The 257,705-nt window shown below is 45.6% G+C and overlaps 3 protein-coding genes across 6 annotated transcripts; 1 reads left to right on the top strand and 2 right to left on the bottom strand.

Annotated features, from left to right (window-relative positions):
• Positions 1-31,922: 31,922 nt before the first annotated feature.
• LOC121433980 (tubulin beta-2B chain) lies at positions 31,923-34,938 on the bottom strand. 2 transcript variants are annotated; one of them, XM_041632655.1, is made up of 4 exons: positions 34,737-34,938; positions 33,866-33,974; positions 33,512-33,622; positions 31,923-33,243 (listed from the first exon to the last, which is right to left on the bottom strand). In XM_041632655.1, the coding sequence occupies exons 1-4, from the start codon at positions 34,791-34,793 to the stop codon at positions 32,183-32,185; spliced, it is 1,338 nt and encodes a 445-aa protein (XP_041488589.1). In that variant the 5' UTR covers positions 34,794-34,938; the 3' UTR covers positions 31,923-32,182. The 2 variants fall into 2 exon arrangements, with proteins under 2 accessions (XP_041488589.1, XP_041488590.1); XM_041632656.1 differs by lacking the exon at positions 34,737-34,938 and adding an exon at positions 34,117-34,260 and having other exon boundaries at positions 31,924-33,243.
• Positions 34,939-63,273: 28,335 nt separating this feature from the next.
• Positions 63,274-69,699, top strand: Psmg4 (proteasome assembly chaperone 4). Of its 2 annotated transcripts, XM_041632921.1 has the most exons (3): positions 63,274-63,545; positions 65,182-65,257; positions 69,509-69,699. In XM_041632921.1, exons 1-3 carry the CDS (start codon positions 63,372-63,374, stop codon positions 69,628-69,630), a joined length of 372 nt encoding a protein of 123 aa, XP_041488855.1. In that variant the 5' UTR covers positions 63,274-63,371; the 3' UTR covers positions 69,631-69,699. The 2 variants fall into 2 exon arrangements, with proteins under 2 accessions (XP_041488855.1, XP_041488856.1); XM_041632922.1 differs by lacking the exon at positions 65,182-65,257.
• Positions 69,700-74,253: 4,554 nt separating this feature from the next.
• On the bottom strand, positions 74,254-227,880 carry Slc22a23 (solute carrier family 22 member 23). Of its 2 annotated transcripts, XM_041632924.1 has the most exons (11): positions 226,749-227,880; positions 190,494-190,597; positions 183,898-184,052; positions 111,492-111,660; positions 94,287-94,414; positions 87,412-87,514; positions 86,458-86,690; positions 84,613-84,645; positions 84,473-84,496; positions 83,398-83,521; positions 74,254-74,883 (listed from the first exon to the last, which is right to left on the bottom strand). In XM_041632924.1, the coding sequence occupies exons 1-11, from the start codon at positions 227,385-227,387 to the stop codon at positions 74,526-74,528; spliced, it is 2,070 nt and encodes a 689-aa protein (XP_041488858.1). In that variant the 5' UTR covers positions 227,388-227,880; the 3' UTR covers positions 74,254-74,525. The 2 variants fall into 2 exon arrangements, with proteins under 2 accessions (XP_041488858.1, XP_041488859.1); XM_041632925.1 differs by lacking the exon at positions 84,473-84,496 and having other exon boundaries at positions 226,749-227,877.
• Between the last annotated feature and the right edge of the window lie 29,825 nt (positions 227,881-257,705).

Here is a 257,705-nt window from a genome sequence, read left to right as displayed (position 1 = left end):
CCAGGAGCTTCCTCAAGAAGACATACAGGATTTGACTGTAACACAGCAGGTTCAGAGATTTCAGTCAGTTCTTAGTGCATCTTTTATAAATATGAATGCTCATGGGTTAGTAAAATAGCCATGAAGCATAGGTACTTTTATCACCAGACCTGACAGTATGCTGTGAATATGTTTTATTACCATTGGTTAATAGACAAGTTGCTTCGGCCTATGTCAGGGCAGAAAATCCGAACAGAGGTATATATATAGACAAAAGGCAGAGTCAAAGAGATGCCATGTAGCTGCTGAAGAAGAGAGATGCTGGAATCTTACCGGTAGGCCACAATCTCATGGTGAGACATAGATGAATAGAAATAGGTTAACTTAAGATGTAATAGCTAGCTAGAAATATGTCTAAGCCATCAGCCAAACAGTGTTGCAATTAATATAGTTTTTGTGTGATTATTTGGGTCTGGGTGGCTGGGAAATGAACGAGCAGTCTCTGTTTACAATCTGAGTTCAATCCCTGGGACCCCACAGGGTAGCAGAAGAGAACCAATATTAATTGCAACACTGTTTGGCTGATGGCTTGGACATATTTCTAGCTGGCTATTACATCTTAAGTTAAGTTCTCTGACCGCAACATGTGTGCCATGGCACATGCAATTTTCTCCATAAATAAATATAATTTTTAAAAGCTTTTTTAAGAGTCAGAGAAATGATTCAACAGTTAAGAACACTTATTACTCTTGCAGAGGACCAGCAGTCAATTCCTGGTGTTTACTACAACTCTTGTTCCAAAGGATCTAAGAGCTGATTCTGGCCTCTGTGGGCACTAGGCACTCACATGGTATACATACATACATGCAGACAAATACACACATATAAAAATAAAAATAAATAAAATTTAAAAGATATTTTTGAGTATGGATAGAGCTGGAGAGATGAGTCCTAGGTTAAAAGCACTTATTGTTCTTATATTGGAGTTCAGTTAAGAACCCATGTCATGCAGCTCATGCAGTCTATAACTCTAAATTCAGGGGATTTGAAACCTCTGTCCTCCTTGGACACCTTCAATCGTGGGCACATACTGACACAGGGACACACAGAGATACATCATCAAAACCAAACAAACAGAAAAAGATCTTAAAACATGAAGAGGCAATTGAATATTAACGTACTAGGAGAGTCAAGCAAACAAAGAGAAAGGAGGATATGTATATATTATGTAGGGAGAAGGAAAAAATGTAAAATCTCAAGAGTAGCTTTAGATAAGACAAAAGAGTGAGCCCACGAAATACGAATAGCAAAACTGGCTAGGTGTGGGGGCTCATGCTTGTAATCTCAGCTCCCAAGGATTACCATGAGTTCAAAGTCAGAATGGGCTACACAATGAATTCCAAGCCAGCGTAGGCTACAGAGGCAGACCATGTCTCAAAATAAAATAGTAAAACACTATTTCGTGGACTCACTGTTTTGTCTTTTTTATTTTAAAGAACAAAAAAAAAGGTTCTTGGGAACCACAAATGTAATAATATCAAGAAAATCCAGTGGAGACACTGGAAGAAAAGTCGGACAAGTCCTGAAGAAAGTAGAGTTTAAAAAAAAAAAGTGTGGGAAGCGTGAGAGAAACATAAGAACAGTCTGGGAGGTCCAAGACCAGATAGAGAGGGGCACTGCAGAGAAGAACTGGGGAAAACCGAGGGAAACATGGAACATGATCATATAAACACATGAGGATACAAGTCTCCACGGACGACCTAACACTTCTTACAACCTAAGGGCATGATGTAGCCACTTTGAAATGAATTTTCTCAAACCAGTTCCTTGGGAGAAAGACAGAGATTTACCCATGAAACGTGGTGCAAACTAGAGAGAATAGGATGGGAGAAGCCACAAGCTGAGTTGGTATCAGTCATTCCAGAGAACTCTTCAGAGATCCCCCAGTTGAGGCAAGGGAGTACCTCCCTATGCCCCCTTTCCCCTGACCAGTCCTGACCATCAGGGCTATGATTCAGGGAGGCTATTCTCTCAACCCGAAGAGAACGCTGACAAAGCCATACCCTGATAGCCTCGGCTACCCACAGCTACGGAAATGAAAGCTTCCTAGAAGTCTGGCAGTCTCTACAACATCTGCTTCGTTAGTTAAATGACAGACTTGTAGTTTTTAAAGTCTAAAAACGTGTGTGTTGACTAAGAGCTCCTCCTAAGGAGACATGACCTCGCTGGTGTCTGCAGAAGGCGTATACTGCTACCCACAGTGCGGATGAGCACAACCTTGGCTGGAAGCTAAGTCTGGGTGTGGTGGAGGCAGTCCAGCACTACCTGTCTGTGGAGTGTGGATTCTCTCTGGCTAGAGCAGGGCTATTAAAACACGCATTGCTTTTCCCCAGGCAGGTGCTCCTGCTGTTGGCTGACTCCACGTCTCTCTCAGTTGGGTCTGAACACAAGTAGAGGAAAAGCGAGTAGTTTAACGAAAAACTTCAGCACCCACCCCTCACTCTGCACCTTTGCTTATAATAATTTCATAGTTCTCAGAAGTGGTGAATTACAAATATTTGTGTCTTTAATGATTTTTCGATTTCCAAAAGACTAGTAATCTAATAAAAATAAAGTAATACGAAACTTACTTAGGCTTTTACTATCATGCAAGTTACAAAAATGGAACTAAGTTCTCATTTACCAAATCTATGTCTTCGTCTCATCTATATTCTGCTAATTCAATTGGAGCCTATTAAGTGGAGAAAGAGAGAAAATCAATTATCTCTTTATGTGTGAAGAAATTGGCTCAGAAGGGTTAAAGAAGGCTCCTCCCTTCCCCCAACATCATATAATACCAGAAAGAAAGGAAGAAAAAAAAGACAAAACAAAAAAAACAGTAATTGCATCTCCTGATGCAGACAGCGCTTTTTCTGGAGTTTCACATTCAAGCTGTTTCCTAGGCAACCAGCTCCCAGCCTCCAGGACTGTCTGCCTGAACTCAGAGGAAGGGGGAATGCAGCCAATGTCTACTCACCCCCTCATTTCCTGTCTTAGTGATGATGCTGCAGCCCTTTGTTGGGGTGTTAATGTGGCGAAAACAGAAAGCCCAGAAGCCTGTCCGTGAGATTCTATTTCAAATGAGCTATTTCCACTCACTGAAGGTCCAGATCCATTGAGAACCTTGCTTGTGAGAGCACTGAGCTCATTTCTATTTTTATTCAAACCCTGGGTTTTTTCGGGGGGGGGGTTGCGGCGGGGGTGTCCCTTGAGCAAGAATGAGTCTCCTTTATTCACATGAGGTGGGACCCTTTGAGACCCATGAGAAAAGAAAGCCCTCCCTTCCCCCTAGCCCTGCCCATGGGAAAAGGCTTGCCAGTGTGCTCTCCAGTTCCCAGACCAGGACGGGGACAGGACTAGCATGTCTCTGTGTCACACATCCTGTTTGGCCTGGTGCCAGGTGTTTGCTTATTGTCTACTTTCCCAGCAGACCTGGAAGATGATCACCAGGACTTAAGGAATTTGCTTCCCAGGTGAATAGGAAGAAGAAATAACTGCCTTCCACGCCATCACCACCTTCACCTTTCCACCCTTCTCCATGCAAAGCATTTCCTTTACCCATTAATGAGAAGCAGAGACACCCTGGCCCTGCTGACACCTATGTGGATGTAATCCCCTCTGGCGTATGGATAAAATCTATCTGCTCTGGTAATATATGGAAGGACACATCTGTGGGCCAACCTGTTACATCTTCACTTACGGCTTCAGATATCAACCACCAGTTGCAGAGGAGTCTCAGATCGTGGTCAAGAGACAGCAGCCTCACTATGGTCCTGGCCCACAGGGCTGGGGAACAGAGGGCTTGTTCTGCAGTGTATGAAGTCATTCTCTGCTGGGATCTGGAGCTGATGGGTGAGAGTGCCCGGCAAAGACCTGGACTTGACAGGGTACGGATTCAGGCTTTGTGCTCCAGAAAGGGCAGTGCAAGAGGGAGCATAGGGGTCAGAGAACTCTCTGGCAGGCAGACAGACAGGGAAAGAGGCCATTCATAAACAATAAGATGGCATTCTTCTGGCTCCTTCCTCACTCAGGACAAAGAGTTGACAGTTTCTTTCTCCCATGATGGACTCCCTCTGGTTGGTCTGCCCTGACATACCCTAGGCAGTCCCCGACTCTGGACACTACAATCCGGCTAGCCCACTCTTCTTTGTCTAATTTGACCAGTCCAAAATGAGGGAAGGGGGACCCGCCCTCTACCACTAAAGACACCTAAAATACCCAATCCCTCCTGGGGAGGTGGAGATTTCAGTTTCTGGATCTCTTTCCTATTCGAGGTGAGTTTGTCTTTGGGGGTGGGGCTATGAGAATTCACTTTCACTTTTAATAAAACATGTTAGCTTGCTGTGACTGTGGCTTATTCCCTGCATTTTAATTCTTTAGTCAATGAACTCAACCCAAGACCCCTAGACAGTAACATTTTGGGTGGGATTCATCTATAATTTGAAGACTGCTGACTCATTAAGTTCAGCTTGAACAAACCCACACTAAGAAAGGATGAAAGGTGTTGTAGGGGGAGGGCTGCTTGTTGGTCCTGGCCGCCCAGTTAGCTTAGTCCCGAAATAACCACACAGAAATTGTATTAATCAAATGGGCTAGAACCCATTTGCTCTAGCCTCTTATCGGCTAACTCTCACATCTTGATTTAACCCATTTCTATTAATCTGTATATCACCACATGGCGGTGGCTTACAGGGAAAGATTCAGCATGTCTGACTCTGGCGGCGGGTCCATGGCCGCTCCCTGACTCTGCTTTCTTCCTCCCAGCTTTCAGTTCTGTTTTCTCTGCCTACCTAAGTTCTGCTCTCTCAAAAGGCCAAGGCAGTTTCTTTATTCATTAACCAATGAAAGCAACACATAAACAGAAGGACCTCCTACACCAGAAGGGTGTGGTGGTTTGAATGAGAAGGCCTCCCTTAGGCTCATATGTTTGAATGCTCGGTCCTCAATTACTGGAACTATTTGGGAAGGATTAGGAGGTGTGGCCTTGTTGGAAGAGATGTGTTACTAGGAGTGGGCTCTGAGATTTCAAAAGCCCATGCCAGACCCAGTCTCATTCTTTCTCTCTGATGAAGGTGGGTCATTTGCCTATCTGTTGCTTTCATTGGTTAATTAATAAAGAAACTGCTTGGCCTTTGATAGGACAGAAAATTAGGTAGACGGAGTAAACAGAACAGAATGCTGGAAAGAACACAGTGAGGCAGACACCATGCCTCTCCTCTCTGAGACGGAAGCAGGTTAAGAATCTCCCTGGTAAGCCACCAGCTCGTGGTGCTACACAGATTATTAGAAATGGGTTAATCAAGATGTGAGAATTAGCCAATAAGAGGCTAGAACTAATGGGTCAAGCAGTATTCAAAAGAATAAAGTTTCCGTGTAATTATTTCGGGTGTAAAGCTAGCCGGTGCAGGAGCTGGGCGGCGGGAATGCAGCCCACCGCTCCCATTACAACATCTCTCTCTTCCAACAACTTGTAGATCAGAAGTGGGTTCCCAGATACTGCCAGTGCCGGGCCTACCTAACACTGTTCTTCCTGCCATGGTGTTCATGAGCTCACCCTCTGAAACTGTGACCAAGTCACTAAATAAGTGCTTTCTTTATAAGTTGCCTTGGTCATGGCATCTCTTCACAGCAATAGAACACTGACTAAGACAGAGGGTGTGATAGTTAAGTTCTCCTGAACCCTTCCCAGCCTTGAATGGGGGACCCCCAAGTTTAGTAAATGGAATTACTAGACTGGCAATTTTGTTTCTCCTTTTTCTCTGATAGGGAGATTCCTATTTAGAATTTATCCTAATGCTGATCAGAAAGCAAGAGTTTTTTTTTTTTTTTTGGCTGTTTTGACCAAAATTTCACAATGACAAGCACACCTGGAGCTGAAATGAAAGATCTCTTAGAGTTAATTATTGATAGCTGGCTTCTGGGAAAGTCAGTGAGATTAAATCTTTCACCTTCACCCCATTAATGTATCTTCTCAAACTTGGGGATTCTGTCTTATCTTTCCTCTTGTTTCCTATCTCACCTAAATCAAAGAAAAGGGCCTTTAACAAGAAGTTAAGAATGTGTGAAAGTTCTTTAGAGAGGAAGAGGATTGCTTTCTGAGAAAAATGAGAGGAGAGACTTCAGTCTTGAAGGCTGCTCTTGCAGAGGAGCCCAGTTCAATTCCCAGCAGCCACAAGGCAGTTCACAATCACTTGTAACTCCAGTTGAAGGGGAGCAAGTGCCTTCTCATTTCCACAGGCTCCTGTATATATACACCCCCACACACACACACACATAAAAAAAATTAAACATTTTTTTTTAATGGTGGGAGAGAAATCCTGAGCTACTTTCTTTAGGGAGATATGTGAAGTTGCTCTCAGCCTATGACAGATAAACCTTTATATATATATATATATATATATATATATATATATATATATATCTTTCCATCCTTCTTCTGTCCCTCTACAAATTAAAAAGACAGAAATCCCACTATTGTTTTCACCTGAAATTTGAGTGATGGTTATTTTCTCTTTCTCCCTCACTAGAAGTCATTGGAAGGGACCTCACACTATGATTCTAGCCACTCCATAACCCAATATGGGCTCCCTTGTTGTGGACTATCAGCTGAAGATGTGTTACACTCATTTATGCTGTAGAACATTTGTTTAGTGATGCAAAGATGTGTTGCATTCTTTTATGTTGCATTTCTTTAATTTAACTCTGTGAACCTGTGTTTAAAACACCTGATTGGTCTAATAAAGAGCTGAATGGCCAATAGCGAGGCAGGAAAGAGAAATGGGTGGGGCTGCCAGGCAGAGAAAATACCTAAGAAGAAAAGGAGAAGTAGAGGAGGATGTCAGGGGCCAGTATAGCCAGCCATGGAGTAAGAAGGAAAGAAAGGACTATAGAACAGAGACAGGTAAAAACCTAGAGGCAAAAGGTAGACAGGATAATTTAAGTTAATAAAAGCTGGCTAGAAACAAGACAAGCTAAGGCCAGGAATTTACAAGTAAGAATAGGTCTCTGTGTATTTATTTGGGAGCTGGGTGGCAGGCGCCCAAAGTGTAAGAAAAAAAAAAAAAACCCAACTACATTTTGACTCTCCATGTTGGGTACCAAACGTTTTGCATTCAATACTATGGTTTCACCTTAAGCAATTACTGTCCCAATCAGCAATTGCAACTCTGCAGTTACCAGTAGTGGTCCGGCTGCAAGGGCAGTAGCCTGGAGGGAATTCTGTTCCCTCAGGCATGGGTTCTAACATAGCTACTAAAGGGAACTTTGTCTAAATCTCTATCCTTTTATAGAACTCAGGATTCAAAGGTTGAGATGAAATCCTGATAGCTCAGAATGGATGAATAGCAAAATAGCTAACCTTCTCTCCTTGTTCACATCTCTCGAAATAGGGCTGACCTTCTGCCCAGCCCCCACTAAATAACCCTTGCTACTCTTAGTTCCTCCCTACCACTTCCTGTCAGCTAATTGCTGACTCAGCCTCCTGATCCCAGGTCAATTTTATTTAATCAAACAAATGTAACATGTCTTTGCATCCCTAACAAAAGCAGCAGAAACAAATGTAGCACACCTGTACAACAGGTAAAATAATATTCCACAACATTCCCCTTCTTTGGGTTGAGATCATTGAATTGTGTTCTCTGTTTCTTTTCTTTGTTATTTGGGGCATATGTGAAAGTAATTTTTCCTGCTATATATCCATGCAAATTTAACTTGGATGGATGATTTTTTAAAAAAAATTTTAGTAATGTATTTTTGTTTTAAATATTATTAATCAAAAAGTTGCACCAAAATTAACCATACCCAATGGAAGTTTATTTTAAAAATAAAGGGGGTGACTGTCCACATGAGATTCCCACAGAGGTTCCAGCCCTGATTGGGGATGGACTCACTTTATCACGGAACTGAGCACACCACTGGCAGGAAGTAACGAACTGGCTTTTTTGGCCATCTTGGCCAATATCCTCATCAAAAAGGAGGTAACTGTGTGACTTGACCACCGTCTTGGTGAGCAACATAAAAATAGTGGCATCCACAGAAGTTACCATTGAGTCCTCGGGGACTCTCTGCCGTAGACATCCCAATCCCCTTCTTAAGGATTCCTAGTGGGATTGTGGAATTGGAGACCTGGAGTAAACTCCAAAACCAGGTCTATTGCCACACAATAAGGTTAATGCATTTCCTGTATCAGAGTAAGGAACTAATATCAGACTTCCCCGGTGGGCTTTTTAGATTATGACACATTGTTTCACATGATATTATTTCCTGCTTTCTGAGAGGGATGTTACTGAACGCTTTAAAAGGGGGGGGGGGGAGTGAGAGATGGCCTGCTCTTCCAAATGTCATGAGTTCAATCCCCAGCAACCACATGATGGCTCACAACCATCTGTAATGAGGTCTGGTGCTCTCTTCTGGCCTGCAGACATACATACAGATAGACTATTGTATACATAATAAATAAATAAATAAATAAATATTACAAAAAAAAGGGAGGGAGGAGGTTACCCATCAGAGGGATTTACACTTTTCCAAGCCATTCACATCTAAAACTGTCCAGCTAACATAGAGAACTGATACTTTAAGACAGTTACACCAAGAAAGCAATGGCCAGACATTGGAGAAACACGGATCCCAGCAAGGACCTGAAGAATAAATTGCCAGTGCTAGATAAACTACTTCCGCAAGTAGAGGTGACAGCTAGAAGCAGATTCAGCCTGCTTGAGCAGGAGGCTGGAGATGCAGGCACCACTGGGTCTTAATGCCTGCCATTTCTCTTTGTATCTGCAGGCCTGCTTTTCTCTAACTGAGATGAAAAGTCCTTTTACTTCTCCCTCATAAGACTCTCTTGCTCCACACTTGATGGTTTTTGTTTCTGCCCCAGTGCACCCTGGGTACCTCTGCTTTTGTTTTCACCATTCAATTATAGTGACATAAAGAAGCTAAGGGAACAACAACACAAAACCAAAACCAAAAACAGTGATGCCAACACTTTCTAATTCTTTTTAGATATTTGCATTTTTGGTGTATGCATGCATGTGTGTGCGTGTACGTGTGTGGGTGCGTGTCCAGATTACAGGACTTACATCTAATTTACACAAGTATATTACAGAGAGGCTCTCCCAGTCTAGAAAGCCCTCTTTAATAGAGTAGAAAACAAACCTGAACCAAGACCCATAAACAATTATAGGAAGAGACCAGGGCTCCATGACTAGGTTGCAAGGCAGCACCAATATTCATAGGTCACCAGAGGTGGCCTCTTACTACAAGGTGGTCCTGTTGGATACCAATGTACATTTCTTGGATATGGTAATGGAACTCTAGGTGTGTAAGATGATGTCTTTATCCTTAGGAAAAGTTGGCAGGAATATTTGGAGTCAATTGCTGAGATATCTGTAATATGCTTTCAGATAACTCAGCAACACACCCATACACAGAGATACCAGCAATCAAAGAAAGACGTAACATCTGATATTACAAGAACATGCGCAATGGCTAATTATGTTGTTCTTTTGATTTATGTGTCTTAGGGTTTCTAGTGCTGTGCAGAGACACCATGACCCCGGCTACTCTTATAAAGGAAAACATTTATTTGGGGTGACTTGCTTGCAGTTCAGAAGTTCAGTCCATTATCAACATGGCAGGGAGCATGGCAGACATACAGTGCTGGCTACATCTTGATCAGAAGGCAACAGGAAGTAGACTGTGAAACTGAGAGAAGCTTAAGCCAAAAAACCAAAACCAAAAATCCTCAAAAAACCTCAAAGCCTACCCTCACAGTGACACACTTCCTTCAACAAGGCCACAACTATTTCAATAAGGCCTCACCTCCTAATAATGCCACTCCTTATAAGTTTATGGGGGCCAGTTACTTTTAAACTACCACAGAGAGTGCCATAGCCACATGTTGGGGTGATAGCTGTCAGGGCCCAGCCTCAGTGGGGTTCGCATATTTCAGGGTAGGGGCATGTGGATTAGAAAAATTAGGTTGGAGAAACAGATATATGAAAGAAATACAGAGACATAGCATAGTACTGGGAGGGCTATCCAATGAATACTGAATACACCCACATCTATTTTCCCTAAGCTTATATAGCCCAGTCCAGAAAGGGGGGAAGAAGGCAAAAGACCGCTTTAATATGATACAAAGAACAAACAGAACAGTTACTTGCTTCAGTACTTGAGACATCAAGCCACAATTTCCTGAGTTAAGCATGATGATGTTTTAGGCAGGACTTGTAATGATCACACCTTAAACCAAGTATCCTATAGGCAATCACTTTCTGGGTCAAACCTCCTGTCTTATCCTTGAAGGAGCAGGGATAAGTCTGCATTCTCTGACCTTTGGTCAAGTTGGAGCAGACCCAGCTCAGTGGGCCATCTTAATATCCAAAACACCAAGTTATGACACCGTAGGTCAGGATATCTTGTTTGTAGCTACTCCTTAAGTCAGACTTCTTACCAATAACTTTGAAAGACCAAGAGTTGGCTTAAGCTCCCTAACCTTCAGTCAAGGTGGAGCAGACAAGAGAGGATTTCCTTTTCTTCTTCTCCTTCTCCTTCTCCTTCTTCTTCTTCTTCTTCTTCTTCTTCTTCTTCTTCTTCTTCTTCTTCTTCTTCTTCTTTCCAAGAAGGGTTAGTGATTAGTTTTAGGCCTGAAGTATAAGTCAGATTTCCTCATAACTGACCAAGAGTTTTAGCTAGAATGCACGGTATGGTTAGTGGCTATCGTGCCGGCTTCCTCAGAAATATACAATGCAGAAAGGGTGAAATATGGTAAAAAACACTGCCTCCAAATCTACACTTTAGCCAGGTAGTGGTAGCACACACCTTTAATCACAGCATTCAGGAGGCAGAAGCAGGCGGATCTCTATGAGTGTTTAAGGCCAGGCTGGTCTACAAAGTGAGTTCCAGGACAGAAATTCTATCTTAAAAAGAAGTAAAAAACCCAAACAAAACAAACAAATTCACTCATTAAAAATATTTTCTATAAAGCAGTCTGGTAAGGCCTATTTTTATCTTGTATTTTCTTTTTCTCCACTTTTCAATGCTTAATTGTTTTTCTCATTAGAAGGAACATTTTTATCTGATGAACCCTCCTGTGGCAGGAAGTAGAAGCATGTGCTGGGTTGAGATTACACCACCACATGGACACAAGTCTTCTAGATCGTGGCATAATTCTGCTTTAAATTTTTTTTCACATGTATTTATTTTGTATGTATGAATCTATGTGCCATGGTGGAGGGAAGACGACAACTCTTAGAATTTAGCTGTCTCCTCGCCCCGTGTGGATCTCAGATGGAACCCCGGCAGTCAAAGGTGGTGGTTAGTGCCTTTACCCACGAGTCACCTCGCCCATCCATGGTTCTGCTTTTAATGCCTTAAGAAAGTAACTCACTCAACCAAAGCGTACATCTCTGGCCACTTCTGGGCAACTGGCATTAAAAACAAAGTTTATACTAGGATGGCTGAAGGCATGGAAAGCCCATGACACTCTCAATCACTGGGACTTTTAGAATCCAAGGGCAAGCACAAAGCCTTGTTTATATTTGCACCTGTGGTGCCCGACATCATAAATGGTTGCTGCCTAAGAAGACAAGGCTGTGCGCCAAGTCATTGTTTTCATGACTTAGGGGGGTTTGAATATAGCGGACTGATAGCTGATGCTGTGAGAACTGAGTCGTGATTCAGGATTATGGGTAAGTCAAAACACAGAAAACTTCTCAAAGCTTGTCCACAAAGTTCTGGCAAACAGCAAGCCTCTGGTTGCTGGTTAATTTGGGGTGTTATGCAGACTGGAAGAGATCTGTAGCTCCTGAGTGTGTTCAAGAGCTGTTTCCCAGAGAAGGTTAGCATATAAGGGAGCAAATGAGGGGTGAAGACCTGTTGGGAGCAGTGAGCCCCCAGATCCTGAATTTCTTGTAAACAACTTGTTTTCCCCTGATCTGAGTGCCTACAGCTGCTCAGAGCACGAGACCTTCAGGAGTTCCTGATGGCAGGAGAGTGGTTTCTGGTGGATTTGGCTGGGGCGTGGCTATCTCTATATAACCTGCCCCTGAACACAACAAAGGGGGCATTCTTGGGGCTTTGGGATCAGTGTTTAAAGATTTGCATGTCGGTCTGTCTCTGCATCTGTATTCTCAACCTCCAGCCCCTTGCCCGAAGCTTGTGAACTGGGTTCAAGCACACAGAAGGCAGACACAGGGGGCAGGGAGGGGGGGAGTACGCAGGAAAGACCTAGAATGTGGGCAGCACTATCCTGTGAGCAAGACAACAGACAGGACAGAAAAGCATGAGAGGAAGGAAAGCTCTTCTACCTCTTGTAGACCAGGCTGGCCTTGAACTCACAGAGGTCCACCTGCCTCTGCCTCCTGAGATTAAAGGTATGTGCCACCACCACCCAGCAAGCTCTTCTACCTCTGAGCACAGTGGTCTTTCCCTACTGCTGCTCTTAAATATCGGACCCCAGGATCTTTGACCTTTGGATTCAGAGACCACCAGCTCCTTGAGGGTCCTCTGGCCTTTGACCACTGATTTGATGCTCAACCCGTGGTCATTCTGGTTTGGAGGCTTCTGGTTTCTTGGACCTAGTCATTACTAATACTTCCTCTTGTACCCTGTAACCGCCGTCACTCTGTTGTACAGTAGAACCTGGCAACTTCGTCCCCTGGTCACCACACTGACTGGTCACTCTCTCAATGCTCCCCTCTGTTCTTGCTACTTTCAGATTTTATCAGATCACCTATTTTTAGATCCCACATTTGAGTGAAATCATGTGTTTTGTCTCTTTGTGCTTGGCTCATTTCACTCAGTTTCCTCCAGGTCTATTCGTGTTGTAAATGACAGGATTTCAACTGTTTTTCAGAACCATGTACTGTTTATATTTGACCATACAATGGAGACGGAGGGGGGATAACATGCTTCATTAGGAAGAGTGTATAAGAAGCAATAAGTGACAAAGCACCATTCTGTCTTAAACAATGAAGAATTGGATAATTCGATATAGCATTCTAAAAAATTTCTTTTCAGTCCTGAAAAAAATAAACACCTAATAATTACAGCCTCTGGAGGGAGAGACATAGCAAGATGGGCTCAAAATCACTCCGGCTTCCTTCCTGGGACCTTTCCTTATTGTGGCACAGGGGACCGGCATCCAATGAGAGCATGGCAGGTTTGTGGAACTGCGAAGAGAAACCATGCCTGAGGGGAAGCTGTGAAGGTTCAAGAATGAGCAAATGACTCCATGAATATGCACAGTATTTTGAAAATATTGGCTGAATGCTAGGCTGAATATTAGTCTGTTATGTTATCCCCCCAGGATCTCAGCGGCTACTGAAAACTGGTGTTGTGGAGGCTGCCCTCTGCCCAGACCCAAAATAATCACACAGAAATTATATTAATTGCAATACTGTTTGACCAATAGCTTAAGTGTATTTCTGGCTAACTCTTATATCCTTAACTAACCCATCTCCATTAATCTGTGTATTGTCATGTGGCTGTGGTTTACTGAGCAAAGTTCCATCCCCCATGTCTGTGTCCAGCTGGGCTACACGACTTATGACTCCACCTACTCTCTCCTCCTCTATCTGCTTGGAACGCCCACCTTGCCCTATTCTGCTAAGCCACTGGCCAAAATAGCTTTATTCATTAACCAACAAAAGCAAAACATAGACAGAAGGACTTCCCACACCAAACTGGGACCCTGGACACTTCAGCTAACTTCTGGACTACAGTCTTCACTTCAATGCCTAACAACTTTGACCCTGACTTTGTCATCTTTTTTGATCAGAATGGGGAGTTACAAGCTCTGTCCTGTCTTGACCCATAATTTAGGCACTGTCCTAGAGGCTTGGCCTCACAAGGAGAAAGGGCAGAAGGACCAAGTCAGTCTTCACACGCTGTCAGCGTGAAGGTCTCAGGATTGTGACATTGAGCCTGGATACCTTCCTTGGGTCACCTTCCTTCCACGTGTTCCCATGTTGCATAACACCACCTGCACCACGGGCTGTGCGTTGCTGGGTCTCACCTTTCCTTTACTTGGCCACCCTGGAAGTCAGCAATGACATTATGTAAATGAAGCCCTAACTGGAATGTGCTGGCTTTGTGCTGCCTCCCAAGATGATTCAGTATGACCTAGAAAGTGGATTAAGCCGGGTTTTGTCCCTGGTTCCAGTTTCTGGCTTCTGTTGTCTGTTCTTTCCACCTCACTAGGAAATCCTAAGCAAGACATTTATTCCTGTGTTATAGACTGTTGCATCCCTAAGAAATCCATTTGTTCAAATCCTAATCCTTAAAGTGATGCCTTTAGGAGATGAGGCCTTGGGTGGTCATGTCATGAACCTGGAATCCCCAGTGATGGGGTTCATGCCATTATAAAAGGCACTCTTTATCCAAATGTGTGGGACCAGATATGTTTTACACTTCAGACAACCTAATTTGAGAATATTTGCCTGTATGTTAATTTCCTATCTTAAACAGGGGACTTGTGTCTGTTTATGAAATTCATTTATGTTACATATACAGCTTATACACAGGGGCTTTTAAGAAGGTAACTTTTAAGAATGTTTTAAAATAATCTTAGACATGAAACAAACTTTTCTGGTGTAGAAATTCCCTCTTAGGAACACTCAAAAAGATTCAGATTTTGGAATTGGGATGATGAGCTTATGATGCTTGAATTTTACCGGGTTATTATCCTGTTCAAAATTAGATCTGTCATCCAGCGTGTCCATTCAGACATGGACAGTCCAAGTGGTCCAGAGCTGAGAATCAAAGGGAATAAAGAGTCAAGGACCCAAATGGCTGGTGGGTTGTATACATGGAAAGACTGAAGAATTAAAAAGTAACTATTTCAGGCATCAGTAGTATAAAATCAACAGAATGCAAAAATGCTCAAAGTTGAGGGCTCACTCATTAAAAGTATGTATTGCTCTTGAAGAAGATCCAAGTTTCTAACCACCTATACTTCCAGCTCTAGGGAATCTGACTTTCTCTTCTGGTCTCCATGGGCACTGTATTTATACACACACACACACGACAAATAAGGAGAATAATGAAAATAAATCTTTTTTAAAATACTCAAAGTCCATGTAATCGTCTAACTTTCCCCCAATACTACTCACCGGATTCCACAACATACTTACCGCTTCTTAATCCTAACTAGAAGAGGCAAGTTTATGGGAATTTGCAATTTTTCTCTGCAATATTGATTATTTCAAATCTTCTTTATATTACATTTTTGCTGATTCAATTATTTTTTTGTTATTGATGGTGTAAGTATGGTTTGGGTGTACAATATGTATGTGATGTACAATGTGTATATACAATATGTGTGTGAAGTGTATGTAATGTATAATGTGTATGTATGATGTGTGTATGATATGTATGAAACATATAATATGTATATGATGTATGTGGAGGTCAGAGGTCAACACTGAATGTACTCCTCAATCGAGTTCTACCTTATTTTTGGAGACAAGGTCTTTCACTGGACCTGGAGTTCAACATTTTGGTTAGCTTGGCTGCCAGTGAACCCCAGGGATCCTCTCTTTTCCATGTCCCCAGTGCTGAGGTTACAGGCCGCTTCACCATGCCTGGCCTTTGACCTGGGTGGTACGGTTCCAAACTCAGGTCTTGTGCTTGTGTGTGAGGAATATTTTAAGAGAACAAGAAAACCCAATTTATTTCAAAAGCCTTTTTTTCACAAAAGGGAAGAGTAGGGCTGGTGGGGGACGTAGTGGGTAAAGTGTCTGCCACAGGAAGACTGGAGTCCAGACCCTCAGTAGCAACACAAATGCTGGGTGTGGCGACAATGTGGCTGTAAAACTATCCCTGGGAGCAGACGGCAGACAAGAGGGTCCTGGGGCTCCCAGTCTAGACAAAACAATGCGCTCCATGTTCAGGGATGGACCCTGATTCAAACATAAGGTGGAGAAGGATAGAGGATGATACTTGGTCAGATTCGCTCCCTCCCTCCCTTCCTCCCTCTCCCCCTCCCTCTCTCCCCACCCACACACGCAGAGGAGGAGAATGGGTTTTGACATAGAAGTGAAATGGCTACAGCAGTCACCAGATTTGCAATCTTGGCTACTGCAAACCTTACTGAAGCAAGCTAGAACTTGTTTGAGAAGCAGCAAGAAGCTTGGCTTTCCATTCAAGTTCATTATGCCCCAAAGAGAGATTTTCATTGTGGAGGGAAATCTAAAATTCTTGACAACTTGCTTTCTGAGAGGAGCCTCGCTCTTGATAGACACTGTTGGCATGCCCCCTGATCCTGAAGTTCTCCTCACCCCTCCCTTTCCCAGTTCTTGTCCACGCTGTCCGACAGCTGAGCTGTCATGTTACATTCCACAGATGATGTCCGTTCACCCCAAACATTTCTCATTCCTCAGCAGTCTGTGACCCAGCCCTTCGCCAGCTGCTGAGGAGCCAGGGCTAATGATTTGGAAGCAGATCAAATCCACAGTCATCTCAGATGAGAAAACCTGCAGGCAGGCGTTCCAACCAGGTGACATAGTGGTCGGAGCAAAATGCAGCGTAGCAAAAAATGTGCTGGTTGGGAAATGATGGAGAGAAGTTTCTGCCCTTGGGAAAGCTGGGGTTACATGGAGGAAGAAGCAGGTAGAACCTCCATGTAAAACTGTCAGAACACAGGGTGGCCTGGGAAATCCGCCAGAGTCCCCAAAAGCCTCTGAAAAGGCTGTGGGAACGTCAACGTTGTGATAAGCGGCAAAGGAAGGCATAAGTCAGAGGCAAGGTGAGGGCTGCAGCTTGGAGACAGGTCAGCTGGGATTTACGGAAGGAGCACTGGGAAGCCTGGGCTGAGTTATCCATGGAGTACGTCCACTTTCAGAAAACATTAACATCACGCTAAGGTCTAAGGGTGAGACCTAGTAGTAGAACAGTACTTCACATGTTCAAGGACCTGGCCTGGGTTTAAAGGCCAGCACCAGTTATACCGAAGCAAAACAAGCCAACAAAGCCACCACACTGGGAACTTGTACTTTGCCCCTTGGAATCTTCACAAACTGACAACAGTACAAACCATAGACTGAGTTTTCCTTACATGCAGTATATGTCACATGGCAGAGGTCAATAAATATGGCTGAATGCATGCTCAGTGAGGAAGGACAAGAAGAAAAGAATTCTTCGTGGACTTAAAGGGCAGACAATAAAAAGTGTAGCATCTGAAACTATCGAAACAGGAAGAGCAGGGAGCTTGACTTTCTTCATTTTGTCTTGGCATGCTAATGTTGCAAGAAGAATTCACTGGGCTCGCTGGAGCTGCAATGAGTCAGCTGCCATGACATCCTAGAGTCCCTTCTCAGGGTGCAGTGACAGCTCCTGCCTCGAAAAGCTTGCCACAAGTATAGGATTTCCGGCCACTCCCCAGAACAACTGGGTCAGAACCTGAATTTTGGGGAGACCCCAGATGATAAGCAGGGTGTTGCCAAGTTTTGAGGAACCAGATGTGGACTCTGAAACTCTGCCCTGGGTCATGAATCATCCTGAGAGCAAAGAACAAGAGAAAAGAGTTAGAGGTGCAGGGGGCTGGGAAACCTGTACTCTCCATTTCCTTTGCTCAAGACTGACCATGTGGTCCCCCTGATAGGAATCTATGGTTTTCGGCACAAATTCTGCAATTCCATACAATCCAACCCACTGCTCTGGAGAGTGCCCAATATGTGACTCACGCCTCCTGCTCACCCAGTTACAGCATGGCATTGATTTGTTCCTGTTCTCTGACCTGTGTGTTGGCCATGACGCCAGAGGAGAGATAGGCCGAGGTGTGCCTTCTGCTTCGGGGTGGGACTCCTTCTGCAATGCCGTTCACGTCATCACCAATGACAAGCCATGACAATATCATACACTGATGGGTTGTGTTCAACTTTAGGATGATTTGTACTATGATCGTCTGCCTTTTATAGATGAAGAAATGAAACCCCAGAGAGGTTGAATAAATTCTTCAAAGTCACACAGTTTGAAAGTGAGAAGGTATAGCTACTTGATGCTCTATTTCGCAAAACACTAGCAAAAGAGCCCCTTCTCCCTCCTTTATGATTAGTGTTTGAGGGAGACTGATATGGGGTAGAGAGAGGCAAGAAATGCTAGGTTGGGCTATGGAGACTTCCAGGACAGCATGCTACAGTTTGGATCTGGGCTGTCCCAGCTGGATGAGGGACCTTAACGGAGGAAGTTAGGTCTTTGGGGCTGTGATGACTCTTGTTTGTCAACTTTCCTGGATCTGAAAAGCTTAGGAGACAAGGCCTCCAGAAATGTCTGTTGAGGGTATTTTCAGAGTTGTGATTAGGGGGGGCATGCTCCCCTTCAGTGTGGGTGACACCTTGTTGTAGGCAGCCCAGATACAAGATCTGAGGGGAAAGCAAGTTCCTCCTGCCTTTGCTTCTTGCTGAGGACTCCAGGAGTGCTGCTGCTTCTGCCACCACCATCACCACCTTTCACTGACATTAGTCTCCGACTTCTTTGGCCCTCCATAGTGGAATGAATACCAGTGACTCACCAGGAAACTAAACCTCTGGCTCCAGAATAGAATTGTTGTGGGATCCAGCTTCATGCTCTGAGCAGTTACAGGTTTCACAGCCTCTCCTACATGCAGGCAGCCTTTGTCAGGTCACCCAAGCCTTATTATGTAAGGTGTGTGTGTGTGTGTGTGTGTGTGTGTGTGTGTGTGCGTGTGTGCGCACGTGTGTGTGTTCACACTCTGTCTAATCCATTCCTCTAAAGAACCTTTGCCTAATACGGGACACATCCTTGAAGTGGACACTGGGCCTCTGGCTTCCCCCACCACTTCCTGCTTCCCAGCCACCATGAGGTGAATTTATTTCTTTCACCACACGGTCAGGCCAGGATGTGCTTGCTGTGTTGCCCCAGTTACCAAAGTAACAGGACCATGCACTGAAACCATGAGCCCAAATCATGTTTCCTCCTTTTAGTCAATCGCCTCCGGTATTTTGTCTCAGTGACGGAGAGCCGGCCAGTGCAGAGGCAGTGGAAGATCTGTTAGGAGGACGGAGGGTGTGTAGATTTCTCAAAGGCTAAAGTGTTGGTTGTGTGTGGTAGTTTTGTCAGCTCGACGCAAATGTAGAGTTGTCTGCGGAAGGGAGGCTTGGTAAAGAATTGTCTGGATTTTAGCCATTCTGACAGGTGTAAGATGGTATCTTAAAGTTGTCTTGATTTGCATTTCCCTGATTGCTAAGGAAGTTGAGCATGACCTTAAGTGTCTTTTGGCCATTTGAAATTCTTCTGTTGAGAATTCTCTGTTCAGCTCAGTGCCCCATTTTATAATTGGGTTGATTAGCCTTTTACGATCTAGTTTCTTGAGTTCTTTATATATTTTGGAGATCAGACCTTTGTCAGTTGCGGGGTTGGTGAAAATCTTCTCCCAGTAAGTGGGTTGCCTTTTTGTCTTAGTGACAGTGTCCTTTGCTTTACAGAAGCTTCTCAGCCTCAGGAGGTCCCATTTATTCAATGATGCCCTTAGTGTCTGTGCTGCTGGGGTTATACGTAGGAAGTGGTCTCCTGTGCCCATGTGCTGTAGAGTACTTCCCACTTTCTCTTCTATCAGGTTCAGTATGTTCGGACTGATATTGAGGTCTTTAATCCATTTGGACTTGAGTTTTGTGCATGGTGATAGATATGGATCTATTTTCATTCTTCTACAGATTGACATCCAGTTTTGCCAGCAACATTTGTTGAAGATGCTCTCTTTTTTCCATTGTATACTTTTAGCTCCTTTATCGAAAATCAGGTGTTCATAGGTTTGTGGGTTAAAGTCAGGGTCTTCTAAAAAAAAAACACCAATGATAGCCTTTGCTGGAGAGGTTGTGGAGAAAGGGGTACACTCACCCATTGCTGGTGGGAATGCAAACTTGTGCAACCACTCTGGAAAGCAGTGTTTCGGTTTCTCAGGAAATTCGGGATCAACCTACCCCTGGATCCAGCAATACCACTCTTGGGAATATACCCAAGAGAGGCCCTATCATACAACAAAAGTATATGCTCAACTATGTTCATGGCAGCATTGTTTGTAATAGCCAGAACCTGGAAACAACCTAGATGCCCTTCAATGGAAGAATGGTTGAAGAAAGTATGGAATATATACATATTAGAGTATTACTCAGCAGTAAAAAACAAGGACTTCTTGAATTTTGCATACAAATGGATGGAAATAGAAAACATTATCCTGAGTGAGGTAAGCCAGACCCAAAAAGAGGAACATGGGATGTACTCACTCATATTTGGTTTCTAGCCATAAATAAAGGACATTGAGCTTATAATTCATGTTCCTAGAGAAGCTAAATAAGAAGGTGAATCCAAAAGCAAAACACATAGGCATCCTCATGAATATTAACCTTCATCAGGCGATGAAAGGAGACAGAGACAGAGACCCACATGGGAGCACCGGACAGAAATCTCAAGGTCCAAATCAGGAGCAGAAGGAGACGGAGCACGAGCAAGGAACACAGGACCACGAGGGGTGCACCCACACACTGAGACAATGGGGATGTTCTATCGGGAACTCACCAAGGCCAGCTGGCCTAGGTCTGAAAAAGCATGGGATAAATCCAGACTAGCTGAACATAGCGGACAATGAGGAATACTGAGAACTCAAGAACAATGGCAATGGGTTTTTGATCCTACTGCACGTACTGGCTTTGTGGGAGCCTAGGCAGTTTGGATGCTCACCTTAGGAGACCTGGATAGAGGTGGGCGGTCCTTGGGCTTCCCACAGGTCAGGGAACCCTGATTGCTCTTCAAGCAGATGAGGGAGGGGGACTTGATCGGGGGAGGGGGAGGGAAATGGGACGCGGTTGCGGGGAGGAGGCAGAAATCCTTAATAAATAAATAAATTAAAAAAAAAAGAATTGTCTGGATTAAGTTGGGGACCTAGTTAGCAGGAACTGTGTGTACTTGACACAGCTTTGACCTTTTGAAGAGTCTCCGCTAGTAATTATCACAGCCTGTGGGTGTGTCTGTGTGCAGTTGACTTTATTGTTAATTGATACAGAGGCCTTTCTGACTGTGGATGGCTCCATTCTCTGGGCAGGTGGTCTTGGGATGTAAAAGAAAGAGCTGGCTAAGCATTATTTGGGGATGAGCAGTACACAGTACTCCTCCACAGCTTCTGCTTCGAGTTCCTGCCACTGTCACCTGGAAGCCACAATAAGACCTTTCCTTCTTTAAGGTGCTTTTGATCATGGCATTTGTCGCAGCAGTAGAAGGAAACAAGAAAGTTGGCACGTGGACTTATCTATGAGTGAGGGTAGGGATTGGTAGCAGTGATTAATTTGGGACAACCTAATCTAAGTATCTGGCACCATTTCCTGGTTTGAGCTCTTGACTGTAAAAGTGAAGCAAGCTAATCAAACATACATTAATTTATTCCTGTTTCTTGACTGTGGATGAGCCAAGATGCTCCCATCGCCTCGAGCTCTTACTACTGTGACTTCACCACAGTGGTGCACTATCACTTAGAAATGTGAGCTAAGATGAACCCTTTCTCCCTTTAGTTATTTTGGTCAGGGCATCTATCACAGCAACAGGGCTAAAACTAGGACGGAGTGAAAACAGGAAGACTTGAGTTCAGATCCCCAGAACCCACACAAAAGTCAGGCAGGTCTTTAAGTCCAGTGCTGGAGGGTAGAGACAGATGGCTCTTTAGAGACTGCTAACCAACTGGTCTAGCTGAGACCGTGAGGTACGGGTTCACTGAGAGACCCTGTCTCCAAAAAATAAGGTGGGGAAAAGATTGAGGAAGACATCTTATAGCAATCTCACCGCCACATGAGCTTGCATAAGCAAGTGCACCTGTACATACATGCACACAGACCAACCACACACACACACACACACACACACACACACACACACACACGGGGGTGGGGGGGGGGGAATCTAACTTTCCAAAGTCAGAGTTGAACACCCACATCTGACATCAAAGCCAGCTTGAAAAGAACAGGTAAAAAACAAAGGCCTCTGGAGAGCCCAAGGCCAGGAGTCCATCCTAGAACTGTGCCTAGGGGTAAAAGAAAGGAAGGTGCTAGAGGCCATTCCAGTTTCACTGTGGTCTGATATGCTAATTTCAACTTTCTCCCACATCACTTCAGAAATCATTTAAAGGGTGGCAGGAGGAAATGGTGGAACTATGGGAACTGGGAATGTTGTGCTGATCTGTAGGAGAATTGGGTTAGCAGGAGAAACTTGAGGCTGGTACGTCATTGAGATTAGCTTTTTCATGTCCAGCTTCTCTGAGAAAGTTTCTAATCTTATCTTCTGGAACTGACTTGCGGAGTGACTCACCCGCCCTGGGTGAGGAGCTGGGTTCAGCATCAGTGTGGTCTCACAGCAATTACCAAGGTCTGGGCATAAGTTTTTGAGCTGGGCCAGGAAGGACTGTAGGAAGTCCAGAAGGGTGGACACGGGCCCTGGAAACCTAGCAACCCTCCCCTCCCTCCATCCACCTTTTTCCCTGTGAGTCAATACTTCCAGGCTGTGTTTACCATCAGCATGACTCCCTCTGAGGCCGATTCAGGAGAAGGTCTTTAACTCCTGCCTTTCTCTCTTTCACCTGCTGATTTCCAGGTTGCTTCTGAGCCTTGGCCTCAGTAAGAAGGTGCAGTGATGTGGATTGAGAAAAGGCTGCAAGTCCTAAAGATAATCTGTCTTCTGTCTTTTTGAACTTACAACTGAACCTTTGAATGGCTGAATATAGTATTTGACACACAAAATAAAATAGCTTCATGATATACATACACTATACCCATATGTTGGTGCTCTGTAGTTAAAGTTCTGCCCACAAAACCTGCTTCGAGAAAGTTGGGCCTGCCTCTCTCCAAGCAGCGCACACATCAGCACCCTGGGTCTTTATCCAGACAAGGATGCATGACTATGTAAGTGTCATGCAAAGAGTGGGATGGCCAATGTCACAGGTCAAAAATGCAAAATTTCTGCAGGATCTCTCTTTCAACAGAATAATCCAAAGCTGTAATCTGCACCAGGCAACATTCACTATCTCCTCCCAGAGGCCTGCCAAAGTTTCTAAGGGGAAGCAAAACCAACAAAAGATAAAGGAGACACAGCTCAGGTTGGAACAGATGCATGAACTCCTGTGTGTACCCATAACACCAGGGGGAAAAAAAGACATTAGAAAAAATGGGGTCAGTAGGGTATGGTCTTGGTAGAGACAGCTCCTGTCACCTGGTTAGATTGGCTGTGACAGTACATCCTGATGTTTCAGGAGCCATTGTTTAATTCATCTTCCTTTAAGAGATTGCTACTGACTAATATGCAAGCCCCTCAGACCTTCCCACCTGGGGGACAATGGGTGCAGTTTCCTCTACGAAAGCCTCACATACAAAGAACCCGCGGGAGGCAGTCCATGTTTTCTTTGGGTTTCCCTCATGCTTTCTTTGTGGTGCTCGGAAGTGTTTGTTTTTGCTTCACTGGCTTAGCTTGGACACTTTGTGAAGGTCAGAGTGTATTTATCCACATCCATTTCATCACTATGTCAAAGTAAAATTGAAAGTAAATGGCTAATAAGACAGAAGCATAGGGCTGGAACTACAAGAGACAAGAGACTTTAGAAGTGGGCTGATCTGGAAGATGCAGAGAGAATGGCTGGGGGTCACAAGTTTCAATTCTCCTTTAACCTGTCTCCTCCACCTTCCCCACCTACCAAACAGGCCAAAAAGCAAATTCTATTTTTGTAATTTTTATATTTAATTATTTTTTGATACAGGGTCTCACAGTGTAGCCCAGGCTGGTCTGAAACTCACAGAGATCTAATCTGCCTCTAAAACTCTGGGTTTAAAAACATGAGCCACCATGCCCAGTAAGAAACAAGCTCTAAATTCTCAAGACAAGCAATCAAAATGCCTCTTTACTATGGGGATGATGAGGAGAAGGAAAATGGCAGCAGAGGTTTCCATGACCACCGAGAACTAGCAACAGTGAAGAAAACTCCTGTAGGAGTGTTGGAGGGAGCACGGGTGCACAGCTCCCAAGCAGGCAATTAAAAATAAACAAAAGGCCGGCAAGATGACTCAGTGGGCAGAGGCACTTGCTGCCAAACCTAACTATCTGAGCTCCATGGCAGGAACTCACATGGGAAAGGAAAGAACAGAATCTTGACAGCTGTCCTATAGCCTCCAGGTGTACCACCCCCACCCAGCACGCACTAAATAAACAAACAATTATAAAGAATGGTCTTAAATTGTTTTATGGAAACAACAGAAGGGGGAGCTATAGCGCCATGTTGTTTTTGAACTGGGGTGGGGGAGCTTGCTTTTTCTTCCTAAATAGTAGGAAAACTTATTTCATTTAAAAAATGAGCTACAGAGCGGGCGATATGGCTCAGTGGTAGAGCATTTGCCCAGCTTGTGGGAGGTCCAGGGTTTATCACCAGTTTCAACAAACAAAATAAGGATCATGATCAAATTCTATGCAACTATATTTTGTTTTGTTTTTGAGATTGTGGCATGGAGCCCAGGATGACTGAATTTCTAATCTTCCAGCTTCTACCTCTGAGTGTTATGATTATGAGTATGTGCTACCTACCATAAAAGTGCTAAAAGACGTGAGAGAAATTAAGAGCAGAATAATGTCTACATAGATTCATCTCCTGCGCAAGCATATTTTTAAAAAGATGATAGATATGAAAGAAAACACTAAAATTAGGAAAATCTGAAATGAGATTCTGCCAGAAAAGAAAGATCCGCAAAAAGAGATTAAAAAAATAAGGAAAATAGGGGCTATGGAGATGGCTCCGTGGTTAAGAGCATTTGTTGCTCTTCCAGAGGACTTGGGTTCATATCCCAGCACCCACATGGTGGTTCACAACCATTTGTAACTCCAGTTCCAGAGGTTCGGGTATCTTCTTCTGACCTCCACAGGCACTACACATACACCTGGTGTACCTACATGTAGGCAAAACACCCATATACATAAAATAAAATGAAATTTTAAAAAATCTTAGAAAAAAGATTCAGAAGAAACATAGTATTAACTTTAAAAAATAAAGAAAATAATCACAAGCAAAGTTTAAACTAAAAAGCACATAAGAACACATACACTAGACAAATACTGCAATGAAATAATTAGTATATGGGAAGACAGACAGACTGACAGGTGAGGGATGGAGTTCAATGAGAGCGAAAGACAGTGACAAGACATCACGTGGAATGTGCTCCAGGCCCTGTGCTGGATCCCCAAGATATGCATGCATGCATGTATGCATACATACATACACACACACACACACACACACATATATATATACATATATACACTCACATACGTACATACACACACTCACATATACATACATACATACATACATAAACAGATTTTTAAAAACTGGGCAAAGTAGACATTGGGTTTGAGGCAATGGTTACAGCCATCTCTAAGAAAAGGAAACAAATGAAGATGCTGTGTGATTTCCCCAACAGGCTAACTGTAAGTAGTTTTCATGTTGTGGAGTCGCAAGAGGTGGGAGTGCTCACATAGAATAGGAACCAGAGATCAGCTTTGAGAGCCCACCTCACTAGATCACAGAGACAGCACTGGCTAGAAAGAACTTCATCAAGGGAGCTGTGCGGGCTGGGCAAGGTGGAACACACCTATAATCACAGCACAGGAGGCAGACATGGTGCAGGGATCTCTGTGAGTTTGAAGCCAGCCCCACTACCTACACAGAGAGTTCCAGGACAGCCAGGGTTACACAGTGAGACTCTTGTCTCAAAAAAGAAGGAGGAGGAGGAAGAAGAGGAGGAGGAGAAGAAGGAGGAGGAAGAAAAGGAGGAGGAGAAGAAAGAATGCTTGGGCGGTCAACATAACATAGGGGTCCTCTTAAGCTAAGGAAATGCCAGGATTCAGAAAAAAAAAAAAGAAAGAGCTACTATCTAGTTTAGGACTAAAACAGAGATTGGGGAAAGATAGCAAGGTAAGGAATGTGTCAGGTGGTCTCAAGCCCCCTGAATATAGATTTAAGCCTGTTGACACACTGGAACCTTGGAGGTTTGCATATCTCTGGACCAGGTCCCCTGCTGAGCATCTGCTCTGGGGGTTGTGAAACAGGCTGTGGCCCCTTTGGGTCTTAAATGCAAACCTCAAGCATATCAGAGTCAGAAAGCCAAGGCGTCTGTGCCCTTTACTGACAACTTAATGATTCTGGAGCAAGTTGCTTAAGTTAATTCCCCGACTGCCAAGATTATCCGCTCCTCTGGCCCCTCTTCATCCTCCTAAGAAGAGAACAAACTGATCGATTGTTGTCCTTTTTTTCCCTGTCCCCAAGGACTAGTCGGGGATGGGCATCTGATGCAGGTCCATAACCAACCTGACTCCTTCTCTGTAGCAATGGGGTGATGGGATCCTCCAATTGTCACCACTGGGGAGATCCTTGCGAAGAGCAGCAGGGAGACAAGGAAATGCAGAGCCAGATGCGAGCAGGAGAGAACAGGTTGCAGGGACACAATGCAAATCCAGTCCAGGCACATCCAACTTTTGACGTCGTCACATGAATTGTCATCTACAAAGTTCACGCCTAGGAATTGCACAATCAGGTTACCAAGATGGTTATCATCAGGTTATCACGATGTCTTAGGAAAGTTTATGGTTTTGCATTGGTCTGCATTTATAGCTATCATGGGATATATACGTCTAGACTCTAAATCTTGCTGTTGAAAGGTCTGTTTCTGGGCTTTTCAACAATGTGAGCCAATCATCTCCCTTACTTCCTTTAGAACCAAGTTTAAAATTAATTTGGAACACAATAGTACCTGAACTGAATGTTATTGGAAACACTAAGTGACATTAAAATGGAGCAGGGAACACATGTTTACAAATACTAGCCATGCCTACTTTCTTATTTCTATGTACATTAACATCGTTTGGACCTCTGTACAGATTTTATGAATTGTTTTATACGGGGATTCACAAGGCTGAAGTGATACGTTAAAGGTCTCCCAAATTCTTCAATGACAACTGAGCTCTCTCTCCACTCTATAGTACAGACTAAATGGTAATAAGCCTGGCACATAGTAGGTGCTAAGTGTGAATTCTCTTTTCACAGTGTGAAAGTGTGAGATGCTAAAAGCGCGTGGTGCTGTTCTGCTTTGTGTTGTTATAATAAAATCTCCAAATCTTATTCTTTATAAAGGACAGAGGCTCATTTTACTCACACTTTTTCTATGTTTGTAACATTAGCACTTTCTGGGCTCTGGTGAGGGTCATGACTATGACATAACATAGTAGGCACAAAAGAGCCACCGAGGGGGAGAAAGGAGCAGGTGATATCTCATATCATCCACTGTCCAGGAGAGAACCTGTCCACAGAGAGCCACATTAACCCTTTCTCAGGATGGTGTCCATCCTTGGAAGTCACACTGCTTCACCATCATTACATTGCAGAATGAAGTCCCCATGCGATTACTGTTGGAAACAAACCACATTCAAACGGTGCCACACACCTGCTCAGTCAGAGAACTGAAAGAAGCTCTGGAGTTCAAAAGTAGCTTGCTAGATTCTATCTTTTTTAGGGGGAGTCTGTTCCTCAGAGCTGAATCTATGAATAACGTTGCTGCTGAATGTTGGCTGTCTTTCTGTCTTGACTTCCACAGGCTCACGTGTCTCAACTGGCCTGCCAGATATTAACCACCGACTCTGCCCAGGGATATCCCATGTATTCTTTCCTACTCCCTCTCCGACCCTTTGTCTTATGTTAGTTCCTGTACCCAACCAATTTCCTGGGAACACCTTTCATGTGGCCACAGAGACTCGTGTGTGTGTGTGTGTGTGTGTGTGTGTGTGTACTATGTGCCATCCCTTATCAGCAAATCCATTAGAGTAGATTCCTTCTCCTTGGTGACAAGATACATAAGTGACAGCAAACACATTTGTGTTGGAAGGGGAAAAAAAACCCCATCATTTTAGCTGTTAAATGTTTGAGACCAGCATGACCTGATATGAGCATTTCATTGCAGATCATTGAAACATGTAATGTTATGGATATGTTCTATCTACTAGCTTAAAATTAGGAAGGCCTCAAGATAAGAGGAAGAAATGTTTGGATCCGGAAATGGACAATGTCTACAGCTATACCTCCCTAAATACTGTATAACCAAATACTCCCGGTCACACCAGAAATGTGGGTTGAGAAGTTTTGAATTTTGTCTTCAGTTGCTTTAGAAAATGAGGCTTATTTTCAACAGAAAATACTTCATAAGCTTCTCTCCTTTCCTAGTGCTTGCTCCCTATTTATATTATTCTGTGGAAAGATGGTTTTCCCTCTACTCTTAATACAGAAAATTATACCTCCAAACTTGAGATTTCTCCCCACCAAAGCAAGCCATTTCTATAGCAGATACTATGTGGGTATCTACTAGTTCAACCCAGATATGACACTAACTTCCTGGAGACAGCATCATATCACACAATTGTAGTATCCACAAGTCTGCCCTGCACTGCAAATGCCAGCAGCAACCAATTATACTTCTGACCAACAGCTGTAAATTATGGCTCCCATTGTCCTCTCCTCAGATTTGACAGATTTCCTAGAGCTCAGGGAAGCACTTATATCTACTGGTTTATTATAAAAAGAAAGGATAAACGATGGATATCAGATAAAGGGATGCATAGCTCAGGACATGTGGGAAACGGTATAAGGTGTCCATGTTCTTGCTGGGCATACAACCTCTAGGAACCTGCATGCTAAGTCTCGTTGGTGAACCAGTGACTGCAGGAATACACCCAGCCAGGAGGATGTAGGACAGAGTGGCTAGGATCTAGGTGAAGGTGTAAGGATCCCGCTCCTTTTATGAGAACCTCAACAGGCTCCACCCTGTTCATCACAGTTGCTGACTACGATGGCAGTAGCCGTTATACTCAGAAAAGTAGGTCAGCGGCTACAACACCTGTGCATTTTTCAGTGCTCATTTCTTTATGGTTTAAAATTTAAAAACGAAGAAGTGATGTGAACTAGACTGAACCACCCCAACGTAATTTTTGTGGGTGTGAGACAATCAGAACATCTCAAAAGAAACAAACAGAGAGGGCAGTTAGGAAGCAGAGGCAAGAGGGAATCGTTTCCACGGGAATACAGGACTTTGCAGAGCCTGTAGAATACGAGGAAACTGCTGACACGCTCAGAGGAAATCGCCCTCCTAGGAGCCTTCTAGCAGCTTTCCCTAGCAGAAAGGTGGGACGCTAACTAAGACACCAGGCCGGGTGGAAGGGCACCCTGAGGGGAGTCTTACTTGAGACGGTTGTTTCAGGGTCACTCGTGCTCCCCAGCTTTCCCTAACTCCCGCTAATTTTCACTGTTGGATTCTGAGAAAACATTTCTCTCACACTGGCCGTGCAAGAGAATCCTTTAATCCCAACACTTGGGAGGCAGAGGCAGATGGATTTCTGTGAGTTCAAGGCTAGTCTGGTCTACAAAGCAAGCTCCCCAGCACTGTTACACAGAGAAAATCTGTCTTGAAAACCAAATATATATATATAATAATTAAAAATTCTCTTGCAAATATAATTGCATTAGCACACATGCACACTAGGGACATTTGAGCAGAATCAAGGCAAACTCATCTTCAGTTTTTTTTTTTTTTTTTTTTTTGAAGTGAACTCCACAGATAAAGCAAGGATTTTAGCTCAAACTGCTGTTAGTCTAACAAAACCTTAGCACTCTTTAGGCTGATGTAGCTGGGTAGGCCAATATGGAGCCCTCTGAGGGTTTGGTATCTTGCCTCAACATAACTGAAATCCCCCATTCTTAATCCCAACCTCTAGACCTTGCAGCAGAGGGTGAATACCCTCTGCAAGGCACACTAGGGAGGCACGGAACACTATCAGAATTGAAACAAGTACTGCAACCACTGCCCATCTCACCAGCAATACCCCCCACCAACACGCATACACAGCAGATCCCATTACACAATGGCCACCTACCAAAGGAAACTAGTGGTTGAAAAATAGTATCTCTTCATCCAAGGATCTGAACATTTTTCACATCTTTGAGTTGACAGAGCATCTGCTTGAACGGTCAGGTTGGCATCTAACCTACCCATCGTGCCAACATGAACTGTGTGCAGTCAAAGGGATAGCTGGCTGGCTCCTGCCTGTCCTTTTCTTACAAGGGAGGAGAGACGCACGCTTCCAGAATGCCACAAGGTGCTCAGCAGTCATTCCTCCCCTTTTCCAAAGTTACTGTCATAAGTCTGACAGGTTGTTGGAAATGCCTGGCCAAGGACAGGCCCAGGGGACTTTGGCAGCTGCCCCAAGTGTTCGGGGCGTTTAAAACCAATGCCACGCTTCAAGGAGGTTGTTAGAAGCTTTACACCAGCTCAGCCAGGACTGACACCTGCCGGTTTGCCATTAAATATAGAAAGTTGGAGCTAAAGGTCCTGACCCATTTAACCCTGCTCACTGTCAGGTGTCTGTGATCTATACTTATACAATGAACGGCTGCTCTTTTCCATTTATGGAGCCTAGTAGTGGGGTGGACTTTTAAAAAAAAAAAAAACACTATTCAAAATGACACTGCTCACACTTCCCCTTGGAACTGCTTCCAAATATATTTCAACTTTTTATTAAAATAAAAATTCTGTATGCCCTCCTTTTAAAACAATAGACCTATACAGAAGGAAAAAAAAATAAAAAGGCCAGATATAAAGTATTTTTTCTAGGTTTGAATTCATCTAAGAGTAGAAAAACCCTAAATATGGTATTCTTGACTTATTTTCTTTTCTAGAGGAGCAGATAAATACATTCTGCACACTTGGTTCTTACTTATTGTCTGCTTCTCATCCTCAAGTGAGAAACTGACGGGCCCAGATAAGCATGGAATATCAGAGCCATTTTAAGAAGTTACAGTAACTTCTGTGGAAGAATCGTAACTGAGACCGTGGATGGCTGAACTCCCATAACTCCTTTCGCTCCAGCCTAGATCAGGCTTGAGTGCACAGTTCGGGTCCCGGGCCTTCGTGATAAGAGTGTTATAAACTTTGCTTTGAAAATTCTTATGGTTTGCCTTTTTAAAGGAAAACTCCCCAACTACTCCAAATTCGTATTTCCAAATAAACTGAAATGAAGGCTAGTCCAAAATTTGTAAAACTGTGGACATTATGGCTGGGAAAACCTGAGAATGAACCTGTTAAATATCTAACGTATGTTCCTGAGGGCCCATAACTTCATTACCTTAAAAAGCCAGGAAATCCCACTTATAGAAATAATTTTCTTGTGTGTACAATGATACAGGCACGAAATTTTTCATTGTAGCATTATGTGAAAAAAGTCTAAATGACTTGAATGTCCACTGGTAAGAGCAGGCCAGATAAAACACAGCATAACTACATGGGGAATACCCATTTCCTGAACACGGCTGTTGGGCTCAGTGGCGTAATGCTTGCCGAGTGTGTGTAAGAAGGCACCAGGTTTGATTCCCAGCACCATGAAAATAATATAACTTGGGGATTATTACCAATTAGCAACATTATTAATAATGACACCCTCCAGAGAGGAAGGCTTGATCAAAAACCACGGGAGGAGAGGAAACTAACTTTCTATTCTCCTTTAGATGCCGCACTCTGTGCCTCTAAGTAACTGCTCAAATAAAACTTCATAAAGGAAATAAAGGCCTGGTGAGGTATCTACATGAAAACACACTTTGTGTGCACTCCTGTAGCAAACAAGTCATGTACCAAAGGGCATTTTAAAATTCAGGTTGCTCTCTCTTGTTGGATTGAGTAAAGTCATTCTTGGTTCAAGATATATTAACTCATGCCATACCCAAAGAGGCGATGTCTCTGGGCTTTCATTATTTTCTAACAGAAGAAAGTACTATGTGTTGAGAAAGGAGGATTTAAGTTGATAATAAAGAACTTACTAAAGAGAAAGAAAAAAAGACACCATTAGGACACAAAGGTTTATGTGGTTTTAGCCATTACAACAGGAGTTCAGAAAGATCTCGAGTGTTACATTGATGTTATCAATATTACAAAAAGAGAAAAAAAGTGACAGGCAACAGTGAAGAGCACCAGAGACCCAGCACAAACCTAAGACCATCTTTCTTCCTTCAACTGCCAAGGTATTTTCACAGATAAGCCCCCCTCCCCCTGCTTTCATCTCAGCTTTCCCTAACCTTCTTGGCCTGGGGAACTCAAGCCTCATCCTCGCCCTCCTCCTCCTCGAACTCGCCCTGCTCATCTGCAGTGGCATCCTGGTACTGCTGGTACTCAGACACCAGGTCGTTCATGTTGCTCTCTGCCTCGGTGAACTCCATCTCGTCCATGCCTTCGCCCGTGTACCAGTGCAGGAAAGCCTTGCGCCGGAACATGGCAGTGAACTGCTCCGAGATGCGCTTGAACAGCTCCTGGATGGCGGTGCTGTTGCCAATGAAGGTGGCAGACATCTTGAGGCCCCGGGGAGGGATGTCACACACGGCCGTCTTGACGTTGTTGGGGATCCACTCCACGAAGTAGCTGCTGTTCTTGTTCTGCACATTGAGCATCTGCTCGTCCACCTCCTTCATGGACATGCGGCCCCGGAAGATGGCAGCCACGGTCAGGTAGCGCCCATGGCGCGGGTCACAGGCGGCCATCATATTCTTGGAGTCGAACATCTGCTGAGTGAGCTCAGGCACTGTCAGGGCCCGGTACTGCTGGCTGCCCCTGCTGGTCAGGGGTGCGAAGCCTGGCATGAAGAAGTGCAGGCGTGGGAAGGGCACCATGTTCACAGCCAGCTTGCGCAGATCTGCATTCAGCTGGCCTGGGAAGCGCAGGCAGGTGGTCACCCCGCTCATGGTGGCTGATACCAGGTGGTTGAGGTCGCCATATGTGGGTGTGGTCAGCTTGAGGGTGCGGAAACAGATGTCATACAGGGCCTCGTTGTCGATGCAGTAGGTTTCATCTGTGTTCTCCACCAGCTGGTGCACGGAGAGGGTGGCATTGTAGGGCTCCACCACAGTGTCAGAGACCTTGGGTGAGGGCATGACGCTGAAGGTGTTCATGATGCGGTCTGGGTACTCCTCTCGGATCTTGCTGATGAGCAGGGTCCCCATGCCTGAGCCTGTGCCTCCCCCCAGTGAGTGGGTCAGCTGGAAGCCCTGGAGACAGTCACAGCTTTCAGACTCCTTCCTCACTACATCCAGGACGGAGTCCACCAGCTCAGCACCCTCTGTGTAGTGGCCCTTTGCCCAGTTATTTCCTGCACCACTCTGGCCTGTCAGAGCAAAAGAGGTTTAAGTCAGTCAACCATGATTGGGTAAATTCTTCTTTTTTAAATCACCCGTCAGATATAGTTATTTCAAGTTATCACCAAATGACCAACAAATATTAAACAATGAACTATTTGTCTCTAAGCCTAAACTGAGGCTTAGCCAGCACACACCTGGATGCTATTTATGCTCTCAATCTGTCAATCACAGTTCTCCACCCCTTATGCCAGTTATAATTGGCACCTTGTGCTCTTCTGTCTTCTACATACTCACCGAACACGAAGTTGTCTGGCCTGAAAATCTGCCCAAATGGTCCAGACCTGACTGAGTCCATTGTGCCCGGCTCTAGGTCCACCAGGATGGCCCTAGGTACATATTTATTACCTGCAGGGAAACAAGAGCTGGTTTAGTCCTTCAGGCAGTAATCTCTGCGGAGAAGGGCTTGGTACCACCTCTTTCCTGATTGGTGCTACCCCCAAACAAAGAAAGGCTTTCAAAGGATTTGGTTGGCACAGAAGAGGCTACCCCACCCAAGAGTGGCCATCCTAAAGTAGACATCTTCTAGGGCCACATAAGAGCAGGGCAGAGGGGTGCCAAAATTGAACGTGGGGTGTTAAAAATAATTACCAGTGGCTTCATTGTAGTAGACATTGATTCTTTCCAGTTGCAAATCACTGTCTCCATGGTAACTGCCAGTGGGGTCGATACCATGCTCATCACTGATGACCTCCCAAAACTGAGACATAAAAAGTCTGCATTTAGCTATGCACGACCCCACCCCGAATCGCAATGAGAAGCCCCCCCACCCCAGTTTTAATAACCCGACATTGCAGAAGCTTTAATGAGTGGCGTGACCCGGGCACAGCCTTAGGGCTTACATTGTACAAGATCAGAAAGTTGAAACTGGGCGGTTTCTCAGGCGAACAGCTGCTCTCGGCAGGAGGTTGGGATGGGGGTGGGGGTGAAAAAACCAGCCCCAGCCTGGGATTGCGGGTCACAGCCGCCACTGGCGGCCGGAGACAAACGCGCTGGGACTCCAGGAGCGGAAAGGGGGCAGGCGGGGAGAGTGAGGCCAGGGAACTGTAGGAGGATATTTTAAATTCAAAGCACGTCTAACCAGACAATCGCTCTCCTCCCCTCCCCCGCAGCTCACTTGGTGTTCAAGCGAGTAAAATCAATTCTCCTTGCGTCCCGGCCCCTCCCAAAGACTGGCGCGCCCACCGACACACCCGCTCCTTCTTCAGGCACGCGTGGTGATCAGGGAGAGAAAAGGAAGAAGGAGCAGCCCAAATTCCGAACAATTCCGGGAAAATCGAATGAGATCCCCAAGCTTTAAGGTCGCCTCTGAGCCTACGCCCCATTCGATTGCACAAAGCAAGTCAAGTACGCCCTTGGCGAGACCTGGGTTCACCTAGGACCACCTCGCTCTCTGGTGCCCGAGTATCCCGAGGAGAGCTGTGCTACCGTTCCTCCCCCACCCCCTAAACAGCGAGCCCACCTTAGCACCGATCTGGTTGCCGCACTGGCCCGCCTGGATGTGCACGATCTCTCGCATGGTGCCTCTTAAGCTTCTTGCTGACTTGGATGTGTGTCAGTGGGTCTGATGGTCCTCCCCTTCCACACCCACTGCAGGGCCACCTGAAACTTACTCCGGAACGACGGGCTGAGGGCGAAGGCTGGGTGGGTTCGGTCTTTTATGCAGGGAGGGTGGGGCGGACCAAACAGACCGCGCCCCCCAGCCAAAGCCCCCCAGTCCCGTTCTCGCTGGCGCTCTCCAGGCCGAGTTGACGTAATGCTCTGAGCCCCAGGGACGGTCCAGGGGGCTGGACTATGGGCTTGTGGCCAATCAGCGCGGGTGTGAAGACCTTGCGAGGGGTAGGGGTTCCTGGGAGAAGCTGGGGCGTGATCATTGTCTTGGACTTGAGAAGGGGGGAAACTGAGTTGGGAGAACTGAGAACTGGGAATGTGAATCCGGCCCGAGAGTGGCGAAGCGGGGTAATTAGTACCATAGACTAGGGATTGAGAGAGGGTTGGTAATGGGTAGGGAAGAGATGGCAATTCCAGCAGGTGCAGTCCGGTGTTGAGAGTGCGCACAGGATTTAAGCTAACTACTTGGCATTACCCGAGCAATACCTCTTCTAACACTGGGCAGGCTTTGCCTAGCTAATGCACCTGTCGAAAGTACTGCCTCTTTCCTCATTCCTGGAGGTCAACGACTATCCAAACGCATACGCCAATTACATAGAATTTTAGGAAAAGACAGGTGATCCCAGGAAGTCCAGTGTAATTGGTAAAACAAAGGTCCAAAGATTCTGACTTGGGACACTATAGGGCATCAGAGCGCGTTCTTCTCCGCCCATAACATCAGCTGTCCTTGCCTTTGTCTTTGTCGACTCTGTTCCTTCGCTGCAGTAGCAGCGTTCAGGGGTAAAGAAGGACCTCTGAGCCCAGCCTTGCTTGACCCACTCCAAGAATATACAGCGCTCAGCCTCACACCAACGACTCCTTCCACCCTGTGATTGGCTTTTGTTCCTCCCAAGTGATGGAGTGGGTGTGGCAGGCCGCGCTGACTGAACTGTGCTGCCGGCAGACCGAGGGTGGAGTTCTGGGGGCGGGCCTGTCGGGGAAACAAAGAGTTCACAAAAGCGTGGGATGTGTTCCACAACTGAGTATTTAAAAACCAGCCAGGCGCTGTCCTTCCCAGCGTTAGGTTCCTCTGTTGTAAGGAAAGGGGGTTGGATCCGAGAACCGTCATTGCCTAGAGCATTTTTATCTTCCTTTGCAGCGACCACGAGGTCCCAGCCTTGATGCTGCGGATGAAGAGTGGGGACACGCCTAAAAACTGCAGCATCGTGAGCTAGCCAGGGACCACCGCAGACCCTGGCGCACTGACATCGGCGCGTGCGCAGACGCGGTGCACCCACAATCCCTTAAACCCGCATTTTCTAGGTATTAGAGGAAGAAAATGATTCCTTTGTTACTATCTGGGAGAGTGTGTGAGATAAACCTGAGTTCTTCTGAGGGAGGAACGAAGAGAGTATGGAGCCTGTTCCCTGCTACCCCAGGTTGGAGGTGGTTTAGGAGGTGATGTGACCCTTTTCATTCTCTGGGGAGAGAGGCCCAAGTGACTCAGGGTCTCTCTATAGGGTAGAGCTCGCAGCTGTTGAGCGAGGGAGGGCCTGCTAGAACCATCCGCAAGCTGTCATCGCCTCTCCTTTCCGCAGGGGGAGGGGGGTGTAGGAAGGGCTTTAAACTCAATTCTAATGTACAGCGAGAAGCAACCAGAACAAAGGCCATTCTGCCTGCATTGCCAGTGTGCCCAGACTGGAGCCAGGTCAGGGGTGCGGTTGAGAAGAGAGGCAAAACAACAGAAGGTGTGCCCACATGGCCACTAGCATGGTTCCAAGGACCCAGACCCTGACCCCAGATTTTCCCACCAAATCATCCTATAGACGTTGAATACTTCCCAAGGTCACACAACGAGTTAATGACAGGGCTCCCGACAGTCTCCCGGGCGCCCGGGTTTTCAGGGAAGGTGACTACACGCACAGCCAATAGGGCTACTGCAGATGTAGACCTAGAGGTGGTGGCTGCGGTGGTGTTGAGCTACCCTGAATAAAACACAGAGAGGGTGTCACCCACAATGCCATAGTAGATGCCGCTGTGCAGCGGTCCCGCCTAGCTGCGCCAGTCAAGGAGCAATCCCGAGCTCAGGGGCCTCTGGGGGCTCAACTCTAAACTGGGGTAATCTGAGCCTGCCTCTCTCACCTAATGGATTCCTCGCTCAGCTTCTGTTTCACAGCCAGATCTTTGCAAAGTAGCTGGTTAAAAACTCGTGTTTACGATTATACAGACGAAAGGGCAGTTTCTTTAGGATTTCTCCTAGCGGAAGCGGTTTGAAGCAGCGTGACTAGAAATCCTCAAAGCTGGAGGACCCTGAGTGAGGAGCCAGCTTTTTGGTTCAAAATCAGCTTTTCTTTCGTGTGGTTTGCCTCATTGTTCCCATCCAACTTGTCATTGGGATTATGGTGTTGCACATTGTAAATTTTTGCAACGAACTGTATTTTTTTTTGTGTGTGAAATATTGACAGCAGCCTCTTCTTTTCACAATGGCTTTCTATTCATCTGCGAACTTAGAAAAAGAAAAAAGAAAAGAAAAACAGAAAGAAAGAAAGAAAGAAAGAAAGAAAGCCTTGTTTTGCTTAACCCAAAGGAAGAGCTATTCGCAAGCAAAATTAGGCAGGTCCCCAGTATTTGTTTTTTTGCCTATTTATTAGATTCCTCTCTCTTTGTCACATATCAAGCATAAAGACTTTAGGGCAATGTATTTCATTCGATATCTCTTACACACCGATTAGTTTTAATGACGCAAAATAACGCTTAAGAGACAGGTGCAGAAGCATCTCCGTGCAAAATCAAATCCAGCATTTGTTTTACAGAGGGAGGACCCCAAACTGTTACAATGATAGGCGCTTTTAGTCAAATTATTTTTTACGGGCAAATCCTCAACTGTGCATTTATTGTACACAAAGGGTCATTGTTTTAAGTAACTCAAGAAGTCAGATAGAAAGGAGACGTTACATAAATAATACATAGTAAAATTTGAAAGTGTTTTCTTAATGCACAGTGTATTTTGATCCATCTATTGAAATCATGAGACATTTAGCTCAGGATTTTTTGCTCATAGCTAGCCTGCATTCACCACCCCCACAGCCTAATCTATGTAGCCTAGATGCAGGCGGTTTCCTAGGCAACACACATTTTGCCAGTGAATGAAAAGGAATTGAAAGAAAGACTGTAAAGGCTGCAGATTCCTGGTTATTTCCCTCCCCCCACCCCACCCCCTCCACCCTTCTCATTGCTCTCTGGTTAGAAATATTGGGAGGTTATCAATCCTAACATTTATGTAAAATACCCAGGGAACTGGACCTAAAAAGGGGCCGATGCTGTGAAAACACTCCTGGGCTCTACCATCTTGGTTCAGCATTCACTTCCCGATTCTTTCCTTCCTTCCCTTCCGACTTGGAGATGAGAAACTATTGTGCTGGCACAGCAGCACTGGCCAGTGCTCTAGAATTTAGGCGCCACCTGGGTGGGGGCTTCAGAGCCCCCGTCCTCCTGCTGCCGTAGGGTTCTGTAGGGATCAGCCACTCAGGCAGCAGAAGACTGGGATCCGCAGAGATCCGCAGAGAACAAGTCTGCATCTTGAATGCAGCAAATGCAGCCCAGCACAGGCACCTTAGCTCTTTGTTCCTCATGGAGGCTGGGTGTTTTCCCATGGATTTAAAAGGCCAGCATCCAGTCAGCAAGCCTTTCACAAGGAAGGTTGCCTCCCTTGTCACACAAATCAGCAGGAGGAGGGGAACCCCTGATTTTCCAGGGCATCAGCTCTTTTTCATGTGCTGTCTCCCTTCCCTCCATCCTTAGCAAAAATTTTAAGATCCTCAGACCTTCACAGGGAAGCCCAGAAAAGTTCACAGTGCAGTCGGGTTAGCTGTGTTGCATAGGACAGAGCCATCCTGGCACGAAAACGAAAGCAGAAGTGCTCAGATGAAGCATGCTGGAAGAACTCGGACAGCCTGCCCTTGTAAGGTGCTGTCTGGGAAAGCCATCGCTGTGAAAATGGATCCCTTTTTAAAACAGAGTGCATCGCAGAAGATAGTAATGGGAGAGCCATTTTAAGTTAAGGAGGCAGATTGCTGTAGTAACGATGTGACAGTGGGCTGCCTCCCACATTGTTCCACTAGCAACTGCTGCTTGGCAGTGTCTCCAGAGCTCGTCTTCTCTCCAAAATCCACTACAGACCTTTGCTTGTTGTTTAAATAAAATGAGAACACACATACGCACTCACCCCTCTGCCTTTTGCCCTAATGAGCATGTGCGAGGAGGACCTCTTAGCAAGTCAGTCTTTACTTCATCTCCCAGTCGGTGGCCACTAATAGATAGTCACAGCATTTTTGTTTTTTAATTTCCGCTGAGAGGATGTCTGAAAGAATTTGCTGCTCCTTTCAAAGTAACCTATCAAAAAGGAAACTTACCAGAAGGTTTAGTCTGGTATGCAGATTCTAAAGAATTAGCTGGGTGTGGTGTGATGCTTTTAGTCAAAAGTGTGCCAAAAAGCAAAAAGAGAATTGAAGACAGGATCCCTAGGAATTGTCTGTCCACCCACGTTCATGGTAGGTAGTTCATAAGAACCAAAAGAGGTGAGCATTGCAAGTGACCATGGATGGGTAACTAGATAAACAATGTGGTCTGTAGGTATATTTGATGAAATATATACACCTAGTCTTTTTATAAAATATATTTATACTTTATAAAAACATAGTCACCTAGACTTTTAAAAGAAGAAATTCTGATACAAGGGCTAATGATGAGGCCATTTGAAATTAGCCCATGACAATAAGACAAAGCCATACAGTTTCATGCATAGGTACAGAAGAGTCAAAGACAAGGAAACAGAATTGGGGTCACCGGGAGCTGCAGAAGGGGGAGTTGGGAGGTTACTTGTCGAGCAAAGAGTTTCAGTTTTGCAAGAAAGTCACAACACCATGAATGTAAAACCACTCCCTCGAAACCCATTCCAAGAGGCCACCTTATGGGACACTGAAACAGGACAGAAAAGTGTCATGGATCAAAGTTTGCCGTGTGAATAATTTCCAGCGAGAGATCATGGGGTGTGGCTTGGGCTAAAATTCTACTGGAAAAACTAAAGGAAAAACTATGAAACAAAGCGTTGTGACACTCAGTGACCTCTGTGGAGAGAAAGGCCATGATTTTATAAAAGAAGCAAATCCATAAGCCAGCAGAATAGGAGAAGACATGTTCGAAACAGTCAGCCGCGGAGGAAGTGTGGACTTAGAAGCAGAGGCATGAGGAAATGGGATAAGTTATGGCCAACAGAGAGTCACCGCAAGCCCAGATTGTGCCTCATGGCACGAAAGCTCGTGACAGCTGCTCTACTGTTCTCACTGCAGCAGACGTGGAACATGCCAGCCTGGGGGTGAGGATGCGGGGAGTGGAGGAAGCTTTGAGAGCATGCATGGATGTGTGTAGACATGAGATGGCCATGCCAAAGATCCCAATGCCTCGGTCCCATGGGAATGGCAAAGCCTTACCTGGGTGAGGCTCAGGAAAATGCCAGCACTTTCCCTCTTAGTCCATGTGTGGATGTTGGCAGTGTGTGCTGAAAATGTCTACTGCACTTTGCCCACCTCCCCCTCCCAGTGTTTAAGGCCTGATGACTGCTCCCCTAGAGAGACTACCTACAGAAATCGGAAGATCCCATCTTCGTGATTCAGCTGTGTACCGTAAGCCTGCCTCCATATTCAGCTATATGCACTAACCCCACCTCTGTGTTCAACTGTGCATAATAAGCTCGCTGAGTTTCTGGGCTGCTGCAATTATTCCATCAAAGAGTCCAGTCCGCTAGACCCCAGCTCTTCTGTCTATGTGTGTCTGTCATTTCTTCACTGTCTTTTCTCAATTCCCTCAATGCCCCAGGCAGATCAAATCCTAGGAGCTATGCAGTGATGGAGCAAGGACTGAAATGAATACAATTTTACCAGAGACTCCCAGAGAGAGCCTTTCTACCTTCTCTTCCCACTGATGGGAAGGACACACAAACTCTGTCCATCACCCACCGGCGCGATGTGCTCTAAGTTATTCTTTTGTGACGGAAGAGTGGTAGCACAAATGGATGGGCCCTATGTGGTCCTGGGGTGTCTAGAACAAACTATGCCTAGAACATGGGCCCAGGAAACTTCAGCAATAACTCAAGGAAGCTCTTCCTTTGTCCAGTGATGGATGCCAAAACAGACCCTTTCTTTCCCAACTTGCTTTTGGTCATGGTGTTGCAGCAACAGAAACTCTAACTAAGATGTGGGCTCCCAGGCCTCCCTAGCCTTTGTCTATCCCCATTACTGTTGGACTCCTCTTTACCTAGATGGTTACTGCATGAGTGACGTGGGTTTCCATGGAAATCAATACTCTTGGCTTCTGTTCCTGAGGAAGTAGAATGCTAAAGTCAGATGTTGTGTTTCTGACCAGAGAGTTCCATTCTGCCCTCTTCCCACCCACCACTCAAAGACTATTTGGATCATCTTTTAAAAGATTCATATTGAAAGCTGGGCGGTGGTGGCGCACGCCTTTAATTTCAGCACTTGGGAGGCAGAGGCAGGCGGATCTCTGTGAGTTCGAGACCAGCCTGGTCTACAAGAGCTAGTTCCAGGACAGGCTCCAAAACCACAGAGAAACCCTGTCTCGAAAAACCAAGAAAAAAAAAAGATTCATATTGAACGTCCTCAGGCGCTAGAGATGACCCTGTCCTCATAACTGTTCACAGAAGTGTTTACAGCTCACTGCCCCTTCAGGCCTTCAGTGTGGTAGGAGTGGCCTAATGGAGCATCTCCATTTGCTGTGGTTTTGATACAGTTAGAATGTGTGCCCCCAAAGGTTCATGTGTTGGAGGCCTGGTCCTCAGTGTGGTGACAGTTAGGCAAGGGAAGCTAAGATGAGGCCTAGTGTAGAGTGAGTACTCACTGGGAACCTTGCACTCAGAAGAGATTAATGTATTTCTCCAGGGACCCCAGTGTTCCTCTGAGAGCAGGTTGTTATAAATACATGAGCCTAGCCCTTGAAGCTCTTTGGTTTCCTGTCTTACCATGTGATCATATTCCCATCATGGTGCCATTTATTCTATTTACTCAGAAAATCCTCATTAGAGCTATGCGGTTGAGGATACCATATTCTCAGACCTCCAGAACTGCGTGCCAAATAAACCTTTACTTCTGAACAAAATGCTCAGTTGTTTTGCTATAAAAACAGAAGATAGACCAACACACCTATTCATCAAATAAATTTCCATCTTGTTGAGCTTTTTATTTATTTTATCTTACCTAAAATTGTTTATCTTTAGTCAGAAATGAAAATTCTTAAGATTACCATCTCCAAAAGTTAAAAAACTAGTTTAGATATTATGAGTACATCATGAAAATAATGTACCTTTAAGCTATACTTCTAAAATTCAAAATTATGAAATTACTTCAAAATTGAAAGAACCCTGTGTTGTAATTTGAAGTACAGATGGGAGTTCCTTTGATTAATATTAATTTCCTCACTCAGGAATGAAATGATCTGGATCCCATCATCAGGGATTTGTTTGTGTGTATCATGCATGCTTGTGTCCTGGAAACCTATTTGAATCATGCTGTTCCTCAGAGGGGCAACTCAGTGCCTCTACTGCCTTTGAAGTGGACTGTTCAGACCCAGTTTTCATCATGAGCAGAGATCCCAGGGAGAGAAGGCTATCTTGACATGGAAGATGAAGACTTGTTTATAGTGCCCACAAAGCTGCTGTGATTCCAGGCTCAGACCGAGCACAATTCTGCCGGTGCAATGTCCTTCCAAGACACCTGGGAAGACTTGATTCCAAATTCATCTGTTGATAATTATTGGGAGATGGCTTCTCTGAGGAGAACTTGGAGTTTAGTAATGAGAGTAGGGTTCCCATGTTGGCATCACTGACTTTTTAAGAAGAGGAAGAGATCTGAGGTGGCACTCTTGCTCTGTCTTGGCATGTGAGATATAGCACAAAGCCTTTGTCTATTGCTCAACAGATAGATGCCTGTACCATGCTCTAGGATGTTCAGCTTCAGAACTATGAACCAAGTAACACTCTTTTCCTGAAGATTTATCCAGTGTTTGGTGTTCCCTTACAGCAATAGAAAACAGGCTCACATGTGAACTATACATACGGTCCTGGTGCCTTCCTGAACAGACAGAAGGAAAAGGGCTCATTGACTATCTAAGAAGGAAGCCTTCAAAGTGCCATCTTCTAGCCAGCCATGGATGAATTTCATTCTGGCATTCATACATAGAATTCACCTGATGAATATTCACCATGCGTTGGACTCTGTCCTACATCCCAGGAAGATAGAAGTGACCAAACCAAACACCTTTGTTCTCCTGAGCTCACACTGCAAGTAAAGTTGTGGAATTAGAAAAGCAGAATTTCTCAGAGCTGTGGTTCATATCGGTCCTGTCTATTTATTTTCTCATTTTTTAGGGTTTTTTTTAATTATAGTTTTATTCTTTTTTATGCCTTTCTCATTTCTCTGCTAGATAGTGTAGTGAGCCTATGTAATTAAAGGGCACAGATGACTTTGATGATAATAAAAGTGTCTATGATGGTTTGTCAGGGAAAATGCCAAGGCTATCTGAGCAACACTGACACTTTGAGCATTGACACTATTCCACCCCCAACCCCCATTTGACTTCCCTGTCTCACCTCAGTTTTCTGTTCTCTTTATTCTTTCTCTCTCTAAGTGATCTGAGATGACCTGATACAGGGAAAAGATTCTGGCAGAAGATAAAACTTAGTTCCTTTAATCTTTCTCTGTTGACCTCTGCATTAGAAGGCATGTAGGGAAAAGTAAATAGCCAAGTGTGTGGTACATGCCCATAATCCAAGCACTCAAAAGGCAGAGATCAGAGAATCATAAGTTTTATGCCAGCCTGGACCTAGACCCTATATAAAAAATTACTCCTCCATGCTATAAATTCTGCTCCCTGGATGTCTTCATGTTTCTTCATTGCATAGAAATGCCACACAGAAAGTCAAAGGTGCCTCCACTTCCCCAAAATACAAATCCATTGTCGAGTTCACTGCCGAAGTTTGGGAAGGGGGGCCTTTAGGTGTCTACCATTTCTACCATGACAGATTGATTTTAGAGCCTGGTAAGAAGCTGTATCATTCACTGATGTGGGAATATCATCTATCTGTTGCTTTCATTGGTTAATTAATAAAGAAACTGCTTGGCCTTTGATAGGCCAGCCCTTAGGTGGGTGGAGTAGACAGAACAGAATTCTGGGAGAAAGAAAGCCTAGTCAGGCAGTCGCCGTGATTCTCCCACCCAAGACAGACGCAGGTTAAGACTTTTCCTGGTAAGCCACCTTGTGGTGCTACACAGATTATTAGAAATGGGTTAAAGCAAGATGTGTGAATTAGCCAATAAGAGGCTAGAACTAATGGGCCAGGCAGTGTTTTAAAGAATACAGTTTCCGTGTAAATATTTCTGGGCATAAGCTAGCCAGGCAGCTGGGAGCCGGGTGGAATGCAGCCCGCAGCATCACATTAAAATTCACTCAGAGGAGCGGCCCACCTTTATGGCTTTCTCAGCCTCTCGCAGACTTTGGCCTTGGACAAGCCACCCTTTGGGTCTGTCTTATGGTCCTCTTCTATAAATGGAATAGCAATTGCTGTCTTCTTTCTCACCACACAGAGGCATTACGGGAGGAGTTGCGATAATGCCACTGAACTCTTCCAAGGCTGGCCCTGCATGAGCCCAGGCTGTCACCACAGGAGGGAAACAGCCCAGCAAAGGTGGACCAGTGTAGTGTGTGCGGCAGAACACTCACTTTAACCTTTTGCAGGTCCTGTATTCTTTCACGCCCCTCATCTGCCTGTGTGGTATATGCTATGCATCAAAAAGTTGCTCCTTGAGTGTTGTTGACTCTGCTTTTCCCCTCTCCTAATTATTTACCTTTTGCTTCTCAGTAACTGACTGCAGGAAGGAGGTAAACATGTCTGTCTCATTGCACTTTGTGTTCTATTGCCGATACTTCATTCTCCAGCCGGAGGAGATGTCATGATATTTCTTCATTCTTTGGAGATGTTGTTCTGTTTTGTCTTGTTTGTTTATTTATTTATTTGAAATAGGCTCTTACTATGTAGCCCAGACTAGTCTGAAAGTCAATCTTCCTGACTTAGCCCCCAGCGCTGGGATTGCAGGTGTATACCACCTGTCTTTGTTTTTCTTTTTTACCACTGTAATATAATTACTGGCCAAAAGCAACTTGGGGAATGTCCTAGTTGGAGTTGCTAGTGCTGTGCTGAAACTCTGTGACCAAAAGCAAGTTACAGAAGAAAAGGTTTATTTGGCTTCCACTTCCACATCTTAGTCAATGAAGGAAACAAGGACAGGAACTCAAGCAGGGCAGGAACCTGAAGGCAAGAGCTGATGCAGAGGCCATGGAAAAGTGCGCCTTTCTGGCTTGCTCCTCATGCCTTCCTCAGCCTGCCTTCTTATAGGACCCAGGACCACTAGCCCAGGGACTGGACCCTTCCCCATCAACCACTAATTAAGAAAATACCTTGCAGTCAGATCTTATGAAGGCATTTCAGATAGCCCTAGTTTGTGATGAGTGGACATAGAACTAGCCAGGACAGGGAAGAAAAGGGTTTATTTAGCTTACACAGCCTGGGTCACAGTTAAATCAAGGAGGGGACTCAATGAAGCAGGATAGCGGAGGCAGGAACTGAAGTAGGAGCCTTGAAAGAGCACTGCTTATAGGCTTGCTGCTCAGGATTTGCTCTGTCCACCTCCACTCCTCTCATTTCTTTCTTTATTTTTGTATATGGAGATGCATGTATGTCTGCATGCCAAATGGGTTCTGAGAATTGAACCCAGGCACTTTAGATGAGCAGCCAGTGCTCTTAACTGCTGAGACATCTCTATAGCCCCTCTGCTTATTCACACAACCCAGGATCACCAGCCCAAGAGTGGCACCACCCACAGTGACCTGGGCCCTCCTACACCAATCATTAACCAAGAAAATGCCCCCACTGAGTTGCCCACAGGCCAGTCTGATGGAGGCAGTTCTGCAATTGAGATCCCCTCTTCCTGGATATGTCTAGGTTTGTGTTAAGTTGACAAAAACCAACCAGCACACCACCATACGTGGTGACAGATGTTAAATTGGCTTAAAGTGGAAATGAAGCCTGAAAGATGAGCCTTTTTCTTGTTTTTAATGCATTTGTAATTCAGAGCCTGGACTCACTGTTGATTAATATTGACGTGTACACCTGGAGCCTGGATTTCACGAAAAACATTGGTGTTGTCACTGTCTCCAGTATTCAGTGTCGGTGTCTGGACACTCTTTTGTGTCCATCTTTACCAGACAGCCATTCAGCCCCTTGTGAGTTTAAAGCTGCAGTAACCCATGCCTCACATGCCTGGGTCAGCTTGGACCAGGGATTACTGGTTACATGCACAGCAAAGCTCGCTTTCGTTTTGTTCTGCCCTCACCTTTTGCTATGGGGAAGGGGAAATGACCATATGAAGATGCCCATGCCTCTGCAGAACAAGGACACACGGGACCAAGTGCTCAGCAAAAGTACTGGCTTTTAAAGCTTGTGAGGCCACCCCTGTGGCTGTCTGTCATAACATACCTCCTCTCTCTCAGCCCCTTGTCTTGTTCTCATGGTCATTGCCATAACTGTGACATTACAGGTTTTATTTCTTTGAGGCAAGGTCTTACTATGTAGCCATGACTGACCTAGAATACAATATGCAGACCAGGATGGCCTCAAACTCATAGAGATCTGCCTGCCTCTGCCTCTTGCGTGCTGAGATTAAAGGTGTGTGCCACCATGCCTGACTTAATTCCAAAGTTTGCACGTCTGGTGTTTCCATCACCACCACTGCCCTGCATCTGTTTTTTAAATAGTTACTATTTTATCTTTATGTATCCCTTTGAGAGAATATTTAGTTCCAAGTTATTTCAAGTCTGATTTGTCAATAAATTGGTTCCAATAGGAAATAAACAAACGAGATTAATGTCATCTTATTTTTGTGTATGTTTAGCCTTGAGCTTCGAAGGGCCGTGGGAAAAGGCAAGCTCTCCAGATGCACAGTGCTCCCGGGCCCAACATGACTCTGCAGGAGAGAGCTTGCGTGTGCTAGGCTTGTTGGTGACAGGAGTGAGAAAAGCAGTGTGTCAGCTGTAGCCACCTGTCTGTGTTCTCACAGGAAGTGTTCCCTGTGGGCTTCTGTCTGGAATCTTAAGAACATCGTTATCTCTTCCAGTAAGTGGTGCACAAGATGGGCAGGTAAACTAAACCTCAGAGGGGCACACCTGGGTCCAAGGGATCCTTTGGTGGTGCTATGGAGTGAGTCTGGAGCAAGCCTTCTACTGCTGAGCCATGTTCCCACTCCTAGGACTTACTTTCAAATAGCATCATCTGATTGCATTTTATGCTACGGCAATGGAATACCATACTGGGTAATTATAATGAGCAGAAATTGTTTGCTCATGGTTCTGGAGGCTGAAAAGTCCAAGACTGAGTGTCTGTATTCAGTGAGGGCTTTTTTATTACATCATTCCCTGACAAGAAGTGGGTGACGGAAAGCAAGACAGGAAAGGCAAGATGTATGTGTGTGTGAGTGTGTGTGTGTGTGTGTGTGTGTGTGTGTGTGTGTGTTTGGCGGTGGGGGGTGGCAGTTCTGAATTTCTCTTTTTGTAAAGAATCCACACATGTGAGAACAGTTGAGACTCAGCCTAATCACCCCTTAGAGATCCCACCTCTCAACACTATTGAGGTTAGGTTTCCAATTCATGGGTCTGGGGAACTAGTTCAGTGGATAAAGGCACTTGCCCTAAATCTAGTGTATTGAGCCCCATCCTTGGGACTCACATAGTGGAAGGGAAAACAGACTTCCACAAAGCTGCCCTCTGACCTTTACAGGGTTACTCTCTAAATCAATTAAATAAATAAATAAATAAATACGATGTTGTTTCTAACACATGAAAACTGAAGGACACACACAAACCAAGGAGGTATAGGGGGCTCACAAAAACTTGGGAACCACCTTAAAGAGTCAGTGGACACCCTAAGTCTAGAGCCCTAGGATCTCAGACTTTCATCTAAGCTCTTGCTTGAAAGAAGACGGTAGGTAGCCCTTAAAAACCACTCACTGGGTCCCAAGGTCGTAGTGGCAAGGTGACCCTGTCCTTCAAAGCTGGAGCTCTGCGGCAGGGGAATGGTCACTCATTGTTCTCAGGGACTGGGCAACTCCCATTCTACTTTCTGTTTCTAGGAGTTTTATAATCTGTGTATCTCATATGATGTATGAGCCTTTTTTTTGTGCTTTTCATTTTCTTTATTAGGTTTTGTGGTTCTGAGAATCAAACTATAGCCCCATGTGTGCTGGGTGAGCACTCTACCACTGAGATACCTGCCCCGGCATATTCGTCCTTTTGTGAGAGGTTTACTTCATTTTGCATAATGAACTCCAGGCTCATCCATGTGGTAGTGGGGGTCAGAATTTCGCTGCTTCCTAAGAAAAGGTGAGCCTCAGACCCTCAGCTAACAGGTTTTCTTAGGCCGGTCAAGTGGGAGCATTTGGCTGAATTTAGTTCTGCTACTTTCCTTCACTACTGTCGCTTTCCTAGCTTCTAAAAAGGCTTCTAACTGGTTCCATTCCGTGCCCCTAACTTTTGTTCAGTTGTGTCTCCACCTTCTGATGCCCTTGCATTTCTGCGGACTGGCCTCTTGGATGCTCCTGCTTCCTATCTCCTTCCTTTGACTGGCCCAATACCCTTTTCTCATTGGCCCTGAAATTGCTGCTTTCAGGAAGCCCTCAAACTCCATCTGCGCTCACTCCATGGGCCTCCTAAGCTATCCTGCTTATGTCTAGCACTTGCTGAGCTGCACTGTACTTACTTGCTCCTCTGTTTCTTTCTAAAGATAGTTTTTTCTGTCTCGTTTTGCAGTGTGCCCAGGGTCTGGCACACAGTGGGAAAACTGCTTGGCTACTCACCTATCAAAGGATGGGTTTCTGCATAAAAACTAAGTACAATTGTCATTAGAAATCAGTGAGCTTGATTGACACATGTTATGGACTGAGATTACAAATAAGACCTTTGGAGCGGCTGTCTAAGCGTCGCCGTGGAATTCATTCGTGTTTTGCGCATGATTCAAACATCCCACGCATCCCTAGTTCTTTAAGGTGCTGTGGTTAAAATGCATGCCCATTCCAGTGCAGGGGAGGCGGTGGTCACTGTTCTCAAGGGCATCTTTGTTTCCCCAGCATTCAGTCCAGTGCCGGGTGCACAGATGCCTTTAGTAAATGTTTGCCGAGTGCACCCAGTGAATGGACATTTTGTCACTGGGCCTGTTCATTTTTTCTCTGGCTTGTTCCCCGGCTCTTCTTGAAATCCAGCTGCTTTCATTGGCTTCGCCTTTATTTACTGGGTGGGTGTGCTTGTCTTCCTCACCAGGAAGAGAAAGCAAGCCCAGAAATAGCCTTACCGCAGCGTCCATAGTCTCTGCAAGGGAGCCTCTTTTGTGCCAGGAAGGGACCCGCCCACAACCTGGTGGAGGTGTAGGGTCCACCGCCTTCAAAGGGCCTTCTGTGGGGAACCAAAGGGACAGCTGAATGGCTTACAGAGAGGCTGTGAGTGAGAAGAGTGCTTTAATCATCTCAGGAAAAAACCTGAACTATGCTGAGCAACCAGCCATCTACCCCTCCTCCCCAGGCGGGGATTCTTGGTGGATCTGCCTCAGCATAACAAGCTGCGGAGAGGGGAGGGGAGGTAAGGGAGGGACGAGAGCTTTTGTTCTGCCTTCTCCCGTGACTGGGTCTCTCTGTGTCTAGCTCAATGCTCTGAAGTCAGGCTGAGGTTCCTGAGAAAATACCAGATTTACCCAGGAGACAGGGTGACCTTTTGCTCAGCACGGCCTTGTGCCTGTGAATTCCACCTGCCCCGCTCCTTTCCCCATCCTCGCTAAATTGTATCACATCTCATTTGTCACAAGATCGGTTCCTCCAAGTCACCTCCCTGAACAATTACGTGTGGCTTTTCCTGGGAAGAAATGAGCAACTATCTATTTGCCCCAGACAAGGCACTGACACCAGACCAAAGGAGCCATTCAACCCAAGTCTAGCTTGAACCAACAGTTTAACTGGGACAGGAGCATGGGAGACCTGTTAGCAAGTATACCTCTAAAGAAAGTCTCCCTCCTGCCAGCAGATATCAACTGCATATACAGCCTGGGGGATGGAAGGGACCCTTGCACCCGGTGTGCCCTCCCTTACTTACCACGGAAGACTCTTAGCAGGCTCAGTCTTGCAAGGGTTTTGTACTGGTGATTATAGCTCTGCTGGTTTCAAGATGGCTGGCTATGGCCATGCCATACTCAAAGCGAGGATGGGCAAAGGAGCAGGGCAGGTGAAATTCACAGCCCTAGGTCCAAGGCGGTGCTGAGCCCAACGTCCTGTTCTTCAATATGCACTATAAACACTCACAGACATTCCATCATGTGAGAAAGGATTATTCCCCTACATGCATGCTCTTATCTTAAAAGCAGGCACAATTCCAGAAGTAAAGTTACACTGGGACCCATATTTACTTCAACTATTAAACCTTGGGGCTGTATATGGAATTCCAAGGCATCAGGAAATCTAAAGCAAGAGAGTGGAGTACCACTCCTCCTGGCTCTAGCAGTGTGCCCCCTCGTTCTTTCCGGGTGTCCTCTATATACATACATTTCCCATTCCCAGCCTGCTGATTTTGGGGGGGGGGGGAGGTAGGGGAGCAGTTGAGAGCTCTTCCTGGGGCCTTTAGACTTGTTGGTTGACTGCTGGAAACTTGTGAGCCACAAAATCCGGGGCAGATGGATTGGCGCCCCCTTCAGTTCCTCACACCTGCTCATCCTCCCTGCCCATCCCTGAGCTCTCTGATGCTGGCTGGCGCAGGTCCTCAAATCACTCTGTCTCTGGGGAGAGTCGGTCAGACTGAGCAGGCCTGCCCAGGGGCCAGGTGCTTTCAACCAACTCGGGTTACTCCAAAGTTTCTCTGCCCATCTCTAGGGACTTCACTGGCCCCACCTACCTGAACCTGACCTAGTCCCTCCTTCTCCATCCCCTCTGCTCCTGAACCCAGCAACATCCGTGGTTTCTGCTGCTATCGGTGTCCACATCTCTCGGTGGTTAATAATAGTTTTTTTTCCCCCTCCACAGCTGCCAAACCGTATGCTTGTTTGAAACGGAGCCCTACTTTGCTGTGTGAATCCGCGCATGAGTCTTGTGGCCGCCTTTTTTCTGCTTGGACTAGTGCCACGTGGCAGGAATCTTTTATTTATCACTCGTTCATCGGTGCAGAGTTGGAGGTATCCTTTAGATGAGGAAGGATTGAAGCAGAATCTGTGTTCTTGCTGTCTGCTTCGGCATAGAGCTCAGAGTGGCCTGATGGAGGAGCCCAGAGTCTAAGGCTAATCAGATGAGCCAATATCTTCTAGGCAGGGCAAAGGCAAATCCATATTGAGGTTGCATTGTATAAGTAACTCTATGGATTTTTAAAAAAGAGGTAAATACACTTGCTGGCTTAAGATGCTTTACCGTGTGTGTGTGTGTGTGTGTGTGTGTGTGTGTGTGTGTTTGTGTTGAGACAGGTCTTGTTGCTATGTGGCTGACCTGATCCTCACTGTATAACCCAGGCTGGCCTTGAACTTGTAGCATCCTCCTCTCTCTGTCTCTTGGGGGCTCTAGCACCACAGGAGTGCACCACCACACCTGGCTGAATTTGAATTTTAGATCTTTTCCTTGGTTATTGATGGGTGGTTGGAGCCTCTTTGGCCACGTGGGGTAGCCACTTAGAGCTGTAGTTCCCAGGCTGCCCTCCAGCCACTATGGTAAACGATGGATACTCTCCCTTGTGCTGGGTGACTGAGCTAGGGCACTGAATCCACAGGATGTGCTAGATGAATGCATGGACTGTGTCCCTGGGGACTCTGTCTTGCCCTGGTGCCTTCCTCTCTTCCCTTTGGTTGCTTTCTTCTACCATGAAGGGAGTAGCCTCGACCATATTCTCTGTTGTCTTGATAGTCAGCCCAGAATCAACAGAGACAGGGCAGAATCCTGGAACTGCCAGCCAAAACACACTAGTCCTTCCTTAAGATGTTCATACTGGGCATTTTTGCCCGAATGATGCAGAGTCTGGCTAATAAAATGGGGAAGGCGGGCTCTGTGGGTGAACCCCACTTTAAGAGACAGGTTTCAGGACTCCTCCAAAGCAGATGTCAGGGAGAGAACTGGCTACAGAAACCTGAAGTTTGGGTGTTGGAGATATATATATATATATATATATATATATATATATATATATATGACAGTCAGCAGTGTGTAAAAGACAATAAGGAACTTTCTGGGTACAGCACTGATCAAGAAAAGTTCCAGAAGAGGCAGGACTATGATAAAAAGCCAGACAGCAAACCTCAGAGGAGGGCTGGGAGAGACAAGAGCAACAAGACAATGTCCATCATTGTCCCATTCAGAAGGAAGGGACTGAGACTTGTCACTTAGAAGCTTGTGGTGACTTCACCAGGGGAAGCTCAATGGCAAGGAGAAGGAAACAAGTGGGGTGAGCTCAAGAGAGAAGGGCTAGGTATGGTGGCACAGATCAGTAACCCCAGTACTGAGGAGGCTGAGGCAGGCCAATCCCACTTTCCAGGCCAGCTTGGGCTACATAGAGAGATCCTGTGTCAAAACAAAACAAGAACAATGAAGAGGCAGGGCATGGTGACACACACTTTTAATCCCGCTGCTGGGAGGAAGAGGCAGCCAGATGTCTGTGAGTCTGAGGTTAGACAGGTCTACATAGCAAGTTTCAGGACAGGTAGGACCACGACCACATAGAAGCGCTCTCTCTCTCTCTCTCTCTCTCTCTCTCTCTCTTTCTCTCTCTCTCTCTCTCACACACACATATGCATACATACATACATACATACATAAAACAAAGACCAATCAAGAAGGCAGGGAAGGAGGGAAATTCAGAAATCCCTCCTCCAGGAACTTACTGGGGCGGGGTAGGAGCCAGCTTGATCTAACTATTGCCATTTTGGTTGTAACTGCTATCTTGCCCGTCAGATGACCCTGGCACACATCCCAGACACCATGGCATAAACAAAGCAGTTAGAACTCACTGTTGATGGACTGCCTCTTAACCTGATGTTTGACATGTTAATGGTTTTTGAGAAAGACCAGGAACTGTGGCCAGTTAGGGCCACCTTCACCTAACATACTATCCCCATTCCTGCCTTAGAGTGTGATCATGCTCCTGTCTTGCTGTATCTAAGATATGCTGCTGGGTAGAAGGACAGGAAGCTTAGTTAGCTGACCACAAACTGTCGCCGCAAATGCACCCCAAGAATAAGGACAGACCAGGGCCCTACACTTTCCTTAGCTTTTGGGCCTCATTGCAGCTGGTTCTCATACTCCATGACTGAGTGTTATTCAAACAAGGGAAGAGCAGGGGTGTTCCTATAGCTCAGGGTTAAAGCAGGGTCAAGGGAAGATTTTTTTTTCTCAAGTTGCGAAAAATAAGTATGTGTCTGAGCTACTGGAATGGTTTGTTAAGAGGTAGGAGTAGCCAGTGCATGAGAGAGAGAGAGAGAGAGAGAGAGAGAGAGAGAGAGGAAGAGATTGCAATTGCTTATGTGATATTCTTGAGAAGGTGAGAGGAGGTGGTGGCTCTGCCTGAATGATGGGTTCCTTTCCGGCGGGAACATGGTCCTCTCATCTACAGTCAAGGCCAGAAGGACACGTTCTGAATTTGCTGCAGCTGGCTTTGTGGGCTTGGCGACAGGAAGAGGTTACCGTACACTTTTAAGACTAGAACAAGTTGTGAGACAATGGTGGCATATGCCTTTAATTTTAGTACTTAGCAGGCAGAAGAAGGCAGACCTCTGAGTTCGAGGCCAGCCTGGTTTACAGATTGAGTTCCAAGACAGCTAGGGTTACAGAGAGAAACCCTGTCTTGAAAACCAACCAACCAAACAATTAAATGAACAAACAAGATTTTTAGAACAAAACTTAAAATAGGTTGGTCACTTGGGAAGGTGAACACAGCTTTGGCCCCAGGCTCCCTGGGCTTCCTCACTGAAAGTCTGAAGATGCTTTGGCTGGTCGATGACTCTCAGTCAATCAGATTGTTCTTTCTTAGTGCTGGATTGAATTCAGGGCCCTGAGCATACTACATGTTAACACTGAACTGTACCCCCCCCCCCCCAGCCCCCTATCCCAATGCCGTCACTATGGCAGTCACAGTTCCGGTCTGCAAACATTTCATCTAGTCCCCTGTTTTTCAGGGCCCCTCCCACCCCAGTGAATGAACTAGTGGGGTGTGAGGAAGTGTGATGTGTCACTTTTAGGTCAGAACAAAAATCACTGAGAGCCACCACTTGGTGTTCATCTCTGCTGCTGTGACCTGTGGTGGCAGGGGGCCTATCAGCTAGAGTTCCAAAAGGAACTTGTCCTATTGCAAGTGAGTTATACAGCATAAACTAAAAATAGAATCTCTCATATCGAGTCACATGATACAGCAGGTCAAATGTTTACTATTGCACACACTAGTCTATTATTCACCCGAGTGGCCCATTGCCTACCATGGTGTTTAACCAAGTCTGGGTTTCAGTTTGAGTTTGGCTAAAAGCCCAAGGATCTTGTCCACAAACAGCTCCATGGTGCTGCCAATATTCCAGAAGTTCTGAATTTTTAAATGCACCAGGAACATTCCAGGAGACAGCGCCACCTCCAGGTAGCTTCTGTTTCCACACCTGGAAGGGCATTCCCAGGAATCATCACAATCTCTCTCTCTCTCTCTCTCTCTCTCTCCCTTCCCTCCTGTCCTCTCTCTTTCTCTCGCTCTCCTCTCTCCTCCAGCACTGGGGATCAAACCCATGGCCTTTGAACCTCAGTCAACTCTCCAGCCCCATAGAGCAGTTTTCTTATCCTCCATCTAAAATCCCTTGACTAGGGCAGCAGGTGTAGCTCAGAGGCACAGTGTGAGGCCCTGGGTTCTATTCCCAGCTCGGGAGATTAAACAAACAAACAGAACAGAACAAACAACAACAACAACAACAACAAAACCTCTTACAATTCTAAAGAAATCCTCTCTAGAGGCTCACAGTGGTAGCAGAAAGAGACCTTCAAAGCCCTGACCGTCATTTTTCTCTTTGTCTTCTAGCTGGCCTTCTTAACCTTCTGCGGCAGCTGTTGCGGTTGAAGGTTGTGATTTGCGCAGGTGACTACACTAATTGTTTCACTGGCCTGTTTTACAGCTGCAGAGCCTGGGGGAAGACTCCCAGACGGCACTTTCCAGTTAAGAACAACTCTCAAGGACACACTGCAGCTTTGAAAGCAAAAGCCTCTCTGCAAGTAGACCTCTTCCTTCCCATCTGCCACCTGGTGGTGTTTCTTAGAGCTGCACCCTTCTGTGTGAGGCTCTGGTTAACTTTTTACCTTCTTACCTGATCTTAGGCCTGGAAGGCACTTGAATAGACAGCACCTGAACCCATCATCTCACTCCACAGTTAAGACAGCCGACCTAGAATTGAGGCCGCAGGCTAATTAGCGGAAGAACCAGGACTAGAGCCCAAGACTCCGTCTGGAACTTACACTCACTTCAATCATCTACCCTTTGCCTGTTACCAGCAGTGTCTCAGGTTGAGCAGAGCACTGTGGACGACCCTGTTCTTGTCCTTAGGAGCTCTCTGAGAGCAAGGATGGCCAGGCAAATAGCCATTTACACTACACTACAGAGCACTGCTCTGTAGGATGTGATGATGGAGAACAGGGATCCACTTCAGACGGCCTGCCTGGAGTCTAGGAAGATGTTTCTCTATGTGGGGATGGCTAACTTCAGCACATAGAGTTTCTCAGGCAGGTGGGTCACACAATATATGCAGTCGCACACATTCCCAGCATAAAGTAAATAGTTTATGGGTGAGTGGGGCTTGCATGTCTGCAAAAACATTGAGGCTAAACATCACTGCAGAGTTTTTTTTAATCGATGGAATAAGCACAGATCTCTCTGGGAATAGAACAAACAACAAACTGGAAGTCAGTGAAAAAAAGCGTTAAGAAAAGGTGTCAGATTGTCATAGCAGCAGTCAAGGCTGGAGAAGGCTACGTTCACACCAGGCAGTGGCAATAGAAAAAGCTTGGCCAGGCCTAGAGTGGGGAGTGGAGGGATGCGAGCACCCTTGCCCTCGGCAGGAAAGAAGATTCCTAAATGCGTGGCTGGGAACAAAGTGAGTGGTACTGTGTTCACCGCTTCAGGGCAGATGGTGAGGTGAGTGGGCCAGGGCTGGACCGAGGGACAGTAGATGTGCTGAACAGACACCCTGAGGGGACAAGGGCTGTTCAGCAGTCAGGTCTGGGTGGTCAACAGGCAACTGCCTATGTGTGTGGCCTGAAGAACACAGGCTTTGGATTCATTCATCAGAGACTAGGTGGTGGCTAAACGGCCCAAGGGTGCCTGAAGCCAGATGAGAATGACAGGGCTCTCAAAGAATGAACTCTAGAGGATTTGCTTTTCTCCTGGAGACCTTCCTCTGAGAGTGAGCACGCTGCTAAAAGAGCAATTCCCTTCCATGTGACCTTTCTAAGAGCTTGTCTCTGGTCACCAAAACTCTGCAGTTCCTGGATTTTGTTTCATTGTTTCTAAAAAATTATAATCCTGCTTTAGGAAAGATGGAGAAAAACTAAGAAATTTTCTCTCCCCTTCTTCTGGCCAAGACTATCAATAAAAATTATTTCCTTTATCAGTTCTTATCTCTGGGATTTCTTTCAGTAAAGTTGCAATCAGACAAACCTTGGATTTCAGTAACAAGGGCCAGTCATGGAGGCAGATGGACCCAACTTGGGATCTGCAGAAGCTGAATTCAGAGAGAGTTTAGCCTGAATACATACTAAGAATTACTGTTGGAAGGGAGGGAGAGAGAAAGATTGGACAGAAGGAGAAAGGCTGTATTGTAAATTCCAACACCTTAGAGATAGCAGTGGGGTTCTGGGCTGTCAGAGATATTGACAGCGGTGGGCTTGTGTGGCTGGGTCTTTTTCACTGGGAAGACCTTTAGGCTAGCCAGAGTCGATGGCTGAGGTCATCCTGACAGGGTATGGCACTGGAAGACCTAATATGCACCAGCTGGACAAGGATTGTTGCCTGGAGGGAGATCTGCCCTTCTTTGACCAAGTTTCTGTTTTGTCCATTTACTGTCGTGACTGGGCAAAAGAGTCTTGGGTGTCAGGAGTGGATACATGACGTTTCCTTCCCTACCCCTACTGGGTACCAACAGCCCTGTCTCCTGGTTGTGGTCAGGGTGAATTTTGTGCTGCCCGATGGTGATTGTTCTGGACCTGCTAGGTTTTTTTGTTTTTGTTTTTTGACAAAACATTAATTTTCATGGTCAACTTGAATGGATTAGAATCACCTCACAGACACATCTCTAGGAGCATCTACTAAGGTGTTTCTAGAGACATTTAACTGAGAAGGGAAGGCCTACCCTGAATGTGGACAGCACCAGCTCATGGGGGGCAGTCTGTGGAATAAAAACGGGAAAGAGAGCCGGGCGGTGGTGGCGCACGCCTTTAATCCCAGCACTCGGGAGGCAGAGGCAGGCGGATCTCTGTGAGTTCGAGGCCAGCCTGGTCTACAAAGGGAGTTCCAGGACAGGCTCCAAAGCCACAGAGAAACCCTGTCTCGAAAAACAAAAAACAAAAACAAAACAAAAACGGGAAAGAGAGGCAGTGAACTGAGTGCCAGCATTCATCTCTCTGTTTCCTGACTGTGACCAGCTGCCTCACACCAAACCTTCCCCACCGTGATGGACTGTACCCTCAAACTATGAGCGGTTGTGGGGGGGGGGGTGTTAAAACCGTCCTTACGCGGCTTGTCAGCATCTTATACAGCAACGAGTGAAGTAACTAACCCAGAGCCCAGGTGCTCACACAGTCAGAGCTGCTTGCTTGGTCTTCTGCAGCATTCACTGATGGAAGCGGGATTCTGTTCCTGTATTGCACAGGTTTGGAGAGCACAGTTCTCTTAAAGGGCTGCTGTTGGGTGGTGGTGAGTGTTCCATTCCCGCTTTCCTTGGCCTCTGATTCATGAGACATTCCCATCGGTGACATAATGTCTCTACAGCACTGTGAGTCAGGGTCCTGAGGAAGGTTTCCTGACCTTGAAAACTGTCACCTTGGTAGGCAGCAGAGTGGTGAGTGGAGTAGATCCCACGGCAGCAGCTCCTCATCTACTCTGACTCAGGTCATGTGTTCTAGTTTCCTTTCTGTTGTTGTGCTAAAATACTCTGACCAAAGGCAACGTCGGGGAAGAGAGGGTCACTACCCTTACAGGTCACAGTCTATCACTGAGAGAAGTCAGCATAGGAACTTAGCAGCGACTCAAAGGCGGAAACCATGGAGGAACACTGCCTGTTTGCTCGCTCTCTGGCTCGTTCTTTGGCCCACTCATATAGTAATGTTGAGTCAGCTTTCTTATCCAGCTCGGGAACATCTGTCTAGGAATGGTGCCTCCTACAGTGAACTGGGCCCTACTACAGCAAAGAATGATCAAGACAATCCCTCACAGACCTGCCCACTGTCTCTGCTCCAGAGGTGGCAGGATCTACCATTATTGCATCTTTGGTCTTCTTAAGATGGTTCATGTCTACCCTCCTCCTCTGGATGTAATATTGTTCATCGTGGTTAAGTGATAACAATTTTAGAGTTCTCTATTTGGCTTTCTCCACTTGGTGTGGGGACTGTGCCAGCTTCCAAGTGTATGTATCTCAATTGTGAGGGAGTAGAGGAATGATCTAAAATAGACAGAGTGGAACCTTGGCAGAGTGGACCCTTGGTAGGATTCCATTGTTGTTTGGATCTTATAAGCTCCACTGAGCAGTCAGGGATCCTTTTGGGGAAGGACTGAAAAAACCATTACTGATTACATTTTAATGACATGAGGCCACTTTAGCTGACTTATTTATTTAATTTTATTTTAAGATTTATTTATTTTCTGTATATGAATGCTTTATCGACTTTTTTTTTTCCAGAAGAAGGCATCAGATCCCACTTTAGATGGCTGTGAGTCACCATGCTGGGAACTGAACTCAAGACCTCTGGAAGAGCAGTCAGTGCTCTTAACACTGAGCCATCGTGACCTGTGAATCATGATCTGCGAACTACTGATTCATAATGGTCTCTGGTGGGTAAGGTAAATGCCTCAGCTTGACCTCATGGTGCTCAGGAGCTACAATGGCCCATCAGAGTCACTCCAAATCAGGCCAGCGTGGCCTTTATGCTGTAATCTTTGTCACTTGTCATATCAGGCACATGAGCCACTTTATTTACTGAGGCAAGGTCTCTGGTTGAACCCAGAGCTCACCAAAACCTCTACTTCTAAGTAGCCAGTTTGCCTTGGAGAGAACTCCTGTCTCTGGAACACTGGGACAGCAGTGGGGTGCCATGCTTCCTTGGCTTTTCTGTGGGTTCGGGGATCTGAACTCAGGTCTCCATGCTCTCACGGCACGTACTTTATCTGCTGAGCCTCATCCCCACTGCTCCCTTCAAAGTTTTGAGTTTTTTTTTCTAGCGCATATTATTTATACGAAAGTGTTGGGTGCCCTGTGTTGGGTGAGTCAGTCAAAGAAAGAAGTCATCCTAAGATGAATTTTTGGCCTGTGAGGCAGCAGGAAAGTCCTGCCTCTGATGGACTGAACCTCGAATACCTGTTCAAAGGTGTGTTTAGTAATGGCCACACAAAATTGTTTTTTGGGTAAACAAGTTCCTCATACCAAAGTTCCTGATCTAATCTATATGTTTTTCTGAAGGAAAACACCATACTCGTGCCCCTTCAGTCTTTATTGTGAACTGTTTGCAGTACCCATTAATCTAAGAGCTTCATTCCAGAGGTGCCAGGGCTGTCTTGTGACTAAAGTCATGCAAAGGCTGTAACGCTGCTTCAGAAAAACAACTCTATAAATCACAGAAAGCAATCACTGATTTCCACCATGACTTCTTCAAGGTCAAAGTCCTTCTAGAAAACGGCTATTCTGTTCTAATGTTTAACCTTGATACAGCGACTCCGCTAGATTCCCACAGCACAGAGGAGTTTTGTTATGACATTTCCATAAAGCATCCAATGCATTTAATCATATTCATTTCTTCTGCTGCTCCTTTTTCTGTCTCTGCCCCATTCTTGGTGGATTCCTCACCTGCTGTTTCATTAGAGGAGATTCTATGTCGATTTTCAATGCTCCAAAAATGTGCTAGAATTCGTTGCCTGTGGGTGGCACTCTTCCTGCTTTCCGATTGGCTGCAGGATTGTTTAAGTTCATTTACTATCATATTGATAGGTTTAGAGTACACTACAGACAACCTCTAACTCGGTTGTTTATTTCTCAACTCTATGAATGTATGACACTGATATGTATTTAGTGGACACTGTATTTGGAATTTCATATTTGGAATTTTCCTGAAATAGCAGTAAGTAGTTTTTCCCTATCTGGTGAAGCCAGGCAGACCCCAGTCAGCCATGCAGGGGTCTTACTGACACTCCACAGTAGGCTATGGCCCAAAATGGGAATGCTGAAGTTAGGTGTGGCACAAGCATTTTCTACTTACTATGGATATATTAGTTACATTTCCATTACTGTAATAAGACACAAGGCAACTTAGAGAAGAAAGAGTTTGTTTGGGGATTATAGTTTCAGAGTTGTTATCCTTGATGGTGTGTAACGAGGCTTTCTCTGTACCACCAGCTCCCAAATAATGACATGGAGATTTCTTGTTAACTATGAAAGCTCAGCCATTAGCTTAGGCTTATTTCTAACTAGCTCTTATAACTTAAACTGACCCATTTATATTCATCTATGTTCTATCACATGACATTACTTCTCTTCCATCTTGTATCTCCTGTTGTATCCATGTCTCCTGGTGTCTCCCATGTGCCTGATTCCTCTTCCTCTTTCTTTCTCTCCTGGAAATTCCACCTATACTTCCTGTCTAGCTATTGGCCATTAAGCTTTTTATTATATCAAAGCAATACACCTTCACAAGGTGTCTAAACATCCCACAATAATGGTGGAGTGGAGGTAGCAGGTGGCTAGCTTATCAACAGAGAGCTCAAATCTTAGACTGCAGACAGAGGCTGACAGCATACCAGGAAGCCTCAGCACCTACCTCCATTTACACATCTCCAACAAAGCCACACCTAATCCTTCCCAAATGGTTCCACCAACTGAGGACCAAGTATTCAGACATATGAGCCTATGAGGGTCATTCTCATTCATAGTACCACAGTGGGCTCACTGGGATGTAACCCTATGGAAAATCAGAGCGCCATCCTCACAGAATTTACGGTGCTGTGGACTGAGCAGAGGCTTAGCATCTTGTATCTTCTTTGGTAAGCATTTAGTCAACTCTTTTACCTTTTCTTCTTCTTCCCTTCCTTCCCCTGCCTACTTCCCTTTTTGAGACAGAGTTGCACTATGTAACTATGTAGGCATGGCTGGCCTGGAAACTCATAGAGATCCACCGGCCTTTGCCTATGCTATGCTTAAAGGCATATGTCACCACACCTAGATTCAGCACCAGGTTTTGTCTTACCAGTAAAAGAACGGCTGCACTGCACATTTGCTGCCTGGTGAGCATGCGGTGGATCCAAGCTCTTGGGCACTGCTGAGGGGAATGGGGAAACAAGTGGGAAGTACTTAGGCAGGTTCTTAAAAGGTGCAAATACACAACTGTAGGAAGCAGCCATTCTCCTCCTAGACTGTTTCTATGAGAAATGAAAGCACACAGAAGCTTAGCTGTATGCATATATCTGCGTCAGTTTTACTGTAAAGCCAAGAACAACCGAGACAACCCATGTGACCAGCCTCTGGATGGATAAACAAATGGTGGTTTCCGGGCAACAGAACACAGCTCAGTAATAGAAACGAGTGTAGCACTAATCACTTGGAAGGGTCTTGAAATGATTCTACTGAATGAAGAAGATGCAAGAGAAAAGTCAAATATGTGGTTTATTTTAATCATATAAAACTCTAGAAAACTCCCAGTAACCTATAACAACAATGTAGACTAGGGGTGAGCAGGGGAATGGGTGATTATACTGGGATTTGGGAGGGTTACTAGATTTTAGGTGGTGGTTTAATGGATTATACAGATGCCAAAACTTCAATTTGTATGTTTTTTTTAAAAAGTTCATACATGTATTTAATGTATATTGGTCACATCCATCCCCCACTCCCTCCAAGCTTCCCCTCCCCTAATTTGTACATTTGAAATATGTGCAGTAAGTACTGGGATTAACAGCGTGAGTCATCACCGCCTGGCCGCCAGAGGTTTAACTTTGCGCTCTGATCTTCAGGCAAGCTTTACTTGTTAAAACACAGAGAAGATATCACTACACATTATGTTTATTATGCTGGGTTATGGTGAGGACTTCATGGTGAACTGCAGTCAGAGGAAGACAAGTCAGGGTCGAGGTCACAGCCTGAGTCAAGAGTAGGCAGAAAGAGATGGGTGCAGTTGGGCTTGTTGCTTTTATAATATTATTTCAGGACCTCTACTAGAGAAACACCTTCTTATCCTCAGTGACTTAGGTCTTCCAGACAGGTCCTATCTTCCCATCATTCCATGATCTCCCATTGGAACCAAAACAACTCCCAATGAATCCTAGGGGCCACAAGCCATATTCAAACCACATCACCCTCCTAAACTTCATTTTAGTCCACTTAGAATTCCTGGAGATTTAAGTAGATTTCCTACAGGTACAAGAGACTCCAAGTCAGCAGTAAAAAGCTTGGCAAACTGGACAGGAAGGTTTGTTTATATGCCTCTCTCAACCCACCGAGGGTCTCATTCCAAACACTTCAGCGTCCCAGTGATTGAAATTAAACGTCCCTGGGCAGACATAGCACCATGCTCCATAGGGCTTCCCACGCACGCTCGTTTCTCACTTCTTATCCTACAAGGGCCGTGTTTTACACGGTGGCAACTGTGTGTGTGTGTGTGTGTGTGTGTGTGTGTACACGCGTGCACCTGTCTCCGAAGAGCCCATTCTCCCGCCATAGTCTATGCAGTTCCTTTTTAAAGTTGTCTCTCGGGATCGCTGCTGTTAAGTAGGGCTGTCTACATCCAAGGCTTGCAGCCAGGAGATAGTGGGAGGTGGCGGCTGCTAAAGCGCTCAGAGTGAATGTCTGCGCAAACAGCCCACTAACACGGTCCACTGGGGAGAAGGGAAATGACAGGGGCGTTCAGAGGGTCCCCAGAGTCACCATCAGACACCTAGCTGAGGCAGGGTTTTTTCACAGCTGCACCTTTGTCCAGGTACTAGGTCTAGAGCAGGCCAAAGGCATCTCCTAGGCCCCGCCCCCTCACGTTCGCCCCGCCCCACCCCGGCGCGCGCAACTGAAAGTGAAAGCGCTTCGGGCCTCTCGGCGCTCGCTCTCTCTGGTCTGGCCGCCCGCGCCTGGCTGGGGTCCGTGCTGCGGCTCGAGTGGCGGGCGGGCGGGATGGCAGAGCCGCAGGGCGCCGCGAGCGGGGACGTGTCGCTTCACAACTTCAGCGCAAGGCTCTGGGAGCAGCTCGTCCACTTCCACGTCATGCGGCTGACAGACTCGCTTTTCCTGTGGGTGGGAGCAACGCCGCATCTACGCAACCTCGCAGTGGCCATGTGCAGCCGCTACGTGAGTGTGGGCGGGGCCTGGGCAGGAAGGGGGTGGGCCTTCCTTGGTGCGGATTTGGGGGCGGGGCCTAAACTGAAGGGCCTGGTGGACCTCAGTGTGGTGGGGTTCGGGGTGGAAGGTGACAAGTGGGGACCGCTGGGGAGGGGATCTGGAACAGGAGAGACTAGTGGGAGTGAGGCTGGTCACGTGTAGCCCCTAGGGACTTCAGCTCTCCTCTGAGCTTACTCTGGATACTTCGGGCTGGAGTCCCCTAGGCCTGCTTCTTGACTGGTGCTGAGCCTCAGTCTTCGCTTGCATCACCTTGGGCACTCAGCCTAGCCCCTGAGCTCTGAGCCCACCAGAACCTCTGTTCTTGCACCAGGACCCAGGTGTGTGTGTGTGTGTTAAAGTAGATTTACTTCAGGAGGCTTAAGTGTAAATAGTTACGTTTCAGCTAAATATTGAACTCAGAGTCTGTAAACAGCAGGTTTATCATTGTACTTTTGTATCTTTTTCAGTCAAAAAAAAAAAGAGCCAAAAATGGATTCATTGATTTTTTTTTTTTTTTTAAACAACAACCTTGCTTTCTATTTGGCTAATGAAGTGAGTTTAAGCCCTTAGGAAATGATGTTTCATCCATCCAGTTGTCTCCACCTGGATATCGTGGCAAGGGTACCAAACCCCAGAGCAAGTTAGTGGGTGGGCTTTTTCCTTTCAAACAAGATTTTTTGAGAAGGCTGCTGGATATTGAACCCAAGGTGTAGTTGGACTTTTTTTGTCGGGACTATCAGTTCCCCTATAGGGACACGGAGATTTTTAATTATGAAAACCTGGCCGATGGCTTAGGCTTGTTTCTAACTAACTCTTATAACCTAAATTAATCTATTTCTATTAATCTATATATTGCCACATGACTTGTGGCTTTACCTGGCCTCCAACATGTCTTGCGCCCTCTGCATCTCCTGGAGACTCCACCTTTCTTCTTCCCAGAGTCCTCTGTGCCTGAAAATCCTGCCTGGCTATCAGCCATTCAATTTTTTTATTAAGCCAATCAGAATGACACATCCTCACAGTGCATAAAAAGATTATTCCACACTACTGTGTTACATTTTATTGCTTCTTAGCCAAAACAAGATTGGTCACCAATTTTATAAGAGGCTTTAATTTTGCTGTTTGGATGTGGTAGCTGGTGTCTTTTCAAATTCCCAGGTCACTATATTCATCTTCAGAAGTCCTCACAAGCCTTGAGGGAGTGAGAGCCGTGCTCTTGTAGGCTTTCCTGAGGAGGGCAGGACCTTGCTTCTCAGCTGAGGAACTGGACCAGGCACCCAGACTTTGGTCACATTCTTGCTGTGGTCTTAGTGAGTTCATTTGCTTCTGGTTGGAATGCCGTTCAGCATTCTTTGGGGTTTGTAACACAAAAACCATCGCTTTATGTGAAATAGGCCCTAGAATCTATTAACAGCTCCATGGGTCCCATTACAGATGGCTTCTGTTTGCCCTAATTTTTCTCCCTCTATTGTATTAGGGTCATCTGGCTTTTGACTGGGGATATTTGTATGTCTTCTTGTTGCCCTGATGCCTTGTGTAGAAACCAAAGCTGCCTGGTTGAGGACAATTCATGGTATACTCTTTGTTCTTTTTCCCTCCTTTTTAGGACCCCATCCCTGTGTGCACCTCCCTTTTTGGAGACACGTCTGACACGACCTCCTCTGGCCTTGCCCAGCGCTTAGGTATGTACCCACAGCTAGTGTTTGTAACCAGTCAGACGTGACCCACTGTTTCATGTCCTAGGGCAAATGACCTCAGATAAAGCACCATCATATTAGGGACCACTGCCTCATTACTGTTGGAAGCAGACTTCTGTCCTTTGGGTCTTTTTAGGGGACACATGTGCATGTAGGTACCTGTGTCAGCTGCCTCAGTATCCTGATCCCAGGAACTTTTGGAAGCCCCCATATTCTTCTTTGCTCCCCACTTGCATCCACAAGCGGATATATTTTCTTTCAATGAGTATATCATCTCCTTGTGGGAGAGGATAAATTCTACCCAGGGCCAGCTGCTCAGAGTGGCTTCCTGGGCCTTGTGGCAATTTCTGTACTGCAGGGAGGACTGTTTCTCAGGCTTAGTATGAATGCGGAGTAGGGTGGGTGTTTACCAAAGAGTATGAGATTGAAGGCCCCACTCTTCCCACCTGTGCCTTTTTTTAAATTACAAATACTCAGGCGGTTCAGGTAATATCTTGTGTTTTATGATCTCCAGCCCCACTTGCCCCTGACTTGTATGCACGGGGTGTCTTCATCAATGACTCAGTCTTTGTGTTTTCCAGCATCCTAGTCATTTCTGAACCCAGTGATTCCAGGGTACTCCCGAATCTTAGCCAGGGGATGTGATGGGAAAGAGCCCAACACCAGTTTTGAGAAACTCACACATCAGTTGTGTTTGGAGTTGTACAAAGAAAATTGTATCATGTTAACAAGTAGGAATTTCTGTCATTTTCAGTGACTTATACACAAGCAGCTAACATAGAGCCCAGGAGGAATGCCACTAATTCAGGAGAGCTCCAAACTTGTCATATCCTATGGTTAGAGGAGAGGTAGATAGAGGTCACAGGAACTTTCGGGGACCTAACCTAGAAACAGACCTGACGCATGAGCTGTTTTGCAAACTTTTTATTAGGAAGTAATTTTGAGTTTATAGGAAAGAATTTCTGCCGAACCTATACCAAGACTTTTTGACCTTTTCTTTCTGTGTTTACATTTTTTTCCCCATGAATCACGTCAAAGTGGGGGACATGATGCGTCTTTGCTTCTCAGTGCTTCCTTGTGTGTTTTTTACATACAGAAGTGCTAACACATTATGTCAAGAGACTTGTGTGCTCATGTCCACGCAGACAGGATTGAGGGAAGGGTCCATATATATGGGGACAGTCACTGATAGAGAAGGGCTGCAAAAATTTATTTGGCATGCCATGAATTAAGTTTGTTTTTTATATTGAGATTATATTTTAATGTATATATGTGTATGTCTGGGTATGGGTTTGTCCATGTGAGTGTAAGTGCCCACGGAGGTCAGAGGAGAGTGTTGAATCCTCTGAAGTTGGAGTTCCAGGTAGTTGTGAGTCACCTGACACAGGTGTACTAGGAACTAAACTCCAGTTTAGTCCTCTGCAGAAACAGTATTTGCTTTTAGTGGCTGAGCCATCCATCTCTCCAGGCCCTGAGGTATAAACCAGGCTGGCCTCAAATTCATGATTCTTCTGCTTTGGCCTTTTCATCATATCCTAGTGTGTGCCACCAATGATTTCATACCAAAAAAAATGCAGCGTTGGCTCAAGAATATGAGATAGAGGCCTAACACCAGGTTTTGTGCAGTGACTTGGTGACTGTCGTGGCTGCTGGCATGTTGAAAGGTCTGGTGCTGCACAGTGCTCAGCAAAGTCCCAGGCTGACTGATCTCCTTGGGCCTGGACAGGGATCAGTAACCTATGATAAAGATAGAGGTGTCCTGCAGAATAACATCTATGGAAGACAAAAGCAGACAGATAAGAGCTGGGCTGCAGGGCTCTCAGTGACCCTGGAAGCATTGCACCACAGTTTGCATGTAGGAGGAGACCCTGAGCTCTGGTCGCCTTCCAGGGCAGAGATGGGCCTGGAAGGTTGAGTCACAGATACAGTGGTTCCTTAGCAATTAGACTGATGGGAACTACAGTACTGTGGGCTCCCATGGGGAGAGGGGAAGGCCACACCACTGCCGCTGAGAGGACAGACTAAGCATTGTGATTTTATGGCCCCTTTCTGGTTAGTCTTGGTGGATCTCACTATCTTGCCATACTTGACTGGTTCTCAGATCATTATCTAAATTATCAATTCCCAGGCTCCCTCCTGTACCTCAGGGAATGGGATTGGAGAGGTGGTTGGGGTGGGGGTGGGGGAGACATTTTGGATCTCCCTGCTCTACTCCTTGTGCTGAGCAGAGCACTGTTTGGGACCCCAGGGAACATTGCTTGCAGCAAACTGGTGGTTGGCCCAAAGAAAATGCTGTGAGCTACTGTAAGGCACTGTCTTCTGTGCTAACTGAACAACTGCTTCTGTCCAGATTCCCTCCTCCTCTTCCTTTTTTAAAAAATTTATTTATTTATTATTGTATACAGTGTCCTGCCTGCATGTACCCCTGCCCACCAGAAGATGGCGCCAGATCTTATTACAAATGGTTTTGAGCCACCATGTGGTTGCTGGGAATTGAACACAGGGCCTCTGGAAGAAATGCTCTTAACCTCTGAGCCATCTCTTCAGCCCCCTCCTCTTCCTTTTTAAAAGACAGTCTGTCTTTCTTGATTTGGCGGGCCTACAGCATAGGCTTAACTGCCTATGTCTCCCTCCTAAGTGCTGGGATTTGGGCTTACACATGTGTGCCATTATGCCTGGCTACATCCTTCCATTGGTTTTTACATTCCTTTTTTAAAAAAGAAAACAACACCCCGGGTATGGTGGCTCACACCTTTACTCACAGCACAGGAGCAGAAGCTTGTGGCTCTCTCTGAGTTGGAGGCCAGACTGGTCTACAGAGCAAGTTCTAGGACAGCTAGGGCTGTTATACAGAAAAACGATGTCTCAAAAGGAAAAAAAAAAAACTAAAAGAAAACAACAGAGCTGGACATGGTTGCACTTGCCTTTAATCCCAGCACCCTGTAGCAGAGGCCGACAGATCTGTGAGTTTGAGGCCATCCTGATTTACAGAGCTATTTCCAGGACAGCCAGGGCCACACAGGGAAACCCTGTCTTCAAAAACTAAAAACCTAAAACAAACCTCAGGCTGTTCTCAGGGCAGAGGCTGGGCTCTTCTCGGGATGCATCAGCTACCCAGTCAACAGAATATTCCCCAAGATCCCTTTATCTGAAAACAAACAAGCACAATCTTGAATAACTAATGAAGAAAATACTTAAAAAGGCCTTTGAGAGTCAGAGGCCCTACTGCCTTTGATTTACAAAGGAGGGTCTGGAGCCCAGAAGTTTCAGGTTGTGATGGGGCGGGAAAGACCCAGGCTTGAAGGCAGCTTTGCCTCTGCCCTCGCTGACACCCTCCTTCAACTGCAGGTGAGAATTGCAGAGGGAGACAGAGTCACCACCTGGATGAAGCTCAGTATATTCTACAGCAGGCTTTAATCAGAGTATTACGACTACTCAGCCTTACTGTCTGCTGTTCTGCCTGGAGAGGAGGGTGGGGTCCCTGGACTAGAGGGAAGGATGAGTGAAGGATTGGTGTTCTGAGAGAGGAAAAGTAGTTTGTGCCTATGCCCTGGGCATGGGTGAGGCCAAAGGAAGAGGTCAGGCCACTACCCAGACATTGCTGAATGAAACACTGGCTTAGGCTTGCTGCCTGCTTCTGCTCAGGGTACTGCCTTCCACATTCTAAGCATGTAGCTGAGCTTCATTTTTTCAGTTCCATCAGTGCCTCTCCTATTTATCGGTTCTAGAAAATGCACATGCATGCATGTGTGTACATGTATACACATATGTAATGCATAAAATAAGCATTCTCCTAGAAAGAGAGTGGAAAATGGTAGAGGTGGGCAGTGATGATGGAGAACGTCAGTATTTGACTGTTTTTGAAATAACAAAACCCTCACACCTTTGAAGCCACAAGCTCCATGTAGAATAGAGGTTCTCAGATACTAGTGTGTGGTTACCCTAGAGCTTTCTAGCAGTGACTGCTGGGCCCCACACTGTATCTTTCTCCTGCAGGAGTCAGGATGGGCCAGAGACTGCAGTTCTTGCTGAGTCTCTGCTGCTGCTGCGTAGGCCTGCATTAAATCCAGGGCTCCAGAGTCGAGGACGGCACTAGATGTCCATTTGCATGTCTAGCCCTTGAGAATTCTCCAAATCCCATCCTCCTTCCAAGCACTTCCCAGCTCTCAGCACGTTTGTGGAACATGGACTCAGTGTATTTCAGTCGTGACTGTCAACATACTTTTGTCTTTTTAGCCAGGAAGACCAGTAAACAGGTGTTTGTCAGCTACAACCTCTCCAACACAGACAGCAACTTCACGTTACTCGTAGAAAACAGGATCAAGGAAGAGATGGAGACGTTTCCCGAGAAGTTCTGAGTGGCAGAGGGAAGAGTGTGTATCTCGTGTATAAATTACATTTCAATAAACAGGTTGGGTTTTGTCTCAGGCTGCATTCATACCTTGCTTTAAAGAGTTTATTACTGGGCTGTCTCCTCTTAGTGTGGACGTCAGGAGGCTCAGGCTGGTGGGCATTGGCAGGAAGGAAAGTGGCAGACAGCACACACACACACTCCTGACTGCTTGGTTCTGGAGAAAGGGGCAAAAGTGTAATTGGAAACAGTTGAAATTAGTGCTGTTGTGCTCCACACTCCCGGTCAGAGTTAAGAGCCACAGTGGCTATGCTTTAGGCTCGTGTGGCAGGTCCTGAGGCTTCTGTCTTGTAAACTGATAGATCAGCCTTGGGGAGCTTTCCCAGTGTTCTCTCTAAGCCTTGCCTGGGCACTTTACTTGTGTTTTGTAAAGTTACATTTGAACCTTAGTGCAGCTTTCTAGATTTGTGGTCTCTGTGGAGTCTAGTTTCTTTTGTCTGTTCTTCCCATCTGAGAAATGGCAGTAATCCCTAGCCTGCTAAGTGTGTAGAAATGCTTTGCTTTGCAAACTGTAAAAGCTGTGACAGGTAGCAATCTTGGTTTTAACTTAATTTTTTTTTTTTTTTTTTTGGACACCAGTGCCTCAGGCCACTTTGCTCTTATGTCTGTCACCTTTGCTTTCCTTTCTCCCTAGTCCCTTGCCCTTTGGCCATTTTTAGTCCTTGGCATCTTCCTGACTACTGCTGGGGCTCTAATTGTGATTTTCCACCAGAGGTTCATGTGTTGAGAACCATGTTTTGACCAAAGGTGACCACCATTGCCAAAGAGCTTTCCCTTTGGGTTCCTCCCTGGACCCTTTTGTGTTGACAGTAGACAGTTCAGGGCCTATAATTATTTTGCACCGTGCTAAGGCTTTTGCACTGAGCCCCGCAAGGGCAGGAATAAGGACATTTAACTGTGTCTGGGGTTTGAGGAGCTGCCTCCTGCACACTTTGCTGTGCCAAGCTCTGAGGCCGCAGCCAGTGTTTCTGCAGTGCTGAAAGCCTGCAGACAGCTCTCTAGGACAGAACAGTGAGTAACACAAAATCAGCTACGGAGAGAAGAGTTTGGTATAAATGCTTTATTAAAGAAATATTGTTTTCTTGTTAAAAAATACTACATTAGAGAAGAGCGTTTTGGATTATCAGTCTTTCCTCACAGAATCACAGTGTAGATAGTCACTCCTTGACCTCTCTGGGAATCCTCAGGCCACAGGTTAGCAGAACACAAACGAGAAAAAAAATTCCTCTTAAATGCGCTGAATTCTCCGATGGTTTGAGAATCACATAAACATTTAAGGTTAATCCGGTCTCAGCCTCTGACTACCCTCTAAGACTAGGACTCTTCAAGCAGACTGAGACCCCCACCCTCCCCAGGGCAAGAAAAGGCCGCTGACAGAAGAAGCCTTCAAAGTAGTGAGCGGGGAGGTCTGGTCAACATGGAGGGTTTTATTACTTGTCCTCAGTGGTAGTGAAATGCCCTTTGTGGATACCATCAGGTGAGGTAGGGAAGACATTCCAGAGGAAATCTGTTAGTGGGGCAACGTTTTTATTTCTGTACATTTACATACAAATTTTCCCCAAAGGTACAACAGATGCGACACCATGCAGACACGCAGCTGTGAATGACAGTTCAGAGCTCAACATAAACTTGTGCTATGAACAGGTACCGGCCCCATCAACACGTACAGTCACGCGGCTCTTGGGATAAAAGCACGCATGGTGGGGTTGCAGAGGACAGAGGTAGGGAAGCGTTCCTCACTAGACACAACACATCATACTGCTCCAAAACACACACAATACATTATTAGAGTGAGGTGGTGTCCTTAAGAACACGGAGGAGGTGAAGTGTGGGCCTCCCTCGACCTGTGTGCCACCCAGGGGCTGGGTGTGTCATGGTCACGAGATTCTTTTGAATGGCACTTCCAGTTCAGGGACTTCTTGTTTGGCTCTGGGAAGTAGTCACGACTGTGACTGCCTGTGATATTTCCTTTACAAGATCTGGTTTTGCTTGCTTTCCATTTTGTAGCCAAACCCTGTCCTCCATTGTAGGTGACTATAGTCTTAAAACACAAAAACATCTAAACCTTTTTCTCCTATTCGTCTTGGGTGCTAATAATTAGATAGTTCATAGTATCTGACTTAGTAAAGAGCAAAATGAAGAACTGTTCCAGCCCTGTCTGAGGTGCGCACATTTGTGCATTAGTTATGAAAACAGGGGCAGGGATGAGAGGAGAGGACGACAGCCCTGGAGGTCCCCAGGGACGGAGGAGCCCAACACAAAGGACCAGTGCCTGAGAAGCATCTATCTACCCACGGGAGCACAGGACTGAGTTTAGGGATGGCAGCTTGGTACCAGGGAGCTGGGCTGTGACCATCTTCCTATGGAGCTAGGCCAGAGTATCTGAGGCATGGGTGTCCTGCTGTCTTTCTGACTCGATCAGACCACACAACAAGCTTAGCTACAGGCAAACTTTCCTGTTTTGGCTACCTTTCATGAGGTGTTCCAGCATCTTCAGGTATCCATGTTCCGAAGCAGAAACTGAACTACTCAGCGGGCCCTGAGGTTGCCACATGAAAGTCAAGGTCAAGACACAGCCAGCAATCGGCCTTCTGAACTTCCTCTGGTTTGTGGTCCCTTGGCCCCTGCCTCAATGGTAGTGTCCCTGCTAATCCCTGATAGGTTGGCTCTGATTGCTGTAGCTATTAACACTGTCTGCGCTGGCCCAGTGTTTTTACCATTGTCATTTGAGGTGGAGATTGGAGGCTTCGACAAGAAGTTTGGAAGTGCTGTCCCTTGACATCACCTCCCTGGTGGTTTTAGCAAAGCTCTTAAGAAGGACAGCACAACCAGTGGAAGACTGTTCTCGGCTATGCGGATGTCTCATTCTCTATTAACAAGTTTGCTGCCAGGTGACTTGGTAGCAGGTACCCTGGGAAGGGTGAAAAGTATCTTACAAGTTTGGCACGCAAAGGCTGCACAGATGTAGAGAGGCTTTGAAGAGAGGATGTGTAGTGACATCAAGGCATGGAAGGGAAGCTGGACTGGGGGCAGGTATCGGGGACTGGCCACACAACTTCCTTCCTAGACATTGGTCCTCAAGCGAAGTACTCAAGACCCCAGGCATGGAAGAGAACATCGGCCAGCTACTGGAAACATGGCTGCACATCCCAGCACTGCCCTCAGGAGGTTGTCATCAAGGCAGCTGGCTTCTGCTGATGTTATCTATCAAATGGGGCAGAGAAGCAGGGGAGACTGTAAGAAATAGACCAGACAAGGAGCTGGGAGGGGATAAACTCAAGCATTTTCTAGCTTTTGAATTTTGAGCAACTGCCACTTAGAAGTCACGTAGTTGCCCACACAGGCCCAAGACCGTGATTTTCCTGGAAGGACACATGGTGGAGACGCATGGCAAGAGGCAAGGCAGATGGTTGAGAAGAAGCCACGGTGCCCAGAGAGGCTGGCGCCTGAGCTGCTGAAAGAGGTCCAGAGGCTGGTTTCTCAGCAGCCCTGGGGCCCTGCTGTCTCGGGTCGGATGAGGGTCACAGGTAAGGGACATCCTTGGAGGCTGGCGCAGGATGGGGTTGAGCTTTGGTGAGTTATTGCTTTCTCTCTCTTCTTGCTGCTTTCAAGGACTAAAGGCCACGTGGCCTCACCTGTGAGCAACCTGCACTCCTGCCCAGGACCCTTTTGTGCTGAGTGAGTGACAGGCAGGAAGCCATTGAGGAAGACATGAGGTGGACCGCCTCCAGGTGCCATGGGCACTGTTGTGATGTCAGAGTGACAGCCATCCAAGCTGGAGCTCTCTATGGTGTGTGCTGGAGATGTGGGTGGCGGCCATGTGTGGGAGAGCAAGGCTCCCTCCTGGGATTTGCCTTAGTCATCTTTTTTTTTCGGTTATTTTTCTGTTGTTTGGAGTTCTGAAAGTAACCACATTTTCAAGTAGTGCTGGCAACAGAGCTGACTGGGGAAGAGGGACCTTTGCTGCTGGAACTCAATCTGGGAAGGTGTCTTAATAGAAACAGACATCTCAGACACAACAGCTACTGCGGACTTAACTAAGCAAACCCAGTGTCAGGAAATGGGTGCTTTCTCACCACGTAGGGTTTCTGGTGCAGCATGGAAGTTTCCCCACAAAAACTTCCAGATCAAGTACAAAAGGATGATCCTGAAGGAAAGAAAGATGGCGCTGGCTCTTATGACCCTCTGGGGGCTACTTCCCAACACACGGGGTGGAAACGACCTTACAAACAGAAAGAAAAAAAAACCCCAACTTTAAAATAGACAGACTATAGAAAAAAACCCAATTCATGTACATTTTCCTCTGTCTAAAATGCAGTCCCAAGAATGCGCCACTTGAGAGGCGCAGCTGTCCACGGCAGCGAGCCTGGAGGTAGGGGTCCTGGCCTACAGATGACCTCTGTCTCCTTGAGTGGAGAAGAAAATTGAGGCTGGCCTCCAGGGAGGGGACTGGCTACTGCATTGGCCACTTCCAGGGACTTCCTCAGAATGACCCTGCCTCACTCCTGAAGAAGGTTCCACTTCATGATCAGCGAGAGGGAAGGGGATAAAGTGCTTCTCGTAAAAATGACCAAAATAAATACAAACGTTTAATGGCAGAAAAGAAAGTCTTCAAAGGGTTATTTCCCAAACATCTGATTTCTCAGATCTGTTCCTCGGATGTCTGGAAAGACAGAATTCCCCACACCAGTTGGAAGTCTCACGATGGAGCCGAGTCAGCAGCAGAGACAGACTTCCTCCCCCAGCCACGCGTCCTCTCTCTGGTCTGTAAATCCGTGTGCAAACTTTCCCCAGCCCTTCAAGCCTCAGGGGGACTGGCGGAAGGTGGTGTGGCCCAGGAAGCTACATGGACTTCATGCCATTGGCGGTGGCCCCCTCCGGCAGCCCATCCCCCACTGCCGCCACGTCGTGCAAACCCGAGTAGTCCTTGAGCTCCGCGTTGGTGAGCAGCAGCGGCTGCTCTCCCTTCTTGTGTGGCAGCAACGGCTGCCGCGTGTAGTGTTCCCCATTGGCGATGTTCTCGGGCAGGTTCTGGTCCCTGCTCTCGGGCAGCAGGAGGATGCAAATGATGCAGATGAGCGTGCAGCAAGCGAAGATGATATGGTGCAGGAAGTAGCCTTTCTGGTTGTGCAGCTCAATGATGGGCGCCGTCAGCATACCAAAGCCTGCACTGGCCAGCACCAGCCCCAGCCCACCACACCTGCAGGGGGAGAGAGAGCACAGGCTTGAAAGAGGTATACAACGTTTGATACCAGTTGGGTGGAGTGGGACAGCGGCTTGATGGGCTTTTAGGGTAAGCGCCTATGCCCCACAAACTTCCAGTACCAGAAACTCAATCCTCTGCTCAGGAGAGATGGCTCAGAGGTTAAGAGCACTGACTGACTGCTCTTCGAGAGGATCTGGGTTCGATACCTAGCACCCACATGACAGCTCACAACTGTCTGTAACTCCTGTTCCCAGAGGATCTGATGCCCTAATACAGACATACCTACAGGCAAAACACCAATGTACATAAAATAAAAATAAATAAATTAAAAAACTTAACAGAAAAAGTAAGTGGTTAAAAAAAAAGAGTGAAAGAAACCTAATCCTTAAATTCAACTGTTGGTGGAATTCAGATATGGGGCCTTTGGGAATAACAAATATTAAATGTAGACAAGAGGTTGGGACACCCGTGATGATAATTTTTTTCTTTTTTAAAAATTTATTTTATTTTATGTGCATTGGTATTTTGCCTGAATGTATATCTGTGTGAGGGTGTCCGTTCTTGGAATTACAGACAGCTGTAAGCTGCCATGTGGGTGCTGGGAATTGAACCCTGGTCCTCTGGAAGAGCAGTCAATGTTCTTCACCACTGGGCCATCTCTCCAGCCTTCATGATGATAATTTTATAAGGCCTTTATAGGAGAGGAGAAGCCTGAGTTTGCATATTTGTTGTGTCACCATGTAATGCCCTGCACTACCTTGGGATTCTGCAGAGTCTTCATTATCTAGGACCCATGTACAACCCCCTACGTTAGACCCCTCAGCCTCCAGAACCATAGATGAATGAAATATACTCTTTCTAAATTGTCAGTTATTACAATAGAAAATGAATTAAAGTACCAAGGAAGTTCTGTCTTTGTGCAGGAGCCTGCTCTGGTTGGTACTACCTGGTATCCCCTATAGTTGTGACATCCCAATATGCTGACCAAGAAGGACCTAGAGAGGCAAGAGTTCTCTGCTAGCCTCCTTGTAACAAGATGAAAATAGGACATTTTCTTAAAAGGAAACACAATTTTATATAACCAGCAACTCCATGTACAAAACAAGTAAAAACATATGCTCAGGCAAAAATCTACAAATAAATGTTTATGCCTTTTAGCACTGGGGACAATCCAAATGTCTATCAGCTGGTGAGTGATAACTAAGATGTGGCATGTCCACATATAACGGAATATTACTTAGCCATTAAAAGCATGAAGAATTGACATTTTACACCATAAGAAACATCATGCTGATTGTACGATTCCATTTCTATGAAATGTCAGAAATGTTGATTCAGGGAGACAGAAAGCAGGACCGTGGTTGGGGCTAGGAGTGAAGGTAAAAACTGCAAAGGGGCATGAGGGCATGTTTTTCTTTAGAGGGTGATGGAAGTGGTCTATGATTGGAGGGTGACAAACTATTTATAAATCTTAATGAATGGATCCTATATAAAATATATGTCACTAAAGCTGCTAACTCCCAAACTTCTGCAGCTGTGAGCCAGGCTGGCTGGTACAGATCCCCATCATCTCATGATCTGAGTGAGGCCAGTCTTGCCTCTTCTCAAGAGCCCAGAGACTGTGATCCTTTTCCATGTACCCAGGGCTACTCGGGCTCCTTCCAGTGGCTGTCAGACCAATCCTGAGCTGATGTAGGAGATATGACTCAGAGCTCTCACCTCCTCCCAGGCACAGTGCTTATGGTTCCTGTTGGCTTCCTTGGGACTCCCCTGTGAACTCTGTGAAATCCAGGCTAAGCAAGCTGCAGAGCTGCTCCAAACCTCCCTGAGTCCTTCCTCTCAGAAGACCATATCCTCATGGTTCATGCCTCTGTGTTTCTGCACTTGGGAGGTGTTCAAGGACAAGATCGAATCTTGCTCATTCTGTAATCCCTAGTATTCTCTCAGTAACTGTGTAAGACCTAGCCAGTTGGCCCTTGGACATTACTAGGTATTGTGTCAGATTCCTAAGAAGACGATTCCCACTTCCCAGTACTTTTAATCTTTGCCTTTTTAGGGGCTGGAAGAAATAAGGAATTTATTGCCAATAAAGCATTGCAAAAACAACGAGATGTCCCTTCCACATACAGGGTACACATGGCTCCCAGTTAATGGTCTGCAATTCATGAAGAACTGGATTCTGTCAATGACTGCTGAGCCTCCTCTCACGGGGACTGTAGCTCATGGGACTTAGAACAAGGATCCAGCTAAGAATTGCTCAGACCACTAACACACAGATATATCCGTAAGCCCAAGCATTTGAGTCATTTGTTATGCAGAAATAGGTAAGTTCTGTAGCTGGAATGCCCAGCCTTAACTATGGAACCTTTCACCCAGGCTGTTCTATTCTCAGTACTTTGTATTCTTTGCCAAGAGAGCACTGCAAGACAGAGAAAGTCACACTGCTGGTCTGGCAAGTGGTGCACTGAGGAGGGACATCTTTTTCTTGGTGCTATCCAGACACCAGTCCTTTCCCAAGAGGGTCCTAGACCACCTTTAAAAGACACTGGCATCTTTCTGTCAACATTTGCTCCTCCATGAACCCATCAAGGGCAAGGGTTATTTCCAGGAACATCAGCTGTCTCACAGTTGGCATGTAAAAAATACCAGATGCCCACAGATCGTGCTTCCTAGAGAGCAATGAAATTGAGCCCATTCCTCAGGTGAATAATATGAATACCTAAATAGCCATTCAGAATTTCTGGTAAATTTGGCCCCTTTGGGAAACCAGAGGATGTGAGGGGTGTATTAGATGTCAGAGACTTGTTTTATTGGGACCTTTGACACCAATAAGGTTGTTTTTCTGTTTTTTTTTTTCTTAGCTGGCACCAAGGGTGCCCTTTCCCATGTAGAGTTGCCATGCAGGAAAGCAGAATACAGTCCTCCAATGTAGGGGGTGTTTGAAGCTGCCCAGCCCCAGGAAAGTCTCACATGACATCAAGCGAACGATATCAAAGTAATGTATTAATAAATCATGCTGAGTGCGATTACATTATATATGCGATTTACAGCTCATTTAAATGTAGATACATGTATATGATATTCAGTGTGTTTCTATACATGGGTAAAAGAGAATCCACTGTAATTCCTAACATTCCGGCCAGGGGGAAACTGCAGACAAGGTAGTGGTCTCGTAGGATTATAGGGAAAGGGACCAGTCATATCCCTGTGGATATCCTCGCTGCTGCTGCAACAGCTAGCACAGCACAGTCCACTCCCACATGACTGTAGCGTTGCTGGTGTAGGCAAGCCTAGTGCCTTGTCAGTCATTTTAAAGGACAGCACATAGAATGATATGCAATACCTAATGCTCTAGGAGGCTAAATGATTCTGTAGTGGGATGTGTTACATGCTATCATAAAGCATTTCTACTTAGAAAAAAGGTGTACCCCATGTTTTAGCATGCCCTGTAATCTCAGCACTCTGGAGGCTGAGGTGTGAGGACAGTGAGTTCAAGGCCAGCCTGGGCTACACAGCGAGAGCTTATGTACTATACCACCAGCACCTCCGGGTTCATAGTAAACAACACAGAGCATCTAGGTGTGCATAAGTTACTCGGCGATGTATGCATGGTGACAGCATCAGATAGTGACGTATTTCTCGCCACAGATCCTGTTGTTAAGCAATGTTTGAAACACTTGTATGTCTTCATTTTTTTCTATGAAAATACTTTTCTGTCTTGCCATCAGTGATTCCTTGAATTTAATAATATTATAGATAATTTAGTAAAACAGTATGCCATTTTTGTTTGTCCTTAAGTCTCTAGGGATCTTATTTCCCTTTAAAAGGCAGAGAGGTCATAGGCACATGCTGTTGCGATGAGTGCTCACTAGAGGGCAGCCTAAGCCCATGTTTACACACCAGTGAGGCGTCTACAGAGACAAAGAAGACCCTGTTTCTTAGACACATTAAGTTTTCACTGCCCACCGAATAGCATTACTTTGGGTAATGCCCTCTGAACAACCACGGCCCCCAGGCAGACTTACCAGAAGGAGCAAAGTGTGAATCAGAAATAAACATGAACCACCAAGAACACACCTCCCCCACGTTTTATTTCCTCTTTTACATTTTTTTTAGCTTTTCTTAACTGCATTTCTGTGAAGTTAAGGATGCACAAATATTGTGATTGTTTCCTCAGAAATGAAGAACTGCCAGGGCTATGCAGGTATGAGCAGTAGTATGAATTGCATTTGCTGAGTCACATACGCAGTTCTCAGTGGGTATCTGTGGGGGGTTGTTTCTAAGACCCCCATGTCTTTGGATGCCTGAGTCCCTTATAGAAAATGCTATAGTAGTATGTGTAACCTACATACTTTCTGCATTCTTTACATCATTTGCCATAATTCATAATACCGAACACAATGCAAATGCAATGTAAGTAGGTGTTTAGGGGGTGATGGCAAGGACTGTACATGCCCACTAAATCATAGTTTATTGGGTGTGGGTATTAGGGAGGGAATCCAGGGCTGTGTATTGCCACGCACCACGCCCCCGTGTCTGCGCTCTGTGCGCTGGCACCCAGTTCACGAGCTTCGGGCAAGGGGGCTGGAGGTTAAAATACATAAACACACACAGACAGAGAGACAGTGACACGGGTCATCCTTGAATTCCCCAAGAATGCCCCCTTTATTGTGTTCAGGGGCAGATTATATAGAGATAGCCACGCCCTAGCTAAACCCACCAGAAACCACTCTCCTGCCATCAGGAACTCCTGAAGGTCTCGTGCTCAGAGCAACTGTAAGCACTCAGATCAGGGGATTACAAGAAATTCAGGATCTGGGGTCTCACTGCTCCCAACAGTGTACATGCTTAGCATACACTGTACCACTGAGCTACAGGCAGGTGCATCATTTCTTTAAACAAATGCTGTCCATTTGTGGTTGGCCCTACCTTTGTCATGGGGATGGATGGCAAATCTTGCCTTGCCTTGAGGCAACATCAGGGCAGAAGACAGACATGGGGACCTTGCTCAAAGGGAAAGGTCTCAAGGCCAGTATGATGCGATGATCTGGACCAGAGTAAAGGGATAGGGCCACATGAGCAGCAGGCAAGCAGTAGTTAGCAGAGAGAGAAGCAGGGATAGTGCATCGGTCAAGGACAGAAAGTCCATGACTAGGACTCCATGGAAATTAAGCAGACTGTGAAGCCAGCTTCCAGCTTGGCAGGATCACCAGCATCCACCTGTTCTCTTCTCTTGTCCCATTGTTGTGGGGAAAGGAAGCCACTGTAGGTTACAGGAGCTCCTATCTTCAGCTTCCAGGTAACAGTGGGAAGAAAAGGTGACCCACCACAATAAAAGTCACTGGCTATTTCTATATCAGCCTAGCATTCCCGAGTCACTTCGGCCCAAGACAGGGAGAGAGACTGGGGAGGAAGGATGGAAACCTGTCTGTCTTAGCCCATCTTCAACTCACCTAATGCCCAAAGCCTAGGAAACCAATCTCAGGAGCCGCTGCCTGGCTAGTGGTAAACACGGTGGACTGAGGTTAAGTGGCTCCCTGTTCAGTCCAAACAAGATTCGGTAAGACAGGGTTTACTTTATTCTCTACCACCTACAGGGCAATAGAGTATCATGAATCTGTACCGAAAACACGCCCTTGGACATGTCCAGTGTCTTGATCCTGGCATCTTCATCTTTGTGTTTGTGCTGGCTAATTTTATGTCAATTTGATACAAGCTAGAGTCATCTGAGAAAAGAGAATTCCAATTGAGTAAGTACCCCCATAAGATCTGGCTGTAGGCAAGACTGTAGGACATTTTCCCTATTTGTGACTGATGGAGGAGGGCCCATTGTGGGTGGTACCCATCCCTGGACTGGATGTGGTTCTGGATTATATAACAAAGTAGGCCGAGCAAAGCTATGGGGAGCAAGCCAATAAGCAGCACTCCTTCATGCCTCCGTGTCAGTGACCACCTCCAGGTTCCTGCCTGTAATTGTAAGCAAGATAAATTCTTTCCTCCCCAACTTGCTTTGGGTCATAGTGCTTCATCACAGCAAGAGTAGCCCTATCTAAGACACTGCTGTTCTTACTTCAGAAGGTTTCTGTTCAACACAGCGTTACGGAAAGAGGCAAGACTGTCATAAGAAAAAGAGAGTCCATGGAGCCCACCCTCAATTGTTTTGTTTTTTTCTATGTGGAGGGGGTGGTCTGGAATTTGCATGTTTTTCCTGTGGCTCTCATGGGAATTTTTCATGGGTGTATTTGCATGAAAAAGCTGCACAAACCATGGCTGGGAAGAGTTCCCACAGAGACTCTTCCAGCCTGGCTAGGAACTGGCCTCGCTTTTCTTTCACGCTCTGCAGGTACCAAACATCACCCAGGGCCAAATGTTTTTCTGGCTTGTCATCTTGGCAAGCTGAACTTTAGAATGTATTTGTTCAATTTCTGTCCCCAAATCATTTTTCCAGATTTCCATCAAAGAGGAAAAGGGTACCACATTTCTTTCACTTTAGCTTGCTGAGCACACTGCCAATGAGGCCAGAGATAAGGGGTGTGCCCTCCCCAGAGAAACACAGAGAGTCATGCAGTGACTGCCAGTGGCTACCAGAAACCAGGACTAATGGATACTTGTACTCTGGCTGGGAGATTCTCTTTCTGGATTCTTTTAGAAAGGAGGGAATTTAACTAGGTGGGGAAAGAGTAAGATGCTATGTGTCTTCAGTGTTTCACAACTACAAGTGCAAAACAAGTTTCTGGTCCATCTGACATTGGCTCATGCAGAAGGTAGGGAACTATAAAGCTTACTAGACACCTAATTGCTTTTTCTTAAATATACAATGACTAGGTATTTTATTACAGGAACCAATGGCCAGCAGGTCTTGGCTTGGATTGTGAAAATTCAAGAGAATGAGTCAGAATGAGGTCATGAGAAAATTCTGCTGTCAGCAAGGAGGTAAGTCCACAGTCCTGTCTACCTGCTCCCTGAGCCCTCCCAGCACCAGAGGGCCTAAAATAATTAGTCTCCCCGAGTCCCATCTGAACTGGAATGCCTGCTTGTTCTTCTGAAGGGTGTCATCGTGCTGACTTCTGGGTTTCAGTTCACAGCTGACTAACTGCCCACTCACGAATTCAGAAAAGCATGTGCATGAGGAATACTAAAGCTGTTCCGGTAAGGAGCTCCGCACCATAGGAAGCGAGCCCTTCAGGAAGAACAAACGGCCAGTGGAGGTGGGGTCTCTTACTCAAAACGCTTTTGGATTTTGTACCTTTGACTCTGGAATATTTGCATTACACGTCATGAGGTATCGTGGAGAGGGGATCCCAGTCTAAACACAGAATTGTTTAGGTCTCATATATACCTTGTGGAGCTTGAGGATCTTTTTATACAATGTTTCAATTTTGTTCATGACACGGAATTTTTATGACAAATTTTGTTTGTCCCATTAACATTTTTTCCCCCTGACGCCATGTCAGCACAAATGAACCACGTTGGTTTTAGATGTCAGGTTTTGGGGTTCAGTAACGTTCAACCTGTGTTAGAAAGAGGGTGTCTGGTACAGGGAATGTGGCTAAGAGATGCTCTTTCAAAGTCCTAATTTCCACTGTACTACAATCCCAGTGCGATCAAATGTTGTATGTACTTCATGCACCACCACACAGGAATAGGAACTTCACTTTAGAGACAAACACTTCAGATTGCTTAGGAAAGTATGAGGGAAAGACATACTTCTCCCAGCCTGGGACTCTGCCACCTTGCTTACCTAGCCTGTTGCCTGCCAAGTACTTGGCTCTTAATTTTTTTTTTTTCTTAACTAAGTCAGTGATATAATTTTGGATTAGTGATCAGGTTCTCAGGCCAGGAAGAAAAATACAGAGTTCTATTTAACGCTTTCTAATTTGTTTGTACATATGGCCGAGGCTAACCTTGGACTTCTCTGATCCTTTGGCTCCCCTCACCCGCCCAATGCTGGGATTACAGGAAAGCACCACCACATCCGTCTATGGGGTGCTGGGGATTGAACTCAGGGCTTTGCACATGCTAGGCAAACAGCTCTACTACATGCTCAGCCCTTGTCTTTTCACTGAGATGGGGTCTTGCTGTGTAGACCATGCTGGCCTCTACCTTCCTGCTTCAGCCTCCTGGGAGTCTAGGATTACAGGTGGGATGCATGCCTATCTTCCTTTCGGGCTGAAACAGCTTGGTCCTGAGCCCCCAGTGGATCTCGGTAGAACTCAGCAAGAGTGACTTACTTATCCCTCTCCTTTCTGTTTCCTGTCCTGTGTCCTGTACCTTAAACAGTTCCTTGTCTCCATGCCCCTGGTAAATGAATGATGGGGATCTAGGGTTAAGTTCCCACTTGACCCTGAGAGCCATGGTGAAGCTGATCATGAGACGGTGAGTCAGGCAGCCAATGTGCCCTGCCTGCCACCACACCCTGGTCTGGAAGCCGCGGTGGGGCAGAACTGACGACAGTTCCTGACACACTGACAAGGACCAACTATGAGTCCTGAGAAGAAAGTCACTCACCTTATCACTGTGGGGGTGATCTCTGCACAGAAGAACACACTGAGGCTCCCCACTGCATGGGATGCGAACATGCCCACGATAGAAAATGCGATGGAGAATTTGTCCTTGACGCTGTCGCTCATCCCTGGATGAGAATCCAAAGAAGGGGACCATGAGGTAGAGAGAAGGGAAGAGAACAGAAGGCAGGCAAGGGATGAACTGGAGAGAGGAAGGGAAGCCTGGGATATATCCCAGGAGCTCCCTCTTCCCCAGTGCCCAGTTTGTACTACAGTTGGGCATGCAGTAGCCTCTGGGTGGGCAGTCCTCTAGGCTGAGGAACCTGGAGCCCTTTAAACATTCTCCTGCCTTCTGTAGGCGCCTTGGGCCCCAAGCATGCTGAACTCACAGTGGCCTGTAGAATTCCTCATCTAGAAGCTGTGCCAGGCAGAAGGCAGGCAGGGAGGCCCCTGCTGCCACAGTGACATACTCTTTGCCCCAGATTCCAGACTGCAGCCCTCAGGGTTGACCCACCCAATCCAGAGACGATGTTGACTTAAGGGTACAAAGCCACACATGACCCAAATGGACTAATTCATGGTCCTGGAGGGAGAGAAAGTATTCAACGATCTCGGTACCTGGAGGTGGCACTGGGTCCTGGCTGGCACGAGGCAGCACTACACACAGTGTTTTGGCATGCATCAGGGCTGTGCTTCTAAGCTCAGCTCTGTTTCCCTCAGTTTTGCATGGAAGGCAAGTGCTCACATGGGCACTGGTGGCATAGGCTTGGTTGGGCCAGGCAGGTGCAATAGCAGCATGGGGTATGGGGCAGCACCTCTGCTGTTCCCCAGTTGGAAAGCAGCGAGCATTCATGAGTCATGAGGAAATATCCACTCTCCCTACAGCACAGACAACCAAGCCCCAACCCTCCTGCCTTCTCATCCTGGCTAGCTTCTGGCCAAAGAAAACAGCACTGGTGCTGGATCAGGGGACTGCAAGGGCATGCATGCCAAGCTGCACAAAACCAGGGAAACACGAGTTGCTTTCTCTAGTGCAAGATGGGGATAGAGAATACAAATGTATGCTTATAGTGTCCAACCTACGGCCAACTTCAGCTGCAATTCTTGAAGGGCAGAGAGTAGGAAGAAAGAGAGGAAACGAAAGCCAGTTGGTGAGTGAGTGTGGCCACTGTTATTGGACATAATAAAAGACAAGGCGGCACAAGCGCTTAGGACTCACCTGAGTCTGGGTGCTGGCTGTATTTGCCGATCACTGGAACCATGGAATGGGTGCGCCCACATGCACAGGGTAAAGAGAGTGGGGAGAGATGGAGAAGGCTTGTTAGGTATGGGACAACTGCCGAGTCTTCCCACGTGACTTGTTTCTAAGGGAACTTTCTTTTAAGTCTGAGTTAGTGCTGGCTGCCTGGGCAGTGAAGTTCACACTGGACTAAACAAAGACCTTTTTGTGCAAAGAGAGGGCTGTGGCCAGTAGTCTGGGAGACAATGCAGTCTGAGGGAGCGAGGACCTGAGCAGATCTAAAAGAGCATCTCTGCAGAGAAGGTTATTCAAATGGTACTCTTGGTCTGTGCCAAGGGGCACTGGGTACTGGGAGTGGGCCTCTCAGGCTGCATCTCTGCTCCCCAAACCCTATTCCTCACAGCTACCTGTCCTTTTCCCAGAGTCTCTATGGCATTCTTGTTCACTGCCAAGGAGGGCACATGGGATACTCCACAGGCTATCCTGCCACATCTGCCCTAACTGGGTAAGTTGGATAGAAACTTTCTGGAAGGGCAGCTAGGTAGTGTCCATCCAGGGAGGCGGGGAGAATGGCTACCACTTGTTCATTTTGGTCACTGCCCAACAAGGTACAGAATGCATCAGAACATGCCTAAGTTAGGAAACCACTGGTATTTGAAACTGGCTCTTCTATAACCTGGACTCCAGGAAGGCTGTTGTGGTCAGTGGTAAAGGGAGAGTAGGTAAGTCTTACTCGGCAGCTTGGGTTAGCTTTCCTCCAAAGAAGGGTGTTCAATGGGACACATTTCCCAGCAGTGTCCTGAGCCTGTCCCAGGGGAAGAGTCTGGGATGAGAAGACGCCAGTGCTCTGGGTGGGTAGAGAGGAGACAGGGGGATTTTCTTGCACACAGGTGGGTGGCTGTTTATGAGGCCTATACAGAGGTTACCGGAGGATTAAACAGACTCCCTAGATTTGTGTTAAGGTGACTTGTCACATTTACAGAAGAGTACTTTGATAAATGATAACCTTGGGAACACTGGTAGAAAAGCTGTGTCCCACTCAAGAATGTCCGGAGTTTTTCTCCTCCTGTTCTCCTTCTTATATGAGAAGTTCACAAGCGATCTGCCCATGGTGAAGTCCTGTTTACTGGGACATGGAGGCTGGCATGCTGGGGTGTTATAGAGCAGTCAGAGGACTCTGATTTGGGGGTCATGGGCCTAGGGGTTGGAGGAGAAGGGGAGACCCAGCAGTCCTCAGACGAAGGGGCCAAGATGTTCTACTTAAACTTCATCCTTATTGAAGCAAATTCTTGTGGCTGTTGATTTCAGAATGATCGCTCAGGTCACGAAAAACTTTCCTCAAGTCCCATCCTACCCCTCCACTATAGTCTGGATCTTTAAAATTTCTCAAAGGCCATCTTTAAAGTCTCCCAAAAGCCATACGCTGAAAACTTAGTTTCCACCCAGGGCAGTACCGGGAGCAGACCTTTATGAACAAGAGCCTTATGGGAGAAACTCATGCACTTGGGGATATGCCCTTAAAGAGGACATTAGGACCACAGATCCCTTTCTTCTGTTTCTATGTCATGAAGTGAGTAGATTTCCTTCGCATATGCTCCTTTCATGAAGTGTTGTCTTACCACAGGCCCAAATGGTTCAACAAACCATGGACTACTTAAACACTCCAAATCTATAAGCCAAACAAACCTTTCCTCTCTCTAAGTTGACTATCTTAAGTGTTTTGTCACAGAAACAGAAAGCTGCCATGCCTTCCAAGCTCTCCTGCATATGCCAGCTCCCTGTCCCCAGCATCCTTCCCTTGTCTCCCCTTTCCAGCCTACTCACAGTTGAGGAGGCCAAGCTGCAGAAGTGAGGCCAGGGCGGTGAGGATCATAAAGAGCAGCAGGCCTCCCCTGCGCCCGAGGAACCTGACGACCACACACATGGCCAGGCAGGAGGCCAGCGCGATGCTGGCCATGGTGTAGTAGTCAGCGTAGAAGTTTTCCAGGAGGGGCACCTTCACCTCGTGGCCCATCATGCTTCTCGCAAAGCAGTGGTGGATCCCGTACCCTGTCAGTCTGCGGGAGACACACACACGGAGAGGGTGGGTAGTATGCACTGAGATGAGGGGATGCCCGGCCAGAGCACTTTACATGTGATGGGAAACCATGTCGTCACCACACGTGAACCCACGAGGGAGTTAAATTCGAAGAGACATCAAAGAAACATGGGTGAGGTCCTTTGCTTACCCAGGGCTAGGAGGAAATGCCTTCTGTGTGCTCACTAACTACTCTCGTGTTGGCAGACCAGCAGACAGGTAGAGGGCATTGTTGGCTGGTGCTCCAGGTCTGACCTCTGTGTGCCTGGCTGGACAGTGCTATAGGACCTGCCTGTGAATAGACTTTTGCTATCAGAGTGACTCTCATGAGATGTAGAGAAGGAGGGCATTGTTCTGAGGACACTGGTGCGTGCAGGAACTCGCCAGACCTCCTCCCGTCTTTACGTTCAAAGCCCTAGGAGCTCTGACTCTGCTTGGGGCACTGGTATGAAGCAGGTGGCTGGGCTGAGAGTGATGCTCAGTGCTGGTTCCTAAGGCTTCCTGGTGAAGTAGTGGGTATCTTTGAGTCCTGTCTTCCTTCAGACCTACAGATGGGCAGCCTGGGCCTATTTCTGGGGCCTCTTTCATAGACACAGGTTGAGACAGGTGGGCGTGGGGCAGGCTGGGATTCAGAGTTCATGTAGGAGTGGGAGGAGGGTCTCTCGGTATCCTCCTATATATACGTGTTTCCCAGGACTTACGAGTTCACACAGAGAACCACGATGTTTTTCCACAGGTTCCGCGTCCCCACCACCTTCACGATGCACACTTTCTTGGGCCTCCGTGAAAGTTCTTTCTCTAGCTCTGCAAGAGACAGACCCAGGAGCTTGAGCAGGACAGAAGGTTCCAGATAGAGCTACAACACAGCTTTGGTTTACCCATCCAGGACCATTTGAAAAGGAGATCTTTTGCTTTTAAGCCAGTGAAGAGGGTCTAGGCTTTCTGGCTAGAAATGAGTTCAGGAGATTCACAGACAAGTTTCCCACCACAACTAAAAGGGCATGCTGTCAGTGAACATTTCCACTGAAGCTCTGCTTATAGAACCAAGCCAGGCACACACAGATACACATGGTCCACTCATCTTGCCTGAACACATCACCCCATGATGGCAGTCTAGGCTACTGAGGCTTAAGTTACGTCCTGGTAATTTCTTTCTGCCGGAGGCTGTAACCACCTATGCCACCTACCGCTCAGAGGCCTGCAAAGCTACAAGCCCATATACACCTTACTCTTGGGGGGAGAGAATGTCTTAAGACTGAAGCCATACACAACCTCACCTCAGCCATTGAACTTGTTCTGGGCTGGCTGTGAATCTGTCCCAAGACCCAGTGAGGGAGGCATCCGCCCACCCGGGGCCTCTCCTGCCCAGTCTGCCCACGTGTGGAGCCCTGCTCTCTGGGAATTCACCTCCCCACTCAGGGAGGGCCCAGTTAGGGCTAGGGCTGTGGGAGGCCCCGGTCTCAGACTCTCCCAGAGGCCAGGGAGTGAGGAGCACTCAGCAAGTGGCCCTGCTGCAAGAGGTTAGGCTTAGAGATGTGACGGAGTTTGAAGCTATGGCACGGAGGTTCTGATGAGGCTTATCCTAGCTCTGACTAACAGTGTCCCCCCCAACCTAGCTGGAAATTTGCTCAAGTCCTGGGGCTTGTCTGTCAATCTAATGGGGGAAGAGCAGAAGATAGGAAATGCTTCAAGGGGTAAGAGCTGAGTGGTTATTACTTGAGAGCCTTCTGGGCCCTTCTGCTTTCTAGCAGGAATGTCCTTGGGAGTCATCCACTGCTTAGAAAACAGCAGGGATGTTTCCCAGGTCCACAAGGAGCCAGTGGCATTAAAACTGTCAAGGACATGAAAACAAGGAAAGATTGAGGAATCCAGAAGACCAGAGAAGACAGTGGCCAGGTGATGGCTCCCCAACACACAGCCTCTCTAGCTCCCACTGTACCACCCGTAAAATACAGAGAGTTGAAGCATCCTTCCTTGTGAGATCCAGAAAAGGATGAAATGTTCTCAGATCTCCTTGGGCCTCCCTGTCTCTGCCCCAGGTTTCCTTGCCAGCCTCACCATTACTGAAAGCAACTAACTGCACCTGGGACAGGACCCTGGGGCATGCAGGGCCAGTGATAGGGAAGCCAGCGTCGGGTAGAGGCTGGCACTTGACTACCAACCGTGTAGACTTATGTCCAGTTTCCTAGTTCTGACAAATGTGCTATGGAAACATCAGACCTAAGCAACAGAGGAAACTGAGTCTGGAGACGAGTTCTGCACTGTCTCAACTTACCAATATATGTGAAATAGTTCCAAAACAAAGCACTTCAATTTTAAAACTGTCTGTGGAAATAGGGACAGAGGAAGATTTCCAGGCCTGGAGGCATAGATTACCCTCTCTGTGTATCTGGGTTTACAATGATCATCAATATTTGTTCTAGAGAGCTGGCAGTGCAACCGTGCACAGAAGACCACCACAAGCATGAGGAAATGCACCTCACTCTACCACAGCTACAATGCTCATAAAATGGTCCACTCTGTGGAAGTTCTAGGGACTGTAGCTGTGTGGGGGCCTCCGGTGACAGACACTCTGTTGCATAGTGCAGGACTGTGTTTATTAAAGAGCTTGGAAACATGTCTGGTAGACATCCTCAGATCCAGCAATCTGGGTACTTTCACCGTCACACACTCGTCAGAAGTCAGCTGTCATAGGCACCCTTTCTCAGCAGTCTTCCAAGAGGAAAACTCAAACATCCGTTAGCATGTTTATGCGAGTTTAAAGTTGTTTCTTCCTCAAAAGTGGTCCATACGCAGCTGCTACTACATTATTGTGGATGAAATAGTATGTCAAAGAAGCTATAGCAATTGTATTATGACCCGAGGGCTTTGTTCTGTTTTGTTTAAATAGCATTAAAGCCTAGAGCCCAGTCTAAGAATTGACTGTAGTCTACAGTGGCAATTGCATTATTCTAGAGGGAATTAAATTAACTTCTCCAGCACTATTGATGTTTTGTCAGGGTCTCTGTTACTCATACCATTGGCCCATCATCAACAACATCAAACTTCTGCAGCTTCAAGTGTTTTCTTCTGGGTTGAAACCCATGTAATTCTTTTTTTTTAAATTGATTTTTATTGAGCTTTACACTTTTCATACCCTGTATTCTAAATTGTAGGAAGCATTAGCTACCTACTGAGACCCTGTTAGGTCACTGGAAACAAGGAGCTTCTTGTCTCTCTAGCCCAAGCTTCTTCCATTAGGAAACAAAAGCAAACAGGTGCGGAGCAGTTGATAAGGCAGCAGCCCTGGGTTGCTGCTCAGGGCAGGAGCTCAGAGCAGAGAGCCTCAACCTTCTTAGCTCAGCGCTGTCAGAGAATTTCAAACTGAGACACAGGCAGACAATGTTGGGATGCCAGTTGTGTCTATTCCTGCTCCACATTTTTTGACCCCTGTGGTCAGGGCATGGGGTCTGGGAGCAGTGAGGGTCCCCCAGCCTGGGAAGAAGCTCATCTCTGTGTTTCTTCTTAACCTCCTTGGAAGATCTGCCCACAGTCATGGAGGTCTCAGCTCCCTAAGGCTAACTCCAGTCTGAAAATATCAAACGGGGAATTCCAGAAATGAGAAACTCATAAATTAGATTGTAATAATTGTTCTAGTTTTGTTATTATTTGTTAATCTCTTCCTGTACCTAATTTATAAATTAAATGTTATCGTAGATATGCAGTTATAGGGAAAACCAAGCCTGTCTAAAGTTATCCATGGTTTTAGGCACCAATGGAGGGCAGTCCTGGCTCGTGCTATGCCCTGAGGTTATGACAGGGCTGATGTGCAAGCTCTGAGCTCTGGATGCAGAAGGCAGTGAAGAGGTTCTGGTCCCTCTGTATCTTCCCAAGAGCAGCAGATAAGGAAGACAGTGGAAGCATAGCCTGGGCAGCCTCCCCAGGAGTGAGAGTGGATACCTTTGGATTGCTTTCCCATGAGGCTGCCCGCAGAGGGCTCTGAACAAGAGGTCAAATGACTCTTGCTCCCTGTATGTCTCTCTCCCCATGGGGAAGAAAAAGCCATGCATATATATGCTCTCCCTCCACTGTGTGATCCTTCATGGAGCAACTTCCCAGGGAGTACATTGGGAATGGGATCTCACTGGCTCCCCAACATTCAGCCTCTCTAGTTCCCACTGTCTACCTGTAAAATACAGAGAGTTGAAGCATCCTTCCTTATGAGGCCCCGAAAAGGATGAAATGTTCTCAGATCTTCTTGGGCCTCCCTATCTCTGCCTAGGTTTCCTTGCCGGCCTCAGAATTACTGAAAGCAAGTAATAACTATGCAGGACTCTGATACACGGTTAGTCGGCCTTCTTCTTCTTCTTCTTCTTCTTCTTCTTCTTCTTCTTCTTCTTCTTCTTCTTCTTCTTCTTTTGTGGGATACAGGCAACATAGAAACAGCAAGAAACAGCAGGCTTTACTCTTGCTGTAATTGGTCAAAATCTTGAATCAGGCAGGGAAGGCGAGCTATCACACTTGGGCATATCATGATACTGTGAGACTGACTTTTGGGAGCACACACAAATGTCTAATTCAGCAGTACATGTTGCCAAGACCACCACTTATGCTCACATAAAAACTCAAGACAGCTTTAAAAGAATAGAAATGGGAAATCTGGGGAGATCAGGTTTTCTTTTAGCATAAGCCCAAGACTGGCATGCACTAACAGGGCATGAGGTTCCTCCCTCATTGTTACATTCCAGCTGAAGACTCTTCTCTGCACAGAGGCACCCTGAGGAACAGCCCTGCTTCTTCTTGGCTCCAGAGCCCTGGATTCCTGTATATCATGAATATTCAAGGAATGCAGCTATCCATGGATCTCCTTTGGTGTTGGGGTACAGCCTGGGCTCTGCAGCGGACGCTCTCTGGGGTAGGGGTAATGTTGACAAACTCCTGTTTACAGCTGAGACAGCGGTGGAGGTTGTGTACAGTATGATGGCTGATCTGGGCTTGAGGACCTAGCCTTGAGGATGGGAAGATGGGTCTGAGAGGGTGGGACTTTCCTGAGCTGGGGGCCTATGGGAAGAAGAACATGGGAGCTGGACACAGAACAGAGGCCTGGGGGAGGTAAAGATTAGGTAGGGTCTCTAAATCTACATGTAAGATATGGGGCTACACCCTGAGGATCCTGGGGGTAGTGATGATGTGATTGTATTGTTCCTGAGCTGCTGACGGAGGGAGAACAGAGTGGCAGCCAGAGCAGTGAGTATACATGAAAATCAGGTAGGGAAGAGCCCCAAGCTTGACGGGAACTATGTGAGGCGCTGGGAAGATGATTATAAGTGGAGAAGCTGTTCTGAGCTAAGAAAGTTAGTGTCCCAGAGAATACAGACTCTTCCCCCAAGTGCTGGACAGTTTTGCATTCTATTGTCTGACTGCATCTGATGGGGGTGGGGATAGAGAACCAGGGTGAATTCGCATCCCACAGTGACCACAATAACGATGACACGTCCTGGTGAAGAGCGAAAGCTTTCTCCTCTTTGTTAGTCACCAAAGGGGACAAATCACCTCTCACTTGGCCCCCTGCCTGAGACACAGAAGAGAGATAAGCCCCAACTAAACTTATAAGCAAAGGATAGGGGGAGAGGAGAGCTAATACCACTTTCCAAAAATAGGGACATGAGTCAGTGTAATTAGGATTGAGAAAACAAGTGTTTTCCAGATAACATTTTAACCTGAAAGAAGTGGGGTGTGATGATTTAATTAAAAGGCCAGAGACAGATGTGCAGTGAGACTTGAGGACAGGAATTTGCAGGAAGCCATGAGATTGTCTAAACCAAGCAGGCCTGGCCCAAGGGTTCCTTAATTGCACTTTTTCCTATATGTCTCCATGGTCACCCTCTTCTCAGCAGCACAGGAAAGCCACTTCGGCTGGACTTGTGGGGTTCAAATCCCACTCAACCATTTAATAGCCAACCGACCTTTGGCAAGATAACCCAGTCCTCTCAGTGCCATGGCTTCTCATTGGTAAACAGGGAACATCACAGTATCCCTTGTAAATGTGTTGCCGTGAAGAAACAGGTTCATGGGCATGCCACATGGAGGGTGGAACCTTAAGAATCAGCTGATCTCAATGTTAATCAGTCCCTTGGAAGGGGACTGGCACATAGGCCTCATGTCTTCTTTACTGTCACTGCTCCTGAGAAAGGGGGCCTCAGATGCCCCTCTAAAGAGCCAGCATTCAGTACTCGTCAAGCAGACCAGCCATGGCTTGCATCCTTCACTCCAGGGAATTCAGAGCTTTTGGTTTGCCTGACTGTTCCTGCCTGAGTTGAAGGGCTTTGGCAGACCACATCTCACCCACTAAGTGGTTGTGACCCAGCCTTTGTGTCCTAGGCAAGAGTCAAGATAGGCATGCCACCCTTGCTGAGCCTGCAGATCTTCTGAATGGGAGTCCAGTAAGGGTGCTAACAGCTCTTACAATCCAGGTTGCTCACACTCCCCTCCCCATTGGAAACGGGGACCTGCAGGGTACATTCTCTTGTCTGGCACGGGTTCCCGCTCACCTGTGTCTCAAAGCCAGGCTTAACCTTGGCACTTGGATGGCAGCCACTTGTCACCACCCTCTATTCTTCTGCTTTAGTGTTTGACCTCTCAACTGAGTGTACATCAAAGACCCCCCCCCCCATGTATGTATCCCATCTGTGTGAGCTAGTGAGGTGTGCCATCAGATGCTTAATAAATGTCTGCGTTCTGAACGAATGGTCGTCACATGATTCTAGTCATTGGGAAAGTCTAGTCATATTCTCCCCTCCCCCCCACTGCATAGTACTTTCCTAGGGGATTTTACAAAGCATACAGGTTTTCATGTTAGCCTGGTGGCTCAAAGCTTCCATTTTCCAAAGGGACCTTTTAGGTCCCTTGCATTAGAGTGTCTTCTAGAGCTCACTACAAGTGCGCATTCCTGGGGCTTCTTTCAGATCTTCTAAGTCAGTATCTTGATATGACAGGGAGGAGCCAGGAACCTGGCTGTGAAGAACTTCCTGGTAACATTTACAGACTCCCAGCTTGAAAGCCCCACTTAGCTTATGCTGATGCCCTGATTCACAAGAATTCTATGGATCTGAACCACACTACAAAAATAGTTCATGTTTCCATTTCTTCCCTTGACCAACAAATAGGTCATGGCCATGAATAGACAGTGGCAGCCCTTGGAAGAGCGTACTCAAGCAGAGAGGTCACTTAACACCATCCACGCCTGGAGCCAAGGCTTTAAACATGGTAGGTTGTCATGAAAGGAGGTGCTGGGTATCACAGAGCTGAATACGCCTGCCTGATAAAGATAGGGAACACATCCAACTCACACCCAGCTTCTGGTTTTGTATGGGCTTTAAGGGACGTGGTGAGTGTGTTCACCTGATTATGAAGGAAACTCGCTCCTAGAGTGGAGAGAATTCAGTTGATTTTCACTCTCAGACTTCAGCAGCCACTGCTGTTGTTCCAAACCTTTGCAAACCATGTGGGCACAGGAACACAGAGCCAACACTAGCCAGGACAGGTATTCTGGACAAGATCAGCCCTCAGGCACCCTGGTCAGCTGCAGCGTACTTACCCGGCATCACTCCCTTGATGTCACTCTCAGGGCTCACACAGTTCTTCTGTGTGATGTACAGGATCAACTTCTTTGCTGACTCAAACTGCTGGGTAGCCATTAGCCATCGGAGAGACTCGGGGAATATCCTGCGAAGACACAAGGGGAATACCTGAATGGCCTCCATTCTGTTTCATTTTAATTATGTGTCATCGGGAAAGTCAGGATGGATTCTGGTAAGAAGTTACCATGATGATCTGACGCCTGCCTTGCCAACTCACGAGAGTCTTTAAGTGGATCTATCATCTGGAAAAAGTGGCTATTGCTATGATCTGAATGTTGGGTCCTCCATCTCCAAATGGAAAGTTATAATAAAATATATTTCAAATTACAGGCATTTAAAACAATAATCAAAACTGTTTACTGGTCTGTATTTATTAAAAATGAATTTGGAAAACAAAACTTGAATAAGTAGAAACACCCTAAAATGCCATCAGCAAAATATGGAATTTTAAAATCAGATTTTTTTATAATGAAATAATAGAACAAATGCCAATGCCCTTGGCTTAAATTCAATCTTGCTAATAAATTTGGATTTAGTGTATGCAGTATCTTTTCTTAATTTATTAAGATTGTAGATCCCTAACATTCATTTTTTCCCCTCAATATATGGTCTTAAAAACCTTACAGTTTAATGTAAATATCAGTATAGCCACATCTGTGTTTGATTCTAGTACCCTGTGATTTGTGTTAGGACCTCCTCTAGCCTTTGCTAGTCTGACAGCACAGGTTACTTTGTAGATTGTCTGTCAAACCTTAAAATATACAATAATGGGGGAAAGGGTCAATGTAACATTATTTATACCCAGTGTTTATGGATACTAACCTTACGACTAATCATAAATCAATGGTGTTTGAGTAGTATCATTTTGCTCAAATCAAGGCCTGTGTTATATATACAGAGCAGCCATCTCTGTTCTCAGAATTTCCCAGGGAAACTGCTGGACCCAGGACAACCTGACCCACAGGAGAAGATTTTCCTCTTGTCCCAGGCTTCAGAGTCATAGGCAGAGACCAGACTGCACTCAGTAGGCGTGGTCCAGTGACGTCCAGATTGACAGATCTCTGGGACACTGTGTCATCCCTAGTAGCCACTTAGTCTTTAGCCCATATTCATCACCCCTACGGTTGGGTCCTCAGAAAACAGGGTCTGTATAACTCAAACAATTCTAACTAAAGGTCTTTTAGGATTGCAAGGCCTGTAGGATAGGCTTGGATTGCAGGCATGGTAATCCTTCATGTTTGAAGAAATGGGTGTAGGCCTCTCATGAGCTCAGACTCTTGCTGGGCACTAAATGATTTGTTGTTGTTGTTGTGATGTAAACTGGGCATTGTCACCGTAGGATCATCTGTGATGCAGCTACTGTTGATTTCAAGTATTATGGAGGAAGACCTCTGTAAATACAATAAAGTATATACACACACTGAGCTTAGAGTGACAAGGACCAGACCCTATATGTATGACATAGACTGGGACAGGGCAACTGAGGAAGGCAAAGGTTGAGGCTCAAAGGAGAGGCAAAGCCATGCTGGATCTGTTTTAGAGAAAAAGTGAGTGCTGGTTCAGCTAAGCATGCTGTGTGCTGTGTGTGGATACAGGATCGAGAGGGATGGCATGGGGGCGTGAAACTGTACTAGATTTGGGGAGGTGTAAGCTGGTAAAGCAGCAGGCTGGGTATGAGATGGGAAGAGCTGAGGTAAAAGGGGAAGAAAGGGGAGAGGAAGACACATGAGGAAGGAACCGGCACAGATACGGAGCTACTGATAGTGGGGAATGGAAGGACCAGCAGCCACAGGACCAGGGTGAAGGAAAATCAGGACTGTAGTCTCTCAGGAGATAACAGGTGGGTGCATGACAGCTACACAATTGCCTCCAACAGCAGGCAATCCTGCAAGCCACCTCCATCACCAGGCTGGTGAGTGCAGGTACTGTTCTACCAGGCTACTGATGAGGCGGTACTGTTTACCCACTGGGCAGCTGGGAAAGCTCAGGCTGAGAATATCCATGAACATTGCTCGGGACACTCGGCCATCAGACAGCAGACTGGATGAGTTGAGAGCTCACTTCCTTAACCTCAGACACAGCAAACCAGTATGCCAAGCCACAAAGACAGCTGATATTGGCAAGTACTGTCCTTCTGAGGATTTCTAGGGGTATACAGAAAGGCACAAGCCCAAGGTACAGGCACTGAATGCTTAGCTTTTCAGATGTATTCAAATGCATGGCAAAGTCATAAAGGACTGAGCTGTGGCTCCTGGGAAGGCCCAGGAGCCTGACAGTTTGAGTAACACAGTGGGAACTTGATGGAATTTCTCAGGACACAAGTATGATATAATAGCGCTCTAAAGTGTAAAAATCTTGACAGAGATAGGCATGGAAGCTCACACCTATAATCCCAGTACTCAGAAGATTGACATGGGTTCAATATTGTTTTGAGTTCAAGACCACTGGAGCTACCCAGTGAACCTCAGGCCAGTCTGCAATACAGAATGAGAACGCCACCTCAAAAATCCAAACCTGGCCTGGAAGGAACATATCTCTAATGCTCAGGGATAGGGAATATTTCAACCAAAAATATCAAAACCACATAAGCAGATGAAAGCCACATCTGCCCCGTGCACCTCATGCTTGAAAATCTATGAAGCAGAAATAAGTAAAAGGATCTCTGATTTGGATGGCATGGAGGTTGGCAAGATCAGTTTACTGGAAATAGCTCTTGATGGAACAGCACTCAGGACTGACTCAGGGGAGTGACTTCCAGAAGGGGAAGCTCCCGGTCAACACTGGGCCAGGCTGTGGGGAACAGAGAGGGCCTGCTGTCATACACTGGGAAAGGTAGCAGTCAGTGATAGGGGTACAGAGGCATTCCAACTCCTTACGGTGGGCACAGGAGCCTCACACACAACAGGCACCCTGATAAGTCCCACTGTCTTGGCACAAGACCCTGGTGGTGCCCAGGAGTGGCAAAGTGATAAAACCAATTTCAGTACCAGACCGGGATCTCTGATTGGCATGTGTCCATATGGCCAATGACCACAACCATCCTTTCTGCTCTAGTACTGACATCCCATTAGGTACCAATACTAGCACAAGTAAGTATGGGACTTGGCCTTTAGAATTCTTTCTATAGCATCCATGCTTTTGGTATTCTTAAAAAGCAGGATTAGGGCTGGTGAGATGGCTCATCATATAAAGAGAGAGAGAGAGAGAGAGAGAGAGAGAGAGAGAGAGAGAGAGAGGGAGAGAGAGAGGCTCTGTGTGTTTTTAAATGATTTATTTTGTATTTATGTGTTTGCATTTGCCAGTGTGAGTTTATATGCATTGTATGCAAGCAGGTGCATGTGAAGGCCAGGGGTATCAGATACCCTGCGGCTGGAGCTATAGGCTATTGTGAGCTACCTAATATGAAAGCTGGGACTGAATATGTATTTTCTGCAAGAGCAGTAAATGCTCCTAACTAGCGAGTCGTCTCTCCAACTCTGTAACATTTTTTTTTTTGAATTTTTTTCGAGACAGGGTTTCTCCATAGCTTTTTGGTTCCTGTCCTGGAATTAGCTCTTGTAGACCAGGCTAGCCTCGAACTCACAGAGATCCGCCTGCCTCTGCCTCCCAAGTGCTGGGATTAAAGGCGTGCGCCACCACCGCCCGGCATGTAACATTTTTTTTTAAAAGCAGGATAAATATGTTTCAGGAAGACCCTGCACCAAACAGTGACAGTGAAATGTGGTCGTAAAGCCTCATATGGAAACTTTATGTAGAGCTCTTTCTAAATGATGCTCCTGTATCAAGAGAGAAAATGTCCTGCCTGGTAGACTTGTTCTCTGTCTCTCTGTCCCTCTTCTTCCTTTTCCTCCTCTTCTTTTTCCTTTCTCCTCCTCCCTCTTCTTTTCAAGGAGGACCAACCAGAAAGCCCAGGCTTGACTAGAACTCAGGGAAATCCTTCTGCCCCAGCCTCCCTAGAGCTGGGATTACAGGCTGACATCACCATTCCATTCTGTTTCTTTAAGCTGAATAGGAACATTCAGTTTAGTATTCAGCTTAGGCAACCTCTTCCCATGTTTGCCTCAGCTCACATAAGGCAGAATGTAATGATGTGTGATTCAACAGTCGCAGCAGGGTTCTATCTCACATTCCCATTCTCCTCTCTTTCCTGGGATGCACCCGAGCTAAGCCTAGGTCTGCTTTTACACCAGTCAGTAGCTGTGGAACTGTCCAGTGAAATCTGAAGCTAAAAACTGGTACATGGAACAAGCTTCTTTCCCCTCCATTGGAATATCAGCACAGGCCCGGAAGAGGCATTGCAGAGAGATCCTACAGCAAAGCTGAAAACAATTTCCAGATTGAAAGTCAACTATGAAGCACTGGCCTTACTGGAGATCAGGACAAAGAAAGAAGGGTGCCGTTCAAACGCACCTGCATCTCCTGCTGTGTCATGGCTCGGATCCCTCTGAGGATAGTTAGATAGGAAATAAACAGGACAGAGTCCATTGAAACCTAAGCCGTACACTGCCCCTGACTGCGGATAACGGTGGCAGCAGGTGTGATAGCTGCTCTGAGATTAGACTGCAGAGCAATCAATTTGAATAACCTGTGATTGAGTTCTCTGTTCTATTTTGGTTCTTTTTTTTTCTGGTGCTGGGGGCTCTTCTTAATTTGCCACCAGTTATCTTCATGGTTGTGTGCAGACTGACCATTTGCAAGTGACTTCCTTATAGTTTTATGTCTTTATTTGATCCAAAGAAGCACCAAAGACTCTCAAGTCATCTGTGTGCTTTACAAGTCTCAAGTCTGAAATGAAATACAGTAACTGGAAAAAATGTAAAGAGAATCTGGGGGTAGTTTGGTGAGAAGGTAATAGAGTAGATCACAGGGTTTTTAGTTTTCAGAAATTCGCAATAAAGGGAATTTTGTCATCTAAATTTTTAGTAATAAATATATATAACTGGTTACAATTTTTAAAAATTGGTGCATGGTACTATAAGGCTGACCATTTACCCATAAAGTTTCAACATAATAGACTATTTTCTTGTCTAATGGGAGAATCTAACATCAACAAGCTTCCTATCTGGGTAGCCCTTTTGTGCATTAACATACATTTACTATACAAAAGAATCAATTTCACTGTAACGTTTTTATTAGTGTATATCATATATTTGATCTTTCCTCCTATCACCCACTCATACCATCTTCTACTCTTCTTTTCCCAGGTAGTTTCTGTTCTCATGCCTTACATACCTATTTCTAAATCTAGATTCTATATATGAAAGAAAATATGCACTGTTTATCTTTCTGATCTTGCCTTATTTCACTTAATATGATGACCTACAGTTTTATCCACTTTCTCGAAAGTATCATCTTTGTTCTTTCTATGGCTAAATAAAACTCCATTGCATATACACACCACCTATTCTTTATCTGTTCACCCCCTGATGGGCTCCTAGGCTGATTCCATGTCTTGGCTATTGTGAACCATGCTACTACTGTAATTGTGGATGTGCACACCTCTGTGTTCACTGACTTAGTCCTTCTGGTGTCCATATCCAGGAGCCAAAAGAGCTGTCTCTGGGTGGCTGTTTAAGGAACCCCACATGATTTCAGCAGTTGCATGGGCTGCTTCTTTGAGGGCTCATTAAACCCACATTTTGGAGAGAGACTAGTAAGGCAATCCTCTGAGTAAGAATCACGTGTGTCCTGCTTAGTCCACTGTACTGGGACATTTTACTCATACATAAAATACAGGAAGGGAATAAAACTAACTGGGAATGCATTATGAAATTAGTTGTACCCTTAAGCCATTTCCTTATTTGTCTTGTGGAGTATTTGGTTTTGGGGCGATACCCGTGTACACAAACACACCTCCCTGCCTGTGATTCAACAGGGGCGTCATTCACAGGACAAACATGCACGGGGCAGTTGGGGTCATTATGGAGAAGAACGACACTTTGGGCCCCAAGAAGTTATTTTGTTGGGGAGGAAAGCATGCTAAACACACGCTGCACCACTGAGCTGAAGTTCAGCCCAGTCTGAGACTTCCATTAAGGAGGCGGACAGGAAGGACACAAAGTCTAGCCCAGAGAGGGAGCAGGGTCAATAAAACTTTGTGGAGATGACCATTCCATGTGTGCACATGAAACTGAGTATGGGCAGGGCTTAGGCCATTTCTGACTGAAATAGAGGACTCTAGTTGTTGATTCTCTGGGTTTGATCAAGTACTGGACAGTTAAAAAATTCTAGAGAGGCCCAGAAGAAAACAAACAGTAACCAAGACAAAGACCCAAATGTAATTAAACACAATAGGAAGTTACTCAAAGGTGAGCAATGCTCTTCACAAACTGAGGCCTCTCCCAATGCAATGTAAAAAATGAGGTTGGAAATACATAAGCAGATTTTTGTGACTTTAAGTGAGTAGCTTTATTGCTCTGGGCCTCAGTTTCTCTGAATCTGTGGAATGAGTTCAGTAGAATGATACAGAAGCCTCAGCAGGCCAGATCCCCATGTTATCTGTTGAGATCTGGGGCTAAAAGTCACCCCAAAAGGTAAAAATATGTCACCCTGTACAAAGCAGTCTCACAGTGCTACAAGCTCAGACCACACAGTGCACAGCATCCTCAGGGTGCTACAGGCTTAGACCACACAGTGCACAGCATCCTCAGGGTGCTACAGGCTTAGACCACACAGTGCACAGCATCCTCGGAATGCTACAGGCTTAGACCACACAGTGCATAGCATCCTTCAGGGTACAGCACCCTCAGTACACAAGCATTCTCAGGGTGCTGCAGGCTCAGGTAGGGCACATGAAGTCAATGACATTAGCCTTTTTATAGTGGATCAATTCTGAATACATGGGCTTCACATAACCCTAAATGGTCCTCTGTTCATGTTTTTAGCAGATAAAGACCTGGGATTCAGCTCCCATACAGACACCGACAATCTGTAACCCTGCATGCAGCTGGTGCTCATCCGCCCACACACCCGAGCTAATACGCACCACTCTTTCCCTCTTCCTCCTTTTGAAAACTTCCCTGTGGAAGGGATTATCAGGCCACAGAAACCAAATGGCACACAGGACATTAAAGGTGGAATGCTGTACGGGAAGCTGACTGAAAGCTTTAGCAAGTGAAAAAGAAAATGCAGTGTTCCAACAGGCAAAGTGGTACAGGCTCGTAATCTCAGCACCTTCCAGGCTGAGACAGGGCAATTGCAAGCTCGAGGCCAGATTCGATTACAATAGCGAGTTCTCACCCAGCCTGGATAATTTAGCAAGACCTTGTCTAAAATGATAAAATATTTAGGAGTTGGGAATCTAGTTCAGCGGTAGAGTGCTCACTTAGCATGTACAGGGTTCTAGGCTTAATTACCAGGCAAGACAGAGGAGGAAAATAAAATAAGGAAAGTGGGGAGGGAAAGGGGCCAAAGGCGAGATGGATTTTTGCTGCTTCTGCATCTAATTGGAATTTTATCGGCACCTCTGTGTTTGCAGCTCGCAGCAGGTGGGCCAATCAACCTGCTCCAGGGGGTCACCTTCTGACCTCAGCCTGGGATCTAATCCTATGCCCATCAGGGTGGCAGACAGATACCATGACTACAATATCTGCTTGTCATGTAGGAGCCTCCTGCTGGCGTCTGGCAGATGCTTTGTCATCTCTGCGCACACTTCTCCCCGCTCCCACAGAAACCTATCCTGATTCAAATTAGCCAGTTCCAAAGCCAAACTGCCACGCTTTCGTACGGGTCTCAGGGTCCACTGAGACTCGCTCTATCCATCTCTGTGGACGCTGACCAGCTGCCAGGGCAGAAATCATTTAGCATTGGACACCTGTTGCCAGAGGCTACCTGACTTGAGCCAGGCACTGACAGCTCAGAATCTAACACACAGGCTTGCCCTGACTGCGCTGTCAGATTTCCAGGCTGCAGTGGCCCCAGCTGCTGGGCTAGGGCAGTGAGATGGGTGTGGAAGGCATGTCCTGGCCCTGGGGACAATGGTATACTGCCTGCATGGTGTCAGCTGGCCATGCTTCCTTATTTTCCCAGGCCTCTCTCCACCTCTGCTTGTAAGCACCTGTGTTAGTCCCCGGGATTCATCGTATTGTACCTGACTTCTGCGCTCAGCTCAGTGGCTTAAATGAGGTAGCTTTTTACTCGAGGGCTCTTTAACAGTCTGTGTCATCAGCAAATCCCAAACAGCAGCTGAGGCACTACGGGCTCACTTTCAATTGCTCATTCAACTTCCGTGACTGAAATATGTACTACCATTTGCGACTCTAGGGCTTTGTTTTTAATTATTTCTTTCAAATTACATAAGCATGCGTATATGTACTTTGATCATATTTCCTCCCCACTGCAGTTTCTTTCCTCTCTCTGTGTGTGTGAATGCACAAGCATGCTCCATTGCATTTAATCAGAGTATCAGAGTTGCTTCTGTGAGCATAGGCTTGGGCTCGGTTATAGACTTGAGTCAGAGCAACATAATAGAGGCTACACCACTGAGGAAAAGGAACCCCTCTCCAGCAGTATACATTTGCCTGTTGTTAGCATTTATATGATGCTTCATTACCCAGTCTAGAAAATGTAGAGATAGCAAGGATTTAAATCTCTCTCTCTCTCATTTTTTTTTTGTTTGTTTGTTTTTGAGGCAGGGTTTCCCTATGTAGTCCCAGCTGTCTTGGAACTCTCTATGTGGACCAGGCTGACTTTGAAGTCACAGAGATCCACCTGCTCCTGCCTCCCAAGCGCTGGGTGGGATTAAAGGCATGAGCCACTATACTGGAGAAGCCTTTTTCTTTGTGTTTCTATTTCAAGTCCCCAGATCAGCTGCAAAGTGGTCACTGCAGCCTGTGAAAGGACTGCTGCTGCTGACTCAGGTGCTCAGAGGCTAATTTCTGTGACTCATCTCTTCCCCTTTCCCCTGTGAGTCATTGTTGATGCAGCTGAGTTCCTTGTGTGCAGGGAACCCCACAACCTTGTTTTATCTGTGAGAGAATCTCTTGTATAATGTGGTATTGTGAAATGAAATTGAATTTGATGGAGGATCATGTTGTGCTCCTCCTGCATGGGAAAGAAAAACAGACTGATAATTGCTGAAACACACACACACACATGCACACACACACACATACACACACACACACACACACATCTTTTAAACTCATCTTAGTGACAAGCAGCACAATCAATTAATCCACTTAACACATTTTCATTGTGCCCTATTAGGACAGGTACTAGAAGAAATGTTTTTGTCATTGTTAGAGGGAACATGGAATCTTCCAGGATGTGAAGCAAGTTCTGTGCCAAGTACATGCTACCCTTGGTGACCCAGGTACTTCCTGGACCTAACAGCATCACAGCCTGTGGGACGAGCTGAACAGCTAGTGGTGTTCCTGAACCTAGCAGCCAAAGCACCTCTGGGAAGCCATGGAGTATCTGTGTGCCTCAGTTTTTCTTTCTGTATGGGAGTCTATCACAGTGCTGCTCTCCAGGGGTCCTTGGGCAGATCAAGGGCACTCAGGGATGTAACGTGCTTAGTCTGGCCCCCAAAGAGCAACCTTCTGCTGAGCAGGGAAGCACACCGCTGTCTCAGATATCTAGGAGGACAGTTTGAGCTCAGTTGAGGCCAGCTTGGGCAATACAGAAAGACTCCACTTCAAAAACAAACACAAACAAACAAGCAAACACTCCCCCAAAACCTTTTAAAACTAAACTCAAGAAATGATAAAAGTCAACGATTCTGCCTCAAATATTTTGTTTTGCTTTGTTTTATTTTTTTAAGACAGGGTTTCCCAGTAGCTATGGAGCCAGTCCTAGAACTTGCTCTGTAGACCAGGCTGGCCTCAAACTCACAGATCCAACTGCCTCTGCCTCCTGAGTGCTGGGATTAAAGGCATGCATGACCACTGCCCAGCATGCCTCAAATATTTTTAGAGATATTTCTAAATTAAGACCACTCACTATATACGATGGAATTGTTAGTATTTTTTAACTGCACGTAGTCAGCTTGAGGCCACTTATATGGTTTATAATGACGTCTCTTGGAAATTTTAAACATTAAAATCTCTTTGGCAGAGATACTTTTTCCTAAGGATCTCTCTCCACCACCTTGGTGCTAGTTTCTTCCCCAGCTGTTGAACATGTAGGTGCCTCACTCTCCTTCCCACGTCACAAGGCTCCTTTCTCACCTGGAGAACCGGTACGGCTACTCATGCTCTAATGTTACACCTTCCTCCATTTCCCAGTATTTCCCACCCGGCATCCTCCTCCTTCTCCCTGCCTTCCCCAGTGCTGATGCTTGGGAAGCTCTCATCAGGATGAACTTTCAGCGGAAAAGAGTGATGCTCATAACTCACCATCTTCACACATCTGGTGCATGTCTTCCCACAGAGCACTCATGTTGGGTGAACCCAAGCTGTGGCTCTTTCCCAACAGGTACCTGATGAAGAGCCTTGGCAGAGGGAAACCCTACTCTTCCCCTGCAGGGGTGTGGGGACAGGCCAGGAGCAGAAACTTCTTTGAGAACAAGACACCTGTGGTTGCTGATGGTGCTGTCAGGTAAGCAAGGCTGGTATCCTAGTCCAGGCAACCAGAAACGAGGTAGAACTCAGCCAACTTAGGGTTTCTTTAGCATATCCTTCACACCCTCCTCTAAAGGGCACTAGGTCCATATGTCATATGCAAGAGGCTTGATCTTTTACTTGGCACAGGGCTGCACCTTTGACCTCAGGACTCACCTGGAGCCCTGAACACCTCTTCATATATGTTTGTGGTGTATGTGTGGGCATATATATATGAGCAGGTGGACGTGCAAATGGGGGCTTGAGGTTGACTTCAGGGGTCTTTTGTGATTGCTTTCCATCTTAAATATTCTCTTGCTTGAAGCAAGAGCCTGCTGATTCATTTAGTCTTTGGAGTCAGCTTGCTTTGGGGATCCTCTCTGTTCCCGACACCTCCCCCACCATCCCATGCTGGGATTACAGGTGGGCCACTACCCCCATCCAACATTTACATGGGTGGTAGGGATCCAAACTCAGGTCCTTACACTTGAGTGGCAAAAGCTTTCTCCCCTGGTTCCTGGGGAAGCTTTTTGACTCTGTTTATTTCCTTGCAAAACTGGATCACTCTGTGAAACTCCTAGGGGAGGAAGCGTACAGCTGATCTTAGGGAAAGTGTGTCTTTGAAATGTTAAGCACACCAACATTTGCATACTCCACAGTGCTCTGGGATATAAATTTTAAGTGTGATTTTCCTTCCTTGCCTTGCTGGTTCACGAGGGCAGGGCTCTGCCTGCCTTGTTTATGATGACAGCCCCCTACACCTAGGAAACACAATCTGAAGAACAGTGAGCACACACACATCCTCCACAGGTGCTCACTGAGGCGCCACACAGATGTTCACCGGCACAGGAGGGTGCACAGCAGATGTGTGAGTGCCAGATGTGTGTGTGCCTGCATCACCAAACCTGCCCTGTCCTCTGGTCCTCTCATTTTCACTGTGAGATGATGGCAGGCTCCCAACCACAGGGATGGCACTCACCATCCCTGATTCCTGGGCCTCCTCCAGAAAAACTCCTCAGCAGTAAGTCCAGACCAGGAAAGCTCACATTTCCTGCCCCGCCTGCTACCTTCCTGGTCTCCTGAAGCATCCTCACGTAACAGACATTGATACAATGACCAGAAGACAGGGTAGGACTGTGTCTTGCACAGGGGGGGCTCTCACCAAAGAGTTGTTACCAAGCTACACTGCCAGTGGGCTGGGGCCAGTTAGAGGAGGTGCCTTTCCTACCCTTGTTCTGTTTGAAAGCAGCAGCCCTTCCTTTCTTCAGGTCTGTTTCATCCTTCTGTTACCTCCCACTTAGCTTCTTGCTACACCTGGCAGAATCCCTCTTACTCTTCGGTCCTCTGGTGTTCTAAATCTTGATTTTATTTCTCCTCATTTGTTTGTAAGCTATGAGGCTAGAAGCATTTATTTGGGAAAAAGATAGGTCAGTGCAACTCTTTAGGCTGGCACTAAGCTATACTGCCCTTTCCTAAGGGGCAATGAATGGCTAAGCAAACAACCAAACAAGGATTTCTATGTGGCACAAGTCAGGGTGCGTGGTGGCTGTGGACACCTGCATTCACCTTTGACAGTGTTCACTCACAGGTACAGTCTCTTCTGTACCTGCTGTATGACAAAGTGCTTAAGTGCCACCCCCTAGGGCACCCCAATCCAGGCAAGTGCACCTTTGTTCTCTCTGTACTCCCCTCCCGTGCCTTCTGCAGCATTTCCCTCACTTCTGGCCCATTGGAAACCGTCAGCTGGTTCTGCCTCATCTAAAGATGAAGTGAGCTGTCAGCATCCCCAAGCAGCTCACTGGGCTTTGGCTCTTAGACTCACTGAGTGGATGGGGGCAGCAATCATCCCTGTGTCACAGATCTTCCCCTCACTAAAGAGTGATGCACCTTCCCATGCACCTTCACTCGTGAAAGTCTTTGCCAGATCTCCACCTAGTCACACTGCTCATGCCATCTTGAAGGATTGGCTGTATGTTAGCTGTGCCTTTTAACTTTCCAATGTCTGGATGTGTGGGGCCTTTCTCATCCTGGAGCACCCTGACCAGCTCTGTCAAAGGTTAACTCATTCCCAGTCATAAGAGGCTTGGCTGCATGCTTTAATCACAAACCAACCAATCTAGAGGCCATACCTTAACCACATTTTAATTCTATTCCTAGATTAGACTCTTAACTAGCAACTATCCATTGGCTATGATCACCCCAGGACTGAGTAGCAGATAACAACTGGGGACAGCTCCAAGCCTCCACACTAGTTGACCCCGAATCTTCCTCCTATGCCTCAACTAGTCTCCCCTGAAGAAACTGCTATAAGGGATCCTGCATGCACTGTCCCCTTCCTCCCTGCTCTCTGGTCCTTTCTCATACGGCCCTATGGGCTGTTGTGTGATCCTTCCTCTGCAGAATTGTGAGCAATAAACTATTTTTCTTACTGACATCCGCAGCTGTCTTGGCTCCACTCTACCTGGATAAGTGTAAACTTTACCTTTGAGAACACAGGCTTCTTCCACTGCCTTCAGCACTGGGACCTCTGCAGCAGCTGATCTCATGCCATCACCTCCAAACTCCAATGACAAGAGGGGGCTCTGGGCTCCCTACTCCTGAGCCCCTCCAATTCAAAGACTCAGCCCCAGTCACAGCATCCTCTCTTATCCTCACGAGTCACATTGGGTCCACTGACAAATCTCCATGGGGTCACTTCCAAAACACCTCTCCAATCAGACGTGCGAGTCTACTGTCCCTGTGTGTAGGTACTGCCTCACTTCACACAACCCAATGCACAGTGCCTGCCTCTGTCTAACAGCGCAAAAGGACAGATCTTAGAGCATAGGTGTGCTGGGTAGTTTTACATCAACTAGACACAAACTAAAGGCATCTGAGAAGAGGGAACCTCATTTAAGAAAATGTCTCCAGTGGCTGGAGTGACAGCTCAGAAGTTAAGAGCACAGGCTGCTCTTCCAGGGGTCCTGAGTTTTTCTCAGCAACCACATGGCAGCTCACAACCATCTATAATGAGATTTGGTGTCCTCTTCTGGCATGCAGACATACATGCAGGCAGAACACTGCATCCATAATAAATAAATAAATCTTAAAAAATAAAAAGAAATGAAGATGTTTAAAAAAGAAAAAGAAAAGAAAAGGTCCCCATAAGATCGGGTGGTAGGCAAGCCTGCCAGTAAGTAGCATTCCTCTGTGGCCTCTGCATCAATTCTTGCCCCCAGGTTCCTGCCCTCTTTGAGTTCCTGTCCTCACTTCCTTGAATGATGAACAGTGATATAGAAATGTAAGCCCAATAAACCCTTTCCTCCCCAGGTTACTTTGGTCGTGGTGTTTCATCACAGCAATAGAAACCCTGACTAAGATGATATCGGTATCAGAATAGTGGATATTGCTGTGAAAGACCTGACCATGTGTTTTGGGGATAATTGTAGGATTTCAGAACTCTGGGCCAGAAAAGCCACTGTGACCGGTGAGAGCATGGAAGATAAAAATGTTGAAAGCAGTGCAGACAATGGAGGCCTGGCTTGTGACATTTCAGAGGAAAGCAAAGACTCTAGTAGAAAATTTGTGTGAAGAATCTGTGGCGTCTGGTCAGCTGGAGCAGAAGAATCGGCTGCGAATAACAAGAGACCGGAGCCACTAAAGGAAAACCTTTGCTTTGCTGGGACGATGCATGCTGGTCGGCTGGGGTTGAATTTTGTCTGTGAGCTCATCCTTGTCAAGAATTTCCTTCCATGGGGCCTTGTGTGCCTCCTTGGGGTGCTTTGTTGACTCTAGAAGGTCAGAGTATCTCAGCCTTGGCAAGTGTCTAAAATTTGTGTATGCATGCGCGGTTCAGACTTCAAAGCTTTGATTTTTTTTTTTTTTTTTTTTTTTTTTAGAGAAAATTTTTTTTCTGTTCCCAGTTCAGGGAGTCAGCCAGCTGTGGGTGGAGACCCTGTGGTGAGGAAAGTCTTTCTAGTCTTTGATTCTTGAATTTCTTTAAGGAGCTGAGTTCTAATTGTATACCAAGCCTGTATTTAGTCTTTTCTCTGTTACTCAAACAAAATATCTGTGCCAGGGCAACATAGAAAACCCACAGTTTTGAAGGCTGATAGTTAGACCTCTGGTGAAGAGCTAAGGTGGATGGAATCACAGTAACAGAATGTGTGTGACAGAGATGGCAAGAGGGACATCTGAGAGCTTTAAGGGTTAGGTTACTCACGGAATGTGTCAATCCCATGGGCATACACCTAATGACCAAACCATGAAACCCTAAACTTTCAATACCACCACATTGAAAACTAAGCCTCAGGCATAAGAATAGGTGTGGAACAACCCACATCCAAACCACATGTTGTTTGAATCTAGTGTCCCCACAGGCTCATGTTTTAAACACTTGATGCCACCTTGGCGGTACTATTTTGGGAGGCTCTGGAAAGTTGGGAGGAGGTAGGCTATTCAGGGTGAGTCCTTGGGGGTTTATCCATGCTCACTTCCTAGTCTACTTGACTGTGATGTGGACAATGTCTGCCATCACCCCCACCACCGTGAACTGAACTGGTTGGACATACCTTCCTTCTGTGATGGACTGAGACTCTCTGAACCAATGGGCCACAGTAAACCCTTCTTTCCTCAATATGTTTCTGTCAGGTACCAGGTTAGCACTGAGGAGCAACAAATACATCCAAGAGCTCAGTTCTAGCCGGTGGGCAGGTTCCTAGGCTGCCGTCAGATTTGGAAACCTCATGCTGCCCCCATGACGGCTCTGTCGGAATCCCCTCCTTCCAGTGCAGCTCAGCACAGTATTTTTGTGGTGATTTGTTTTATTCATCAGCCATATGCATATAGAAAGGCCTCTGTCTGTCTGTCTGTCTGTCTGTCTGTCTACCACCTTGACTAGCAGATCCCTTCCACACTTTTATCTTCATGGCTCGACCCCACCACTTGCTGATTGAGGATTCTGCCTTGGGCAACTGGTTTGCTGTCTTTCATAGCTCCTGGGCTTCTCAGCCTGCTCCTTAGAGAGTGAGCAACCACCTAGCATGCTGCCAGGCACCCTGAGTGCAGAGAGTAAATATCTTCTTGCTAAAGAAAAGTGTGTCACTTCCTGTACTTTGCCACCAACAGCTGTTGTGCTGGCTGATGCTACCAATCACCTCTCCCTCCAGCAACCACTGAAGCAAGTCTGTCAAAAACCCAGCCAACAGGAGGAGATGGCAGGAAAGTGGTCATGAGAGAGGTGAGGAGAAAGGACAGGCAGGCACACAGTGTGCAAAGCCACTGATTCCCAAAGAGCCTTCCAAGCCTAGTAGGAAAAGACTGGATACATTTCTCCCCAAAATTGTTGCGGTTCCTTCACACAGGTTTCTATGAAGGGCTGAAACAACAACTGTAGTAGCGGTAGTTAATACTTATAGGAATTAAGACCTGACACATCTGAGTTATCTCAAATACTACCAATATAAATATAAAACATAATAATCACGTTGATCATAAACATCAACATATGTGATACTAGGTGACAGGCATCAATCAAGGTGTCTCTACTAATTCTCCCAACCCAATTATTTACTATTACGACTTAGGGCACTGATGAACTTGACGGGCAGAGGTTAAACAACTTGCCCAAGGTTACAAGCCTATGCGGTGGTAGAACTCTAAGCTCTATCTCCAAGTCTCCCTCCAGACTGCCCCCTCATGTGCCTTTTTGTATCAGTCATTTTAGTCTTTAAAAGAACCCCAGGTAGAATGATTATGATCCACTTTTTATAGCTCTGAGGAAGCAGGGAATTAGAGAGGCATGGAACAAATTCCTGGGGCTGGACTAGCTAGAGCTAAGCATGGGGCGTGGTACCTTCCATCACACACAGGCGTACAGCACATGTTAAAAAGTCCCTAGGTGTCTCTCAGAAATAAAAACAATTTGTTTTTTTAATTCTGTACAGTTTAAAAAGTTTTTCTTCTTACAGCATATTCATACTCCTTAGACAGTGAGGTCATACCCCAAACAGTTTATTCAATAACCCCACCCACCCAAAGTTGATAACTCAAAAACTTGTTACATGATGGTTTTTAAAAGTCATATTAATTAATCTTAAGCACAATGAACAAATTTTTTTGTAAGGGATTATATAATAAGTATTTTCAGCTGTGTGGGCCACACCATTGCTGACACGGTAATTAGCGGCAATGCATTTGTGAACACATGAGAATGACTATCTTCCAATAAATCATTATTTGCAAAAGAAGATGACGATCAGATTTGGGCAATGGGCTGAAGTTTGTTCATCCCTCACCTAGATGAGGGATAGGAGATAGAGAGCTTTACTAAATCATTCCTTCAGCACCTCCCTCCACACGTCCCATTCTAATACAAGACCTTCCCACCATTTATAGGTTAAGTCCATTTATAGGCATTCATTTCAAGGTACTATGTGATAGACAGAAGCAGATCAGTGTGAAGCCATGGGTAGCTATTGGAGTTGGGGAATGGGACAAAGGGTCTCATTCCACCGTATGAACACTGTAAATAGTTAATAAGGGGTGGAAGTGTGTGTGTGTGTGTGTGTGTGTGTGTGTGTGTGTGTGTTTGTCAGAAAATTCATGTTAACACCATGGAAGGACATCATGAAGGATACTCACGACCAGTAGAGCAGCATGAGCAGGAAGGGACAGATGATTAGGGCCTGCAGCACCTGCCAGTCCCGGCACAGCGCGGCCAGCCCTGGCATGAGGAACTGGCCTGCCATGGCCACGAAGCTTGCCACCATGGTAATCATGAACCGTTTTCCTGGAGGGCACAGTTCTATTCCTAGAAAACAAACAATAAGAGAGACATGAGCGCTGTTTGCTGGATGACTGGGGAGCCCCGTGCTAGAAGGTCATTGGATACATGGGGGAACTGAGGCCTGATGGGGAAGGGAGTGAGGTCACTGCTCAAGGTCACAAAATAAGCTGGTGGGAAGGACATTGCATTTCTAAGTGCTTAGCTCAGGAACTAAGCTATGCTGTTTGTGGAGACAGAGTTTGCATCCTCGTCATCACCTTTCCTTTGCTCTTTTGGCACTGCAGAGCTTGCTGGGCAGCAAGTCCCCTTGCTGCCCACGCCATCACCTTCCCTTTCAACCTAGGATATGCACTGGGAGCCCTCTCAGCCTCTGCATCCGTACTCCTCGTCTTACACCAGTACTCAGTGAAGACTTAAGTTCGTCTCCACTGTGAAACCAGGACAGACTGGCCACACTGTACAGAACCAAAGCAAAGCCACCTGGGGCTCACGATGACCTAGCAGGAATGCTCCTGCACCATTCTGAATCCTACTGTCCATTAGCACGGGCATGTGGCATGTTCTTTCCCGACAGGGGCCATGTCTAATTCACCAACTGAGCTGCACAATAGAAAAAAAGAATCCATCTTCAACCAAGACCCACTAAATGGAATAGACCACGATCCCTCCTGTCCACAAGAACCCATTCTCTGAATTTGACCCTTGTTTAAAAAAAAAAGCGAAACAAAACAAAAAACCTCTCAAAACTTTAAACTTTCTGGAACACTCATGGGACAATCAATATGGACCTAACAATGGTCCTTAATATTAGAAAAAGTAGTTGGGTACTCTCCATACACACACACACACACACACACACACACGCACGCACGCACACACACACACACACACACGCACACACCACCTATAGACAATGCAGATTTATTTGCTGTTGTTTTTCCACATTGTGCAATAGTCACTAATTTTTTTCTTTCTTGCTTTCTGTTGGCAGGGGTGGGGGGAGCCGTTCAAATGATTAAAAGAGAAAAGGAAGAAAGGCCCCTTGGGAGAAAACACTCTTACTACCTTCATGTCCAGAGCCTGTTCCACAGCTTGGCCTTGAGGCTTAGTTACAGTAGCTTATCTGCAGGCTGTCCAGAGACCACAGCGGGGCAGCAGGTCAAAGGCAGTAGGCAGGGGACAGATGAAAAGGAAAGTGGATAAATCACACTTGGCTACAAGGATATCATCAGTCCTAACGAGCGCAGGGCACTGTGCCAGCCAGCATCTACACTGGCTCGCTGCAGAAGAAATATAATCCTGTTAGCAATTTCTGTTCCTTCCTGGCCACAAATAGTCATTATCATAACTGCTGGCGAACAGGAGAAACCTGCTCTCACTGCACAGAGCTTATAAGGGACGTTTCTGTCATTTAACTAGGAAAAGAGGACGGCAGGGCCCTCCTGGACCATTTGCTGTGATGCTGTCCCTGTCTGTGACACTTAAGTGATACTTCTTAGCATGGTAGGGTGTGCCATTTCTGCTCTCCAAAACAACAAAGGGACATCTTTTCTGAATGGAATAACAGCGTGGTTTCTAATTTTCACTCAGTAAGCACAAGGAGACTTGTTTTGGAAATCAGGAATCTATATCAGCCAGAGTAGGCTTGGTGTGGGAGGTCTGACAGACATCAAGAAAAAAATCGAGCACACCTTTAAAAAAGGCCAGAGGGATGAAGTTGGAGGAGCCTGATGGATTCGTGCCAATGGGTTTGCTAGTGCCGCAGACTGTGTACTGGTGCTTTTTTTCTTCACTACTTTAGTTTAGTGACACAATTGTGTGAAAACACCTACAACGGCGCTGGTGCTCCACTGTCTCAGGTTTTGTTTCCCATACTTGAGTTTCCCAGAGTCAACAACAATCTAAAAATATTAAATGGAAATTCCGTAAGTAAACAACTCACAAATTTTAAAAATAGGTATTTATAATGATTGAGCATACGTGTGCATGCACATGACGTGGTGTGGGTGCCACACTCTACATGTGGATGTCAGAGGATATCTTTGTAGAGTACGTCCTCTCCTCCCACCTTTACGTGGGTTTCTGGGCTCAAACTCAGGTTGCCAGGCTTGCATAGCAAGCAGTCTTACCTACTCTACAACCGTTTCACTTTAAGTCATACCTAATTCTGAGAAGCATGATGGGATCACTGGGGTGAATCAGCTTTCTGCCTAACATATCCATACTGGGCAAGTCGCCTGCTAGGAGTCATTCAGTAACGTCTCAGTTTTCAGACTGACTACCATGCTATTACATTTCACAGGTGTGTGCGTACGTGTATTATTTCTCTGCACGACATATCCATGGCATGTCAGTTACCTGCTTACTAGTCGCTCAGTGGCGTCTCAGTTTTCAGACTGACTGCCATGCCATTACAGTTCACAGATGTGTGTGTGTGTGTTTCTCTGTATGGCATACCCATGGTATATAAGTTACCTGCTTGCTGGTCACTAAGTGATGCCTTGGTTTTCAGGCTGACCGCAACGCCACAGCCCAGGGGTATGAATCACCCCTCTGTCCGACATACCTACGCTGTATCCTGACTGCTCAACACTGAGCAGTTTCAGTTTTCAGAGTACCTGATGTGCCATCCCACTCCACGAGAGTGAATCACCCCTCTTTCCTACATGCCCACTCCACAGAAGAACTTGCCGTTGGCCATTCAGTAACATTTCACTTGCCTGAAGGAGCCTGTGGTACTGCAGAGATTGTGCTCAGGTGACCCTTATTTTAAACCTCATAATGGCCATGAACTTAAGGAATAGTGATGCTGGGAATTCAGATATACAAGGAGTTGCAATAACGGGCTCATTTTAAGAGGACAGATGAGTATTTACAGATAAGAAAAAGACATGTGGAGGTTGCTAAGACTGATGGGAAGGAAGCAGCACAGTGTTCCCAGGGCGTGGTGCTTGCCCAACTTTCAGGCTTCCCCTATGGTCTTGGGATACATCGCCACACATGAGGAAGGGTGGGGACTAACTTCAATCCTTTCAGCACAGCTCTCTTGGTGATACCTAGTCCCACACACTAAACTCTAGTTCCGTGTAGTCAGGAAAGAACAGTGAGGAAACCTCTGAGATCATGACCAACATTTGAAGGGGAGTGAGGAAAATGGCACCTTGATGGGCAAAGCCACTCTGTAATCCCCCCCGGCTGCAAATGTGATAGCTACTGAATTATTGGTGTGACTATCAGCATGACAACTGTTAACACTTCTAACTTTCCTTGTGGAGGTCCCCCTCTGTAAGAGGCTGAATGCTCCACTTCTTGTGTCCCAAGCAGGAGCCACAGACCTGCAGCGTCCGCATCATACGCAGATGGGCCAGGCCTGTGGTGCCTACCTTTGAACAAGCTCCTCAGGCTTAGCTCTCTAATTGCCCCTCACAGAACATAGAGGGTGAAGCAGTTCACTGTCTTCTGACCTCTCCACCCTGCTTGTGGTTGGAATCCCAGCACAGACTTGATCTGACTGCATCAGACAGAGGTACCGTGGGCCAGCGAGAATCTGCTAGCCTTGCTTTTCTGCGGGGGAGTCAGTGACCTCGGCAGGGCACAGGTGTGATCATTTGCTGATGACTACCTTTTTTGTGCCTTATCTCACCAGAAATTCTTTCCCAACTGCTTGAATCTAACTATGCCATGACGTTAGCTATAAAAATGTGAAGGAAAGGAAAAGCAATTATCAGGTTCCACATGCATTTTAGGCTTGTCATTGATTGCGGCGTTCCTTTTGGATGGTGAGAGATCAGGCTTTTTTGAAAGGGCACAAAAAGCATCTCTGTGCACTTCGAGCACGAGTCCTATGCATCATTACTACAAATGATGGTCCAGCTATCCCTCAGCCTCCGGTCTCATCATCCACAGTGAGATGTATTTAGTCTTATTTATTGTTCACCTGATCCAGAGATTTTTTTTTCAGAGTAGGCATGAAATTTGTTCTATAAGACAAGAGGGAAAATGTTCCTTTATGCTCCTCTGTCTATTTTATTCCATGGAAGGTCAGAACTGTGGTGTTGGGGTGTAGCTCAATGGTTCAGCACTTTCCCAGTATAGGACTCTTTATTCCCAGCATTGCAAGAAGCCAGACAAAAACACCAAAAGAACAAGAAATAGAAATAGCTTAATCCAAGAAGACCACATCAAAAAATCCCATTATTCAAACACCTTTTCCTCTCAGACTGTAATGGAGAAGGGTTGCAGGCGACCCTTAGAAAGTGGCTATGATTGCTAATCCTCACAGTCAACCTGACTGAGCTTGAGCATCAAGGAGACACAGCCCTGGACATGTCTGCAAGGGCATTTCCAGAAAATTTTAACTGAGGAGAGAAGATGCACCTTGAGTGCAGATGACACTATTTATTTCATGAGCTGGGGTTCCAGAGGGATCAGAAAAAGGAGGAAGCCAGTTGGACAACAGCAGTCATGTGACCAGCCACCTCACCCTCAGGCCCCACAGCCAGGACCTCTTGACTGTGAGCCCACAGGAGCCCTTCCTTCAGTTGCTTTTGTGAGGTATTTGGTGTCAACATTGAGTAAGGAATATATTAGCTATGCTTTGTTGATGAGCAGAAAAACCGCTGAAAGTCCCGAGAATGAAGTGGCATGTAAGTAAGAGAGAATGGAAGTGTTTAAATGAGAAATGAGAAAGCCAATAAACAATAAATAAACAATAATGGGGGCTGCGGCCAGGACAGTTTGAGTCTGGGCTGTGGGGACGCCTGAGGTTCTGTAGGAATGGTGGCCTTGTTCAGAGGCTGCAACTCAAGAAAATCTGCTTTTCACAAACTGGGAGAGAGGAAAGGGGCTCTGTCCTGTGTACCTCCTCCATACAAAGATTTGACAGCCAGTCTGAAAAGAGAGAAAACCGTTCAGAGGCCTCTCCCACTTGGGAATCCCTGCCTCTTACTGTGGCAAGACTGTACACACAGGTGGATCATATTCTAGATACTGATGCTGTCAAGGCAGAGCTAGTGGGAGCCAACCATGGTGGCCACACAGAGGGCTTGAGGATGGAGAACTAAAGGGGGCTATTGGGAGGACAGCAGTAGGATCTGGCCCCACCATGACGAGGCAATCACATGGCTTCTGCAAACTGTGGGCTGGTAATAAGAGCTGCTGGCTAGCTGCAGTGCTACCAGGAGTAGCAAAAATTCTTACAGGAGATGTCTCTGTGCCATTCATGAACTAAGTGTAGACTATTAAGGTGTATTTTTCTTTTACTCACTCTTGGCCACTTACATTTGTAGCGATGAGTTGTTAAGATCAACTGCTTTGCTAATTTTATTGCCAAATTGTAGTTTTAGACAACTCTTCTGTAGATAATGTACCTTTCTAGTTTTTTTTTTTTCCAATGCTGGAAATAGAGCCCAGGACTTTATACATGGCAAACAAGCACTCTACAGCTGAGCAGCACTCTCAGCTCGTAGTTAAAAAATATAACCCATGCTTCATGTTCATGTAAGTCACCTCCCTGGTAGAGAGCAGTGCTCTCAGTGACAGCTGGAAGCACAGTCCTCTGATAACCTCTGAGTCACTGGCTCAGGACCTGTCTGTGTTAAACTGTTAACACTGGTATCTTGGGGAGCTCCAGCAGAAACCCAGAGTTCCTGCCAGTGTGTGCTGGCAAAAACATACACCTGGCTTCTGAACTTTGTCCAGGATATGAGTTAGCAAAGGTTTAACATTCTCCTCCCACATCCTCTGAAGCCCCCCAGACAATCTCACTCATTTCACTTTCCTGAGTCAGAAATCCCAAGAGGTTAGTTGCAAACAAGCAAACAAAAAGACACAACCCGTAACATTTGACACTGATTGGAGAAAAGCAAGTCCAACCTATGATGCGCACACACTGGGGTAGAACATAGCCCTTATTGTTTACTAATTTTTGGAGGCGCTGGGTGTGGAAGCCAGTCCTCACATGGCACACGCAGGGAAGTATGCTTCTGCTGAGCTGAGCCACACCCCCAGCCTAGACTTTGTTTTTAAAAATGTTGTGTACTTCGTTTTTAAAAATGTGTGTGCTGACAGAAGGTAGGGAGAAATGTACATTCTCTTGGGATAAAGTGTTCTGGACTTCTTAGCTCACAAGATTCTTCCGGGTCTGGGTTGGCTAGCAACAGAGGAATATATTAACTGGCTGACACTGCTTAAACCCGAGAACTACAAATTCTCCGAACCTGTGTCCTTGGAACAAAGTGTGCCTTGAAGGGGACAGGCTGAAGTAAAGACCATGGCTGGTGTATGTTGGGGGGAGGGGTGGGTGGTCATGGCTTTAAACCCCTTCCCTGCCTCTTCTGTGCTAGTAAAGTTACTCAACACCTTTGGGCTTCCAATTCCTTGAGTCAACCAGAAAGGATAATCACACCATATACGGCAGCCGTACCCCATGTGGGATAGACAGATCTGTGGAAGATCAGCAGGCAAACTCTTTGTTGTGGCAATGCATGCGTGAAGTGAACATCTAAAGGAGGGAGGGTCTGCTTGGCCTCACGGTTTCATTCCATCATGGCAGGAAGGATAGATGGGAACAGAGAGCTCACCTCCTACCAGCCAGGAAGTATACAGATAGTGTCAGGTAAAGACGAAAAGGCTACCGGGGAAGCTAGCCATCCGGGTCAGTCTCTGTCTGAGGGTTATGGTGGTGTGGTGGGGTGAGGTTCATGAGCTGCCTTTCCTTCCTGTCACACGGGTTCCTTTCTGGGGGCATGTCACCTTGGGCATGATTCTTTCTTCCACAGCTCCTTCACTCACACACAAGAATCCAGGAAGAGCAGTTGCGGTTCTGACTGGAGGTGTGGCAAGGCTCCCAGGAGGGAGATACACTCACTGTTTCCAACGAGCTGAGCAAGGACGCAGGAGAACTTTATGGATTGTTCTAAAGGCAGCACTTGCAGTCCACACAGCCTCCAACCCTGCCAGGCCCAAGACCACTTGGTCTCAGTCGCATGTTTCAACTCTGACAACACAGGTTAGGGCTTCTCAAAACCCACTGTCCTTATGAATGGGTTCGCCTGCTCTCGCGTGCTCCTCTGACCTCAGACAGATCAGCAGCCCATTTTGGCCAGGGGGAGAAAAACAGGAAGACCTTGTTTTTTCAGGCGCCACCTCCTGTTCAGCTTCTGTTCAGCCTTAGGACTACCGAGCCCATCTGGTGACCACTAGATACTTCCTAGACCAGTGGTTCTCAACCTTCCTAATGCTGTGACCTGTTACTACATTTCCTCAAGTTGTGGCGACCCCCAACCATAAAATTAGTTCATTGCTACTTCCCAACTGTAGTTTTGCTACTGTTATGAATGGTAATGTATCTGATATGAACCACTGTGGGGGTCGTGACCCACAGGTTGAGAAACACGATCCTAGGCGATTACTCCATCAGTTTACACTTCCCCTTCTTCAGCAAGGCAGGAAACTGCAGCTGCTGCGCCTGGCCTCACTGTGTCCCCCTGTCCTCCCATTGCTCTTTCCTTCCTGCCTGACTCTGTTGTGCCTGCGAGTACAGGGCAGCATTTAATGATGACTGCCATAGGCAAGGACACAGGCTCCACGATCTTGGAGACCAATACTTCAGCCATGTGATTGTGGGAACCTTATTATAGCCAGAGAGCCTGAAATTGCTGGGCGCAGAGACCCAAATAGCATCCCAAGGTAGAAAGCGGCTATTATCAGGACAGCTGTCAGCCTCTCCATCCAAAGGAAGACTTCATCTTTCCTCCTACTGAAGACCTGCCAACTGACCACCAGGATGAGCAAAGAGATTGGAGAAAAATGGTTTTCTTCCTTTAGAGAGGAAAAAGCAAGCCAGGGGAACTTGGAGGCATTTCCTACAAATCACATCCCACTGTCTGCTGTATAGCCAGATGGGGGACGGTGAAATGCCAAGTTGTAGAGGCAATGCATTCCTTCCTGTTGGCACTCAGCAAACCACAGTGCTCTGAGCATGCTAGGCCAGGCACGTCAGCAAGCATTTTTTTAAATACATTAAACTCATTTAATATACACAGGTCTATGATGTAAATATGATTTAGTGTTCATTTTACATCGAGGAACACCAAGACTTAGAATGTTTGAGAATCTTATTTTGCTTCTCACAATGAAGAAACAAGGTAAGTGTCCCCATGCTGTCCACACCTTTGCTGTAGGCAGGAGCTGCCTGCACATGGGCCAGAATCTAAGTTCTGAGGAGGCAAAGCTTCCCTCATTGCTCACTGATGCTTCTAGAGCCCAGGGCTGGAGCAGGAATAGTAAATGAACGATAGTTTATTCTTCTCTAATTTTTTAACCTGTATTTTTCTGAGGTTGCTACATTTTTGCTTTGTTATCTTTTTAAAAAAATTATTATTTATTTTTATGTGCATGAGTATTTTGCTAGCATATATGTATGGTCACTGTATGTGTGCCTGGTACCTGAGGAAGCCAGAAGAGGGCGCCAGATCCCCTGGAACTGAAGTTATGGACAGTTGTAAGTCTCCATGCTGGGAACTGAGCCCAAGTCCTCTATAAGAGCAGTCAGTGCTCTTCTTAACAGTTGAGCCATGTCTTTAACCTGGATTTTGTTTTCTTGATGGTTAATTTTGAGCCAGGGTTTTGCTTTATAGCCCAGGCTGGCCTCAACCTTGTGATTCTAAAGCAACTTAGGGAAGAGAGGATTTGCGCTTGCAGGATGCAGTCCATCATCAGGAAAGCAAAGGCAGGAACTTGAGGTAAGAACTAAAGCAGAGAACATGGGAAAACACTGTTTACTGACTTGTTTAGGTGAGCTTTTTTATATAACCTAGGCCCACCTGTCTAGAGATATCCCACCTGCCGTGGGCTGGGCCCTCTGACATCAACAGAATCAATCCAGGACGAGCTCTGTCACTGACTCCACAGAAGCCGTCCCGACACACACGGAAGTCATTAAAATCCACACCATGCACTATAGGCTGATAACAGCTTAAGGCGATATCAACCATGAAGGCACGGTGAGCCCTCAAGTTCCACTTCCTTCCTAGATGATATAAATGGTTTCCACAGGTCTTCTGTCTTTCCTTTAAAACTAACATTTCAATAGCTCAAATGGGGAGCAAGGATTCAGACGCTCGGTAGCTGATGTTTTGGCTTGACAGTATCTTGTTTAAAAACAACGGGTGATATTTGGCAGCATGTGCCTAAGAACTTGATGATACTTAGACTGCTAATAATTGACAAAAGCAGAGAAGGTAAAGGAGAGAGATTACTTTATATAACAGAAAAACCTCATATAAAGTGCCATTGTACTGTGAGATGATACTCACAGGCCCCCAGAGTTGGTGACTCCTGCCTCAAGAGTTCTTTGGCGTGGAGATTTGCATGACCACACAGCTGTTGCCGTACCCTCACCTGGGATCACATTGGACATGTAGGTGCCAGGCACCTGCTCAGACCTGGCTGGGCCCAGTAAGCTGGGGTGACAGATTTTGCAGTGACTCTGGTGTATGTCCCATTTAAGGACCACTGTGGTACACCCTACAGATAGGCTGCTTAGTCCTCATAACTAGGAGGACTAGGTGCCATTTTACCAGACCATTTTAGAGATGACAAATACACACAGTTTGGAGGTATAGAGCAAGGACCTGGGATCCACATGTCTGATAAGGTCTCGGGGACCTCTTCAGAAGCAGGACATTGAACCCTGGAGGACCTACAAATGGATAGGTGGACTTTCACATGTTCCAGCACCGAGGTCACTGGTTAATACTCCCTTTGCAGCACTGGCATATTAACACCAACAGCAACGCAGGGGGCTGAAGCGTTTGCCACACCAGGTGGCCTACCAGCCTTGGCACCATTAGAGGTTGGTTTGGCTGCCAACACCAGGTATGTGACTTTTCTCTGTGGGGGAAAACAAAACACCGTATCACAACTTTCAGTGCCCAAAGAACAAGGCAGGCAGAGGCACAAAAGCCCTGGAGGGGCAAAAAATTGAAAACTTCTATTTGAGATGAAAGAACTCTAGAGACTATGGAATGGGGCTAATGGAGTTGAGTAGAGAAGGCCTATGTGAAATTATGGGTGTGTGAGGGGGAGCCCACGATGAATCACCAAGCTTTTGCCTTGTTTAATGACCTTTAGAGTCAATTAGAAAATAAAACACAGTTGAGGTCACACAAAACATGACTAGGGTCAGGGTCTGACTCGTACTGCCAGGCTGCAGCCACTGATCCCATTCCAACCCACTCATTTTATTCAAGGGGAAAATAAGGCCAGGGAGGCAGTTGGTGGTAAAGGCAAGGCACGATTCCAAGCCTCTGGCTCTCTGACCTCACCACATAGCCTTTGTAGAATATACAACAAGGATTGCTTTGGGCTTAATTTTAAATTGAGATTATAATAAAAACAGAAATCAAACCTGATAGGACACATGGCAGTTAGCACTCCTTCCCGTTAATGGAAAAGCCGTTGTGCTGTGTTCAACTTAGTAACACCAGTCAGTTAAGGAGTCAGATCAGGTCAGCGGCCGGAAAACTGTGTTTGAGAAGCATGTCCATGGGGACTATGTCGGCCGAGAGTTGAAGTAGTGGTTTTCTGCCCAGCCCAACTGAAATACTTTCAGTAGGTGTAATACTTAGAATGACTAGGGCTGAGCGCCGCCATCTTGTTTTTGATAAAGCTTGGCCCACAGTGTCTGTGGTGCAATCTCCTGCATATGAGGATGGGGTGTGAGAAATTAGAATACCAGTACACCCCAGGCCTCAGCCAAGCCCTACCTCAGAAACGTAGCCATTCAGCCATCTCTGCAGTGAATTTCTCTTGCATTTCTACTTGGAAGAGAGCTGGTCAGGGAGTAATTACAGTAATGATGATCCTTATTTTTAAATGGCCCTCCTCCGGCTTCACACTAGCTTCGTGCTCAGTCAGGCTGGGTGTTTCAGAGGTGTCGTATTTAATCTCCCCTGCAATGACTAACTCAGTGACAGGTGTTATCTCTTTTCCTTCTTTTTCTTGTGGTGCCGGGTTGGGACTTAGGGCCTTGTTCAAGCTTTATACTTTCCACCAAGTACTAAGTACTTTCCACCAAGCTTTATCCACTAATGCTAGTGCCACACCCTTCCAAGGTCTCAAGGGCTGGCTTCAAAGTTACTATGGAGTCAAGGATGACCTTGACCTTCCTGGCTTCACCTGAAAGTGCTAGGATTATAGGGATATGCCATTATGCCTGGATTCTCTCTCCCTCCCAACTTCTTCCCTTCCTCTCAACAACCCTGGATTGTATCCAGCAACTGTTTTTTTTTTAAACGATTTATTTATTATGTATACAGTGTTCTGCCTGCATGTATACCTGCATATCAGAAGAGGGCACCAGATCTTATAGATGGTTGTGAGCCACCATGTGGTTGCTGGGCATTGAACTCAGAACTGGTAAAACAGCCAGTGTTCTTAAGCTCTGAGCCATCTCTCCAGCTCCCAGTGACAGTATTATTTGCAGCCCAGGAGACCTAACCCACTGCTTACATAAATACAGCAATACAGGGGTGAAGAAAGATACCCTGAGTTCCATCCTGAGGATCCACATGGTGGAAAGAGAGAACTGATTCCCAAAAGCTGTCCTCTGTACACATACTATGGCATGTATACACCCACAAACATACACAAATATAACTACACTTAAAACAAAAATTAAGAAGGTAGACGACCCTGCAGTTACATCTTTAAAATGATAAAATTAGCTGCACAGTAGCTTTTGCTATAAGAAGAGCAATACTATGTGAGAATCAGAAGTCTATGCAAGATGGAAAGTAGAAGCGTGAAGATGAGCAATATAGATTTTCAGGGCTCCTGCTCTAGTCTGAAAACACTGCCACTTTGAGCTCAGACTTTCTTTTCCATTGAGAGTGAAGAGTGACCGACCATACACAGAATAGAGAACGAGAGAGGGGCTGATAAAGGGGTCCGTGGATGAGGCCATGCTGAGGCTGAACCCTGAGGAAGGGGTGGGGATGCAGACAATCTATCTCAAAGGTAAAGGCAGGACAAAGAGAGGGAGTAGGCAACCACTCCCCAGGGATTTGTGGCTCTTTTATTATCAGCCTCTGACGGTTCAATGTTTCAGTCTGTGGAAAGTGTCTTCTAATTGTGAGAAAATACAAGCAGTGTCTCCCACACCCTGCACGGAGGTGGTGACAAATTGCCCTGCACACAGGCCTTTGGTGTGGGGAGAGCAGGCGATCGGTCTCAGACTCTGACCAGCGTTTGTCGGAGCCTTTGTTTCCTGTTCCTTTTCCAGGAGCAGCCCTGGCGCTTGGTGAGAGTCTTAGTGCTTTAACCTAGGATGCTGGAAGACTAGCTAAGCATCCTTTTGCAGACATGTAATTAAAACTGTACTCAGTGCTGGGGAGCGAACTTAGTAGAGAAGAGCACTTCTGTGAAAACAAGATCTGAGTTCAAATCCCCAGCACCCACATTGCAAAGCCAGGCATGGCTGTACATGCCTGTAACTCCAGCACTGGAGGATGAAGACAGGTGGATCCTGGAAGTTGGCTGGCTAGACCATTCAGCCAAAATAATGAGCTTCAGGTTTGGAGACAACCTGTCTCAAAAAAGGTAAGGTGGAGGATAACAAAGGAAGATTACACCTCCAAATCTGGCTCCTTCATGTGCACATACAGGCAAGCATGCCTAAACACACACATGCTCATCTAACTGCACACATGCACACATGCATGAACACACACAGATTTTAAAAAACAAATGAAAATGACTGAATCCTCCAGCCCCCATTTCTCCACCTTCTTCCCTCCCTGTGGGGAGATTTCATGGCCCAAAGCCTCTCCTACAAAACCCGCTATGACTCAGAAGGGTAACTTGAAGTGGTGTGGGTAGGAGACAGGGGCATTAGAGTTGAAGTTGGCTGGGATTTCCATTTTCTAAGTGCTAGCCATGTGACCTCGAGCAAGGTGTTTAAGCATACTCCATACTCTTACAGAATGACAGCAGAGAGGTACAGCCTGGGTAAATTGGTTCTAAGAGCCCGCATGGAACAGCACATGAAGGTAACAACTCAGGGACACAGTCAACTAGCTATGCTGGCCTTGGGACTCCCCCCTCCCCCATGTAAGTAGTGACTGCATCTAAGACAAAATGCCCCTTTAGTTCCAAGGAACCAGAACACAAAGGAACTTCTGTAAATGCTTATAACTTGCAAAAGTTGGGGGCTTTTTGCATGAGAATGGCAGCTTGCAAAGTGATGTCATTTTTAACCACAACCCTTTCCCTAAAGGTTCCTTTGTGGAAAGGCAAAAACTGATTTTCAAAGTCCTACATGAAAGAGCACCAGACAATCGCCATAGTAAACTTCTAAGGTGATACAACACAATCCTTGAGGAAAATAGCCAAGGCGGCCTGTGAAAGGCCGGCCTGTCATGAGCTGCGGCCTGAGATCACAGAATCTGTGGGCTGAGAGCAGCGGCAGGACAGGGGTGCTTCATGCATTTGGAAGGAAATGGAAGTAACAAAGGACGAAGCTGCTATGTAGAAAAGAGCCCCATTTCCACACCACATTCTTTAGGGCGCTGTTAAAGGGACTGGACTGAAATCTGCCTCAGAGGTGTCACATACACGGTGGCCTAACCATTACACACGCCTGTCTGTCAATTCCGGCCACTCGACACCACTGGAACGGCCTGCTGCAGATCTAAGGATCATTGGAATCCTGCATAGTCTTGGTTCTGAAGGAAATGCATTCAGAATATAAAGCATTTCTCAGAGAGGGGGTCTTCACCCTGAGTCCGTAGTGGCTGATGAGATTCACCTGAGAAACCTTCTCAAGCGGGAAGGATTTTAGAATGTATTCTAATGTGAAGTGACTCAGTGCGGGCAAACACAAGTGCTATCCCCAAACCAAGCTTGCACAGGCCCAAGGACTACTTCTAGGGGAAGTTGTAAAGACACATTTGAAGTTCAGCTTTGGTAAGATGCCTGTCAGACCTCTCTGGAAACCCTGGATTAGATCAGTTCTCCCCCTTCATGGGGTCCAAATCTTGAAAACACAGAAGGAAAAAAAAATCACAGTTTTCTACTGAGATGTAAGTCACAACTGCTGTTCCCAGGGTATCAGGTGACATTCAGATGTAAATGTCGCCACAGAAAAGCTACAGCAGACATCTGGGGGCCAATGTTCAGCCACCGCTTCCAGCCTCATTAGGCATCTCAGACCCAGTGAACCGACCAGAATGGAAGGACACCCACTGTGAGCCAAAATCCCCAGGGGAGCACTGGGGGTTGGGAGAAACGGCTTAGCAAAGCAGAAAACAAGTCCAGGCCAGGCCTATCTTCACACTCGGTTAAAATATAACTCAAGCAATGTGCTTTGGGGGGAAACAGATTATGTAAATTAGTTAAAATAAAGTTAACAGGTTTTTGTTTTGCTTTGCTTTTTATGATAAAGTTAAATCTCCATATATTATCCCCACTGCCAAATTAAACCTGAACTCCTAGGCAGTTATATATGTTTTGATTTGTGGACAGCAGAAGTAATCTGGTCGGCAGAGTTAAAAAGATAATCCAAAGTTAGTGATTCTGAAGCCAGGGGTTTCCTTGAGATCAATAAGGGACTTAAAGTTCAGGTATATCTGCGTAGAAACTTATTTTCAGTTACTGTTTTATCCCAAGATAGAGCTTTTAATTTAAAACAAAACCCAATGTGGCTTGGAGTCTGTAATGGATAGTTTTATGTCAACTTGAATTTTCTTAATTAGTGATTGATGGGTGAGGTCATAGCCCATTTTGGGTGGTGCCATTCCTTGACTGGCAGTCCTGGGTTCTTTATGAAAGCAGATTGAGCAAGCTATGAGGAGTGAGCCAGTAAGCAGTACTTCCCCATGGCCTCTGTGTCAGCTCCTGCTTCCAGGTTCCTGTCCTGTCTGAGTCCCTGCCCTGACTTCCTTCGATGATGAACAGTAGTGTGAGTGTAAGCCAAATAAACCCTTTCCTCCCCTAGTTGTTGATGGTTTGGAGCCCAGGTTGTCACCACTAAAGGTGGGAGAAAAGAAACAGGGTTGGTGAAGGCTCCTTAGGTCAACAGCAAGCAGCCTTCCAAAGAGACCGTGGGTCTGCCTTTCCTCATCCTTCTTTTGTTCCCTGGCCATTTCATTCTATCAAACATTTCCCCCTCAGTGTGCTCTTTGCCTTCAGCCCAAAGACAGAGACAAACAGATGATAGACCAACACTTCTAAAGCCGCAGGCTAAAGTAAATATAGTTGATCGTCTCAGAGATTTTGTTATAGTGATGGAAAGCTAAACAACACACCAAAGAGGCTCGCAAAGTGGCTTTAAGGTTACTATTTGGGGCTTTATATATTGTCTTAACATAGAGAGGTGCATAGGATCTCAATAACTAGAAATACAAATGGAAAATAATGAAAGGTCTCAGTAATGTTCGCTTGTACAGTTTCTCACTGAGGCATCAGCTCAGCTTTGAGGACCAGAGTTACACATTGTTCCTGATAGGAAACCTCTGTCTCTCCATGACAGCCAAACTCTTTTAGAAGGCTCTCCTCTTAGACAGACGACAGGAGCTCACATGGAGTGTCTTCCTGCATCTGTCAGTTTCCAGAAGTTATCAGCTCTCAACACTCTGCTTGCCTGTAGGCATGTTCTGGAGTCAGTGCTTACTATCACCCACATTTTTCATGTATTCTAACCACCCTTCAAAGCCAGCTGCCAAATGGGCTACAGGTCACAAGGTCTACAGCACCCAGGACTTACATGAATATTTTATTTCAAACACACGATTCAGCCCCTTATCACCCCCCTTTCTCTCTCTCCTTTGTCATCAAACATGTCTTTCACTTAAACACTGGTTTTTTTTTTTCTAATCAGACCAGCATAATTTATCAGCATGGCCATTAAAGAAACCAGCCCTTAATGAACTGAGCTTATCAGCGAGTGCTTGCTCTGATGTTTTCAGAGACATAATTAAACACCCAGCAAGCAGCCAAGTGGTGGAGGACAGAGGTTACTCCTGAATTACCCATCTGTCCCACACATAATGGCAATGATTGAGGACCCAGGAGGAGAACTGGGTGCAGGGCTACTTACTGTCAGACATCCCCACACTCTGGAGAGTAGCACTCATGCATGCCGGAGGAAAGAGAAACACCTCATTTGGGGAAGAACAAACCAGACGTGACGGCATGAGGGAAGAATGACCCCACAGCTATCAATGTGCAGAAAGGCACTGCCTTCAGTGATGTTAGGCTTGGTCATATCTGCTGCTGAGTTAGGAACTGTTTTTGTTGAGGGAAAAGGCATTAGAACGAACAGCCCAGTTCTCGACAGCACTGGGACACACTGGCCTTTGCAGCTTTTTCTCCTACAGCTACACTGTCCAAAACTGTGGGTACATGCAGCTATTTCAATAAATTAAAGTTAAATTAAATTAAACATTCAGGGTTTCATTTATACTAGTTATTTTCAAGTGTTCTGCTGCACAGCACTGACCTAGAATGTGATGCAAAATATTGAACAAAAGATGCCAAGCCAGCCTTCCCCAGAACATGTAAGTAGGAAAGAAAGAAAAGCCAAAGTTAAAATTTCAAATTATATAACGTTCTACATATACTGAAAAGGTATAAAACAAAATAAGGAATACTTAGAGCCTAGTGCAAAACTTGGCCAAATTTCTACACTTACAGTTTGGTCTGTACTTCTGTAGCTGTCACAAAACATTTGAGGCTGGATATATAATAAAAATTCAAAATTCTGGTGGTGGAGGGTCCAAAAAGCGTGGTACCTGCCCTCGAGAGGACAACACTAGTTTTATATTACCCTAGAGAGGTAGGAACGTGAACCAGTGTGGGCAGAAGAAACTGAGCCCATAATGTGGCCTCATCTTATAAAAATTCACTCTTCAGAGAACTAACCTGGTCCTTAAATAACTACACAACTCCCTTCTAAAGGTGGTGCCCTCATGACTTTCTGCTGGGCTCTATCTTTTAAAGAATCTACTAGAACCCAATGCACCGAGGACTATGCCTCTTACTCATGAACTTTTGGAGAACACACTCGAACCATTGCTATTTTCCACGTTGTCTCTCCTTCTCTACTTCCCTTTTTGAGTAAACAAAACACCATGGAGACAGACATTTCATAGGATCCTCTATGAGTGTGTGTATGTGTGCACATGCATACCCACATGTATATATGAATGTGTGTATGCATGTGAAGACCAGAATTTAATATAGGGTGTCTTTCTAAATTGCCCTCCACCTTAGTTTTTTGAGACAGGGTTTCTCACTAAACCCGGGGCTCACCAATACTGCTGGGCTGGTCAGCGAGTACCAAGATCCCCTGTCTCAGCATTTGGCCATCAGAAACAGCTTCAGTAGCACCGATTAGTTTTTATAATTTCAGAATAAGATCCTTGCAACCTAGTCATCTGTCGCCTTCTTAAAAGAGAATAAAGTTGTGTGTTCTAGTTTATAGTAAAAGTGGAAAAATATGGTCTTTTGGGAGCCTAGACCAAGGGGGAATTCATATTTTCAAAACATGGCATCCAGTACAGGACAAAGCTGATAAGAAACATGGGAACCATAGCCACATGGATGTGAAGTGGGGTCCTCACTTCAAACGCTGTGGACTATAGGAATAGATTTTTGTTATTTGCCTCAAGCAGTCCCATAGCAAAACCAGCATACCTGATGCTAGGCAGACCTTTTTCTTGGTTGTTTCTGGGTCTGTCTCCTATTTATACCTGTTGTGTGGGCAGCTAAGCCTCTGTTATTTCTCCCAGTGCCTCCCATTCTCTAAGGGTAGAGACTGCTCTGGGATTCTGTGCGACTGCAGAATATGGCAAGTGACAGGGAGGTGACAGGGTAAGCAGCCTTGCTGTCAGTTATTCTGCTTCTGACAGGCTTCTGCTTCAGCACTGAATGTGTCCCACACATGGGCACTTTGGAAACTTCCCCCACTCCAGCTTCTCAGCTAGGCCCCCCATCCGTGAGATGAGCCCGGCTGCCCGTCCAGCACTGCACATTGACATGCACTGACATGCTGCCATGCACTGACATGTTGCCAGGCAGTGACATGTTGCCAGGCAGTGACATGTTGCCATGCTGCATGTGACATGACATGCAGAGTTCGAGCTCGGTATCTCTGCATCTCTGATCACATGACTCTGCACTTCTAAACTCTGACACTGACTGATGGAAATGGAACTTATTCCTGCCCTGCCCATGGGGATGCCAGCCCTGGCCTCAGCTTGTATACCTGCCTGTTGCCTACAGATTCCCACAGGATATCAGATCCCACCCTTTTCTCCCCTGCATGATCGTAGGGCCCAACATGCTTCCTGTGTACAGATCTTTTTTTTTTTTTTAGTTTATTTTTTTAAAAGCAATCTTTTCTCACTTGACACACCAATCCCAGTTCCCTCTCCCTTCTCTCCTCCCGCTCCCCTCACCTTCTACTCACCCTATTCCCCATCCACTCCTCAGAGAGGGTAAGGCTTCCCATGGGGAGTCAACAAAATCTGGCATATCACTTTGAGGCAGGATCAAGGCCCTCCCTGTTATATCTAGGCTGAGCAAGGTGTCCCTCCTGTGTACAGATCTAGTCTGCTCTAGTCATTCTCCACACTGCCACAATTCCGCCACAGAGTGGTCAGGGTCCCCTCCACATCATTTGTCCCCCATTTGCCAGCTCAGTTCCAAACAACCAAGGGCCAAGCATCCTCTCTGGGCCTCCCATTGCTACAGGGTTAGCACTCCGTCTCTGGCGGGGATTCCGGTGCCCCCTGGCTCCTTCCCAGCTTCCCTCTCACTCTCTGGAGGACATGGAGCATCGCTCACCGACTTTCACTTCTCCAAATGCACCTTCGTCATCCCAATCCTTTTCCAAGAAACATTCACAACACCAGGGAAGTTCTAACAGTCTTGAGATCCAGGTGAGAGTCCTCACCCTGGGGCAGAAGCTGTCTTGGGCCAGACATACAACTATGTCTTCTGCTAGCATTAAAGGAACATATATTTTACTCCTTTAAATTCAGCACACATTGTGGGAACTTTATGACAATATAGAAATATAAAAATAGGTGCAAGATGATCATCAATAATCCACATTCAGCATGATCAAACTGTTGTTACCTCCTGATCTTTAAATTATTTACAAGGTTGGCTATCAGCTGGCATTTGTTTTTCAGAATTTCACGGTTAACATTTCTCAAAGTCATTGAAAACACTGCCCCCTTGAGGTGTTCCTGCAGGGTCTGGCTGGGGGACTATGTTATTTAAACACTCCCTGTCAGGTTGAACCTCTGGTGCCTTCCGATTCTACGGTCTCACTATTACACCTCCATCCTTGCAGGACACTAACCTCCTTTAGAGATGGACCCTTTTCCATCTTGCACGTCCATGGTGCTTATAAAGACAGACATTGGTTCATGGACCGACAAATGCTGTGCCTTGCATGCCTAGGTTTCCATGAAATGTTTACTTCTAACAGCAGAACTGTGGAGCGCTAACTATGACTCCATGGGCAGTGCCCAGTCATCCACTTTCCTCGGTGAGAGCCAGTAGGACTACAAAAGGGGGTCCCCAAATGCCACGGCTCTCTGTTTGGAGCTCCTAACTCTCTATTTGGGTCTTCTGGACCTTCAGCTTTGTTCAGATTTCCCGGCTCTCTGTTTAGATTGCTTAGACCTCTGTTAGGTCTCCTAGATCTGTCTGGATCTCCTGGGCTGCTCCTGTCTGTCCCCTCTCTTGGTCAGTAGCATCTCCTCCCACTCATCACACTCTCAGGATACTTTGTGACTCTTCTCAAGCCTACCTTTATTCTCCTGATCTTATCACTCCAGACCCTACTTATTCTTTCTCCACCTCCCTGTCTCCTGCGCTCTGCTCTGATCTAGGCTGTTGTCTCTCTTTGCCAGCTGCAACAGTTTCTCATGGTCTCCCATCTTCCAACTAACCAGCTACATTTCAGTCAAAATAATCTTTTTAGGAGCAACCCAGTGTGTCTCCTTGTCATTTTTCTACTCCAGAGGTTCTCCTCTTACCCATGGATTCCAAGGACATGGCAGGACAGAGTAGGCCCTGTCCGAGGCCACGTGCCTCATCGTAGCCAATGCTCACTTCTCCTGAGATCTGACCAGGAAATGATGGAAAATTTTGAGCTTCAAACCTTCGTTTACACTCAGAAAAAGTCATTTATTATCCCAGCAAGGGTCTTTACCTGACCATGAAGAGATAGATAGCTCTTCCCCAAGGAGCTACAGACCAAGAGTCCCCCCCGGGGGCGGGGGGTAGAAGCTGGACTAAAGTTTGCATCCTTGTTCCAGAGGGAAACAAACTGATCCTCTTCCCTTCCACCTGCTTCCTCAGACCTCATCCCTGGCTGGAAATAGAAGGCAATCTCTCATTACTCCTTCAGAAGGTAAACAACTGCTCCCCCTGGGTAAACAGGAAAGCCTCTGAGCAGGCCAATAAGGAAGGATGCTGTTTCCTGCTGTGGCCTGTAAGAACAACCGGGCTTTCTACCGGAGAATTTAGGAGATGGAGGCTCTACTGTTCTTCTGGGCTGCCTTTCCCACCTGTCATCACCCCACCCAGTTCTGTGCTGGAGGGGGTCCTGTCCCCCAGCCCTTGGATAGCACAGACCTGACTAGTGGGTATTTGATAGCTTTTCCTTCTCCTATGATGTGATCACCAATAGTGTATCCCTGTAGGTGCTAAATCATATCAGAAGACCCCTTCTTTCCTCTCCCTGCACCTTCTTGGAGTTTGGCTAGCAGTTAGGCTGCCAACATTGGTATACGCTGTTTTTTATCATATTAAAATGCATCGTCTCTCTTCTCATACACCGTTGTGCTTCTGTTTGGCGAAGAATATTGAATATTCAACCAACCAAGTAGTTTAAATATCACACCCTCTGGGGAGGTGAAGGAAGAGAGAGGAGAAGAGAAATACTTGGAACAACTTAGAAATGAGCCAAATGGGAGAGTAAGACGAATCCTAGCAGACTTGGGAAGGGTTATTTCCATCATCCTCCCACCTAGACCTTGGAAAAAGGTCTCCTCTCTGTATTCCATTGGTATTCGAAAGTCTGGAGGAAGAGGTAGCACCATAGATGTACAGTTTTCTAGATACTGGATGATAACAGTGACCTGGGACACAGGCACATGTGCATGCACATACATAAACTTCATGAAACTCTTAATCCATATTACACGTAATGCACCAAATCCTTTTGTTTTTAAACATTGAACAAAGCTCATCACATGGATTACATCACCTTAACCTACTGGACGGTGTTGTGAACGGATGTTTTACAACTTTGCTGTAAAGAAGGGAACCACAAGCTCTGAGCTAAGGACAATCTGACATTTTTAAATGGCTGTGAAGTTTATGGGAATTAAGATTTTAGCACCCATACACAATGCTCTGTTGGAAGGAACACAGCCACAGCTTGATTCCAGACTGTCCTGGCTCCTATTGGATCTGAACAGCAGTGTGTGAGAGAAGAATGATGCAGGAAGATTTGAATCTGAGGCCACTCTGAACTATAAAGGGAGATTTTTGTCACAACCAAAACAAAAAAGGAAGGGTGTCACCGAGCTGCCGCAGCAGGGCCTCGTACAGCTACAATGTTTATTTTCTAGCTCTTTATATTATATATATATATATATTATATAAATATAATATATATTATAGAAAAGCGTGACTATGCCAGGCGGTGGTGGTGCACATCTCTAGTCCCAGCACTTGGGAGGCAGAGGCAGCTAATTTCAGTGAATTCAAGGTCAGCCTGGCCTACAGAGCTAATTCCAGGACAGCCAGGGCTGTTACACAGAGAAATCTTGTCTATAAACCAAAAAAAAAAAAAACAAAAAAACAAACAAACAAACAAAAAAAGGGTTGCTTACATCTGACCCAAAGGAATAAACTATCTGACCAATTTGTCAAGCAGGGATGGGGTGTTCTGGCCGCGTGCTTCATATTTCTAGCAGAAAAGCCAATGACATTAGTTTTAAAAATGCAAATAGCGATTTTATTAGGAGAGCTGACTCTCAATAAAGGAAGGCCAGGTTACCCCACATCAGAGAGGGAGGGCTCACGTGAAACATGGGTCCAGCAAGGGAGAAGACACCGACCCCTCCCCCCACCCTTCTGTATCTTGAGGGCAACAACCCAGGACCATCAAAGACATTTTAATTTTTAGTAGTCTTCTCCTTCTGAGGCATTTAATTTGTGGTGGGAGAGAAAGATGTGTTCTCTCAAACCATCCCATTTAAATTTACTAACTAATCACCGTGAGCCTGAGCTTCCGCTACCAGAAGTCACGCCAGGGTTGGTGATTTGAACACTGTCCGTTTAAAATTCAAGAAACCAGCGTCAGATGAAAAGTACCCTCGGAATGCCTGCAGAAAAAGGCCTCATAAAAGGCTAATGCTATTTGTCTAGAATTACAGGAAAGAAAGTGAGGACTGGAGAGGCCCTTTAGCCCCAGCTTTTGTGAGGCCCCCTTGATGGAAAAGAAAGCTCCCCATTAGCATTCTAGTCGGGGCTCTTTGTCCAGTGTAATCTGAGGACTGTGGAAAGAAAGCGCCTGGTGATTTAACCTCCTTGGGTGGAAAGAGAAGGGCGAGGGGGAAGGGGAAAGGGAACCTCGTGTTATCCACTAGTGTTGGTAGACAGGCACATGTCATGAATTTATGGGGTTTGGGGTGATGAGTTGGGCACCCCAGGGCTGTGTCCAGAGAACGTTAGGCTGTGCACAGCACTGGGCCAATCGGCACCGAGTGCACAGCATGGGAGCTGAATGAAAGGGCTGCGCTGTCATCCCCCAGCTCTCCTTCCTCCCTGCTGCTCTGGAAACGTCCGTAGCCTTCGCTGTTCTTGGCTCTGCCTCAGACAGGCCATGGGCACTTAAGGAGCCACAGTGGCTCTCCTCCCTACCCCACTCCACGCCAAGAAAGCCACAGGGCCTTACAGATGCCACATTCCTACTACTTGGCACCAATGCTGTCACCAAGGAGACTTGTTGCTTCCTTGGGGACAACCAGGAGAGCAGGTTGTAACACATTTGTGACGGAGATGCACATCCCTAGACGAGCAGGACTGAAGGAAATGATGTCAAGACTTGTGCCACATGGTGCAGAGGGTGGAGGCATCGACTGGAGGCTGCCAGAGGCCCCCATGGGCAAGGAAAACGGGACAGGAGAGAAGAATGCCCCAGGGAGATGGTGGCCCAATGCCCCACTGACAAAACGGCTCCTCTTTGTAATCAAAGTCAAGGTCAAAGCACCTTGTTGTCTTCCCAGAGTCTAGGAAACCCAGGCACATTAGGACTGAGAGCAGGGAGAAAGAGGGGCATGTTCTAGAAGAAGACATGCAAAAGCCTCTTGTCCTGCTATGACTGGGAAATCTGCACATGTCGGCACACATAGACACCATAGACACGTAAGCACGCACATGTGATATAGAAACACACATGGTATACGAGCATGCACACACAGAGAAAGAGAGGGTGTGTACACTTGTGTGTATGTAGCCAAAGTCTCAGCTGCACGGGTGTGTGTGCCAAGGGCACCTGCTTTAAAGGCTTAAGTCCTCCAGGCTCTGATCTCCACTTTACTCTCACTTTCCTCTTTTGATGATCGGAAACTTGCTAGTTGGGACTCACCTGAATCATGCGAAACAGGCTCATATGAATCTGTAAGTCATTTTCTCACCTCCTATGAAAATGACCAAACTTTCTTCAGGGCCTGAGACTTTTAGTGCGACTTAACTGGTGTTCAAAAACTAAAAAAAAAAAAAAAAAGGAATTGCAACCTGACCTTAATGTGAGTGTGGGATTTTTGCCAAGAAGGAAGCACATACAATGGAACAGCCTGAGCAGCAGGTAGGAACACCTCCAGGATGACATCTGGATAAGTACAGAGCGCACATCTGGAGGAGGTCAGAAGGCTGCAACCCACTACACCTGGGAGTCTGTCTCACACACACACCCAGAACCTTCCTGCCACTCACAGACTCTCTGGCCATCAGCCCTGTTCCAACAGAACTCTGAGCTGATGAACGGGGTAAACGGTCTTAAGGACTAGAGTAGGAAGTAAATATGGTTACTGTGCAAATATTGATGAATACCACAGTCCATGAGATCTAAGACTTGCTAGTGCTCCGCTTAATCTAAAATACACACGACACTAGGCTACCTCACTGCTTGAAAAAGAATCCTTCATTCCTGGAGATTTTGAAGAGCAGTCGGGAGAGGACTGCAAAAGACGGGTCTGGGGGCTTTGACTACTGCCCAAACCCAAACTCCTCCCCCACTTCTAGTATTTGAATAAAAAAGAGAAACTGTGGTCTGTCTTCTAAGCATTAGGAGGCCCTCCATGTCTCCAGCTGTCAAGCACAACCTGCTCGATGGCATTTGAGTTTAAATGACTTACTGAGTCCCTCCCCCCCCAACCCCCGACATCTCAGATCACTAGACCTAACCCCCACCAGAGAATCTGAAACACTTGTGTTAGGTTTTGCAGCAGCAAGCTGCTCTGACTCCAGGGCTTATTAGAGTCTCTGCACCTTTTCCTGTTCCCCAACAATTCCTCTGTTCCTTGCCCTGCTGCTGCAATGTGCTCATGGCATTTTTGGCCCGGGGGGGGGGGGGGGCACTGTTATCAAAAGGGAGACAACTCTTTCTCATTAGAGGTGGATCCTCCCTCCCACAGGTTTTGCAGAGGCATCTGAGTAAGATAGTACTGAAGAAGCCACAAACAAAGGTGCCTTCTAATTTCCAGGCACCGATTGTTCCCAATCTCTCCCAAGCATGTGACTTTGCTTTTCTCTAAAAAGACACTGGGGAAAGGCCTTTCTGTGGTCAGGTGGCCAAACCCCTGTTGTGAGCCTGCAGGTAAGAGGTGCTAAGTCACCATACTCCTCAGGCAAACCTCCTTGGTAGACTTGTGAGAACCTTGGTGACAATCACAGATGGTTTTCTTAAAGGCAACATGACTGTGATCAGAAGCCACAGGAAGGGCTCAGAGGAAGTTCAAGGTCACGGGCATATGTGGGCTCCCACACAAACCACATAATATGATCTGTTTATCCTAGAGCAGTTGGGACACCAGACTAGATCTCAGTGACAAATTAACAGGAGACGAACCCGGGAGATTGGGGGTTCCTAGGGCTTTCCTCTCTTCTGCTGCAGGTGCCTTTCTATGCCATAGGCCATAGGAACCAAAGAAATCTCAGGTCCAGATTCTCCACCCATCACTGTTTGCCTCCACAGCTGTGACCCCTGAATCACAGTCAGACCCAGAGGCACATTAGGGATGTTAAATGTCTCAATAACAGGGCAGTGTCTCTCCACCCTCAGAGCCTGCCATGTAGCAAGTGCTCAGCAGGTGACGGATGAAGCATTTGTTAATGGAAGAGCAGCGGGAAGGATGGGAAACAGGGTCTCTGAGGAGGACCAAAGTGTCGGAGTCATCAGTGATTCATCTCAGATGTCATCTGTGTTAATTCCCTTTCTGTCACTGCCACAGGTCAACTTACAGAGACGAAGGGGTCCTTCGGGCTCCAGTTCTGGCAGTTCCAGCCCGTGATTGGCTGATCTTGCTAATAGGCACATGGCGGCACATTATGGAGGGAACATGTGATGGCGCAAACACCACTCTCCTCATAGCCAAGAAACAGAACAGAGGGGGAGAGACCAGGGTCCCACAGTCCCCTTTGAGGACATGTCTCCCATTATGTCCCACCTCTTAAAAATTTCACCATTCTCCAGGAATCCCATCCTGGCCATCAATCCTTTGACACATGGACTGTTGGGAACACATTTGAGGGCAAAATTAGTGATTTTTTTTTACCACAGAGAAGGAATTGTGCCACGCCAGGTGGGCCATGCAATGGGTTGCCAAATCTCATGATTCGGTGTCATCTTCAATTAATCGTTGCTCTTTCCTGCCAGTTAAGAAGATGACCTCATGTGCCCACAAGTAGGCAACATACAGTAGGCCCTGCTCGGAGGGCCGAATATTGCTGCATGGACTCTGTCTTTGAAGAAATCAGGGGGGTGCCTGGGTGCCTTGGTACTCTTTCTTCCTTTAAGCAAGTGACAGGAAAAACACAGTAGGCTTCCTGTTACAAAACACTGGGGTTCAAAGGCATGTTCAAATCCATATCCCTGGGTTATATTCCAACTTATCAATATGGTAGCCATCCTCTCCAGTTCGAACTTTCCCCTAAATGCTATTAGCGCCTCAAATAAAATAAGATAGACAGAGGAGGTGTGGGAGCCAATGACTATAATCCCTGCACTCCGGAGGCAGAGGCAAGCGGACCACAGTGCGTTTGAAGTCAATCTGGGTACACGAGGCTGTGCTCACAGTAAGATGGACAGGGAGCTCGAGTGCTATCAGGATCTCATCTTCACACGGACATGGCCCCAGTCCTGTGTGCTCCCAAACTAAACAAAACAAAGCAAAAAAGCTTGCGAAAAACTGTGTGAATGTGTGTGTAAGCCTGTGTATATTTTCTTGTCAATGATATCCAAAAAAGAAAGTGAGCAGGCTTCAGGGTAGTAGGAAAGTCCCTGCAGGGATAGGCCAGGGAGTGGTTATGGTGAGCCTGGGCTCCATTCCTCCCATCAGCCCTCCATGGGCTCCAAAACCGGACCATGTGCTGGCTGCTTTCTCCTTTGTTCCTTCCAAACATTAATTTCCACAGAGAGAAGACAGGATTTCATCATTTTCTGCTTTATCTACTAATTTCCTTTATATTTCTAAAGTCATGAGTCAGAGGTCTTAAGCCCAGCTTACCCCTCAGGCAGCCCTCCATTATCAATGGAGACATGGCTCCTGTTCCCTTCTCCACGAACACAGAGAGCCCTGAGACAGGACACTGAGGGTTTTCCTTTTTCCTTTTTTTTTTTTTTTGTAATGGCTGACAAGATGGCTCAGTAGGTAAATATGTCTGCTGCCAAGCCTGAGAGCCTGAGTTCAACCCCCAAGACCCACATGGTGGAAGGAGAGAACTGGTTGGTTCACATAAGTTGTCCTCTGACCCCCATGTGACGAGGGCTGCAGCATGCATAGAAGTGTTTACACATGCATTTGTGTGCATGAATGTAAACACACATACCATTTTTAAAATGTGATAAAAATTTAAAATAAAAAGCAATTTTAAAAGGGCAAATGCTGTAGGCACCACTTATGTGAAGCTTTTAAAACAGCAACATATTAGGATGTAGAGTTCTAGACACTGTGTGGGGCCAGCGAAGATGGGGACAAAGTAAAAGCAAATCACGGACTGAGACAGGGTAATGGGGAAGTGGTGGCCTTTGGAGAGGAGAATGGTTGGGAGACAGAGATGTATTAATAAGCCTGCTTCCCAGGGTAAGACATGTACATGCGATGCCAAAAATACATCATAGTCAATGATGAAGGAAATCAGAGCAGAGGCTTTCTTGGGAGTGGCCTTCCCAAAACACAGAAGCCTGCAGGTTCTTGATGACTGTGGCCACTCCAAAGGAAATGGCCAGCGAGTGCACAGCTGTCAGAATCGGGTCATATGACAGTGCCGTAAGTCCAGCCCTATTGTCTGCAAGGCTGGCGAGAACAGCCCTGTCAGAGATGGCACCGACCTTCGCCCAGGGAAGGGGAAATCACCCTGAGGTTTGGCAGCCTTGCACTTCCTCATTTACAGCTATCAACTGAGTTGACCCTACACTTGGCCCGAGTGCCACTTGAACCAGCTTCTCCTTCCTGGGCAGTCCTTCAGGATGGGGCACGGAGGGGTTTTTCTTGGAACTGCACTTCCTAGGCCTGAAGCACTGTGTTGTGACTATGCTGTCCTCCTCATGGGTTCACAAGTGATGGTGGACTTGCTTGGCCCTCTGGTTTTCAATCTGGCCAACATCTCAAAAAAGCATCTATAATCAGGTGCAAATCACACCCAGGACCTTCAAAGCACATGAAGATAGTTGCCTCACCTCAGAAGCCCTCACAGGGCCTATAAATAACGAGATCAGGTACTATCTCCATTTCCAAGATGGGAAGTGGCACCTGCCAAGGGAAGTTCCTGGCCCCTGTGGTGTGCAGAGTAGTTCTGCCAGCGGTGTCAGCTCCTGGGCCCAGACTGGAACACACAGGCAATCTGTAGATGTAAGCAAGCCTAGTGACCTATCCCGAAAGGGGAAGCAGAGGAAAATGGGAAGCAGGACCCAAAGCAGGCACTGGTGAGAAAGCCTACATGTCTTCAGCGCCCACATCATATTCCGGGGCCTCGAAACTCAGCGATACTTCAGTGTCATGGGGACTCTTACCATGGCTTTCGCCAAACAAACATCCCTTACCTTAACAAGGTCAAGGGGACTATAAAGCTTCCAGTGCAAAGAGTCAGCTGGAGGCCTTGTCACAGCCTCGGAAAGTCTGCTAATAATTATCCAGACTCCTTTCTTCTTCTCCTCCTTTTTGTAAAAGCACTTGGCTTCTATGACAGGGCAAGAATTGTTTTTCTTATCAACCAGCATAAGGAAGTCACTTCAAACACAGGAGGTACACTTCCCTTGGCTTTTTACCCAATAAATGAACATGTGGGCCTTAACTTCTGAGTTCTCTGTACTTGGCTTACGTCTTTCTAAGATACTTAAAGCATGTCATGACAAAATTTTTGGAAAGAACGCTTTCAGTTACCAAAATGAATGTTCTTATTTAATACTCCATCTTGTCCTTTGTCATGGCAGGACACATGAGTAAAGACCAATAACTGTGAGCATATCACAAACACCTCCCATGTACTCACTCCAAGTGGGCCATATATAGCCCTATGTTCTGGAGATGTCAGGTTGACCAAGCCACAGTGCTGGTCTCAACGGTAACAATAAGAAAGGCTGGTATGTGAGCCTTGTGTTCAGAAATGCAAAGGAGGGAGTCAACCCAGGGGGAGGACATTACCAAGGACTTAGCCCTAAGAGAAGGTCAGTACCACACTGTCTTTCCAGAGAGAGATGTGGGCAGGAAAGTGGATGGAGTGAGTGAACAAGGAAGACCTATGCAGAGAGGCTCAGAGACCAGGTAGAGTCTTAGAAGCAAACCTGCATTCGTGGCCTGCAAAAGGAAAGCATTATAGAGAGCAACACGGTAGTTACTAAAAAATTAAAAGTAAAATCAGAATTACGATGTGATCCAGGAATTCCATTTCTGAATTTATATCCAGAAGATCTGAAATCAGGACACTGAAGGGAGGAGTATTTCCATGTTCACTGTGGTGCTCACAATAGCCAAGGCATGGAAACAACTAGACCATCATCGTGGGGTGAACGAATAAACCGAACGGGGGAAAACCACACAGTGACGTAGCATTCGGCTTAAGGAGGAAAGGGATTATGCCACATGAATGAACTTCTGGGACGTTATACCCAGGTGAGATACCATAGTCACAGCAGGCAAACACAGTATGACTTGACTTACACAATTCCCCTGAAGATATGCAGAGTCATAGAGCCAGAGTGCAATGGTGGCGGCAGAGGCTAGGCTCAGGGAAGGGAACCCACTAACCAGCTAGTACAAAGTTTAGTCAAGAGGGATGAATGAGCTCCACAGATCTGCTGGGGAGGCTCCACTTAAAGACAATGACATGCTGCTGGCTACTTTACAGATTATCCAAGGGGTAGATTCCACATCAAATGTTCTACTAATCATTAGAAAAAAGTCTCCAATACAGTTGACATTATTCACCAATGAAAACCCCAGAAGACACCTAGAGGCTAGACATGTAGAGGCAGGGAGCTTTGTAGTGTCTCTGTGGTGTGTGCTTCTGGTGGCTCCGTGCCTCTGAGGTCACCCTGGCTCATGTTTCTACACTCGTTTCCTGACAGGTCAATCCACTGATGTCTACCATGTCTCAGGCCCTTAGGACAGGGAGCCCCAGCTAGCCTGTTGCACAAAAGGGAGCTCCTTTATGACTTTCGTGCCACAGAGAAACAGAAGCTGCACATAGAAAATAAATCATGTCGACTGAAAAGGACGGACATTGAGAAGAAAATGTGGGACACAGAACCAAAAACAGTGTTCTAGACTGCTAGAATGAGCACTTTAAAAAATACCATCTTAACAATTTCTGGATATATACAGTTTAGTGGCTATTCAAGACTTTTTATTTTGGCTGTCTGTCTGTCTCTGTCTCTCTCTCTCTGTGTAATATATGTATGCAAATATGTGTGCACACATGTCACAGTGTACACTTGTGGAGGTGAGCTGCGAGGACAACTCCCAGGAGTCAGTTCTCTCTTTCCACCTTCATGTGGGTTCTGGCGATTGAGCACAGATTGTCAGTGAGATAGCTCAGCAGGTGAATTTCATATTATAATTACTTTAATCCCACACCCAGGAGATTGAGGGTGAACTCAATCTCTAGGACACAGAGGTGGAGTTGGCTATATTGCCGTTCTCAAGGGTCATGTGTCTCTGTGGCTTAAAATAGGGGCCTGTGTCCTCCTGGTTGGAGTTCAGGCCCTAGATCATAGCAGAGGGAGGTCATTTCAGGGCCACAACATATCTACAGTTAACCCTGACAGCCCTGCTCTGCACTTCTCTGTCCTGCCATCATTGTTCACTGAGGATCTATGTACTGTCCTGGTAACTTAGGAGAAAAAAAGGTTATGAGATAGCCTGGACTCCAGACACAGCAGAGGTGCGGGCAGCCCCCACCCAGGTGAGCACATCCACAGAGACCTGGGCAGCCAGGTGGCATGATCGGACAGGAGCAGCAAAGCCTAGGAAGGACTTCCTCAGACCAGGCTCCCAGGAAGGGGCCTGGCAGGTGGAACCAGAGGGCTGAGGGCAGTGGGATCAGATGGGCTTCAAACCAGTGATTTCTTTCCATCTAAAGAAACCACACAGGGGCAGATCACAAGACACATCTGCTACACTGCCCTCCTAGAAAACAGGGGACACACGCTTGAGCAGGAAGGTACAGGGGCCCAAAGCCCGGTCTGTTTGAGGTCTGTCTCCGATTCCTACATCACTCTGTACCTTTTAAAGGGTTGGATGGATTCCCTCTGTGTGGATGATTAGTCACACAGTCTGTCCGCTCAGGTCTTTCTTCACGCAGGACGTAGCCGACTCAAAGGGCACCACTTAGACAGGTAAGAACCAGCTGCCACGGGAAGGAAGTAAAAGCTGGGAGAGGTCTGTCACACAGATAGGCGGCTAGGGAATAAGGTGACCTTGTCTGTTACCAACTCCAAAACCAGGAGCTTAGGAGCTGCATGCTAATATTAATACTTCCTTTCTCACTTCCACAGGGATGAGAAAGGCTGGGGCAATGCCCAGAGAGCATGCCCTTGTATCAACACCACCTTGCTTTCTGTTGAAAACAGACTCCAAAGTGCAGGCTGCCAACAGCACACCCTGCACGATTCAAGATGATACTCAATTGTTTAGTTTCCCAGTCAGTTTCCCAACTCTTTGCTGAATCACACCATGGGGGCCAGGAGAAATACAACCATATAAGTCACAAAGGCATCCCTGGAATGAACACTCATACAGAGTGAATGGGAGCTGGGTCCCACACTAGCAATCAAGGGAATATGCTGGTCCAGGAGCTAGAGACACGGAAAACCCATAGCCTACAATATCGTATTTGCTAAGCATGTGCTCTACCCAAAGACCACAGAACTCTGGGGCAAACACGGGAGCTATCCCATACATCTTTCTTGGAGATGAGTGCGCTTACTAGTAAATTAAAGACTCTGTAAGGTCTTCTGGTGAAAGAAATTGACCTGGGTTGGTCCAGTGGTAGAGTGCTTGCCTTGTATTTACCACAAGTTAAAAACTCTCATCTAAATATATACCTTAAAAAAACTCAGCAAATTAATATATATTTTAACCAGGAACAAAAACGCCTCTGAGGAAACCCCTTTAGAGATGCAGAGAGTTGTTAAGCAGACAAGAGTCAGGATCTTTCTGGGCTCTCCGAAGGAGATAGGCTTCATGGCATCAGGATAAATGAGCAGGGCAGAATCCCACGCCACTTTTTTTAAAGGCTGGACAGGAAAGGAACTGGGCAGGTGGAGCCTCCAACCACTTGCACCCCTCCCCTGACTAGAGCAGAAAGGAAACAGGACCTGGGCTCTTCTCACAGGGAAAGGATGCAGAGCACACAGCGAACAGACCCCCAGTCCCAGGGGAGGGAAGCCAGTGCGGACTGTAAGGGCCAGCAGATAGTAAGTGGGAGAACAGGGAGACACAGTTGTAGGGAGAGTTTTGGGCCAGCTTCTGTTCTGCCATGGGTTCTCTGTATGTGTGTGGGGGAGGGGAGGCGAGAAAGAGAGAGAGTGTCTAATATTAAACAGGGGCAGCCAACTAATATCCTTTTATCTTCAGATGCTCTGTGGTCAAGGAAGTGAGTATTGATCCACAGGTCTTCCTACGTACATCACAGGGAACAGAATTCCAAGCCCCTATGAAGCTGGCAGCCCCAGCTTGATCTGTGCCTACTGCAGGCAGCACAGGTAGCCTGGTGTTTGAGGCTGTAGCAGGTGACATTTCTCATCCTGAGGATGTCTTCCCAGGATTGTCCTTGTAACCCTGGAGCCCTTCTGTGGTCTCTGACTATAACTTCCCAAGAATGTCACAAACACTGCACTTGACTGATATGAGGTGTGGCATGCTTAGGTCATGCATGTTTATATCACTGATTAAATTTTCCTTCCTTCCTGCAGTCCTGGCTTATTCATCCTTACCTGGATATCCCATTAGGGCTGGGATGTCCTTATGAACAGGGTCTTGATGATAGGAGAGAACAGGGTATCTTCTACATGGCTTTACCGGATAGACTTGCCACAGTTCCTGCACAATCACCTATGGTGAACCTGAACTTCAGGCAGGCTGTCCATGTCGCACAGCTAGAGGTGACGGGGGGGGGGGGGGGGAGGGCTTACAATGACTCCTCGATGCAGAGGCTACATCTGCTGTGTTGAAGGGAAATGACTAGTCACTGGCACTTCAGATCAGTCACACACGATGAAAAGGAATTTGTTCCCTCCCATTTCCAAAGAACTGCTGATGACAGGGACTTAAATCTACATGACACTCCCCATTTTTTTTTTTTTTTGCATACACTGTAATAAAAAACAGGCATTGAGTTCTATGAGGCTCTGACTAGGGGTCACTAGGTCAAGACACATATTTCTTAGTCTCCGGAAAAAAAAAAAAATTACAGCTCACTCACTGCATTGTTACCAGGGAACCAAGAAAAGCCTGTATTTGAATGAGGTCAAACTAGTATCAAGGATGGAGAGCCTTTTGGGTTGGGGAAAAAAAAAATCACATTTGTAAACCTATTTCCTGTTCTATTGAACAACGGTGTTTTCTGAAAATAGAGTTTTTCAAATCTTTGGTTCTAATAACAAAGGACTCAATGAAACCCACGTTTTGGCAAAGTTCTCCTGTCTTCGGCCCTTCACACTGCTATCACCCAGCACTGGTGACAATGTAAGTCATGCTCCCTGAAGGTCCTTGTCCCTCATACTCAACCACAGTTGCTCCTTGGCCACTTTTGGTACTTGTTTTGTTGCTATCTGCAACTGGGTAATTTATTAAAAATAGAAGTTTATGTGGCTCATGATTCTGAAAGCAGGTAAACAAAAGAAGCTCTGCCCTGGGTATCAGCTCGGGACCTGCCAAGGCCCTTGGACTCCTAGAAGTGGTGGAGAGCATCAGATAGAGATGCAGAGCAAGCAAGCCAGAACGAGTTCCTTCTTATAAAGCCATCAGTGTTACCATGGGGATCTGAGTCTCATGACCTCAGCTAGCCCTACTACTTCCTAGAGCCCCCATCTACCAATTTCTACTACTGTATGAATTTGGAGAGAAGCTTTCTAACTGGAAGATACATTTCTGAGAGATACAGTCAAACCATAGCCACCACGTAATTTCAAACTGGGGGGCTACGGGTATAATTCTATAGAACTACATACATGTGTACATAGGATGGTCATTTTTTTCTCCAGGGGAAGGACCCACAGTTTTTTGTCAAATTCTGGAAGAGGTCTTTAACCCAGAAAGATTCTTGCTTAAAAGGTCCATTAATTTCTATCAAATTAGCCAAATTTCCAAAGAAAGTGGGTCAGATTAGAGGCTGAAAGAAGTCGAGGATATACAATGTAATTGTAGGATTACAGAGAAATAAAACCAAAAATTTCAATGTGATGAGATATACAAAAGGATTACAATAGAATGAAGACCCATTCCCCTTTCTGTGGAAGGGATAGAGGGACAGGAGGGTAGGGGTCAGGAAAGGGGGGTGAAACTGAGGCAATATAGGCAAAAGTGGAAGGCCAGCATGGCTCAGTAGCCACCTTTTATTCCCGAGATAAATGCTATTGGGAAGGCAGGTTCTGGAAGCAGCTTGTGAAGCCTGCATACAAGCTCTACTTTTACTTAAACCCACAGAGATAAATGTGTTCAGGCCCAGCAGTACAGTCCTCCCACTGAGCCAGACCTACAGCTATTCCTGACCCACTCAGTGTTGAGCTAATTAAAATTCTATGGTCTTTCCCAGTACTGGCTCTATTTTTAACTCAATTCTATCACTAGAGTAGGAGGTTTGTATTTTTTTTAAGAAAATATTTTTTACTTCTTAATATTCCATGAATAATTCAGCTTAGGAGATAATCCTCTAGCCTCCTTCAGGCATTTTTGTCTAAAGACACATGGGGACATTCTCAGGCAGAGGGACTGGGTAGAAACCATGTGAATTCTTTTGGGCCACTCTGCTGAGCTTCTAATTACATCCCGGAACTTTTCTCCTATACTGTGCTCGGGGCAAGTGTTTCTCTGAAGTCCATGTGGAGCATGTTTATTGGTAACAATGGCATAAACATACACTCAGATGTTCGGTAAGAAGTCACATTTTCTTTGAAAGGACCTGGACTAGACCACATAAGCATTTTAACCCAAGGCATGTTGAATGCTTCACAGGGGGAGAAAATACTACTACTGTGTTCATATTAGAGATTTAAAAACATATTTTATTTAGACATAGTATATATGTGTGGAAGTCAAAGGGTAGCATATAAGAGTTCTCTTCTACAATGCAGGTCCCAGAGAGCGAACTTAGGCTGCCAATCTTAGCAACCAGTGCCTTTACCTTGCTAGTCCTAGAGATGGTTTTAAAGAAATCTTGAGAATGATTTTTCTTGTGAAAAAATTCCTTTGGGGCTGGAGAGATGGCTCTGCGGTTAAGAGCACTGGCTGCTTTTCCTGAGGACTTGGGCTCAATGTCCAGCAGCCATATCACCAGTTCACAACTGTCTGTAACACCAGTTCCAGGGGATCTGGCACCCTCACACAGACATACACACAGGCTAAACACCAATGCACATAAAATAAAAATAAATCTAAAAACAGAAAAAGAATTCTTTGGGCCTGGAGAGATGGCTCAACAGTTGAGTAAGAGGTCCTGAGTTCAACTCCCAGCACCCACAGGGTTGCTTACAATTATGCATAGTTGTAGTACAATGCCCTTTTCTGGTGTACAGATGTACATGCAGATGAAACATCCATACACATTAAAAAAACATAAATAAGTAAATCTTTTAAAGAAAAGAAAAGAAAAAGAAAAAAATTCTCTCATGCAATTTATTTTCAAAAAGAAAATTGTTTTCTAACCATAATCTTTGTTGAACATCATACTTTCCTTTTAGGAGAAAGAAACAAGTTACAAGGAAATAAACCCAACCTTATCAGAATAGCCACGAGGAAGACTGGGCTGTAGGGAACACTGTTGAATTTCTTCAATGTATGCTTCTTTTTTTTAATTAGCCTATGCAAAATAATATTCAAATATAGATATCTTTATACATCATTATATTTTCCTCTTCCCATTTTTATAGTTCTTTTAAATTTAATTATTTATTTTCTTTTTAATTTTTGTTGAGTTATGCATTTTTCTCTAATCCCCTCTCCTCCTCCCTTCTTCTCTTCTACCCTCTCCCATGACCCTCACATTCCCGGAGTACTACACAGTGGTAAAAAATAATGACATCTTGAAATTTGCAGGCAGGCAAATGGATGGATCTCTTTTTTTTTGGTGGCAGAAGCGCTGGGAGTAGAACCCAGGGCTTTGCCCATGCTAAGCAAGCACTCTGTAAATGAGCCCAACCACTGTCCCTGTTTTACTTTTCACTTTGAGACAGTCTTGCCAAGTTGCCCAGGCTGGTCTTGAACTTGTGACCCTCCTGCTTCAGTCTCTCCAGGTGCTGGAATCACAGGGCAACACTTCTATTCTTTAAAGCTTCAGTTGGAAATGCTGTTTTTCACCACACTTACTTTTCCATTGATTTTAATGAAACGAAAGCCACGTCTAAGAAGGCAAAACCAAAAACTTTTAAAATTATGCTATTTTGGGAAATGATTTAAAGTAGACTTATTTGGCAATATAATGAAAACGCTCAAAATACATTTTGGAGATCTTTGATCCTGGACTTGAGGAAATGTCTTACTTCTAACTTTGCATGAAGTCTCTTCCACATAGGCATGCGGACAACTGGGCTCCTTTCATCAGATCCTGCAGTTCCAGGCAGAACCTCCAGACACTGGGGAAGAGCAGGACCATAGCCGTGGCTGGCTGTGCTCATCCATGGCTGCCCAGCTACACACGCACACATACACAAAGCCAAGGCAAGGTACCCACAGGAGCCGGAAGGGCAGGTGGTTCCTTCCTACCCAAAGACCTCTGGCTCGTGGTCTCTCACTTGACCAAGGCTTACTCCATATAGGTTGCGCAAGCCTAAATCATGACCTTGAACACACCTATGCTTATCTGCCTTGAAAACACTTCAGGTAGAGAAAATGTCAACTATACTTTAATTTCAATAGCCTTTTAAAGCTGTCATGGGCTCACTTCTCAGCATATGTGCTGGGCCCCCCTGCCGTCTGTGTGTGGTCCTATGAGCTCAGCAGTCCTTCCAAGATAAGCAGGAACTATGAAGTGTTCACTTTCCGAAAAATATCTCCCACCCAAGAAGCATTTGCTTGCTCAGCCGTTCCAGGGGACGTGACCTCACTCTTTACAGTGATTTGATTTGCTCCTTGACAGATGCTGCACTACAAATATGAACTTGGGTGGAAGAGTGTCTTGGAGAGTTGGTTTCTTCTCCTTTAGCTGATGAGCATTTCATTTTGATGTTTATCTGCTGCCATGGTAACCATCATGTGTTGAGATTTACTTTTTGGACTTAGGAACGGCTGCAGAAATTCAATTTAGCCATCACTTACTTGAGTAGCCATAAAGTATGAAAGGAAAAAAGACAAGCCAGAAATCCTGTTTCCTCAGAAGGGCACAAGTCACAGTGCTGGGCACTAAATGGGGACTTGGCAAGGTTTTCCTGAAATACCAAAACAGCAAATACTTTAAGTGTGGTGGGCCACATGGTTTCTCAGTGGCCACTCAGCAATACGGCTGCAGAGTAAAAGACGCCACGGGCTACCGGCAAACAAATGGGCAAAGCACCGTTTAACTTCATTGTTGCACATATATTTAAACTTCATTTGTTTTTATGGGGCACAAAACATTAATCTCTCATGCTTTCTCAACCATTTAAAAGTGTAAAAACCATTTATAGGTTGTATATCTTATGGAGTGCCTGGTTAGCCTCTCACATCTTCCTGAAAACAACACTGATAAAGGCAAGAGCTGAACTTCCTGCTGGGATTGGTACAACGTGCTTTGTATTTTGTATTTTATCTAAGAAACCACTGATTTCAAGGTGCCCCACTATTAAATGGATCACTAAGAAAGACAAGGCTGCATGTAGTCCATTTTTGGTACAGCATCAATTCTAAGACAGGACTTCATTCACAAATGCTAACAGGAGACAAGGGTGTGCAGATGCATCTTTGAATCCATATTATACAGTATCCTCTTTCATCCCATGACCATCCCAAGAGAGAGAGAAGACATCCTTCCCTAGTGACATGAGCTTTCTCCTTGGTCGGTGTGGATCTGTTTGTATTCTATACCAGGTTAGGCACAGTCTTCTTGGATATCCAGGTGGGAGTACACTTGCAATATGGCCTACCAATGCTAAGCTAAGCTCGAATCTAAGCCTGCAGCTTGCCCTTGACAGCTGCCCTGTGAAGGCAGGAGACTGGAGCAGGAGCTTGCCCAGAGCAGAGGAGAGTGAGGCTAGGAGACTTCCCTTCTCAGCTTCAGCTTCTGTAGAAACCAATGACATAGGCTGTGGAGTTCAGTACCTGAGACTACCCAGGAGGGAGTGTAGATACACCATGGTCAGAAAGCCAAACTTCCCCTGTCATTTTTCCACACCAGGTTCAGGTGGCTCAGGAAAGCCCCCTGAAACTTGCCCAGTGGGAGCCTCAGCTCTTGTCACAGGAGGCAAAAGCCACTGCACAGTGGGAGGCATTCCAGAGCACAGAGGGCAATGTGCGGAGGACACTCAGACTCTGCCATGGCTTGCTCTCAACAAGATTTCTTTCAAATCTTTCTTGCCCCTCATTATTATTTCACCCACAATTGGTGAAGCACTTGAAATCTGCTAAGTAAGAGAAAGCATTTCTCTTATTATTGTAAAACAAAACAAAACAACAATAAAAACCCCCTCAGATTAATACAGGAGAAAGGCACTGGCCAAAGCTGTTCTCCCCTAAGAAGGCCTGTGTTCAGGGTAGACCCTTAAGGGTACCAACTGTGATTCTGGAAGGGTTCTCTAACCCCTGGTTAATAAGGAGAGCTGAGTATGCCTAAGCTAGCTGCATAAACAATGTGTGTAGTACCTGTGTTTATTCTGGCAACTCAAGTTTGGGTACATGTCAGGCAGAGGACGCCTACGTAACTAGTCTACAGTTACCTTCCTCAGCAGACAATACCTAACATGTAGTCAAAGGTCCATGCTGGGGCAATTTAAGGTAGCCTGTGACATCACGGGAAGGGCATTTTGCAAGTGTGCACCTGGTGTGCCTGAACTTTGCTCCATCCGCTGCTCTCCTCCTTTGCTGACTCTGCTGGGCATCCTTTCACTGAAATAAATCATCAACAAGGGTAGTAAGGCCATCTGCTGACTTGTGAGGCCTCCTTGGGAGATATCTGACCCGAGGATGGTCTTACAGTCCCTCGACACAGTCATCCAGAGCCAATTCATTTTACAATACCGTCCTTCTAAAATGCATATGATATAGGAAGGCCTGGGGGAGCAGATTATTTTCTATACTGCTGGAGTTTGGATATTGGATGTCTCCCAAAGATTTATATGCTAAAGAGTTGGTCCCAGGGTGATCCTGTTGGAAGTTTTCCATGGACTTGAACATGTAGAGCTAGATGGGTGGTCTTTATATTGAGGGTATATCCTTGGAGGGGTTTATGAGGTCACAACTCCTTCCTCTGTTTACTTCTCAGCAAAACAGTTCTGTCCCACAATGTGCTCCAGCCATGATGTGTGGCCTTGCCACAAACCTATAGATGTGATGTCACATGACAATGGGCAGGAATCCTTACAACTTCAAGGCCCCAAATCCCCTTTTCTCCTTATAAGATATTTATATCCGTGGTTTCAGTTTATAGTGTCAGAAAGCTAACAAATCCATATACTGACCCTGAATGAAAAGGGAACAGAAGCCAGGTAACAGATTTTTTTATTCTTTTATTCAGAATTTGTCTGAATGTTCAGGGGATATTAACATCCTGATCTATTAAGGCAAGTTCTGGATATTCAGAAAGGCAAACAGGCAGTCCACATGCAGGACCAACACAAAGTGTTGAAGCTCACCTCCTTCTTATGAATGGTTTTTCTTATTCATCCTTCTGGCATCTAACTTTTAGTATGTGTGCTAGACTCTGATTTGAGTGGTTAGGTTTAAGCCTGGCACATGCTTGGGTCTCCTCCATGGTGCCATTCTTTACACAAGGTAGGTGATCAGATGATGCATGGATCAGAAGCATTCAAGACTGGGGTCAGCACCCTCTAGATGATGATAGGCTCTAGGGACCACATGAACATTGAAGGGTCCCTCAAAGGGAAGGTCCAGGTGGTCAGAAGGGAAGCTGGCATTCCATGTGGCAGTAACAACCTTGGAGTACTGGAGTCAGTGATGACTATGAAGGGTTGAGGGGACCAAAGGCAGGCTGGGTAGAATCAAGAGCAAACTTTGCTGAAGTTAGTGCCATCAAAAACAATGATCCCCAAGGGAAAAATAAAGCAATAAATGCACTGGAAAAATAGTGAGGAAGAAGACCATAAGGAAAGTGTTGGCAGAAGAGGGCTGTGTTAGTCACTTCTCTATTGCTGCGGTAAAATGCCATGACCAAGGCAACTTACCGAAAGAAGAGTTCATCTGGGCGTATAGTTCTAGAGAGTTAGAGTCATACCTCTTCAGCCTCCCTACACAGCCCCAACTGGGGAGCAAGTATTCAAACTTCTGACCTTAAAGATAGTCTCATTCAAACCAGCACAAGGGGAGATGAAGGGATTTGAAGGATGGCGGCGCAGAGCTAAGAAGCAGAGGTCATCCTGCATGACCATCAAGGCACACAGGCAAATCAACAGTGGAGGTGATGTCAGTGCTAGATCTGAGGCTAAAACAAGTAAGCCCGTGGACAAGAGTCTGAGGCACTCATTCTTTCCCACTTTATCTTATTAGGAGTCTACTAGATTCAGGCTAGAGCTAACAGCAGTAGCTGTGGTTTTTAAGAGCCATTTCTACCACCTTTATAGATGGCAAAAGAATGAATGCAAAAAATGTAACAAATGATGATGATGGGCTAATGATGTGTGGAAAAAATTAAAACACATTGTATCATACAAAAAATATGCACAAGGGATACCAATCACTGCATAGCCACAAGAAGCGAGACTTGGAATGAAAATAAAGGGCCAAAAAAGGAGAGAAAAAAGAAAAGGAAATCAAGAAGAATAAATTTAAGCTCCAGTGAAAAACCAATCAGTTGATAGCTGGTTTATCCGCCTATTCATCATTGAACATTTTCAGTACTCCTAGCTTCAAAACAAACCACCCCCCTGTCAAAATATTGCTTATAAAACTGTTGTTGAGTGTGATGAAGTCTCATGATTAGATCTGCGCTCATTCTGTGTTTTGAAATGGAATATCATCTACTGACCCTCAGGAAGCTAATTGCTTTTTAATATATTCAGCAGCACAGCTAGGCATCCAGCTAAGCCATTCACTTACGATGCTGGCAGTGTACTATAGTGAACTCATGCCAGAATCAATACAGGCCAGTGGGCTAGTGCCCAGGCTATCATTGTGGGCAGAGGCTTCAGTTCTGGGGAGAAATGGCACAATCTATTTTCAGCAGATGTAATTTACTGCTGTGCGCACTGCCTCTCTCTCTGGGGAGAGAATGTAAAACCTATAATGTGTATATCCATATTGAATACATGAGACTGGTACTAAGTATGTCTGGATAAGCAATTCTGCAATTGGCTCCTTTCCAGTTAATTATCTTGCATAGGATACATATACTAGGTTTACTTTTGGCAAAGACCAATTTCTGCTTTAATGGGGTAGAGAGAAGGGATATATAGATATAGACACCCATCAACTATCTCTCTTCTCATTAAAATACTCCCTGTAGAGATAATCACATGACTAGTCTCTCCACTTGAACTTGTCTTTTAAGTAGATGGCAAACTAGGAATTTTAATAGTGGAAATAAATTCATTTAGTGCTATGTGTACTTCAATTTCATTTGCCACAGACATTCGGAAGGTTCTTCTAGATTTCATCTTTGAATATGTTATCAGCATATACATGTCCTTGGGAACGCACATGGCTTTGGGGGAGTCAAGTTCCTGCAGATTTTATTAAACAGGTATATCAGTACGTGCACATTGGTAAAGACTAATGCCTGCTTCAGAACATATGTTTACCATGCCATCATTCGAGAAGAGTACCTATAAACAGGGGATCAGGGCAGAGACTCAGGCTGCTCTTAACTGCCCTGAGTGGAGCGATTTGTCTGACTACCAGGAGGCCTTGGTCAGTCAAGGCCCAGACTAAACCAAGAACCAAGTGATCATTCCAGGATGATCACTCCTTAGCCTTCTTTTCAGAGTCTAGCTACAGCCCTTCCCAGTACCTCCCCTCACCCTCTCTACTCACACCACCTACCCTACCCCCTGGTTTTTCTGGTTCCACCACCCCACCACCTAACTGCACACTTCCACGCTGAGCCCTCCCACGGCAAGGTTTTTCTCCCTCTCAAAGCTTGTGCCCCTGCCCTTCCAGGATTCCAAGGGCTCCCAGTCACCTTTACCCAGCCTTAACTCATTCGCCTAGCTTACAAAAAAAATCTGGGGGCTTGCTAAATACAGTTAGAGACTTGAGGCTGAGTTTACTGCATTTGATCATTGTGACAAAATAAAAACAAAACCCCATGGACTACGGGATTCCATTTATTTTGTTGAACAGCTGTAAGAAGGCAAAAGTGAGACCATCCTGGAGATGGAGGCTGGGCCATCACTCGAGGGCAGGGGGTTGGGGAAAAAAATATGTAAAGAAGGGCCCAAAGAGAAGCTGGTAGGATCGTGCCAAGGATACTGTGGATGGAGGAAGAAAGACATTGGAGATGGAGGAGAGGGGGAGATGAAACTCATGAGGGTTCACAAGTGGGAGATACAGGACTGGGGCAGGTGGGGAGCCATCAACCTCCAGCTTCCACCAGGGCTCTGACTGCCTGCCTTGGGTGCTTCCCTTGTGGTGCCTGAGGAGGCGATCACTTCTCTTTTCCCATCTTGTATGGGAAAGCAACAGAAATGCGAACTCTGATAGCCTCTAATGCTGTCACCTCCAATGCCTAGACTCAGAGAATAGAACTAGTGAAAGTCCTATGCAGAGAGAACACCGTAGAGAGACACACAACAGAAAGCAAGGCTAGGAAAGGAGAGACTGTTGAGAACTAAGAAAATCCAGTGAGGCGAACACATCAGCCCAGAGAGACGTATCAACACCTCAGGTGGCAAGTCTACCTCTCTCCCGTAACAGATGTCCCCACTACTGCCTGTCAGCCACAGCAACACCAGCAAGACACCACGGCTCCCCTGAGGATGTCGGTGTTACATGGTCTCTGCGAATGGCTTCTGCATGGAACAGGACATGCACCAGGAGTCCCAGGTGTCTGACAGGCTGAGCAACATCATTATGGAATCCGTTGCCCTGGAAACCAGCAGCAATAGCACATACCTAAGACACTTGTGACTAATCCCTCTGTGCCCTTGCCTCCTCCTCTCACATTTACTGTGGCTGGCCAGCAGTCCTGGAGACTTTGTGCTCTTACTGAGAAGACGACACCTGTCAGGGACATTGAGTTCTGAAGTCAACATGGTCAAAAGTCCAGCAAGCCTGTTGGGGTGGGGGGGGGACGAAAAGGTTCTCCTAGGTGGGAAAGGTGGAAAGGACAGGAAAGCTTCCGCCTGCTGTCAGGGCTCACTCTTCCAAGACCTGAGCCGCATTTCAAAAGCTTTTCCTCCGGAAGCACTCCAATTCTGCCACCACTATAATTTCCCAAACCATAGCGTCCCTTTCCTGATTTGCACCCTGGGTGCCACAGCTGCGCCACCCTCCCCCACTATCTGCAGACCATCACACTGCTACTCAAATCTGCACCCTGACCCCAGTTCAGATAACATCTGCCCAGCCACAGGGACATCTCAACCTTTTCTCATCTAAGAGGTGAGCAGCGGGCGGCGAAGGGACTGAGGTCTGGGCTCTCAGCCATAGCTCAGGCAGAACCTGACTTACAGGATGGCTTGGCTCTGCTGGCCTCCCCACTAGCCTGCCTGCCCACCAGCTTTGTTTTCAGCCCTGTGTAAACCCAATGCCCTTAATTAGCTCTCTAGGGACCCACTCCTATCCCTGGCTTGCCCCTGAGAGAAGCGCTATTCTCTGATGTTGAGTCTAGTCCAAAGCAGCAATTCTAAAACGTACTTCTTTCTCCAATGAAAAGGTTAACGCTGTTCCCCTAAATGCTCTTTCTGTTTGGCAAAGCTTGTTAGAACCCCACCAGGTTGAGGAAAAATGCCGCCTTTCTCATGGAAATCTATAAACTGAAAGAGAACCAGATGTTCCCCAGAAAGCTTAGTGTGTGTATCTCACTGTCAAGGACGAAGCTCCTGGTCTATGCTGTGGATCCTAACAGAACTAAAGGACACCCTATATTCTGTTCCAAGGGTATGAGGGTGACAGCAGGGGAAGTATAGAGGGGGGAGCTGGGTAAAAGAGAAAGGTGAATATATGTGCGGGGATGGGAGGCCTGCCATCTTTCCACGCACACCCCACACACTGAAACTCTTCCACTAATTCTACCTTCCTTTAGATCAGCTCGAACACTTGCTGAAAGCCTACACCTGTGCAGTGTGAGTTTAAGTGGAAACTTGTGCAATTCAAACTGGAGTCCTGCAGCTGGGGTGGCTCCAATTACCGATGAGGACACTAGTAGCCTTCCTGTCCTCCCTGTCCTCAGTGGATACTTCAAAGTTCATTAATGAGAGATAATAAAAATTGTTCAGATACTTCCCCAGGATCTAGAATCTGATGACAGGGTGGATAGAAATGTCTAGGTGGGGGGAGGGAGGGAGACAGGGAAGTAACAGGTTGGAAGGAGAGCAGAGAGGCAGAGGGAGAGGGAACACTGAGTTTTAAGCTAACACAGTACTCAATGGCTGGACAGTGATTCTGACTCTACAGGGGTGAGCGGTTTGCCAAACTCAAGTTCAGCACATTTTGGAAATGTATAGAGAGAAACTGAAAGGAATCTGTGTGGACAAATAGGAATGACATTCTCAAATATAGCATACCACAAGGCTATCCTGTAAGAGCTGCCACATCTAGAAAGGTAACAGCATAAGGCTTTTCTATAGAGAACTATTTCATATCACAAGAGGGGAGAATCGCTTCCCTCCCAGAGCTGAAGAGATAGGGAAAGAAGGGCACCTAAGACCCTGCGTTCAAACTTTAGCACTAAAAATAAAGCATTGGAAGCAACATGAGAATACTGCAAGGAATAACTCATTTGCATGTGGACATTAATAATATTTATATTCTCTTAAGTTCCCTACTGATGACATGACCAGTGAACCGAAGACATTTTTTGACACTGTCATGAAATCAGTCTCTATTGATAGACCATTTAGTCTACGCACAGACGAGTCAAAGAAACAAGACTCTGTTTTTGGAATTTATATCCTTTCTACAATACATATATTTCTAAAATACACCCAAGTTAGCACTAACATTTTTTCACACTAATCAAAGGACTTTGAGGGCCTGTGTATCAGACAGGTTGTGCCACACGACAGTGACCAACAACTCTTTTGCAGACCTTAGGTTTGAGACAGGAAAGGTATGCTTAATGCTCCATGGCCACCAAAGGCAGTGGGGACTCCACCCATCATTATTATCATTTGGGGACAGAGGCCACAGAAGAACCTTCATCTTGAGCATTGCTAGCTGGTGTGCAAGCGGTCTGGGGGTCTTTCACAGATAATTAAATACTCCAGGCCAGAAGGGACGGATCCCTTCCACTTCCAGCTATACCTGGCACATGAGCCTGTCTAACCTTCAGGGAAACACTGGCAAGTGACAGTAATAATTTTCACGCTTTGTCACTGAACATTTTAAAACTGCTATGAACAAGCATCATATATGACAGCATCGGTGTCCTTCCCTGCAAGCCTTGTGTCCTTGAGGAAATAGCTGAGAACTCCAGCCCACCGTCTATATCCTTTATCTGAGCCCTATACCCAACACAGGGTCCAACTGAAGTCCTATGCCATAGCCATCTCTGCTAGGCACTGAGGTACAGCATCCACTCAGTCTATAGGGCGTCAGTGCAGGAGGTGAGAAAGATGCTGGCTTAGTGGGGCTTTCTGTCCAGCATCCACAGTGCTTGTGTTCACACTAGCAGCCCGACACTCTTCTATTGTACACTGAGATCTTTCTAAGACCTGTTACTAGAACAACGTATACTTGCTATGGGTTGGACAAGACCATAGAAGACAGAGGGACAGAGCCAAACTGCCTCATTCTGGAGTTTCTGAAGTATTCCTCAAAAATAAAATAAAACAAGAATAACAATATGCAGCTAAAATATCAGTACTAGCACTACGATAAACAGTATAGGAATGAAGACAATGTTATCAACCAGTCAGAAGCCATGTGTTCTAAAGCTAGTTCTATCATTATATTGACAAGCAAGCCTGGCAAAAGGCACTACCCCCTGTGGGGCATTCACTGTCTGTGACAAAAAGGAAACTGTACAGCTTTCCTCATCAGGCCACCATGAGGACAGGGAGAAGAAGGCACTAGAACAATGCCTGCTGGTGTTTAGTAAGCACTGGCATTTGCGGTTCCTATTCTTTTTCTTATCTTCATGGCAAAGCCGCTACACCTGCACTCCTTTTCCTTACCAATGAGCAAGGCATGTCCCTCACAGTAACACTGTGAGACAGGCATCTACATCCGCATTTAAACTGGAACACCATAACTGGCCCAGATTCCAATCTGTCCACCATCTGCCCAGATTGGGCTTTTTCCCTGTAATGTTCTCTTTCGTTTGCACCATGCCCCGAACATAAGAAGGCATTTAACACCAGGAAGTCCTTCAGGAAAGACTGTTCCTCTACTTCTACCTGGAACTCTTCAAGTATGCTGCTCTGCTGTTTTCAGTTCATAAACTGCTGTTTTCTTGAAAGAATATGTTCGACAGAGTGGCAGTACTGAGCCACCAACTCTCGAGTCTTGGGATCAACAGCCACCAGGTGTTGGGAGATGAAGCAGGGTTGCAGTGGAAGAGAGAATAAAACACCTGAACTGTCCTCTCTTTTAACAGTGTAAGCCATCTAGGGCAGCAGCCTTAGAAAAACTATAGGGTGTGGCCAAATTTGACCCACTTCCTTCAAAATTAAAGTTTTATAGGAACAATGATTTTTTAAAATATATCATCCAGCACGGCTTTCCTGCTACCATGGCAGATTACTGTAGCTTTGACAAAAACATGGCTCTTGAGGCCTAAAGAATTTACCCCCTGGCTTCTTCATGGAATGTTTGTAGAGCCTGGGTCTAGAGCATCATAGTGATGAGAGGCATAGGAGGGAGAGGACTTCACCCAGGTAAGAATGGCAGAGCTACTACTTGTGGAATGTGGAACAGGTCCCAGGAAGACCCTTGGCTTAGCAGGCACATACCGCACTTTATAACTACTTTTATACTCACCCTATCTAATGTCCTCCTAGATGACATCAGCCAGATAAAATCAGTATTCACTCTCTTAGAATTTAGACCTGTGGGTCAGGGTGGAAATGCGTGTGTAATGGAAGGATTCGGAGCAGATAAGAAGTAGAGACACATAATAAAGCAATTACAGACCCAATAATGGTGGTGCCTTCAGCCCTCAGTGAAACGAATTAATTATAGCTCTGAAGATCAACAGAGATGGCACCTCAGGAGCAGTGCAGTGTGAGGAAACGCACAGGGGATACACACAGCATGATGTGACTTATTAACAGTTCAAAACAGGAAAGTTAAATGACATGCTATTTGTGGATATGCCATTTCAGTCTTGGGAATCCTCAAGTCCACATGTTGGAAGCTTGACTGTCAATCCACCGTAGACGTAGGACCCTTCAGGAGGTAGGTTGTGACAATTTGGGGATCACATATCAGATATTTACATTATGATTCATAACAGTAGCAAAATTACAGTTATGAAGTAGTAACAAAATACTTTTATGGCTGGGGGGTCACTACAAGATGAGGTACTGTATTAAAGGGTCACAGCATTAGGAAGGTTGAGAACCACTGGTCTAATGGGAAGAAGCTAGTACACTAGGAGTATGTCCATAAGGGGATATTGGTCCCTTATTTTCTCTTTGCTTTGAGGTTGCTGTGAAGTGAGCAAGTGACCCCTATCCCATATTCCCACCATAAGGTCCTGCCACATCACAGGACCAAAGCAAAAGGAACAAGGCAAAATCACCATGGGCTGAAATCTAAAAATATGAGCAACAAAATAAACCTCTTTTTCTTTTCCTTTTTATTTTTATTTGTTTGTGGGGGCTTGTTATTGTTTATTTGGATTTTGTTTTGTTTTTGTTTTTGAAACATGTGTTTCTACATAGCTGGAACTCACTACTTAGACCAGCATGTGATGTGGGATTCCCTTATGTATGCTGTGAATATCATTGGTTAATAGAGAAACTGTCTTGGCCTATGATAGGGCAAAATAGTAGAGCTAGGCAGGGAAAACTAAACTGAATGCGGGGAGAAGGAAGGCAGAGTTTAGAGACACCATGTAGCTGCCAGGGTGGAAAGATGTGAGCTGCCAGTTGGAACCTTGCTGGTAAGCCACAGCTATGTGGCAATACACAGATTAATAAAAATGGGTTAACCAAAGATATGAGCTAGCTAGCAATACTCTTAAGTGATTGGCTAAGCAGTGATTTAATTAGTACAGTTTCTGTGTGGTGATTTCCAGAGTCTGGGCAGCTGGAAACAAACAAGTGGCCTCCTACAACAAGCATGACCTCAAACTCACAGAAATCCATCTTCCTCTGCCTTTCAAGTACTGGGATTAAAGGTGTACACCACCATGCCTGGCTCTAAACATTTTTTTTTGTAGGTTACTTATCTTTGACATTTTGCCATGCAATGGAAAACTAGCAGAGAACACTAGTACAAGAGAAAAAAATGATAAAGAAATGCAATACATGCTCTTAAGCAAAATTCAAGCTCCTTGTTGCCCCTGGAGTGTAGGGGACACATAGGGAATGTCAAAGGTACCATAGTTGGGTAGAGACAAATGTGTGTGGTGTCACAATCCTTTCATTGCACACATATCTTGCTAGCAGTTTACATCAACCTAATGTTAATTAAAAATCAGAGAGTAAGGGCTAGAGTGTCCATATACTGTGTTGTAGTTCTCAGGAGAGAAGTGCACACTGCGGGTGCAGAGAAGATCAGACTCCGACCCAGACGAGAGGACTAAAGAGAAAGTTTTCAGAGAAAGTTGCACTTGTATTGCTTAAGAATTTCATAAGTAAATTTCTGGGAAAAAAGCCACAGGAGAATATTCTAGCAAAATTCCATGATTAAGCAGATATCAACCAAGTTTTTAAGGAACTGAAACCGGCTCCGCAAAAAAAAAAAAAAAAAAATCAGATCAAGCTCAGAAGATGAGGCAGAGAGCAGCTGAGGCCACGCTGGGAGCCTCACAGGCTGCAGTGAGGACACTGTGCCAAGAGCAACAGGGTCCTCTGAAATATCTAAGCTGTGGTGCTCCATAACATGTCACAATAAGACAGGCCCAGGAGAGCGTGACTGGAGGTCCCAGCAGGAGAGCACAGCTACAGTAACTCCTAGACCTGACACCAAAGAATGAGCCTCTTCTATGGGGAAAGCCGTGGGAGGACGCGGACATGAAGTGGTAAGGATAGGGACATCTGCCTAGCCATCTGGATCAGGCAAATCAACCCTGGCAGTCAGTGAAGTGACACAGCCAGACTGCTCTCACGTGGCTCAGGCTGGCCTTAACCTCAGCTGTGTGACCAGGGATGACCTTGAACTCTTGCCGCACTTTTTAAGTGCTGGGATCGATTGCAGGTGTGTGCCCTCACAGCCAGAGCTGCGGCTTGAAAGGATTCTTCTGATGGGAGCATCATCTTGTCACTGGGCCATTGTGAAATGACTGCAGGCTTTTGTTGAGTTCAGAACAACCCTGTTTCATGTGTGGACAGCAGCGGTGTGCATCGGAATGGCTAGAAACAGGGATTCTGGCAAGAATCACATATAAGACCTCCTTATTACCGCAGATACTTATTCTTACATGTATGAGCAAGAGAACAAAATCGTGTGTGTGAATTTATGAGTATGTACAATGAATTAACTATTCATTGAATTAAATAATGTACAAGTAGTTCTTGTCATTGGAAATCTTGGTGAAAATCATGGTAAATCTTCATAAGACTGCCACTGCCCCACAGGGAAGATTTTCCTATTGGATAATACTGGAATTTATCATACTAGACTGATTCTAAGTAGTTTGCTCTAAAAATGCTTCTTGAGAGTTCATCTGGAGGTTCTAGCAGAGGAGGACAATTACTCGTAGACCCTTGATGAAGATGGACGGTCCTCCTCTATCCAGAAAAGGCCACGTGCAGATCAAGGGCAAAGCACTGGGAGGGTCATGCATGGAGTGGTGAAAGAGGGAGGGGACCCAGGGGACCCCTACCTAGATATCCAGATCATCAAATCAACCCCGGTAACAGATATCACAATCAGTTTGCCCTCACGTCCCTAAGAATGCTTCTTAAGATGAGCACGGAGCAGGCTGCTTGAAGTTCCCACTACTAGGGAAGACTGGAAGGCCAACCTGGGCAACATAACTAGAGTGTAACAAGTCTTTTATATGTCCGGCCAGCAAGCTCCCATATAGTGACAGGGAGAGTTATTAATTATGAAAGCTTGGCCTTAGCTTAGGCTTGTTTTTAACTAGCTCTTATAAGTTAAATTTACCTATTTCTATGAATCTACATTCTGTCATAAACTGCCCACCCTGCTTCCTACCTGTCTCCTTGAATCTCTCCCAGGTGCCTATATTCCTCCTCGTAGTCAGAGACAGCTTGTTTGTTTCCTGTCTGCCCAGACCCAAAATAAACACACAGAAACTATATTATCTGCAATACCATTTGGCCAATAGCTTAATCGTATTTCTAGATGGCTCTTATATCTTAAATCAACCCATTTTTATTAATCTGTATATCGCCAAGTAGCTGTGGCTTACTGGGCAAAGTTCCAGCGTCTGTTTCCTCTAGCGGCTGCATGGCTTCCCATTGATTCCACCTTCTTTCTCCCAGCATTCGGTTTAGTTTTTGCGCTTAGCTCTATTCTACTAAGTCACTAGTTGAAACAGCTTTATTCATTAACCAATAAAAGCAACACACATATATATGAAGGAACTTTACACACTACCTCCTCTTCCTTTCTCTCTCTCTGCCCGGAAGTCCTGTCTTCTATACCTCCTGCCTAGATATTGGCTGTTCAGCCATTTATTACACCAAACACAGCAACACACCCTCACACACTATACAAATATCCCACAAAACTAGAGAATTCTAACTCAAAAACAAACAAACAGGAGCTAGGGATGAGACTCAGTGGTAGAGGGGTTGGCTTTGATCTCTAGCATATAATGAAATGATGAATAACTAAATGGAAATCAACCAAAATAAATTGTTTATTAATTCTTTAAAAGCATACATGAACACCATGAATGCTACAAATGTTTTATGAACACTAAGAAATCACATCCATGGGAAACCATTTGGGGACGTTATGTTAAGTGGCAAAAGCCACTCACAAATACTATTTGATTCTACTTCTATTCTAATTCATAGAAACAGAAAGTAGATGCTAGACAGTGGTGGTGCACACCTTTAATCCTGTCACCCCGGAGGCAGAGGCAGGCAGATCTCTGAGTTTGGAGGCTAGCCTGATCTATAGAGTGAGAATTCCAGAACAGCTAGGGCTACACAGAAAAACCATAAACAAACAAACAAACAACTAGAAACAGAAAGTAGAATGGGAACTTCCAGGGGCTGTGGCAAAACTTGGAGAGTCAACATTTAAGTGGTGCGATTTTGTTTTGCAGGATGAAGAGCTCTGGGGAGAGATGGTAGTGATGACCACACAACTATGTGAATGAACTTCATACCACTAATGTCTTGTGCACTTCTCACAATTAAAACAATAGGTTCTAGAATACACAACTCTTAACTAAACCACACAGTAGGCAAAGATGACTACAAGCTAGCCCTTCCCTCACTATTGGGCATCACCTTGTGGTCTTCTTAGAACCTGTAGGTTTCTTGAGGCCTTTGAGGCCATGGCTTCTCAGGGACTGCTATCCTTGTTCACCTAGTGATGTGGCTAACACATAGGCATATGTCTGGCCCCATGTAGACAACAAGAGCTTCCCGTCTTCAAAACAAACAGCATTCCTCAGCATGCATTCTGTTGCCAGGATTGCTGGAATGCTCCTTGTTTTCAGCTCATCTCCTCACAGAGAGCATCCACAGGGTCATCCACTCTGCTGCCAAGACCAGCAACATGAAGGAAGCTGATGATGAAACACAGCTCCCTCAAAGTGATCTTGTGCTCCGTCAAATCCTCCATCAAAAACTCATCTCTACTAGTCCACAAAGAGGAGACTTCCCTTTAAAAAGATTGCTTTCCCATACTCCTCGCAGGTCTTTGATTACCTGGCAAGGCAAAGATTTATTAAATGACCCAGATAGACATTAGCTGAAAATATCCCCTGAAAGCCCCTTACCTCTGACAGCAAACCACCAGGAGTTTAGAAACACAAGAGAGAAAAGGGAAGAGAAGGAGGCAGGAAAGGGGGTGCGTAGGTACTGCTAGTTCACAGCCATTGAAGGCAGGCAGACAAGCCTCAGCATTGAGGGGGAGAGGGACAGAGAGAGCCTCATTGTTTGACATAGTCTATATACAAAGCCAACAGCCAGGGATTCAGTCAAGTGGGCACCAGTAACTCATTTCTTCTTTGTCACTTCAACGACTTTCCTTGTTTGGAGAGTGGGGGAGAAACTCTGCAGAAAGCAGCCAGCAGGAGGCTCCTGCTTCTTCTAAGGCGGCCTTGTCCTTCCTATGGCAGAGGCTGGCACGGCCTGCTCACGGCCATCCCACAGCCTGAGAGCCCTGAGTCAGTGCTCAGAAGCAGCAATGTGGAACATTGTTGGGGATAGTCGGAGAGATGAGTGATCCTCTGACAAGTCTTTTGCTTTACTGATGAAGAAGCAAATACTGGATTGCCTGGGACCTGCCCAGGGGCCACCCAGTCTGTGGGTGGAAGAAGCAGCAACAGGAGCAGATCTCTGGCCCTAGGTAAGCTTCTCTTATCCAGGGCAGTTCTGGGCACTGGGGGAGTTCTGCATGCTCTTCTCTTCACCTGCTGTTCATCATAAGCAGACATGAAGAACAAGGCTGAGTACCCTAGGGGTGTCAGAGCTCAGACTCCCTCTGACGTATCATTTATGTCACCAAGCTAGTCTTTTAAAACAACCCAACTCACTGGGTGCAGTGGCTCACTCCTTTAATCCCAGCATTTGGGAGGCAGAGGCAGGCAGATCTCTGTGAGTTAGAGGTCAGCCAGGTCTACATAGAGAGTACTAGGCCAGCAAGGGCTACATAGTGAGACCCTGTCTCAAATGGCCAAAGAAAGAAAGAAAGAAACAAAAAACTCACAGCTCTATTCTAACTTTATGCAGTTGTTTTTTTTTTCAACCTTAGTTTTCCTTAAAATCCCTACCAATATTTTTGTAAAAAAAAAAAAAATGTGTGAGTTTAAGAGAGACACAGCTTGAGAGGACAAGAAGTGAAGAGCATGCGCCTGTCATTCACATTCTCATTTCTGGGATCCTTTCAATAAAGAAAGGAGGGGATTCACTGGCTACAAAGCAGGAAAGGAGCAATAGTTCGAGGATGCCTGCTCCTAGAAATGACCTTGCTGGAATGAGTGACGATTTGCTTTCCACATCCTTACTTTGTGCTAACTTTGCAAAGATATACCCACTTTCCAAAATGATATGCCACTACTCAGAGAATGGCTAAAAATATGAAAACAGGGCCATTATTTCAGTGTCTCAGAAAAGGTTCCTGTTTTGAATAACGGAAGCAGGACTCTTCTGGCGTAGCATCACCATCTCTCTGTGGGCTGCTGGAAGAAGAGCAGCCAGCTGTGAGCCATGGTCCAAGCAAAGGAACCAGGCACTCTCTTGAACATCTGGGCCTGTCACAAACCTCACAGCCAGTAACACCAAGGAGAGAAAGATACCTAAAAGAAGAGGAAGCATTGCCATCCCAGCAAAGCTCAACTCACAGAAAATGTCAGATCAGATGAGGAAAGACAAGATGGCCTTCCACAAGAACGAAGAGATTGGGATGCAACCTGTGGCTCCCTTCCCTCTCTCTTCACACTCCAAAGTCTGGTCAAGTCCAAGTACTAACCCAGTGTGTATAAGGCCAAGAACGCCCTAGAAGAAGTGTCTGAGGCAGAAGTACACTTAGTGGGCTTGGGGCCCCAGAGTTCTTAGGTATATTTAGTACACAGTTGAGGGTATCATAAACAATAGCCTAATGCAAAATGAAGCACTTTGGTTCCACATCATATTCCATCTGTGTTATGTCCCCAAAGCTGGGGAACATAGCATTTCTTGAACCTGGTATACATAAACAGACCCAGAGTGAGAAAATCAAATGCACAGGATTCCACCCCACCCTTTCTTTTTTCTACACGTTAGTTTTAGCTTCTGGGACTTAAATAATGTTCAGTACACCCACCAAAGCATCATTTATAGAAAGGCTACAGAATCAGCAGCTAAAGTTGAAACCCCACCCAAAAGCCCACTTGGCAGTGCCACCAGGATGCTGCCTAGGGATGCTGGCTCTGACATTCAGTGATGCTGGTGAACTGCATGGAAGGAATACAGAGAAATCATATCCTGATTCTGCACAATGACAAAAGGTTCCTCTGTCTTACCCAGACTACCTCGATAAGACCTTCGCCCATGTCTTCTGGTGATTCATACATTAAGAATTCTAGGGCTCGAATACAATTCAGTGGTAGAGCACTTGCTTCTCATGAATAAGGCCTGGATTTAAAAAAGAATCCCAGGAAGGTGGGGAAAGAAAGAAAAGGATTTTTTTTTTTTTGCACTATGCTATGAGCACAGAAGCCACATTCAGCTGTGCCCCTCCTCTCAGGGAGCTGCAATGAATACAGCAGTGGTGACTCCTGGGAAATTTACCAAAAGTGTTAAGGAAGAGAGGTTATCACCAGTTTTTCTTCTTTCTGTGCTCACTATAGTGGGATTTGCACACAGATGTTCTCACCTACTCACCGAGACTTATCCTGACCACTATCATCAGTCAATAGTTGCAAGAGAGTTGAGCAATCAGATTGAAATCTAACCAACTATTTTGCATTTAGTTCAAGTCTCTATCTAGGTCAGGAAGCTTTCATGAGAAATCTCAGCACGTTCCCTCTACTGCTCAAAACCATCCATGTGACAACATCAGTGGTCTTGTTTCTTCAATGCTAATATGATGTTGAAATAGGGCAGGATAATGTGGTGGTAAGCTGGAGGTCTGGTCTCTCCCAGCTTCAGCAATCTGTAACCACACAGGTCCATCTACTCCATAATCCTGTGCACAGACTTTCATCATGTTCCATGAAGTCACTGATTCACCCAATTAGTTTTTCCACACCCAATTCACACCAGGGATAGATCTAGTCCTAGAGATATGGTAAAGAGAACAGGTAAACTCCCTGCTTTCAGGGTGTCTGCTTTAGGGTGGTGGAATGCATGAGGACACTCGTACTCAAGAAAACAAAGGCAGGGTGGTTCTAGATACGTTAGTTAGAAGACACTGATTAGACTAGATGGCCTAAGAAAGCTCAACAGGGGTCATGTGAGCAAAGATCACAGTTACAAGACATAGGAACAAAGGGATAGTAGGGTAGAACATCCATGCAGAAGGAGAATGGGTACAACTGACCTTAAGGAATAAGGGCAAGGAGAAAGGCACATTTGACTAGGACATCTTGTGAGCCTGCAGGGCATGAACCCACAGGATCCCACAGCCACAGCAAGGAGCTTAGAATGTGCAATGATGCTCACTGAAGGTGAAAGCAGACTTTTAGTCAGCTCCCAGGACCCTACAACCCTTCTAAAAGCTCATGCCTTCCTCAGGGAAGACTGTGTTCCCCAGCCTTCTGCACTATCAGTGTGGATAGGTTACTGAGTTGTGGTCAGTTGATAAAAGAAGCAAAGGTAGGACTCCTGAGAAGCTTCAGAAGGAAACTAGCTAACACAGGTCCATAATGGCTAGGTTAACACCACTGAAGGGGTTGACCTCCAAAGGTAGGATAGTGTTTTCTGAGTGGAGAGAGAAGAGTAGAAATGGTGGAGATGTACCACGGAGCTCGGGTTGAGGTGACTGTTTCTATGAGAGGGCAGAAATGAAGCCATTGTCTCTAATCCTCTCATTCTGTTTTTGTTCTGTCTTGTGTGGGAGACACTAGCTCGTTTTAGCTACTTCAATGAAGATGAACAAAAATAACACACATGGTCCTTGGCCACATCTCAAGCAAGCACCACATGTTCCTAGCAGCTATGGAACTGGATAGCACAGAGAGGTACATTCTCCATGAAAGTGAGTTTCTCTGGATGAGTCTGGCCTCAACACTCCCCTAGCCTCTGGTTTAAGAATCATGAGTGATGCTTCCTCTACCTTGCACCCTCAAACTCCAAGATAGAAGACTAGAGCAAACAGATCCATGCTTTCTCAGTTGGGTCATACTATGGTTTGGATACAGTTTGTTCCCATGAAACTCATGGTGATATCTGAGTCCCAACATGGCTCTTTTGGGAGATGAAGCCTCTGGGAAGTGGTAAGGCCAGCAGTATTCCATCTTCATGGAGTCCCTGGCAGGATCTTGAGGGAGTTCTTATTCTCATGGACTTGGATCAGAGAGTGCATGTCTTAAAGCAATCTTGGCACCTCACCACTCTCTGGTTCATGTCTTCCTTTGACACATATCTGCTCTCTATTCTGCTTTTCTGTCATGAGGTCCTCACCAAAGACCAAGCAGATACTAACTCTGTGCCCTTGAACTTCTAGACCCACGAGTCAAAATGAGCCTTTTCTTTGTAAATACCCAGCTACAGGTATTTTGTGGACCTAGAAACTGGACTAAGTTGTATTTGCTTTAATCACTCAGACACACGATAAGCGTTGCTTTTATTCCTTTACAGTCTTCAGGCTCGTATTTACAAACTGTTCCTTTTTAGGAGCTCAAAGGTATGCATGAGTTTCCAGAGGGTATTTGTCTACAGAGACTTGCAACTTTTCTTCATTCAGCGCTTTGGAAGGAGGACTGGGGGTGATCCTTTGAGTCATTGGAAGATGGTTTGCCTTGCCCTCTGAACTCTCCTTCTCTCCTGGAGCTCCACAGAGATGCAAAAGCAGCAGCAACAGAATGGAAAAGCCAACTGGACAAACATTCACTTCCATGGTCACAAGGTGGATAGGAAAATTGCCAAAGAGGAGATCTTGGAAAAATAGCAGAGAGCAATCACCCCCTGAAGAGAACATGAAATAACACCCCCACAGTGACCTGACAAAGGAAATGGAAAATAAGAACCAACCATGAATGGGTCAGAGAGCACCACTGAGTTTGGGGGTAAGAGCTACAAAAGAAAAAAGGGGTGTCAGAAGAATGTTGTGATGTCCCCGGGCTGCAGAATGAACGTGCTGGGCAGTACATTCTGTAATTCACTCAGACTTTCTTTCAAGGACAACATTAGTGTATCAGGAAATAAGTTGAAACTCCCCTTAGCAACTCCAAGTTCATATCAAAGTTCTCTCAATAATTTCTATGTGTGGCTGGTGGATACCATATGCAAGGGACTCAAGAAACACAACAGAGACTGTAGAGATGACCCAGTAGTTAAGAGCACTTACTGCTATTCCAGAGGCCTTAGCTTAGGTCCCCAGCATTCACATCAGGTAACTCACAATGTCTCTGTGGATACATACACACACACACACACACACACACACACACACACACACACGAAACTCACAAGATACATAAAAAACTAAATGGTGGTTCCAAAGAAGACCATCCTGTTGGTGATAAAATTACCACGAGGATAATGGCTTTGGTAAGTGTCATTTGTGGGGAATAAGGGCTAGGGATATCGCCTGAGGATGAATTATTAGACTGAGCCTGATAAGATGCACAAACCCCAACTGCTTCCCAGCAGCCCACGGGACAGGAAGGTTTATCTCTCTAAACACAGACCAGAGCGCAGGACTTTTCTCCTTCAGAAAGCTGACAGCAGCTTTCTACTGCCTGCAGAGGAAAGACCAAATGTCTTGTGCCACCCTCATTCCTAGGCCCCACTCCCTGCCACATCTGTAGGTCTATGTCCTTACGGGTAATGAGGCCTGAGAAACAAGGGGTAATTGGAGGATGAAGGAGAGAAGGAGTGGGTGCCAGCCGAGTCATGTGATGACTAATGAGGCTGAGAGAAGCAGGATCTAGGACAGGGCACAGGTCCCTGAGGTGGGCTGGATACTAGGATACCGGCTCTGGAGTAGGGAGAGAGGACTAGGCTCATCTGTGGGTGATGTTTGTGTGTTTGTTTGTTTTGAGATGTGGTCTCACTATGCAACCCAAGATGGCTTGAGCTCACAGCCCTCTTGCCTCAGCGTTCTGAATGCTGAAATTATAGATGTGTGCCATTGTGGGTATGTTCTTGAACTAGAGTTCTTACATTGTATTCTCACGTTAGTGAAAACCTTAGACTAGGTTAACAAATGTGTGTGCACGGTTCTCCAGATGAGATGCTTGAAACTCAATGTGGAGCAACATTTCAGAAACAGCCAGTTTGAGATCATGTCTCAAAAACAAACAAACAAACAGACAAATAACAACAACATCAAAACAAAAACAAGAGGTGAAACGAAAATACTGGGGCCACTCATATGTGCCATTTGAATCTATTTTCACCAAAAAGCCATGTGTCGCCATGACTGGCTGCACAACTGCAGGTTAAACAGGGGTGTAAGTTGCAGGGAAACTGAGACTGCACATGTGCAGGGTGGTACAGGCCTGAGGAACACCCCTGTACCCGGATGTCAGGCCAAGGACTGGGACAAGTACTAGGCCCATCTAGCTCCATTATGGACATCTTTGTTAGTAGGAAGAACAACAGGGAATGGGCAACAATAATGTCCCCAGGTTCTATTACAGCCATACATGATTTAAATGTCTACTTAGTGAATCCTTTAAGTCGCAGATATAACTGCCTTCCGGAGATAGAGACCATCACAGGGAGAGACTAAGCTGTACCCAGGAATAGGGAACCAAGAAGCTGAAGAATTCTGTGATGGCAAAACCTTAAGGTTGTTAATACTGTTTTGGATGGCACAGTGATGTGAAGAGGTACCACATGGCCTGCAGGACTCAAGTCTAAGGGACAAAGTCAATGAAAGAAGAAACTGAACCTGATGCTATGGTTCTTGTTTAATCCAGCCAGGGTGGACAAGTGATTCTGTTTAGAGAGGCCAGTGTGCTGTCAAAATTCTGTTCTTATAGTTATTTATAAGTTGCATGCACTATTGCAAATTCCTAATGTCTGTAGACATTTTCATATTTTAGCAACATATTTTAAGCCAAAGAATAGAGCTGATAAGTTCCTGACAGATACCTGGAGGCAGGGGTTTGTACTTTGGCTCCTCACTGTGTATCACCTTGGGTAAGTTATCTCCTTAAATCTCAGGCAAATTTTCTAAAATGGAGATAAGAGTGCTCACTGGGTGGAAACACGGGCAGCATTGAGAAGTGCCTAAATACAGTGTTCAAGTTCAGTAACATCAGCTTTCATTTCTCTGCATTAGAAGCACATTTACTGGGATCCAAGGGTGGGAGTACTGGTTTCCTTATCTGGCGAATAGGCTTTTGGTCATATCTATGGTTAAAATAAAAGATAAGCATATCTATACACATCAATTAAGAATATGCAATTAAGCATGGAACCCAAATCTGGAAGATGCTCTAAGAACAGTTTATAGATACCAAGGCACAGCCCCCAGACTACCATCAATGGTCCTTCCTGTTTGCTCCTTCACTGAATCAGCTCTTCAGCTGCCATATACACAGTGCTACATATTGGAGAGCATTAGAGGGCATGCCCAGACCAGAATATGGCTGACTCCTCATATCAGGGCTGCGGATTCGTCCTTCTAAAAAGATGTAAGTGAGAGTCATAATCAGACTCCAAACAAAATGATGCCTTTGGTGATGATCAGCGAGTCCAGCTAACAGTGCACAAATGGCCAAGGACAGGGGGCTACGGACTCCCAGCAAGCACACTCTGGGCAGGAGACTTCTCACTCTAACAGAGAAGTGCCAACCTTATTCATCAAAGAGCCTACTCTTGCCTTCCCTGGATTCCCTCCATCTCAAGAGCCCACGCAGCTTAGAGCCACAGCCTTCTTGACATAAACAGCCACACCAGCTGGACAAAATGGTGCCAGGAAAGACAGAATCAGAAACTCCAAATCACAGTAGGGGCTTCAGCACAATTACCCTCTATCATGTAAAACTGAAGAATGTGGAGCTGGGCTGGAGTTAAAGGGTTCTTAGTTCACCCATGCTCCACCCCGGCAACCTGCCTTCTATATGGAGGCAGTTCTCAGACCTTTCCCAGTACCAACACAAAGCAAATACCAAGAATGACAGGATTTCAAAAGGTCCAGGTTAGAGAAACCCAGCACTGTTGGTCTCTCAAACAACACCAGAGTAAGCTTCCCTTGGTCACAAAAACACCCTTTGCTTCAGCAATCATCAAAGGCTCCGCGGAGGGGAAAGGAAAACACAGCTCCAAGCACAGAGCCCCAATTTCCCTGTCCTGTGTTCCATGAAGGCAGTTCAAAGGGCCTTCCCGCCTCTGAGTTGTTCACTCCATCACACTGAGGCAGGATAGAGAAGGAATTTATGGGGACACACATGGGAAGGGAAATCTCTCAAAATCTGATTAAACCTTTTCTTCCAGTTGAGAAGTCCAGCAAAATGAACAAACTGCAAAGGCTTTCACGCATAGATGATGAAGTGAAGGAAATGACGAGCAAAGCTTAAGGCCTGAATGTACATGGTCCTGGGCAGAGCCCCATTCCCTCTCCCAGAAGTGGTCTAAGAACCTCAAACAAAGCTGTTTACAAGAAACAGTCCTACCTCCTGCATCCCAGTGAGCTAGACTTTTGCCTACCCTAATCCCATTAGGAGCCCCCACAGGGACCCACAGATAAAATAGGGACTTCAGACCTAACCAAGATTTTAAACTTGACTATTTTTTTTAAATAAAAAAATCATCTATGAAAGACTTCAGGATTAACAGATTACCTGGAATACTATAAAGAGGAAAAGACACAAAAGAATAGTGGGGCTTAAACTATTTCTTTAGTTCTGTGCTGTCGGCGAAGTCTACCCCCAAATTCTTGGATATGCCTTTCTTCTGAGTGCTTCTCCTTCTCGTATGCTAGGGCTTAAGCTGATATGAAAATATCTTTAATAAAATCTCCAACTCCGCTTTGTAAACTGGCTAGTTCCGAAATTATTTTTGGCATCAAAGTTAGTAATCTTGATTCTGTTTGAATCAACCGTCCTAAAACTTCAAGCTGCTGTCTGACAGTGGCAGTGTAGAGTTGTCTGTGTTCCCTCCACTATCAACAACACGGAGCATCAAGAGCCAGGGGCATCCCTGCCCTTCCAGTCAGACTCCTTGATGCTGGTGCAATAGAGATTGGCTGGTGTAACTTTAAAACTGACTATAGACCAAGCCTGATTCTCCAGTTAAGAGACTCGGGAACTCACCAAGGCCAGCTGGCCTAGGTCTGAAAAAGCATGGGATAAATCCGGACTAGCTGAACATAGCGGACAATGAGGAATACTAAGAACTCAAGAACAATCGCAGTGGGTTTTTGATCCTACTGCACGTACTGTCTTTGTGGGAGCCTAGGCAGTTTGAATGCTCACCTTACGAGACCTGGATAGAGGTGGGCAGTCCTTGGGCTTCCCACAGGGCAGGGAACCCTTATTGCTCTTCAAGCAGATGAGGGAGGGGGACTTGATCAGGGGAGGGGGAGGGAAATGGGAAGCGGTTGCGGGGACGAGGCAGAAATCCTTAATAAATAAATAAATTTAAAAAAAAGAGAGACTCACTAGAAAGGAGCAGGTGCCTGAGCCTGGGCCAGCAGGAGATGCAAGCCAGACAAGGAAGACCAGCCTGCCCACTAGTGAGCTGGAAGAAGGGACAACCCTGTTCCCACAACTCAGGCAAGAAGCTGAAAGCTTCCCACTCAGCCTTCGCACACGGGGCCCTTACAGACTGGGATGCTGGGCTGGCACTTACTTATGCAGAGGGGACAGTACACATTTCATGTCATTTCATTCCAGAATTCATTTGCTGGATTTGGCATGCTCTTAGACTAGTGATGGAAGGGTGGCTTCTCAACAGTTATTTTCCTAAAGCAGTACCTTGAAAATACAAACAGAGCAAGCTAGGCACTGCTTAAGGGAAGACCCCCCCCCCCCCTCAGCAGCTTCCCTGACCTGGGAGTAACACTCACACTCACCACGTTACAGGCAGTATTCACTATCATCACTTCAGCGAGCCAAAGAACACTTTAGATCAAAGCATAGCCAACAGTTGTCTTACAAATAGGCACTTTTTTGTGTGAGTTAATATTTTTAAATATATAAAAAGGAAAATAGGGCATGGCGGTGTATGTCTGTCATCCCAGATCTGCAGAGGGTGAGGCTGGAGGAGTACTGTAAGAGTCCATCCTGGGCTACTGAGCAAGACCCTGCCACTAAAATTGTACACACACACACACACACACACACACACACACACACACACACACTGGTGGGAGGTGGAGGGAGCTAGAAATGTAGCTCACTGGTAGAACACTGCTCTGCTGTGCCTAAAGCCCTGGGTTCCATCTCTAGTATCACAAAATATAAAATAATCATATGGAGAAAACGGATAGCTGGCATATTGACACCATTAAGTATTTAGGGAGGAGATGGAGGTAGGCTGCTAGGAGTGCACGTAAGCTTAAAAGCGGCTACTTCTACTCTTTCCTTAGTACTTTTCATGGGTGCTCTATGATTGGTGGCCTGAGAATAGTCCAGGTCTTCCAAGATGACTGGCCCAGGAACATTTTTCTAGACTTCTAAATGGTTAGTACTTACATAAAAACAGACAAACAAACCCAAGACACAGACCCCCTGTCTGAGGCCTGGGAGAGTAGGAGATTACAAATCACATTCCTGGCTCCCTCTCTCTGCACACCTCAGTCAGCCTGCTTTACATTGCTAAACTGGGAACCACCCTTAGACCAATCTCATTCCTCACGGAGAGTCCCAAGCCTGCTGTAAGCCAAAGAAACCCCGTCCAGAGAGGTCCAGGCAGGAGAGGAGGGGCTGCTTTTCTTCACTGAGGAATCCTGCCTTCAGTAGAATGGTGACTGTCACATTCCATCTTGTCACATACAAGTCAAGGCCCACAAACCTCTCTCTGGAACTCTGTGACTTGAAGATGAAGACCGCATTGATCCTCCCTGTCATCTGCATGATCTCTTGGAGGTGAGAAAATTGATTCAAAGTAGTACAAGAGAAACTCATTCAAGACAGCTAGAGAGTAGTGGGCTCAGTTTCCAGTCCAATGCTGGCTGCATCCAGCTCTTTATATGTTGCTTACATGTAGTCATGCACTTGTGTGCACACTTTCATGCGTGTTGGGCAGAAGCAGGCGGTGAGTATGGCAATTTGTCATCTATTGCCTTCAGTGTGGACAACACAACACCAAACCAGAATGCACCTTGATTACGTGTCCGAATTCTCTGCATTAAAACCTGGGAATGTGCTTCAGAGACTTGAAAGGAAAAATCATTATTGCCATGCCTTATAATCTAGTTTTTCTACCTAATAGTAACAAACAACTGCTAACATCAAAAATTATCCTTCTGTAGAAGAAAATGGATGAGCTACATTAAGTTTTAATTATGATGCTTAAGAATGGATGAAATGGTAAGATTTATGTATGTTTTACAACAGTTGAAAATAATTGTAAGCTATTTAAAAAGATACATGATATAAGAACAAGATAGTACTCTGAGGCTAACGTGAATCAAAAACCTATGTTAGAGGTATTTCATATTAATCAGGAAATTGAATTAAAGCTGCTTTTGCCACAATTACCTCCGACCTACTGGGCAGTTATTGCCTCATCCAAAGAACACTGTTCCGAGTCTTGCATCATTTGACAACATAGCCCCCTCCATGGCTCCCTGTTTACCTGCTTATCTAAGCCACCCAGGACCATTTAGGCCATTCCTTCCTGTCTTGCTCAACTGGTTCTTCTGCCTGCACCCATTCCTCTTCCTCACTCTGGTCCCTCAGCGATCTCAGCTATCTCCTCGGCTATCTCATCAGCCACCTTCCGCCAAGGCTGCCGCTTTATGCCGAGGACACACAGACCTGGTTCCACCAGATTCTGAACTGTGAATCACTAAAGCAAAGCTGGAGGATGCCCTTAAGGGACCACTGACTCAGCCTCCTAAAACAGAAGTCACCATCTTCCCTTCCCACATCCCACAGAGGAAGGGAGTGGTGTGTAGCCTCAAATCTGGAGGACTTGGAATCAAAAGCACGGCTGAATCCCTCGCTTACATTTGGAGGGGGAAAATGGCATCTGTCTAGGTGCAGACAGTTGCCTGGCTATCTTTCTGTGTTCTCCTCACCCTCAGTTATTTGGCTGTGGATCCTCCCTTGCCCACAGCCCTGGCCTTTGTTCAGGCTCTTCTTCCTTCCATAGATGCCACAGCAGCCTCCTAGCTCCCAGCGCGGCCTGCCAGGTTGGCCTGCTTACAACTGCAGCCCGAGTGATTCCCTCCAAAATAAACATCTAAAAGCTTCCCTCTCTTGCTTGGGCTCCTTCGTTGGTTAGCTACTATCCTAAGGTCATGGAGGACAGAATTTTCGCATGCTGGCCCAGCCTCCTTCTCAGGTTCTGCTAGTCACACGACCCAGATTCCAGGCAGGTCCTAAGGACCTACAGTATCCAAAATGCAGTAGGCTCAGCTAAATTCTAACAATCCACGGTACCCAGAAGACACTAAGTTCCAAACAAAATCTAATGATCCATAGTACTCAGAATGCACTAGACTCCTCTGGTCTTTGAGAACCCTTATCAGATAATAAACACAAAAGTCAAAGCTCAGGAGCTTCTTTCCCATGCTAATACCATCAGTCCAATCCGAGTCCAGCCTGATCCTCTCAGAGTCCTGGGAGGCAGGAAGATGTATGCCTCTGCAACTCTGGAGCCTGACGGCGCCCAGGGTTTAATATATACCCAAACTGACAAATTACTACTTCCCTGGCCCTCAAATAAAGGAAGCTCTAGTTTGTATGTGAGCCCCCATCCCACAAAAAAAAGTGTTGTTTGAAATGGAACAAATCTGTCAAGGCACAGTGATTTGGACAAGAGTCACAGATGGCATGGTTCTACAGCTCTATATACTGTAAGGTAGATTTCTCTCTATTTTCTGGCAAGACTATGGCTTCCTTTTCATTAGCAGTGGACCCTGGCAAACCAGATATGGTCTCACTTCCCGCCTATATGTTTGAAGGTTTTTCAAGGACCCAGGCACTCTATTTGCTTTCAAAGTGATTGATAGATTTTATTATTTTATATTCATTCAAGAGTGGAAGAAAAGGGACGGGTGGGAAGCAGTGTGGTGGGAAGGGAGTCCATTGCTCACTGCTCTCTTACAATACTGAACTCCTTCTAGGAACTCCAGCTTTCAGCTCTGTGGCCCATTCTCTCTTTCCAGGCGGAAACAGGGAATCCTGGAGGGTATAACAGGAGTCCCAGGATTACTGTCAAGCTGCACCAGTAAATGCAGAGGGAGAAAGTATAATGCAGGCAGGGCAATTGAGGCCAAGCTGTTGACAGGAAAACAAGGGACCATAGGAAAGACGAACAGTTAACCATTAATCCTACGCCATCACTTCACCTCTGCCCAGCTGGCCTTCATTGCCATCCCATCATCCACCAGAGCAGGATGAAATTCCACCAGTGTTAATGATTGAGTTTAGGATTCTAAGGTTGTAAAATTCTAAAACTGGAAGGATTTCTCTGTGTTCTTATTCTTCCTCATTTCCCTTCCACAATTTATTCTAGGAATGGACCCATGTTTTAGACACCTTTGAAAATCCATTCCCTACCTCCAGAGAAAGGGACCGGTAGCTGTCAGGATTTAAGCTATGTGTCGTGGTCACAGCTGTCTGAGAGATTCAAGCCACAACTCAGACCTCTTGATTTTCAGATCATTCTGTGGATTCTTTTGCTGTATAGACAGTTTGGCTTCAAAGTACACAGGCAGAAGTAGATTCCAGCATGACAGAACTTAGCACCTAAGGAAGAACACAACCTAATACCACTTTTTACTCTGTGGAGAACACGGTTAAGCTCTGTAATTCCAAAGCTCAAAATAGTTGCTGCCTTTTTTTCTCTCTGATTTTTGAGATATGTCTATCATTACCAAATCTAAAAGCCTCTAATAAACAGACACTTTTAGACTTATCTGCACAGTCAGGCAGCTGGCGCATGTTTTTGTCTTCTAAGCTCCTGCAAAGATGAGGCGTTTGGTTCTTAGGGAGGTCTTGTGTTTTCATCTTAGCATGCAGAAGACATGTCTCATCTATACGTGCTCTACAAGCATTCACAAATAATTTTTGTTTGAAGGGCTGATATACTTTAAGAAAAAGTAGTCCTGGGTGACAAAGTACGGCTCCTGGCTAGACAGCTCATCCCCACTCCCCTGACTATCACCACAGCATCCTGTCTACGGGGACTTTGCCACCCCATGATGACATAAGGAGCTCTGGGGTCTGATACTCAGAGACAGGTCAGGGGGATGATTTAAAGACAAGTGCTCCAGTTTAATTTTTTTTGTTGAGTCATCTTGAATTCATGGCCATGAATTCACTCTGCAGTTCGCGTTATCCTTGAACTCTTGCCAATCCTCCTATCTCAACCTTCCAAGTTTTGTGATTACAGATAGGACCCACCATACCCATCTCCATTCTGTTCTGCTTATAAATTTACTGTTTTGTTTTTCACAATTAATCAGCAGGATTAGGAAATGACTGTAGAGAGCTCCACATTTAACCTGTGGAGTCTCTCTGATTATGCCAAGTGGAACTAAAGAAAAAAAATAAAAAGTTGTATGAGCGTTTGCGTGTGGTATGTGTTGAGGTGCATTTGGCAATGCACATGTGGACAGCACAGGAAGGGGTCTGGTGTCCTCCACTGTCACCCATTATCTCTTCCCTTGAGACATGGTCTCTCAAGGAACCTATCCTAGGCTGCTGGCCAGCAAGTCTTAAGAGATCCTCTAGTAAATATCTCTATGGCTCTGAGGTTACAGGCACATGAAGTCATGCCAAACGTTTAAAAGATTATTTATTTTTTATTTTATATATATGAATATTTGACTATGCGTGTGTGTGTGTGTATACCACATCTATGTCTAGTGCCTGCAGAGACCAGAGGCTTTGGTTCTGCTGAGAGTGGATTTGCAGACAGTTGTGAGCTGCCATGTGGCTGCTGGAAACCAAATTCAGGTTCTTGGCAAGAGGAATAAGTGTTCTTAACCTCTGAGCCATCACTCCAGCACCCCCTCCAACTTTTTATGTCAGTGTTGAAGCTGTGAAGATGGGTCCTCATGCTTGTACAGGCTTTCTTACCCAAGGGGGGGGGGGGAGTCCAGCTAAAGAAAAATGGTTTATAAAAGGCCTATGGTAAACTCTGATTCAAACCCTTGGTGGAAAAGGCCCTGTCAGCAGAGTTGGCCCACAGGGGACCAGGATTAAAATTATAGCCCAGAAGGATTTAATACAGGAAGACTCAGATATCAGAGGAGGAGAATTGGGCGAAAAAGAGACCCACCAAGCACATATTCTCATGGAAGGTGCCTCCCCCCAAACGCAAGGCAAATGTTTGCTCTCCAGTGCAGTCAACTACTTTCTCAACAGGCGATCTCCATTCTCTTCATTCCATAGCTCAACAATCTCCATTCCCTTCATTCCACACGTCTGCTGCTCACTACACTCACTACACGGAGCCATTTGGTGCAGTCATTTAAGTAAAAAGTTAAAAAAAAAAAAGTATAACAGCTCTGTTGACTAAGTTCCTAGATTTTCAGCAACACAGACAAATGCAGAAAATAATACAAATTAGAGGACTTCAGAAGGATATGTAAGCATAAAAAAATACACAGTACAGTAAGAATACAAGTATCATCCTGGCCCGTGGATTAGAAGTTATCCAACCTTCCCTTGAGAGTTTAAACTCATCAGTGTCATGTCAGAGGAAAAAAACCAACACCCCACCTAGTGCAAAGTCCAGATTGTTTTCTAGTCTATTTAGCAATTAAATCAAGACTTTAGACGCTAACTTTGCAATGTCATCAGTAACTTAGAAACCTTACAATTTCTCATCACTCTTTGATGATATATAAAATTTACTTAATTGTTTAGGCTGCTTAGCTAGGCTTAAGAAGAATTATTATTATGAGAATCACCGAGAGGGTTCTCAAGAAAATTATCATTCTTAGTTAAAAAAAAAAAAGTTATATAGCTACAATTCACAAATAAACAAAACCAAAAAAACCCCTACTACATCCAGCATCAAATCAACTTGAAAAACAAACAAACAAACCAATAATCTTGGCTATTATTATTATTTCATTTAAAAGGGATGTGTCCCATTATGCAGGCCTAGACCAGCCCCAAACCCCTAGTCTCAAGCCATCCAACTGACAGTTTCCTAAGTGCCACAGTAAAGAGGCTTGCCTTGGAGACAGATGCATCTTAAACAGTGCCGGACCACCTAGCCTGTGACATTACCTTCTTAGCTGGGAATGAGGGTCAGACCACAATCAGCCACAGCTGGTTATGTAGCCATCTCTTTAGGCTTTGATAAGACAACTTTCATACAGAGATGGGGAGATGTGATTTATAGCTCTTGTCTGTGTCTCTTACAACTAAATCTAGTGTCCCACCATGTGTGAGTGGGTATGTGGGAATGCAAATACTCTTATGTTTATAGGTTTAAAAAAAAAGAAAACCAACCCTCTGATGTAGCCCAAGTGTGTTTAAGGGCCTGGGTGCCTCACAATGGTCTTAGCAGCAGGATGGCACCCCTGCTGTGGTCCTGCACAGGCCTGGCCTGTTCTCTGTTGCTCTTCAAATCCTTGGGAAGACGCCAATAATCTCTATTTTATGTCCTAATTACACAACCACTTATCCACTTGGCAACTTGAAGAAAACAAAAGTTTAAAAGGTAGAATATTTAACCACAGTGTACCTTAGAACAAAATCCAAAGCAGAAAAAAAAAAAAGCTAAACTAAAAGCTTAGGCAGTCTTACAAATAAAGCAGAAAACATCCATAGTCAGCATCATTTCTTTCTCCTTTCTTTCCCTTTTTTTTTCTTTTTTTCTTTTTTTGGTTTTTCCAGACAGGGTTTCTCTGTGTAGCCCAGGTTGTCCTGGAACTCACTCTATAGACCAGGCTGGCCTCAAACTCAGAGATTCACCTGCCTCTGCCTGGGATTAAAGGCCTGTGCCACCACTATCCAGTGACAGCATTCCTTGAAATGAAATAGCCTACCCTCATGATAAACTACAGAAATCAAAATGGCAAAAACCATTGCTTTGCTAGTTCCACAGCCAAGCACATGCAACATTAAAACAGAATAAATCTAAGATCTGTTTTAACAAAGGCCAGCCCTTCCCAGCAGAGGTCATAAGGGATATAAAAAGCTTCTAGATGAAGGAAGAGAAAATTTGGGGACCATTAAAAATGTTACTTGCAAATAATTAATGTCCAGAAGTTTTACAGCTGTCTTTGGAGCTAAGAACTACTTACCCCATGGCCCAACTTATCAGTGAGTCCTCTAAGCAAAATCACAGGTTTTACTATGGGCATATGCTTCGTGTGTAGAAAAAGCTAGCAAGTTCGCTAATTGGAAATTCATAGCTCCCTGCCCTGTTGACTGAGAGCACCTCTTTATGACTTGTCACCAGCTCATGTATTTCTTCAAGATGATCCAGACAGAGATTTGGAGAGCTGGGTCACCCCAGACCAATTACCCATGTCTACCCCAACCTCATCTGCCAATCGTGACTTTGCTTCCTTTCTGTTCAATTCTCCATCGTCATAGAACTGACTCTCCAATGACTTGTCTGTCATTTCCTAACAAAACCCTCCCCCTCTTCATCATTTCAATGGGTTCTCAAGCCACTGTTGACATTCTTTTGCTTCATTTAAGTTGTACTATCTGAAATAATCTATTAGCTCACACAGGAGGCCACTGTGTAATACTTGGACGTTTTCATTGCAATGTCTGTGTCATGATGTTTGGCCGTTATTCTCAACTTTAAAAATATATGTCACATTAAAAAAATGAGTTAATTATTTATTTGTGTGTGTGTATGTGTGTAGGCAACTGTGGTGAACAGAAGAAGAGGGTACAGGATTCCTCGCAGGTGGCTCTAGGGTGCGGAGTATGAGTACTGGAAACTAAACTTCAGTCCTCTGACGAGCAGCAAGCACTGACCATGGAGCCACCTTTCCAGCCCCATTTCATAATCTCTTTTAATAATAGCTTTAGACTGGCAGATCGCTTATACAAATATATACAAAATTATTGAAGACAGAAAATATTGCACAAAGATGAAATTAAGAAAGCACAGGACTTAGAGCTTGTGCTGTCAGTCCAACACAGGAATTACTTCTACCATTGCTTGGAAGGTTCTGAACTACTGGCCCAATATGGTCCACAGTCTGCTTCAGTGGATAAAGTCGTATGGTAACAGAGCTACAGCTTCTCATTTGCATAGTATGTATATGCATGGCCACTTTCCCGTTACAGTGACAGAGTTAAGTAGCTGTAGCAAAGACCATATGGCCCACAATGCCTAAAACTTTTACTATGTGACTCTTTTCAGAACAAGGGGCAGATAACCAGGATATATGATTCTCTACCTCAAAGACAGATGCAAACCCATTTCTTAGACTAAGTATGGTCTTTGTAGAACAAGAGCCCTCTCCCCAGCTTCCAAAATTCTTTTCAAGCTTAATAAACAAACAAACAAAAAAAATGAATTGGTTTGTCAGAAGCCTGTGGTAATCTCTGACTCATAAGGCCCTACTAGAAGAGATGGTCCACGGGGAACTAGAATTACAGCCCAAAGGACTTGTGCTAAAGAAAGGGTCCAAGTATCAGACATGGAGGAGGGCAGGGCAAGAAAGAGGTCCATCAAGCACATATTCCCGTGAAAGCCGCCTCTCTCAGATTCAACAGAAATATATCAGCGACTTTCACAGGGCCAACAGCACAATGATGTTTGTCAGTACAAGTCAGTAAGTCTAAAACCAACAACACAGTTCAGGTTATAGAAAATAAAGACAAACACTGTAACAGGTGACCCATAAGAAACTACAATTCAGCTTACTCTTAGAAAGGATGGAAGAAGATACTCTGGCCTTCCCCATATCCACTTTCTTATGGTTAAAATGCTATGCCATGAACTGATTTGTGTATCTAGTGGGACAGAAATTTAGGTTACCTAAAGATGTCTTTAATATGCAAATTGAGTCGGTGATGGTGGTGGTGGCGCATGCTTTTAATTCCAGCACTCCAGAGGCAGAAGCCAATTTGATCTACACAGTTAGTTCTACATCAGCCAAGGCTACACAAAGAAACCATATCTCAAAAAAATGCAAATTGAAAAGAATTACATCTATTTGCATTTATTACTCTAGAAAGTACTACCTAATCAAGACCTGACTCCTCCCTGTTATCAACAATCAGGAAAGTCAGAACCTTATCTGCCCAATGATCCTACAGGTCTTTCCACGGTGGCCAGAAGCACAAAACCAACCAGTACAATGTCTGCAGAGTCTCCTTCTCTTGTGGGCATGTAGCTGTCTTCCAGAGAATCGAATACAGGTAAGAAAAACATACCCATATGTGACCAAGGAGATCATGTGGGAAACAAACATGTTAGAGCCCCTGATGGCTTTTTTCATCCTATTTCAAAAGAGCAAACTACCAAGTCTTGCCACCTAATATGCTATACTAAAGCTGACAATTCAAATCCAGACCACTCACAGTCACATCCAAAAGAATATTAAAAATATAGATTTTGTATGGCCTCAAAGTAGAAGAAAAGATCTCAAGGAGTCCAGGATAGTCAAGGGCAGTTTACGCGGACTAGTTCTCTAGGATGCTCTGCTAGAACCAGGACTAGGGTACCCAACGGTGCATTCTAGAGTGCACAAAAACTTCCAGAGAAATCAGCAGCCCCCCCCCCATGTCTGCTTGAGCTGATCTCCATATCTCCAAACCATTACACAAACTTCTATTCTGCTTGATGCAGGCACTGAACCCCAGTTGGAAACTTTTTTTGTAACCACACAGACTTCAGAGTGTGTGTTTCTCACCCCACAACTAGCCCAGAACCTCTCAGGCAGCAACACTTGGGCTGGTTTTCCTACTTACGTAACGCATACAGGGTGAGGATGATTCCAGCCAGGCAGAATCCTTCAAAGAACCTGAGTGTGCTGAACATTGTCACATTCACCGACAGTGCCACAGTCAGTCCAAAGATCAGAATGAAGATGATGGAAAAGAGCAGTACCGGCCGCCGACCAACCCTGCATGCAAAGAGGGGAGAAGTCAGGCATCCGTGTTAAACAAGGCGGCAGTGTTAGCATCCAGTGAGCACTCAACATACACTGAAGGGGTAGTAGCTAAATGTCTTCATAGTACCTGTACCCACTTGCCTAGATCATAGCTTACTCCCTTGGGATAGAGGCCTCTTGTGGGATGTTGAACCACATACATCCTCCTCTAGGACTGAGAGAGCATTGCTCAAACAGCTATAGGAGAGAAAATTATGATGGTGACCATTGCTGAGTCTATCTCTGTGTATAAACAGGGATAGCTGAAGGCAAGAGAACAAAATCAGTAATAACTCCCTAAACACAAACCTTGACACGCCCAGCATAAAATGTCTTGAGAAACTGCTGACCTTTGGAACCAGCCCAAATGTCAACATGGACATGGAGGGAAGGTTTCACTTCTGTTCTCCACTTGTTACCTTGGGGAGGTTATCTTGTTTCACAGGCAACCTATATAGGTCCAGGGCTGGGCCAGCTACAATTGGCTTCAGCTACATGGCAACATGTAATTCTAAGACGACTACAGGAATCATACACGAAGCCTAGACACTTTGGACTGTAAATAAAAGCTCTGGTGTCTGACAGTAGAACCCGCAGCAAAGGGCAGTGGTATAGTGAGTTCACAAACCACACCCAGAGCTGGTCGGTGCCCAATCAATGACCACTAGGGGACAATGTAGTTGGGGGCAATCAGAGGGCAGATGGGGCAGCCTCATGGAAACTGAAAAACCACGAGTTCCCTCGTCCCCATACTGACCATTCACCTTTCTCTACTTATTACAAGTAAAACTATGGCAACACAGCTGCAGCAAGCAAATTAATATTTAACACAACTGGCTTGGGTTTGGGCTGGAAGGATAACTGACTGAGAAGGTGGGGGGAGAGGGAAGGGAGGAAATGCAGACTGGTGCCCTCAATACCACAAAGGGTAGTGAAGTGGCTTTAGTTGTCCTAGACACTTATGACTTCAAGTAAAAAGTGGGGGGCTGGAGTGGGGAGCCAAAGAAACAGACAGTAAAATTGTGGCTGCCTGGGGCAGGGTGAGAACAGAGAATGTTTATGAGCACATTTCACAATCTCTGAAAGGACAATGGAAGGGATGTAAACTCAGACTGGGCAAAGGACCTAATTCCGTAAACACAGTCAAAATCACTGAACTGTGCACATTAAGAGACAGGTTTTGTACATATGCAAATGCTTTCCCACTTAAAGCTCATTTTAAAGATAAAGTACTGCGAGGCCTATTCCATCTCCCATAACTTTAACTTTTATAACATGTAATATAAGATATATAACATAATATGTAAAACATAAAAGAAATATTTAATAGTTTTAAATATAAAATGTAAATATATAAAATACAACATTTATACTATAATATAAACACAAAGACTTTCTAATGGTCCACCCATTTGAATTAGTCTTTTTGGTTTGGGGATATGTGGCCACGGCTACGAGTTTATAATAATGAAAAGCCTTTGTGTTCGGGCTGGGGTCACAAAGTCCTTACCAGGAAAGATCTTACAGATGCCTTTGTCCGTACCCAACTCACTCGCAGAAGTACATTTAAAGCATGGCTTACTTGTCCTCTTAATAGGAAGTAGAGTATACAATACAAATCTCTATCATCTATGTTTAATTCCCTGTACCCACCTCACCTGGGAATGGGCTCTGCTTCACTTCTTAAAAGAACAGGATGGGCCTGGCCTGAATCCCCAAGCTAAACATTTCAACTTCCAACCTTCCTGCACTTCTGCTATTGTTTGATATTGTCGTTCTGTGCAGCCCAGTCTGGCGAACCTAGAACTCTGTGTAGCCCAGGTGGACCTCAAATTGGTAGGTCCTACCTCCCACCTCCCCAAATCCTCCAGTCTCAGGTGTACGCTACCATGCCCACTTACTCCTGATGCTCAGACCTGTTTTTTTTTTCCTATTCTCATTTTGTCTCAGAAAAGAGGATTGAGTTTTATTTTTAAATCTCATAAAACACATTCCACTTACCTCCCTCCCAAATGATTACTTAAATCAGTAAAACACACCTATCAATCAGTGGGGACTGTGGCCTCTGAAGTCAGAACAAACACCTTGGTTTTGCATCCAGGCTTATACCACACCATCCCTGAGCTAGGTGAGAAAGGCCACACTTTCTCCACTGGTGTCTACGGAGTTTGTGTGGAAATGTGCTGGCAACTCAGTGACCGTTCGCTACATCACTACGTGAAAGATACAAGCCTCCTATGAGCTGGTTCCCCAGAGTGGGATTCCAGCTGAGTGACAGCAAAGGCCTTTATCTTCCAGGATTCCAAGGTGTAATTATCTGAAGGCTCAGAAACTGGTCTTTTTTTTTTTTTGCTTTTGGGGCAAGAGAGACTCTGAAAATGGGATTGCAGCTAAGGACCTCAAATTTGGTAATTTTCCAAGGAGAGTAGCATGAAAGAACTTGATTCCATTTTACTGGTTTTAAAGATGGAGGAAGGGGTCATAAACCCAGAACACACAAGTGGCTACTAGGGGCTAGAGAAGACAAGAAATTGACTGTCCCCTGAGCGTCTACAAAGGAGCGCTGCCCTGATGGGGTCCTGGTTTTATCCCAGTGACACCCATGTTAGGCTTCTGAGCTGTAAAATGATTGATTTGTATTGAAGCTACCAAGCATGTAATAGCTAGTTACAGCAGTCACCGGGAACTGATACTGGGTCTCCAGACAGACATCCCACACCAGTGAAGTGACTAGCAGAGATCTGACTTACTTATTTATTCTGTTGGGATTTTTTTTTGAGACAGGGTTTCTCTGTGTAACGGTTCTGGCTGTCCTGGAATTAACTCTGTAGACCAGGCCGGCCTTGAACTCACTGAGATCCTCCTGCCTCTGTCTCCCAAGTGCTGGGAATAAAGGCATGTGCCACCACTACCTGGCTTGAAGGAGATTTTTATTCAGAAATTGTTTATAAAAGATGGGGCAAGCTGGCAAAGAACCTGTAGGATAATATCCACTTTGAAGTTTTCTATCAGCAGGGATGGGGGTTGGGTGTTGGACCAGATAGTCATGCAGGTAAGAGAGAGGCACAGTGGATAAGGAACCTGGTTGGTATCCCATGCTGCTTTGCAGAAACAAATGCCTGAGCCACCTCCTCTTTCCTGGGGTTCTTCAGCTTATATCTCCCCAACTATGCCTCCATTCCGCCTGTTAACGCTATTACAAACACAGGCCATTCTTCAACAGAGCCCTGTCCTGAGTTTTTCACATGTAGCTCAACTAACATGTTGAAAATGAAACTAGGTCTTCCTTTTAAAAAATATTTTATCATTTTAAATATTTTCATGTGTGTATGAGAGTATGTGTGTGTGAGGTATGGTATAGGTGTGTGTGGTGTGGTGTGTGTGTGGTGTGGTGTGTGTGTCTGTAGTGTATGTGATTTGTTGGGGTTGGAGGCGAACATCAGATATTCTCCTCTCTCACTCTCTACTGTATTCCCTTGTAACAGGGTCCTTGGTTGTCTTGTTAGGATTTCTATTGCTGTAAATAAACACCATGACCAAAGAAACTTGGGAAGGAAAGGGTTTATTCGCTTTATGCTTCTCTATCACTGTTCATCATAGAAGGAAGTCAGAACAGGAACTCAAGCAAGGCAGGGACCTGGAGGCAGGAGCTGATTCAAAAGCCATGGAGGAGTGCTGCTTACTGGCTTGCTCCTCGTGGTTTTGCTCAGCCTGCTCTCTTACAGAACCCAGAACACCAGCCCAAGGATGGGACCACCCGCAATGGGAAGGCCCTCCAACAGCAACTAAGGAAATGTCCTACAGGTTTGCCTACAGCCAATTCTTTTAGAGGCATTTTCTCAATTAAGGTTCTGTCCTATCTGATGACTTCAGCTTGTGTCAAGTCGACACAAACCTAGCCAGTATACTCCCTTAACCTGGGAATAGGCCAGCAGCCAGCAAGCCCCCCAAATCCTCCTGCCTCTGTGTCAAAAGCTCTGTGATTAGGGGCCATGTGGCCATGTACAGATTTTTACATGGGTGGTGGGGATTCTCATGGTTATGTAGCAAGTGCTCTTGATGACCGAGACATATCCACAGCTCTGAAACTCAAGGAAAGCAGCCTACCACTTCAATGTCTGTCTATGCTGACTGTAATTTTAAAGAATCATGACTTGAACGACTTCCTCATGCAGACCTGAACCTGACCCTGTTTTAAGATACGGCACTCCCTCAAATGGGGTGATTTCTCTGCTTAAGCAGAGAGCAAAATACAACCCACCCTCCTAACAGACAGGAGAGGTGGGAAGAACAAAGCTAAGCTGAAATGAAGGCCACTCAAGCTCCCCCAAAGCTACTACTCAAACATCAGACGTGTGATGCCTCCTTAGGACATCCCTGCTTGCTTGTCCAACCTAGCCCCCAGAAAGCTACTGCAGAGAACTGGTTTGTGACACCAGATTCTATGCACTCTGAGCAATATCTAAGCTCTTAAGTTGTCTGTCACCAGGCCCAGGCCTGGATTGTCACCAGAGAGGCTACTGGGTATACATGTGTAAGAAAAACCCCGACAGAACTTACACTTCTATGGATTCTTTAATAAAATCCTGCATTTCCTATTGCTCGTGGAACCAGGACACTGCACGTGCTATCAAGTCTGCATTTCTCAGAAAGGAGGGCCAGGGATCATATTGGTATACATTTCTAATTTCTCTCAGTGAAGGTCCCTGGGAAGCAGTGCCTGCCAGATCAGTACAGCTCATCCTGAAAAGCTAGCAAACCAAGCATCTGGTCAAATAAAACCTTGCTTTCCATCCTCAAAAACTAGACAGCTCCTAGCACAGGCCTACAAAGGTCACTGACAGTTTTAATGCTGAACACAAGAAATGTGCCCTAGAAATGGCGATTTAGCAGATTCTGGGCTCACAGGAAATCTCATTGTATATCCACACAAATAGACACTAGACGAGGAAGGAAATTTCCACTAGTTAAAGTGGCCTGAGAAAGCTCTGCAGCCATTCCCACTGCCCTGGCTAACTAACACACGCACCACACACACACACACACACACACACACACACACACACACACACGAATCTATCCCTTAGCATTCCTGACATTCCTATGTCAACAGGCCTGAGACATGCTGATTCACACACAAAAAAGATTATTGTGAAAAGAGTGGGGTAGGAAAAAGCCACCCCACATCTTTGTCCTTGGGCAGTTCCTGACATTAGGCAATTGTCTTCCCTCTTGGACCCAGCACCACAGAGTTCTTGTGTCCAGAGAATGCCTTAAAGAAAAGTGTTGTGCCATGCTGGCAGAGAAGCTGTTCTGGGCCCTGTGGTGTGGTGTCAAGTCCTGAATGCAGCTCACAGCTGAGTGGACTTGGGGATTGACTTAAACTTTTAGGCTCTAGTTTTTCAGCAATAAACAATTAAGGCTTGGAAATATCTGAAAGTGGCCTGGTACACAGTGATCAGTAAGCAATGGGCTCTTTTTTTAAAAAAATATTTATTTTGATGTGTATAGGTGTTTTGCTTGCATGCGTGTCTGTGCCTGGTGCTCTCAGAGTCGAAAAGAAGTTTACCATGTGGGTGCCAGAAACTGAACCTGGGTCCTCTGGGAAAGCAGCCAGTTCTCTTTACCACTGAGCCATCTCTCCGGCCCCTAAGCAGTAGGTTCTAATGATGCCATTATCACTATTCAGGGTCCGTCTCCTCCTGGTCCTCCTCATCATTTATTTCCTCCTGAACCACATATTTTGATCTGGAAACCCACTCCTTCTGTCCACCTAAAACACATTCCGTCTCATTTCTAACTGCTACCCTTCCCTTGTCCACACCGCCACACATTACCCAAGAGACAGCTTCTGGCTAAGCCAGCGACTATCTCTCAGATGAGCTGATATTTTAAGGTGCTAATTCGAACTGACATCTACCTCCATTCATAAGGTGAAGGGACTCCAACTCCTTCACTAAATTTTTAGATTTTTGGCCATGGAGTATCATTTATGTTGCTTGGGTTGGCTTCATGAAGTTCAAGCAGTCCTTGGCCCCAGTCCCCAATGACTACAGGTATATTCCACTTCACCCAGCTCTCCAATTTTTTAAAAATGTACTTTGTGCATCCACCCACTTGGCACCCAGCTGTGCCTCTCCATGCTCCTCCCAACTAAGCATAAGTCATCAGAACTAAATGGGGCTGCAGGCTGGTCTTGAATGAATTTACATCCTCTTCCCCCTGCTCTGTCATGTGTAGCGGTCAATTCTTTTTGGCCTCTGCATTCTCCAAGTGGCAGCTTCTATTCTGACATCACTGGCAAGCAGAGCAAAGGCACAGTGACTCTGGGTTAAACGCTGACCACTCTTCCTTAGCTAGCAAAGGTGTGCTGAGCCTTCCAAAGGTCCATGTGTCAGGTGTGTTGGTACTCACCAGTCAGCAATGCATCCAGTTATTAGGTAGCCAAAGATTAATCCAACCAGCAAGGAGAATTTAGCGATATGGACCTTCCAGGCATTATCACACACAAGATCCCACTAGAGAGGGGCAAACAGAAGGTAAATCAGAGAGACGCATACACATACGCACATCTAGTGGCACTCAACCACAAGGACATTACAATAACCCTACCAGGGTCTTGGATGTGCTATTGGGGCCATACCACATGTGACGCTAAGAATATCTTCATTAGACTGCTGAAAATCCAACAGGGATTCTAATTTGCCCACAAAATGAAATGTGTGCTTTAGTCTAAACAGATTATCTACATCTGCAAGGAGTGACACATGAAATCTGTGGACATGTGTGTCTTCTGTTCCCAGAACCACAGGAAATCGAGGGAGAGGAGAATGGCCAGAGAAACGGGTGACAGCTGGCGACCAAAGTCCTTCACACCCCACAGAGCTGCTGCAATCCAAGTGATGGGAAGGTCTGGTCACGTTTCCTTATGGGGTGCTATAACAACACAGGGAAATGAAAGGCAACATCTGCATTCCCACATTGTTATACTGGCTGAACTGCAGTCCCAAAACAAAAAATAGTGAATAGTGAAGGCTGAGCTATGAACTTAATATATTCTCTTTTTTTTTTCTTGTAAATGCTCTTGTGAATTGTGTTGTAAGGCTACTTGCACCACTGGAGTCTCAGACTTGGTCAACTTTGTGCAGTTAAGTTTCGTTATTTAATCGGAAAAATGAAAATGATCCTCAGGGCTGGGGAGATCATTCAGTCCATAAAGCACTTGTCATACAAGTGTGAGGATCTGGATTTGAATTTCCAGAGCCCACATAAAGCTGGTATGGTAATGCAATCCCAGAGCTCCTGCAGCAAGATAAGAGGTGGAGACAGGGGAATCCCTGCAAGCTTGTGGACCAGGTAGACTGGCATACGCAGTGGCAAAGGACAGAGAGACCCTGTCTCAAAGAAGATAAGTGAAGACAGGCACCCGATCTCACTTATCCTCTGATCTTCATGTGTGTTATAGCATGTATGTATGTATGCCTACTCACACACAAACATCCATGCACATACAAGAGAGGAGATAGGGAGAGAGAGAGAGAGAGAGAGAGAGAGAGAGAGAGAGAGATCTTCAATGACTATTTTTCCTATTTATCAAAGTGGAAAAGGACTGAGGCCCACACACAGTGTCCCTCTAGGTCAGAGGGACAAGGGAACAGGGAGTGAGTGGCTAGTGCAATCAGGACTGGACTGGATTACCCATCCTTGCTGTTCTGTGTTGCCATGCTCCCTTAGTGGCAGAGAAGCCCTTCCGGCTACTGTTCCACCTTGGAGCTTTTGACCCCAGGTCAAGGGAGATACAAAGGTGGGGGAGGGTATTGATTCTAGCTGGAGAAATGACCCATCATGGGAAAATTCATGAATGATAGGACAAGAGGCCGGAGGCAGTCAGGAATGGTGAGGACAAGGGGTGGAAGGCACGGGGCCACAACCTGAACTGTCTTTTTAGGTGTCTTCCTGTGATCTGCCTATGGGGAGACGCAGAATGTAATTTCATGGATTCTGGTACCCTCAGGTCTGACTGTCTCCACACTTCTTTCTGAAGCATCTGATGGAGACCAAGGATGACAGCTATAGGTCTTGGCTTTAGTGGAATTTGGAAAAGACTGTCTGTATCAGCAATTGCCAGGAAAGAACTGACCTAGACAGAGAAGGAAGGGGGCACCTGTCACTGCTTTGACATCTGCCCAGGACTCTTTGGGATCCTTGATTGCCCATGCTCCATGGCAGGATCCAGAGGCTTTGAGAGAGTAACACACTCCTTCCTCTACTGAGTTGGCCCCAGATGGTCTGAATCAGAGCTAAGGAGGGAAGGCCAAAAGATGAAGCACAAGCCACACAAAGGGCAAGAAGGATGGTTTGAGGCTCGTATTCTAGGTGTATTCATATGTCTGGGGAGGAGGACCGTTGGCTGCTTGGAATGCCATGTAGGTGGTCAGATGCTACAGAACCACAGGGACTCCATTACCTGGGAAAGAGCAGGAAATGTTGATTGGGGGCCCCATCCCCATGCTCGGAGTGAAAACGCGTGCAGGAAAGCCCAGCAGTGGAGGCTGACGAGCTGTTCCCATGAGCCTGAGCCACATGGACCAACTGCCCTGTTTCTGAGGACGCCATAAGTTTCCACCCTGCCTTTCCAGACCACCGTGGAGACAGCCTGTGAGCTTCATCACCCCAGGCTTCAGTGGTCTCCCAGGAAGGAAGAGGCTAACACTCCACACACATCAGTACACTTCATCCACTTGCTCCAGACAGCTAAGGTGGGCTCTTGAAGCCAGCCTGGGAAGCCAACATGCACTGATGTTTCTAGAAGAAAAAAATTGCTAATAAACACCTTTCTAATGCCGGGAGGGCAGACTTGGCCTTAAAACACGAGTTACAGCTTTGTCATAACCAAGGTGTGTGTATTCCGTTTTCCCAGCTCCATTTAAACATTCTGGGAGAGGCAGCACCTGCACCCATCAGCTCCCAGCTCCACCACACCTGCACAGACTTTGGTCTGGCATCTTCTTGGCAAGCACTAAGCTTGCCTGACCTGCGTTGCTGTCTGGGAGAGAGACACCAGCTGCCATCTCTTTCATTCAGTCTACTTTTAACTACTTTCCCATCTCCACAGACCTCCCATTGATGAGTTTACTCAAGGTTAAATGTTGCAAAAGAGTACATTATGTTTATACTAAATGGCCAGGAGACAGGAGACTTTAATAAAAAACATCCAGGGAAGTGGGGAAAATAGCTGGCACTGTTGCCAGCTCAGTCACCTGAGCAATTACTACACCCGGCCTGGGGCAGCCATGACCCAATTTAGTTGCCACCTAATAAGTTGTTCAGTAGTCACCTCAACATGACCCCTATCAATTAACAATGCCAGAGTGGAAAATTAGTAGGACATAGAGGAAGACTGAACCACTCACACTGGCAATAAGGAAAGGGCATCAGTGAGCCCGGCCTCTGTGGGGACTCACCCAGTGCCTCACCCACCCTGGGGTGGTGGGCCAGGGAATCCAGGGCAAGACTGCCACCTGTGCAATACAGCTTCCTCAGCTGGATACAGATCTGAGTCAGCAAGCACAGCGCCTAGGAGCACCCAGCAGGCTTAGCAAGATTAGGGTTACTCACTCCAGGGAATCCACCTACACTAACACCCTGGTCGTGCTGGGGCCCACCCTTGAGGCACATTCCATCGGGCTTGGAGGGTGGGTAGGAAGGTGGCGGGTAGGGTGGAAGTGGGGTGAGGGAGGGAAATGAGGGAATCTATGGAGTTGGCTCCCTCGTTTAACTTCTACCAAAAAATGTACTGGGCACATGAGGTGCGGCCTCGCACACTCTTATCTTTTTTGAAAAATCTACCAAGGAATTTCAGAGGTATGAGGAAGCTCTGAAATTACCTGGTTCTCAAATTTGTTCTCATTCCTATAGATAAGATTATAGTGATTGGTTACTCAGTTTACTAAGTTTTTGAGATTTAAAAATAAAGACATCTGACTAAGGCAGTGTTGTAAAAAGTCTAAGACCAGGACTTAATGAGCTTGGTTACCGCCCCTCCTCCTTGTCTCTTTCCTCTATCAATCAACCACCAATACCAGTGGAATGGTGGAAACCTTTCAAGTATATCCTGAACATGTCCCCGCATTCCACTGTGGCTATGCTGTCCTAATTTCTAGGGGTGAGGGAGATGCTCACTGGACAGCCAACATGGCAGAAACCTCCTTCTGGTTTACCTTCCTGTAGTACAAACTATAGGGCTAAAAACACGACTTCTGGACCCTTAGGGAGGTTTCAAATATGGTTTAGCATCTGCTAGTCAGGTTCACACAACAAATAGCTCTTCATGCTATCTCATTCTGATCTCAGGGCTGATGAGCTGAAAGAGAACAAGTGATTGGGGAGCTGAGGGGAAGTTCTGCGATGCTGGTCAGATTCGGTAGGGACCGGGTGGTCTCAGGGCCTAAAAGTCTGATGACAGCTTTACAAGAGTGAGATCCTGGAGCCAGTGGCCGGGATAATGACTTGCTAGTTTCTAGGCTTCCAGAGGAAACACTGGGCAGGCTGGGCATAAGGTGTTACGCTGGGAATCCTTTGGGAGCTCCGGCCTATACTCCAGAAATTTAAGAAAAGCTGTTGCCCTGCATTTAATCCCTGTCTCCTGCAATGCCCACAGCAGTGCTTGATTCTTGATTGAGTCCCTTCCTTGACTGGGTTTCCTTGAACTATAGTTCCCAAGGAAGATGTAGGCTGAATCCCCACCCTCCAGAAACAGTACATCCTGGCACGGACTCCATCTCCTGGAAACCATCCCCTAGAGAACAATGGGAACAGCCCTCTAATGAAGCAAGTTAACACTCCATCAGCTGGTTTAACAGGATCATAAAAGCTTCAAGCCACAGCCCAATCCACCATCCCACTCGGCCACTGTACTCTCTTCAGAAGCTTCCTGCAATGCCACAGGGGACTCTGGCCCCAGACTTAAGGGCACAATGAGTGATTTTACACATCTCACACGACATAGCTGGTTTCTATGTGTTCTGTTCAAAAACTGACTTAAGAAAAGACAGGAAAAATCTGGTAGGCTGCTTTTTGTACTCATAGATTTAAAGGACAGACTACAAGAAATAGAAGTCGTATCATTTTAAGGCAATTATCAAATTTCTCGATTTGTTAAGAGTAGAGACTAGTCACCAAGAAAACTAATCATGTTTCTGAAGAAGATGGGAAATTGGGACATAGAGAAAACAGTTTTCAGTAATAAGGAATTCTCTAATAAAATTTATAAGAAAAATCATTGAAAAGTTGGAAGAAGATAGGTTACTATCTGACTGTGTTAAGAGAAATTTCCCAGAGAAATGATGGGATGGGGCTCGAGAGATGGCTCAGTGGGTACAAGCATTGGCTGCTCTTGCAGAGGACCAGGGTTCAGTTCCCAGCACCCACATGGCAGCTCACAATGGTGTCTAACTTCGGTTCCAGAAGATCTATTGCCTCTTCTGACCTCCACAGGCACCAGACATGTATGTGGTACACATATATCCATACATGAAAGCAAATATTCGTGCATATAAAATAAAAATGCAACTTTTAAAAAGACTAATATGTTTTGAATTTAATAGTTACTATTTCATTATTAACTTTAAGTAAGTTAAAATTTCCATGTACCAAAAATATCATAAACAAAATTATAGATATCCATATTCATAAAACTACACCTAAAGGTCTCACATTTAACTAAATTGTTTCCCCCTGGTTTTATTTTCTTAGCAATATAGACTAACATACTAAATGGAAATGTGGGTGCAGACCCAGACAACTGACAAAACATGGAGTATAAATGGGTTGGAAAGTAAAAACACTCTGGAAATATTTGATTCTGCTATTGAAAATCTAAACTAAATATATGTATTTAATTTTCTAAGGATGAAAGAGGGACAAAGAGGTACAGAGCTGCACAAGGTGTAACAGCAGGCACCATTTTTTCTGGATGAAATCTGACAACATACAGACCATCCCTTTAAGCAGTATCTACTCTCTGGCCCAGCAAACCTCACTTGGTGTAACTTTTTCACAAGGAAATTAGCAGAGATGCTCACAGAGGTCCCTGTGCAATGACATCACCAGCTGTCATTTACAAGGGCAAGACATGAGTTCCTGAGGGAAGGAACTCATGCTTTCAAAAACTAATGACTAACAAAAACTTTCCTTGTGTATTACGGTGACAGAATGAAAAGAAGTGAGGACAACAGCTGCTGTGCTCAGGAAAAAGGGGCATCCCAAAGCATCCAGGCCAGACAGGGCTGGGGAGATGGCTCAGCAGGTGCAGGGGCATCCCAAAGCACCCACTAGAACAGGGCTGGGGAATTGGCTCAGCAGGTGCAGGGGCATCCCAAAGCGTCCACCAGAACAGGGCTGGGGAGATGGCTCAGCAGGTGCAGGGGCATCCCAAAGCATCCACTAGAACAGGGCTGGGGAGATGGCTCAGCAGGTGCAGGGGCATCCCAAAGCATCCACCAGAACAGGGCTGGGGAGACGGCTCAGCAGGTACAGGGGCATCCCAAAGCATCCACCAGAACAGGGCTGGGGAGATGGCTCAGCAGGTGCAGGGGCATCCCAAAGCATCCACCAGAACAGGGCTGGGGAGATGGCTCAGCAGGTGCAGGGGCTTACTGCCAAGCTGGATGACCTGAACTTGATTTCCAGAACTCACATGGTAGAAAGAGAACTGATTCCCAAATACTTTCCTCTGATCTCCACAGGTCTGCTGTTGTACATGCACTAAGCATAGATGTACATACACAACACACACACACACACACACACACACACACACACACTGCAAGCATATATAAAAATTAAAAAAAAAGGATGCGAGAGTAGATTGGAAACTGAGTTTTATTTTTTAGTTTATACTATTCTTCTGTTCCCTATACTTGTCATGATTAACTGTAAACTATAAAACAGGAAGGAAAAATGATAAGGGCAAGACAAAAATCATTAAAAACAAAACAAAAAACCCAAATGAATATATCTCCTTTCACTTTTACAGGGATCTATATTTTAATGCCATCTAAAACTAGAGTCTGAGGCTAAGGTTCAGTTGGCAGAGTACCCATGAGGCATACAGAAAGTTCTACGATCTATCCCAACATGGCAGAAAACCTGATGTGGGTGGGACAGGCCTGTTGTCTCAGGTGAGTCAGGAGAATCAGAAGTTCAGCGTTATACACAGGCAAAACATGGAGCTTAAGACTAGCCTAGGATACATGAGACCCTATCCCAGTCAATAAGTAAATGAACTAATAATATGTTTAGAATAAACTTGTTTTGAAAATGTTTGGTTGTCAACAGGTATTTTTAAAAGATAGAGAGAATAGAGGTGGGTACCGTGGGACATGCCTGAAGTCTTGGCTACCCACAGGTTGAGAGTGAGGGTTATCATGAACCCAAGAGTTCAAGGCTAGCCTGGGCTAACACATCACACTGCTGTTTCAAAGCAAACAAGCATTTTAAAAGAAGCTTTGCAGCAGGCATGCATGGTGGCATGTTCCTTCAATCCCTGCCCGTGGGCGACACAAACAAATGAATCTCAGTGAGTCTCAGGCCAGGCAGGGCTACAAGTGAGACCTTGTACAATCCAAAATGGGATTGGGGAACTTGAGAGATGGCTCAGCTGTTAAGAGTATGGGCTGCTGTTTTAGAGAACCTAGGTTCAATTCCCAGCACCCACGTGGCAGCTCACAGCCATCTGTAACTCTAGTCCCAGGAGCTCAGACACCTCTTCCGACCTCTGCAAGGACCAGGCACACACATGGTACACAGACATAATGCAGCCAAAACACTCATACACATAAAATAAATGTGTTGTTTTCTTGTAAAAGAAGCAGATTGATAACAGCCCATGAACTTTACTTCAGTGTGTTCTGTCTATTCAATGAATGTAAGTTCTCCCAAGGTCTCATCTCTCAGGGTGGGGGTCCCCATGTGAGCTTGTTGTCAGTAGCAGACCACAGGGTTTTGCCTGTCACTACCTGTTCCGCGCCTGAGCACAATCAGTTGAGATACAAGGAATATATTCAGGGCAATACCACAAAGAAGACAAAATGGCTTCAAATTCCAATGGTTTAAATGAAACAAAATCCCCTACTGGGTTGCAGGAATGTAGAGAAATATGGGGGCCATCACTTTTCCCCTCCAACATAGCATTTCAGAGTCTCCCAGGACCCAATGTGTTATATGCTATGGATGGGCTGTGCTATGCTGCATTTAAACTAGAAACAACAGGAATGGTAAGAACATCCACTCATACACATATATGCACACAATAGAAGCATACACACATACACATGTGAAGATTAGGCACATAAGGACCAAAGAAATAGTCTCCATAAGCCAGACTGAAGGAGTGTGTGAGCTACAATTAGCTTCTCCACATGTAGGCAGCCAAGGTCGCCATTTTTAGTATTTCTATTCTAGCAGTATACAGAATCTTTTTTTTTTTCTCAAAAGACTTCATCAAAATTCAGGATATACTGCCTAAATTGAAAAACCTCAAACTCTCTTCAGTTTTGCTTCTAAGCTAGTCCTCCAGTTTCAGGCGGCCTGCTGTCAACAGTAGCCAACACAAGTGCCAATTAGAGCTGGCATGCTAGGGAGCTTCCTTGAATGACATCATCAACATCCTTGCCAGGTACTCTGGGGAATTCTTTATTTTCTTTAAGCTTTGTCTCTGGTTTTTGTTCATTGCTACTGCAATCGCCTTTCACCTTTATTTTTCCCATTTAACTTACTGCCAAAATAAACAAACAAATAAATAAATAACTACAGCTTGCTGGAGAAAACAATAGAAAAAAATGGACTGCAAGCTTGTCTGGGCTAAAGGGAGGATGTGCCCCTCTTGGAAAACCTGCACTACAGCTTTATTTATTTATCTGTTTGTTTGTTTTGAGGGGCACCCTCACCAAAGCCACAGCATTGAAGCTAGTTAGGGCTCTTTTAAACACTCCATAGCCCTGCTTTTATGACTAACAGTGTGATTTTTCAATTCATCCAAACCCCAGACAATGCTTCATCTAAATGGTATTCCTGGGGATGGCGTCTCTGCTTTCACGGCAGCTCTCTGGTGCAGAAGAAGAGCAAACTGTGCTGCTTCATGTGCCAAAGCTGGGGCTTCCTTAACTGTCACCGAACTGGATCGTTCCTCACAGCGCTAGAGGCGGAGAACGGCGTCCCAGCAAGGTGCACAAGAGAAACGGAGAAACAATCACCTGACTGCACTCTCACTTCAGCTGATACCGGGTTATTATTTCTGGAAAAACAATCCGGGGAGTCACTTTATCTTTTCCACAGAAATACTATGTGGTAGCTCTCAGCGGAGGTCTATACTGTGGAATATACTACAGCATATTTCTATACTGTGGAACAGTCCTCTCTTGATAGAAATCCCTGTGTCGTTTGGGGGGAATTGAACAGATATCCACAAGGCAGCAGAAATTGTTAATAAGCAATGCCTTCTATTAACCAAACTTTGAGGAATCTTGCCCTGATCTTCCATGTGTATTTCATGGATGACCATCACCGCTAGAAAGGAAGGGAATTAAGAGCCAGTTGTATAAAGAGACCAGAGAACGAGGGGAGGGAAAGAATCCAGCTGTAAGCCTCAAGACAAATCAAGATGTGCACACTGTCCTACGTAACAAACACTGCTCACTTGAGAAACTCAAGCTAGTGTCCTGTATAGCTTAGAGGGCCTCTCCCAGTGTGACACAGGACATGAACAAAACTGGTCTGTCACATCAATACGTAAGCACACCCACTCATTCGGGAAAAGAGCCAAGCGTGGGAAACTTCTGACTGAGATCAGAAAACACTCAGCCTGGTAAGGACTTGGAGGGAGAAGACCTGGAATAACATGGCTCTGTGAAGTTCTCTCTATGGTGGGTCAACTTACCACGCCTCCCGTTCACAAGCCTAAACCCCAGATCCCATTACTACTGAGTCATGTCCTATACCTCACCAGCTCCCCAAAGCCTGAGGACCCTTCAAAGTCCTGCTCTCCTGGGCACTACCCCACCCTTCTGGCCCCTGACATGCCTGGTTCAGCACCTACTTCAAAGTCTAAGACGCCTCTTCCCACCAGGGGCTAGAGGCATGGCTCAGTGGCAGAAGGCTTTGCAGTGTGCTAGACCCTGGGTTTCCTTCCCAGTGCCTTAAAAAGGGCCCTCCAACCAAAACCTATGCTCACCACCACAGTCAATCGAAGTATGCTAGACCTTCCCCACTGTTTATGCTTTTTCTTTCAGAGAGTCGATGACACTTTTGGAAACAGAAGACGAAGAGAAAGAGGTGTAAAATGCAAACACATAGATAAGATACAGCTCCACATTCCTATCAGGGCAATCGACTCAGCCGAAAGCCTCCCTTCCAGGCAAGAGCAGGGCCCCTTCCCTGTGCTCCTAGAACATTTACAGTTATGATAAATACCCAGATAACAACAGTATACTGTAAGCGCCTACTTCCAAGTCCTTTCACTGACTCAGGAGCTGGTAAACAACTACAGCCTATGGCCCAATACACTTCTGCCCCTGTTTTTGTAAACAGGTTTGTTTGCACAGGACTACACTTCACTTGTATGTTTATCATGCCAGCAGATACACCACGACAGCAATTTGAGCCACTGTGAAGATGACAGCATACCCCTCCCATGTCCATAAACAAAAATGTTAGCGATTTGATCTTTATAGTGTCACCATCAAAACTTAAGTTTGGGTATCTTTGTGGCTGTTTCCCAAAAGTTTTAGCTGAAAAAGGAAGATTCACCTAGAATGTGGGTGGCATCGTCTCATGGATTGGGGGTACAAGACTGGAGGAAAAGAGAGAGAGAGAGAGAGAGAGAGAGAGAGAGAGAGAGAGAGAGAAAGTGAGCTTAGCACCAGCATGCATCTCTCTCTGCTTCCCGGTTGTGGTTCCCATGTGTCACCTCATGCTCCCACCATGACAGAACACAATTTCAAACACAAGCCACAAGAAACCTTTCCTCCTGTGAGTGGTTTCATGTCAGTATTTTGTCAAGCAAGTAGACATGTAGCTAATGCAGAAATGTCTTTTCCTTTTTTGAAGCTGGGGTCTCTGCATGTGGCCCACACAGGCCTCTGATTCCAGCCTCGCCACAGCCTCCTGTCTGAGAAGAGTGAGGGGCAACTTTGTTTTATTTCTCTAAGTTTACTAATTGAGCTAAGGGCTCGGAACAAAGGAAAAAGGAGGGCCTTTCCCTGGAGGCCCACACGTGTTGTATTTGCTGAGCCATCATGTTTCTCCCGCTGATCCTTTGCTTCTTCATGATTTCTTCAAACATACTTTATTTAAATAATATATGATAATATACAAATTTATACCAGAATGTAGTTTTGAAATGTTGTACTCAATAACAACATAGTAAACATACTATGAGTGGCTTTCTCCCAGGGAAAGATATTATTGTTTTATTTTTAAAACTGATCGAGAAATAGGTGCATGGAAATTTATTTTTAAAAATAGAAAATCCCCTTTAAAAGAACATATCTAGTTCACAAACTAAGCTCTCTTCTTGGGCATTCTGCCAGCTACTTTGACAAGGCTGTCACTCACTCACTGCCACGGACCTCTTTCATGGGCACTGTCATCCATGGGGGTTGAGATCAGTGCTTGAAGGCAACCACCAGGCGTATAGCAGGGACTCACAGTGACGGTACAGACCTTTGGAGTCTGGTGAACAGGCATCTCCATTGTAGTTCTGCCCTGTGACAGCTGTGTGACCCTGGGCAAGGACCTGACCCTTGAGCAAGCTCTGTTTCAACATCTGTGATGTGGGAGGCACATACCCTACAATGCATGGTTGTTGTGAGGGTCAAGAGCAATGTCGGGGGTGTGCCAGGGCAGTGACTGGCACATGCTGATGCTTCCCATTTGCTTTGTCAGCCTGTTGAGCAGTCCTCAGGGTTTGCTGACTGTGGGTGAGTAACACTTGAGTCTGCAAGCAAGAGAGTGACTGCCAAAAAGGTTTTGATTTACTCACTAAGTCACATCGAGCTGGTCCGATTAGGCAGTGCTTTACTATTCTACAGCATGTCTGCACAGCCAGCACCGGGTAGAAGAGGGGGAAAGGAGAGAATAGAAAAGGCCATGTGAGGGCAATGGTGCTCCTAGCTGCACAGAGTTACATGGTAGGCTCCACATTTTTCAAGCCCTCCTGGATCTCAGAGAATGATGCCCTTCACTTTGACCTTCCTAGCAGCATCCTAGGAACTGCAGCTCAGCCCTCTTTAACACTTCCCGCAGTCAGCCCCGAAATACACCATCTCTCTGACCTTGAGCAAAGGATGGCAAGATGGCTCTCAAAAAATAGACTCTAATGGGGGCCACCCCCATACACCTTGAACTATTATTAATCTCCTACAAACACTATGATGAATTGGCAGTGTGACAGCAGAAGGTGACCAAGCAGTCTGGCTCCGTATGGGCTGGCCAGGCTTCATTCTCCTGGGGCTAAACCCTTCAGATACAGCTCTTGGGTTCAGAGCAGCAGGGGCATGGCTGCACTCCATGCAGACACTGGTGAGAACAGGCCCCTGGCCATGTGGGTGCCTCTGGCATTCTGGGGACAAGCTAACTAAGAAATGGTTGTCCAAGGTGCCTTATTAAATCAAAGTTGAAAGTACTGGCAAGCTGAAGGCAGGAAGACTTCCAGAAGAAGGCTACAGGCCACGGGTGATCAGCACTTTGATGGATGGGTTGGGGAAATTAAGTATGCAGAAGAAAACTCACATCTTGTCAGAGAGTCCTTCATAAACCAAGGTTGTTGCAGAGCTGTCCCACACACGGCTCTTCACCATAATCTTGCAACCTGGACTCTTGGGAGACTTCAGCCCCTCCTACGTGCCTCAGGTTTTGAAGTCTGTAACAGGCCTGGCATGGGGAGCTCCAGCGGGGATCTCCTATTGGCACTGGAGCTGAGATTCTAGCAATACTCCAGAGAGAGCTGAAACACTATGGTCAGTGAGTGGGCTTGTGGCATGGTTGGACTTAACAAACCAGGACACTGGAGTTCCTTGCTTCCTAACCTTTCCAGAGTAAGGTTCTCCATCCCCTATGAATTGGTCAACAGCATGCAGCCCTGCCAAAGTGTGGCTAATGGAGCATTCCCCCAAATCAAATCAGAAGCAAGACAGAGTCAATGTGCAAACCCACACACATACATCACACACACACACACACACACACACACACAAACCACCAACACCACTACCATCAACAACAACTATAATCATATTTTTGAAGTGAATAATCCATGTAGGGACCCTACATGGATTTTACAGTTGCTGCTATGTTAAAGGTGATGTGTTTGTTGGAGACATCAGTCCTCAGAGGACATCAGCAGGTGGTCATCTAAGTAAGGGAATCAGGCAGGGCATGGAGCTCAGAGGCTGGGTTCATACCCCAGCAATAAAATACAAAAAAAGTATGGCGTGGCGGGGGAGAGGCCTCAGTGGCTGATAATAATTATTTTTGAAATAATTTTCAGAAATGTTCACTTAAAGAAAGTTAAGTTGATGTGTCCTTTCAAAGATTTTCTCATTGCTTCTAAAATGTCACCACAAATCCTGAAAGGGGATTGGCGCTCTGTGTGACACATTTCCCAAACTTACTTGGAAGTTGTTGCCCCTATCCACACTTCCAAGGGCAGACGGTTGGACTACAGAACACGAGAGGTGCTTGCATGTATATTCTGCTTGCTTTTCACGACCTAGTGCTGTCTATAAGCACAATGCAGATTATAACACATGGAAATGCTACCTATAAGGCTGGGGTACAGCAATCCTGCTACCCCGTGCAGTCCATGGGAGAGGGACGAGTTCGGGGTGGCCGGGGGAGCTCGTGTGTGCTGAAGCACTTTCATATTAAGCAAAAGAATGCTTTTTTGCATCTTCCACCAGAGAAAATACAAATGGTATTGTTCTGTCTTCTCAGAGGGTTATCACTACTAACAGGTTAGGACATGAGCAAATCTCAGATACCCTTAGGATGTGACCTGCAAAAGGTCAGCCATGGTAGAAAGCAGCCAACTGTGAAAGGGACACTTTCTGAAAAAGTCTAACTGCACAGCACGTGTGCCCCTCTGACAGGACAACCATTTAGCTAGCCAAGGGTCAGTGCTGGCTCCAAGCTGTGCAAGCAATTTCTATATGACCTTAGCCTCTCTGAACTCATCTTGCTACCCCCCCCAAAAAAAACAATTAAAAAAAAACCCACTGTGGCATCAAGTGCTATCGTCTTATGTGTTTAGAGTACCGGTCTCAATAGCTCATGTGCCCATCCCTGGAATCATGGGTAAAGTGTGATCTACACATGAGATCTAATTACCATTCATCCTGAAAAAGGATGGAGAACCAGACATAGGTTGCAACACGGGGGACCCCAAGGACACTGCACTCAGTGTAGTTAGCTGTCTCGGAAGGATGCTTTCTGTATGATTTGACTTACACAAGGTCCCTAGAGGACCCAATACATTTAAGACAGAACATATGGGCTGACCAGGGCTGGGACAGAGACACAGGAAGTCAGAAGTAGAAGGGTACAGATGGCTAGTCTAGAGAGATGAAGAGGCCCTGGAGTCAGAGAGTGGCAATTTCTGCACAATGTATTTCACACCAATGAAGCATGCAATTTAAAAGCAGTTAAGATGAAAAAACCATATATATATATATATATAAATGGTTTTTTCATTTCATTTTATATATATATAAAATACAGATGCATAGTACTCTGAGAGCCCAAGTCAAGGCCTTTGCAGACAGCCCGGGAGCAGACCCTGTCTTCAAGTCTGTCTTCAGACTTGTTTATCACCTTCCTGAGAAATGCTTGAGATCTAACCCTTGAAGCCTGGCATTTTCCATCACTGACAGGTCACCTGAAAGTCATTTGTTGTCAGTAAGCATTCTTTCCCCCAAAGCTTTCTTATGTGTGACAAAGTAGAGGTGTCCTGCCCACCGGTAGAAAGAGCGACCAGCCTACCCCACCTTGCATGGCTATCCTCTCTTCCCAGCCTCTCACAACACCCAAAGGCAGACTATCCCAGACCTCAGGCTCTGTCCTCACATAAGCAGCTTTTCTCTCTCTGCTTCTCTGCCCAGGGTCAGGATCCAGGCAGTCAGCATTGCCAGGAGTCATTGGCATGTGTAAGGGTTAGGAAATGAGAGGCAGATGAAGTGAGGTTGGGAAAGAGACTCACACACAGGCTGGACACTGAGCTAGGAAGAAAGGAGAGAATTCAGGGCCAGACCCTTGGGTAATCTCTGGCACATTGGTGCTACGGAGTTGAACCTTTATCAAGCCTAGCATTCAATGGCTATCAAAATCTATCCTCAATCCAAGGGTAATTCAGTGGAAGAGCCCTTTCATGGATACTGTTAACTTTAAAATACCTGGGAGTTGGGCATGGTAGCATATGCCTTTAGTCACAGCACCGGAGAAACAGAAACAGGCAGATGTCTGTGAGTTCAAAGTCAGTCTGGTCTACATAAAGAGTCCTATGCCAGTTGGGGCTATTTACAGAGATCCTATCTGAAAACAGGAAACAAAACAATACAAGTCCTACTCAAGGATATTAGCCTAAGGGCCAGCCTTTCAGAATATGCCGTTTTTGTGTGGGCATGAGGCTTGTAAACTATTGCCCAGTCTCTGAAGAACAGGTTTGAGACAGGATAAGTACAGAAAGAAATGGGGTCAGCCCTATATTATAGTCATATCTTCAATGGTCAGTAGCACCAATGTTTTAGATTTGAGAACTAGGGATAGAAAGAAGATTCCAAAATAGAAGATGTTTAAGGGGACCTAGGACACTCCTAAGGAGATGTCAAATAGCCTGAGAACAAATTGAGCCCAAGGAAAAAGATTCTGGAAGTGAGGGTGCAGAGTAGCCAGGTATCTCCCAGGGTACATGGCCATTTGCTAAAGTCAGTCTCATTTATGTGTCCTGGCCTGTCATATGCCCTGCTTTAAAGTTGAGAGATGGCTCAGTTGGCTAAGAGCACTTGCTTCTCTTGTAGAGAACCTAAAAGAGGCTCCAGCGCCCATGACACCCAACTTCTAACTGCCTAAACACTCCAGACCCAAGGGAGCCAATGCCCTCTTCTGACCTCCAAGCTCCCCTAATTTTACATGCATATATCTCAATATACTCATAAAAATACACAATTAAAAATAAACATATTTTTAAAGTTAAGGGAAACGGGAACAACTATATAAGTTATTATTTAGACTGAGGTTCCTCAACTGGAATTCTTGGGACCAGAGGTTCTTCAAGTTTGTGATTTTTTTTTCCAGATTTTGAAATAAGATATTAGAAGAGGATACTGGAAGAAATGAAATATTGGAGAAGACTCAATGCTAAACACAAAATTTATTTATGTGTCATATACACCTCAACTGCAAGGCCTGAAGGTAATGTTATATAATATTTTTCAGAATTTTATGTATGAAACAGAGTTTAGTGACAATTAAATTTTCTACTTATGGCATCATATTGCCATTCAAAGAGTTTCAGGTCTTAGAGCATTTTGTATTTAAATTTATGGACTTTGTATTTTTGAATTATGGATTCTCAACCACAAGCAGGTGACTTAGTGACTATATGAAGAGGCCCATTGTAAAGTCCTTGTAGAAAGGACTGGGGTTAGAGGCCAGCACACGCTCTGCTGAGGGTGCCTCTTCCACATACGTCACTGCAGGAATCCCCACAAAGCCTCATGGACCATGTCTTCTCCACTTTGGAGAGCATGCTCCAATCCTGAGCTATTTGCTATGGCTGCTCAGTGAGAGGTTGGTAGCCTAGGTGTGAACTTGGTCCTTCTGCACTGGGCTCAGTGCCCCTTCTCTACCTCTGCCCAGGCATCAGTGAGTACACACCTGCCTTTCTCTCTGCTGTGTCAGCAAAGGCTCCTCTAATCACTGCAGCTTAGAAGTGAGGCTGTCTGCAACTCAAGTCCCCGCCTGTGTTTAGCATGCTCAAGACCCGGGGCATAATTCATATCACAAAAAGAAGACAAAATAAAACCATCTTAGTTTGATCTTCAGATAGATGCTGCTATTGTTAGAAATATCCCAATAGAGATTCCAGCCTTTTGGACCAGGACCAAATTCCTGGTCTCTGGTGCTCCAAATACCTTCACTTCCTTGCTGCTAGCAGGGCTGCTCTTTTGTCACCTTGGACCTGAGCAAGGCAGACCTTGCAGTAGGTCACCTGTCATCTGCCTTTCCTCTTGGGTACAATCACTTCACAGTCACTAGGCTGAGAGCATCACTTACTCGGAATATTTGGGGGTCCCGCCTCTAAATGGCTGTCTTATTGGAAGAGCGCCATCAGTTGCTTAACCTGCTTTTGTAAGAAGAATGGCCCCAGTCAGGGTGTTGTGCTTTCACAAGCACAGACAAGCTTCCTGACAGCACTCGGACCGGCTCACAAACCAGAGCAGCGTGAACATCCTGCAGAACAGCCTAGCTTCTTGGATATTCCAGGCAAATGGGATGCTCACCTGCTCCCACTGCCCTGCTCCAAGATATTAGATGAGAGGTGAAATGGAAGGGCGGCTGGTTTCTCTCACCAGCTCGTGCCGGGGGAGTACTTCGTCAGTCTCTCTTGAGCTTAGTAGAGGGAAGAAGCAGGTTTCTGCAGAGCAGGTTCACCAAGGAAGGCTCGTCCTTGCTCACTGGAATTTCCCTACAAACCAGGGAGACTAACTCTCCCTCTAGCCCTTTGCATTTTGTACTGGACTGCACTGCATACGAATTAAGTGTGGCGTCTGCTGTGTTATCTGGGGTTTTGTCTAAGGATTTTTCAGGCCCCACGTGCTTGCCCTCACTTGGTCATTTTCACAGAAGGTAGGATGAAAAAGTTATGGTGAGGAGGGATGCCACTCTCCCATGCCACCAACATAGGATAAAATTCACTCAACCCAATCAGCTGAGTCACCCTGAGGTTATACTGCTGCCTGGCAGCGTCACTTCTGATGTGACTTTTCCCCCACTGACCGGACACCATCCGTTCTCAGGGCCTCTCCATCTACCCTGATGGAGAGGTGAGGGAGTGAGGCCTGGAATAAATGGGATCACAACTTTCAGGGCCAAGGACCCACACCTCTTGGAGGTGACATCCCCCTCCCCTAGAGCCCCTTCTCATCACTTCAGCATCCTCTGAAAAGAAGAGACGAAGAAGGAAGTTTGCCTGGCTCATAAGGAAATCAAGGTGTTACAGAGCTGGCCTGATTCTGCCAATCAACTTGTACCTATTAGAACCGAAGAATGGGAGGAATAATAGACACGAGGTGTGGCAAAGACGAGCATGAGGAGTATTGCAGGATTCACAGAAGTCTGTGGCCCTGGACAACCAAGTGCACATCAGCAGTTGGGGAGAAAGGCACAGTAGGGAAGACATGTTCAGTGGGGCAGGCAAGCCTTCATCAGCACGCCATACTCGTGGGTCAGCAACATTAAAACAAAACAAACAAAAGAACACGGATTCTCGGGAAACCAGAAAGGGGCCCATGAGAGGGGCAATGGGGCTTTAAGGGCAAAAGTGTGCAGAGCAAATATTGTATGAAAGTGAAGGCGGGAACGTTGGCAATGGAAAGGTTTGAGTAGGGATAAGTGGGGACACGGAGTCGGGGAGAAGGGGAGAGTCAACCAAACCTCAATATATGAAAACTCTATAAGAAAAACCTGCCCCACCCACTAATTTCAAAACATAAAATAAAATCGTGTTTGAAAGGAGGTATCCTACGTGGATGGATTTGCAGCAGCCGTAGGTTATCAAGTGAAAATAGCCACACGCCTTTCTATGAGCTGCTGGTACTGAGGTCCATACTGTTGAAAACACCACAGACTTTAGTTCCAGGACATAGAGAAATCAAACTGGACCTGAGCTGGAAGCGCCCTCCCTGTGAGCCAATTTTTGTAGTGTCAGGAGGTGTTACATGTGTTACAAGGTAGAAAAGCCATCAATACTTTTACTCAGCTGTGAATGCTGTCAATATCAACCTGCTAGGCAGAACATACCTTCTAAATATTTATGTTTGGGCCTGTAGGTTAATGCTACCGTCAGTGTTGGTAGGATATGCCTCATGTTGCACTGAGTAGCAACTACTTCAGTGATTCATAACTAGTCAAAGTCCTGAGAATAAGTGACTGCTGTATGTTCAGCCCTGACCATCATCCCCTCTAAGACTCAGGGAATGTCATAGAAGAGGGTACAGAAAGAACACAAGAGCCAGAGGAAGGGGTGGAGTGCTGTGGAACTCGGACATCTGGGCTTGACACGGCTCCTGCACTCATGAACTCACAACCAAAGACCGGGTGTCATTTCTTTATGCTGGAGGACGGGGCTCACAGAGCCCACCACTGTCTGAGGAGCTGCAGGTAGCTAACAGTTGCTGGAGGAGAGAAGAGATGTTTTCTGCAGTAGGGTACCTTACCCTCACTACTGTAAACAACCCCTGGCCCGTGTTCATGTAAATAATCCTAATAAAACTCTTCAAAACCAAAAACATCATGGAAATAGAAAGGGGACAAGGGAATAGGGGGGTGTAGTGTTGGGAAGAGGAATGGGAGCATCAGGGATAGGAGGAGACAAGATATGGTAGCAGAGCGTGAAAACAAAACACATTCTGTATGTCAATGTCAAATAAAACCTATTATTATGCATTGCTAATGAGTGCAGATAAATGCAAAATAAATGAACTTTCAAAAAGTAATGGGGGCCACAGGACTGAGAAACCGTGTGTGTGTGTTTTCACACTCACACGTGCGTGCATATGTACATGTACACTCGTGTGTGCATGTGTCTAGAGGAGAATCCATTTTGCAAAAGATGTATTGTTTATGCAGAAGGAGAAGAACAGTGGAGAATAACGAATCTCCTACCCAAAGTCTGCTATGTTCACTGCTCCTTCCCTGCCTGGAGGAGTTGCAAAGCATTTCTCCTATTCAGCGGTCCCCCTTAGCTGAGAAGGATGTGTTTCAGGGCCCCCAGTGTGAGACTGAAACAGCAAACAGGACTAAGCTTTATTTGGACATCTTCTACATAGGCAAGACTAAGGTAAAGTTTAATTTGTCAGTTTGGTATAGTAAGACACTAATAACAATTCAGAATAAAATGGAACTGTAGCAATACATCGCAACAGACGTTATCTACAACCTTTTTAAAAGATGCCTCTCCACCAAATATGAGCTTTTATCCTGTCATTGTTTTCTGAGCGATACATTTAATAACTGCTGACACTGTGTTTATTTTATATGAGACATTGTAACTAATCTAGACATGATTTGAAGTGTACAAGAAAGTGGGTGTAGGTTCTGTGCAAACATTGCCATTTTATAGAAGAGTCTCAAGCATCTTTTGACTCTGTTACGTTCAGGAGTTCTAGAAATGATGCCAGCAAACACCGAGGGGTGGCCATACCATTCAGCAGCAAAAAGAACAGTTAATAAAGTATATAGTGAGGTGAGACCATTCTCAACAGTGATGCTAATACCAAGACTACATGCTACATGATCACATGTATAGAACCTTCTGGAAGAGGCACACGGAAGCAGTGGCTGAAATGAATTGTGATCAGTGATTACCGAAGGAGAAAGCTGCCTGGATGGGGGAAGGAAAACTCACTAAGCTACACTAACAACCCAGTGCTATCCGTTTGCTCCAAGCCTCCCTCCACCCAGACAGGCTTTGTCTGCCCTAGCTCTATCCACAGGAATCCCAATTTTCTAGGCACTGGTCTCCCTTCTGTCACCAGAGTCTCCTAACACAGTGTTATGTGTGTTTGTAACTGCTTCTGGATCTTCTTGTGGGGTCTTTCAAAACCTCGTATATTTTCAGTTGTGAGGGTCAGCTATTATGTTTGCTAAATAAGTTCAAAGAGATCAGGAAAGAAAGATTGCCCTGGACTATCACCTCACTGCAGTTAAGGGGAAAATGCCTTCGGGGGCTTTGAAGCCTTGTTCAGTATGATAAACAATGACTCTTTAAGGTCTCTGGTGACCTCTGCCTTAGTGTGGAACCAGGTCCCTCAAAGACCAGTGTTACAGACTGGTCTCTGCTTGTGGTGCTGCAGGGAGATAATGCACCTACTAGGAGATGGGTCCTGATGGGGAAATAAGAGCCCCAGCTCTTCCTCTTCTTCTGATCCTGCTTCCAAGCCGCATGAGGAGAATGTCTTCCTCTACCACACACTCCATCACAACATGATGCCTTACTGGGGCCCAGAAACTAAGGAGCAGCTGACTGAGGAAGGATGCCTCCAAAACAGTAAGTCAAAACACACCTTTCTTCTTACGCTGGCTAGCTCAGGTATTTTGTTTCCCTAATGGAAGGTTGGCTGACACACCTTTACCTGTGAAGTGTGATTCACTTTGGCTTTCTCCAAAATCACTTTTGATAAGGAGATTCATCACCAGAATTGGAGTCCTGCCTTCTTCATTACCCCTCCCTCTGACCACTTATCTAAGTGCCAGAGCAATTACACCTATGAATTCTCATCATAGATTCAGATCCTGGCTGAAAGAGGAAAGTTAATGAGGCCTCAATACTAATGGTCAGACCTGAAATCATATATATATATATATATATATATATATATATATACAATTAACAGTATACTGACTGAACTGGCTGTATTTATTACACGTGTGTGTGTAGCAATTAAAAAGATGTCATGAATTTGAGAAAGAGCAAGTGGGGGGTGAATGGGAAGAGTTAGAGAACGGGAAGGAAAGGGAAGGAATAATGTAATAATGATTTCAAAAATTATTTTTTAAAAAAGAAGTAGAAAGAAAAGAGAGGGACTGGAAATAGAACTCAGTAGTGTGCACCTAGCACACATAAGGCCCTGGGATTGGTTCTCGATCTCTCATGCACATCTAAAAAGACAGTCTTGGCCATTCTTAGCATCCATTTGTGCAGAAACATGTAAAGGCTGTGTATGCCATTGGCTGTAAGCATGGCTAAACTTTATTACCACTGAGGAGCTGGAAGAGATGACTACCCTGGGCCACCCTGGACAGTGCGATCCCTCTTTTCTACCTAGATTCTCACTGCACAGCAGAGGAGCCCAGGTCACAGAGCTGACTTGCCACAGCAGGGACATCGGCTGGGTGTGGTTAGAAAACACCCATCTCCCCTACTATCAGCCCAAGCCAGACTTTCTATGCGTGGGGCATCGGGACTGAGCCCAGATCTATAGATGAGCAAGCAGCATCTTGGCCTCTACCAGCCAGATGCCAATAGCAGCCATACCTTCCCCATCCACCTAGGTGTCACAACTAAATAAAGAGAATAAATGTCCCTAGGGGGAACCATCCCACACGGAATCATTCAGGGAGTGTCTTTAAACCAAGGATGTCTCGGGGATTTCCCAAAGCTTTCCAGTAAGCCTAAGTGCTCTGGAGTAGCCCACTCCTGACTCAAAAAAAGGCACCATGACCCCGAGTTTTGAAAACCATCAGCTCACAATGACAATACCATTCAGAACCCCCAAGCCGGCATGGCTTCAAATATTCAGTGATGCTTTAAGATAAGTCAAACTTCATTGCATCATCAAGAGTTTCATGGATTCACACTTGGGGTTTGAGACGACTGGTATGTGGTCAGGCTAGAATTAAACCATGTGATCTCATTCAGATGGGAGTCATTTCCCCTTACTGGTGCCATTCAGCACTCCCAAGAGCTAAGGATCTATGCATTGGCCAGGGTATGGGATGGGACTGTTGGACTAGGGAGGCAAGAAGAACTAAGGGAGGTGAGGAAATGGCATGAGGGGGATAGGTTCTGGCTTGGAAAGACATGGTATTTCTTGGAAACAGATTAGCAGCTGGTACACAGGTCTGGGTGGGGACAGAAGCATGAATGCCAACCAGGGACCATGGAAGTCCAGTTAGCAGCAAGAGTGGCTCAGTTACAATGTGGACACCAAGTAATGAGATTTGAGGCAGAGGAGAATCCCATCCAGCAAGAAACAAGTCTAGGGCTTTGAGAATCATGCACACTGCAGATCTGATCCATATGGGGTGCTCTATGAAGGGCTATGCTGATACTCCAGGGCTGTGCTCGAAACTGTACCCCTAGAACATGTGTGTTCAGGATGGGACAATGTTTAGTGACAGGGCCTTCAATAAGGTAAGGAAAATGAAGTCATTTAGGTGATTCCTAATACAATATGGCTGGTGCCTTTTCATGAGAAGGGGTTGGGGGAAGGGACACAGTGACAGGGTAGAGGCTTGGTATGCCAGAGGCTCTAGGTTCCATCCCAGCACAGAAAAAGAGGAAGAGATGAGGACAGGGACATGCAGGGGTTAGGTGGTGAGGAGCAGAAAGGAGAGGCAACCACTTGCAAGTGGAGGCACGTGTCAGGAGAAACCATGCCTGTTTTGCTGGGATCTGAGTGGATTTCAGCAGGCACAACTGAGAAAACGCATGGCCCCTTTTAAACTGCCGGGTCTATGTTGTTTGTGAAGGCAGCTGTAGGAACTGATCCTGGGAGGCCAACTGGAGCCTCTCAGCAGTCCCATGAGATCTGTCACTTGGCTAGCCTGGCGGTCATCTGCAGCAGCAGAGACCATACAGTGGCAGTGGGTGCACTGGACTGCACTGCCTCCTCCCAGGGGTGCAGACATGCACAAGAAAAGGACACAGTAGGCAGGGACACAGCCACACGTAAGACAGGAGCTTGCTGAGGGGTTTCAAAAGGTAGAGACTAATGTGAATATCTGATGGGAGCAGCATCAAGGGGGCTGTGGGCAGAATCCTGGGGGAGACAGGAGCCTGAGGCCAGAACAAGGCTGGCTTCTCTCCTCTGGGTCTCCCCATGGTACAAAATCTCCCTCTTCGGTCATTTTCCTGTTTATAAATTTCAAGAGACTCATTGTTTACTGCAGGAGGGGGAACAGAATTCCTACCTAGGGACAAACTCCAGGACCAAGGAAGGTGGAGTCCCATGTCTACATCCAGGCTGGGGCCCTCCCTGTCCATGTCCCCTCTCAGCTATCACCAGTTCCTTGGCAGAGGAAGTTCTGTCTCCATTTTCTACTTATCAAAATACACGTCCTTCTCCTGGGCAGCTGATAAGGTACATCCTGACAGAGCCATCCTGCCTCCTTTGTACCTCCAAACTCTTCTGGGCTCCTATGCTTCAATGTGTCCTCTTACCTGGACACCACACCCCAAACTCTTCTGGGCTCCTATGCTTCAATGTGTCCTCTTACCTGGACACCACACCCCAAACTCTTCTGGGATCCTATGCTCCAATGTGTCCTCTTACCTGGACACCACAGCCACCCTCTGAGCTGTGCTCACCGCTGCACCTCTAACCCTCAGCTCCTGGTCCCCCTCTCTATCTGGATCCTCATATTACAGATATATATGTCTCTGCATACGCTCCTTCTCCAGGTCTATGTGACCGCCTATGTTACCTGCCCACAGTGATGTTCTGAGGCAAAGACCAGAAGCAGGCCCTACACAGAACCAGAAAATGCCTCTGAGAGGGAAAATGAGAGGGACTGAGTTGTCATCAAGAAGATACACTCAAGTTCACAGTCACGTTGTTTGCTACAACCCAATGAAGGGAGGGGCCAATCAAGTGTCAGTCATTGATGAAAAGCTAAACAAAATAGGCTATATTCATAAATATAGCATAATTCACCTTAAGAAAGATTTTTGATGTGGGGCAGTGGTGGCACATGCCTTTAATCCTAGCACTCGAGAGGCAGAGGCAGGCAGATCTCTGTGAATTTGAGGTCAGCCTACAGAGAGAGTTCCAGGACAGGCACTAAAGCTACACAGAGAAACCTTGTCTCGAAAAAACAAACAAAAAAGAAAAAGAAAAGAAAGATTCTGACAGATGCTACAATACAGGTGAACCTTAGGACATCTTCAGCAATATATGACAGTTACATGGGGACATATATTATGTATCTCCATTTACGTGAAATACATAGAACAGTCAAAATCATAGAAAAAGAAAGTAGAATTGTGGCCGTTGGGAGCTGGAGGTTGAAGAATGGGAAATGACTGTCTAACTAGAGCCTAAGTTGCCACTGAGATGAAAGGGATAGACTGGATACTGCTACATAGTGTAGGAACAAACCTAGTAACACCAAACATTCTTAACAATGGTCAATTTTGTGATGCATAGTATCAACATTTAAGAAATTGAAACAAGTTTTTAAATACACTAGACAACAAAACTTAGGGTTCACTTCATTCTACATCTTGTAGATACACAGTTGCCATTGGGGACTTCCACAGTATGTGACAATCAAGGGTGCTCAATTGGTAAAGTGTCTTTTGAACACAGAGAGGCAGCTTGTAATCTAATCTGGGAGGAAACACGATGAAGTGTAAACTAGGAGGCTGAAGCATAAGCCATAATTCAGCGCGACCTCTGGGAACCTCTCGGACATCCTCCCCTTTTCTAAAAATGACACCAAGAAGTAAAGTATGACTACTAGTGTGTAGGATCGTACGAAGGGCTGACCCCACCTTTTCTCCAGTTCAAAAACAAAAGTCTGATAAACACTTCACGAGCACTGCTATGACTTAACATTCTTCGCCACACATCCCTATGACTCAGCGCTTTGGCGTTCAGTCCAGATAAGTGAACCAACAGGCTGACTCCACAGCCTGAGAGGCTCTCTGGCTCCTCCATGTTGTACAACACCACCTGGGCCACGGAAGACCTAACGCACACCTGCTCAGGGCTTTATGACGCCGCTGCTTGGCAAAAGTGGGGCCTCACCCCAAATGAGTTTGGCTTTTTGTCAAAAGAGAGGTAGAAAGATGTGAAATGAAGCAAAGGAAGGGGGGAGGGACGGGGAGAGGGAGAGAGAATGACTAAATATGAACAAATAAATAAAAATGAGGCAGACTAGAGAAAGCTCAGGGTACAGGGTCTACAGAGCTTTGCTGCAGTGACATGTGACACGTGTGTGTGGTGTGTGGTGTGTGTGTGTGTGTGTGTGTGTGTGTGTGTGTACATGTGTGTGTTTCTTGACAATGGCAGCCTAGGGCTACTGGAAGCGGGCCCAGGCGCACAGATCCCCTTTCAGAAGTATTCACATTTGGGTTCCTGAGCTACAGCAAGCATTTTACCACATGGAATGTATTTTAACTCTGCACAGGAGTTTTACAAATTATCGAGCTGGTGCAAATATGGTAGCAGAGGCATAGGTGAAAAAAGGCATAGGTAAGAATTTGCAAAATTTTTCCAGTTTCTGATGTTCAGGGGCATTTTCTGAGATCTTTGGATGACATGGAACTAATGCCTACGGTCATATTTAATTATTCCAAAAGAAGCCTCGAGAGGACCCTGCCAATAGCACACTGGGTTGGAACAGCCAGGTAAGTTACAGGATGAGTGTCTAGGAAGGAAGGGGAGACCTTCGCTTAAAGCATATAACAACTAAAATGGTCTTCCTACAATCCTTTACCCCAGCCAGAGAAGAATCAGTCCCATCTTTAGTCACAAGGTTCCAGGGAGTTCCCCAGCTCAGGGAACTGCACGCCTAGCCTAGAATATGCCAACCCCAATCCAGGCTGGAGTTCGCAGGGAAGGAAAAGGAGCCAACTTATGGGGACAAGGATGAGAGTAAACAGGGCTTACAAGAGGACAATAAGGACAAGGACAATCATTGTGCTGTGAGGAAAGGACAATGACAGTGTCCTTAGGGCTCCTGGAAGGCTCCTGTCTGAGCTGGCTGTCTCCAGATCCCAGCACCCACCACGGTGCAGCTTTGCAACAAACTCCTTTCTTATTTGTTAGTATGATTTGCGATGTTGTCAGTTCCTTGTAAACCAAGTGTCATGAGAGGGCTGGTGCAGACAGCAGGCTGGAGGGTCTGGCACAGCAGTCATGGAGTCCGGCGGAAACTAGTCCCAGCAGCTCCATAACCACCATCCTTCACAGAAATTCATGGCCTGTTAGTCTCTGGTCACTTATGTGGAGGGAGCTATGCCACTGGGAACAGGCAGCCTTGAGTCAGGTGAGCAAAGAGAAGAACAAAATGACTAACTCCCATCACTCTGGGAGACGTTCAATGATTACTGTGGCCGAAGCCAATAATAGCCTTGGAAAAGAAAAAAAAACTGCCCAAGGTAAGACTCTAGGTAGAACTGTCCTGCTCAGAATTTCACTCTGCTTTCCACCTAGCCCTGCAGTGAGCGACGGTCACCATGGCCACCTCTCAAATTCCATTCTTGATCGGGCTGTCTCCCAGTGCAGCTCAGTCAGATGCTGGAGTGTGCTACTCGCTCTCCACCACACGGCATTCTTCTCACATGTCTTCCTCTTCCGAGCCGTGAGCCTCAGGCCCTGTGGCCAGTGACCTGTTCAGTCCTCAGATTAGAATCCTACCCACCAGCCAACCAACCGCAAGAGGATCCTGGGTGACCTGACTGCTACACCACCCTGGGTGCAGGATTCCCGCGGACAGGGCACACCCTGCTTTTGGGGCACACCCAGCTTTTCAGGGAGAGATACCTCCACCTCCGTGCCCTAGTGAGATAAGCTACCCTTTCAGGTATGACCCTCTCATCTCCTTCATCTCTGGGCTTCTCATACCTGGCAGCCCTCACCCCACCAGCCAGGTACCTCCTGTTTGCCAGGCGGAGGGGTGGGGCAACACCTCCCTGGTGTTCTGCCCTCTCACCACCTGGAGGTAAAGCAGCAGGTACCCCACCCTGCCAATGAGGAAGCTGGAAAGAGTAATCTAGATTTGATAAGCTGGTTCCAAGCTGGAAGCACTGGCAATGCCAACCACACCCGCCAACCGAAAAATGCTCCCCCACAATTCACCAAGCCACCCATGTTCAAGGGGCTCAGGCTTGTATGGTAAGAGTTTGTGGGTCAAAGACCTCTAGTGGGGAGGCAAACAGACTGCATTCTGGGTAAGTGTTGCCATCGCTGAAAGGAATCAGATGATAACTGAGCTGACTTGGGCTGAACAGGAGCCAGTGGGCTGAAGAATAAAGTGAAGGATGTTCCACGTTAATGGAACAGCTTAAGTAATGTTGAGGAGAAACTGAGCCCGGCTAGGAGCTAGAGCGGTCCCCTCCAACCAAAGAGGTATCGAGGAGGAGCAAAACGGTAGGTAGATCTCAGGTGAAAGCCAGGCATCTTAGGTAGCCAGGGGAGCCCTGAAAGGCCGCAAGCAGAAGCACATGGCCGGTTTGCATCTTAGTGTTTCTGGGTCTGTAGTTTCAAAGGCAGTCAGATGAAGCCAGTTAGGGGTCTACAAAGGCCAATGGGGCAGAGATCAGAGAAATTTGCCCAGAAAGAGAACACCTACCCCTACAGAGTTGCAGAATGATACACCTCAACTTCACATCAGGCAAACATACACTTAGGGGAATTCTTAGACCACAAGATCATCTGCTAAGTCGTAAAAGTCAGTAGGTGATAAGAACTGGACACATCAACTGCTCCTCAGCTCCATTCTATGTAAACTAAAGACAAGAAGGTCCTACTGATATGCTGGACAAGAAGGTTCTATGGATATGACATCCCATACCCAACAAGATCTCTGTCTAGCCTATGGGTACCAGGAAAGTAGGCAGTGGATGTACATTCTGACCCTAAGGTTTTCCAAATCTGCTCTTTCAGCCTTGTAGAAATGTAATTAGCACTCCCAATTTTAGCAGGAGAGCAAATGAAATGCTAGAATGTTCCTAAAGACCAGTCTTTTCTACCCATGCCCAGGGAAGTGGCGTCAGGGCCTCATGCCCTACCCCAGGTTGTCAATGTCTGGCTTGGTTTCAGAGCTCCTGCGTGATGTCCCACTGCTCCATCTCAGACCCCTTCTTACACCAAGCACCTTCAGGTCCCCAAGCCACCTCACAGGGAGCCTTCCTCATTGAAAATCCATAGCATCTGTAATGCTTGGGCCCGGGCCTTGTTCACCCCACCTTTCTGTCTGTTTATCTTTCTCTAGTCCCCATGTCATTACATCTCTGGTAAACTGTGTTATCTTCTGCAGATCTAGCTCACCCAGCCCAGCCCACTCCGCACATCTCACCACCACACCTTGATGCTGCAGCGACAGAGAACGTTTTCAAAGACTGAACTCTCACCTCCTCCTATCACCAACCTGATCAGTAGATCGATGGTTTCCCCTTTGCTCTGGAATTGCAAAAAAAGTTCTTAACGTGGGCTCTAACCCTGGCCCTTGTCCTATTCCCATACCGAAGATGGGCAACCTAGGTTCCTGCATGCCACAAGGCCCTTGCAAATGCTATCTGCCCTCTGGGACACTCATACTATTCTCCTTTGCCTCTCTCCCCATACACAACCCTTAGTCCATCTCAGATACAACAGCACCTCTAGGTCAGGCTTCTCTGTTCTGGCTTTTCATTCTCCCTTCTTTCCATACACTTATCTCAGTTAGAAATTAAAAGAGTATGACTTGACCAGTTAGGGTGTGCTTCCCTCATTAGCCTGCCTATAGGTCTATGAAAGTTGGGCTATTTTCTCCCAGCATTGTATCCCCAGCACATGGCACAAGGCCAGGTTCAGAATATGCACATGTAAAAAGGAGGGAAAAAGGAAAGGCTGGGGGGTGGGGGCAAGCTTGCACTTGTTTCTGTAACAAATGCTTTCTGAAGAAAATAGTAATCCCTGGTCTGTGATGCTCGCCAGTTTCCATGATGGAAACACCTAAAAACCCCTGGATGACCAACTGGGAGCCACCAATGTTATGTTATTGAATATGAAGATGGTCAGAGATGCCCACAGTGTCTCTGGCATACCAACCACTGGCAATGCCAGGACAACAATCGAAAATCCAATGTGCTTATAAATAATACCAACTCTTTGACTCAGCTCTGCCTTGGATCAAAGGCCAAGATGAATCAGTACTTGCAAAAACTGCTAAGGACAGAAAAAGAGCTTGAAGTGGCTTCTAACAGTAATACTGCCCCAAACTATTCAGAAAATAGATGATGAAAGAGCTCTTAGGGTCCTACAGCCCTGGAGAGTGTCGTATTCCCTGAAGGAGAGCATCAGACCTCTCTACAGCCTCTCAGTCCTGGCCTCTGCACAGCTGAATTGAAGGTTAGGAGCAAGTCTGCACAAAACGTGGGCTCTATCGGTGTGCAAGCAGATCTAGAAATGCACCTTCAGAGCACCATAAAAACAAACCAGAGCTGCAAAGGGAAACTGAAGAGGAAATGAAATCATAAAACTATTAGATGAAAACATGGAATCTCCCCAATCATTCAGGACTATGGATGTCATAAACCTAGCAACACAAAACTCAGAAGCCATGGAAGGAAAGACTAAGTCACTTGACTCTATCCAAACCAAGCTGTGTGTATAAGCAAAGCACCACAAGCAGAATCAGAAGCTTGGGTAGTTACTCAGGGGGAGGCAGGCTCAGAGCCACAGTGCTCCTGTCAGTCAGTTGGGAAATAACCCTAGAACACTCATGCACAGGAAGGCAAACAGATGGGAGACCATTCCAAGGAAGGTGAATGCACAAAGATGGCGAAGCCACACACTGAGACAAGCACAAATCTGCAGCGGTGGTCCAACTTTATTTTCTACTTCCCAGACTAGCAGACATCTAAATGTCTGGCAACTCCCCAAATCATGAAAGGTGTGGGAAACAGGACCACACAAACCACGGATGAACATATAATTGGCTAAGTTCTTTATGAGGCACATCTACCAAATAACAATGCAAGGGGGTTCAACCCCTTGCTTCTTACATCTTGCATTTGTGCAAATGTTTCTGTGTGTAAGGATATCATATATATAAAACAGTAAAGACTAGAAATGACCCCCAATGCCTTTTTAGCGTGAGACTAGTTGAATAAATTATGATCCAGTCAGACAACAGAATACTATGAAGACATAAAAACGATATGATAGACACTCAACTCTGATATAAATAAGAGGTAAATATATAAATAAAAATAGAATATTTTTGTAAGGATACATAAAATCTGGCAACCATGTTGGGTGGTGGTAGCACACATCTTTCATCCCAGCACTTGGGAGGAAGAGGCAAGCGGATCTCTGTGAGTTTGAGGCCAGCCTGGTCTACAAGAGCTAGTTCCAGGACAAGCTCCAAAGCCTGTCTTGAAAAAGAAATAATCTAGCAACCATGTTGAAACTGAGGAGCACAGAGAACAAACACTGTGACTTATACTATGGCTTCTTTCCCCGCCCCCCAGCATCTAACTGTATAACTCTGGCTGACCTGGAGCTTACTATGATCTCCAGGCTGTCCTCACACCCACAGATATTTGTCTACCTCTGCCTGAGTGCTAGGACTAAAGTTATGCACTGCTTATACTATATTCTAAGCCATGTAATCCATTATCTATTATAGTTAATCAAAAAGAGAAATTTGCACAAAGATGTTCACTGTTGTGTTATGGATACCATATAAAAGCCCCTACTGGGTTGACAAAATGATACTAGGAGAATAACTCAAGAAATTTTAGTGCATCAGCAAGAATAAATATGAAATTTAAAATTCTTCTTAGGGGTTGGAGAGATGGCTGGTGGCTTAAGAGCTCGCTCTCACTGCTCTTACAGAGAACTTGAGTTCGGTTCCCAGCATGTCAGGCAGCTCAGAACCACCTGGAACTTTATTTCTAATGGATCCGATGCCTTCTTCTGGCCTTTCTAGGTATCTGCACACATATGGTACACACACACACACACACACATACTCACCACACACACACATGCATACACACACACCACTCACACACATGCACACACACACCACAGACACATGCACACACACCACTCACACACATGCACACACACACCACAGACACATGCACACACACACATGCACACATACTCACCACACACACACATGCATACACACACACCACTCACACACATGCACACACACACCACAGACACATGCACACACACACATGCACATATACTCACCACACACACACATGCATACACACACACCACTCACACACATGCACACACACACCACTCACACACATGCACACACACATGCACACACACACCACTCACACACATGCACACACACACACCACAGACACATGCACACACACATGCACACACACACATGCACACACACACCACTCACACACACATACACACCACTCACACACATGCACACACACATGCACACACACACCACTCACACACACACCACAGACACATGCACACACACACCACTCACACACACATACACACCACTCACACACATGCACACACACATGCACACACACACCACAGACACAGACACATGCACACACACATGGGGGGGCACAGAAGATGCACATAAAAACAAAATCAAGTTTTAAAAAAGTGTTTCTAAGGGTTGACAAATACTTTTGATATGATAGAGAATAATGACAGATTCCATTAAATAAGTACCCTGGAAGAGAGAAAAGCAGCATAAGTGCTAAGCATTTCAGAAGTGGAAACTAGTTACTCGTTAGGATAACACTGTGGACTATTTTAAAAATGATTGCCATTGCAATGATAGTAAAATTGGTTTTAGTCTTAATTACATTGTACTGAAGCCACCTTAAATAACTACTAGAAAAAGGATACAAATTACTTCCAGGATATTAAACAACTTAAGAGAAAGGTCAGAAATCTTTGCAAATTCATGAGAAGGCAGGAGATGAGAGGACAATTTAAACTCCAACTGTAGGGAAAAAAGACTTGGGAAAGTTAGCTGGCATTGCCTGATGATCAAATTCTAGTGATTACTCCAGAAGATAGTGAGCCTTGGCCACTACTCATGCAGAACAACACGGGATGAGTTGTGTCAGCCATTAAGAGCAACACTTTTACAGTCATGGAGCTAATTTTTTTCCTTTTAATTGAAATAATTTTTATTAAAATCTCAGCAGCATGAGAAACTTTGGGCTGCAGCACAGAAAATGAAGAAGGGAGTTTACTCCAGAGGCATCTTCAGAACCTCAAGCCTGCTGCGCTGGGAGAGGGATTTGTTTGATTCATCCGGAAGGCACTGCCGGCTCAGCCCAGCAGAGCAGAAGTATAAAATGCCAGGATGGAGATAAGGAAGTTGGTTGGATACCTGCTTCCTATGAGGAACTACTCCAGTATGTGTTCATAATCAGCGATGTTGCTATGTTGAGATTGGCCTTGGGTTACTATTCTTAATCAAAGGAAGTAATTCATGTAAAATGCTCCAGAAACTAGAAAGAGACACACAAAATAAAGGTGGTGCCAACATCACCACCACCATCATTTTGAAGGAACTGGAGAATCTAGGGTGAAAATTCTGATGTGTGTGTGTGTGTGTGTGTGTGTGTGTGTAACAAATGCAAGGATCAAGTCAAATGATGAAAACAATAAAGATAACTGGGCGTGGTGATGCAGGCCTTTAATCTAAGTGTTCAGGAGGCAGAGGCAAGTGGATCTCTGTGAGTATGAGGTCTACAAATCAAGTTCCAGGACAGCCAGGGCTGTACAGAGAAACCCTGTCTCACTAAAAGCAAAAACAATAAAGACACCAAGAGGAGAGATCTTAACACTCAAAATGACTTAGAAGAAACTGGAACTGTATTTCATGCTATCTGAGTAGAAACAGAAAAGTGTTCGCTGAACACAGCCTACTAGATAAAGCAGGGTGGCCCAGAGTCCACAGTCTTTAGACAGAAGTATGTCATATCTGCTAAAGGTGATGGTGCAGCCACCACAGGCTCCATTAGTGAAGGCAAGGCATCCATCCATCTCTCTTTTGGGGTAGATCATGCAGTGCCTACTTGTTTGTGTAATGGTACCACGTTTAAGAGGCATATTTTCTGTGCCGTAGTAAATATGGCTGATTTTGTTATGAGTGGAAGAGCTGAAGTAGGCAGACATGCTTCAGCCAGGTAAGAAACTGCTAAATAAAGCCAGACATACTGGTGCAGACCTTTAATTCCAGCCCTTGGGAGACAGAGGAAAGTGGATCTCTTTGAGTTCAAGATCAGCCTGGTCTACAGAGTGAGTCCCTGTCTGAAAACAAAACAAAACAAGACAACAAGAAGGGAGAGAGGGAGGGAGGGAGGGAGGGAGGGAGGGAGAGAGGAAGGAAGGGACAAATATGCTTTCTATGACGGAAAAAAGCATTCTCAGGAAGGAGCTTCAGGTTGGCATGAGAGAACTTAAGTATAACTCATCAAAGTTCACGTTTCTTTACCAGGAAGGGCAGGCTGGCCTGCTAGGGACAGAGCCCCATTTGTGGAGCTGTTTAAAATGAGGTAGTAAGTGCATGCCAGGGGTGTAGCTCAGATTCCAGGGGAACCACTTCATTCAACATCCTGGAGCTTTTCTCTTCCAACATCAGGTATGAAGGTAGCAATCGTGTTATCTCTTCCCAACCAACAACCAGCGCTGGGGGGACCAGGCTGTTTCACGAGCACACCTGCCTAGGAGCCATGCTGACAGCTGGACAGCCTATGGCTGATAGTGCACAACGTCTCCACACGGACAACAGGTAAAGGCTTCTTCTGTCTACTGTGTACAAGGCCGCAGCATCACAGTACGGATCTTACACTGGTCCATGGAGCACAGTCAGCAGAGGGAAAGGGCACCTTTCATGCCAAACTGCGCTGGAACCACTCTTTCCAGAATTGTTACAGAACAGAACATGGCGGCAAGGCAGTCCTCTACCTGAGCAGACTCATCTGTGAAAATCAAGATGTCCTTCCTAGCCTTTACAGTATGAGCAAAGTATGCCTCTAATTACTGTGCCCAGGCCTTCACTCCTTACTGTCATCTTGTCCACAACATGTGACTGCCATGTGTTGTCAGGCACTCCTCCCCTCCGCGCGGAGCCCTTCCTGAGTGCTAATTTTAAAAACTTGCCCAGCTTTCCAATATGCCTCTATATAGTCTGTTTTCGGGAACTATTTCTGGTCTTGCTTCACACCAGGCCTGGCAGGATGATAGCTGTCTCCTGGCCCCCACCGGTAGAGTACTGGTCTGCTTTCCCAACTTCCAACTTACCCTTTCAATCCATTATTCTTGCTTTATTCCAGAAAGGGGCTAAAAATACTCAGCAGTGTTGCCAAATCCTTACTCTGACAGGCATACCTGGTGATTTAAAATAGTTGGCGATTTAAAATAGTTGCCGTTATGAAAATTGTCTCTGCTGCTAAGCAAAGAGAAGATGAAGAAGAGAGGGGGAGAGCAATATTGCCCTTCGTGAATGGGGATGGGTTAGAGAAGGGAGAGGCTGTGGGGGATGAGTCAAGATGAGACATACTAGGAGACCTTCCCAATTATCTCGCAGAGCAGAGGGATCACTATGCCAGACAGTTCCCACAGGACCCAGTGCTTCTGGCCAGGTTGATACAAGATTAAAAAATGATTATGATGATGTAAGAGTTTCGTCTTACACATCCATGAACTACAACTGTTTACTAACACACACTGGTTGTGGGGATGGACTCCACACAGACAATTTATAAACTGTCCAAATCCACTCTCACGTTCAGGCAAAGTGTTTCCAACTGCTCAGAACTGCCCCATTTCTAACTGCACTGTTCAAAATGCAAAGGGGACAGAAACTACAAATGCTTCATAAATCACTTGACAAGGTGGCATTCACTATTTCCTACAGGCCAAAAAAAAAACTAAACAATATAGGTATCTAAGGTCTAACACTACCTACTGCCCATGCTTAGGGTGGCATCTATCCCTCACAGAACACTCCTGCTATATTACACCCGATGCAGGACCTCTACAAGGAACAGGGAGGACAAAGCGGGTACTAGGGACCAGCTCACCAGGTCTTAATGCCTCAGACCAGAGATCAGTTGCTCCACAGGGGCTGCGATGACACCAGGCAGGTTTCCCACATCCTTCCTATGCTATGGGGCTATTGACTGAAGTCCTAAGAAAACATTTGCGGAAACACCCTGACATTGAACTCTATAGTCAGATCTCTGAAAAGGACAACGCATAGTTGGGATGGGGTGGGGTAATAAGGCAACTTTTCAAAGGGCTCGGCTTCTTTGTCTATAACTTCATTTCTTTAACTGGCTTTAATCGGTTCAGGGCACGTGTGGGAAGGCTGAGGTATGCCAGAAAGAACATCCGAGAATAGAACACTATTTTTTATGGATAGTTAGTTCTTCGTGGGAGACAACAGGGGCAGGCGGCCCGCGGAAAGAACATAGCTATGGCCTGGCTCTAAGGAGCAGATATAGAAGAGGGACGGAGTCTTCCAGGGCCGCTGCGGAGCCATCAGTGAGTCTAACACCTAGCAAGATCCAGGAAAGGAGTTGAACCTTTTGGGGGAGGGGCGCCCTTTCCATATGTGCACTGGGAAAGAGTTTGGGTGGAAATTAGAAAAGGCTATATCGGTCCCTTGGAAGCGGATGCAGCGTCACGGGCACCGCAGAGGGCGGCAAACAGTCTTGGGCTTCACATCCAAGTAAGAGCATCTCCTTTGGGGGACAGCAGGGAGCCCAGTCAATGCGGGATTGTGAGTAAACAGGCTAGCATTTCGGGCTCCTCAGCTGGGTAGGCTCGGACCTAGATCTGCAGAGAAAGAGAGATGGAGCGCAGAGCAGAGGCAACCGAGGTCGGAAGAAAAGGGTTCACGAGAAGAACGCGGGGACGCGGCGGTCGTGGCCCTTACCTTGCTGACCACGTTCTGGACGAGGCCAGTGCGGATGCCGTAGTCCCAAGCGTGGCAGTCGCAATTTGAATCGTTGTTCCCCTTGCCTGGAGGGGACGGGAGGGGTGGCGTGTCGCTGTTGTTGCTTCGGTTGCTCGCGGTCCCCCAGGCAGCAGTGGAGAAAGGGGTGACTGGGGGACTGGTCCAATTGCCCATGTCGCCCCACCGGCCGGTGACAGTGGCACCCGCTAGCTCGGTGCCTTTGCCGGCCCCGCTGCACCAGAAGTTGGGCTGGTCCAGGAGGAAGGAGTCCGAGAACTGGCTGAAGCCAATGAACAGCGCCGGGATCCAGGTGAGCACCACCAGGGTCTTCTGGTAGCCGCCGCCCAGGCCCCCAAGGAAAGGCAGCACCGAGCCATCGTAGTCCAGCAACAGGAGGCTCGGGGCGGCTGCCGCCGCGCAGCAGCTCGAGTGCGGGCCGCCGCTTGGGTGCAGCGCCGGCAGCGGCTGGATCTCCGCGCTGCCGCTGGAGCCCGCGCGTCCTCCGAGGGGCGCCGAGGCCGCCGCGTCCCCGGGCGGCAGGGACCCGTTCTCCTCGGCCGGGGCCGGCTGCCGTCCGGCACCGCTACCCGCCGCGTCGCGCCGCCGGTCTATCGCCATGGCCAGGGCCCGCGGCTCCCGCAGAGGCGCATAGAGCGCGGCGGAGCTCGGCGGGCGCCCGGGCACAGCGCACCGGGCCGGGCGCCCGCAGCTGCCGCCGCCGAGGAGGGCCCGCGGCCGGAGAGAGAGCTCCGGGCCCAGCGAGAGTCAGGCCGTCCCCATGTCACCCGCGCACACCCGCGCCCTGGGCGCTGCGGCCCCGCTCGGGCGCCCGGCAGAGGCCGGTCGAGTCCTCAGCCGCTGCGGCTCATCCGCACCGCGGCCCGGGTGCCCGCCGAGCTCCGAAGCTCTCCGCTGCTGCGAGCCGGCTGGAGAAGAGGAGGAGGCGGTACCGCGCCGGACCCGCGCCCTTGTTGCGACTCGCGGCCCTGCGGACGCCGAGGCGCGTTGTGCCGGGGTCGCCGGCGGCTGCGGGCTGGGAGGTCCTCCACAGACTTGGGGCGCTCCCGGAAGCCGCGAGCTCGCAGCCAGCCTGCGGAGCCGGCCGCGCTCTCGGCTCACCAAACCGGCCTCCGCCTCCCGCCCCGGCCCGCCCCCTCTCCCCCCGCCGAGGTGGAGGTAACCGCGGCACCTGCTGCGCCGCTCCTGAGCGCGAGCGCCCCCTCTAGCCGAGCCGCGCCGCCGCCGCCGCCTGGACAGACGCAAGGGCGGGGAGAGGGACACCCCGGCCGCCGGAGGATCTCCGGCGGCGGGCGGGGGTCCCCACGGAGTCGGCGCTGGAGGGGGGGGGCAAGCGAGGGGACAAGGTCGTCTTCCAATCTCGAGTCCCACAAACACAAGGGACCCCACCCCGAGCACACCGGCTCTCCGTGACCTCTGTTCGTTTTCGAGGTGCCCGGTGGCTGGCACCCCACTCCTGGTCCTGAACCCGAGGATTGCCTGCCTTCTAAAACAACCCTCTGTGCTTTCCCCAGACTCAAATAAGGGTGCTTTTTATGGCTAGGGAGCAGAGGCAAGGGTGCGTATTTGCCAATTTTAGGTTATCAGTTCTTCACAACGCTGGGTCACACTCGACCCACTGCAGAACCCATCCCAAATCGCCATTTCTTTCCGTGCTTCAAAATGAATGTCAAATAAACACAGTGCTGGAAGGTTATACCCTCAACAAGAGACACACACACACGACACAGATGTGAATGAGGGCGGCTTGCCCCACCCCCTCCACAAGGTCTCGGATTCACAATTCCAACGCTGTGTGCACAGGCGCACACACATCTACACCTCACAGGAGATCCAAATGCTCTTGGCGCTCTGGACTCCAGCGGCAGCCTTGCCCAGCCAGCACTATATAAATAACACCAACCCTGCGGCAAAGGGCCGCATTAGCATATTTTCTCCTGCGCACGGGGCCTGACACCGATGAGAATTATGTGGCTTTCATCCTAGCTTCACTATATTCTGGAGACATTTCATATCCTGAGAAGTTTATTAATGGAATTAATGGAAATCTTAAATGGAGCAATCTATCTCTAGTCGTATTTAGCACAGGGAAAAAGAGAAACATGCATTCGCTTACTAAAAGCATAGCCTTCTAGTACACGTATGGAAAGCATTCTTTAAGCTTCTCCATTATTTGCTCAGCTGCATGTTGTATAATTTAGTGCTAGACATTAAAAAAAAAAACACATGCAGCTCAACGTTCCAGGCAACATGTACTTACTGCTGAAATTCTGGCACTCGGAGAGAACTATTTCTGACGACTGCCAGAGGGCTGGACTTTGGGGGACCCTACTGGAAACTCTCCTAAGTTGCTGGGCAAGGGAGATTAGATAACAACAGGCAGAAGAGACAGGCTTCAGAAGACACTAAAGGTCTGGGGAACCCAGTCTGGAAACTTCAGCATATTTAATGGCATATTTGAATGAGAATGTCATTATGATACCCATCACTTTGATTATAATCTAATAAAGTATTATTTTAAAAGATCAGTTGGGAGTGACAATGCACCCTGCCAATAATATGATAATGTTCTTTTTATTTTCAATTTTACCTTATTAGTTTAACTTTTCTTCCCCTCCTCCTCACTTGAAGAGCTAATACTTCAGAAATACTGAGCAGAACAGAGAGTCAGCACCCAATGAATGTTAGACATTTATTACTGGCTTCACCCATTACACACAACCTACATTTTCTTATCTGAATTGAAATGTAGCAGGCCAGGCTTTCTTTCCTTCCCCTTTAGTGCTGATTCTTTCAAAGGAATCCTGCTTGAGGTCTACTTCTTTACCCATCTGCTCACTAGGACTCTATTTGATGCTTTATAACTTATTGCAAAACAAAGCCATTGATTTTGATAATGGCTTGTCTAATTGAAACAATAACCACAGGGGACTTTGGAGGGGCTTGCTTTGAGATCCACCGTCGTTCAAACCTCAAATCCAGGGCTGAGGTGAAGTTAGATGCCTAACAAATGGCCGATTTCAGAGCCTTAGTCATCTAACTTCCAGTGCTCTTTCCTTCCAACCTGCAGGGTTAGAAGAGTTTACTGAGATGTTTGTTTGAATGGAATGACAGATACTTTGACTAGTATTGGCTTTGCTACATATGTATGTATCAAAGCATCCTATATACATTAAATATATACAATGAAATAAAGTTTAGATCCTTACAGAAAGTAAGCACTGTAAAATGAAGTCTGTTTGCCTTTTTAAGAAGAGCTGTTTATTAAGGTATGCTTTTAGGTGGGTGCAGCCCTGGCCCTGAAGGACCTTCATTTTGAGGCTCTTTGTTTTATTCCAAAGGGTAGCAACAATCTTCAAATGATGTATTCTGAGATTTTGGAGACAGATGGAAAAAATGGTGCCCTCTAAAGAGGAAACATAACTAAACCAACACCAAATGTTTGGAATTCAGCAGCAGCAGCAGCAGCAGCGGCGGCGGCAGCGGCCTTAACCCAGGCATTGTGATTAAGTTACTGATTAGATTAGGGGTTTCCCTAAATCCCCTTTGGAGCAACATTTCTCCCAAATCTAGTCAAGAAGATTAAAATGTAACTAATTTAAAATAAACTGGCCTTCTGTTTATTAAAAAGCATCACACATGACCTCTTGATGAGCCCTAGAACAAAAGGAGTAAAGTGGAATTGACATTCCAGAGTGGAAGAAGGCCACCAAGGTGAGTATTTAAAGGCCACTTCGCTCATATAGAGAAGCCCAAAAGACACCTGCCAGCAACAGCCCGGTCCTTAATCTTCTGCGTGGCCTTTGCTATTACCGACTGTTTGTCTTGCCTGCCTACTGATTTTGTTACCTTCCACCTCCAGAATGGAAGCACCTTGTGGTTCCCTTACTCAGCTGCATTCCTGGGAGCTATGATAGCAGGGCCTGGCACTCCTGAGAGTCTCTGTGCATACTTGTCAAATGACAGAGTGCACCCAGCTGTGATCATCTGATGATTCCATCTATTCAGATCAACAACTGGCTTTACTTTGAGTCTTAAGTCATTAAGCAACCTTTTCAAATTTGTTTAATCTCTCAAACATAGTGCTCTGCTGCGCCAACATGAGAATTCAGATGCACTTGACAATTGCAGGCCTTGTGAGCTACTGTGGTTAATGGATTATGATAATGGTTATCATATGAAGTTGTCATTGGCTTGCAGATAAAGTGCAGCCCGCAGGTTTTCCAAAAACATTGCTCCAGCATTTCAAAATGGAAGAACTGAATGTGTTTGGGAATTCTCTCAGCACAGCAGAAGTCTGGTCCTCTCCTTACCCATATTTGTGGGGCCATGCTCCTTTGAAATAGTAGGAAAATGTTCCCCAGCTTGTCTTTATTCCTGCCTGGTACACACGCATGTCATCATCTGGGTCAGGAAGCATCTACATCTGAGTTCATGACCCTAATTCGTATTAGCTTCCTGGGTGCAATGTCGTCGTCAAGAAGCGGAGTCATCCTTGCTTCCTTTGACGCTCTCTTAAGTAATCTATCACTTTGCAATTCTCCCAAACCGAGAAAAGGAAAATATAAAAATATAATGCAACCTAGTTAGCAATATACTAGGAAGAGTCTCCTTCACCCCCACATCCCGCTCTGCTTGGAGATAGCAGGAGAACAAAAAAAATGATTTTTGACTTGCTTCTAAAATTGAGGGACACCCAATTTTGAAAGTTAATCCCAAGGAATTGGTGTCAGAGTTAACTAACGTGGATCAGAAACCATGTCATACTAAATGGATTGCAGATTGTTTCTGCTTGGCTGTTCATTTTCTTTATATTTGAATTATAGGTGGGCAGATCATAAACTGCATCGTCTTTTGTTTTATGGCAGCTTCATTTCTTCCCATCAGATACTTGCTTGAAAGATAGGCTGCCTTGTTTTCCGAGACTGTTCCCTTATGGTGATGTGAAGCAACTCACAGCTATAGCTGTGTATATAGTATTCAAACATTATTTTTTATCATCCTTTGGCTTCTGGATTGTCAACTCTTACTCTTTAACAAGGAACTTGACATTTACAAAACCTATCATAAATCAGAATGAAAAAGCTACTTCCATTCTCTGGCAGCAGAAGTAATAAAAATGTCACACAATCTCTTCTAAGGAAAGCTGCAGGGAATACCTGGAGAAGCCACCTGCTTGTCTACCGCAAACCAAATTTATCCTTCCTGGCCACAAATCACAAGAAAATTATGAAGTCTTCCACATAAAAAGCTACTCCACTGCCATTGGGATCAGCAGGGCCCAACTGCTTTCAAAAGCTTGGTTAAAACTTAATTTCAAACTGGGTGGATGGTGGTGCACGCCTTTAATCCCATCACTTGGCAGGCAGAGGCAGGCGGATCTCTGTGAGTTTGAGACCAGCCTGGTCCATAGAGCAAGTTCCAGGATGGCTAATGCTGTACAGAGACACCATGTCTCCAAAACCAAAGAATAACAAAAGCACACAAACAAACAAAATACAAGAGCAACAAAAGCAAAAACCCTTAATTTCAAACTCTTTTACTGAGTTAAAAAGTTCTCCTATCAAATGTATGTGGAACTTGGTGTTGGTTTTTTGGTTGGTAAGCAATCTGTTGCATTTACGGGGGCAGCTGTTGGAGAAGGAAAATACAAGAGTGGTTGCCGGACCGGGCCTTACAGAGAAGCTGTCAATGCCTCGCTCTAGCACCAGAACAGCCACCTTCTGTTTGAGGAGACACACCCTGAACCTGGCTTCTAGAGTGAACACTAGGTTTTGGCTATGAGTGAACAATGTATAGATTATCACTGCCGTGCAGACTTTGGGGAAGGACAGTTCAAGTAACAGATTTAGGGCAAGGAATTTTCACTTCCTAAGATGGGTAAAGAATGTTCTTTAAACAGCCCTTTGTATGTATCTCTTCCTACTGGAATTCAAATAAAGAAAACCCAGCAGGTGGTCTGGATTTTCCTAGTCAAATCAAAGGTCAGTAAATACTTTGTTTTACAATGACTAGAACGTACAGAAAGATAATCAATACCCCTAAAATACCGATGCACTATAGACCCAGAATATACCTTATGAAACTACATGCTTTACCCAATGTATTTTTGTTGTTTTTAATATAAACTTTATGTATTTGTTTATTCATTTTAGTATTTATTTATTTATTATGTACACAATATTCTGTCTGTGTGTATGCCTGCAGGCCAGAAGAGGGCACCAGACCTCATTACAGATGGTTGTGAGCCACCATGTGGTTGCTGGGAATTGAACTCAGGACCTTTAGAAGAGCAGGCAATACTGTTAACCACTGAGCCATCTCTCCAGCCCCTGTTTATTCATTTTAGAAACAGAGACCTTGTAACCCAGGTTAGCATTGAACTCATAATCCTTTGGCTTTTTTAGCCTCCTGAGTAGTTTCAACTGTAAGGGCATGCCATCTTAGTGGCTTTACCCATTTATGTTTATAGTTTTTGCAATAGAAATAATAACATTTAATTTAAAATCCTCTAAGAGCACTTGGGAGGCAGAGGCAGGTGGATTTCTGAGTTCAAGGGCAACCTTGTCTCAGAATGAGTCCCAGGAAAGCTAGGGCTACACAGAGAAACCACATCTCAGGGGAAAAAAAAAAGAACTAGCTAAGTAACTGACTAAATGAATAAATACAACCCTCTAAGATGGCCCACAGTTTAGACAGAAAATAATATCCATGGCACTAGGCAAAAAAATAAGTTTTTTTCTCTTGGAAATGCTGGAGGTGGTGCCTAGGATCTGGAGCAGCCTAGGTGAGTATACTACCACTGAGCCACTTCAGCCCTAGATCAAAGTTTTACATGCAATGGTGCTGATTACATAACTTGGTTAGTCATAAATCATAAACTTTTCTTGGGTTGAAAAATAAGCTATGCGGATAGTAAATGTCCCCCTGAAGCTAGAGTGTTGAAGACTTCATCCCCAGGGCATCAGTATTGAGAGGCAGGCTCTTAGGGGGTGGTCAGTCATGGATTAACCCAATTATGAACGCATAACTTAAGGAACCATTAGAATGTGGAGACTTCAGGCCCAGGCCCTGTGTCTTAGTTGGAGGAAGTAGGGTACTGGGGTGGCCCTGGAAGAGTATGCAAATATAGAAGTTGGCATTTCTTCTCCTGTCTTTCCGGAAGCCAAGAGGTGCCAGGTTTTCTCTTCCACACACTTCTGTCATAATGGACTAGTTCACATCAGACCCACACACAATGGAACCAAGCAATTATGGACCAAAACCTCTAAGAAGCAAGCTGACACAAAGCTTCCTCCATTTAGCTGATTCCTCTCCACTATTTTAAAAGAGCAACGGAAATCTATCACACAGTGTATGCTTACTGTTCCCAGCCTAAACTGTGGATCTTCTTACAGGGTTTCTAATTAAATTCTGTTGGTTCTGTTGCGAAAACTGTAGGTGTGTAAAGTCATTAAGATATTTTAATGAATTTTAAAAATGCATCCTTATTATATGTTATGTGTATGTGTATGCATCACAAGCATGCAGTCCCCATAGAGTTCCAAAGGCATCAGCTCTCCTGGTATTGGAGTTACAGATGCTTGTGAACCGCCATGTGGGTGGTGAGAGCCAAACATTCAGTGCTTTACACTGCTGAACCAGCTCCATAGGTCATGTTAGTGAATTTTTTTTAAAAAAAAAATGAAACCAAATTTTTGAACTCTGAGAATACTTTTTCTATCAATAAGGCAATTCATTACAATAATACCAACAAAGTCATCTAGCATTCAAAATGTAAGTGTCTAATACCACTCTCCACTGAAGGAGCCATATACAAAATCGGGGAGTGCAAGGAAGCAGGGAGGTTGTGCATACGCTCCACACTTAACCCATGTATTCACGGGAGTAAATCACAGAGACACGGGCACTGACTGAGAGAGCTGATAAGAGAAATGCTTGAGCTCTTGAGCAATGAGAGCAGTCAATCCCATAGAATGACAGCCCAGAGCATAGCATAGCTGTGAATGTATACTGAGAAAAAGAAGGGATCAAATAAATATGTATCATAAATAAATGACTGACAACACACACAGAGATGTTTGCACACTTGTGTTTACAGCCATTCTGGTCAGAACAGCTAAGAAACAGAGACAGCCCACACGCCCATCGACAGATGAATGGGTGTACATAATCCATATACAGAAAATTATTTTATCTCTTCATTAAGACAAATGAAATCATGACATTTGCAGGAAAATTGGATAGAACTGGAGATCATTATGTTCAATGAAATAGGCCAGACCCAGAAAGACAAGGACCACATTTTCTCCCATATCCACAGTCTAGTTTTAGAGTTACACATGCATCTCTGTGTGTGTGTGTGTGTGTGTGTGTGTGTGTGTGCATGTTATGAAAGTAAGGAGGAAGGAACGATCTTAAGTGGGGGATAGGAGAGGGGAAGAAAGAATGACGACATACAAGTAGCAAGGAAGCAGAAGGGGGAGGGAACTCATCGGGGAGAGGGAGAAAGCGGGTACAAGGGGGAAAAGATGAGAAAGAACAAAACAATAATGGTATCCGTGTATGAAAATATAGAAATGAAATATTACTTTGTATGTTCACTTCAAAATTAGTGAAATTAATGACTTAATGAAAATGGAAGAGCTGGTCGCTAACGCATAAGAATTATAACTTAGGGAGATGCTCGGCTGTCAAGGAAGTGGAACATGACTCCTCTCTTTGAGGGTGAGCTGCACAGAGTGACTTCCTGCCAGGAACACTGTGGGAAATAAGGGGAGGAAAACAATTGAAGATCCAGGCTTGCTAGAAAATCCTGCAAATACTTCCTCGGTTGGTTCCTAACCTGGAGACTTAGGAGTAGCAACTTTGAAGTCTGTCTTGTTCCATTTCCCTTTGTGTTTCCATATTCTATCACATTTTTACCATAAACTTAGGTGTACATTTGCTTTGTTTGATTATGTATTCATTTGTTTGTTTGTTTGAGTCAGGTCTCCGGTCTTGTGCAGCCCAGGATAACCTGGAACTCACTATGTAGCTGAGGATGACCTTGAACTCTTTATCCTTCTGCCTCAGCTTCTAGAGTGCCAGAATTACAAGAGTGTATCACCATACTCGGCTCTGAACACACATTTAAACCAAGGTTTTCTTTTGTTTATTGGAGCTTCCCCTACCTTGTCAAGCTCCTCAGTGATTCCATTTCTTTAAAGTTAACCTCTGGGGAAGCTGCAAAATTCATGGGTACAGAAGCACCAGCCCATTTTTCTAGTTAGTGTGACAAAGCAATTTGTAGCCTCCAGGTGAACGCTCTGTGACAGAGTCTTTTAACCATCCACAAAAACCCTGTGGATATAAATCTATCCACATTTGAGTAAAACTCCACTTTCTGGAATATGTTCCTAAAGGATAGAACCCCTGATTTGTCTCCCTCTGTAGCTCTATTTCATGTCACAGGGCCTGATTCAGAAGTATTTGATCAATGATGGAAGGAGGAAGGAAGGAAGGAGGGAAGAAGGGAGGGAGGAAAGGAGGGAGGAAGGAAAGTAGGGAAGATGGAATGACAGTATTTTTGCAGGGAAGAGGGCACAGTACCTTACAAGTCAGAGGAATAATGGGAGTGAAAGACCAGAGGAGGAGAAGATAAAGGCATGTCCAAAAATGTGTAAGATCTATGTGTCCGGATGGTGGATGGCCTTCCCACAAGGCAATTTACTTCCAGTAATTGCTATAATTTAGATCTGGAAAGCTCCCCAAGGCTAATGTTAAAGCCTTCATCTCTAGTCTATGGCCCTTCTGGAATGTTGTGAACCATTAGAGAGTAGGGCAAAGTGGAAAGAAGTGGGGTCACTGGGGCATCCCCTTGAAAGATACTGGGTAATGCTGTAGAGCAGGCTGTAGCTTCTAGGTGAATGGCCTTTGACAGATTCTTTTCATCAGCCTCCTCCTGTCCATCATCTCCCTGTTTATTGGGCACTGTCAGGTGAGCAACCTTCTCTTCCACCCTTCCCCACCAGGATTTGCTGCTTTGCACAGATGCAGAGGGGTCAAGGGCAAACAGCCACAGTCAGAAACCTTTGATAGTGTGAGATGAATTTGAAGTTGGTTATCTTATAGACAGCACAAGTTTTCAAAGGGAAAAATCCAATGGCTTCAGAGATGGTTCAGTGGTTACGAGCACATGTTGCTCTTGCAGAGAATCTAGGTTTGATTTCAGATAGATAGATAGATAGATAGATAGATAGATAGATAGATAGATATAGTGAGGGGTCACAACCATCTATAACTTCAGCTCCAGGGCACCCTCTTCTGACCTCTGTAGGTCCCAAGTATGCATGTGGAACACAGACATACATGCAGGCAAAACATCAATATATCAAATAAGTCTAAAAGAAAGAGGGGGGAACTGAAGGGAAATACATTTAATCCCACAAGTTAATTGATGTATGTTTCATATACATGATTCAAATGCTCAGCTTGATGGTGTGTGTGCACCTCTGAAGTCCAAACAAAACCAAAACATATCATTCACCTGCAGAATGGTCTAATATGTTCTTTGTGGCCGATCTCCTACTCCTCCACGATGCTCTAGACTATGGTCGGTGAGTTTTCTCCAATGACAGATTATATTTTTTGGCTCTAAAATCCTGAAGAGGTAGAACCAAGCAACAAATGCTTTTTCGTGTCTGTTTCTCTCACTTTGCACACAGCTTGTGAGATCTACTATTGTGTGGTTGTTGTCTGTACCAGTGTTTCATCCCTTTTTGATGCTAAATAATATTCAACTGTATATGATATGCCACATGCTCTTATCTGTTCTCCAGTTCCTGGGCATGTTGGTTATTTCCAGCTTGAGACCATCGTGTGTAGAATCACTGTGAACCTTCAGGGAGAGTTCCTTGTACCAACACAATTCATTTCTCTTGAGCATATAATCTAGGTATAGTTGGGGATTCAGTTGAACATGACTTAAGTAGCCCTAGTCAGTTTTGCCCATAATTTCCCAGGAAGCAATAAATAAACAAAAGCAAGATCTGGTAGTATAGATCAAGAGTAGAACTGAGCATCTGGCTTGAGCATCTGGCTTGAGCATCTGGCTTGAGCATCTGGCTTCAGAGATGGTTCAGTGCAAGCCTATCAAGTGCAAGGTCCTGGTTCAATCCTCAGCACTGCCAATAAATGAATTGAAAAAAATGAATGAAGGCACAAAATCTGAAAGAACAAAAGCAATCTATGGTGGTTTGAATGAGAAATGTCCCCTGTAGTCTTGGGCATTTGAACACTTGCTTCTCCCTTGTTGGCACTGTTTGGGAAGGTGTAGGAGGTACAGCCTCCCTGGAGGAAGAAGCGGGCATGGGGTTTTTAAACCTTCATTCTCACTTCCAGTTACTCTCTGCTTCATTCTTGTGTTTGAAGAGATGATCTCTGTGCTTCCTGCTCCTGCCACCATCCTGTCACTTGCTGCCTTGCTTCTTGGCCATGATAGCCTCTTCGGAAACCATGAATCCAAAACAAACTCCATCCACAAGTTGCTTTGGTCGTGGTGTTTTATAATAGCAACAGAAAAGAAACTAATACACAAAGACATTTGTGTAGAATATGCCTTTCACCTTGACTCGGGATCAAGCCCCTGATTAGACTCCTAACCTGATTACTTTCTTCTTCTGACCCAAAGCATCGAGATCCATGGTCTTGATGCCACTAAGACTGTTTTTGTCAGCAAGCCCCATTATGGACTATGCTCTATGACTGGTCTGTTTGCTTCTTTCTTTTGTCACAAAGTGCCCAGATGTCAGTTCCCAAACACAGGGACTGGTGCTTTTCCAGAAAAAGCAGGATTGGTGGTTGTATAAAAGGCCGTATCTCACTTTTTGAAAATGACACCTTTCTAGGTGTCACCAAGAATGTGACTTCTGTAAAGCTAGATCACAGTGAAGTCTGTGGGCTCTGCCTGCCAGTGGCTGAGCCAGGCACTATTTTGGAACCTAGCGCTGTGGCTCGCGGGCTCCAGGTCACCCATCTAAAAAGACTGTCCTTGGGTTGCTGTTAGAAAAAGAACTTAGGGCTGAAAAAAAAGCATCATCTGAGCAGACATGGAACAGCTTGTGTTCCCAGAAATTAAAGTAATGCGCACAGTCTTCCAGGACACAAGCAGCAATGGGGAGATGGCACTGTGTGTTTGTTATCAAGTCTGAGGCAAAATGGGGGTATTTTATATGTCAGTGTCTAAGAGTGAACTTATTTTAGGTCAACGTTCACACTTATTTAAATGGACATTGGTCTATAGCATCCTATCTACTCTTGCATGCATCAATATGCTTTTTACACACACGCCACAGAAAACCCATGGCAAAGTGGCTGTGAGAAGAAGGGGATTGATTAGCTCAGTGGCCGAGAAGCTGTGATTTGCATGGCTTTTGTCATGGTGGAATCCTGTCTCTCTGTCTCGGGCTGTGCGTTCTTTTCCATGACCCCCTATCTCGTGTTCAGTGGGGTGTTTCACCTGTTCCAGCACAGGGGATGTTTCTACAGACTTCAGACAGATCACCCTGGGGTCTGTTGGCTCTGAGGACATTGTTTGTTCCAGGTAGAGTTTGGACTATGGGGCTCTGATTAGCCAGGCCCAACTCCTCCATTAGAAATGCCCTCTTGGCCTAATCTGAACAATGGGGACTGGAAGGAGAGTAGTCGTTTCTTTTGGAAAATCAAGGCAACCAAAGGACAAAGAATGATGCCCACCCAGCTGCTCTTGTTATAAATGACGCACACATTCAGACTTTAAATATATAGCTGTTGTTCAGTGTCCCTAATCTAAAACAGAAGATAGATGAAGGTTGGCAAAACACTGTTGTTAGGATTAAGTGCCTGGGGTACCTGGCGGGTCAAGGTCAAGGTATGCCACAAAGATCACACCATACAAGAGATCTCACACAGAGATTTATTGGGGGTTAATTTAAGAGCAGAGACATGAGAGAGACAGAGACAGGGAGAGACAGTACCAAGATGCTAATCTAACTTTTGTAAGGAGAGTCTGTTCGCTCTTCTGGGTCTTGTAGCCAAAGACTGACACTGCCCTTAGGACTTCTGCCCCCAATAACCATGGGAGGAATCTAGGGTTATTGTCCAGGTGGTCACCCAAGATGGTCCTGCAGAGCCTGGTCAGCAAGTGAAACAGCCTGCTCTTCCAGGACTTGGCCGACAATGCCAGCTTTCTTGTGTCCTCAAAGATGTCAATATCCCCAGATAGCAGGAAGCAGTCTAAAGAACAAAGTGCCCCCATTCCTGACTAACCATCACCCCTTCCTAGTTTTTCACCTTTATAATAAACAAAAGAGAAGGATGTTAAAAATTAGGTGCTCCCACAGCTCTACGTCACCATCAGTCGCCAAATGCCCATTAAAAGTGCCCCATCAAGGCTCACTCTCTCAGTTGTTCTCTCACTCTGTCTGTCTGCCCGTCTCTCACTGCCTGATACCAGGACTTTGGAATGAAGCCAAACAGCAAAAATCCTAGCTCAAAAACAAAGCCTCACGCAGGGGTAATGGTCAGCAGTGGATACTTCTGCCTCCAAGGGTCCCAGAGACTCAGTGAAACATGCTGATAGAAAGGGATCTCTTAGCAATTTGGGGTAATGGATGGAAGGTCAAGCAATCTGTGGGCCAGAAGGTGGATCTGTTGTAAGGGAAATGGGCAAGTAGGGTCCTGGTGTGGCTCAGGCCCTGGGGCGGGGAGTGGGGGTGCCTGCACCCAGAGAGCCTACCAAGTCACAGACACCAATGTTGGGATGTAGCAGCGAGAGTACCTTGCAGGTTAGAGTTAAGCAATGCTGCAACAAAGATCACACCATGCAACAAATCTCAAGCAAGAGATTTATTGATGGGGAGTGCACAAAGGCCTTCTCATAGTGGAGACATAAGAGAGACTGAGAAAGGGACAGAGACAGACAGTGAGAGAGCAAGAGGGAACATGAGAGAGAGGTCTGTGTTGGTGGGAACCTTTTAAAGGGTACACATGTCGCACTTGGCAGCTCCTAATGACATGGCTGCTGGTGCTGGGTCACAGAAGGCAGGCTGTAGGAGCCCCTGATTTCTAACACGTCCCCCTTTTCAGGTTCTCCCACAGCCTACCTTGAGCAATTCAGCAGCTACATCATCACCAGTTGCCAAATGTCCTCTGTCTGCATCTCTCTCACACATCCTCACGCCGAGGCAGCCTTTTGCTCCCCACTCCTGCATAAATTTCTTGCATGAGATCTGTTGCATGATAGGCTCTCTGTCTCAGCATTCCTTGTTTCTGACCTACCAAGGTACTCCAACTGCTAAATTCCAACAACTATACTAGGAACAAATAATCTACTTGCCAGGATAACTCAGCAAATAAATTAGAGTGAACTAAACACAGCATGATCTCCTGTTGCTTCTATGCCAGCATCCTTGCTCCTAACTTTCCTGCATGTCCATTTTCTGACCCATGTTTCTGAGCTCCCCTGAGGTTTGGGGGTTATTAGTCTGTTAGAATAGAGTTGTTTTTAGCACATCGTCAGTGTCCTGTCTAAGATGAATAGGCCTTTTTATGTCTTCCCAGCAAAAATCACACAACACTTGCGCATATATATACACAAACATATATACATATGCATATGTACATATGATATTTGGATGATAAGACCCAAGAATAAACACAAAATTTATTTATTTTGAGCAAGAAAGATACTGTTAATCCAAAAGATGGGAGGAGAAAGGCCTCTGACTCAAATCATCAGGGCCAAATTAATAAAAGCAAGCTTTTAATTTAATTGGATGTAAGGAAGAACTGTTAGCAGCTTTCCAAATAGAAGATTAGGCAGGCAAAATAGGTGGATTACAGAAGCAGAACATAGCAAGTTTGTCATAATGACCTCTTGAAACAAAGACATGATTGCAAGGTAGTTATAACAAGAGGTAGCCATAAAAACCCCTTTGAAACAAACATAGGGTTGCAATACGGTTAATAATTTTTTAAAACCAAGATGTGATTACCTTTCCTAGAACAGGAGTATAGAACCATTTGTAGTTAAGCTTACAGGTGGTGCATAGCCCAATTCTTGAGATATAAAGGTTTAATTATAAACAGGAATGGACCTAGTTTGTCTTTATTATAAAATGGCTTTTAAGCCTAAGATGGAGGCAGGCTGTTTTCCCAGTGCCTCAGCAGGTAAAAGTACTTGCTGCCAAGCCTGACATCCTGTGTTCAATCCCTGGGACCCACAAGATAGAAGGAGGAAACCGGCTCCCAAGAGTTGTCTTCTGACCTTTTGCATATGCCCCTTGGTGTGCATAGCACAAGCACACCACACATGTACACACACACAAAAATTACATAAAGAAATGTTAATTAAAAATATGTTTTATATACATTTTAGCCTGGGTATATTATTTTAAATAATTTAATATAGAAAACATGATGATATTGTGACATTGTGTTGGTGCTCACAAATTTGAAGTTGAATATTTTGGCTTAGGGATGTTCAGATGATATATAAATATTACTTATTATTGAGGCATTATCAGAAGTATTCAAAGTATCTATATTGATCACATCTGATTCTTCATCACTACAAACCTAGGGTCTAACAACAATCAAATAGAGATGAGGATGGAGGCCCCAGAGAGCAATTTCATTCCATTCGTTCTGCTAAATAATTCTGCAGTTCAGTTAGATAGGCAGAGAGCTAGAGTTTGCTGCTCAAGGTCAGACTTCCTGGTAGTAGAGGTTTGCTGGTCTAGTCTACTATGTTTTGTTCTGGTCCCCAGAAGGAGATAAGACCTCCCGTGTGCTGTCCACTGGGTTAAATGGCATCAAGAATGGAAAGTTGGAGACACGGTGCAGCTTGTCGGTAGAAAGCATCCCTAACAACTACTAAAGGAAAGTGAATCCCCCCAACAGAACCACTCCACAGAGCCACCCCTCCTTGTCTCTAATTTGTCCACCACGCTGAGGACACCTAGTTCCACCTCGTCCTCCTTGCCTTGTCTTGATGTAGATACATCACTTCCTATTTGTGACAGAACCAGAAACCTGCACATTCTCCAGTCTTTTGACTTGTTTTCAGAGGCAGTTTTGCTATGTAGCCCAAGCTGATCTTGAGCTTGAGACCCCCTGAGTGCTAAAATTATAGGTTTGTGACGAGATACCTTGCCTTAATAATCTTTTTGTTAACCTATGTGCATCTTTCAATATGCTTTTTAAAAATTAATGACTAGGCTGGAGATAATGGATCAGCATTTTAGAGTACTTGGTGTTCCTCTAGAGGTCATGGGTTTGATGCTCAGTGCCCACATATTGACCCACATCTGTAACTCCAATTCCAGGGGATCCAGTGCCCTCTTTTGGCCTATATGCACCACACATAGGGTGCACAACCATACAGACAGGTAAAATACCCATACACATAAAATAATTTAATTGGGGATGGCAAGATTGCTCAGTATTTGCTGTACCTGAAAGACACCTGGTGCCAATCTCTGGCTTCTACACACATGCATGTGTGCCCACACACGTATGCTAACACATATTTGAATACATATCCATATGCATATGCACATACCCGTGCACCAAATTTTAAGTTAATTAATTTAAAATGGAAAGTAAATCTAATCTTTGTCCCCCCTGCCTCTGACTCTCCTGGAACTCGGTATGTAGACCAGGATGGCCTCAAACTAACAGAGATCTACCTGTCTCTACCCACACATGCTGGAGTTAAAGGCATGGATCAGAAAAACCATCCTAAAAAAAACCCATCCTAATCTTGAAGATGCTAGATAATTTCTGTATACTGAGTGAAATCCCTAGTACCTTGTTACTTTTGGGGACAAGGTTTTGTTGATTAAATTGCCTGGGCTGGTCGTGAATTCACACTGTTCTGGAAGCAGTTCTTGAACTTTATCTTCTACCCTTGGTCTTGCTAGTAGCTGGGATTACAGACTGTGTCATTAGGCCTTCCAATTATATTTATTTTTTAACTGACACATTAAAACAAAAATGATATATATTTATGCGATACCATGTAACATTTCGATATCTGTATACATTGTGCAATATGACATATACCCATCTCATCAAACATTTATCTTATAATTATGCCACCATAAAATCCGTCTAGCTTCTTAAAGTATTATCTGCAGTTATCCTGGTATGCACCAATAACACACCAGAACATCTGACCTCTGTCCAACTCTAATTCATAGCTATTGATCCACCTTTCCCCAGACAAATAACCTTAATAATCCATATGTCTATGACTGCTTGAGAGGTTGACTACCTCTCCATAAAGACATCACTTAAGGTCCTCTATGCATCACTAAGGGAGCACTAACCTCTGCTCTGGAAATGAGGGCACCGGCTCTCAAGAACAGTGAAGGGTTTGCAGATGTGATTGTCCCCTGTAGCAGCTTGTTGACATCCATAATCAACTCCACTCTGTGGTTGATCATGAGCCTTTGGGTTAAATCTTCTTTGAGTTGTTTGTAGACACAGCTCCAGAGGTCGTGGAAAGCTTTCCTACTCTGAGCGTGGAGAGAAAGGACTTGGTTATAAGGGTTTCTCTTTTCCCAGAACCACGCCAGGATTCACATGCCGGGATGGCGTCCTCACATTCCACATAGAAAATATTTGAGGATGAGAACTTCATCTTGAAGCATGCAGGTTCTGGCATCTTGGACTCGACCAATGCTAGACCAAATACAAACAGTTCCCAGGTTTTCATCTCACTGCCAAGAGTGAATGGTTGGATGGCAAACATATTGCTTTTGGGAAATGAAAAGAAGGCTTGAGCATGTGTAAGCCATGGAGTGTTTTGGGTCCAGGGATGGCAAGACCCGGGAGAAGTTCACTGTTGCCGACTGGACAGCGCTGGCGCTTGTGACCTGTGTACGTCTTCACCACCAGTCCATGCCTTCTGGAACCTAGGAGATAATGCCCTCTACCTGGTCTGCTCTAAACATTCCGTAACCACGGTAATCCCACTGCAGTTCTTTGGGGTCCCTATTTTTTCCCTCTTGTTTCCCTCCAAGTCTAGTGGGATTTCAGAATTAAGTCTATAATAATGAACAAAAACTAAATAAAAAATAAAGAATAGAGCCAGGTGGTGGTGTTCATGCCTATAATCCCTCCCAGCACTTGGGAGGCAGAGGCAGGTGGATCTCTGTGAGATTGAGACCAGCTTGGTCTACAAAGCAAGTTCCAGACAGCTAGGGCTTTACACAGAGAAAACCTGTCTCGAAAAAAAAAACCAAAATAAAATAAAATAAAATAAAAATAAAGAGTAGTTAATAGTAAACCCAAGGCTATACAGCTTCAGAACCAGGTTCAAAACAGACATGCAAATCTGTCCAAACTGGTACTCAGGATTCTCACACAGTACTCCTTGCCATTTGTCCTGGCAGCCAAGTTCTTGTCCAGATCTGACAGGCAGATCATCTATGGGATGTCCCTCCTCTTCTCTCTGGGTAAATGTAGACCCACTTGGCTTCCCTGCCTGCATCTTTGCTGTGAAACTGGCCTCCTTCCTCCTCTCCTGCTTGCCAGCTGGTGGAGCTTTGGGGAAGGGATTGGACCAACTCTGCCCTTATCAATGGATGAAGAGTTTGCTGGCATGACTCGGAGGTGTTAGAAACTCAGGAACTAGAAGAATCAAGTGACTAGCAAGAGGACATGAAGGGTCCATCTTGTCCTCAGGTTCCTTCTTGATTTCCTTGCCCTCTCTTCCTCTCTGGCTCCCTCTCCTTTACTTTCTCCTCTTTCCTAGCTGCCATGAAATGAGTGGCTTCCCTCATCCTGCTTTCCCACCATGATGCTTTGCCTGACCACAAGCCTGGAAACACTGAGCCAAGAGGCCATGGATTGAAACCACCAGGAGACCAGGAACCTCTATCAACCTCCCCTTCCTCTTTAATGGTTTCTGTCAGGTGGTCCGTCACTCTGATGGGGACACTGGCTAACACCGCCCCACTAATGTTTTCCTCTCGGAAAATGTTTGCTTTTGGTGCCCAGGCTGCCATTCATGTGTCTCCTGGGACGTTGTTACACATGGCCTTGTACTTTCCAACAGTCATGCACCTAGCTACAGGCATGTTTTTTTTGTTTTTTTTTTGTTTTTGTTTTGTTTTTTGTTTTTCGAGACAGGGTTTCTCTGTGGCTTTGGAGCCTATCCTGGAACTAGCTCTGTGGACCAGGCTGGTCTCGAACTCACAGAGATCCACCTGCCTCTGCCTCCCAAGTGCTGGGATTAAAGGCGTGCGCCACCACCGCCCGGCCCAGGCATGTTTTTTATTTAGGGAACCAGATGGAGCTCTGCACAGTGAAAGTTCCTGATTGCTTGCCTGGTTCTCCTTTGGATTAGTTTGAGATGTATTTCCCTGTTGCAGAGGCTGTGGAGACTAGAATCCTCTATCCTCCTCTCTGTCTTGACTGTGAGGGATGTTTAGGAAGTCTCCATGTTGGGAAGAGAGCTCACTGCAGCCCCAGATGAACCACCTCTGTCCTCTACCCTCTTTCCTCCCATGCTTCATTTGTAGCCCTTGGGAATCAACCGTCTGTCGTGGAGTATTGGTTTAAGATGGGTTACATAGTATAAACATTCATATTGAATATTTGTTTAATGATGCAAAGATGTCTTGCATTCTTTTATGTTGCCTTTGTTTAGCTCTGTAAAGCTGTGTTACTTTGCCTGCATACAACACCTGTTTGTTCTAACAAAGAGCTGAATAGCCAACAGTTAGACAAGAGAGAGAAATAGGTGGGACTGCCGAGCAGAGAGAATAAAAAGGAGGAGAAATCTGAAGAACAGTGAGGATTGAGAAAAGGAGAAGAGGATGACACCAGGAGCCAATCACTCAGCCATCCAGCCAGCTATGGAGTAAGAGGAAAAGATATGTCTATATATGATATATTAAATATATTTAATAAATAATAACATATGTTATATATATGAAAGGTAAAATCCCAGCGGCAAACTATAGTTAAAGAGAAAAGGGATAATTTAAGAAAAACTGGCTAGATACAAGCCAAGTTAAACCTGGGCATTCATATGTAAGAATAAGTCTCCGTGTATTTCTTTGGGAGCTAGGTGGCTGGGATAGAGCCTTGGAGGTCCTGGCACCATTCTACATAGAATCCAGTAGAGAGTAGATAGTCTAAGCCCTGTGTGCAGATTATTTTGTGACTTTGCCTTTCTTCTTCTTCTTCTTCTTCTTCTTCTTCTTCTTCTTCTTCTTCTTCTTCTCTCTCCCTCTCTCTCTATTAGATTTTTCTTTTTAATTGAATCTAGGGCCTCATGCATGGTAGGTGATTACCACTGAGGTATATCCCCACTCACCCACACAGTTACTTTAAAAGTATTACCCTGCCCCTTATTGGATAGAAGTTTTATATAAAGCCATTGATATTTTTAAATAAGCAAGTATGGACTCGTTTGTACAAATTTCTAGTGCTGGGCTAATGAGAAAGTTACTGGCACTGGAATTATTCAAACTTTTCCATCCTTTTTTTGATATTATGTTTAGAATCAGCAACATATCATTCTGAATATTCTCAATTTTGAAAAATTAAGGGAAGTGACAAGGTTTGTTGAAGCCAACTAAAGTCATTAAATTAAACAGAAATGCCATTTGGAGTTTCAAATAACCTGTAATTACAAAATGAATTTCTCTTCTTGTTCTTACTTTGTGTTTTTGAGACAGCCTCTCACATTCTAGTTCAGACTAGCCTAGAACTCATTCTGTAGTACAGGCTGGCTTCCAACTCTTCGTGATCCTCTTCCCTTGGCTCTTCTGTTGCTCTTGAAGTAGCCTTGGTGGTAATTATTTTCTCCCGGGAAGTGGTGTGTGGGTGGATGCAAAAGACCTCCTTTGAAGAAGGGCTTCACTCGTCTCTCCTTTAAGATACCCTTTTCTTGCAGAACACTGTCCTTTATAGCATCATTTCTTGAGAGTAACCATATGGGTTGATGTAGATCCATCTTTGGCCTCAGTCTGAGAGGGCACATTTTTATATTTCCTTGATTCTGATAGGCTGCTTTTCTAACAGTGGTTAAGATGAAGCGATAAGAAAACTGCATCAAAGGGTAGCCAGCCTCCCTAGTCTCCAAAGCCCTGCTTTTATAACATCCCTCCAGACTTCAAAGGGGGGTAACATGCAGTCTGTTCCACGGGATTAGCTCTTAGGCCCATTTGGCAAGTTTCTGCACAATCATAATTATTTTACTGTTTGGCTTTCTTTGACTGTGGTCCTGGGGGAGGACCCAGGGAACCCAGGCCTAGCACATGCTAAGTAAGCCCTAGCCCAAGGCTCTGAGATGTCAGTTGCCTCTGTTGCTCTATCACCCACTTAAGCTATTGCAGGAAATTAAAGACTATCTCCTTCCTCCAGTCAATCACTGACTTAGGACTTGGTCTCTCATTTTCCCCTTCATCCCAGATCCCTTGCTTCTGTGGAATCCTTGGAATTTAGTCTCACTATTTAGTGTGCTAGACCAATGTGCTTGACCCCTGAAGTCGAAGGAAACTTTCACAGGGATTGTGTATCAGCTATCCTGCACATCAGATATTTATATGATTCATAATGGTAGCAAAATTGTAGTTATGAAGCAACAAGGAAAATAAGTGTATGGTTAGGGTCATCGCAACATGAGGAGCTGTATTAAAGGATCACAGCATTAGAAAGGTTGAGAACCACTGTTCTAGGCTGATTAAAAGAGGCTGTTTTGCATTAAGCCCAGTGTGAATCCACAGTAATTAAAGCCTGTGGTAGCTTTGCAAATAAACTTCTCACTTCTGGGCACCTCTAGTGGAGGTGTCTTTTCATTGGCTAAACAAGGAGGATTACTTAAACTGAGAGAAGGCTGCATCTGAATAAGGGCTGCCCTTGCTCCTTGCACTATGGCCCGGGAGGAAACAGGTCCTTCCAAGATAACAGGAAACTCTGAGGGTCTCCTTTCTTAGTCAGGGACGTCTAACTTTGAAGAGATAAGCTAAAGAGAGCCACGAGCCTTTTACTGTATGCTCTTCATTTTCTTTGGGAGATAGAAGCCTTTAAAGCAAACTGAAGCACTCAGTAGACACCAGCTGATGGCAGAGCTCAGGCTCTCTGGTCCCCAAGGTATAACTCCTCTATGCTATCCCTTAAACCTGGACCCTGTGCATAACCAATGATCAACAATGGAATTATGGAAACAATTTCGTCTCTCTGGAAGTTTACCTAAGATGGTGTCCTCTGAGTCTTCCTATAAGACATTAAGGTCCCTGAAGACTCAACTACAGATCACACACCTTTAGCCCTGAGAAGGACCCAACTGATGGAGAACGAAGGAAGCAAAGAGAGGCAAAAATCAATCATCTTACCAAGGACCAAAGGACACACTTGTTAGCTAACTAAGTAATTCAGTTAACCAGACACTATTATTACCATGTGTGCGTAATTTAATTTTTAAAGTTAATTTCATTTTTAAAGCATTAGCCAAAGAACACTGGGGCTGCTTTGCAGATTCTTAGATGTACAGGTAAAGTAGTTTAAAAGCAGACCTGGAAGGTAACCTCAAACAATTTTATTAGCAATTGAGAAGAGAGGGAAAGCCACTAGGTGGGCAAACTGAAGATCTCAGTGGCTGCCAGGGAGAGGGAGTTGGCAAGAAGACGACAGTAGGCTTGGTGCGTGCTGAATTGGAGGTCTAGAGAGAGGCAGGCTCAGCTATGCAAGTCTGAGGAGGCCCTGTGGGCTTAGAGGCTCCCTGGAGAGAAACCAGAGAAACCGCAGCAATGCCCAAGGTATCAGGCACACAGGCTTAGAGAGATGGAAATGTTACCATTTAGGGGTCTTGGTTGGGTTTGTTTTCTCTGCTAGCTAAGGAGTTTCAAAGGCAGGAGTAATCTTGAACTTGATATGTAGCCTCAGCGATATCTCAAACACGGTAAACAGGAGAAGACAGAGGCAGCAGCTGAATGAAGAAAAGCATCTGTTGGGATGAGGAAACACACACACACAGCAGAAATATAGAAAAAGACCCTCTGCAAAACAGAGGGAACACTCTAGAAGCCAGAGACCCAGTGTCTTCTACAGGGGTGGCGTGTTTCAAGTCTCTAAAGAGTTTTCTTCTCCTAACTTAGGGTTGGTCAGTTTGGAAATTGATAGGATGACTGATTCGTCCATGACTGTTGTGTAACATGTCCTGATCCAACCCTGAACTTGTTGAGCCAATCCACCAGTAGCGAGGCCTGCTGATGAGAGGCGTGTGGGGGGGGGGGACCTACAAGGTTCTTATTTTAAGCTGCCAGGCTTTTGTCTCAGGTCAGGAGGATGAGAAGAAGTCTGCCATCTTGGAAGTTCACCACATTTATCACCTAGCCATAGCCCCTATCCCTACCAGGGAATCTAACTCCTAGTCCCTCAGAAGGAGGGAAAAATGAATATATATACTTATATATATATTGAATATATATATATAAAATGAATATATATACTAATATATATATATATACTTTCTGCGTTAGAACTCTGAAAAAAGCAATTGCATCATATAAATAGATATGAAATATAAACACATAAATAACTCTGGGGGTATACGATATCTCATAAGATAAAGGAGTGAGGCTGCTCCTCCTACCACTTACTATTTTAGGTGTAACATGTTTCTTAAACAGATAGCTTCTTTTTTTTTTAAATATTTTATGGTTTATTTAACTTTATTTTATGTGCATTGGTGTGAAGGTGTCAGATCCCCTGCAACTGGATCTTCAGACAGGTGTGAACTGCCATGTGGGTGCTGGGAATTGAACCCGGGTCCTCTGGAAGAGCAGTCAGTGCTCTTAACCACTGAGCCATCTCTCCAGCCCCCCCCCCTTTTTTTTTTTTTGATTTTCGAGACAGGGTTTCTCTGTAGCTTTTGGTTCCTGTCCTGGAACTAGCTCTTATAGACCAGGCTGGCCTCGAACTCACAGAGATCCGCCTGCCTCTGCCTCCCAGGTGCTGGGATTAAAGGCGTGTACCACCATCGCCCAGCCAACAGATAGCTTCTTGAGGGATAGTTTCTTATCTGGCTGATTATCAAGCCTACTTGGATAGATCCTCAAGGTTAGGGACAATAATATATTTCTAATCATAGTCTTCTGGATAATTCAGAATTACTTTGGCTGCTCTTTTTGGTGGTTATCCCACGGTGATGGCATCTCCAAAATTGCTAGGGTCCTGTACAGTAATTGGGTTACATGCTCATCAATAGTTTCTCCTGGGCTCTCTTCATGGTCTTTGGCCACCTCTGGAACAAAGATTCTGTGTGCTGACCAAGACTGCACCTCAATGCTCTTAGTCTCTTAATCATAGCTGCTTCTTCAGTCCCAGCTGACCAGCATGCATTATCCCAGATAGCAAAGGTTTTACTTTAGTGGCTCTGGTCTCTTGTTAATCACAGAAGGGTCCTCAGCTCCAGCTAACTAGACACCACCGTTTCTTCATGCAAATTATCCAGTAGAGTCTTTGCTTCCCTCTGAAATGTCACAAGTGAAGACTCCATTGTCTGCACTGCTCTCAACAATCTTATCTTCTAAGTTCATATGGAATAGTTCATTGAGCTCTCAACACTCAATGGCTTTTGTAACCAAAGTTCCAAAGTCTTTCCACAATCCTCCCCCAAACAACATGATCAGGTCTGTCACAGCAGTAACCCATTCCTGGTACCAACTTGTCTTAGTTAGAGTTACTATTGCTGTAATGTATTGAAATGTATTGAAATGGCATGATCAAAAATAACTTGGAAAGAGTCTATTCCACTCACAGTTCCCTATTACAGTTCATTATCAAAAACATTGAGGGCAGGAACTCAAACAGGGCAGGAACCTGTAAGTGGGAGCTGATGCAGAGGCAATGGAGGGGTGTTGCTGATTGACTTGCTCCCCATAGCTTGCTCCCCTGCTTTCTTACAGAATAGGACCACCAGCCCAGGGATGGCACCACCCACAATGGGCTGGGACCTACCCTGAAGGGATACTAGCCCATTTGAGCACATGGCTTTGGCGGGCTTTGTCCTTTTCTCCCATTCCCTCTGCCTTGCTAAAATACCATCAGATTATATCCCTACAGCTATCCAAGGTCTATTTCCTCATTTGCCACTTCCTCCTCCTAAGACTGACTAACAAAGTCCACCAATCAAAAGCCCCCTTTGGCTCACCTAATTAACATGCCTAATTAATATTAAGTACCTCATGCTAACATGGGGTTCCCCCTTTACCTTTATAAAGTGCCATTTTCCTATGTGTCTCCTCTCTATCCAGAGGTGGTCCTTTGTCCCTCCAGGACAAATACCCCTCCCTCTTTTCCTTGTCCCTTCCCCCTTCTCTCTAATCCCCTACTCCTTTAAAACTGCATCCTAGCCCATTCTAGCACAGATATCCCCATCTTGTCCTCTTAAAATTATACCTGCAAGGCCCTTTGCTGCTCTTTCCTGCCTGAATCAGAAAGCAGCCACTTTAACTTCTTTAATAAAGGATCTCTCTGTAAAAACAGGTGTTTTGGGTATTGTTTGTGCCTAATCTATCCTGGGTCTGGGAGGAAGCCCCACTGTGTGTGTCTCTTTTATCCCTCATCAATCACTAATCAAGAAAATGTCTTACAGCTGGAACTTATGGATCCATTTTCTCAAGTGAGGTTCCCTCCTTTCAGATAACCGTAGCTTGTGTCAAGTTGACATAAAACTAGCTAGCACATTAACTGTGCTTCATTGATAAGAAATAACTATCTTTTGAGGAGCTTCAATAAAAACTTTCTCCCTTTCATATAATATTTTAAGTCATAAGGTGGGCTTATTGTGATGTGTCTGTTCTTAAAATTAGGGTGCTACCAGGGACAAAGGGTCCGATCTCAGTAATTTCCAAGCCTGCTAATCTCTCTTCTTCCTTTCCCCATTTCACACAGGCACACACACACACACACACACACAAACACACACACACACACAGACACACACACAGACACACAGGCACACACATAGACACACACACACAGACACACACACACAGACACACACACACACACAGACACACACACACAGACACACACACACACACACAGACACACACACACACACAGACACACACAGACACACACACACAGACACACACACACACACACACAGACACACATACACACACACACAGACACACACACACACACAGACACACACACACAGACACACACACACACAGACACACACACACACACAGACACACACACAGACACACACACACAGACACACACACACACACAGACACACATACACACACACAGACACACACACACACACACAGACACACACACACAGACACACACACACACACACACAGACACACATACCCTCCTTTCAGGGCTAAGCAAGCACTCTACCGCTGAGCTACATCCCTAGCTCAGAGCAACATCTAAATTAAAATTCAAAATAAAAATGTAACTCATTCACGTTTTTCTCTCAGTCTCCAGACTCCTAATGACAGGTGTGCCACACGGAGAGGTGATTCTTCCAGAAACCCATCCTCTCCTGGAGCTCTCTTCTGCCTGGATTAGCTAAACTGTTAAAATTTCCTAGGTTTTTCAATCTCCTTTAGCACTCAGAGTCTTGGAAGAACTTATTTATGTCCCTTGGGGGGTCATTTCATAAATATCTGACACAAACAAGGCAATAAACAGCTCAGGCTGCCCTGATGACTCAGCAGTAAGTAACCCTTGCCCAAGTTGATGGTTTCTGTAAATGCTTGTTAATGGCTTCACTAGGGAAGGGCTGTGGGGCTGGGAGGAAGAATTTTCGGCCCCTTTTCTCTCTCTGACAACATAATTAAAATGCTAGACTAACCCAGAGTGAAAGGGCTTGCCAAGCTGGAAATGATGAAAGTGTTTATTATTATCATTCCCCACATTATTATATAAAAGTGCCCAAATTATCTTGGGTTATCTTAGGCCTTTTAATAGCAAACTCATTTAACTTTTATACGTAATCTAACATTTTCTAATTAATAGGTAAACTTTTTGAGACTGTATCATTAATGTCAGCAACCCTCGGGCCTCCATCAATTCTAAAGTTAAGAATTGCTCTCAGATAGCATCTGGAGCCTATGGGGAACGTTTCTGGGCTTTGTGGGAGCCCCTTGGTAAATCTGTTGTTTCACAGTTTCCTTTAGTTTAGTGTCTTTTAGCAGTTTAGGTAACAAAACACATCCATTTTGAGTTAATTGAATGTGTCACTCACATTTTTCCCAGGAGAAACAATTTTATTTCTTTTAAACTAGATTTGCTATTCTGTGTTCACAGCTTTGAGGTGATGTATAGATTATATATATTTGTCTAAGGTGTTCTGACCCTTCCATTAAGCCTCCCAATAGGGCAAAGGCCACTCCAAAGATGGGGAGTTTCTCAAAGGGAGAGATTCTTGGCACCATTTTCCTAAGAACAGCCAAAACCTTGGATTCTTTGGTACAAAATTTTAAACGTGCACATTTCTTTTAATGCCCATAATTTATTTCAGACTTAGAACTTAGACAGCAAGGATTTTAATCAGCTCCATGTGGGGAAGTGTTCCACAACTGTTCTCCAGGGGGACGTTTTTAGTGCTGATGATGGCCTGACCACTGTCCTAAAACTGGATTCAGATTCATTCCCAAAGCACCGATTGAGCTTATGCCATGGATTAGGATGGCATGACACCCCTGTCTTTAAGGTCAAAGGACTGAACAAGCAGTTCTAGTCTACTTAGTAACTGATGGTAATGCTGCATTTTTGCTACAAGTCGGTGTGTGCCACTTTTATAGTTTGAATGAGACTGGCCCACGTAGGCTCATATTGAATACTTGATTCTCAGTATTGAAACCGTTGGGGCAGATTTGCAAGTGTGGCCTTGTTGGCAGAGGTGTGTCACTGGGGATGGGCTTTGAGATCTCAAACCATTCTCTGCTTTGCTTTTGTGAATTAAGATGTGGCTCTCAACTACTGCTCCAGCACTATGCCTGTCTGCTTGCTCCCATACTTCCTGCTGTGATGGTCCCAGGTTCTAAGGCTCTGAAACCCTAAGTCCCGCGGAAACTCTGTCTTCTCTAAGTGGCTTTCGTTTAAGATAACTGTAGGAGTGTTGCAGGGATGCATCCTCTCACCACTACTCTTTAATATATTCCTGGAATTAATAATCGCAACAACAGCCCTGGAAGATGAGGAAACTGGTGTCCAGAGAGGTGGTGTGCAAATCAATAACTTGCGTTTTGCCAATGATAGAGCACTACTTGCTGAAAGTTAAAACGAGTTTCAGGTCATGGTAAGTAGAGTGGTGGAAGCAAGTGAAAACCTTGGTGTGAAAGTAAATATTGAGAAGACTGAGCTACAACACCTGGGAAGGGCACACAAGGACTTTAACATTGTAATAAAGAATCAGAACCTCAAGCAAACAGTCAGCTTTGCCCATCAAGGAAGAGGCTTTGGGTGGGGGGTAGTATTAATAGTGATTGATTTAAAAGACTGTTTTTTTGTTTTTTTTTACTGTTTTACTATACCCTTACAAGAACAGGATAGAGAAAAATTTGCCATCCTAGTGGCAACTTATAGTAACTCCCAGCATATTAAAAGGTATTAGAGGAAAATTCTTCCACAAGGGATGCTAAATAGCCTCATATTGGGTGTCAGTTGTAGATGAATTTTGCTTTGGGCTGCTAGCTCACACACACACACACACACACACACACACACACACACACACAAACCAGCACAAAGACTTATCAATTTTGAAGCTTGCTCTATAGCTTAGCCTTGAGCCCTAACTCTTATAACTTAAATTAACCCATTTCTATTCATCTACATATTGCCATGTGACTCATGGCTTTTACCTCTACCCCTGCATGTTTTGCTCTGCATTGGACTCTTGACCCCTCCCTCCTTTCTTCTTACCAGAGCTTTCTGTCCTCAGAAGTGCCACATAGCCTCTTCCTGTCTAGTTAATGGCCATTCAGCTCTTTATTAAACCAATCACAGTGACATCTTGACACAGTATAAAAGAAAATTCCACAATACTAGTCTTAGATAATTTTTGGGGGGTGGGGGTCACTAAAGTCCTTGAAATTTTCTCAAGGACAAACAGAGTACTGTGAAAAGCAGTGGAAAACCATGCTCTTCTTCCTAGTTGCTGAGTTGTGCTCAGTCTAGTATAATACATTGTGACTGTTCACTATTCTGCATTGTTTCTTTTGTTCCTACTTTCTGATCTCTCTAAATCAACTCTGAAGGATATCCCTGTGCTCCACTTTCAGAAAGCTCTTCCTTAGCATCTTCTTTGAAAGATTCTTTTAAAACCTTCTCTCTCTCTCTCTCTCTCTCTCTCTCTCTCTCTCTCTCTGAAAAAAGTTTTATTTATCTCACAATTTTAAAGGCAGGAAGACTGAGCCAGTGACCTGGGCCAGAGCAGGCCTGGGATGGTGAACTCCACAGGAACAGGACTGAGCCAGTAACCTAAGCTGGAGCAAGCCTGAGACAGCAAACTTTGCATGAGTGGGAGTTGATTCAGACCAGGGACATTTATGGAAACAGGACTGAGCCAGTAATCTAGGCCGGAGCAGACCTAAGATAATGAACTCCACAGGAGCAGGTACAAGGCTGAGGGAGAGGACCGGAACCAGAGACTTCTGCAGGTCCAGGCATGAGTCTAGGACCTATGAGGGTGTAGGCAGGATCCAGAGACTTCTGCAGGTCTGGGCATGAATCTGGGACATTCCAGGGAGTAGGTCTGAGCCAGGTCCTCTGCAGGTTCAGGTGCACCCATGTCTGGGAACTCTGAGGGAGCAAGCAGAAACCAGAAACCTCTACAGGTCCAGGCTTGAGTCTGGGACCTCTTAGAGAGTAGGCCTGAGCCAGGTCCTCTGAGGGTCCAGGTATACCTGAGTCTGGGAACTCTGAGGGAGTAGATCAGAGCTAGAGACCTTTGTGGGGCCAACCCCAAGCCAGGGACTCTCACAGGAGTGGATCTAAGCCAGGGACATTTACAGAAACAGGTCTGAGCTGGCAACCTAGGCCAGAGCAGGCCTGAGACAGCGAACTCCATGGGCTGAAGGGGAAGGGGAGAAGCAGAGAAGGGGGCAGAGAAAAATGCAGGGCTCAATAAATCAATAATAAAAAAATTTAAATGCAGATTTCCCAGAAGCCCTCCCCCATTGGTCACTAATTAAGAAAATTCCCTTCATGTTTGTCTGCTTCAGCCTGGTCTCACGGAGGCATTTTCTCAGTTGAGGTTCCCTCCTTCTCTCCTCTCAGATGACTATAGCAGATGTTCAGACCCTGGTGAGGATTCCTTTTGGCTTCATAAATCATGTGTCTACTTTGTGTGTATGTATTCTCCATAGCCTTTTATCAGAAAACATTCTGAAAATTTTTGAAAAATTTCAGAGGCTGCGGATGTTCCCTACGGGACTAGCACATCTCATTGCGGGCCTGCTCTCCTGAGCCAGCCTCCTGAGTCTTTCTGTGGGGTTTACACGTTCCCATCTGTAGGGACAAACATTTTTAGAGTGCCTACTGTCTGCCACCTCACTCCCATGCCTGCCATCCTTCCTGTTGCCCAGTTGGAAAGCTCTCATTCACTATCTAGCATTCCGCACCATCTTACCGTCATGGTTATCAGGAGTTGGGTCATGATGTGTTGTGCACATCTTGCAAACACGCCGTGCAGCTGCTTTGTTTATAAATAGCTCAAGACTTGTTTGAGCAAAGGATATGTTTCTAACATCAGTTACTTCTGTGGTTCAACTCTATCCCCAAGCCATTGTCTAGCCCTGCATGAGTCACTTTTCTCATTGTTGTGACAGCATGCCTGATAAACGTAACTTAAGAAAGGATAGGTTTATTTTGGCTCTCACTTGGAAGGCTCAGTGACAATAA

The sequence above is a fragment of the Microtus oregoni genome, unplaced genomic scaffold (genome assembly GCF_018167655.1).
Source record: "Microtus oregoni isolate MIOR12 unplaced genomic scaffold, Mior012 000042F_ref0000377, whole genome shotgun sequence".
Classification (NCBI taxonomy): domain Eukaryota; kingdom Metazoa; phylum Chordata; class Mammalia; order Rodentia; family Cricetidae; genus Microtus; species Microtus oregoni.
Note: the sequence above shows the minus strand (reverse complement) of the source record. Positions and strands in the feature narration are given on the sequence as shown.

What these genes read in the sequence shown, in the direction of transcription:
- LOC121433980 (XM_041632655.1), bottom strand. Translation starts at nt 34,793, where the DNA reads ATGCGAGAGATCGTGCACATCCAGGCGGGCCAGTGCGGCAACCAGATC. An exon ending in GCAACCAGATCGGTGCTAAG is followed by an intron (nt 33,975 to 34,736) that starts GTGGGCTCGCTG and finishes TTTATGTCTCAG; the next exon opens with TTTTGGGAGGTCATCAGTGA. An exon ending in CTACTACAATGAAGCCACTG is followed by an intron (nt 33,623 to 33,865) that starts GTAATTATTTTT and finishes GTTTCCCTGCAG; the next exon opens with GTAATAAATATGTACCTAGG.
- Psmg4 (XM_041632921.1), top strand. Translation starts at nt 63,372, where the DNA reads ATGGCAGAGCCGCAGGGCGCCGCGAGCGGGGACGTGTCGCTTCACAAC. An exon ending in TGGCCATGTGCAGCCGCTAC is followed by an intron (nt 63,546 to 65,181) that starts GTGAGTGTGGGC and finishes CCTCCTTTTTAG; the next exon opens with GACCCCATCCCTGTGTGCAC. An exon ending in TGGCCTTGCCCAGCGCTTAG is followed by an intron (nt 65,258 to 69,508) that starts GTATGTACCCAC and finishes TTGTCTTTTTAG; the next exon opens with CCAGGAAGACCAGTAAACAG.
- Slc22a23 (XM_041632924.1), bottom strand. Translation starts at nt 227,387, where the DNA reads ATGGCGATAGACCGGCGGCGCGACGCGGCGGGTAGCGGTGCCGGACGG. An exon ending in TCCAGAACGTGGTCAGCAAG is followed by an intron (nt 190,598 to 226,748) that starts GTAAGGGCCACG and finishes GCCCCTCTCTAG; the next exon opens with TGGGATCTTGTGTGTGATAA. An exon ending in GCAGCTTGGCCTCCTCAACT is followed by an intron (nt 84,646 to 86,457) that starts GTGAGTAGGCTG and finishes CCATGGTTCCAG; the next exon opens with TGATCGGCAAATACAGCCAG.